The 287,012-nt window shown below is 48.2% G+C and overlaps 3 protein-coding genes and 26 non-coding genes across 32 annotated transcripts; 6 read left to right on the plus strand and 23 right to left on the minus strand.

The window, feature by feature from the left end:
- Positions 1–2,898: 2,898 nt before the first annotated feature.
- On the plus strand, positions 2,899–2,969 carry Trnag-gcc (transfer RNA glycine (anticodon GCC)). The gene has a single exon. It is a non-coding gene; the product is annotated as a tRNA-Gly (tRNA).
- Positions 2,970–32,387: 29,418 nt separating this feature from the next.
- On the plus strand, positions 32,388–58,652 carry LOC144173365 (uncharacterized). Its single transcript, XM_077701830.1, has 6 exons — positions 32,388–32,733; positions 51,570–51,698; positions 52,139–52,211; positions 53,557–53,716; positions 54,732–55,117; positions 57,016–58,652. Exons 1-6 carry the CDS (start codon positions 32,534–32,536, stop codon positions 57,403–57,405), a joined length of 1,338 nt encoding a protein of 445 aa, XP_077557956.1. The 5' UTR covers positions 32,388–32,533; the 3' UTR covers positions 57,406–58,652.
- Trnal-caa (transfer RNA leucine (anticodon CAA)) lies at positions 43,276–43,392 on the plus strand. Its single transcript has 2 exons — positions 43,276–43,313; positions 43,347–43,392. It is a non-coding gene; the product is annotated as a tRNA-Leu (tRNA).
- Positions 58,653–68,844: 10,192 nt separating the features above from the next.
- Positions 68,845–68,915, minus strand: Trnag-gcc (transfer RNA glycine (anticodon GCC)). Its single transcript has one exon. It is a non-coding gene; the product is annotated as a tRNA-Gly (tRNA).
- A 2,525-nt stretch (positions 68,916–71,440) lies between these two features.
- Positions 71,441–71,511, minus strand: Trnag-gcc (transfer RNA glycine (anticodon GCC)). The gene has a single exon. It is a non-coding gene; the product is annotated as a tRNA-Gly (tRNA).
- A 262-nt stretch (positions 71,512–71,773) lies between these two features.
- Trnag-gcc (transfer RNA glycine (anticodon GCC)) lies at positions 71,774–71,844 on the minus strand. The gene has a single exon. It is a non-coding gene; the product is annotated as a tRNA-Gly (tRNA).
- A 262-nt stretch (positions 71,845–72,106) lies between these two features.
- Trnag-gcc (transfer RNA glycine (anticodon GCC)) lies at positions 72,107–72,177 on the minus strand. The gene has a single exon. It is a non-coding gene; the product is annotated as a tRNA-Gly (tRNA).
- Positions 72,178–72,439: 262 nt separating this feature from the next.
- Positions 72,440–72,510, minus strand: Trnag-gcc (transfer RNA glycine (anticodon GCC)). Its single transcript has one exon. It is a non-coding gene; the product is annotated as a tRNA-Gly (tRNA).
- Positions 72,511–72,772: 262 nt separating this feature from the next.
- Trnag-gcc (transfer RNA glycine (anticodon GCC)) lies at positions 72,773–72,843 on the minus strand. The gene has a single exon. It is a non-coding gene; the product is annotated as a tRNA-Gly (tRNA).
- Positions 72,844–73,105: 262 nt separating this feature from the next.
- On the minus strand, positions 73,106–73,176 carry Trnag-gcc (transfer RNA glycine (anticodon GCC)). Its single transcript has one exon. It is a non-coding gene; the product is annotated as a tRNA-Gly (tRNA).
- A 5,464-nt stretch (positions 73,177–78,640) lies between these two features.
- On the minus strand, positions 78,641–78,711 carry Trnag-gcc (transfer RNA glycine (anticodon GCC)). Its single transcript has one exon. It is a non-coding gene; the product is annotated as a tRNA-Gly (tRNA).
- Positions 78,712–78,973: 262 nt separating this feature from the next.
- Trnag-gcc (transfer RNA glycine (anticodon GCC)) lies at positions 78,974–79,044 on the minus strand. Its single transcript has one exon. It is a non-coding gene; the product is annotated as a tRNA-Gly (tRNA).
- A 262-nt stretch (positions 79,045–79,306) lies between these two features.
- Trnag-gcc (transfer RNA glycine (anticodon GCC)) lies at positions 79,307–79,377 on the minus strand. The gene has a single exon. It is a non-coding gene; the product is annotated as a tRNA-Gly (tRNA).
- A 286-nt stretch (positions 79,378–79,663) lies between these two features.
- On the minus strand, positions 79,664–79,734 carry Trnac-gca (transfer RNA cysteine (anticodon GCA)). The gene has a single exon. It is a non-coding gene; the product is annotated as a tRNA-Cys (tRNA).
- A 49,458-nt stretch (positions 79,735–129,192) lies between these two features.
- Trnag-gcc (transfer RNA glycine (anticodon GCC)) lies at positions 129,193–129,263 on the minus strand. The gene has a single exon. It is a non-coding gene; the product is annotated as a tRNA-Gly (tRNA).
- Positions 129,264–129,544: 281 nt separating this feature from the next.
- Trnag-gcc (transfer RNA glycine (anticodon GCC)) lies at positions 129,545–129,620 on the minus strand. The gene has a single exon. It is a non-coding gene; the product is annotated as a tRNA-Gly (tRNA).
- Positions 129,621–129,905: 285 nt separating this feature from the next.
- Trnag-gcc (transfer RNA glycine (anticodon GCC)) lies at positions 129,906–129,976 on the minus strand. The gene has a single exon. It is a non-coding gene; the product is annotated as a tRNA-Gly (tRNA).
- A 281-nt stretch (positions 129,977–130,257) lies between these two features.
- Positions 130,258–130,328, minus strand: Trnag-gcc (transfer RNA glycine (anticodon GCC)). The gene has a single exon. It is a non-coding gene; the product is annotated as a tRNA-Gly (tRNA).
- Positions 130,329–130,614: 286 nt separating this feature from the next.
- On the minus strand, positions 130,615–130,685 carry Trnag-gcc (transfer RNA glycine (anticodon GCC)). The gene has a single exon. It is a non-coding gene; the product is annotated as a tRNA-Gly (tRNA).
- Positions 130,686–130,971: 286 nt separating this feature from the next.
- Trnag-gcc (transfer RNA glycine (anticodon GCC)) lies at positions 130,972–131,042 on the minus strand. Its single transcript has one exon. It is a non-coding gene; the product is annotated as a tRNA-Gly (tRNA).
- Positions 131,043–131,328: 286 nt separating this feature from the next.
- On the minus strand, positions 131,329–131,399 carry Trnag-gcc (transfer RNA glycine (anticodon GCC)). Its single transcript has one exon. It is a non-coding gene; the product is annotated as a tRNA-Gly (tRNA).
- A 286-nt stretch (positions 131,400–131,685) lies between these two features.
- Trnag-gcc (transfer RNA glycine (anticodon GCC)) lies at positions 131,686–131,756 on the minus strand. Its single transcript has one exon. It is a non-coding gene; the product is annotated as a tRNA-Gly (tRNA).
- Positions 131,757–132,042: 286 nt separating this feature from the next.
- Positions 132,043–132,113, minus strand: Trnag-gcc (transfer RNA glycine (anticodon GCC)). The gene has a single exon. It is a non-coding gene; the product is annotated as a tRNA-Gly (tRNA).
- Positions 132,114–132,376: 263 nt separating this feature from the next.
- On the minus strand, positions 132,377–132,447 carry Trnag-gcc (transfer RNA glycine (anticodon GCC)). The gene has a single exon. It is a non-coding gene; the product is annotated as a tRNA-Gly (tRNA).
- A 286-nt stretch (positions 132,448–132,733) lies between these two features.
- Positions 132,734–132,804, minus strand: Trnag-gcc (transfer RNA glycine (anticodon GCC)). Its single transcript has one exon. It is a non-coding gene; the product is annotated as a tRNA-Gly (tRNA).
- Positions 132,805–133,090: 286 nt separating this feature from the next.
- On the minus strand, positions 133,091–133,161 carry Trnag-gcc (transfer RNA glycine (anticodon GCC)). The gene has a single exon. It is a non-coding gene; the product is annotated as a tRNA-Gly (tRNA).
- Positions 133,162–134,770: 1,609 nt separating this feature from the next.
- Positions 134,771–134,841, plus strand: Trnag-gcc (transfer RNA glycine (anticodon GCC)). The gene has a single exon. It is a non-coding gene; the product is annotated as a tRNA-Gly (tRNA).
- Positions 134,842–142,216: 7,375 nt separating this feature from the next.
- Positions 142,217–221,761, plus strand: LOC144174978 (sodium-dependent phosphate transport protein 3-like). Of its 4 annotated transcripts, none has more exons than XM_077703982.1 (12): positions 142,217–142,269; positions 148,752–148,850; positions 151,390–151,637; positions 152,081–152,230; positions 154,251–154,406; positions 161,584–161,767; positions 164,977–165,119; positions 168,002–168,154; positions 173,537–173,666; positions 176,603–176,758; positions 188,343–188,428; positions 194,016–202,324. In XM_077703982.1, the coding sequence occupies exons 2-12, from the start codon at positions 148,808–148,810 to the stop codon at positions 194,280–194,282; spliced, it is 1,716 nt and encodes a 571-aa protein (XP_077560108.1). In that variant the 5' UTR covers positions 142,217–142,269; positions 148,752–148,807; the 3' UTR covers positions 194,283–202,324. The 4 variants fall into 4 exon arrangements, with proteins under 4 accessions (XP_077560108.1, XP_077560109.1, XP_077560107.1 ...); XM_077703983.1 differs by lacking the exons at positions 142,217–142,269; positions 194,016–202,324 and adding exons at positions 147,633–147,873; positions 221,375–221,761; XM_077703981.1 differs by lacking the exon at positions 142,217–142,269 and adding an exon at positions 147,633–147,873.
- Positions 217,028–219,927, plus strand: LOC144173699 (F-box/LRR-repeat protein 14-like). Its single transcript, XM_077702011.1, has 2 exons — positions 217,028–218,318; positions 219,920–219,927. Exons 1-2 carry the CDS (start codon positions 217,028–217,030, stop codon positions 219,925–219,927), a joined length of 1,299 nt encoding a protein of 432 aa, XP_077558137.1.
- Positions 221,762–287,012: the final 65,251 nt, after the last annotated feature.

The raw sequence follows: 287,012 nt of genomic DNA on the forward strand, positions 1-287,012 counted from the left end.
CGCATATGTAGATACAGAGCTGCTTATATTGTGTAGAAATTACCAAGTGGAACATGTTGCGTTTAGTGACCACAGTCTGGTAAATGTTTGACATTGGATCTCAGCCAAGAGCGGGAAGGTTTCAGTGGGATCAGAGGAAGTTAAATACGAAACTTCTGCAGAACGAGGCGTTTGTCGGCAAAGTAAACGACAAGATTAAGAAAATTTTCTAGGGGAAGGCCGAAGATGTCATCTTATCATGGGAGTGCTTTAAAAAAAGGTCAAAATCGCAGCAATTGAAAGGTCTTGCGGAATAAAAGTTAAAGAAAGAAACAAAGAGAAAGAACTGAAATTTCAGGTGGACTATTTGTTGTTTGCAGACAGCCTACAGCCAGGAAACCACACACACAGTATTAAAGAGGTAAAGACACAACTCCAGGTGCTTGAAACAGAAAGATATAAGGGAGTGGTAATACTGGCCCGGGCTGAAAGATTGTGGTTAGGCGAAACGCCCACGAAACGCGCACTCGGAGATTAAAAGCGATACGCAGCGAAGAACAATATAGTGGCGATTTCATACGCAAGTGCCGTCACTCGAGATAAACAAAAGACTGGACGTGCATTTGTGGAGCATTATAGACATGTCCTGGGCCAACGTCAGCCATAGAAAGATGGATTTAAGGAGCAGTTTTTTACCACTCGCGCCGAAGGTGGCCGAAGAAGTTAAAGCAAACTTGGAGGCTCCATCATTGTTCCGGAAATAGAACAGGCCATAGATGAGCTAAGTCGAGGAAAAGCGCCTGGGCCTGATGGCCTCAGCACTGATTTTTACAAAGCGTTCAAATGTGAACTTGCAGAGGCTCTTTGCAACGTTATAATGGCCCGCGCATAAGGAAAAGGCGTTGCCCCCGTCCTTCGATAGAACACATGTAATCCTTATCCCCAAAACAGATGATGAAACAAAATTGTTTTCCGCCGATGCATATAGACCAATTACGCTTGCAAATGTAGTGTATGAAGTATTTATGAAAGTTCTGGCAAAATGCTTACAATGCGTTATTCAGTCTCTTGTTGGCCAATACCAAACCTGCGGCATAAAAGATCGCTCAATCACGACAAACTTTCATGTGTTTCGGAGCCTTTTAGAAACCGTTTATTCGTGTGAAGGACGAGTTGCTATCTTGCAGTTAGATCTGGCTAAGGCCTTTGATCGTGTAACACACGATATCCTTTTTGCAGAACTCGAGCAGGTGAATGTCGGCTCGATTACTATAGAGGGGGTTAAGATGAGTTACACAAACAGCTTCACGAGCCTGATGGTAAATAAAAACGTTAGCCGAAGCTTTGAGGTTGCGTCGGGCGTGAAGCAGGGGTGTTCTTTAAGTGCCCTGCTGTTTGCTATTTACCTGGAACTATTTTGTGTGAAATTGTTAAAAAGTAATCAGATAAGAGGTTTTACGTTGCACGCAAGTGAGGTAAAGGTGATTTGCTGTGTTTCGGTCGTGTGCTGTGACAAAGAGATCGTCAGAGAGCGGTCCGAGTAACGACGGAATGTTGTGAGCAGACGGGAAGCGCTATCAATTGGAGCAAGTGCATAGGCACTTGGCATGGAGGCTGGGAGGGCACGCCAGAGGAATTTGCGAACGTCTACTGAAACAGCTTCTCCCGTCCCCCCCCCCCCCCCCTTTAGATACCTTGGTGTGCCATTACAATGGTACCAGAAACCCACGGAGTTCTGGTCTGAGGAAACTGAGAGAGCCCGGAGTGAAACACCAAAATTGGGGGGTCATGATATGTCAATATTTTCGCGCGCTTCTGCCTGTAATGTATTTTTGGTGGCTAAAATATGGTATGTGCTTCAGGTGTTGTGCATCTCAAGGGTCAACGTGCGAAAAATTCACAGGGTTTTTGCTGTGTTTATTTGGCCTCAGAATGGGAGCGCATGAGTCGTACGAATCTCTTTATTTCCGTTAAGAAAGGAGGTCTCGGACTGGTGCACCTATTTCTTAGTCAGGTTGTCTCTAGGTTTATTTTCCTAAGGGATCAGAGAGACCCTTTTCTACGAACAGTTATGCAGACGAGGTTGGTCAATTATTTGCCAGATTTTCTTGTGTCTTCAAGTGCACTAAAGCCAAGAGCCCCACGGGGCTACTGGCAGGAGGCCCTTATGGCCTTTTAGTTTCTGAAGGCGAAGTTTTCCTACGAACCTTGCTCTGGTACCTAGAAAGAAACTGCAAAACTGTACAAGGATGTGATCGATGTGGCATTACCGGTACCTATTTATCGCTCTTTATACCGTGCAGGGTCGGAGAAAGTCGTGTTAAGGAGAGTTAAACAAATGCCTGTGAAGTCAACAGTCAAAAGCTTCTTTTTTCAATTACATACCGGAACGCTACCCGTCAGTCCTTGGCTGCGGGAGAAAGGAATATTTGTAGCGGGGTCAGTAAATTGTCGACATTGCGGTAAACTGGAGACCATAGAACACATATTCTTGGACTGTTCTGACGCAGTGTTCTACTGGGACATTCTCCAGCGCACACTAAAGAAAGAACTGCCGGTATCATGGAATACGTTTCCTTCATACACGTAAAGATGGAGGCATGCCACTTGACATGTTTATGGCCTTGGCCTGCACAGTCTCTGGAAACCTCGTATGGCCGTGCGACATGCAGACCCGGATGCACGACGGGCAAGGGAATACTGTATTGAAAGCATTGCTTATATAAGAGAGGTAATGAAAATGCAAGACGAGCAACCTGACTGGGCTAACACCTTGGATAAACTAGTTAACCTGAAAGGCTTTTAACACGTGTTACCCATAGCAGCGGGAGGTTTTTTATCATTATGATGTGTTGAAGCATGGGTTATTTTTTGTTGTTTTTTTGTTCACTGTACCAAGCCTGTAATAAAGAAAAAAAAGCGTCGGTGGTTCAGTGGTAGAATACATGCCTGCCACGCAGGTGGGCGGGGTTCGATTCCCGGCCGACGCATTTGTTTTTATGTAGACTTTGTACGTATGTGTAGCAAGAAAGTCAGCGCTGCCCAGGTCCTTCTATAAGCGGGTCTTCTGTGTTCACGTGGAGCCATTGGTAGAAGAAATGCAAGTTTTTGTTTAGTTCCTTTTTTCTAAAGGCAAAGGGGACCGCTCGCGTCGTTAGGCCCGTGTCGCGGTCGCCGGCTATTGTTGAGCAGGCAACACACAGACGCTATTATGCTCCACTGCTTGCCATTGTTTTATTTCCTCGTCCCCCACATCACCCTCGTTAACGCGTCCGCAATTACTCAGCACCTATGGCCCTTGCTGAAAGGCATTCACACCTGCGCCCTGCCTCTCTACCCGTTCGCCCTGCTGCGCACTTTTCGTTCTAATCATGTCACGTACACATTAGAAAAGGCGCTATGTGCGACCGTGTACTTCACGTAGGACTGTATCGGCGGCGTTATTTTGGACCAAAAAACTCCATGGAGACAGAATCTTAGTGAGGGAAGCTCCGTCATCTACGCTGATTCAGGATACAGATATAGCGAATGAGCTGGAAGCTGCGCCTAAGATTGCAGTCCTCGGGATTATAAGAACAAAAACAAAACAACAACGCTGTATTTGAATAAAAGCGCTAACTCCACCACTTCTTCAAAATGGCCTCCGGTAAGTCTAAATACACCGACTGTACGACCATCGTGCCCAATTTCAGTGATATCGGCGAGTCTATTTAACAATATTTTGGTGGGCTATGGGTAATTGGGTTAAGTGAGCGTGACGGTAATTTGTATTTATTTTGTTTACGCTCCTTATCTTCACTCGGTGGCAATTACGGCTTACGTTGAAGAAACTAGCCCATTAAAAATTTTAGACGTTCTAGGGTGGGGATCACGAGACAGTGCGTAAGGATTCCTCACAGGTATACTCACCTTCGCAGTACACAAATAGAATGCTTACCTTAGCGGGAAGCGTGCTGTCATTGCATAAGAATATTTCTCAGAGAGAAGCCGCTGAAGAATATTGCAAGCTGCTGTCCGCCACGACATCTGCAAGGAGGCACCCCCAGTTAAATTATTTCATTCCACCTCCAGCTGCTGTGCCTGCGTTAGACCACCCGTTCTCGATACAAGAATTTAATGCGGCCATTTCCGATGTCAAGAACCGCCCTTCTCATTACGATAAAATTACTTATGAGGCCATTTCGCATTTATCACACCACTCTCGCTTGCGTCTCTTGGAGTACTATAACGCTACGTGGCTGCGTGGAACCGTTCCTCCTGAATGGAAGCTAGCGAAGATTACTTCCGTTCTGAAGCCTGGAAAGCCACCGACACGCTATGACTCCTCGACCGATCGCCTTACTCAGTTGCACAGGAAAATTAATAGAAGAAATGATCTTCAAAAGGGTGAATTGGTATGTCGAAACCAGAAAACTTTACCCATCTGTAATGAACGGCTTTCGACAGAATCGATTGGCCATTGACAACATAATTGCACTCGTATCATCTTTAGAAGAAGAACTAAATTCTGGCCACATCCCAACTGCAGTGTTTTCAGACATCAAGTCAGCATTTGACTCTATTTACCATGATGCCATCCCCGCATCTCATATTGCACTCGGCTTAGGAGGGAGATTATATACATGGATTGCGAACTATCTTAAAGGACGGAAACTTTTCCTGTGCACAGAAGAAGGCCCAACACCATGCTACGATGTAAATAGAGGTGTCCCTCAAGGAGCAGTCTTTTTAATCTTACCGCTTCTGTTTAATCTTACGCTTATTCACCTGAAACGCGTTCTCCCCCGGGGTGTCAAAGTCACACTCTACGCGGGTGATATCTATGTTCGGAGTGCATCGAGATCACGTCGAATCACGCAGCAGAAGCTGCAGAACGCCCTTGCAAGAATAGCGCATACCTATCGCCGAGAGGACTGAATCTTTCTTCCGGTCCGAAAAAAAAGTGTCGCAATGGCGTTCACCCGAAAGAGCATGTACCGATACCCTTTAATCCTCTGTGGCCGGCCTCTGCATTACGCACGAATCCAAAGATACCTTGGCATTGTAATAGACAGAAACCTTTCCTGGTCCCCAGAAGTAAAAAGATCACGTACGCGAATTTCAGCATCATCCCAAATGATTGGATATATTTGTGGCACTCGCTGGGGCAGTTATTGTCGCTCTGGGGGGCTCCTGTTCAAGGCATATGTTGATGGTGTCTTGCGCTACAGCCTGGAACAACTGTCTGAGGAAGTACCTTGGTCATCGTGCAGGTTCGTCATGTTGTGGGAATCTTGAAGAAGCTGCCTGCCTGCCCATGGAAGTGTTACAGCTTCAAGAGACGCTACAAAATTATTTGAGCTACAGGCTAGATGCCACAACCCATTTCCTGGCTCGTAATGCGGATCAAGACGCTTCCAGCTTTGGACGAACAATAAGGCAAATTGATGCTTCCGTGCCAAATCAAGCACCGCAGACCCTGCCACTGGGTTTTCCGACTGGGTTTTCACCTGTTACCATAAAACTTTCTATGCCTGGCATTTATTTTAAAAAGTGCATATCTCAAACTGCCCTACTTCAGGTTACACTTGCCCACATTCATAAATTTTACTCAGCAACGAATCATATTTTTACAGATGGATCGGGAACATCTGAGCGCAGTTATTCAGGACTTTTAATTCCGTCAGCTAACAAATCACTGTCATGCCGGCTTGAGCGAGCGACTTCGTCCACGCTACCTGAACTTTATGGAATCAATGGAACCAGCCGGTACATACTTCGTCAGCCACCGACACAATGGACCATTTTCATAGGTTCGAAAGCCGCCCTACAAAGCCTGCGACGTGCTGGCTGCTTCAGCATCCACAACCACATCCAACGGGAAGTAAAATACCTGCACCATCTCGCTTACGCTGCTGGCCATCGCATAACCCTTCAGTGGCTCCCTGGACACTGTGGTGTCCTAGGTATTCAGAGAGCAGATGAGGCTGCACGCAGTGGCCTAGAAATGAAAAACAAAAGAAAAAATTTCTTTACAAAAAATGATGCCACAACTATGACCAAGGCACGAGCTCTAGCAGAAAGAAACCACCTATGGTCCCTTCCGGAACATACTGAATTGACCCACAGATAAGACTGAGGCTGCCAGAACGACTACTTCGCTGGCGGGAAACACTATTTCATAGACCGCGACTCAATGCGGCGTTCACTAATGCCTACTTACATCGTATAGGCCAAAGTCCAAGCCCATACTGCGACAACTATGGCGCCCCCGAAACCGTTGAGCATGTCCTCCTAGAGTGCTCCGCCTACACTGACGCTAGGAGCCGGTTACAGCAGATGACATGTCTTCACTCTGGACCAATTACGCTGAGCCTGCTACTTGAACCATGATATTCTCCATCATCTCAGCGGAAAGTCGTGGATGCGTTATTTGGCTACATTGACGATATTGGCGTCGCTGAGACTTTTAGCCCCCTTATGCGGACAATCTTTGCTACATCACATGTCCCTCTATATGACCCTATCTTTTTTTTACACTTTCACCTACTACTCCTCTTTTGACTACTCATCTATCTTTTCCCCATTCCCTTCCTGCAGAGTAGCGGGTAGATGTACGCATGTTGGCAAACGCTCTGCATTTCCTTCTTTAATAAAGAGCTGCTCTCTTTCTCTCTCTAGCTTAGCGCGATTTTGGTTTTAAAAATAAGGGGGCTTTCAATAAATGTGTCATGTGACCTACGTATACGGGTGGAGGGAAACGTGTTACGTCTTCTGGACGGACAGACAGGTGGGCGGGCACATTTTTGAGGGCGGTGCAGAAAGGTGAAGACACATTAAAAAGAAAAACTGACGAAACGTGTTCCGGGCTGAAAGCGGCGTGTGCAAGTTGCACGGTGGTTGATTGTGAATTACTGTGCTTATTTACGTTGAGCGGGCTTGCATCGCGTACTGTCACGCATACCTGGCCGTCCGTCTACGCCTCACGAATATTCGCATTGAAAACCTTCCTTGGGAAGCACGTTCGCTTGTAACAGCGGTCGACCGAATCCTTACCAAATAAAGAGAAGAATCCTGCGGGAGGAAAAGGTTGTTTTTTCCGCTCTGCTGTGTTTACGTTGGGTGCACCGCAAGAAACAGTGCCCTGCCCATATTTGTGTACCTTGCATAGATGAGCAGTTGTCACCAGCACGCGCGGAAGCGTGACAGTTACATTGGGAGGAGCCCCGTGTAATTGTACGGAGCAGTGCACACGCATCTTCGCGTGGAAGCCCGAACGTGGCGTACTCTGATGCGTACAAGCTAGATGCAGGGAATGGGTATACGCAAATAAACCGAAAGCGGGAAAATTGAATGGCAAAGCCAAGCGCGTAGGAAGCGAGGAATAGGCAACTGAATACGCAGTAATGTTCAATGCCCAGAGGGAGATGAGGAATAAACTTTTATTAAACAGCTAGGTGCTGGTGTCAGGGGCACCCGGCCGGTGAGGAGTCCTCAGTCCAGGACCCGTTTGAGTCTACCGGCCTTCTTCGCTCTCTCCACCAACGTTTCCTGGTCGGTGAGGTCAGAACTGGTCAGCATCTCCACCCACTGCTGAAAGGAGGGGAGAGAGAGAGCGAGAGAGAGAGAGAGCGAGAGAGCGAGCGAGCGAGAGAGAGAGAGAGAGAGAGAGAGAGAGAGAGAGAGAGAGAGAGAGAGAGAGAGAGAGAGAGAGAGAGAGAGAGAACAACTTTATTTAGCCGCACAAATTGCGGCGACTACGTGCCGGATGGGGTGGTTCTCTCTTCACGGGACCCATATGCTTCCGCGGCTGCCTGGCCCCTGGAGATCAGGACGAGCTGGTCTTCCAAGGCGGGGCTGGTTAGCAAGGTCTCCCATCGCTCGTTAAGGCGTGTGGGAAGGGTGGTGGAGGGTTGGGTAAGGGGTGGGAGGGATTGTCTCGGTGAAATCGCACTCTCCGATGACGTGCCGGAGCGTGCGCAATTGCCCACGGAAGCTACACTCTTTCTCGTATATCTCGGGGTACATTCTGCTTTGGAGATAAAGGTGCGGAAAGGACCCTGCTTGTATTTGCCTATAGATCGTTTGGTGCGCTTTGCTGAGCGATTTATGCGGGTCAGGGTACCGCCATTTGCCTTCCCTGTAGTGGCTGGTGATGTCCTTGTAAGTCGTTATGGACTGCGGCTCGTGCTCGTCTGCCCGGTGTTCAAGTTCTCGGGAAAGCTGGTGGGCGAGTTCGTTGCCTTCCAGCCCTGAGTGAGCCGGTGTCCATATCAGTTCGACTTTCTGCTCGGGTATGCGGCGCATTCCTCCATCTAATATTCTGAGGGCCGTCAGAGACACCTGCCCTTTTCTATAGTTGGCATACGATTTTTGCGAGTCCGTGATTATTTTCCTCGCGTTAGGCAGCGTGAGTGCCAAGGCTATTGCCGCCTCTTCCGCTTCTTCCGGGAACGCCGTTTGGACAGATGCGCACGTCACCAGCGCGTCTTGCGTCATGACCGATATCGCGGCTCGTGTCGAAAACTTGGGTAGAGAGGCGTCGGTGTAGAGGGTGATCCCCGTTCCATCTTGTTCTTCAGCTTGTCTCAGCGTTTCGATTAGGGCCTTGACCCTGGCCTCTCTGCGCCCGTCGTTGCGACCCGGTCTCATGTTTCTGGGCAGGGGTTTGCTCTCGATTTTCTGAGCCTAAAGCTTGGGTAAAGGTCCCATTTTCTAGTGGTCGGTCTCTTGCCAGCCCAGCTTGGCCAGTATCATTCGGCCCGCCGAGGTTTGGCTGAGCCGCACTCTCTGGGTAGACTGGTGAGCTTCAACCAACTTTTCCACCGTGTTGTGTTTGGCCATGCCTAGCAGCTTCTCGGTGGACGAGTGGCGCGGGATACCTAGTGCCACCTTTGTTGCTTTGCGCAGGATCGCGTTCAGTTGATCTCTGTTTCTCTTGAGTAGCTGTAGGTACGGGGCCGCGTACACGATGCGCGACGTCACAAAGGCCTGGACCAGCGTGAGCGCGTCGTCTTCCTTCAGTCCTCTTCGCCTGTTTGTGGCCCTTCGTATCATGTTCGTGACCTGTTACATGGTGGTCTTGATCTTGCTTAGCGCCGCTGCCGCCTTGCCATTGTTCTGGAAGATCCCTCCCAGGATTCGGGCTTGCGTGGTCGGCGTTATGTTCGTCCCGTCTATGGTAATACGCACCACCTTCTCTTGCTCTTCTTTCTTTCTTCGGGGCTTTATGATTAGGAGCTCTGATTTTTGTGCCGAGCAGTTGAGACCGCATGTCTTTGCATAGTCGTGTACGGTGTCGGCCACTCTTTGAAGGGTCTCTTCCATCCAACTCTCTGACCCCGCTCTAGACGTCCACACGGTGATGTCATCCGCGTAGAGAGCGTGGTCAATGCCCTCTATGCCTTGGAGCAGGGCTGGGAGCGGGAGTAGCGCTAGGTTGAAGAGCAGAGGTGATAGGACCGACCCTTGCGGGGTGCCCCTGTCTCCCAGCGCTATCGGCCGCGACGTCTCGTCCCCTATCTTAATCTTTGCCGTTCTATTACTGAGAAAGACCCGGACGTACTTGAACGTTCGCTCTCCGCACCCTGTGTCTCGCAGGTTACGGGGGATGCTGTCGTGGGTTACGCGGTCAAAAGCTCCCTTGAGGTAGAGCACCAGGATCGCCCTCGGGGAGTGGTTCTTCGCTTTTTTGATCACCAGTTCGTGTAGCTGCACTAGGACGTCTTGCGTGCTAAGGTGCCCTCGGAAACCGTACATGGTCGGTGGCATTTGGTGGGTGGTGTCTAGGTGCTTCTGCAGTCTCTAAAATACCATGTGTTCGACCCCCTTCCCCACGCACGATGTGAGAGAGATGGGTCGCAGGTTGTCGACGTGAGGTGGCTTCCCCGGCTTGGGAATGAAGCGCACCTCCACTTGCTTCCATTCTTTCGGTAACGAGCCTTTCTCCCACGCTGCGTTCGCGAGGTCCAGTAGCTCCGTCCGACTCTTGTCGCTCATGTTCCTTAGAACCTTGTAGGTAATGGCGTCGAGGCCCGGTGCGCTGGGTTGGTTGCTCTCGTCTATGGCCGCGATCAACTCCAGTTCGGTAAAGGCCGCGCCCATGTCTTCGTTGCTCGCCCCTTCGTACTCGAGAAAGGGTTTGCCGCTTTTTTCCGTTTTGAGGTATTTCCGCGTGAGTTCTCGGACAAGCATGTCCCCGTCCCCGTCGTAGCTGTTGATCATTCAGGCGAGGTCGCGGGCACCTGCGCTCTTGCCCTTCAGTGGGTCTATTAGGTGCCTCAGGAGTTTCCACGTCTTTTTCGTAGACAAGGTGCCCTGGAGACCGTCGCAGACATTCATCCAGTTCTCCCTGCATAGTTGAATCGCATACTCGGCTGCTTGTCTGTTGAGGTCGTGCATGCCCTTCCGCACCTTCTTGTTGTGTCTCTGCCTCTTCCCCCTTCGAGTGAGCCCGTGCCTGGCCTCCCACATGTGGGTGAGTTTGCTGTCCATGAGGGGAACCTACCTACGTTGTCGTGGCTATCTTCTGCGTGCACGTCTCGACTAGTTCGCGTTGCTTCTCGGCCCACACACGATACGTCTTGACTTCGTCATCGCTTTCTTCAACCTCGTCGTTTTCCGCTTCGGCTTTCTTGCGCAGGCGGTCCCAGTCCGTGATGCTGGCGTGCCCCAGTTTTGCCTTTATGTCGGGTCCCCAGTGGTTCACAGAGATCACGTCGTGGTCCGAGCCGAGGTTCTCCCCGGTGTTGTGCCAGGCAACATCGAGGTCCCCCCGTACAGCGTCAGGTCCAGGGTGGTGTCTCTCGCCGCACCCGTGCACGTCCTGGTCGGTACGCCCGGCTCGTTTACCACTGTCATGTCGTGGTCTTCTAGCGCTTTTGCGAGTTTCTTCCCCCTCTTCGACGAGTACTTGTGACCCCACTGCGTGTGAGCGGCGTTGAAGTCTCCTAATATGAGTATCGGTCTCGTTGTTGCTTCTTTCACGCAGTCTAAGATGGTGCCCTGAAAGCCGACTGCCCGTCTCGAAGGTCGGCAATATGCGTTCAGAACGAACAGATTACCGGCGTTTCCCACTTTTCTGTCGTGAATTTCGATTAACATGTGCTCGCCGCCGCGTTGGAAAGTAACGTGCTACGTAGACGCCACGTTACTGCGCACCAGGGTCCCCGTGCCCTTCTCGCTGGGGTCCGTGTAAGTAATGTACCCCGCGAGCTTGACTCGGCCATTGGTTTCCTGTAGCGCAATGACGTCTGGTTTGTGTTCTAGGTTGTCCACGTATAACTGAAGCTCCCTGATCTTGTGTCTTACGCTCCTGCAGTTCCATTGGAGTAATGCCACGGTCTCTTTCTGCTTGCCCTTAGTATTCTTCTGCATGTTGGTTGGTAGCCTTGTTTTTCGCGGTGGTAACTTCTCGTGGCCTGCCTCTCAGTGCTACTCGAGTCGTTTTCATCTTAATTACCGTGGCGTGTCTGAGTTTCGCGTCGTATGTCGACATTCTGTTGGATAATTTCCTACTTGCTCGATGACTTGAGTTACTTGGTTGGAGATGTGCGCTACCTGGTTGGTGAGCTGCGACAACACGTTCATGACCGTCTGCATCGTGGGAGCGGCGGTAGTATCATCGGGTGTAACGACGGCCGCTTCGTCCATTGGTGCTACTGCTGTTGTCGGCGGTGCCTCCGGCTCTGACGCCATCGGCGGCGACGGCCGGAGGGTGTCTCTTTTGGCTACCTTTCTCTTGACCTCATTGGCGTCCCCGTTGTTACTACTACTGGTGTTGTTACCGCTCTTGGATTTATCTAACGCCTCGACACGTTCCATTAGCGCTCTGATCTGTTGATTCTGTCTCTCTATCATTTTCTTGAGTAAGGAGGGATTGGGGTTTGGTGTGAGTTCCGGCGTGTGGGAGCACTATAGGATGCCTGTGTGTTGGCAGTATTTGCAGTTGGCAGTGTATTGTGTCGGGTACATGGCGTTAAGTATGCGGTAGTGAGGATAAGTGTTTGTTTGGAGTCTTCGTAGCGTGGTGGCGTCTTCTTCGGCTAGCCGGTGGTCCGGCACTGGATCGGGTGGCTGAGGCCTCTGTCAGGCCACGTTCACCGTTAGTCTCAGCCTCCCCTTGGTTTTTGCCAAGAAATAAAAATCAAATCAAAATCAAATCAAATATTTGCGACGAGCCTGTCTGTAGTGCGACAATATTTCTACGTATGTGTGAAGAGGCATAGACTTTGGATATGAATCTCCCTGTTGGTGTGGTTCCCTCTCGGAGACGGCCCGGTGTGAATGTTCTCGGGCTGCGGCGTGAGCCGCTTCGTTTTCTTGGAGGGTGGTGTGTCCGGGCGACCATACGATTTCTATGCTTGGCAATTGGGAGTGTCGTTGCAGTATGTGCAGAGTTGGTTTTGAAATTCTTCCATTTAAGTAGTTGCCGCACGCCGTCTGTGAGTCGGTGATGATGGTGATGTGCTGTTTTCCAGTGGTGGCTGCGAGGGCAATTTCGGCTTCTTCTGCTATCTCTGTTGACTTTGCTTGGATGGTCGCTGCCGATAGCTCTTTTCCTGCTGCGTCGATCACACTGATTGCGTGAGCCGGCTGGTCCTGGTAGGGCGATGCGTCTGTGTATCTGGTGGTCGACACGTGTTGAAACCGTTTGCGGATGCACCCGATTCGAGCCTGCCGTCTTGCTTTGTTGTATTCGGGGTGCGTATTACGGGGGCTGGGTGCTAACCGTATGTTCTGTCGAATAATGGGTGGGATGCGCGTTTTCTGGCCCTGCTGAGAAGGAACGGGGTAGCCAAGTTGAGATAAAGTGAAGCGGCCGGCAGCAGTCAGGCGTAGTCCACGGAATTGGGAAGTTTGATGTGCCTCACAGATTTCTTCCCAGGTGTTAAGTATTCCTAGTTGGAGGAGTTTCTTCGTCGAGGTTTTCGGAGGGAGGCCGAGTGCTGTTTTAAATGCTTGTCTTATCATAAAACTAAGCTTGGCAATTTCGGCGGGTTTCAGACTTAGGGTGTTCCGTGAGCAATTCGACTGATTAGAATATCCTGTATTATGCGGATAGCATCCTTTCCTTTCAGCCCTGAGCGTCTTTTGGAAATCCTGTGTATAAGGTGCATTATTTGGGTAACAGTGCCTTTAAGTGGAAGATGGTTTGCGATCCTGATCCGTCTCTGGGAATCGTCAAGCCCAGAATAGGTAGGTGCGGTACGTTTGGGATGGTTTGTCCATGGATGGTAACAGTAGGGTCCGGTATTGTGTCGGCGTTCTTGTTGTATAGCCGGTTACGGAGTGTTAGTAAGGCTGATTTTTCAGGGGCACACTTGAGGCCTCGGGCGCGTAAGTGGTCCTGCGTTGTATTCATTGCGTCTTGTAGGGCTTCTTGTTCTCCAATGGAGCCGGTCGGTGTCCACAGTGTGAGGTTGTCGACATAAATGACGTGCCGTAAGTTGGAAATGTTTAGGAGCTGGGGAGGCAGGTCTTTCTTGGCCAGATTAAAAAGCAATGGCGAGATTACCGAGCCTTGTGCTGTTCATTTTGGGAATACGGGGAATGTATCAGTTCGTAGGTATCCAATGCCTATAGGGGCGGTGCGGTCGGTGAAGAAGGCTTTGACGTATTCGTATAGTCTTTCCCCGCAATGTATGGAGTTTAAGCCTTGCAGTATGGCTGAATGCGAGACGTGGTCAAATGCTCCTTTAATGTCAATTTCCAATATAAAGTATTTGGTTGATTTGAAAGCCGTTGAATTACATCTTCTTTCAGCCGCAACAGTACGTTCTGTGTGGCCAGATGTGGTCGGACTCCGTATATTGTGTGGGGGAAGTAATCGTTGTCCTCTATGTACGTCGAAAGGCGGTTGTGTACTAAGTGCTCCAGCACTTTACCTACGCATGACATCAGCGAAATGGGCCGGAGATTCTTCGGGACTAATGGTTTGCTTGCCTTGGGAATTGAGTGACGTCGGCATGTTTCCACTGCGGCGGTAAGATGCCTGTTGTCCGCTGGCTATTGATGTAGTCCAAGAGTTGATCTAGTGTTAGAGGGTCGAGGTTACGTAGTCATTTGTTGGGTACTTGATCAGGACCGGGGGTGGTGTTCCGAGTGAGGTTTCTTGTTACCGCTTCTATTTGCTGTATGGTGAAGGGGGCATCCAGATCTTGGTTAGGGTTACCAGTATATGTAGGCTGCACGGATATGTTGTGCGTCGTCGTAGCCTTTAGGGTGGCCATGATTTGTTGTTGTTTTTTCGTTTATTTCATAGCCTCAAGGCTAAGTAGACACTAAGTGGGTCCGACCTATATGCAGGAAACTAGGTTGACCTCCCGGATATAGTCCAGCAAGGAACGGTAGGCAGGGCCATGGAGCCACCGATGGTAATGCGTGTCTTGCCGCAAATTTAGGCCTGCTGCCATCAAACAGTTCCTTCGAATGTCCTCAGTTCCAGGGCATGTCCATATTAGGTGGCGAAGGTCTGCAGGAACCATTTCATCAGAGCAGGTTGGATATTTCACATGCCCTCGGTAATCCCCTTTCCATCCACTCGTGCGGGCAGGAGTAAGAGCCACGCCCAGTCGGATCCTTCGTAGTACAACTTCCTCCATCCCGGTAAGGTAGAGGGGGAGGAGAACCGAACACGGAGGTATCAGAGCACGCTTTCGGCATCGAACATCCTCCTTTGCAGTCATTCTTGTGGCCCATAGGTCACTTGAGAGCTGGGCGGGGGATGATGGGGCCGTGAAGTTGTGTGACAGGAAGTCAGCCCGTTCATTTCCTACTACAATACTGGTGTGACCAGGAACCCATGACACAGTCACCTTGGATGGAATTTTGCTGTGGATCTGGTGGATACGTTGGCAGATGGTGGGTGTCTGCGCAACCTGTTTCAGATAGTGAAACACTTGCCTAGAGTGGGTGCGAAGATTGATGGCTGTTAAGGCTTCATTGGAAGCAGCTGCGCACAGTAGGGCGTCGTATATAGCCTGCAATTCCAGCAGGATTGGGGTGCATGTGGCAGAGGCGTAGGGAATACGGCCTTCGATGCTGGGATGAATGGGGCTGGTCCACGCTGTAACTCCATGCGTTCCTGTGCATGAAGCGTCGGTGTAAAAGGAGGCATTGGTCGTCTGGTCCCGGGTTATTTGGGAGGGGAGATAGCTGTACTTTACCCTCCTTGGTCCGCCTTCTCTGCAGATGGCTTGTCTTGTTGGAGGTTATAATCGTATAACCCCAGGGTGGAAACTCATCCTGACTTTCTGGAGGAGCCAAGGTGCCCGGGTTGAAGTGGTCGTACAGCGCATAGCCGTTCTGCAGACATGCATACTTTGGCAGTCGCACAGCTCGGCGTTGATTTATGAGCTCGTCAATTGTGTTGAGCTGAGCTTGTTCCTGAAGGACTGGTATCGGGGTGATGCGAGAAAGACCGGTGATGGCTCGCATGGCTTCTCCATTAATGGCTTCCAGTTTAGCATGTTGGGATATGGTTAGATGCTGAAACTGGGCTTCATAAACTAATCATGGTTGGATCATAGCACACACCAACTTCCGAGCGACCTCAGTTCTTGCACCACCCGCTTTTGGCGCAATGGGGCGGATTAGGCGAAAGGTATTTGCCGCCGTTTGCCTCACTGCTTTCAGCCAAGTTGTAGCGGTACCAGCCTGGTGAATATGCAGGCCCAGAATACGTAGCTCTGTTGCTTCAGCAAGCTGATGATCGCCTATGCGTATAGATAGAAGGTGACGGCGAGCTTCTTGCGGCCAGCTCCGTTAGCGACTGTCATGCACTTCGTCTTCTCGGCGGATAGAGTAAGACCGACCTTCGCTGCAAATGCTTGGAAAACTTCAAGGGCCTTCTGCAGCGCTGTATACTGTATCTGTACGTTTTTGTGCGTCTACCACACTGTGACATCATCCGCGTAGGTGAGGAAGAGTGTGTGCTGTACAGTGTCGAGCTGCCACGCTAAGTCAACAAATACAACGTAAAAAGTATGGGTGACAGCACAGCTCCCTGGGGGACACCACGCACCGAGTAAAACAGTCCTACTGGCTTCCCTTCTACACGGATAGCGAACGTACGGTTTTTTAAAAAGGCGGCGACATAATCAACCACACGACGTGGCAGGCCCAACTCAAGCATACCACGCATGATAGCGTCGTGGGATAGATTATCATACGCCTTTTAAATATCGGTTGCCAGTATGGTACGAGTGGCGTGGCTGCAGGATGAGACATTCAAGATGTCTTCGGACAACACCGCCAAACCATCTTCCGTGCCAAGACCAAGACGAAAACCGATTTGTGCTGGGTAATATTTGCGATGCTTCTCCAGCCACCAAGAAAGATGTGTCACAAGCATTCGTTCTGCTAGTTTGCAGATGGTGAGTGTCAAGGAGATTGTGCGGGGATTTTCTAATCGGTTAGGAGGCTTTCCAGGCTTAGCCAATGGGATAACTACAGAGTGCTTCCATTCGGCCGGGATTGTTGAGGTTGTCCAGGCTTTATTAATGATATCCAGAATAGTATTAAGGATATCTCCCTCCAGGTTTTGGTAAACCTCGTACGGTATCCACCCTGGCCTGGAAGTACGCTTTTTGGAACATTCATTAGCAGCGAGTAGTTCCGGAAGCATAAACGGAGTCCCCAGGCCGTCCGTGTCTGCTGCAGGAGGAGGGGGATCTTGGGGAAGCGTTTGCGGTACATCGTGTAGAGGAAAGAATTGTCGAGCTGCCTGTTTGGCAAATTCTTCTGGAGTCTCCTGAGCCGCAAGACGGGAGCTTGTCACCGGATCGGGTGGTCGACGACCGTTTTCCATTGCTCGGAATGTGCTCCTAAGTGTGCTACTTGATGTACGGCCATTCATACCATCGCAGCACCGTAGCCACCTTTCACGTGAAAGAACCTTTTGGTATTGTCGGGCTTTGGCTGTAAGGCAGTTAACACTGATCCTGTCCGGGAGGGAGTCCGGATTTCTCCGAGCAGCGATATCTGCTCTTTTCCGTGCCGCCCACAAATTAAGGAGGTGCATGTCAGGGTTCAGTTTGGCCTCTTCTACCCACGTCTCGATCGTAGCTTCCATTAGCTTTTGAGTCAGTTTATTGTGTAATGTGGATCCCGATAACGGCACGTCCGCAGTAAGTGAACGGAAATTGTCCCAGTTGGTAATACAGGCCTTCCGCTTGACTTTGGAGGTACTGTGCGGGCGTAGATCAATAAGTATGGGGAAGTGATCACAGCCCCAGGCGTCTGGCTGCACCTCCCAATAAAGCGTCCGATTTCCCATCCACCACGTTAGATAGGGAGAATGGGTAGTAGTCGTGCGGGTAGGCGTGAAAGCAGCGCTGAGAAGCTGACACGCCGCGTCGAAAAAGGTCTCATAAATTTTTGTGCAACGCCGAGAGGTTATTGCGTATCCCCATTCCATGTGTGGTGAATAAAAGTCACCACCGACAAAGATTGGAACGCCTGGGTGCGCTCTTCGTAAATGAGCAAACCAGCCAAGACGTATACGGGCAGATGGCGCAGGGCGTATGTAGATCGAGATGAGTATAACCGTACCGCGCGGAAGGCGTACGTGAACAGCAACTACTTCCTGGTTGGTGTTACACCAAGCATTAATGTCTATCTGTGTATGTGGGTATTGTGCAGATACATACACGGCAGCATTGCCGGGATGGGCATCCGTGGCATTCTTGGGCCTATCTGGTATAGTAGGGAAATGACACCCCAAAAAACCAGGTAGTGGGTGCAATGAATTATGTTCCTGCAAGAGCAGTGCCCATATCCGTAGCTTACCGTTTTGTACTCGGAATTTCAGTTCTCTGATGTTTGCGAGGCCCCGGCAATTTCACTGTAGGATGCCTGGGTGAGTTGACGTTGAGAGTTTTGCGTTGTCCCGAGTTTGCTGCTCTCCAGGGACTGCTACCGCCATTGTGCGAGGAGCGGCGATACAAAGTCCAGGAGCGTCAAAACAGCCGCGGCTATCGGAGATGAAAGGGCGAGCGAGGAGAATGCGCACAGCCTCAATGAGGGAGGACAGCACCGAACACAGGCCCCCAGTGTTTCGCTCATCTTTTGGTTCACGCTGATGTTGCAGTGAAGCTCGGCAGAGCTCTGCGCGGTGAGCAGAGGCTGAAGACTGCGTAGGTGGACTCGTAGCCAGTGCTATCACAGGCACCCCTGTAGATGCAGGTGGTTCCGCGTGCCTGGGAGTAGGATCATGCTGAGCTACTGGAGAGCACTCTTCCAGTGCTGATGCAGCAAAGGGCGGCCTCTCTGGCCCGCTTTGGAGAACCGGTAAGGCCGGAAAGTCCTCCTCGGCGATCTTGAAGATTTGACCCGCAGTTTGCTTGGTCCAAGTTTTCTTGCGCCCTGTGCCATGCCCTTGTATAAAAGCTGATTTTGCTGATTAGTAGTCAGTGTTGTTAGCAGACTTGAGTTTAAAAATAGCCTTCTCATCTCGCCGGGCTGAGCACTGAGCAGATGTGGATTCGTGCTTTTTGCTGCAGTTCGGGCAGCAAACCTTTTCAGCGGAACAGCCCGTACGATCATGGCTGCCACCGCACCGGGAACATCGCAAGGAACTTTTACACACTTCAGGCACGTGCCCCAATCGCTGGCAATTTTCGCACTGCCTTGATTTCATTAAGTCCTGTTCAGTACCGGGGTATAAGTCTTCGAATTTGGTGGCTGATGGCAGTTTTGGTTTCGTGAGTACCCATGAGAATCCTCAGGAGATTTCATGTTTTGCGTGTACCAAGTGTTCTCTGTAGTTTTTCAAAAAATTGCCTCCAGTTTTGTCGGCTTATGTGGCTTGCGTATTCTTCTGCTTCTTTAATTAATTTTGCAATGCGGAGTTTAAGCTTGCGTTTTTTTTCTATTTTTCCAGCGTTTTATTAGTACTTGATGGGCATCCCAAAGGCGCTGGAGGTGAGTGTCAACAGCGCGGTAATCTTGCGTCGGCGTAAGCTCTGTGGTGTGCTTTTTGAGCAGGCCTAGAAGCTGCTTGGTCCACTCTTTAAGATTTCGGATTGGATTATCCGGTGTTTCTTCTCGGAATTTCTTTCAGTCTGTTATGCGAGATGTACCCAGTCTTTGGTTCCACGTGACCGATTTGGAATCTGGAGTTCTATTATGTAATGGTCGCTGCCAAGAGTTTCTGCGAGACAGCGGCATGAAAAATCTGTTATATTGCGCGTGAGCGTTACGTCTGGTGAGGTGTCTCGGGAGACACTATTGCCAATTCTTGTGGATGTGTGAGGTTGGTTGCAGAGGGTTAGGCAACTTTGCTGGATTGCTTCCTGTAACAGGGTACCTTTACGGGTGTTACGGGCATAGCCCCATGCCGTACGAGGCGCATTAAGGTCCCCTACTATTGCCAGATGGTTTCCTTTGGCCCGTATGGTGGCTTCTTTTATCAAGGAGTTAATTCCCGGTAGATGCCCAGAGGATGAACTGCAGATATTAATAGAGGCTTGGCTGTTTCTTATTGGACGGAAGGAGCTCCACGAATTCGTAATCTATGGTTGTTAAGAGTGTGTGTAGCTGGGCAGTCCGTATGTTTCGCACCAGTAAGGGCCTGTGGGGTTGTGCAAATATTCTGTAGTACATCTTTATCTAGTAAACCACGTATCGATTAGCATTTAGATCGTTCGTAGATGCGTTTACTTTGCGCACGAGAAATCGTCGCGTGAGTTCGTCCGTTCGTTTGCGATTTGGGTCTTCGAAGGTTGGACTATTGATTGATTGAACGCACTTTCCGCGAAGGTTTGACGCATTTTTAGGGAAGGCTTTGACGGACTTCTGCCCAGTTTTGATGCGCGAAAGCTTTCATGCTTCTCTGAACTTTCCTTAGACAGGGATACCAAAGCTTTTTTTTCTAAATTTGTTAGCAGGAAACGAAACAAAAAATAGTTTCATTGTTTTTAAAGCGAAGCTTTCAGCCGTTGACTGATGTCTGTTGCCCGCCCCAAATGCACTGCAGGAAAGCCAAATTTCTCAAACGATGATGATGATAGTATGTGAATGAAGGAAAATTAAAACGCTTCCTGTGGTCGGAATCGAACTTCGGTACGTCGCGTATCTGGGTTGGTTCGTTGGGTGTTGGACTTGGTTTTGGAAAGCTTCGCGTTCTCCCGTCGTCGTCGTTTCCACAGACGGGTAGTTAATTTTTATTACTTTCTGATCACGGCTTACTATCATGGAAACTGAAAGCGTTCTAGCCAATTAATGAGATAGTGTACCTTAAATTGCCTCATACTATTTTCTTCCGCTTGTACCTTACAGCCAGTCTTAGTACCTGAAATGAACTGCTAGTTAAGTTCGGACTTACGCATCACAGCAAGTGCATGCAACTATACACCGAGTTGGTCCGCTCCCTTTTCAACGTCTTTAACCATTGACGCACATGCGAGTGATGAAGAATAAAAAAGTGAGAAAGAAAGGTGCGTACGCAAAAAAAAAAAACAAGTAAATCTCGTCCGAAAATATACTTTCTTCGGGCCCTATGCAGCATATCATTATTGATTGATTGTAGGGCTTAACGCGCCAACACAACGCAGGCGATGAGGCTCGCCGTAATATAGGGCTCCGGATTAATTTTGATTACCTGGGGATCTTAAAGTGCGCCGAAACCTCGTACACACGGGCGCTTTTGCTTTTCGCCTCCATTAGAAAAGAGGACGCCGTGGCCGGGAATCGAACCCGCGCCGTCGCATATCATTATTATTTATCGTTATTTATACTATTGATCTGTTTATAGCCAGTGACGCCGTCAGCATCGCGCGTACTTAAACGCCCCAGCACTGAGCGCATTTCTCTGCTTTGCGATGGTTAAGTTGCGCCTAAATTTATGGGGCAGCCATCTCTCCACCGCTTAGTCTCGTCTGCCAGGGCGCGACGAATGGCCGGCGCAAAAGTGAAACTCGGGTCGAGTGTATAAACAGAGCGCGGCGTCTCAATTTCGGAGCCGACGGCCCAGAACGCGGCGCGGGCTTCATCAACACGTCACGTTTGCACGTCACGGGCGGCATTTGCAATTTAAAGTAACTCTTGATAAATCGCCGGGATGCGAAGAGCTGCGGCTGAAATTTGCTGCGCCCGGATCCTTTTGCCATCGGCGCACCACAGCCCGGAAATGGAACGAGCTTAAAGTTTCGACAGTGTTGACAGTTTTAAATATATTAGCTCGGTCCAAACCGGACGTTGGCAGGGTTTGAAATCTCCGGCGAGCTAGACGCAGAAGGTGTAGTAACAAATAAAAAAGAATAAAACAAACATCTAGCTCATATGTCGAGCAGCGCAATCAGCTTTGGCTGATTTTCTTCGTAAAATTTCGCCTTCATATTTCCCGTGGCTAGTACTGCACACCACCTAGTCGGCTTGCTCGTATACACTATAGCGATGCCACGCAGCGGCGTTTTCTAGATCGATTGTCTGTTTTGCTTACTCCTTTACACCAACGACATCCTCTCCGGGAATACTTTGTCGCCCCATACCTGAAGACAGTTCCTTGTCATTTAAAATCAGTTCACTTCACTACTCTCTCTTCCGACAGTGTCCATTCATTCTTGACTGGATGCTGCCTCCAACGAACGTGCTACAGCAGCAATGTGTGGAGCGGAAACCCGCAGAGTGCATGCGTGGCAAATACATCGCGTTAGTAACGAACGTATACAGCCAAAAAAAGTAGACTTTAAACACCAGAATCCCGGAACGCTCGCCGCCGAGTCTGTACACAAAGCAGCCGCGTCGGCGGATTGCCTCGAAAGCGCGTCATCCCTATTTCATATTTGCCGCGCTTTCGAGGCGCTTTTTCAAAGAAAGTGCTACGAGTTGTGCCGCGCCTCCGCCAGATGGCGCCACGGGTCGCGCGACCGAGAGAAGACGCAGTGAAACATCCCCCTCGCGAGGGGCACGATCAAATGCAGAGCATTTCCGGGGGCGCACGACGTTAAGTAGTTTGCGTTACGTTAATGTTGTTGCACTTGTGGCAACTGCTGACGAGAGAGCGCTCGTCAGAAGTAATTTGAATGAGTCAACGATATAAGGCGCGTTCGTAGTTTCCCATTCTGTGTCGGCTTTTTGGCGCAGTGGGTAGAGCACCATGTACATTGCGTTCCGCCCGCAGGGTCGAGGGATCGAAACCGGGCGCCGGATAGTATTTTTTATATAGTAGGGAGGGGTTCGGTGCGGACACCGGACGTCAACGCGGGTGACATAGTGAGTTACTGAAATGCTCTGCATTTAAAAGCATTGTAGTTTCGAAAGGCAACCTGATTGACGTCTACTTCCTGCAGGGCTATGATGTCCGAAAAACATTGTTAGGAAAATTGTAGCAATGAACTCTTCTTATCTTGGAATGAACGACAATTCCATTGTCAAATAACCGTGTTGCTTCGGGCGGGGGTAGAACCCGTGTTATGTAGAGAGCATTGAAGACTCACCATCGTCCCAGTTAGATTCGGCCGGGTCTTTTAGGCTCTGTGGTAGACGGCTGTGTTTAGGTGGCTTGAGCCGCTTGCGCTTGTTTGCATCTATGACCGTGAGCCGACCGTGACCTGACATTGCATTGGGCTCGGAGTTCAACTATTTGTTGCTCCAGAGTGTTGAACTGCTTTGACTTCTCTTTCAGTAAGGCTTTAAGCTGAGCGTTTTCTTGCCTTAGTGCTTCATTTTGTGCATCGTGATTGGGGAGTGGGGGAGTTGGGGTGTTTCGCGTGGTGGGAGAGGAAGAAAATGTGTTTCAGCAGTGGGTGGAGAAGCGGCAACTTCCGACCAGCTCACCTGTGGTTGTTGGTGGCGGGTTTCCAGGGCAGGAGGATGCAGGTGGTGCTGCACAGGTTGGTATCGATGATATTGGTTGTCCTGAAGTTTCAGTTCCCGTTCACGCACTCGGAGGGGTGGTGGTGGAGGTCTAAGTTTGCGTTTGCAGTCCTTGCTGGCTGTTAGATGCTCTAGTCCTCAAAGCTGACACTTTGGCTTACACGTGTGGTCCGGCACAAGGTTCTTTGCATGACACTGTTTGCATATGTCCACTTGTGGATTGGAGCACACATACTGTCGGTGCCCGAGAGCGCCACACAGGAAGCAGCACTGGTACTTTCGCCTATAAGGTTTGCAGCGTGTGAGTATGCCGTACGCACTTACGTAGAAGGGAAGGTGTGGCCTTCAAATTTGATGACTGCTGTGGTCGAGGCGCCGAGCATTCTTGCATCTAGGATGGTTGGTCCAGTTGTGACGATGGCTTCGCGCAGTTGGTCCGGTGTGGTGCCGGCGTCAGTGTCATGTATAATCCCTCGAGTGGTACCGGGTGGTGGTTTCAGATATGCGGTGACCTCGAAGGTGGTGGTTCCAAGCTGCAGGGTCGTGATACGCCGTAGAGCTTCTACGCAGTCTTCGTCTGGTGTGCTCACAGAGAAAAGATTTTGCTGAGCTTGTGGATGCGTGATGACTTGAGCGTAGAATCGGCGTTCAGGGATCCCGCTAGCTTTTTCGGTGATGCGCATGAGTTGTCTGTCAGGCCATGCCGCGATTCGGAGTCCCGAGCGCGGGCGAAAGACGATCTTATAATCGCTTTCAGGGAGTGTGGGCGCAGGCGGGATACGAAGTAGTGGTATTTGCTTACTTGTAAGTCCCGCTTGTGCTGCAGGTGATGGCGGTTGCTTCTGTGACTAGCGCTCTCGTAGGATTTGTCGCCAAGGGTCATGTTTTGGGAGAGTTCAGCCGCTGAGTTGGTCGAAGTCCATTGTTTCTTCGACCGCGGGGCTCATGGTTGCTGGGTTCGGCTGCGTATACGGAGCGCAGATGGCGCGGAGAGCAGCGCAAGAGGCCGGCGTGGCTGTTCTTTGGCTGCCTAGCAGCCGCCGTGGCGTGGTCCGGTTTTCAGATGTTGGCTGTGGTCCCGTGAGGGGACCGAATTGACTTGAGTGGTGTCCAGGCGCGTCGGATGACGTTGCGGATCCGATGGGAAAATTTTCAGAGAATTTTCAGGTAGTGTCTGGCAGTATTTCGGCGTAAAACAACTTTGATGCGGGAGCCCATGCGAAGCGGGTTTGCGCTGCTTGGCCCCCTAGCGGAGAATTTCAAAGGCCCAGAAGTAACAAAATATCGTGAAGCCAATTTTGTCTATGGAAAAAACTCCACAAAATTGAGCAACCTTCTGAAAAACTTTCTCGGCTCACTCTAGTCAGCTTATGCGGTTTGAAGGCGAAATCCTAGCTATTTTCATAGACTTGCCGGTGCTACTTAATTTCTTCGTACTTCTCAATTCTTGTGTTTGCGTCTCCTTCTTCATGTTTTGACACAAATTACTCCCACATGCAGACTGGACGCCTTAATATTTCTCCACATAGAAAAATAACAGAAAAATATTTCTCCACATACAAATCTGTAATGATTGTTCTTGTTCAACTTCACAGTATAGCCCAAGTATAAAATATCTGGGTTTGTGCATAGACGAGTTTTTTTTAACTGGGATGAACACATAAATCAAGATCTCCCTACATGTTATAAATTACGAGATGGCATTAATACAGAAACACGATATCGTGTTTATCAATAACTTGCGGAAAGCACTTTTCGCTACGGCATAACTACATGCGGAAACTCCCCGATAACTAATCAGGAAAAGATAAATAAACCTCCTTGCAAAACCATCTGTAATATTACATATGCTACAAGCCTGCATGAAAAGAAAACAACGGACATAATGAATGAAATGGGAATATTAAGTTTTGGTCAGTTGTTTCGTTACTCAGTACGTGGTACTATCTAATGGACTTCAAAATGTCTGTAGCTAAAGCCAGAACCTTAGGGCAGACAGAGCGGTTCCACAGACGTAGAATTTTTACGAATTATGGGACAAACAATATGCAATAGTATGTTCCATCTATGTTTAACTCGGTCCTAGCAGAAGTTCTTAATTTAGGAAGTGTTAAGAATGTAAAAAAGTCATTAAAAACGGGTGTCTCAATTTTTAAGTCTAACTAATTGGGAAAAAGTACTTTACGGCCCATTTAAATGCCTCGTGGTTGTCGTGGTTGGCTTGCACTAATTGTGATCTACATCTTCATCATTGCGGCATTGATGCATCATGTAAATAACCCGTATACAGGTTTGCATATTAAAAATTCGCAACCTGAACGTTTGAACGTAACGCGTACTAAAAAAAAAAAAAACACCGGGACACTGGTTTACGCCTCGCGCTAGGGAGCTTCGTGCTTCAAAGACGAAAGACTTTTACAGCAAAGCTGTATGCCTCTATACCGCAGCGGTTTCATCTTAGTTGGCAAAAACGCCAAGGCGCCAAGAATACACTTATACACTGCATGCTTCGCCCCTCCCCAGGTTTCGCGTTAGTGGAGATGGCCCAGGATATTTTTTTTGTTTGGTTCAAAGAAATGAAAGAGAGGGAAGCGCTGCAAATACGATGTTGCAGCATAGAAGTTGTTAACAAGCATCGTCGGGCTTTCACCTTCAATGAGACTTAAATGTCCTGAGGAATGTACTTATCCTAGCTGTCGTTTTCTCGGTGTAGTGTTCGCTTATCTCACTTTCCTGAGAAGAAAAATACCGGCGTCTTCCAGGTAGGTTGCACAATGTCGGTTAGATTGTATGGTGGCATCGTCAGTTATGTAACTCTCCAATGTTATTCACCAGGGCATGCTTCCATGAGTCATTGACAGCAGAAATATATCAATACGTCATTTTAGAGTCGAAAATTCTTGATCCGAACGTACTGCCGTGTAAATCGCAGGTGTCTTTACGTTTAGAGCAAAGCCGTACCACATATTCACGGGGAATCCAGTTTACGAAACCGAGTGTTCTGTATTGCTTGGTCAAAGGCCTTATAGAAAGGCGGAGATTCTAAATGTGGTGCTGTTTCTTTCGAAGCTTTTCAGTGGGAATTTCTTTGACTGCAGACCCAAATTGTTAATAGCTTTTACACTGAAAGTTGTTAAAAGCTCGTCAGATGGTCCAAGTAACGCGTTTGGAGGAAATTCTAAAACATATATGCTGACGTACCTACTGATAAAATGAATCTATTGAGATATTGCTTGAATCATAAACTATTGCCGAAATTATTTTCCTTTAGTTGTAGAGACATGTACACTTAAATACGTGTACATTTAAATGCAATCAAAAATTCATGTACATTTCAATTAAATACAAGAGAAGGATTATTAGCAACCATTTCTTCGGCGTACCTAAATGACCTAGTAAGAATATGGACGTCAACCCGGTAGCTACTTTTGTTGACGCCGCATTCAAGTAGGGAAACATACCCATGATTGAATTTGCGCACACAGGATCGAGAAAAGTAGCGGAAAAACACTCAGCAAAGATATTTTTTTTTTTTCAAATTCTGAATGTTTAACGCCCATAAGCTACACCCGGCCAGTGGAGCTGATTTACGGTGAAGTTGTCGGGATTGATTTGGCCACGTAGGAATCAACCATTTCGTCTCCGCCAAAAAAACGGCTGCCACGGCGGGAATCGAACCCGCAACCTCGGAATCAGAGCACAATGCCTTAGCTACTGAGCCACCACGGCGGTTACTAAGATATTTTCTTATTCTTTGAACACGTTCCTGCGAGTGCGGCATTCAGAACTAAAACGCCCGTTCAAATAATGAACTTCAAACATATTTTAAACGATACGAAGCAGACTGGAATCTTGACACAAAGGTCACTTAGAAACAAAGGGAATGCCTCCGAAGCGGTCTTTTCTTTTTTCTGACCGTGAAGAACGACTTGGGCAACCCCATTCTACCGGAACTGGAACAGTTCCCGCACAATACGGTTCACATCACTGCGACATTCTACGCCTCTAGGGTGCGCTTCTTTCGTCCGCGCAATTACCGCCTGCGCCGCGGAGGTCATGACCTCTGGCGGCGGCTATTGTTGTCTACTAGAGACTAGCAGCTCCCGCCATTATCTCGTTTTTATATTTTTCTTTTGAGTACCTTTAGTTTATGTAGCTCAGTGTCTCCCCTGGCGTGTCCTTCGTTTGAAGAACGGCAGCTACCGAAAGACCACGCTTTGAACGAAGGGCCACGCTTCGCCCTATTCTCTGGTTGGACCGTTCAATCATCTGTTGCTGCAGGAATTTCGGAAGGAAGGCTACGCGGATACGTGGCTAGACGACAGGTTGAGAACAAGTGGGATGAGTTTATCGTTACTCTTGTTGCACGGGACACTAGGGATATCGCGTGTACGGTTGACATGTCACAGGGTTACTCGGTAACAGTTATCTACTCTGCTGAGCGGAAGGGCGTGGATTCGGTCCCGGCCGCGATGGGCGTTCTTCTGATGGACTCGAAAAGCAAAAATGGCAAGTGTACAGTTTTCGGCGAGCGTGAAGATACCCAGGTAATCGAACTTAATTCGGAGCCCTCCACTACAGCACACCTCACAGCCCGGGCGTAATTTCGGCACGTTAAACCGTTAATTGAACTGTTGTCCACTAGCACGGAAGAAAACGTAAAATCTATTGCATTTTCAGAATTATCTCGCCACGCGGCCGGTGCTATGATGCTGAAATCTATAAATGGTATTCACTGAAAAGTTTAACTGTCAATTTCTTCGCTTGGCAACACTGGAAACGGCCACAGACACGGCCGAAGCGCCACGGGCATGGTGCAGCTTGTGCCACTGCACCCGCACGCGGTGCGTCGTCTGCTCCGTTTCAACCCGATTCTCAGCGGTGGTGTTAACATACATGTAAAAAGGTTAATTGGAGTCGAGGCATTACTTTGCGGTCGGTGGGGTAGAGTTTGCAACGTCCAACAGACATCATGTGCTTATCACGGACAAGTACCCCCATCCAACGGAGCCCGACGTAACCAGTGACGGCACACTCACATGGTTGCCTGCATGCGTGCCTCACCAGTGAATACAACCTATAGCGACATAGTCGAATCTGTTCTGTAGTTTCGTGGAAGTGCGTTTTGGTGAAAACAAGGTTTGTGCGTGCCCTGTCCCAGTATGTAGAGCGATGGCAGTTAAGTACAGGTATGTTCACAGATGTCTGTGAGCCTAATCTTGTGTGGTCAAATGTTTAAAAAGCTTGATTAAGAGCACAAAAAATGACGGGTGATCCCAACCTATGGTAAGACGTTTGGTTAATTGCACCGTTGTTCCTGCTGAGGCATCATTTCAGCTGAGTAAACTCTGTCTAAATCAGGTAGATGACACTGCGCGAACTTCCGAATTTATCGTCCCAGTCCTTGTCGCAATAAGCAATGGAAATTGTGCCACAAAAATGGCACCCTGGAGCACACTTCTCTAGGCAAAACACGCGGGTACAATACCTGGAAATAAATATTTGATCTATGGCTTTACGCCGTTCACATATACGGGATAAAGTGATCTGACAATTTTTTAATATCGTTCCTCGGCGTCCCTTTAACGTTACGCTAACCCTATCCCATCCCCTGTGTATTCCAGTAAGCAGTCGTATGGTCGAAATCACTGATTCGAAAAGCCTGCCGCTCAGGCACGGCGGAGAAAGCAAGAATTCCCGTATATTTGGTGCACGTTACTGAATCCCAGGTGATTTAGATTTTACAGCTATTCTTCTAAATGGCTAGGATCCCGGGTTTCTCATCCGGAGGCGACAATTTAGTCAGCGCCCGTTCTCCGCTTCTCATCACCACCGGTGACGCACCTATCGCAAGTTTTATGCCCCTCGCCACAACTGATGCCTCTTTCACACGTTGCGCGATCGGCTGACAACGACGCTAGCACCGTTATCAGCAGTTGCACAAATCCTCCCTGTTCTGTGGTTGCACTTCTAACTCCTTGTGAGACAGAAGCGTTTCATTCGCTCGGAGGAAGAACAGCGGCAACTGAACGACCGTCGGCGCCTACACAAGCCCACATGAGCGCGAAAACATTAATGGAAAGCCGCTGCCGCAGAACATGCAGTGGCCGCTGTTGACACCTCAAGTTCCGCGACATAGAGTAGCTGCAAATTCCCCCCCGAATGAAGAGCAACTTGCCCGCTTGGGACGCCGAAGTGAGCAATAACGATAATATATAAGTTCATTAAAGCAAAACCAAACCACATATGACAAAAACCACCAACTTCGCTGACTTCCGCCTTCACATTGTGGAAGGCTCTGAATTTTAGGGGTCACACCCCTTAGGGGCTTGTCGTCTCCTGTCGTCGCCGTCGTCCTCGTAATCATCGTTCGTCGCATGTAGGCATGGTACTAAAACACCGGGAAACTTGTTTTCGCCTCGCGCTAGAACGTAACTCGTACTAAAAAACTCCGGTGCACTCGTTTACTCCTCGCCCTGGAGCGCTTCGTAACACGTACTAAAAAAACACCGGGACACTCGTTTACGACTCACGCTAGAGAGCTTCGTGCTTCAAAGAAAAGATACTTTTACAGTAAAGCTGTATACGTTTACCCCCAACGGTTTCATCCCCATCGGCAAAAACGCCGAGGCGCCAAGAATACACACTGCATGCTTCTCCCCTCACCAGGTTTTATTCACGTTCGGTAGAGGGGAGATTATGACGCGTTTAATTTCAATTATGAATCTCACGTAGTCATTCACTTACGCGCTCCTTTTGTGTACAACGCTGCTAGATTGTGTTTCATCTTTAATCTTTTCGGAATGCGCAGCCTGTGCGACCTCTACTGCGTCGAGCAGCCTCACAAATGCGTCCCGTTTATGCCACTATTCAAATAGACAACGTTCGAGGCTGTGGCGAAGCACACAATGGAACACTTAAACGGGGGTGAGCAGGCCGGCGCAGAGGGCAACCGTTTACGCAGAAAGAGGGGAAGCCGCTGAAGCGGTACTTACGCACGCACGCGCGAGCCTAGGTCAAGGCAACCAAATACCGTTATTTGGAACACGCGAGAAAAAAAAAAAAAAAAACGATAGGTCCACACCCGTTTGCTTGTCCCACACGCAATTCCACGTGCAAGCGGTACTTGCATATGAGGTTCTTACTTTTGCTTACGTCTTCTCTTTATAGTGAAGATGTATATGTCTCGGCTTCCTCATATTGCGTGCGCGGGAAAATAGGTGTAGAACCGAAATGTTTCGTCTACAGAGGTAGTGTTTTGTGTGGCCTTCTTGACGGGCTTCCAGAGCCACGTCTTGACTGGTGTCTCTCCCGTCGAAGCACGCGTACATCACCGGTCGCTCTTTATGCGTGCACGGATGGGATGAGGGGGCTAAGGGGGGGTGGGGGGGGGGGGGGGGGGGGGGGGGGGGGGGGAGAAATACGGCGCAGCCGGGCTTCACGCGCTCACCGGTGACATGCCCGTTGTGCTGGTCAGACATTTAAACATGGTCGTCTCTCGGGCCAGGACGACCTGGAAGCTGACCTCCGTGGTCGAGCGGTTTGGGTAGGTGTGTTACACAGGCAGTAAGATGCCTACAATGAGTCGGCAAACTTGTATAGACATGACGTTCGCGATGAATGCACCCGATGTCGTCACGGAAAACCCATTGCAGTGTATCATATACCGGCCTGAATTCCCGACTGCTGGCAATTCGTGGTCTTCTACGGGAGGGGAGCGGATAGCGCCATGTTTTTCCGCTAGAATAAAACTCTGGTCCTTCCACGTTTTATTCAGTTAGTTACGTTAGTTAGTTACGTTAGCTTCGTGCGCTCCTATGACTGCGACCAACTTGGCTGGTCACCCATCCACAGAATGGAAGGGAAGTGAATTTTTGTTGCGAAAATGTTCCGTATTTGGCTGCTGTTAAGCAACCGACGTAGGAGTGCATACACGCACACTCTCTCGCACACACACACGCACGCGCGCGCACACACACACACACACATGTATGTTGTGTGTCGAAAACGTGCGTACATGCGGCCAAGCAACCGGACACGTAGCATAGTGGCGCCGATTTTGACCCAGTAAAACAGCCGAAGGCGGACAGATTTCGTCGCGCACCCGTGCAGCGGAGCCGATAAGGTTCGCGTCTCCTCGCCGAGCTGCTGAGGATCCCGGTGTCGTTTCCGCTCCACCGAAGCAGAAACGAGCGGAGCCGAGGGCGTCCGAATCGGCGCGGAAAGTGGTGCCTTTGGGAATCGTGAAAGGCGCTGTTATACAATTCGGGCAAAGCAGCGGAGGAGAGCGGCCTTTACACATGTCGGACACAGGCGGCGTCCCCGGACCCTGTCTATGTTGTGGCGCCGTGCGTGTAGAGAGCAGCGGGACTGCGCAAACGAATAAGCATACTGGGAGACCTAGATAGACTCGCCTGTTTTTCACCTGCTTGTAGTTTCCCGGAACGGAATAATCAAAGGCCAGCCGAGAATGCGGCCCAGGGGCCTCAAAGGAAAGCGGCTTAGTTTCACTAGGTTTTCAGTTTGGTTTTTTTCTATCAGGAGGAGCTCCAGCCCGATACAGCCAGACAGACAGACAGACAGGAAGGAAAAAAGAAAAAAAAGGAAGACATAGTAAATAAATAAATAAATAAATAAATAAATAAATAAATAAATAAATAAATAAATAAATGTAGGCGTTCGCATGGCAATAAACGGCACCCGCTAAAGAATGAGGGGGTAACCACATGGAGTGATTTTGGCGAGCGACGCGACAAGCGCAACTCATTGGTTTATAGTGGACTATAAGTAGCTTGGGCGACAGCGAAAAGCTTCCGCCCCCCCCCCCCCTCGTACATATATCATACACTACCGCTGGGCTGTCTCTGTCGCTACAGTTTGGCCAACCATTTATTGTTATTGATTTAATAGTTAAACTTATTACTCAGATAATATTGTCTAATCCCTCATTTTAGAATATATACCACTAATCTCTGCGCTCGGCGATGCTTAATACCTTTATTATTCAGTGAACCTGATGCCACGCTTTTCAGACTTAATGTCAGCCTCCTGTATACCTGTCGCTAACGAAGCACGGAACACCTCAGCTTTTTTTTTTTTGTCTAATGCTTAGCTTCGGTACATGCTCTTCTTGTAGTCAAGGTGCCTATTAACCAACGTATTTCAAGTTCCAAGTTAATGGGCCACCTGCAATTCTTTTATCGCCGATCTAATCTCGGCGTTACACGGACGGAAGAGCGTCGACATCTCCGCTTGAAAAGTCCCTGGCGCAGAAAGAACAGCAAGTTTCCGCCCTCTGCTCCAGGTGGACGTCGCGCATGCCCCCGTAGAGACAACTAAAAGTAAAACGAAGAAAAGACACGACGAAACTTCGTAAATTCCCGCGTCTTGTCTTCTACGCGACGCGCCTCCCCTGCACGGGGCACCCAGCGGGCACCGCACCACTGGCCGGGACAAAAGCCGGGGTACTGCAGCGACGGCGGGAGAGGGGTATGTGTGTTCACACTATCCGAAGGAAGCTGCGGAGGGCGGGAGGAGTGTTCGACGAGAATCAAGGTCATCCTTCTCCTCGCAACAGCGCGGGAGGACCTTCTTACGGCCGCTTCAGTGTATATAAGGGCAATCCTCGTCCAGGCAGGCGGCTAGATCTTAAGAAGTTCCGCGGTCACACTCCTTCAACGCATCCATAGCTAACTCCGGGATTGCGTGAGCGGAAGCAGTATCGTTCGTGATTCTTGTCGCACTGTCTGCGGGCAGGATGCATCTCCGCCGAGCCACTACGGCCGCCAGTGTCGTGCGTTCGGCGCCGCTGCTACTGCTGCTCTCCGTGACGTGCTATCGTGGAGTGGACGGATCGATGGGGACTTCTGTGACGTCGAAGCCCTCGGCGGCCGCAACGTCGAGCCCGAAGCCTTCGACGCGGAGCGGTGACCACAAGGGGATGGACGGCCAAGCCCTGTGCGTATATGCGTGTTTGTGGGTCTTCCCTCTGCTTGTGGGAGATTTGGGCATAACGTTGTGCCCGATTGCTGCGCGCGGCACTTTCTGCGATCGGCGCAGCGAGCCACAGCGTTGGTTGACGGCCGATGAGACAAAAAAAAAAAAAAGAACTTATGCGCCTTTTACAGCAAATAGCGGGGGTGGGAGGGGGATACAGAGGAAGGCAAGTTAGGTAGATAACGTAAGTAGGCTGGCTGCCTAAGTGCGCCAAAATGGATGTTATGCTATCTCCTCTGCATTGATAATGTTGTCAGGTGTATTAGATGCACAAGTAATCTCGAGGAGATCGTGTTCACCCGATCGAGCAGTTCTGATCACTCGGTGCTGTTAAGGGTGAGGAGCAGCACTTGGAAATGTTGAATGCAGACATAAAATTTAGTCACCAGACACCATCACCCCATTCGTCTGAGAGATTTCAACAGTACTTTCGATATCATTTTGCCGTCAGCTTTAAAAAAAAAAGATTTAGCGGGATCAATTTAAACCTTTTTTTGTATTATAGTTGCCACGAATGTTCGTATACTGACGAACTGAGGATGCTTTACAAAGCTCTGCGCTTTGGATCCGCACGATCACGTCATGTTGTTACAAATGCGCAGAGTTCCAGCTATTTCATGCAAAATCCTCCTGAACATTCGCGAGGTGCAATGTAATTTACGCTCACATAGAATCTGGAAAAAAAAAAAGTCTACAAACAATATATTCACACACCCATGATGCGAGAGGTATTCACGAAGACTCTCCGCCGCTTCTTTTAACAGCGAATCTGTTTAGCAAATCGTTATTTTTCGTGTCCGCAGATAAAAATACCAAGAAATTGTCGAGCGCGCTAACGTACGTGAGCGCGGGCTTCGCGGCGACCGCCCGGAAGTTAACAAAACCATAGAAAATGCTGAGTGCTCGTGTGTGCGTGCCTCGCAACGACCGCCCAGCGTCCCCTGCGCACGTTCGTCAAGCCAAGCATACCCACTTAAGGAGGGATGCCAAGATTGGCCAAAAAATACTCCAGCGTTCGTCGTAATTGTGGCAACACTTGCCCGTAACGAGAAAGACGCGTCATAGCGTACGCACCTCCAATGTGACTTCCAATGATTATCACTTTAAAAAAATGAAAGAAGCTCGCACTTAGAGCCACAATGATGAAGTGAAGGTCGTTGCGGCCGCGAAGAAGCAAATCGGTGAAATCGTAGACTTACACATTCGAACCCAGGATTCCTGCCCAAGCGCCTCCGCGGAGAGCAGCGCCCTCTGTCGGCGTGTGGCGGCGCGACGCTCCGTAACTGAAGGGAGCGAAAAATGAAAAATCAATAGCTCCTCACCCAAACCAGTGAGCTAATTGCTCTCCCGGTTGTATGCAGAACAGCTTTCACTCTCCATTACTGTATATTTTCAATCATGTAACTCGAACGATGCGTGTTACCTGGGCATATAACTTTTTGTCAATGGCGTCTATGGGCAGTCTCTGAAAAATGGACCACTTGGCTCTCCTAAATCGAGCACTGTGTCGCTGCAAGATCAGATATCCAATTGCTCTCCCGGATTTGAGTACTACAGTATGTTAACTTCAAGACGCCATAAAATTCCACGTGTTTGGTTCACAGAAAAATGTTACTGGGCACTTTTTGTCTGGAGTCTGATGCCAGGTTAGAGAGTGGGAACGTGTGGTGCCCTCTCTCGTAGTGGCCGGCATCCTCTACAGCCCCCATAGCCTCCGCGGTCGGCTGCCGGAGGCGGGCCGCCGGCAGCCGCCCCGCTCGGCTCCGGTCTTTTCGGTGCAGGACGTTTCGGTACAGTGCGTTTCGGTACGCTCTTTCCGGCGCACAGACCTTTCGGGACACGGGCGTTTCGGGACACGGACCTTTCGGGACACGGGTGTTTCGGTACAAAGGCGAATTCCGGCATGCGCTGTAGGCTGCGCGCGTTGTTTACGTGGTGGTTGCGAGCACGCAATTCGTACCTAATTATTACAGATGTTCTTGTTCGCAGTTCTGCGTTATTTTAGGCCAGCAGTTGGTTGTGCGGCCTTGCCAAAAAAAAAACTTCCGTTTATTTGTTGAATATTAGCTGGGATATTTGTAGCATTTATAAAACCTAACTGTTCATTATTCTTTTTGTAGCGACTTATTAAGTATTTTATATAACAAATCAGTGACAGTATCACCGTATTTCCTCGGTCGTGTTTTGACGACTTATTATCGCTTTTTTTTTCCAAAAATCAGTGAGAGTAACTATTATATTTTCACACTTTGCGGATCCCCTACGACAAAGGCTGCGGAAATGAGGGCCACTGCGCGGGAAAAGGAACCTGTGCCTTTTTAGACCGCTAAATGATGTAGGGCAATTTCTCGGCATTCCGCATTTGTATGCGTTGGTTTTTTTTTTTTTTTTTTTTATAACGCAAGTGCTTAATAAGGCGTTTTTAGAAATGCATTACGGAAGGTAGCTATTATATTCGTCATACCTGTCACCCTCTCCATCTATGCTCTTTCCCCCTTCCCCACCCCCACACAAAGTAGCAGGTCAGAGACTATACGATCAGGCCGACCTCTCTGTGTTTTCTTTCCATGCAATAAATTACTCTCTCTCTCTCTCTCTCTCTCTTTTTATCGCCGCACGCTTCCGTCCCGGCTTCGTTGTTAGCAAGGGCTGCGGCGGGTTTGCATTGTTTGTTTTATCAGAAGTTGGAAATGCTTTGTAATAATGTTTTCTGCAGCATACGTACAGATAATTAACTTCTCAAGGACTACTCATGTGGAATTTTTCTAAGGAACAATGCAAATATCTGTTATGTATTGGTGTTTTATTTCAAATACGCTTAATGTTTTGTTTCGGCTCAACAATAATCACAAGTATTGACATTGCCAGCGGACTTAATTGTTTAGAACTCTCCTCTGCATTAACTTTGGCCGGGCGGCTGAATCGAAGAACAGAAAGACAGGCTGACAAACAGACCAAGAGAGAGACCAAACTTTCCGTGTTTAATGAGCCCCTCAAGCGTCACGAAAAAAATAAAAAGGAAAGAAACCAAAGTGCCTTTTAATTAAAGCACGTGTGCATTCGCCTTTCCTGATATTCTCTATCACCCCGTCGTCGTTGCATTCGGTGTATTGAAGGACTCTGGTTCTACTCAAAAATAATCAGCGATCGCACTTACAGTGGCGTTGCTAAGGGGATTGACCAGGGAGGGGGGGGGGGTTGTTGCTGGAGAACCAGCCTCCTATATCGGGGGTGCCATTTGTGCTTTTCCACTGTGCAAAGTGGGCGCCGAAAGCTTATAGACAACTGTTGCAGCTCTCGCCACACCAGCCGATTAAAAGTTCCTTCCTATTATAATGGGAGCAGGCGAGGAGACGTCTGCATCCAACAATGTCGGAAGTGTTATTATACCCGGCTTGAAGCCGTGGAGGCCAACGGGGCGAAAAAGGAGCGATTCCTGGAAAGGGGCGCCCTTAGGTATGACGGCGACGCGCGGAAGGGTGCAGGGAGCAAGCCTGTTCCTTGAGATGGGCGACACTGGGGCGAATGAGACTGGTCATTGTGTCCTCGGGGGCTTCTTCGGTGGCTCTTTGTTGTGCAGTAAAGAGATTATGTCAGCTCATGGCGCATGTATAGCTATAGCACTGCCATGCACCCGGCCACAGAATCGACTTCGTCGGGACGGCCATCGTCGAGAACGAAAACTTGGTCGCACAACGTCACAATACCTTAATCGCTACCTTGGGACTCTCACTTTTGTGTACACGCATGGCCTGCGCTAGACAGAGAGGGGCTTTGTGAGATACCTAACGCGTTGAAAAGCTATCGGACGCGGCAGCAGGCAGTCACCCCTGAGAAAGAAAGCTGGTTGTGAAACGTCGGTTTCTCCATTTATTGTACCATTGTTTGCAGTGTAATTATAGCTTTTCATTTGTAGCCTCCCAACCAGACAGGTCGCAGCCAAAAGTTTACCTTCAGTGCATGTTGTGTGGGTCCTACAGAGGAACCAATTGGTAATCGGCCTACCCAATTTCCCATTGATTCCGCTGAATGACGATCATTTGCGACCCCACAAGCACGTGTGCATACGAACTTTTAGAGATATTCGAAGGCACGTCATCCCGCGGCTCACAAAACTTGCACAACATAGGCAGTTTTTTTTTCTTTTTTCGTACCACCGGTGTTGGGAGTCTAAGCTACTTTCTAGTAGTCGACCAAGTGATAGTAAACAAAAACAAAATAAAAGTGATTATGAGCGAGCTCTTTAATAACAGTTTTACTCGCAAATAATTGCAAATCGGCACGAACAAACTGGGTGCGAGAGTACAAGCTTTCGCGTTTCAAAGGCCTTGGAGATTTTTAAAGGTCGATAGTCGTGCTCTTTTGTCTCAAACGGCATTTCAATCGAATGGTTTTGAAAAACGTTGTGTGTCAGCTCCACGGTTCTTACACCGTGGTCAGCTCAAAGGTGGCATTTTAGTCAAATGGGGATCCGGACATTTCAGTGTAGGACATTTCGGCGCAGACATTTCGGTAGACGGACATTTCGGTGCACGGACATTTCGGGGGTCTAGGTATTTTCGGTACAGGGCGTTTCGGTACGGTCTTTTCGGTACACGGACAGTTCGGTGCACGGACATTTCGGGGGTCCTGGTCTTTTCGGTACAGGGCGTTTCGGTACGGTCTTTTCGGTACACGGACGTTTCGGTACAGGACATTTTGGTACAGGGCGGTTCGGTACAGGTCGTTCCGGTACGAAAACGAATTCAAGCGAGCGTTTGAGGCAGCAAAATCCGCGCCCGTTGTTAACATGGGAGTTGCAAGCACGCAAATCGAACGTGTTTATTACAACTGTTGTTGCTCGTAATTTTACGTTATTTTAGGCCAGTAAAAAGATAAAAGAAAGGACACCAAACAGGCGCTGAAAGTTTATTGACGAAGCCACCATGTATATATAATACATCCATGGAATGGAAACAAAAGCCCACATATATGACATACTTTTCATGATGTCATACCTTTCACTTTTTTTTGGAAGCTCGCAGATACTGCAGATGCTCGTTTTTGGCGAGGACTTGTTTAAAGCGGTAGACACATGAACGACCGGCGGATGCGATTCGCATGCGACTGATCGTTACGACTGATTGTTAGGACGGGTTTTGGCGGATCAGTCTGAGCTGTGGAATCATGACGACGACAATTGAGTGCTGTTGCGGCCGTTTTCTCGATTTCCCTGGGAAGGCCGATATGAGTGCTCTTGTATTAAAACACAAAGGTTCAGGGCCTTTTATTCTTACAATTTTCGCATGCAGGAAAGTCTGGCACATCCTGCACCCCAGACGGACAGAAGGGTTTGCGTGTTGAGTCCACACAGAAAAGCTACACTTTTAAAATGTTTTGAGCGGGTTTCCAAGTTATCCGATGTAAAAGGGTTGAGATTTGGGTGAGTGAGTTGGTAATAATGCATCTAAAAAAAAACTGCGCGGAAATTAACGGGGTTCCCTGCTGTCTTCGTGTGTTTTTGTCCCCGTTAATTTGCGCGCAGTTTTTTTTTTTTTTGAGATTATTCGATGTGCCTGGAGTGGTAATATTACTGCGTAAGAATGTATGTCTGCAGCAACAATAAGTGTCGAATTGGTCACGCTGGAACATGTAAGTGTTATAGTAGATTAAATGTAGATTGATAGCTCCCAATTTTGTGAGGAATAATCGAAAAGAAAAATCACGAGACATTCCAGGTGAATGTGGATCACCAGCGAAGCTTGTCTTGGTACGTGACACGCAGGTGGCGCCAAATTTACCGGAAAGGTGTAAACAAATTTAATTTCTGTTGAAAGTTGACGATGGGCATCCTCAAGGAAGACATATACATTTATCCACGCACTTTTATTTTTAATTCTAGCGAACGAGCAGACGGTGCATCATATTAACTAGTCTACTGATGGTGCGGATCGAGTGTTGAGACGCATAAGCTTGAGGTCAAGAACGGCGAGTGACATTGGTGGTGACCGTGTACTGACAATGCCTACACCGGGACATTTTTTTTTTCGAACGCCCCACGGTAAAGAACGCCTCACTCTTCAGATACGTAACTTTTTGTTTGCATACATGCAAAATACAAAAAACACTATATATTCAAATGAGCTTCGCCTAAAAAATGTATTTGTCATGAGGCGGCTCGCTGTCGTTGTTTCGGAAGCCGGTTCCGAAAATAGAGGGTGTGGGTAAAGCGGGGCTTAGGCGTTGCGCTGCTAAGCACAAGGACGCGGGTTCGACTCCCTGCTGCGGCGGCCGCTTTTCTGGTGGAGGCGAAAAGCAAGAAAGACCGTGTGTCCGGAATTTCGGCGCACTTTAAAGATCCCCAGGTGTTCAAAATTAATCCGGAGGAATCCGCTGTGATGCGCCTCATAAAACGTGAAGCGGGGATTTCCTCCTTTTGACCTAACGCTATTGCTCGTGAACCCCGCACTTTTTTATGTGTATCCAACATGAATGTTTACCAATTCACTCCAATTCGCGGATTGTATTCGGCCTTGTAACTGGAGTACACATATTCGGGGTGATTTAAATTCAGAATTTTTCTACAATACGTTTCGGAGTTCATATACAGTGAGCACTCATGTTAGCGCAGTGTCCTTGTTATTCTTATATCGCCTCAAAGGCGTTCTGCTGTGGTAAATGGCGTGTTGGCAACGGGAATTCTTATTTCTAGAAAAATAAGAAAAACGGAAAAGAGAACAGTATATGTGAATACTTTTAAAACGAATAATTCTCGCGATTACCACGGGCTTGGAGGGCGACCGACAACATAAATTAATGAAGCCACCTAAGGTTAGGAGTCTTCATGCGATCGACATCGCTTGCAGGAAATGCAGTAAAATTTAATATTCATCAGACGCGATATCCGTGCAGTGAATTGCAGTTTTTGTTCTGCCATGAGGTGAGATCCTCATTTATGTGTAGGTTTGTTTTATGCGTTTCTTATGTTTAGCGTTCATTTTTATATACCCCGTTCACGCATTACTTGTTACACATGCTAAAACTTGTACTTGTGTCTTTTTTAGCTTACCTTACTCAATGCCTTATCGAGGAAACTGAGAGATAGTTATAAATAAATAAATAAATATATGTAGAATATTACTCATATGGAAGCTAAGCCCTTAGTTGAAACACTAGTTACAAATCTTTATCTCTAGTGGTGTGTCCGTGAGTTCGCATCGTGCGGAAAGGTAATAATGAGCAGTGACAGAGGAATTCAAAACTAATTATTGATACGTCACGATGTCATAAAATGAATCAATTCCAGAACTTCATTGAAGTAGCTAAGGTGACGCACCGGGAACATCGCTCGCAGGTACTGTTTTGAACGCGTTTTGAAATTTCATGCTTTCTGCTCACGTAATTAGATGCGTCCCTGCAATTTGAATTTTCTAAAAAGCCATTCAAGAATACCAAATTTCGGAAGAAAGAAACGGCGGCTGCTGCCGTAGCATTTTTTTACTCGAAAACATCGTTCCGCAGTTGTAGCTGTCCGAAATAAGTAATTATTATCGAATGCTTTTTTTTTTTTTCTGGTGGTATGAAATGTGCGATAAACAGGAAAATAGCGTCGTAGATAGACATAAGCCGTATATCTAGTAGCTGTCGTGAATTACTTCGCAGCGGACAACCTTTCCAATCTCCGCCAAAATCCTAACGCAGAGGGCATCCGCTTTCAGAGTAGAGGGCAGCGCAATGAACGGGACGAAGCGAAGACGAGACAAGCACAAAGCGCTTGTGTGTGTCTCATCTTCGCTTCGTCCCAACTTTTGCACCAACCGGCTCAAGCTTCAACTATTCTGAGGCATCCTCTTGCCATCCCACAATAGTCGCGGGGGAGCTCTATTGAAGTGACTCCCCGCTCACAGACGAACAATTAACTTGAGGAGAAGGAGTTGACTGCGCCGTCGCACTTGACAGTCAAACCGGTCGAACGCCGCGACCGCCCCGAGAAGAATGAGGGAAAATAGCCCGTGTAGGCAAAATTCCATTCTGCTACGGCACGTGGTGGCAGCTTTGAGAACTAGGGGCGCTTGGGCAGGAATCCTGGACTCGGTCGAGAAGCTTGCGTACAGCTTCGCTACCTTCAAGCCTCACGCGTTCCGCTTCTTGTTTTAGGCAAGGTACGCTCGTTAATTAACAACAACAACGACAACAACAGCAGCACAACCAATAACGGAGGAAATCGAAGCACACAGCTTCACCTCGCCGAGTTTTCAAACCGGACAAACACTCACCGGTAAGAATGCTCAGCAATTCGATTTCTTTGAGGAAAAATACAGGTACTTTCGCAGATGATGCAAAAACTTAGTATGTGATATCGCAGATATTTGTGCATCCTTCACTTCAGCACAAATATGTTTGTAAATTCCTAACTTCAGCACAAATACGTGACGATAGTACCGCCGCTATTATCGAAGTGGAGGAGGTTCCTCAGCCACTTCCAACTCATTTTAACCCCGTTCTTATGCGCTTTCTCCTCGAAAACAGTGTCGGATTCAGGTTTGGTTACGTTGAGGCTGCAGATAGCACAATATTTAATCATTCAAATTAATTTAACCGCAAACTTCAGCGCCTGGAGGAGCGCCAGGCTTACAAGACGAGGTCATATGGGGGTTATAATAAATATTTTGTACAATAAACCTTCAGTATGCGAATTGGCGTTATGCTTTCCGGCCTCTGTCACAAAAGAACACACCGATACCTATAATTTAATTAGCTACCTCCTCTCCCACATGTCTTTCGCTATACCGGCACGCAATTCATAATGCCTTGTAAACTTAGTATCATATATAGGATTGCTCTGAGATATCCAAACAGCGCTGCCATTTTCGTGACTTCTCGCTCTGGCTTCTAGGAGCACCGGAAGACAAGCGGTGCCTTTGAGCGTTCAAGTGCTCTGCCCTGCTGTAGTCTTTAAGGTAATAAAAGCAAAAATACGACTTTAGACGGATCCGAAATATGGCAGAGTGCTGAAACATGTCGCATGCAGATCCCGAGGCTGCTCGAACAGTTCATAATTCAGGGCACTGGGTCATAATTCTGCTGCAAGATAATTGCAATAAACAGCCAGCGCCACCCCTCTTGTTACATATTGAGCACTTTGCAAAAGGGTTTGTGAAGTACTTTGCTGGCCTGCAAAGGGGGAGGCTTTTTTTTCAGCCGGAAGCACCTGCTCACTTGTGTATTATCTGCTCCAAGTGCATCATTCGTTTATCTTTATGGAGAATAGCCCAATTGCCAGCTTTGTCCGCCGGCGCCGTTATCGAGAAGCCGCTATGTTGTGTACTGTGTTGTAACATGAGGAAGTCTCAAAGGCAGAATTATGAAGACGTCGAGACACCTTCCCACATATTCACTTACTGTTCAATGCCACGGTAAAAGAAATTGTATTTTAATTGAAATTATCTCAAATATGCATGAAAAGGAAAGTTCTCAATAAGGAGAAAATGCGCAGCGTTCTGCGCGTATGACGCCAGAGTGTTTTGGTAAGAGCAACCCACCCAGTTTCTTTTTTAATTTTCGTGTTACACTAGCTGGCACTCAGACAGCTCGAACAGGATAAACAGGATAATGCGATCACGCTGCGAAATGTCTTGCGAATTTCCCGGTATTTTGCAGCCCAGAAAGATTTCAGTATTTGTTTACAAGAGAGTCGGCACCAAATTAAAGGGCAGAGGGTACCAGGGAAGCAAAATCAAACCTCGAACAAGTGGCGTGCCATCATTACAGTTGTCCCCTTGCAAGTAACAAAACGTTCACTGCCCTTGCTCGATCTAGCTCGCGGTACGACTAAAGCATGCAGTGCACTGGTCAGCCGGATACGAAGAAGAAGCATACCTGGCGTTCTCGGCCCTCACGCTGATGCACACCCGTTTATTAAAACTGCCTGCGCTCGGTGCTCGTCCGTAAGTAATGAAGGAGACCCATCTAAATCGTCCTTAACGAGCACGCAGGTTCGATTCCCGGCCGCGGGGGCCGCTTTTCTGATGGAGGAGGCAAGGAAAAACGCTTGTGTGTTCGAGATTTCAACGCACGTAATGATCCCCAGTCGGTCGAAATTAATCGGCAGCCCTCCACTACGGCGCACCTCATCGCCTGAGAAGCGTCGGCGCGTTAAACCTCATAATCAATCAATGAAATTGTCTTTGGCGCGAGTAAAGTCGTGCATAGCAGTATGCTCTTTGGGGTGGGCTGATTCGTGGTCTGAACTAAGGGAGAGCGGGACGACAGGAACAGATAAAGGAAGAAACGAGAGGGCGTTTTCGCAAATTCTTGTTCGCTTCGCATCTGATTACACCCATGACTACCTCCGAGCAAAGAGATAACGATAAGGCTGGACATTCCTGGAAGCTTTATGCATATCTTTTAGCATTCATTTGCTGTGACGTGCGGCAGTCCTGATTACGAAAGGGAGGAATGCCGTATCGTCAGAACAGGTAATGCATACATTGGCTTGACTGCTATGAGCGGCTCTCTCGTCCTGTCAGGATGGCGGAGTGGTCTAAGGCGCCAGACTCAAGGCACTACCTTACCTCCTGTGGAGGTTTCGAGGCTTCTGGCCCACCAATGTGGGCGTGGGTTCGAATCCCACTTCTGACAGATTTTTTTCCTGTTCTCCCAAACGAGGAGAGGACAGCCTCGATGTGATAAATTGGTGAGCTTTACTCACTGACGAGCCATCTCGACAGTCTCTGGTTCGAATCCCGCTGCCGGCACATTGCCTTTTTTTTTACAGCGAACGTATATTAGGATCAGCACGCAAAATATTGCGCGCTCCATCCATTAGTTAGCAAAATTTAGGTAGCACACGTTCAGTCCACAGCATATGCCACGCTGCTTTCGCGGTGGGCCTGGTTGCCGTGTGATCGCATTTTCCTCAGTTAAAGTCTATCAACTTTACCTGAACGGGAAAATAGAGACGCTCCTGCGTATTCCTCTATAACCAGCGTGGCATGCACTGTCGGTCACGTTACCTTATGGAGTACAGAGCAGACAGAGTTCAGCAAAAAGCTACCGCAAAGGTCGCTTCAAGGTCATTGGTTAAAAAAAAACACGAAAAGCAATACCAACAGTCAAGAACGCAAGTTAGCACATTGAAAGATAGTTCCTCTCCATTTGTCGTGAAAGCAGGAATTTCTGAGGCGCTAAACAACGGGGACCAAAGAAACACGTAGACACGTAGACGTACCTTGGCCCCCGTTGTTTAGCGCCTCAAATTTATTCAGTATGTTCAACCAACTAGCCCTGATCAAGGAATTTCTGAATCGTAGTAAAGGAAGAAGACAGAGAAAATTTGTCCCCCCGGTGGGATTCGAACCCAGAGAAGGTCTCCTTCATCTCACAGTTGCCAGAGGGGTGCTGGCTACCACCCCTGAACGCGGAAAACGCTCACATACAAAAAAAGCAGACTATAAAAATGAACGGGGATTCAGTTGTTTTTAGCTCAACTGGTATAGCATTCGGCGCGTTATCCGAATGTTGTCGGTTCGGATCCCATCCGGCGCGCGAATTTACCTCTTTTTCTTTCTTTACTACTAATTTCGAAACCGTGAAAACGAGATTAACTGCTTTCTTTCTGCCCTCACTGGCGGTCTAAACTGTTGGCCTTTCTTGCTACAGTCAAAACGGATTACAACAAAGTAATAACGGGGCAGTAGTAATTTAGTTCGTTATATCCGATATTCCTTGTAACAGTAGAGGTAAAAATCGGCTCTAAGAAATCGGCAATATGGCTCGCGTGATATTCGTAGATACCAAAAGACATTATTCTAGGCTTCAAACCCGCTATAAACGAGGTAATCCTTACCTGTCGTCTTGTGGCATTTCAAAGTAAGTGTATACCAGAATATGACAACGTGAAATTACAACCGGACAAAGTTCGTTTGAAAAAACAGGCCTACGTTCTTATTTACTTGAAGAAGGATGTGATCTTCGTCCGGTGGTTTTTCACAGCATTGCAGGATGATGTTCCACGCAGTGTCCACGCACGAAAAGGCGTCTTCTCTTTTTTAGTTTCACAAACTATTAAAAAATTGCTGTGTTATCTTCTATTTTTATTTTCCTTTTTTATGCTGCGTTCGGGTTTAGAGCCTCGCGCTAACCTATTATTTGTTTTCTATAGCCGATATCGCGCGCGGCTCTCGCTGTTTCGGCTTCGTTATAGAAGAATTCACACCAAAATGAAGCGCACGACCAACCAAAGTTCGTATTTAGTTCGCTATAGCCGATAATTGGCTTTATATAGGGGTTTGTAATAATGAGGTTCGACCATTAACCTTCATTCACAGTTATCATAAGGTAGATAGTGAGTGCCTCGGTTGCAATAGCCATAGTGCCACGTGTACCATTCGAGGATTCATGGCTACTGCTCCTCACAAGGCGTATTATAGACGCGCTCGAGTGACTACCGCGGAGTGTAAAAAAAAGGTCCCTTTTCACACCGAAGTTGTTTAGGCAGCGCTCTCTAGAACCCATTAACGCAGGAAATTGTTATGTACACCTAAGTAAATAAAAAATGTGAAAGTAAATTTAGTCGCTCCTGCAGCACAATTGGCAAAGCGTCGTACAGTCGTCCACAGGCTTAGCTGGAACTTTACAAAGAAGTATTCTTTTCTTGTAACGCTATATGGCGGGACTATAAGCTTAAGTAGCTCTGCTGTTAAAATACCGATTGCAGGTCAGAGTGCGCCTCAGGAGGTGTGCCCGGCGTAGGCCAGGCTTGCGCGTGAGCTCGCGCAATTTGAGGAGCTCGCAAAAAGGCAAAGAAAAATACCGAGCGCACGTAAGCGCACGTCTCGTGAGGAGCGCCATGCGTCGGCCAGCTGGACCTTCGAGAACACTCTGCCCGGCGTTCGTGGCGTGATATCTCTCGCATGCTGTTCTCCTCTGCAGTTCACGTGCGTACGCGCCTGAAGTGGGGAACACAGACGCCGAGTTCGCGCTACAGACGTCGAGTTTGCGAATCCGGTTGACGTGGGTTGTAGCACGTGCTGACGCGGTCCGTTTTGGGAGAGATGTGAAAGGCTGCGGACGAAACGATACGGGCCTGCCAGTCATGGAGAACTTTCAGCGGCACGTTCGGAAATACATGTGAGGTGCAACAGCCGGGTCTCCGACGAAGGGAGAGGGGCCGCAAGCTCTGCTGTTTCTCCAACCTTGCGCCACTGGTGCAAGCTGTGCCAATTTCTTTAGCCTTAGTAAACACCAGTGGCGGGGAGTGTAACATTTATATTTGCGTCAATGTAGCGGGTGAGCTATGACACGACAATGTTGCTTTCTTTGTGCCGGTAGGTTGCCCAGACGAGCGGCGGTAGTGTAATACGAGCACCGCTACCCTGGCAGAACCATCCACTCTGCATAGAAGCAGGGCATTTCGTGGTTGTCATCAAAGTTTGTTGTTGTGAACGGCTGCATGCACTACTACTTGACAAGCTAAACTATCGAGCCAAGTTCGCCTCACTTTTGAAGCAAAACTGACTCCCCTTTCGAGTTAACTTCGAGGACAATTTCTTGCCACCGGTTGGTGTAAAATCGGGGAGGTGATTAAAAAACAACGTTCCCAGAGGAATATGCAAGACATGAAGCACTTGCGGTAATTGCACCCGCTTTGTAATGAATCTCGACGATGGCACATATTTTCTTGGTTATGCTATTCTCTGTTTTCGGTGCCACGATTCAACATCTGGCCCGAAAAAAAGCTCTTGGCAGCCGGACTGCGCATGGGCACCATAATCGCGGTAATGTTTTTTTTTTTTTTTTCGTGGGAACGTTAAGCCCTGCTGCCCTATTTCTTGCTGTCCGCCATGCGGTAGACCAATTTGAGCAGATGTGTTGACATACGGCCTCAGAAGTTTAGCGGCTTCAGCCAAGGACAAAGGTGTATTGCGTCTATAAAAAGTGCGTCGTTGACTCCCGTTTATCGCGCTTTAGCGCTCCGCGTTTACGCCTCCCGCTCAGGCGTATCACAAGGAAGACAGCGAGGCTCTTAATGCCGCTTCATAACTTGGCCGACACCCACCTTCAGACACGCAACACATGCCCGATATCGTCGTGCACAGAGTCAAAGAATTCATTTCAGGCAGGGAAGTATATGTAGTCTTTATGAGTCACCCCTTCTTATACAGTAGAAACCCGCTCTTACGTTCCGCAGTGCTGCGTTTTCCCGGCCGGCTGCTACGTTGTTTTTGTCAATTCCCGGTACAGATCACACAGAGTCGAATGTTTCCGCACTGTAGCCTTTTCCTGGTTTTTACGTTTTGTTTTTCCGGTCCAGTGAAAAACGTATGAACGGGGTTCCACTGTATATGCAACAAGTATCGTTCCCTCACAGCTATTGGCTTATAGCTGTCGGCCTATAGACCATAGTCCTTCGTAACCTACAATGCCGTCCACGAGTGGCGTACACAGGATTTTATTTCAAGGGCGGCGAGGAGGACAAAAGAAAGGGAGAAGTATAAAATGAAAGGAGAAATAAGTAGTAAGGAAAAGAAGAACAACAAGAAAACAGAAGCCCCTTTCCTAAGAGAAAGGTGGTTAAAACGCGAAGCTGCTTCGACAGTATCGGAATGGCGCAATGGGATAGACGTCGGCTACGTAACAACCCACCGCGGTGGCTCAGTGGCTAAGGCGTTGTGCTGCTGAGCACGAGGTTGCGTGTTCGATTCCCGGCCGCGGCGGCCGCTTTTTGATGGAGGCGAAAAGCAAAAACGCCCCTGTGTACGAGATTTCGGAACATTACAGATCCCCAGGCGGTCAAAATTAATCCGGACCCGCCGCGGTAGCTCAGTGGCTAAGGCGTTGCGCTGCTGAGCACGAGGTCGCGGGTTCGATTCCCGGCCGCGGCGGCCGCTTTTCTGATGGAGGCGAAAAGCAAAAACGCCCGTGTGTACGAGATTTCGGCGCACGATAAAGATCCCCAGGTGGTCAAAATTAATCCGGAGCCCTCCACTACGGCGCGCCTCATCGTCTGCGTTGCGTCGGCGCGTTAAACCCTACAATCAATCAATCAAAATTAATCCGGAGCCCTCCACTATGGCGCGCCTCATCGCCTGCGTTGCGTCGGCGCGTTAAACCCTACAATCATCATCGGCTACGTAACGCGAGGGTCCCAGGTGTGATTGCGACTATGGGAAGCTTTTTTTTTTCTTTAGGCGCTTGATGTGTCTTCATTTATAATCGTCATCGTTTTGTGAAACCCATTGTGTAAAGTTAGCTTTCCTGTAGTGACGCGACATCGAACGCCATCAGTGAGGCGTACAAAGCTTCGCTTTAAAGCACACAAGAAGAGCTCCAGGATGACAAGGGGCGGTCTCTACATGATCTTGTTCTTCTTTTTTCTCGTTTATGTTTCCGTTCCCGGCCTGGCAAAATGGCTGATAGTTGTGGGGAGAGCAGAGATCGAAGCCATGCAAGGTTGTTGCGTAGGTTCCGAGAGAAAAGTAATTATGAGTAGTTATTCCATGACATGGAGAGTTAGAGGCCTCGTCAATCCCGGCTGACTACCAGAGCTTTTATGGTTCGCTCTGTCTCTCCCTCTTTTATACGGACTTAATTTTTTGTGATCCTTCTTACAATGTTCGCTATTTGTAAAGCCCATATTTTTGTTCCTCGATGGTGACGTTCGCTCTGCCGTTACTATGAAGAATCATCCCGAGGATTCATATGGGCTTGGACAACCAGCGCAGAAAACTGCAGAACAGCCTGGCTAGTGACACGCTCCACGACGGGCCCTCGAAAGCGAGATTGCGATAGCTTCTGCAGCAGCAGATCACCAAGATCAACGCGCCAACTGCCAGCGCAAGTTTCGCTTCTCTGATACCTGACATTGTAAGATGTCAAGGTACGGAGACCGCAAGAAGTTTCATGGTGACAGGTGATCTTCGGTACTGGGGATTGTACTCAACGAATTTCGCGAACTTCCACTACACTCGGGAACAAGTTAAGAACGGCAATAGCTCATATACGGTATCACTCCGCCCACGCGACGGACCCGGATGCCAACGGGCGCACGCGTTTTGAAAAGAGATTGCTATAAATGCTTGATATCGTCTGCCTTTTCTCACGTAGTTTGTTTGTCGTCGCTGCAGTCGTTAAATAAGCATATTAAGTTCAAAAAATTACGCCCACCTCCCCTCGCGGGAACCCTGGTGTGATGCGACGCTGAAGGGGGTTCCGTTGGGTGTTTCCGTTGGGTCGATTAGTCGAATTGCGTGAAACGCGTAGTGAACGTGAATTGCGTTTCAATCACATCGTTGGGTTCCACGCTAGGGGATGCGGGCGTAATTTTGAGCATAATGAGAGACGTTGTTGTTGTTGTCGTTTAGACGGAGGCTTTATTAAAGGAACGGTCGCATCAAGCAATCGTCGGTACTGCGAGAGAGCAAGCGCAAGCGCATGCGCGCGGGCGACCGTCGACTGAGAGACCGGCCGGAGCGCGGCACGCACCCGAAGGAGAGGAGACCGCGGAGAGAGAGAGTACTGCACATGCGCACAGCGCGCAGCACCACGCGCAGCGCCGCCCACCGGCAGAGTGAGAGTGCGCTGCGCCACCCGCCCGCAGATGTTGGGCGAGAGTGTTCGCTATCGGAGAGAGGAAGAGGGGGTGAGGCGAGGAGAGACGCAGCTGTGCGGACGCGGACATGAAAAATCAGGAATAATGGTTTTCAATTAAGCTATTACTGACGCAGTATCTATCCAGCAAGCGAATTACCCCGATTGAAGGAATATAAATATTTGGGAGTGTGGATAAACGAAGGGGATAACTACTTAAGAACTCACGAGGAGCAACTCAAGGGTAAGGGAAAGCGAAACGCATCTATAATGAAGCATAGAGCTATGTGGGGTATAACAAATATGAAGTAGTGAGAGGAATGTGGAAAGGAGTAATGGTTCGGGTTCTCACATTTGCGAATGCTGTACTCTGCCTAAAATCAGACGTTCTATCAGGCCTTGAAGTGAACCAGAGAACGGTAGGACGTTTGGCCTTAGGCGCGCATGGAAAAACAACTAACGAAGCAGTACAGGGAGATATGGGCTGGGCGTCGTTTGAAGTTCGAGAAGGACAGAGTAAAATATGTTTTGAGATGAGGTTGAGAGCAATGGATCGACGAAGGTGGGCAGCTAAGGTTTTTAGGTACCTATAATTGAAAAGCGTGGACATGCAGTGGTTAAGGAAGACTAGAACAGTGGAGAATCCAAAGCAGCAAAGGTAACCAAAAAAGAGGCAAGGCACATTGAAACGAATAAATGGAGAGAAAAAATCGAACCTAAAACGTCGTTAGAGATGTACAGCGCTGTGAAATTCAACATCAGAAAGGAAAATTTCTACGCCAATTCCCAGGGCAGTGCTTTGCTCTTTGAGGCTAGAGCAGGTTGCTTACGAACTAAGAGCTTTGTGGGGAAGTATTCACAAAATTATGGGGTGTGCGTGGTTTGCGGAAACAAACAAACTATGCAGCACATAGTGTTAGAATGTGAGGTTATCCATCCAAATCTGCGTGAGGGAAATATTCGGCTTCCAGAAGCCGTAGGATTTAAGGGTAGCACAGAGGAAGTTAACTTCAAGGCTGTCGAGGGGACAAAAATAAGATTAGAATGCTGGTGTACGGAAAGCAGAGATGGGATTATTGCCTAGGACAGTTACCACCTGTAACAGAAAAAGAAAGTATTTTGTGCCTAATAAGTTTTTGGTACCTGCCCTAAGCAGCGCATGTATTAAACCAAGAGTATAAAACATAGGTATATTAGACCTTTTTTGTAAGATGACATGTCATCACCCCGCTACAATGGGGAAACCAATAGCAATCATCATCGTTGCCTTTCTTAAGCTGTACCCGAGTATAGCACCCCTGCGGATAACTTTGTACTCTTTTCCATTTCTCGTTGGGTGTATGTAGCGTTGCTACGCAAATTAGTCATTCTCCTGTAGCTCATGATAGTCCTCGATGGCAGGCGGGGCTAGTCACAATGTCGTGGGCAAGGCCTACGTGTGAGCGCACCTGACAGCACAGGCCTTGTCCCTCGAGAGTATGCCAGTTGTTCCGGGCTCTGTCGCCTCCGTCATGTGAGCTAGCGTGGTCCAGCAAAGGTTGCTGCCTTGGTGACGACGACAAGAAGCTGAAGGCAAACTTAACTGCTTTACTGCATGGCAAGAGATGAGCCGAAGCAATAAAGGAACAATACCCTTCCTTGCGAGGTTACCGTACAGGACTGAAGCAGAGTGACAGCAAGGATTCGCTGCTACAAAACGAAAGGGAAGTTCTGCCGAGAGGGCGGTTTTATACACAATAGTCGTAACGGCTGCGCGCCTTTCCCTGTGCTTTTTGTGCACACGGCACGCAATATGTACAGACACACACAACGCTCTTTCCAGAGTTCGTCAGGGGCCGGAAGTAGCGGTGCACGCTGAGTCTGAGAGAGGGGGCAGAGCAGATCTCGGCTGCGGGTCCGCCTCGCCGGGTCAGGTCTCAACACGCACCGTTTGCAGCCGCCGAAGTTTGGGTCACCGTCAGCGAGACGCCCGCGTGCCGGCCGTTCTGCGGCATGTTGTGGTCTGTCCGAGGCAGCCTTGCACTCGTAACTTGCAGGACGCGCGAACATGGTTGCGGTGCGCAGAATCGTAACACAGTATAATGGTCGGTGCCCAGTGCACAAATTTTATCCTCAGCTTGGATATGGCCATTGCAAGTATAAAAATCCGACTGCCTCAGAGTTAGTTTCACTTTATCTGAGCCGTTACTCTAACCCCCTCCCCTCCCCCCCCCCTTTTTTTTTGTCAGAGAGCGGACTTTGTCTGAACTGCGATACGGCGTGGAGCTTCTGGTCAGCAAAGTGACTCTCATGGAGCCTCGGCTGACCCGCATGGACATGGCCATTGGACGCCTTGAGCGAGCCCTGCACCGGGAAAGGTAAGAATCAATGAATAATTAGTATTCGTAGTTACAGGTGCTATACGGGGTTAAAAATGATGTTGGCAATTGCGCCCGCCGTTCTGGCTCCGTGGCTAAGGCGTCGCACCGCCACTAAGAACGATGTGCGTGGATTCAGCTCCCGTCGGTGAAGGATGTTTTTCTTCTAAAAGTCTAAAAAAAGTCCAAAGCGCCCGTGCGTCGAAGTGTCGCTACGCTTTTAACGTTTCCAGGTGGTCTTAATAACTTCGTCGGCCTACACTGCGCCGTGCTTCATAGCAAAAGGCTATAGCTTCAGCACGTAAAACCCCTGGTGAGATTCTTTTTGTCCGTGTGTTAGTGGTTGTGGCTATTAGCGACTACTCCACTGTATGTAACCGCCACAAAATAACGGTCGGTTTACCGTTTTTGAATATTCTCTATGTCCATTCTCTGTGCAGCGCCGCGGCCGAGAACAACGCTGGACTGAGTAATCGTTTTCCACCCAGACCGGCAGGATACCCTACGGGAAAGGTTGGTTCCAAAGGGAAACAAACGCAGTTGTTCTTGTCTAAAAAAACAAAAAAAAAACTATATAGTTTTTCGCACGGAGGGCGTGACGGACATTGGGGTCAAACAAACGCTTTTAAAATGATTGGTTTAATATATATATATATATATATATATATATATATATATATATATATATATATATATATATTTCGAACAACACATGATGCGCAACGCAGCATAAAGATCTTCCCATAAACCCAAGCCGGCGGGGGGCTGTTGGAGAAGACCCTAAACTAAAACTCGTCGCACGTAAGCATGTTGCGTTTGGATTCCCCTAACTTCTTGGGGCCCCGAGCTCTGGGTTCCCTTTTCGAAAACTGCCTGCTATTATCATACGTCCACACTTGAAAGCAAGACCTGTAGCTTCCAGTCACATCAGACAGTAACATTCGTGAAATATTTCATCATAGCGAACCAGGCGGTATACGGCTTAAATACAAACTGTATTGCATCGATCGTCAGTCTAAGGCTTCTAATAACTGTCACGCTCACCAATAGCTCCTTGGAATTCCTGGACTGCAACGCCGGCTCCTCCTCATTACTCCTCCACATTTACTCTCCAGCACTCATTTCTGAATTCATTGAAGAAACGTTAGTTTTCTTTCGAAAATTTCTCACCCATAATTCAAGCACCAGCTTATTTTTGTTTTCTTGCGTTGCCTCCCTTTTCCGTTCTCAAGGGTTCTGCAGGATGATTTCCCGCGTTTGGGTAGGTGCGTTTTCTGCAGACGTTATGCAGCCGATCTGACTTATTTTTTCCTTAGGCTTGTTATGCGCACCGTAAAATTTGACTAACGACGTTGCTGTGGACCATGTTGAAAGCGAATGCCGTTTTCATGTTTTGTATTTTGAGGTTGTAAGAAACGTTGGATTTACACGCACATGAACAGCACAGGGTGGCCTTGAGCTCCAATCAAGACGTGGTCAATAGAGGTAACCTGCATACAAGAAAACCAGAAATTTGTAAAAAAAAAACAGAAACAAAAAATCATGGAAAACATGACAATGCTATTTAATGGTAATATTCAACGGTATTAACCTCCTCAAACATATTAGTGCCAAATTAACCAAACATGAATTTAAAAGGATTTTTTATGGTCACGAAAATGCGCAAGAATATATTTTTTTCTTTTACATACCTTAAAAATAGAAACCTTTAAAATATTTGCCTTTACAGCATGGTGGCACAGGAAGGGAATCTCCTAGTATTAGCCCGTTAACTAAAGTGGAGTCAGGACGTCACGCTTTTAAGAAGCACCCCCACATCCACTCTCATGCCGCCTTCTGTCTCTCCGCCTCGACTCAGGGCTGCCTCACTGCGGGGAGCAGCGGTGGTGACGCTGGAGCTGCGGAGCTGGCGTCCATCGGCGACCAGCTGCGAGACCTGAAGGACGAGCAGCGCTTCTTCCGCCACATGCTGGGGGACCTGCGGAACTACACCACGCACAGCTCGGACCGCATCATCGGTGAGCACGGGCCGCTTCATTTCTGGGAGGAACGGATCCGAACAAAGCTCTCCGTATTTATAAGCGGAACCTCTAATTACCTGAGGTGCTGATTCGGATTATTCGACATGGCGTCGTGGGAGCAGCAGGGCACCAACAATACAAGAAATTTAAAAGATGGTACTAAGAACTTAACTGATGTTTATTTTCCTGTTCGTACAATATGAGTAAGAAGGGAAAATCTAACAAACGACGCCGATTAGCAAGGTTTTTGAGTTCGTCAGCGAAGGCACGGGTCACTTCCCCCCCATCGCCCCCTACCCCGTTTTTTTTCACTACACCTTTTTCATCCTCTCCTCCTCTCTCTCTAACCTCTTCCCACTCTCACTCCTCATCTTCCCGTCATCGCTGCACTGCCGGTCCCTAATTTAATCGCTTTTGCAAATAGGGTGGTACAGAATAAAGCCTGCTCTATGGAGGTTTTTGAGTGGATTTGAACACACAAATAATAACGCACGGAGAATAGCATTCGTCATCTGGAACTGCTGATGCGAGCCGCACCACAAAGGTGAATGATGGAGAAGTGTGATTTCAGCTGGATCACTGCAGAAAAAGACGCGTAAGTGTATATGCTAGGAAGGCGCCCTCCCCCAACCTCACCGTCTTTTTAACAAAATTGAAAGCTATATCAAGTGCATGGGGATACAGGCACACGAGTACACATACCAAGAAACATCCTTCGGTAATTAAAACTGAAAAAAAGCTAATAAAGCCCCAGAAAGAAGTGGCATAAAAAATTATCACGGTCATAAAATTATGCCTACTGCGTAGGATAGTTACGTGTAACAAATTCATGCCGGCTTTTTTATTAACCATTCTTGACTTTCACATGATTTTTTTTTTGTGAAAGCGCGGATTTTAATTCTGGAAGTTACTATGATACCTCTCATAATACCTCAGTTAAAGTTCTCGGCCCAGTGGCCACGTCAGCAAATCTAACCCAAGTGTTTGTGCGGACTGCACCGTATACGCGCAGCCAAACTGGAGCAGCGCGGGGTGCTTCTGTCACGGCCGGCGGTCAACATCCAGACGAGCCGGCCCGTCATAGTGGGAGGCAAGGCGCCGAGCAGCGGCGGCGTTTCCGGTCTGCTCCGGCCCTCGGTACTCACCTGGGAACACCCGTCCGCTGCTTCCACGGTCTCCGGCTACGGCGGGGGAAGCAGCAGCTCAGGCAGGCCTCTGCACCGCCACACGGTCGAGCTGAAGAACAACCACCGATCGCCCAACGCCGGAGCCGCTGCGCCCTACTTCCACGGCCAAGCCGCGGGCGCTCCCGTCAACCGACGCCACGACAAGGTGCGGGGGATATTCACGGACCTCTTCGGCTCCACCCGGACCAACATCGCCAAGCACCTGCGGCAGGTAGGGTTAAAAGAGACCAAAATTGGAGGAACACGTCGTGGTAATATGAGCGTAGAACTAAAAAAAATGTATAGCCTTTTCACTCAATGTGAAAGCTGTCGGAAGTGCAGGGCAGTGATTCGCCATAATGGGCTGTAGCGCCGCTATCCGCTCACTGCTACCACCCAATGCATTTCAAATTTCCGGCCTCCGCAGTCTTCGCACGCCCCCTGCCTGAAACTGCGCTAGCGGTAGTTCTGTTCTTTTTGTGCTTGCTTTTCCTCCAGCACGTGCCGGCGTTGCACTGCCACATTTTTTCCCTTACTATCGTAAGAACCAACCCGACGAGCGTTCCAGACTAAATGAACACGGGCGCTGCTGGTTCATTACGTATATTTTGCCTCCAATGTACCTACAGTTTTCTTTGCGCTAAACAACGGGGAGATGTATGACAAGCGCCAGCGGTTCACGAGTATCGAGCGCTTATGACTGTATTAACCGATTGGCTTTCGAAGCCTCTGGGTTTTGGCGCGACGACGGAACTCCGTGTGTCCCTACTTGGCTCCATCGAGCGAGCTACGGCAACAAGACGAGCCCCTAAAGTTCTCTGCACTTAAAAAATGCGCCCATGCACGCGAAGCTGTAACGTGCTGTAGGTGTTTGTCATTGCTGCGTTTACGCTGCTCCCCCTTTGCCGCCTACGCCCCTGTCCGCCCTTGTTGCTTGAGCTGTGCTTTAATTAAGCAGTAGCTCGCTGCGCGCGCGCTCTGCTCTGAGAGAGAAATGCCAGCGTCACTGTCTACACAGCCAATGGTGCGCCTGTCATTCTCTTTTCCTCTCCTTTCGGTGCGCCGTCCCACTTACACGTGTCGGTAGATGCGAGAATGTAGTTACGTCATCTATAAACCCAGCCAATACCCTCCCCCGCCTAGTTACTTCCAACTCATCTCCAACCTGTTTTTTTTGTTTGTTTGTTTTTTGCGCATGCGCATGGGGTTACACCGGAGCTACTTCCTACGTACACTGGACCGCCGTGTTGCTTTTCACCTGGCCTTATGAAGCTTCGCTTTACAATACTAAGACGTTTAGAGCTGCACGCGCACCGTAATGCCCACTACGTGCAAGAAAGATAAAGAAGGATGTTGACAGAAAACTGGAAGTCCCGGAAACTTGGAAAAGATATCGCCTACTTGGTTTTGATGGCGACCAACTCGCAGTTTTGTTCTGCAAGGTAAAGGCCCTGTTGTTAACGCGACGAGCTATGGTGATATTTTTCCCGTTACCACCAATTTTCGTTTTTCACGTTCGCATGTCCGATGCTTGAATAAGAAGCCTCCGTCTCGCCTTGTTGTTCAGTAAGGTTTATTCGTCAAAATCTTTACTGATTAATTGACGCCGATAGACCTATGCATCTTTCTTTGAAAGAGAAAGAGAACATTTTAATGAGCGCAGTAGTGGGGTTAAGACCCTCGTCCGGATATCCATGTGTTGCCTTAGGCGTCTTCGCCCGTGTCACCAAAGGGCCTGGTCCTCTAGCCGACAGCTGGTGAAGTGTCTCCCACAGCTCAGGAGAGGAACGGGTAGATTGGTGGGGTAAGGGGGGCGGAGGAGGTTGTGTGCGCATTCTTGAATTGTGTGTTGGTGAGGTGACTATCTAGTTAAGGACGAAATTTACATAAGGCAGTGTACTGTGTAGGGAAAAATAAATGAATTCGGGCTGAGTTTACGAATGTTCCTGTTTGCAATTGCCAGAGTAATATTCCATGAATTTTATTTAGAGTGGGTAAAGGAAGGAAAGGTTTGTTTGGTCATCCGCTAGAATTGCGCGTGGTACAAGTTTGCATCTGAAACAAGGGCACAAATAGTCGCCGCTTTCCGGGTCTCGCAGCGTGAGGTGTGTTTGTAATTTCCACACCCAGGCGACGGAGAACGTGCGGAAAGAAACCGAAGGGCCACTCTCTCGGGTCACCGAGTGCGCGGACTCCCTGGAAGCCCAGTCCCGGAGGATGGGCGACCTGCGGGCTGAGCTGGCCGAGTCCGCAGCGGCGGCTCGTGTTCTCCGGCTTCGGGTCTTCAGCGAGGACGTGTACGAACCGCTGCGGTCCGCAGCGTCCCTGGCGTCGCGGGCGGCGTCAGACCTCGAGATACGGGTGCCTCCTGTGTTACAAAAGGTGTCCGAGACGGCCACGGGACTGCGCGCCGCCCTGGAAGACCTCAAAGGAGCCCTCGAGAACGCAACAACTTCGGCGGCGCCAAACGACGCATACTACGTGGCCCTCAGTGAAGAAGATGATTTCTGGAAGCGCTAACATTGACCGTATGCCATGACACTGCGGCTGCGTCGTTGTACGTGTGTTGCATCTCAATGGGAGAGCCCAGTGGTTGATGGCATGTTTAGTCCTTCAGTATCATGCCGAAGAGGACAATGGTGGCAGACAGCCTTCTTGCTAGGTTAGGCCAAGTTCATTTACTTGATACCTACGGGGTGTTCTCCTCTTGGGGATCCGATAAAATCTGAAACGTCACAATTCAGGCACTCGTAACTGATAGAAATGGATACGAGCTATCGAAGAAAGTACTGGCGATGACGGGCTGCGGTTTAATGAGCTGCAGCTCACATCTGCCGCCAACGTATAAGTCTGCCCCAGCTTAGGAATGTTATGACGGCTGTGCCGTGCGCCACAAGAAGGATATTTTGCCTCCTGCAGCACTTCAGTCTCGGTCAAGGATGCCCCAGCAGGAAAGTCTTCGCTAAGCGGCAGCCGATAAACTTACCGCACAACTCTATCTGGACTGGGTCGTGAAAGGTCCTTAGAGGGCATCGCAGTGGAGTGAAGACCTACAGAGAAGACATTTCTCTACATCATAAGGGACATTGTCGTGATCTCATATTTCACTCAGTGGGAGGATCATATATCGCGAATATGCTAAACCAGAAAAGCACCCCTATCTTTTGCTTTCAGCACATTGTAACTTTTTCAGCCGACAGATTGGCCTGGGAGTAACAATGTATCCACCCCGAGCAAAGTTGTTACAACCCGCTGATTCAGGTTCGGAGGCAGACATCGGCCGAGAGTATGGTGCCACGGTGGCTAAAGCTGACCGGAAGCTCAGTTTAGCCACCGTGGCACCATAATCTCGTTCTACGAACTCAGTTCTACGAAACTAAGTGCTGTATGACACCCAGCTGTTGACCCCAAGCTGGATTCATCCGATGGAGAGGACGGACTTCGACCCATAAGAAAGAGTAGGAATTTTACGTCGGACACAAGGCATTATTTCGCATGAGCGGGACAGCCGATACAGCACTACATGTTACTGAAAGAAATATGGCACTGGAGCACTCTGCCGTGCGTAACAACTCCTGTGGAGCTTTTCAGCTGTCAGCGTTCACCGCGAACGAATCCAATCAAAACTAAGCCTAACAGAAAGCACGTTATTGGTGCTCTGTTCGACTACACTTCAGAAGTAGACATTCATGGCTGCTTTTACTTGCTTTTCTTTTCTACATGATGTCTTTCCACCCATCCGTCCCCGATCCACTCGCCAACTCTTGTCCGAGGCTTCTGGTCGTGACAAGAAATCTTCCGTGCGTTGTTGTTTCTCGGCGAATAAACGTCTTCGCATTCTTTTCTGTGTGACTCTGTTTGACCCTCCCAACTTGAAGGTTGGAATTGATATAAGTCATTCATCACGTTGTCTTTCGTGCATAAAGACATACTGATCACTAACCTAAAGTTCACGCCATGTGGAAAAAAACTGCCACTTGAAAAGACGTACACAGCCGTAACTGCAAGGGAGGGGAAGAGGTAGAGGGGGTAATTTTACAAACGGGAAAGCAGACTGTTAAACATTTTGAAACCAAAAAGTCAGCTGGCCTTGGCTGACGCCACGTCATCTGATCAAAGGTTTTTCAAAAAAAAAAGTCAGAGAGTAGGTAGTTCTTACTTCCCTATTATTTGGAGGTAACAAGCAAGTAGGTAAGATCGGCTGTCGCAAACACCTGCAAGCCTCTTGACTGAGCTTGTACCATGAGTATAAACACTTCAACGAAATTACACTTCTCAAATTTTGTTGAAGTGTCTATAGTAAACACTTTATAGTGTTCATAGTAAACAATTCAACGAAATTACCCTGATCAGTGTAATTTCGTTGTGTTTACTAGGTAAGATCGGCTGTCGCGTACACCTGCAAGCATCTTGAGACCGAGCTTGTGCCATGAGTATAAACATTTCAACGAAATAAACTTATCAAATTTCGTTGAATTGTTTATAGTGAACAATTGAACGAAATTACCCTGATAAGAGTAATTTCGTTGTAATTATACTCATGGTACGAGCTCAGTCACAAGATGCTTGTAGGTGTACGCGACAGCCGATCTTACCTACTTGCTCGATACCTCCAAACAACAGGGAAGTAAGAACTACCTCCTCTCTTACATTTTTGTTTAACCTGGAGCTCTGAAACACATATTCGATTGCACAAAAAACGCAGACATTCCGCCCTGAACCCGTCCCCTTCACCTGAGCAGTGGCAGGTACTGCTGTCCAGCTGTCGACCTTAGGACCAGCTCCTGCTAGTGATTACGGCTATGGCAGCCTATCCAGGACATGGGCTCCCGGACTGAGGAGCCACCCTCATATATATTTGTAAAAAAGTTTCCTCTCTCTCTCTCCCTCTCTCTAATGAAATCGAACAATAACAAAGTTACCCACCAATCTTGAGAAACCTATTTTATCACGTTTACAAGCTCTTATGTCTCTCAAAAAGCGCATTTTGAGCAAAAGTTAGCGCGAACATTTTGTTTACGCTTACGTGTCCTTGCCTCTGTTTACTTCAGAAAAACGAGCGTTTTTCTAAAGTAAACGTGGCTGTGGGCAGAGTTATGTTTACTTGACCTTGCCCACTGCCGCTTTATAAACGCCGCTTGACTGAGGGGCCGTGCCATTCCTAAGTAGTTACTTCAGAAAAACGCTCAGACAAGCTCCACCACCACCTTTCACCGTTCGCGAATAGTGAGGCCACTTATAGTAGCGTTGGTATATAGGGTGACGATATTTGCTTTCAGGCTCGTGGCATTTCTGCGTGTTTTAAAAACTTGTGCTGCTGCGAGAGGTATGTTCGAATTCAGAGGGCTTTAATCTGCAAATATGGGACAACTTCCCTCTACACTTTAAAACAAAAAAGTGAACTGTATGGCCGGGAATGGAACCCGGGCCACCCGCGTGGCAGGCGAGTATCCTACCACTGAACCACCGACGCTTTTTTTTTATTGCCTGCTTTGACATTTGTACAGCACATCACACATCATGTCATGTAATGATCTGTCAACCCTACTTGGCTGACTACTTGGCTTTAAAACTTTCTAAGGCACACTAAATCGTCAAGCACAGGCAACCACTCAGGGGGATCATCCTCAGCACGAAACACTTCCCGTATATACTGTACGCTTTCAATGAAATTTTCCCTGACAGCCCGGGCATTTATATCCGCATTCCTCACCGCCATTCTCGTCCTTCATATACTATGAAGGCTGAGGAGCATGGTCAAATCGTACGGCACACCGCCCTCATTTTTTTCAGGTAAGAACCGAATTCCACGCGGCGTTATGGGTAAGTCTTTCTTTAACGTACGTTGGAGGACGTCCCAGTGGAACACTGGGTCCCAACAGTCGATGAAGACGTGATTAATAGTTTCCGGCTTTTTGCACAGTCTGCAGTCGGTTGTCCACGGCACAAAATACCTCTTTCTGCTAACCAAGTATCTACGGGAAGGGTTTCAGTGTGTAGTTTAAAAAAAAAGGACTTCATTGCAGGCTTCACAGGCATACTTTTCACCCTCCTTAAAACATCAAGCCCTGTGCCCTCACCGTATAACGACCTATACAGTGGCACAGGTAAACAAACATCAACTAACTCTTTGTACAGGCGCTTCCTGGAAACACTACACAGGTAGTGGAAAGCCGACGATGGGCAGTCGGTGTGGATTCCGTTCCTCGTCTGATTTCGAAACGAGTTCCTTTTTTTAGGTCACTGATGGTGTGAGCGCACTCTCTGCCACTGCACTTCACCTTTGACGAATACTCTTCTTGTTCGTCAAGCCCATGTACTGCGCGCATAATAAACATATCTAACTTATAACCCACGCAGAGAGTGCGGGATGGTTTTCGTTCCCTTCCCCCCTGTTTTACTCCGATGTAGCGGGCTTCCGCGATTTTGGTAGGACGAATATTTGAACAAAAAAGTGAACCGCCTCGGCCGGGAAAGAAAAAGGACTTTACACAAGGCCTTACAGGCATCTCTTTAACTGTCTTAAGGACATCTTGGCCCGTATTGCCTTGGTATAACGACCTGTAAAGCGGCACAGGCATCAAGGTATCTACAAGGTCTCTATACAACTTTTTCCGATTTACTGCACTCAGATACTCCAGAGAAAAACGGACTGTTAGGAACCGGAAAGCCACGACAACCTCCCTGAGGTACCCTCTGACGGCCCGACCGCTCTCACCACCTGTCGATACTATAAATTCCGGGAGGTATCTTCGAAGACGCACCTGTACTATTGTGCGCAAAAAAAGGTCCGTCTGGTCTCGAAGAAACATAAAACGTGACACTAGTTGGCGAATGAACAAATGCGACAAGCCCAGGCCCCCACTTTTAACCGAACGAAACAAATTGGTTCGGCTGGTCCTCTCCCAGCTTGATGCCCATATAAACACTGCAAACGCCCTGTGCAGTTTTTGTACATTCACTCGTGTCATACACAGCACTTGAAGCACGTACCAGACTTTAGCGGTCAGAAAAAGGTTACATACTGTAGCCCGCGTGAACACTGATAAGCCTGGACCTTGCCAACGTTCCGTTTTTTCCTTTATCTTCTCTATTTCTTCCCCCCAGTATTGCGCAGTGTCTACGTAGTGTTCTGGGGGCACCCCTAAATACCGCCCAGGGAAGGCTGTCCATTGTGTATTAGCGAAAAGTTGCGGTGTGTAATCCCAGTTGCCGTGCCGAAACCCAGTGCATTTTTCCCAGTTAGTTTCACTTCCAGTTTGACGGCAAAAGGAGTCTGCAATACTGACCACTTCTACAACGCTCTCTTTGTCAGTGCAGAAAACTGCGATATCATCCGCGTAGGCCAGAACCTTAACTTGAGCTTGCTCTAGTCGAAACCCACTTATATTCTCATTTCTTATCAGTCTCAACAAGAAAGGCTCTAGAGAGAGAGAGAAAATGACTTTATTGAATCTTTTCCGGCGGGGAGGAGGCGGATCAGGCCACGCAGGGCTTCACCGCTCCCAGTACAGGGCAAAAAGCAAGGGCCTCAATGGACATTCTTGCCTTACCGAAGAGCGGACGTTTATGCCTTCGGTAAGGTTTTTATTGACTATAATCCGTGTAACACAATTGGAATAAGCCATCTTAACCCCCTGTAGTATTGTGGTGCCTAAATTTACAAATTCCAACACAGAAAACAAGATTTCGTCAGAAACAAGTTCGAAAGCCTTTTCTAAGCCTATTTGCAGCATGGCTACCTGCCTTTCGAAAGCGTCAACACATTCAAGGACACTCCGCGCTACGTGTATATTTGTAGCAATAGTACGCCCCTTGATTCCGCATGTCTGGTGCGGCCCCACTAAGTCCTTGAGAACTGTTTGTATTCTTTTCGCTAAGACTTTGGCAAATATTTTGTTATCCACGTTGGTAAGGCTTATCGGGCGATATGACCCCACCCACAACAGCTTATCTGGGTCGTCGGTTTTTGGTATCAAGACCATGTGTGCTACTTGAAAAGACTTCGGTAGTCGCTTCTTTTCGTATGCTTTCCGGATCACGGCGTACACCATAAGTGCCAATTCTTTCTTAAAGGCTCGATAAAACCCTGCTCCCAGGCCGTCAGGGCCTGGTGACTTTCCCGCCGCTAATTCGTCAATTGCCGCTTCGATTTCCTGCAACGTGATTGGCTCCTCTAATCGTGTTCGTACGTCGTCTTCTAATCGCGGCATGTGCGCCAGGAAACAGTTCGCAAAACCAGGCTGTATTCGTCTCTCTCGCCCAAACAATTTACTGTAGTGTTCGACGAATGCACTTTCTATGCTTTCTTTGTCGCCTGTAGCTTCGTTTCGGAAGTTTATCTGTTTTATTTCGTTTTTTGTTGCGTATCTCTTTTCATCGCCTGAAGCACGCTTGCTGGGTTTCTCCTCAGCCCACATTTTTTCCGCTCGTGCTCTTATCATTGCCGCCCAGTACTTAACGTCGTCCATTATTTCCAGTTTATTTTTCACATCCCTTATTTCGTCTAACCAATTCCCTGGCTGCTCGTTTTCCAGGCTGATTAGTTCGTCAAGCTGTTTACGTAGTTCATTTTCGGCTTTCCGTTCACTGCGCCGGATACTGCTTCCTCTTTCGATTGCAATCATTTTGACGCGACTTTTAAATTCTTCCCTTACGACGCAGTAGCTTTCTGGTACTGCTGACAACGTTTTCGCTATTTCACTTTGTACACTTTTCACGAACTCGCCATCCTCGAGCAACCGTTCATTAAATTTCCATAGCTCCCAATTGAACTTTGCACTTTCTTTTTTCCTCCCTAACGTAAACAACACAAGGCTGTGGTCCGTAAAGGATACGTGTTTTACGTCATAGCTATTGCATGACGGCACCAGTTCAATGGACACGTATGCTCTATCTACACAGAACCCACGTCTTCGATTTGACACTCCTGGGTCAGTCGGCTAAGCAGGTTGGCACTCCTATCCCGCACAGGCACGTTTGTAGAGCGATCGTGTGCAGAACATACACAGTTGAAATCCCCCAGTATCACAATCAATCGATCACACTTGAGATAACCTTCAAGCTGCTCAAAAAAGTTTGCACGCTCGTTCGAATTGTTTGGAGCATAGACACAGATGAACCTCCAACTTAATCCACTGAACAAAACATCAGCAACCACCAAACGACCACTTTCGCATGCCAACACGGCTTCGATTTGCATATCCAAGCTGTTCCTAAACAAAAGGGCGCACCCCCCCGATGTACCAGCCGCGTGACACACACAAACATCGTAACGTCCTGTAAACGGCTGCACCATTCGATCGGCCTGCTCTTGTGTTGCTACTTTAGTCTCCTGTAAAGCCAATACGTCTAGCCCTTCCTCAAGAGGCAGGCGGCTCAACTGGTACTGTCGGCGCCTCGCTGATAGACCGCGTACATTCAATGTCGCGACCCGTAGGGCTTCCGTAATCGTCACTGGCATTACGAGTTACGAGCGAGCCAATTCGAACGGCGCATACCTTGCAGTTGATAGCGGTGCGTACATCCGTGCTCTGGCTTGGCGACACAAGGATTCACTATCACTGTTGTGAAGGGGCTTTCTTTTTTTTTCCACGTCGGTCCGCCATACTCGTGGGGTAGTACACTGCTGCACGTCCACACAACCAGCGTCGGGAGTTGCCCGCGATCAGGAGTCTCAGTTCCGCCTACTTCCCACCATTTTTGCACTGTGAATGCGGTGTTGCAGCGAGTTTCCTGACGGCGTTGACGTTGGGCTTTACGTGAAATGACGAACGCCTCACGTAAGGCTCCTTCGCAGTCGTCTGTTCGCTGACGTTGACATCCCTTGTGCCCGCAGTGTCTTTTCTTTCTTTACGCGGCCGCATTGAAGCTACTTCGTCGTTGCCCTCCTCGTCACTCCTCTTGACCTTGACGTCATCTTTTCCCGGCTCTTCAGCCTGGATATGCATGTCGTCTTCATCTTCAGGGGCATGCGCTGCTTCAGTAGCTGCCGCTTTTAATTGCCCTGGTTCGTCTTGTCCTTGTATTGCCTCGACGTCGCGTTCGATGTTGTGCGCCTCAGTGGGCGTCGCCTCACTCTTCGGCTTGTCGCCATCCACCGTGGCGACGTCTTCCGCCTCCGCGTCATTCATTACGAACTCGGACACATCCTCGTGCCCTTCGGGTCCAGCTACGTTGGCGTAAGTGCGTACGCAGTTGGACTCGTCGTGGCTGAAGCGACGACAAAGTCCACAACGCGGTACGCGACACTCGCGACGTACGTGCCCGGTGGTGTGACAGCGAAGACACTTAGGCGCCCTTCCCGGCACCACGACGAGGGCCTGCTCTCCGGCTATGGGAAGCTGATGGGGAAGGTCCTCCACTGTGTCACCAGCCTTCAGCTGCAACGTCACCGATCGAGTCGTCGATCCCTTGTCGACGACGCCGTGCACGCGCCAGCGCTCTCTCGTCACGTTAGTCACTTTGCCGTACGGGGCCAGGGCGACGCGCACTTCTTCGTCGGTCACGCCCTGCAACACCCAGTGAATTTTGATCCTTACGTCCTGGTTCGTCGGGTCGATAATCAAGCAGCGCCGGCATTTCACTTTCATTTCCGTGATAGCGAGGATTTTCTTCACCGCTTCAGCGTTCTTGAATGTGACACCCCACACGTGATTCATTTGATACGCCCCCAGAGCGATAACGTCCGGGAGCAGTGGCAAATGACCGAGCGCGTCACGAAAATCCTCAACTCTGTAAGGCCTGGCATCAACGTCACCGTGCAAAAAAACTGTATTAACTACTGTACGACCTGTAGGAAGACTTGGCAGCATAACTCGATAACCTTCGTTATCCGAAGCAGAAACCCTGGAACCGCGGCCCTCAAGGGCAGCAAAACTTGCTCCGGCGGAGCTTTCCATCGCGCGTTCGCTCTCGGCGGTGAGCCTTCGACAACGTGTCACACTCCAGCGTGCTTGAGAACTTGCGCAAGACGGGCTTCGGCTGCAGAACGTACAGTTACGTCAAAGACTTTCTGACAAAGAGAACAGCGACCATCCGGATAGGAGAGGAACAGTCGGAGCCAATAGAGCTCGGAGATAGGGGCACCCCTCAGGGATCGGTCTTGTCGCCTCCGCTCTTCAATCTGGCCCTCCTGCCCCTGCCCCAGTTACTAAACAAAATCGAAGGCGTCGACCACGCGTTCTACGTCGACGACATAACGGTGTGGACGAACCGCGCGGGGTCCGATGCCTGGGTGGAGGAAGCCTTGCAGAGAGCGGCAACGACCATCCTCGAGTACGCAAAAACATGCGGCCTGAGCTGCGCCCCGCAGAAGTCGGAGCTGGTGCAACCCGGCAGAACGAAGAAAGAGCCACCGCCGAACGTTGTGGTCACCATCGAAGGAACAGAAATCAAGCCCACACAGCAGATCCGGATCCTAGGACTCCTGCTTAGGGACGACGGAAAGGCGTACGCAGCTGTCAACAAGATCAAGACAACGGCCGAGCAAATCCTAAGCATGATCCGCAGGGTCACCAACAAGAACCGAGGCATAAAAGAAGACGACGCCCTGCGCCTGATCCAGGCGTTCGTCGTGTCGCACAGCACGTACTCCGCCCCGTACCTCCAGCTAACAAAGGCGGACCGAGAAACGCTGAACACGACGATCAGGAAAGTGGTAAAGCTCGACATGGGCTTGCCCGTCCACTCGTCCACGCAGAAGTTGCTGGGCATGGGCAAGCATAACACGGTGGAAGAACTGGTGGAAGCCCACCTTTCCAACCAAAGAATACGGCTCAGCCGAACCGAGCACGGCCGGGCCGTTATGCGCAAGGTGGGATGGAATATCCAACCGCAACCGACGACGGAAACGCTACCCCAGGAATGGAGGGATGCAATAAAGACCAAACCGCTCCCCAGGAACATGCAGCCGGGGAGAAACGACGAGAGACGCTCCGCGAGGGCCAGAACACAAGCCCGGCAGCTGGAAGAGGACCCGGAGATTTTATACGCGGACGCCTCGCTACCCAAACATGGAACCAGAGCGACGGCGGTCGTCACCACCATCGACAGACTGGTCACCAGCGCGTCAATCAGAACGACGAACCCGTCCGAAGCCGAAGAACTGGCCGTGGCCCTCGCCCTCGCACAGCCGGGAGCGAAGACAGTGGTCACGGACTCCAAGATGGCCTACGCAAGCCATCGCAAGGGAAGGGTCTCTCCTGCCGCACTAGCGCTTCTGTCCAGACGCAGGCCACCGGGACGAGCCATAGAGCTCGTGTGGGTGCCGGCTCACTCGCAGGTGGAAGGCAACGAACTCGCCGACCACTACGCCCGAGAACTGACCAACCGGGCCGAGGACGAGCCGGGACTACCGCGCCCCGTCACGAGCTACAGAGACATTACCGAGCTATACAGGGAACGCAGGTGTAGGTACCCCGGACCTCACCGGCACCTCAACAGGAACCAACAGACGATCGTACGCAGACTACAGGTGGGGTCGCTGGCGCATCCCGTCCTCTTACATAAAAGGTACCCTGAGGAACACGATATCAAGTGCCCGTTCTGCAAGAGCAAGGAAGGCACCCTGGCACACGTCATAGCCGAGTGCACTCACCTCAAGAACCCCCCACCACCCCTTCCCCCCAACTTCTCCAACCCCAATCCCCGAGAGCGATGGGAGACCTTGTTGTCCAGCCCCGACCTGACGACCAAACTCGCGCTGGCAGTCAGGGGCCAGGAGCTGCTGGATGCATATGGAACCCGCGAAGAAGGTTCCACCCCATCTGGTGCCTGCGTGCATTAACCACTTAATGGGCTCTATTAAAGTTGATTCTCTCTGTCTCTCGGTGGTGACCGGAAATGGAATGACTGAACCACCGACGCCGACGATGGACAGCCGGAGTGGATTCCGTTCCTCGTCTGGTTTCGAAACTAGTTCCTTTAATTAGGTCACTGATTGTGTGAGCGCACTCTCCGCCACTGGACGTCACATTTGACGAATACTTTTCTTGTTCGTCAAGCACATGTACTGTGCGCATAATAAACATATTGTCGCGAAGCCCCCGTTCCGTTTGCTTTTTTTCAATTTTTTAGCATCCCTCTTCGGCCACCGAGGCCCAGCTTTTCTAAGAAACGATTGCGGAGTGTGTGTTGGCCCGTCGGCCCACCCGGGAGACGCGGCTCTCGAGGGGGACCATCGTCGCATCTTGTGTTACCGCGCCGCAGTAGCGTTCCATTCCCCCCGTGGCGTGTGTGCTGTTCGCCTTCGGGCTCCGTGTCCTCAGTGTTCTTCAGACGACCTTCCTGTTTTTCCCCGTTTACTTTAGTGCGTTTTGTCTGAACTACTTTCTTTACACCCATAATTCTCCAAGCGCGCGTTTTCGAGTTCGGCCTTGTGTCTGTGTTTGATTTTTTCCTTTTCACTTTGGCGGGAACATGTCTGATTGGAGCTAAGAAGCGTCTCCCCGATTGGCTGCAGAAAGCCATGTTCCCTAGCGTCCGCACTCTCCAGAATGCACTTTTTCCCCCAATACATCCCCCACCAGACCGCTTAAGTGAATATAACGCGGCCCCTCTGGCTATTGGAGGGCGGCCTGCACCATGGCTCACGTCAGAAACTCTGCCGCTCGTCGTCGTGCCCACCCGCCGGGAGACCGAGATCCAGTCAGCCATGTCCCGCTAAGTACTCTTGACCTATTGACTGTCTTTCTAATTTATGTAACAAGTGTACTCGTTCTGATTCGTATGTGCTAAATGTCATCAATGTTACCAGTAAATTAAATCAGTTAACCTTAAACTTCTTCAACGCCTTTACTGCTTCACTCCGATCGGCATGCTACCGTAGCGGCAGTATGTGACCAAAATACGCCGTTACAATATCTTACTTTAACCCACGCAGAGAGTGAGGGATGGTTTTCGTTCCCTAGCGGGCTTCCTTGATTTTGGTAGGACGAAAATGTGAACAAAAAAGAGAACTGCGTCGGCCGGGAATCGAACCCGGGCCACCCGCGTGGCAGGCGAGTATTCTACCACTGAACCACCGACGCCGACGATGGGCAGTCGGAGTGGATTCCGTTCCTCGTCTAATTTCGAAACTAGTTCCTTTAATTAGGTCACTGATGGTCTGAGCGCACTCTCCGCCACTGGACGTCACATTTGACAAATACCTTTCTTGCTCGTCAAGCACATGTACTGTGCACATAATAAACATATCTTACTTTAACCCACGCAGAGAGTGAGGGATGGTTTTCGTTCCCTAGCGGGCTTCCTTGATTTTGGTAGGACGAACATGTGAACAAAAAAATCGCGCCAATCCACCCCGTGAATGTGGTTGGAAAGCAAAGCTGTAAACGGCACCCATAACGATTACCCATGCGACGTCACTTAAATTCACTCACATCGCTCTACAAATAGCAAAACCAGAGAGAAGTGAAATGCACTTAACCACACCATTTATTACTTCAAAGAGACATTCTTGTTAAGGTTAAATCAATGCATGAAGCATGAACGGTGTTTGGTTGAGTTGTATTGGTGTAGCACAAGAGTGGAAACTCTTTTTATAAAATTAAAGTAAGCTCCAACCCGGTGTTAGACGATCTGTCTTCTCCGTCTCTGCGCCGCGGACGGAGGCGACGAGATTTGCGGCAGAGAAGGAGGAGGGGGAAGAAATACTTCTGTTCAGATTTCTGAACGGCCCAGAGTGCAGCCCTGGGGAGTGATTTCTTCTTCCGTGGGGCCCATATGCAGTCCGCGCGCCTGTGTTCTGTCCACCCACTGAAGCTGGGTAGGTAAAGAGGGCCTGGAGAGCAGCATCTCCCATTGCTCTGGTTGGGTAGTTGACGGAAAGAGAGGAGGGTGCTCAAGGCTAAAGCCGCACACCCCGATTACGGGGCGGAGTGTTCCTACTTCTGAGCAAAATTTACATTCAGCGTCGTAGCGATTCGGATGCGTTAAGTGAAGACGCGTTGGCTGTGGGAAGGAGCCCGGATTGTATAAGCCGTAGGGTAGTTTGTTGTTCTCTGGAAAGGTCAGGGTAAGGCGAATGTACGGTCTGTCTCAGAATGCGATAATGCTGGGTTATCTCCCTGAACGTGACAAGCGGGTGACTGACCTCGTGCAGCTCCATAGCATGGGAGGTAAAAGCACAGGCTTGTTGGGTGGGCGTATTTGTTGTCCTCCATTGAAGTGTGAGGGGGGTGTCCAGATGAGCTGAATGAAACCGTTTGGGGAGTGGTTTTTTAGCACTCGCAGTGCAGGTCAGGACACTCAACCCTACTGGTAATTCCAGTAGGTTTGCTGGGAATCAATGATTACCCTCCGAACCCCTGGTTGAGCGAGAGCCAAGGTGATAGCTGCCTCTTCTGCTGGCGTCATTTCTTGGGTCCTAAGAGAGGTACACGCAAGGAGGTTGGTTCTGAAGGTAGCCACGATAATGGCGTATCGCTGCCCTCGATGTTTGGAGGCGTCTGTGTAGATAACTGCATGATTCCCATCGAGGGTGGTGTTTAGCGCTTGAGCCCGTGCTTTTCGGTGACCCTCGTCATGTGAGGGGTTCATATTTCTAAGCAAAGGGAGCATCTTTAGTTTTACTTGCCAAGAGTCTGGGAGTACGTCAAGCGGAGTGACATTCTGGGCTGCCCAGCCAATCTGGTGAAGCATGCGGTTACCCATCGCAGTTCTGAGTCGGACCTTATGGTTCGAAAGATGGCCTTATATCAGCTCTTCCACGGTGTTGTGGAGCCCCGTGCTAAGCAGCCTCTGTGTGGACGCACTCATAAGAAGACCAATGGCCTGCTCGACCGCCTTTCTAATCATTATATAAAGCGTCTCTATGTCTTCCTTGTCTAGAAGAAGACAGGGGGTTGACGTAAGTAACTCTCGAGAGGACAAAAGCTTCAATTAATCGAAAGGTACCGGATTCCTTTAGGCCTCGCTTCTTGGTGGCAACTCGCCTGATCATGTGTATGATTTGATTAATGCTGTTTTTGAGGCGCTGCAAGGAGACGTCACTCCTGATGTTAGCCTCGAGATGTAGGCCCAGCTAGGATCTTGATGCTGGGGCTTGGAGTGATGGCCTGGCCATAAAGGATTATTTGAGTGTATTCCTTGGTTTGGCGTGAGGGCGGATGACAAGGAGCTGTGATTGTTTACGTGAACACTGGATGCCACAGGCTTTAGCACATTGGCGTAGTAGAAGTGAGATGTCATGCATTGGTGTGAGCTTCCTTTAATTTTTGTAACTCTTAGCACATGAGTAAGGTGCGCACAGGGCCGCTAGATGGGCGTGACTGGTCGCGTGACGCTTTCACGTGGCATTCAGCGAGAACGCAGGGGGTAAACCCGTAGATGTGCTTGGTTAGTACACCACCTGTCTTCCCAGTCTTCGTGTGGGCTCGTAGCTAAATCGGTAAGACAATGGGCTCTCGCTTTGTTAGTCTATTAGTTCCAGGTTCGATTCCCGGTGTTGCCAGTAAATTCTTTTATTTGTTAGCTGGAGTTTTCTGGTGACACCAACGGTCGCGAAAGAACCCTTGGGGGGTAGAGGTAAAAAGCTTTGCTTTAAAAAGAGAACTGCGTCGGCCGGGAATCGAACCCGGGCCACCCGCTTGGCAGGCGAGTATTCTACCACTGAACCACCGACGCCGACGACGAGCAGCCGGAGTGGATACCGTTCCTCGTCTAATTTCGAAACTAGTTCCTTTAATTAGGTCACTGATGGTGTGAGCGCACTCTCCGCCACTGGACGTCACATTTGACAAATACCTTTCTTGCTCGTCAAGCACATGTACTGTGCACATAATAAACATATCTTACTTTAACCCACGCGGAGAGTGAGGGATCGTTTTCGTTCCCTAGCGGGCTTCCTTGATTTTGGTAGGACGAACATGTGAACAAAAAAGAGAACTGCGTCGGCCGGAAATCGAACCCGGGCCACCCGCGTGGCAGGCGAGTATTCTACCACTGAACCACCGACGCCGACGACGAGCAGCCGGAGTGGATTCCGTTCCTCGTCTAATTTCGAAACTAGTTCCTTTAATTAGGTCACTGATGGTCTGAGCGCACTCTCCGCCACTGGACGTCACATTTGACAAATACCTTTCTTGCTCGTCAAGCACATGTACTGTGCACATAATAAACATATCTTACTTTAACCCACGCAGAGAGTGAGGGATGGTTTTCGTTCCCTAGCGGGCTTCCTTGATTTTGGTAGGACGAACATGTGAACAAAAAAGAGAACTGCGTCGGCCGGGAATCGAACCCTGGCCACCCGCGTGGCAGGCGAGTATTCTACCACTGAACCACCGACGCCGACGACGAGCAGCCGGAGTGGATACCGTTCCTCGTCTAATTTCGAAACTAGTTCCTTTAATTAGGTCACTGATGGTGTGAGCGCACTCTCCGCCACTGGACGTCACATTTGACAAATACCTTTCTTGCTCGTCAAGCACATGTACTGTGCACATAATAAACATATCTTACTTTAACCCACGCAGAGAGTGAGGGATGGTTTTCGTTCCCTAGCGGGCTTCCTTGATTTTGGTAGGACGAACATGTGAACAAAAAAGAGAACTGCGTCGGCCGGGAATCGAACCCGGGCCACCCGCGTGGCAGGCGAGTATTCTACCACTGAACCACCGACGCCGACGACGAGCAGCCGGAGTGGATACCGTTCCTCGTCTAATTTCGAAACTAGTTCCTTTAATTAGGTCACTGATGGTGTGAGCGCACTCTCCGCCACTGGACGTCACATTTGACAAATACCTTTCTTGCTCGTCAAGCACATGTACTGTGCACATAATAAACATATCTTACTTTAACCCACGCAGAGAGTGAGGGATGGTTTTCGTTCCCTAGCGGGCTTCCTTGATTTTGGTAGGACGAACATGTGAACAAAAAAGAGAACTGCGTCGGCCGGAAATCGAACCCGGGCCACCCGCGTGGCAGGCGAGTATTCTACCACTGAACCACCGACGCCGACGACGAGCAGCCGGAGTGGATACCGTTCCTCGTCTAATTTCGAAACTAGTTCCTTTAATTAGGTCACTGATGGTGTGAGCGCACTCTCCGCCACTGGACGTCACATTTGACAAATACCTTTCTTGCTCGTCAAGCACATGTACTGTGCACATAATAAACATATCTTACTTTAACCCACGCAGAGAGTGAGGGATGGTTTTCGTTCCCTAGCGGGCTTCCTTGATTTTGGTAGGACGAACATGTGAACAAAAAAGAGAACTGCGTCGGCCGGAAATCGAACCCGGGCCACCCGCGTGGCAGGCGAGTATTCTACCACTGAACCACCGACGCTTTTTTTTTTTTTATTACCTTTTGCACACATGTAATACAAGTCACGGATAAATTAAAAACCGCCTACCAAACTTTGGCTGACGGAAGGACTTAAAATAAACATCAAAAGTACACAACTCTTCCAAAACAGGAAGCCATTCAAGTTCGGGGTCCTGTAACTTGTACACTTCATACAAAAGCGTGACATTTTGAGAAAAATACTTGCTTACAGTGAGCGCATTCGGGTCCGCATGTCTCACAGCCATTCTGGACCTCCAAATGGCATGTAACCCTAGCGCCATTATCATATCATACGGGACTTCATCTTCGCGCTCAACCGGAAGGAACCGAATGCCATGCGCTGAAATGGGCAGGTCTTTCTTTAACGTTCTCTGTAAGACGTCCCAAAAAAATACGGCGTCCCAGCACTCCGTGAAAACATGTTCCACTGTTTCGGCTTTCGCACACAGCGTACACATGTTTGACCAACCAATAAACAGCCCCTTCTCCTCCATCCATGTTTTAACTGGCAGTGTTCCTGTATGTAACTTGAAAAAGAAAGTTTTCACGCATGCTGGGACTGCCATTTTTTTCACGCGGGATAACACATCCTGCCCAGGACCAGAACTAAACATTTCACGATAACATGGTACGGGGAACAGCATCTCCCTCAAATTATTTGTAAGGGTTTTTCTCGAAACAGTGGCTAAATATTCTACTGAAAATCTCACAGTAAGAAAAAGAAAAGACTCAACCACTTCCTTCATATAGCCTTTCACGGCACCACATCTATCACTTACAGAAGAAACAATATACATAGGCAAGGCATCTACTAATGTAATCTGCATTAAAGTGCGAAGAAATGGATCACGTGTATCACGCAGAAACATAAACCGGTTTACAAGCTGGCGAACAAATACATGACACAGGCCAACACCCCCATGCCTTACTCGGCGAAAAAGGTTACTCCGACTGGAACGCTCCCACACCGATGACCAGATAAAGACTGCGAATACTCTGTGCATTCGCTGCACGTGAACTCGTGAACAATGAAGCACCTGCAGCACATACCACAGCTTTGCCAAAAGAAAAAGGTTGCATACCGTGGCTCGTGCGAAAACAGACAATGCGCGACCGCCCCACTTGGTTGTTTTTTCGCGCAGCTTCGCCGTCTCGGATTCCCAGTACTCGCCGCTATCCTGATAGCGATCCAGCGGAACTCCGAGATAACGCGCTGGTGTACGCGACCAAGACACGTTTTCAAATACAGATGGTGTTGACCCCCACTCCCCGTGAAAAAAACCCGCACACTTGGCCCAATTAACACAGCTGTTAGTAAGACTACAAAACTCCCTTGTTATCGATATGGCTGCGCTTACACTCTCCTCGTCTTCACAAAAAACCGCCACATCATCCGCGTATGTTAGTAACTTCACCTCGCATGTGTGTAACTGAAAACCACGTACTCCACTGTCATTAATTATTCTTAAACAAAAGGGTTCCAAATAAATTGCAAACAGAAGAGGAGATGCTGGACATCCTTGTCGCACAGAAGACAGTACAGGAATACTTCCAGTGACATTCTTGTTGATTATAAGTTGCGTGCAGCACTGAGAGTACGCCATACGCACTCCCTGTATGATCACATCACCAACATTTATATGCTCCAAAATACAAAAAAGAATCTCATGGCACACTCGATCGAACGCTTTTTCGAAATCAATCTGAAGCATAGCGACCCTTTTAAAAAACATATCACAACACTCCAGCACACTGCGCGCAACATGAACATTTGTTACTATACTCCTCCCCTTTATACCACAGGTCTGATGCGGTCCTACTACACTTGTTATAACACTCTGCACTCGTTGCGCTAAGATCTTCATAAGGATTTTATAATCTACATTGGCCAATGTAATCGGCCGGTACCCAGAAACCGACTGAAGTTTAACACGGTCTTCCGATTTGGGTATGAGGACGGTGTGTGTGCGACCAAACGACGGCGGAAGTACCTTGGGCTCGTACGCCTCGCGAAAGACCATAAATAAAAACGGAGTTACTATATCCGAGAACCTTTTATAAAAATCCGCACCAAGCCCGTCAGGTCCTGGCGACTTACCTACTTTTAACTCCGATATTGCCGTCTGAATTTCGCCAAGCGATATCGGTCGTTCTAACTCCTCCCTCACATCGTCTCCCAATCTTGGCATGGCTGGAAGAAAGTCTCGCTTGAACTCGTCAGTTTTTGGAACTGTGGGGCTAAACAAATCTGTGTAATGTTCTTGAAACGCACTTTTTATGTTCTCTTTGTCACTGGTAAGCGCGCCTCGCCAGTATATTTCCTCGATACCATTTCCTCTCGCGTACCGAGCTTCGTCTTTTATCGCTCGCTTTGTTGGCGCTTCGCCGGCCAAAAACACCTCGGCCCTCGCCCTCACGGTCGCTCCCCGATATCTTTCTATATCGATGGCTTCTAGCTTATTTTTAATGGTTCTGATATCTTCTTTATATGCCCCAGGCATTTCGCTTTCGAGTTTTAACATGTGTTGCAGATTATTTCTGAGTTTGTTTTCCACTTCCCTCTCTTGCCGTTTAAGCACTGTCCCCCTCTCCATCGCTACCATTTTGCATTCCTGTTTGAATACCTCCCACCTTTCCCGCCAGCTGCTGATTTCGTCGTTTGTTTGTTTTTCCGCAATTTCCTGTACTCTATCCGTGAATGTGGTGTCTTGTAATAATTTTACATTAAATTTCCAAAGTTCCCAGCTGAACTTCTTACAATCCTCCCTCCTTTCCCCCAACAAAAATGAAACCAGGCAGTGGTCACTAAAAGAGACACTATCGACCACGTAGTTCTTGCACGCCGCAGCGAGCTCGAAAGATACGTATGCACGATCCAGCCGCGCATGGCTCGTGCCCTGAAAGTGCGTGAATTTTAAAGCACTTCTGTTAACCGCACAGTGTGCTACATCGGCTAGTTCGCAGTCTTCAAGAACTTCTGTCAAGACCCTTGCACCCTGATCAATTGTTCGCGACGACACATTTCTGTCTCTTCGTTCTAACACACAATTGAAGTCGCCCAATAAAATTACTCTGTCTTGCTTCTTTAAATAATCAGACAACCCTTCGAAAAAAACCGTCCTGTCCCTTGCAACATTTGGTGCATAGATACACACTGCACGAAAATCTACTCCACAGTAGTTGAAATCACAACACACAAGCCTGCCAGTTTTCGCTCGAAATATGCTGAGCACGAGGTCGCGGGTTCGATTCCCGGCCGCGGCGGCTGCTTTTCTGATGGAGGCGAAAAGCAAAAACGCCCGTGTGTACGAGATTTCGGCGCACGTTAAAGATCCCCAGGTGGTCAAAATTAGTCCGGAGCCCTCCACTACGGCGCGCCTCATCGCCTGCGTTGCGTCGGCGCGTTAAACCCTACAATCAATCAATCAATCAATTCGCTCGAAATAACTGATCGTACACGAATACCAACTGAATTTCTAACCAAAATACAACACCCCCCAGAAGTTCCCACAGAATGACTCACGCAAACGCTGTAACGCCCACTAAAGGGCCTTATCATGCTCTCGGTGCTGCCTTCGCTTTCAATTTTTGTTTCTTGAATGGCCATTACATCTATTTCTTTGTCGTCCATAATCCTTCGCAGCTGATATTGCTTGCGCCTGGCCCCAAGCCCTCTTACGTTTAATGCAGAAATGCGAAGTGGCCTATTTAAAGTAGCCATTACTTCGAATTAAAGCACACCAAGAGCATAAAAAACAAAGACCAGCTCAACGAACCCTAGCCTCCAGTGTAGCGACGGCGGATATCCCAAGTATGTTGCCGTGCTCTTGTCCATAGTAGCTGCTCAACACTCCCCGGAGACGGCTGCTCGTTGCGCTGCACTGCACGGAGAACATCACTGGGCCTTATTGACATTGCAGGGACGCAAAAGGGGCTTCACGTTAAGTGTCCGGTGGCTTCCTGGGCCGCTCCGCGTTGATGTTCGGCTTCACTTTAACCGATGCCCGTCGAGCATGCGTCGGAGCTTTCGCCGGCGGCTCGTCACCGCTCGGCTCGACGGTGCTGGCCTGTTTTTCTTCGACAGCATCCCTTGCACGCTTTGCAGAACCAGAAAGAACACCTGCCATCTCAACCTCTTCTTCTTCCTTGCTTTTATCTCCCTCCGACGCCGAGAGTGGTGCTTCGGCCAAGCCTGAACTGTCCGTGGGGATTTGGTGGCCCTGCACGTCCGGGGATTCGGTGGGAGTGCCACCTTCGGCGGGTGGTTCGGCGCTCGGTGCCACGGCGGCTGCAGGTTCAGGGGGCGTTGCCTCCTTCACCACGTCCTCGTCCTTGCCCTTCGAAGCGCTCTCCGCGTCTTCGGCGTCCATCACGTACTCGGCCTTGTGGTCGTCATCCCCTGGCCCGGCAACGTTCGCGTAAGTGCGGACGCACTCGCTCTCGCTGTGGCCGAAGCGGCGGCAACGCCCGCACCGTGGGACGCGGCACTCCCGCCGAATGTGGCCACTCCGGTGGCAGCGCAAACAAAGCGGTACCCGTCCGGGCACCACGACAAGGGCCTGCTCACCGGCGATGCGTAGCTGATGCGGGATGTCGTCTACGGTGACGTCTGACTTCAGTTGTAGGGTGACCAGGCGTGTCGTCGAGAGCTGCGAAGTGCAGCCCGGCACACGCCAGCGGTCACGGGTCACTTCGGTGACCTTCCCGTAAAGCGACAGGGCGCCTCGCACTTCGTCGTCTGGGACGTTGTGGAGCACCCAGTGCAGCTTTAGGCGTACGTCCTGGCTCCGCGGATCGATGATAAGGCACCTCCGCCCCTTCACTTGAAGTTCGGAGGCGGCAACCAGCTTCGCAGCTCCCTCGGCATCCTTGAACGTCACGGCCCACAGGTGGTTCATCTGATATGCGCCCAAGGCCACAACCTCGGGCAGCAAATTCAGACGCACCAGCGGGTCCCGGAAATCTTCCACCTTGTATGGCCTGGCTTTCACGTCCGCGTGCAGAAAAATGGTGTTCAGAACAGATGGTCCGGATGGCAAATGAGGCAGAATAACTTGATATTCCTGGTTTGCAGAGTTGTCAAAAACAGAAGACCTGGTACCGCGGGCCGATGTGCCCGCCAAAGCCGCCCCTTGAACGGAGCTCGCCATCCTGCGTCCGCACTGCGCAGCGGCCAGAAGCAGAATCCTGAACCACCGACGCCGACGACGAGCAGCCGGAGTGGATACCGTTCCTCGTCTAATTTCGAAACTAGTTCCTTTAATTAGGTCACTGATGGTGTGAGCGCACTCTCCGCCACTGGACGTCACATTTGACAAATACCTTTCTTGCTCGTCAAGAACATGTACTGTGCACATAATAAACATATCTTACTTTAACCCACGCAGAGAGTGAGGGATGGTTTTCGTTCCCTAGCGGGCTTCCTTGATTTTGGTAGGACGAACATGTGAACAAAAAAGAGAACTGCGTCGGCCGGAAATCGAACCCGGGCCACCCGCGTGGCAGGCGAGTATTCTACCACTGAACCACCGACGCCGACGACGAGCAGCCGGAGTGGATACCGTTCCTCGTCTAATTTCGAAACTAGTTCCTTTAATTAGGTCACTGATGGTGTGAGCGCACTCTCCGCCACTGGACGTCACATTTGACAAATACCTTTCTTGCTCGTCAAGCACATGTACTGTGCACATAATAAACATATCTTACTTTAACCCACGCAGAGAGTGAGGGATGGTTTTCGTTCCCTAGCGGGTTTCCTTGATTTTGGTAGGACGAACATGTGAACAAAAAAGAGAACTGCGTCGGCCGGGAATCGAACCCGGGCCACCCGCGTGGCAGGCGAGTATTCTACCACTGAACCACCGACGCCGACGACGAGCAGCCGGAGTGGATACCGCTCCTCGTCTAATTTCGAAACTAGTTCCTTTAATTAGGTCACTGATGGTGTGAGCGCACTCTCCGCCACTGGACGTCACATTTGACAAATACCTTTCTTGCTCGTCAAGCACATGTACTGTGCACATAATAAACATATCTTACTTTAACCCACGCAGAGATTGAGGGATGGTTTTCGTTCCCTAGCGGGCTTCCTTGATTTTGGTAGGACGAATATTTGAACAAAAAAGTGAACTGCGTCGGCCGGGAATCGAACCCGGGCCACCCGCGTGGCAGGCGAGTATTCTACCACTGAACCACCGACGCCGACGATGGGCAGTCGGAGTGGATTCCGTTCCTCGTCTGATTTCGAAACTAGTTCCTTTAATTAGGTCACTGATGGTGCGAGTGCCCTCTCCGCCACTGCCCGTCACCTTTGACTAATGCTTTTCTAATTCGTCAAGCACGCCCGCGATGCGCATAATAAACATATCTAACTTCTAACCCACCCAGAGAGTGCGAGATGGTTTTCGTTCCCTTCCAACCTGTTACACTCCGATGTAGTGGCCTTTCCTGATTTTGGTAGGACGAATATTTGAACAAAAAAGTGCACTGCGTCGGCCGGGAATCGAACCCGGGCCACCCGCGATGCAGGCGAGTATTCTACCACTGAACCACCGACGCTTTTTTTTTCTTTAACGCAGTGTCTAGAGTTACGTCCGACGGAACCCAAAATTGAAAACTAGAGTTACGTCCGACGGAACTTTAAGCCAGTTTCTAGAGTTACGTCTGACGTAACCCAAAATTGAAAACTAAAGTTACGTCCGACAGAACTATAAGCCAGTTTCTAGAGTTACGTCCGACGGAACGCAAAATTGAAAAATAGAGCTACGTCCGACGGAACTTTAAGCTGGTTTCTAGAGTTACGTCTGACGGAACCCCAAATTGAAAACTAAAGTTACGTCCGACGGAACTTTAAGCCCGTTTCTAGAGTTACGTCCGACGGAACTTTAAGCTGGTTTCTAGAGTTACGTCTGACGGAACCCCAAATTGAAAACTAAAGTTACGTCCGACGGAACTTTAAGCCCGTTTCTAGAGTTACGTCCGACGGAACTTTAAGCTGGTTTCTAGAGTTACGTCTGACGGAACCCCAAATTGAAAACTAAAGTTACGTCCAACGGAACTTTAGGCCAATGTTTTGAGTTACGTCCGGCATAACATAAAGCACAAAAAATTTACAGCTCTTGAAGACTCTTGAACCAATTTACATGGTTCAAGAGTAATTAATAGGGTTGGGTGTCAGTTAATATTTCAACTCGATTAATTGGCATCGATTAATTCGATTATGCATGGATTATTTTGTAGTGTGGTTTTTTTAGGAAAAAATGACCAAAAATAATTATGTAGTAGTACATATCAGATCAATATGCTCATACACTTGTTCAGACACATTCCGTATGAGGTAAGTACGTCATCATCACGGCGCATGATGCGGACGCGACGCTTATCAGCTCGTTCGTCACTCACATTTTTTTCTCACGCCGCGCTTTGTCTTCGGCACGAACAGAGGCAAGGGGCATCTGAACAGGCGAAAAGCATCTAATAGCCGGATTTCCTGATTACAATGTTCTCAGTTTCTTTTACTTGTATTTCCTTATATATTATCTGCGGATGAATCGTGACCGCCGCACGCAAATGGCGGCAGTTCTCGGCCACACTCGGCAAGCATGATGCCAACTCTCATTTGGGCGGGCGAGAAAGTTCAATGAAAACTACTCCCCTTGCCTCTGTTCGTGCCGAAGAAAAAGCGCGGCGTGCGCGTGACGTGTACAGCTCTGAGTGCCATGAGCGCGTGGGCGTGGCTTTGCGGCGCTCAGCTCCCGCACGGAGCCCGCTGTGCGCATCTGGAGAGCTGAGGTTCTGAGCGCTGTGGCTCTGCACGCAATTACAATTTCAAAAATCTAATTATCGATATCGGATGGACTCATGATCTTTTACAATTTCCCTATTACAACCAAGCACCTAACTAGAATAAATAGAAAGTTAATTAATAACTTCTAGTTAAGTATGCCATGGCACTTGAAACCGTTTTATAGCTCCCGCCACGGTTCCTGTTCACTTGGCGCAATTAAAACAATTTTAGCTCCGAAAGCCTATTTTTAAAAATTACTTCGTCTTCCCGGAAACACCCAGTATATATATCCGCCGCTGAAAATCGTTCGTCTCCGTCCACGGGGACGACCTGCTGTATCCTAGCGATATACAGTTTCGATGTAAAAAACAAACGCACGGGGAATAAGATGAATACTTGACGTGTTGAACCCTCGATTTGCTACAATAAAGGCAAGAAAAAAATGCTGGTCATACACGACATGTTAAAGCGAAGCTTTTTATGGACACGCGAAAGGAACATCCGGCGCTGCCGTGTACGCAGAAAACTCCGCCGGCGCAAGAGGAGTTAGAAGTAAGGGGAGAAAGATTGGCTGAGTTTGTAGATGACGTAGCTATACTATCGCTTCTACCGACCCTAAGTGGGAACGGCGCATCGGACGGAGCGGAAACGAGTCTTTCTGGAAGCAGAGCGCGAGCGCAGCGCGCTATCTAAGTGAAGCGCAGCTCAAGCGACAACGGCGGGTAGGTTGTAATAAATAAAAAAAATGAATTATTTAATTGAAAAATCCATCAACCCAGTTGGGATTCGAACCCACAGCACTGCATCGTACATCGTACGTCGTGTATCGTACAAGTGACAGATTACACCTATGGAGCGGGGAGGTTCCCGTTTGAACCCATTCCCATTTCACCCTTCCCGCTTGTTCCGTCCCGTTTCAACCCGGCGCAAAACGACCTTCCCGTTTCGCCCTTTCCCACTTGGCCCGTTCCCGTTTGAACCCGTTCCCATTTTAACCTTCCCGTTTGTTCCTTCCCATTTCAACCCGGGGCGAAAGAACCTTCCCGTTTCACATTTTCCCGTTTAGCCCCTTCCCGGAATAACGTACCCAGTTTATGAAACGTTATAAAAACATTTTCATATTGTTTTTCATTTATTTCCGTTTGTTCACAGCCGCTGCGATAGCATGCTCAGTACATCCAGAGTCCTCAATTGACTGCTTTTCAAACGTGGGCTTCACTTTTTGAATCTAGAGACGACGACATTTGGTTACAATTCGTCATACCAATTAACAAATCTTTTAAATTAACAAAGCCTAACAAACAAAGTAACAATTAACAAATTAATAAACAAATCTTGTAAATTAACAAACAAGTCTTTTAAACTAACAAACCAAAAAATGATAAAATAAAAAAGGCCAGAAAAGCGCCGCGGAAGCACAAATAAAAATCGCAAAAACACCCTCACTTTGAATGAAATCGTATTTGGCGGACTAACACATGTAATCGTTATAATAGCGCAAGTGTACATCAATGTCGAAAAGAAACAGATGAAAACTATAAAAGATAAAAAGATGTATAAAAATAAAGTAACCCTATGTATCTGGATACATATGCCACATCTGGCTATAAAAAATCGCACTCATGAGAAGCGGCGAAAAATATAAACTTAGCTTTGCGTTGTATTGATTCTGTTTATTCCCGTCACTCTGGCGTACTCAGTTTGCATAGTAGGGCAAACCTTCAAAAACTTAAGCAGCGCAGGGTCGTCTCTAGCCTAAATTTTCTTTACTAGAGAAACTTAAAATTGTCGCGGGAATACTACCTCTAAGGGCCTTTCAGACGTTCAGCGAGAAGACATCATAGTAAGACTATTAGGCAGCCAACCAGCTGAACGGGAAGGTCGTTTCGGGAACTGGCGCACACGGGACGGGTCAAGCGGGAAGGGCGTTTCGGGAATGGGTTCAAACGGAAAGGGATCAAACGGTAATGGGTTCTTTCGGGCTACACCCATTGATTGTGGCTTGCTTAGGATTTCTGCCTCAGTCTTAAGGCGAGCTGCAACCAGTTTTGTGAAGCCCATATCGCCACTTTGGATGCAGATAAGCCCGGACTGAGCACTTCTGCAGTGCAGCCTCAGAAGTGCTTCACCTCGTATACGTTCATATGCCTTTGTAGATATATGGGGCTGAGAACAACACAGCGACAAGTCGTTTCCTCGGACCATGTCGGCCTTACTTTCTTAAAATTCCTTACTTGTTCAAGCAAGAATAATGCGGAAGACACGTTTTCAGCGGCCTTTTGCCGTATGTATGAAAGGTCCGCACTGAAGGAATCCTCTCTCAGCTGTTGCAGCGGTTTAGTCGCACAATTTGACTCATGAGGTCGCTTTCCTTCCTCTTCCACTTAACTTTTTCTGTAGTCAACAAGGTTGACGCCGATCTGCTGTCAACATAAACACCTCCATCATGCTTGTCTTCAAGGATCACCGCTCCAGGCTGTCCCGAATATCCATCTGGTAGCGTGCCCACGGGGGCGTCGTCAGGCAGGGTTTCTGTTGTGGCAGCACACGGAAGCGGGATAGAGCGAGATGTAACAGCTGACGAAGCGTCAGCGCACCCTACGTCCCCAAAACGAGCCCTTTTATTCGAGTGCTCTTGATGTTCCGGCGAGCTCCAGTCCGGTGCTCTGGCTGCAGAAAATTGCATGCAGATGACAACGAACGCGAAAAAACGATGAGAATCAGAGCTCTTCGCCTTTCCCATTTCCCCTGTTCCCATTTGAACCCGTTCCCATTTGAACCTTCTCGTTTGTTCCCTGCCGCTTCAACCCGGTACAAAACGCCCTTCCCGTTTCGTATTTTCCCATTTAGCCCCTTCCCGGAATAACGCACCCAGTTTCGACTCAGGTGACTCGAACCGAGGCGTGCGATTTTTAAAATTAAAGTTGCGTCCGACTGTATTTTAACCTCATGTTTTGAGTTACGTTCGACGTAACCGAAAGTCAGAAACTTGCGCCCGCCGTAACCTGAAAATTAAATTGAAGTTACGTCAAACGTATTTCACCGTAAAAAAACGTTACGGCTGGCGGAGCCAAAGTATGAAGACGCCCTATGAACCTGCAACCTTTTTGCAATGGTCCGTTTTACGATACGCGGCGCCACTTAAAAAACAACACGTAGGTTGCTGCGTTACGTCCGACCCGGTACAGCACACCTTCCGTCTGCTTCTGCGTTGGTCGAGCGCGGTCTGGAACGTGTTACTCGCATGCGTACGCCGCGGCCGCGGTGATGTTGCCAGTCCGTACGGTTGCATAAACGAATGCACTTATATGCAACGCACACAAAAAAAGAAAGAGCGAGAATTAACAAAATAGAACCTTTCCGCGGTCGCAGTGCCAGTCTGTAGCGCCCGCAGCTCTTCTCAAGAATGAAGTTGGGGTTTTAACAAATGCAATTATTAATTTATTAGGGGTAGTACAGGTATACTGTTTTATTTACAGGAAAAAGATATCGCGAAATATTATTACCAAATCTTAACTAACTACAGAAAAAACTTATTTTATGAAAGCGAGAAAGGGCCAGGCCATGGTGGTACGATCCATTTTAATGTGTACGTCGCTAACGGTCACTTTATATGCAAATGTCTGTAGAAGAATGGCCATTGAAGTCTAAAGCTGAAATTTTTCCTCGGAGGAAACGGTTCGCACATATTTTTCATCCAGGCGTTAAGAACACGTACCCCAAGCCGTTTTCTCTTGCGTGTACTTTTTACGGGTAATACATAAGCGGGCACGCAGTGCGTGGAAAAGCAAAACCACACATTTAGGTAGTTATCCGTCTGTAATAGCGTTTTAGCATATCGTTACCGTGTTTGCGTCACCGTTTACCGTGTTACCGGGAGCGGGAGTTTCCGTTTGCCGCTGAAAACGGCACACCGTTTGCGGTTTGCGTATTTCGGCAGTTTCGGCCGCCGCGGCGCAAGTAGCGACATCTGATGAATTAGTGTCAAAGCAAATCACGCATATTTTTTTTGCTGATATCTATTTGCTTTTGTTTAAAGTAGCTGGAATATTTCACTTTTCGGGTGAAGCGTTCACAATAACTGTAGTTGCTTTGGCAATATAGCCATCACCTGTAGAGCTTAAAAAGAAAACGTGTCGGAAGGACCCTTATACCTAGTAGAGTTAGAGTTTAGCATATCGTTACCGTGTTTGCGTTACCGTTTACTGTGTTACCGGAAGCCGCTGGCGATGGTGAAGCCTGTGCCGGTAAGTTACCGTTCGCGGTAACTCTAGCGCTGCGCAGTGGACTCCCGCAAACACGGTAAACGGTAACGTAAACGCGGTAACGATATGCTAAAACTGCCTATTGACTCTAACTCTACTAGGTTTAAAGGGTCCTTCCGACACGTTTTCTTTACTGTTTACCGTGTTACCGGAAGCCGCTGGTGACGGCCGGTGAAGCCTGTGCCGGTAAGTTACCGTTCGCGGTAACTCTCGCGCTGTGCACCAACACGGTAAACGGTAACGCAAACACGGTATCGATATGCTAAAACTGCCTATTGCAAAATAGAATTTGCCCACGCGCTAAATATTTAGGCAAGAAATAAGTAAAATATGTTGTAGTAACTACTCAGTAACCTAATTACACTACCTTGCCCAGCACAATTTTGGAGGCCTAAAAGCCCACTGAACTTAGATGTCCACCATGGTCTTGCAAGGTCTTAGACATCTTGCACTATGCGAGTTAGCTATAAGACGTCTATTTTTTATGTCTCAAAGATGTCTTAAGAGAGATATCTACAGGACAATTGTGCAAGATCTCCGACGTCTTGAGCTCCGTGAGATGTTGATAAGTCATCTTTACTAAGATGACTAGAAGACGTACGAACCTCACTGTTTACAAGACGTTCCCAAACAGCAGAAATTGCCAAGCCCAAGCACGGCAAATCATCAGTGGCCAATCAATGTGTCCTAGCTTGGCAATACTTCGGCCGCCATTATTGGCTGGCGCTTGGGAAAGTTGACAAGCCAACAAATGGCCAAGCTCTGGAAGGCCAATATTGAACAAATCTTGGCAAAGTATGTTGCCATGATAATGCCTATGGGTGCACCCCGTGAATTCTCATGCACATTTTTGGCTTTGTGGCCAGTCTTTATGACCAATGCCTATTTTATAAGATGCCTCGCTGCCCGATTTCTGCTTTATACATGCCCTTTAACAGGAATTTATTTAACGTTACTCATTTATTTAATGCGCACTCGTTAAATAATTTCCTGTACAATGCATCTATAAAACGAAAATCGGACCGCGAGGCACAATAAACAAAATGCATCAATTTTGCGAAGCAATTACGGGACTTGCAAAACAATTCAGAAACAAATCAAGGGGTCCCTCTGTGTAGTTGTTTTTATTATGCACATCAAATTTACAACGGGAAACCTGGCTTAACAGTGGCAAGAATAGGAACACAAACACGAAAGCAAATAGACACACAATAGTCGAGAAAAAAAAGCGCAGCTCATGAAGCGCGGACTGATTATGCTTCGGAAGAAAGACAGCTACGCCGCAGTGCCAGCCGCAGGATGGCACGAAGGCGGCAGCTGTCTTTCAACAAGCCCACAGTAAGACAGCTACGCCGCAGTGCCAGCCGCAGGATGGCACGAAGGCGGCAGCTGTCTTTCAACAAGCCCACAGTAAGACAGCTACGCCGCAGTGCCAGCCGCAGGATGGCACGAAGGCGGCAGCTGTCTTTCAACAAGCCCACAGTAAGACAGCTACGCCGCAGTGCCAGCCGCAGGATGGCACGAAGGCGGCAGCTGTCTTTCAACAAGCCCACAGTAAGACAGCTACGCCGCAGTGCCAGCCGCAGGATGGCACGAAGGCGGCAGCTGTCTTTCAACAAGCCCACAGTAAGACAGCTACGCCGCAGTGCCAGCCGCAGGATGGCACGAAGGCGGCAGCTGTCTTTCAACAAGCCCACAGTAAGACAGCTACGCCGCAGTGCCAGCCGCAGGATGGCACGAAGGCGGCAGCTGTCTTTCAACAAGCCCACAGTAAGACAGCTACGCCGCAGTGCCAGCCGCAGGATGGCACGAAGGCGGCAGCTGTCTTTCAACAAGCCCACAGTAAGACAGCTACGCCGCAGTGCCAGCCGCAGGATGGCACGAAGGCGGCAGCTGTCTTTCAACAAGCCCACAGTAAGACAGCTACGCCGCAGTGCCAGCCGCAGGATGGCACGAAGGCGGCAGCTGTCTTTCAACAAGCCCACAGTAAGACAGCTACGCCGCAGTGCCAGCCGCAGGATGGCACGAAGGCGGCAGCTGTCTTTCAACAAGCCCACAGTAAGACAGCTACGCCGCAGTGCCAGCCGCAGGATGGCACGAAGGCGGCAGCTGTCTTTCAACAAGCCCACAGTAAGACAGCTACGCCGCAGTGCCAGCCGCAGGATGGCACGAAGGCGGCAGCTGTCTTTCAACAAGCCCACAGTAAGACAGCTACGCCGCAGTGCCAGCCGCAGGATGGCACGAAGGCGGCAGCTGTCTTTCAACAAGCCCACAGTAAGACAGCTACGCCGCAGTGCCAGCCGCAGGATGGCACGAAGGCGGCAGCTGTCTTTCAACAAGCCCACAGTAAGACAGCTACGCCGCAGTGCCAGCCGCAGGATGGCACGAAGGCGGCAGCTGTCTTTCAACAAGCCCACAGTAAGACAGCTACGCCGCAGTGCCAGCCGCAGGATGGCACGAAGGCGGCAGCTGTCTTTCAACAAGCCCACAGTAAGACAGCTACGCCGCAGTGCCAGCCGCAGGATGGCACGAAGGCGGCAGCTGTCTTTCAACAAGCCCACAGTAAGACAGCTACGCCGCAGTGCCAGCCGCAGGATGGCACGAAGGCGGCAGCTGTCTTTCAACAAGCCCACAGTAAGACAGCTACGCCGCAGTGCCAGCCGCAGGATGGCACGAAGGCGGCAGCTGTCTTTCAACAAGCCCACAGTAAGACAGCTACGCCGCAGTGCCAGCCGCAGGATGGCACGAAGGCGGCAGCTGTCTTTCAACAAGCCCACAGTAAGACAGCTACGCCGCAGTGCCAGCCGCAGGATGGCACGAAGGCGGCAGCTGTCTTTCAACAAGCCCACAGTAAGACAGCTACGCCGCAGTGCCAGCCGCAGGATGGCACGAAGGCGGCAGCTGTCTTTCAACAAGCCCACAGTAAGACAGCTACGCCGCAGTGCCAGCCGCAGGATGGCACGAAGGCGGCAGCTGTCTTTCAACAAGCCCACAGTAAGACAGCTACGCCGCAGTGCCAGCCGCAGGATGGCACGAAGGCGGCAGCTGTCTTTCAACAAGCCCACAGTAAGACAGCTACGCCGCAGTGCCAGCCGCAGGATGGCACGAAGGCGGCAGCTGTCTTTCAACAAGCCCACAGTAAGACAGCTACGCCGCAGTGCCAGCCGCAGGATGGCACGAAGGCGGCAGCTGTCTTTCAACAAGCCCACAGTAAGACAGCTACGCCGCAGTGCCAGCCGCAGGATGGCACGAAGGCGGCAGCTGTCTTTCAACAAGCCCACAGTAAGACAGCTACGCCGCAGTGCCAGCCGCAGGATGGCACGAAGGCGGCAGCTGTCTTTCAACAAGCCCACAGTAAGACAGCTACGCCGCAGTGCCAGCCGCAGGATGGCACGAAGGCGGCAGCTGTCTTTCAACAAGCCCACAGTAAGACAGCTACGCCGCAGTGCCAGCCGCAGGATGGCACGAAGGCGGCAGCTGTCTTTCAACAAGCCCACAGTAAGACAGCTACGCCGCAGTGCCAGCCGCAGGATGGCACGAAGGCGGCAGCTGTCTTTCAACAAGCCCACAGTAAGACAGCTACGCCGCAGTGCCAGCCGCAGGATGGCACGAAGGCGGCAGCTGTCTTTCAACAAGCCCACAGTAAGACAGCTACGCCGCAGTGCCAGCCGCAGGATGGCACGAAGGCGGCAGCTGTCTTTCAACAAGCCCACAGTAAGACAGCTACGCCGCAGTGCCAGCCGCAGGATGGCACGAAGGCGGCAGCTGTCTTTCAACAAGCCCACAGTAAGACAGCTACGCCGCAGTGCCAGCCGCAGGATGGCACGAAGGCGGCAGCTGTCTTTCAACAAGCCCACAGTAAGACAGCTACGCCGCAGTGCCAGCCGCAGGATGGCACGAAGGCGGCAGCTGTCTTTCAACAAGCCCACAGTAAGACAGCTACGCCGCAGTGCCAGCCGCAGGATGGCACGAAGGCGGCAGCTGTCTTTCAACAAGCCCACAGTAAGACAGCTACGCCGCAGTGCCAGCCGCAGGATGGCACGAAGGCGGCAGCTGTCTTTCAACAAGCCCACAGTAAGACAGCTACGCCGCAGTGCCAGCCGCAGGATGGCACGAAGGCGGCAGCTGTCTTTCAACAAGCCCACAGTAAGACAGCTACGCCGCAGTGCCAGCCGCAGGATGGCACGAAGGCGGCAGCTGTCTTTCAACAAGCCCACAGTAAGACAGCTACGCCGCAGTGCCAGCCGCAGGATGGCACGAAGGCGGCAGCTGTCTTTCAACAAGCCCACAGTAAGACAGCTACGCCGCAGTGCCAGCCGCAGGATGGCACGAAGGCGGCAGCTGTCTTTCAACAAGCCCACAGTAAGACAGCTACGCCGCAGTGCCAGCCGCAGGATGGCACGAAGGCGGCAGCTGTCTTTCAACAAGCCCACAGTAAGACAGCTACGCCGCAGTGCCAGCCGCAGGATGGCACGAAGGCGGCAGCTGTCTTTCAACAAGCCCACAGTAAGACAGCTACGCCGCAGTGCCAGCCGCAGGATGGCACGAAGGCGGCAGCTGTCTTTCAACAAGCCCACAGTAAGACAGCTACGCCGCAGTGCCAGCCGCAGGATGGCACGAAGGCGGCAGCTGTCTTTCAACAAGCCCACAGTAAGACAGCTACGCCGCAGTGCCAGCCGCAGGATGGCACGAAGGCGGCAGCTGTCTTTCAACAAGCCCACAGTAAGACAGCTACGCCGCAGTGCCAGCCGCAGGATGGCACGAAGGCGGCAGCTGTCTTTCAACAAGCCCACAGTAAGACAGCTACGCCGCAGTGCCAGCCGCAGGATGGCACGAAGGCGGCAGCTGTCTTTCAACAAGCCCACAGTAAGACAGCTACGCCGCAGTGCCAGCCGCAGGATGGCACGAAGGCGGCAGCTGTCTTTCAACAAGCCCACAGTAAGACAGCTACGCCGCAGTGCCAGCCGCAGGATGGCACGAAGGCGGCAGCTGTCTTTCAACAAGCCCACAGTAAGACAGCTACGCCGCAGTGCCAGCCGCAGGATGGCACGAAGGCGGCAGCTGTCTTTCAACAAGCCCACAGTAAGACAGCTACGCCGCAGTGCCAGCCGCAGGATGGCACGAAGGCGGCAGCTGTCTTTCAACAAGCCCACAGTAAGACAGCTACGCCGCAGTGCCAGCCGCAGGATGGCACGAAGGCGGCAGCTGTCTTTCAACAAGCCCACAGTAAGACAGCTACGCCGCAGTGCCAGCCGCAGGATGGCACGAAGGCGGCAGCTGTCTTTCAACAAGCCCACAGTAAGACAGCTACGCCGCAGTGCCAGCCGCAGGATGGCACGAAGGCGGCAGCTGTCTTTCAACAAGCCCACAGTAAGACAGCTACGCCGCAGTGCCAGCCGCAGGATGGCACGAAGGCGGCAGCTGTCTTTCAACAAGCCCACAGTAAGACAGCTACGCCGCAGTGCCAGCCGCAGGATGGCACGAAGGCGGCAGCTGTCTTTCAACAAGCCCACAGTAAGACAGCTACGCCGCAGTGCCAGCCGCAGGATGGCACGAAGGCGGCAGCTGTCTTTCAACAAGCCCACAGTAAGACAGCTACGCCGCAGTGCCAGCCGCAGGATGGCACGAAGGCGGCAGCTGTCTTTCAACAAGCCCACAGTAAGACAGCTACGCCGCAGTGCCAGCCGCAGGATGGCACGAAGGCGGCAGCTGTCTTTCAACAAGCCCACAGTAAGACAGCTACGCCGCAGTGCCAGCCGCAGGATGGCACGAAGGCGGCAGCTGTCTTTCAACAAGCCCACAGTAAGACAGCTACGCCGCAGTGCCAGCCGCAGGATGGCACGAAGGCGGCAGCTGTCTTTCAACAAGCCCACAGTAAGACAGCTACGCCGCAGTGCCAGCCGCAGGATGGCACGAAGGCGGCAGCTGTCTTTCAACAAGCCCACAGTAAGACAGCTACGCCGCAGTGCCAGCCGCAGGATGGCACGAAGGCGGCAGCTGTCTTTCAACAAGCCCACAGTAAGACAGCTACGCCGCAGTGCCAGCCGCAGGATGGCACGAAGGCGGCAGCTGTCTTTCAACAAGCCCACAGTAAGACAGCTACGCCGCAGTGCCAGCCGCAGGATGGCACGAAGGCGGCAGCTGTCTTTCAACAAGCCCACAGTAAGACAGCTACGCCGCAGTGCCAGCCGCAGGATGGCACGAAGGCGGCAGCTGTCTTTCAACAAGCCCACAGTAAGACAGCTACGCCGCAGTGCCAGCCGCAGGATGGCACGAAGGCGGCAGCTGTCTTTCAACAAGCCCACAGTAAGACAGCTACGCCGCAGTGCCAGCCGCAGGATGGCACGAAGGCGGCAGCTGTCTTTCAACAAGCCCACAGTAAGACAGCTACGCCGCAGTGCCAGCCGCAGGATGGCACGAAGGCGGCAGCTGTCTTTCAACAAGCCCACAGTAAGACAGCTACGCCGCAGTGCCAGCCGCAGGATGGCACGAAGGCGGCAGCTGTCTTTCAACAAGCCCACAGTAAGACAGCTACGCCGCAGTGCCAGCCGCAGGATGGCACGAAGGCGGCAGCTGTCTTTCAACAAGCCCACAGTAAGACAGCTACGCCGCAGTGCCAGCCGCAGGATGGCACGAAGGCGGCAGCTGTCTTTCAACAAGCCCACAGTAAGACAGCTACGCCGCAGTGCCAGCCGCAGGATGGCACGAAGGCGGCAGCTGTCTTTCAACAAGCCCACAGTAAGACAGCTACGCCGCAGTGCCAGCCGCAGGATGGCACGAAGGCGGCAGCTGTCTTTCAACAAGCCCACAGTAAGACAGCTACGCCGCAGTGCCAGCCGCAGGATGGCACGAAGGCGGCAGCTGTCTTTCAACAAGCCCACAGTAAGACAGCTACGCCGCAGTGCCAGCCGCAGGATGGCACGAAGGCGGCAGCTGTCTTTCAACAAGCCCACAGTAAGACAGCTACGCCGCAGTGCCAGCCGCAGGATGGCACGAAGGCGGCAGCTGTCTTTCAACAAGCCCACAGTAAGACAGCTACGCCGCAGTGCCAGCCGCAGGATGGCACGAAGGCGGCAGCTGTCTTTCAACAAGCCCACAGTAAGACAGCTACGCCGCAGTGCCAGCCGCAGGATGGCACGAAGGCGGCAGCTGTCTTTCAACAAGCCCACAGTAAGACAGCTACGCCGCAGTGCCAGCCGCAGGATGGCACGAAGGCGGCAGCTGTCTTTCAACAAGCCCACAGTAAGACAGCTACGCCGCAGTGCCAGCCGCAGGATGGCACGAAGGCGGCAGCTGTCTTTCAACAAGCCCACAGTAAGACAGCTACGCCGCAGTGCCAGCCGCAGGATGGCACGAAGGCGGCAGCTGTCTTTCAACAAGCCCACAGTAAGACAGCTACGCCGCAGTGCCAGCCGCAGGATGGCACGAAGGCGGCAGCTGTCTTTCAACAAGCCCACAGTAAGACAGCTACGCCGCAGTGCCAGCCGCAGGATGGCACGAAGGCGGCAGCTGTCTTTCAACAAGCCCACAGTAAGACAGCTACGCCGCAGTGCCAGCCGCAGGATGGCACGAAGGCGGCAGCTGTCTTTCAACAAGCCCACAGTAAGACAGCTACGCCGCAGTGCCAGCCGCAGGATGGCACGAAGGCGGCAGCTGTCTTTCAACAAGCCCACAGTAAGACAGCTACGCCGCAGTGCCAGCCGCAGGATGGCACGAAGGCGGCAGCTGTCTTTCAACAAGCCCACAGTAAGACAGCTACGCCGCAGTGCCAGCCGCAGGATGGCACGAAGGCGGCAGCTGTCTTTCAACAAGCCCACAGTAAGACAGCTACGCCGCAGTGCCAGCCGCAGGATGGCACGAAGGCGGCAGCTGTCTTTCAACAAGCCCACAGTAAGACAGCTACGCCGCAGTGCCAGCCGCAGGATGGCACGAAGGCGGCAGCTGTCTTTCAACAAGCCCACAGTAAGACAGCTACGCCGCAGTGCCAGCCGCAGTTGTAGTTGTAGTTGTAGTTGTAGTTGTAGTTGTAGTTGTAGTTGTAGTTGTAGTTGTAGTTGTAGTTGTAGTTGTAGTTGTAGTTGTAGTTGTAGTTGTAGTTGTAGTTGTAGTTGTAGTTGTAGTTGTAGTTGTAGTTGTAGTTGTAGTTGTAGTTGTAGTTGTAGTTGTAGTTGTAGTTGTAGTTGTAGTTGTAGTTGTAGTTGTAGTTGTAGTTGTAGTTGTAGTTGTAGTTGTAGTTGTAGTTGTAGTTGTAGTTGTAGTTGTAGTTGTAGTTGTAGTTGTAGTTGTAGTTGTAGTTGTAGTTGTAGTTGTAGTTGTAGTTGTAGTTGTAGTTGTAGTTGTAGTTGTAGTTGTAGTTGTAGTTGTAGTTGTAGTTGTAGTTGTAGTTGTAGTTGTAGTTGTAGTTGTAGTTGTAGTTGTAGTTGTAGTTGTAGTTGTAGTTGTAGTTGTAGTTGTAGTTGTAGTTGTAGTTGTAGTTGTAGTTGTAGTTGTAGTTGTAGTTGTAGTTGTAGTTGTAGTTGTAGTTGTAGTTGTAGTTGTAGTTGTAGTTGTAGTTGTAGTTGTAGTTGTAGTTGTAGTTGTAGTTGTAGTTGTAGTTGTAGTTGTAGTTGTAGTTGTAGTTGTAGTTGTAGTTGTAGTTGTAGTTGTAGTTGTAGTTGTAGTTGTAGTTGTAGTTGTAGTTGTAGTTGTAGTTGTAGTTGTAGTTGTAGTTGTAGTTGTAGTTGTAGTTGTAGTTGTAGTTGTAGTTGTAGTTGTAGTTGTAGTTGTAGTTGTAGTTGTAGTTGTAGTTGTAGTTGTAGTTGTAGTTGTAGTTGTAGTTGTAGTTGTAGTTGTAGTTGTAGTTGTAGTTGTAGTTGTAGTTGTAGTTGTAGTTGTAGTTGTAGTTGTAGTTGTAGTTGTAGTTGTAGTTGTAGTTGTAGTTGTAGTTGTAGTTGTAGTTGTAGTTGTAGTTGTAGTTGTAGTTGTAGTTGTAGTTGTAGTTGTAGTTGTAGTTGTAGTTGTAGTTGTAGTTGTAGTTGTAGTTGTAGTTGTAGTTGTAGTTGTAGTTGTAGTTGTAGTTGTAGTTGTAGTTGTAGTTGTAGTTGTAGTTGTAGTTGTAGTTGTAGTTGTAGTTGTAGTTGTAGTTGTAGTTGTAGTTGTAGTTGTAGTTGTAGTTGTAGTTGTAGTTGTAGTTGTAGTTGTAGTTGTAGTTGTAGTTGTAGTTGTAGTTGTAGTTGTAGTTGTAGTTGTAGTTGTAGTTGTAGTTGTAGTTGTAGTTGTAGTTGTAGTTGTAGTTGTAGTTGTAGTTGTAGTTGTAGTTGTAGTTGTAGTTGTAGTTGTAGTTGTAGTTGTAGTTGTAGTTGTAGTTGTAGTTGTAGTTGTAGTTGTAGTTGTAGTTGTAGTTGTAGTTGTAGTTGTAGTTGTAGTTGTAGTTGTAGTTGTAGTTGTAGTTGTAGTTGTAGTTGTAGTTGTAGTTGTAGTTGTAGTTGTAGTTGTAGTTGTAGTTGTAGTTGTAGTTGTAGTTGTAGTTGTAGTTGTAGTTGTAGTTGTAGTTGTAGTTGTAGTTGTAGTGTGTTGTTGTTAGTTGTAGTTGTAGTTGTAGTTGTAGTTGTAGTTGTAGTTGTAGTTGTAGTTGTAGTTGTAGTTGTAGTTGTAGTTGTAGTTGTAGTTGTAGTTGTAGTTGTAGTTGTAGTTGTAGTTGTAGTTGTAGTTGTAGTTGTAGTTGTAGTTGTAGTTGTAGTTGTAGTTGTAGTTGTAGTTGTAGTTGTAGTTGTAGTTGTAGTTGTAGTTGTAGTTGTAGTTGTAGTTGTAGTTGTAGTTGTAGTTGTAGTTGTAGTTGTAGTTGTAGTTGTAGTTGTAGTTGTAGTTGTAGTTGTAGTTGTAGTTGTAGTTGTAGTTGTAGTTGTAGTTGTAGTTGTAGTTGTAGTTGTAGTTGTAGTTGTAGTTGTAGTTGTAGTTGTAGTTGTAGTTGTAGTTGTAGTTGTAGTTGTAGTTGTAGTTGTAGTTGTAGTTGTAGTTGTAGTTGTAGTTGTAGTTGTAGTTGTAGTTGTAGTTGTAGTTGTAGTTGTAGTTGTAGTTGTAGTTGTAGTTGTAGTTGTAGTTGTAGTTGTAGTTGTAGTTGTAGTTGTAGTTGTAGTTGTAGTTGTAGTTGTAGTTGTAGTTGTAGTTGTAGTTGTAGTTGTAGTTGTAGTTGTAGTTGTAGTTGTAGTTGTAGTTGTAGTTGTAGTTGTAGTTGTAGTTGTAGTTGTAGTTGTAGTTGTAGTTGTAGTTGTAGTTGTAGTTGTAGTTGTAGTTGTAGTTGTAGTTGTAGTTGTAGTTGTAGTTGTAGTTGTAGTTGTAGTTGTAGTTGTAGTTGTAGTTGTAGTTGTAGTTGTAGTTGTAGTTGTAGTTGTAGTTGTAGTTGTAGTTGTAGTTGTAGTTGTAGTTGTAGTTGTAGTTGTTCCAGGAATGCCACCGTCCCCCGTCAGTCAACAGCTTCGTTGGCGACGAGGTCCTTCCGCAGCATCCCCAGGGCACGGCTCAGCAGCTCGACGACATGAATGTGAGGAGCACCATTCACCGTTCTTCGCTCTCCCGGTTGCAATCAAGACGTCTGGCGGAGCAGCAGCCGCATGTGGTGGCGCTCACACCTACCCCGCCCAGAGAACGAAGTGAGGACGGGTCCTACCACTTTTCAGACATCACGACGCCCACATCCTTGAACAAAGATAACGTGAGCCTTGGAATGGAGCCCTGCAACAACTCCAAGGTGCCGGTGAAAGACCACATTCCGCTTACCACGATGGGTAACATGAACTACCCCAGGAAGAGAATCTTGTGCCGACCAGAAGGCAAAAAGACGACCGATACCAACCTCTTGGGAAACTCATCCACAAACGTTTATGAAGAATCCATTGAGGATCAGGACATCGTTTCAGCTAAAAATGATGAGGCCGAAGCCAGCGGCGAGTTAGCATCAAACGCCCGAACGAAAGATGAAAAGCACGAGGAACATAAAGATACACCTGCTACAGACAAGGATGCTTTTGCGACAATTACCGATACCGACAACAAAAATCTTGAAGGCAAGCACGTGGACAAAAGACGGACTTACGCATAAATGAAAACGAGAACCAAATGACCATGAGAGGGAGGAATACCTTCAAACAAACGGACAGCATTGACAGCAGAACACGCCGCTTAGAAACGCCGGAGAGGATCTTTCTGGAATATGCAGTGAAGAATTCCTCATCAATGGAAACAAGCTTTGCTCTAGCACTGGCCAGAAAGAAAAAGAACCGAACCACGAGACATAACCAACGGGAAGAGACCTGCAACGAACTCTTTAGCCTTTCGTGGGTCTGTCGAGACAGAGCCAGGGGCCCACGCAAACAGCTCGGTGGTGCACCTCTTTGCAGTGTGGTCGAGTGTAGAGACGTAAAACATCAAGCAAAAAGCTGAGACCTAGGTCACCGGCCAATCCACTACCAAACCGAGGAGGACAGCCACCGAGTGGAAGTGAAGGAAGAAGCGGGGAATCCGTCCTGGGGAGAACAAACATGGCGTCTTGAGAATCGGATGTGGTGTTATATATACATATACATACATACACATATACATATATATACATATAGATATATACATATACACATATACATATACACATACATATACATATATATATAGTAGGATTCTACATTTCACACACTAGTTATTTCCCACCCCGCAGCCATCCGCGCTCAGAAAACATGCCTTGCGAGCGCCGGCTGCGTACGGGTCCGTTGTTTGCGGAGGCAGACAAAGGCAGGAGGCGGAGAGGGCAAAACACCATATGGCAGCATTTATTGCAAAGTGCAAATCAAATATACTGCATACAGACTACTCGTAGGCCATAACGGTAACACTGGGAGCGTGGCATTAAACAACGCTAAAGATCGAGATGGTTTGAATCACCGATGGCATACCGGAGCAGCGGAGCGCTGCGCGTGCGAGCGCGGTTGCACTCTCCCAGCTCGCCCGGACACGTCCCATTGTGGCGCGTTTCCCAGGTCCGGACTGGCCGCCGAAATTTCCGCGCGCCACCGCATCCCCAAGACAAGAGAGCGTCCTCTCGTCATGCGACAACCCACCAGACCTCGCCATTTGGTGGCGCTAGTGCCGAGGAAGAACTGGTTCTCAGGTAAGGCAGAGGGGAAAAGGGTCAACGCCTCCACCCTGGCGACAACGAAGACTCCGGTCGCTGGCGCCCTCTCGTATGGTTCCCGTCACGCGAGCGAGGCGCATTGTGCAACGCCAGCCGCGATGGGAAGCTAGCCAGAAAGGGGTTCGCGTGAAAGTCGCGATCCCCACATCCCTCCCTCCTAAATTTCTTGCGTACGCCGGCGAGAGCTGACTACAGGACTAGAGGCGACGGGAAGTTCGTTCGTCGATTAAATCGTTAGTCACTGCATAGCGTTCCCTACGCCGGCTTCCGCTTGTCCAATGCCACCGCTGGCAGTGTTCCAGCAGGCGCGGTCATCACCCGCTGATGTCTGCAGGCAGGTAGATCCGTGAAGAATCGCACCAGCCAGCCCAAGAAAGCGTTGCTAAGGTGGCGGTGCATCCGTGATGGCCCGTGGCCGCAAAGTAGAGACTGCCGACTCCCTCGGCCAGGCTGCACCACGCCACTTCAGCAGGCTCGCCAGCTGCAGACGACCCGTCGTCCGGCGCAGTAGTCAGCAGCATAAACACGCTCCATCATGTGGTCCAAGCCTGGGTGGCTCAGCTGCACAAAGAAACTCCCCGCACCTTCAGTGTAGGGCAGAAAAATAGCTCTCCGAACGCACCGCCTTTGTGGCACGATGCTAATGACAACTGCCAGGTTGTCAGCATTGTCATCGCTCTGTTAATGTCAACAAAGCCTAATAAATTGTCCAAACCCTAAAATGTATACGGCGGGAAAAAACAGGACCGCGTAGCCCCGTAGGAAAAGGGCGCGTGCGCAGGTTGCTATTTATAAAGCCGGTCGTGCTCCGGCACACCGCGCACTCCGGCGCCGCTAGAGCCATCTTATTGGCCGGCGAGTTCTATGCCGTGCGTGCAATGCTTTTACTTTTTTTTATTAATGCGTGCTCGATTCGAAGACGTTTGTTGTGCACTTTCGGCGTTGAGAGGCCGCGATATGGATTTACGCGAACTATAGTGTGAGAGAGAGAGAGAATGCTCTTTAATGTGAACTGGTGAGGTCAGCCCTGCTAGGGACAAGGCTTGCTACACAAGATGGGGGGTGACTACGTTGATGAGTGGTGCATATCAGACATCAGGGTTACAGTAGGAAGAAGACAAACATGAAGCGTTAAAAAAAATGAACAAGAAAAACAAGAGATTGCTGCCAACAGAGTCCGGACAAAAAAAATACAATTGAAAAGAAAATCGTTAATGGAAACGCTTAAACAAAATGAAAAGTAAACGACGGGAAAAAAAATCGCGCCAATCCACCCCGTGAATGTGGTTGGAAAGCAAAGCTGTAAACGGCACCCATAACGATTACCCATGCGACGTCACTTAAATTCACTCACATCGCTCTACAAATAGCAAAACCAGAGAGAAGTGAAATGCACTTAACCACACCATTTATTACTTCAAAGAGACATTCTTGTTAAGGTTAAATCAATGCATGAAGCATGAACGGTGTTTGGTTGAGTTGTATTGGTGTAGCACAAGAGTGGAAACTCTTTTTATAAAATTAAAGTAAGCTCCAACCCGGTGTTAGACGATCTGTCTTCTCCGTCTCTGCGCCGCGGACGGAGGCGACGAGATTTGCGGCAGAGAAGGAGGAGGGGGAAGAAATACTTCTGTTCAGATTTCTGAACGGCCCAGAGTGCAGCCCTGGGGAGTGATTTCTTCTTCCGTGGGGCCCATATGCAGTCCGCGCGCCTGTGTTCTGTCCACCCACTGAAGCTGGGTAGGTAAAGAGGGCCTGGAGAGCAGCATCTCCCATTGCTCTGGTTGGGTAGTTGACGGAAAGAGAGGAGGGTGCTCAAGGCTAAAGCCGCACACCCCGATTACGGGGCGGAGTGTTCCTACTTCTGAGCAAAATTTACATTCAGCGTCGTAGCGATTCGGATGCGTTAAGTGAAGACGCGTTGGCTGTGGGAAGGAGCCCGGATTGTATAAGCCGTAGGGTAGTTTGTTGTTCTCTGGAAAGGTCAGGGTAAGGCGAATATACGGTCTGTCTCAGAATGCGATAATGCTGGGTTATCTCCCTGAACGTGACAAGCGGGTGACTGACCTCGTGCAGCTCCATAGCATGGGAGGTAAAAGCACAGGCTTGTTGGGTGGGCGTATTTGTTGTCCTCCATTGAAGTGTGAGGGGGGTGTCCAGATGAGCTGAATGAAACCGTTTGGGGAGTGGTTTTTTAGCACTCGCAGTGCAGGTCAGGACACTCAACCCTACTGGTAATTCCAGTAGGTTTGCTGGGAATCAATGATTACCCTCCGAACCCCTGGTTGAGCGAGAGCCAAGGTGATAGCTGCCTCTTCTGCTGGCGTCATTTCTTGGGTCCTAAGAGAGGTACACGCAAGGAGGTTGGTTCTGAAGGTAGCCACGATAATGGCGTATCGCTGCCCTCGATGTTTGGAGGCGTCTGTGTAGATAACTGCATGATTCCCATCGAGGGTGGTGTTTAGCGCTTGAGCCCGTGCTTTTCGGTGACCCTCGTCATGTGAGGGGTTCATATTTCTAAGCAAAGGGAGCATCTTTAGTTTTACTTGCCAAGAGTCTGGGAGTACGTCAAGCGGAGTGACATTCTGGGCTGCCCAGCCAATCTGGTGAAGCATGCGGTTACCCATCGCAGTTCTGAGTCGGACCTTATGGTTAGAAAGATGGCCTTATATCAGCTCTTCCACGGTGTTGTGGAGCCCCGTGCTAAGCAGCCTCTGTGTGGACGCACTCATAAGAAGACCAATGGCCTGCTCGACCGCCTTTCTAATCATTATATAAAGCGTCTCTATGTCTTCCTTGTCTAGAAGAAGACAGGGGGTTGACGTAAGTAACTCTCGAGAGGACAAAAGCTTCAATTAATCGAAAGGTACCGGATTCCTTTAGGCCTCGCTTCTTGGTGGCAACTCGCCTGATCATGTGTATGATTTGATTAATGCTGTTTTTGAGGCGCTGCAAGGAGACGTCACTCCTGATGTTAGCCTCGAGATGTAGGCCCAGCTAGGATCTTGATGCTGGGGCTTGGAGTGATGGCCTGGCCATAAAGGATTATTTGAGTGTATTCCTTGGTTTGGCGTGAGGGCGGATGACAAGGAGCTGTGATTGTTTACGTGAACACTGGATGCCACAGGCTTTAGCACATTGGCGTAGTAGAAGTGAGATGTCATGCATTGGTGTGAGCTTCCTTTAATTTTTGTAACTCTTAGCACATGAGTAAGGTGCGCACAGGGCCGCTAGATGGGCGTGACTGGTCGCGTGACGCTTTCACGTGGCATTCAGCGAGAACGCAGGGGGTAAACCCGTAGATGTGCTTGGTTAGTACACCACCTGTCTTCCCAGTCTTCGTGTGGGCTCGTAGCTAAATCGGTAAGACAATGGGCTCTCGCTTTGTTAGTCTATTAGTTCCAGGTTCGATTCCCGGTGTTGCCAGTAAATTCTTTTATTTGTTAGCTGGAGTTTTCTGGTGACACCAACGGTCGCGAAAGAACCCTTGGGGGGTAGAGGTAAAAAGCTTTGCTTTAAAAAGTAACAACACCAACCCAAGAAAAATAAATAGATGAACGCCACAGTGCGAAAGAGAAGATATCGTGACACACTTGCTCTGTCTCTGATCTAGAGAGATTTGTCCAGTTCAGTCTCTCGTAGGAACTGAAGCAGTACTGAAGCAGTCTGGAAAAACTAACCTGACCTGGGCAATGGTCGTGCTTGCGCGAAAAACGCGCAGCGCCCCGCGTCGTATGTTGCACCTGGGCGTCAATATTTGTGTAAAGCACAAAGCTACATAACAAGCTGCCAGCCGGCGCCCGCGCGACTGCACAAAGGCAATCGTAGGTAAAAACTGTCGGCAGCTTATTTTAAGCAATGCACGTACATACCGCGGTTTGCTTGTGCATGTTTACGCCATTTGTTTAGATACTCTTATTTATCATCGCTAGGTAGCTACTCCAGGATACTGATTATTAAAACCAAACATGCCGCGGATTTCGTTAGGGGCGAACGGATCTGATAGTACGGTGAAGCTAGAATGTCTGGTTCATATCGTAGCATCGCCCCCGCTCCCCCGCCGACCTAACGCTTGTCATATTCGACCCGCAGCCATAGGACACCGCGGGACGCTGCCGCTTCCCACCATTTATTTAGCCTACGCAGGAATTTAGATCAATGGTCATAATATAGTTTTACACCTACAATTTCATTACCCAACAGCGCTTGCGCAAGATTATTCAGCTTACATTTGAAGTGACCCCAGTTTGCGAACTGTAGTGAAGCAATATTCAGTCAACTGGGGCGGGTGGATCGCCATATCCCCCCTTAACAACAAGTACCCATCTTCCAGCCTCTCCCTCACACAAACCCCTAACAACTCCACAATTCCGTAAATATTTTAAAATGACTGCAAACCAAGCAGCCTCATCAAGAAATGAGCATGAAGCATGACTAAGCCCTAGGAATACCCATGCACGCTCCAAACGAAAAATATGACGCGTTGGGTGCGCGCAACACTTTCGAGGAACAAATCAAGGTGCAAGCCGTGCAACACACTGCGCACCTGGATCACCTCACCAAGATAACCGCGAGCAGACACCTATTAGACAGCCTCCGCATTTTACATGAGAAGACCGCCTTCGACAAGATCTCCACCCCTGCGGAGAGAGCTGCGAGTCCAGGAACTCGAGGAAATCTGCACGTTGTTTGTATTGACACAGCCACGTGGAGCTATGGTTTCAGCCGCCACCGACTGCTCGAGCAAAGTTCTTGACCCCTGCTCCACCCAAACCAAACACCCGAAGGAGGACGAAGAACTGGCCTTTGCCCTAGCCCGTTCTGGTTCTGCACGTTCTGGTCCATATTTTCATGTTCGCGTTCCATTTGATGCCGACAGTACATCCCAGCATGTAGTGCAACTAGAAATGATCACTTCTTTCGCACTGTGAAGCTGAATGTGTAAACCATGCGATAAGGGAAGCAGATCTTGCATTTCAGTAGTTGTTTAATTAGCATTATTTTTAATTGGTTAGCAGTAGTAGTTCAAACCTAGAAGTTAGAATTGGTGTAAACTTGTATGTGATTGCAAAACAAAAAACTGCTTCCCATGTTTCATTCTCCACAACTTCTGGTATCTATTCATGTCTTGCTGGAAATCTTGAATAGTTTTTTTTCTACTGTTCTCATAAACAACCAATGAATTCTTTTAAATGAACACAGAAACTAGTTGCCTCACATCAAAACTAATTAGATATTTGAAATCAGCTAAAAAAACTGAACAAGCCTATGAAGTTTTCAGAATTGGTTGGAAAGCAAAAAAAAAAAGATGTTTCTGGAACCAGTGTTTCCTTAAATGGAAAGCCTACAAAACGGCCCTTCGACTGCCCACCTTTACACCCTCACAAAAACTCTTGGGCACCCACAACACAAACTCACTCAAGTTCACCTTCAACTTGCCACCTAGCATAATCAGAAGTTCCAAGCTGGAAAATTGACCCAGAATGCAATACTGCACCGGCTAAGGAAATGATTACACACTTGGTGAAGGGGCATGTTGGCTATTGAAATGAACTTTACATGAAGTTTTATTCACCACGCATAAAATTAAAGGTAGAAACTAGTAGACACACTATGCAGAAACTAGCAGACACCCGAGACAAACTATGTCACTGCGATCGCTAATCAGCTATAGTGTCAGCTCTCAGATTTTTTTTAAATTAAAATTCGGGATTGGATGGGAATAATACACACGACTAAAATGCGATCCCAGTACGCATCCCCGTCGCCAGTGTGTTTTATGGTTCCAGGTGAAGGTGGGCCTTGTGAATGCGTTGTGGCTTTCTACTTAGAAAGCCGACTCGGTAGCCGACCTGCAAACCTAGCAGCTACTGTAACTGCTGAAACGTTTATGTACGTATTGAAAACCTTTCAACACAAGTATTTGTACAATGTTAAATTGTATATGTATTTCTAAACATTTTCAAAATTCGCAGATCTAAAAATTTCGATTTAAAAGTTCTAGGGCGTTATCAGCAAGACCATTTCTCGTCAAGGTGCTTTAAGTGATGCCCTTTCATTTGGGATAGAGAATATATACTCGACAATAATCGGTTGTCTGTCCCTTTAAGGCGCCTCACTTTAATGCACCATGAGTTGCACTTGTAAGAAGGCACGTGCTAAATGTAATTGGGAAACGTATTGTGGCGCGGAAACTATCAAGGCCGCGCCATAATTGAGGACGCATGCACCTATTGCTTCTGTAATTCAGGTATGAATGAGCACAGCAAAAGTTACATAAACTACGCAGCGATTCGTGCTGGCACGCATACGAACAAATCAGGAGCAAGGATAATCAAACGGCCCATATTCAAAGCTTTCATAGCTTGAGACTTGTCATATGGAACTACTCTATTCAGAATTTGCTTGTAATCGGTCGGCCTGAATTTGTAGTTGGGATAACATACTCTGCACGCGAAACAATACTATCACAGCCATGATATACTATTATAGTTACAAAAACATCACTGTAGAAAGGACCAATTAATAAATGTAGGTACCACCTCCAGGGACGCCAGGAGCCGTTGTGCATTACTGGCTCTATAGAGTGGAATTATGGGCATGGAGTGGAATACAACACATACTGCAGGCATTTTTTACAGCAAAGCTGTATACCTCTACCCCCCCCCCCCCCCAACGGTTTCATCGACGTGAGCAAAAACGATCCCTGTGGGCAAAAAATGCCCGCCAATCCGCCCTATGAAGGTGGTTTGAAAACGAAGCTGTAAACGACACCCACAGTGATTACCCATGCAACGTCACTTGAATTCACACACGTGACTCTACAAAAGATGAAACCAGAGACAAGTGAAATGCACTTAACCATACCCTTTCTTGCATGTTCTTTGTTAAGGTTAAATGAATGCAGGATTTATGAACGGTGGTTGGTTGAGTTGTATCGGTGTAGCACATGAGTGGACACTTTTTTTGCAAAATGAAGGAAACTCAAACCCGGTGTTAGACGATCTCACTTCTGTTTCCGTCGCTTCCGACAGAGGCGACGGGATCGGTGGCAGAGACGAAAGAGAAGTGCGATGCCATGCGTTGTTGTGAGATTCCTTTTATATTTATATAACCGCATCCTAGCGCATGCACAAGGAGCGCACACGGCCGCCACACGTGCCGTGAGCGGAGCGCACAGCGGCGCGAAAAGTAGCGTGACGCTATCACATGGCATTCAGCGAGAACGCAGGGGGTAAACCCGCAGATGTGCTCGGTGAGTGCACCGTCTGTCTCCCGCGTGGGCTCTCTCCGTGTGATACCTAGCCCTTCGGTGAGCAACATTAGGTTGGGTTTTGTTACCGACGTCGCCATCATGACTGCAGATAACAAAAGTTCTGCTCTTAGATGTACTGCTTATATCTAGAAAAGTAAAAAATCCTCGAATACCAAGCAAATTGCGTTAGTGCTCACATGAAGTCAAACAAGCCGATATCAGTGGGCATGGAAGTGCAGCAACGATGCGCATATACAGCGACCCTTTCGCTTTTGTTGTGCAGATTTTGACCTTCCTTGCCTCGTCGAAAATTCTTCCGCTCCCGGCTAAGACACTGCAGCCAACTGCGCAACTCGGCGGCCAAGGCTTCCAGGCGTTGCATTCTGCAGTAAACACTCCGGACTGCCAAGCGCAGCAACCGTTTTTGTGGAACGACTCCCCGGCCCTCTGCGCACCGCCGTCATCCAAAGTAACCGACGCATCACCGCAGGTCTACTTAAACAGCTGGGACCCGAGGATCGCCTTCAGTGGGCATGGAAGTGCAGCAACAATGCGAGTCTACAGCAACCCTTTCGCTTTTCTTGTGCGGGTGGGTTCTGCTCCTTCCCTTTATAGCAAAAGATCAAACAATGTTTGCTTGCTGCTGCTTCCATGCCCTTGTGTAATGATTGCTGTGACAAGCGAATGTGTTCATGTTGTAAAACTGCTGATCATGTCTGGCGATATTGAATCAAACCCCGGCCCCCCAAAGGATGTTCCTGACAAACACTACAACGAGCTGCTTTCCCTTATTAAGTCATTGCATAACAAGATATATGTAAAGCACGATGAACTGATGGAGTCTATTAATGAAGTGAAAGAGGCGCAATCATCCCTTGAGCAACAGATTACGGATCTCGATAATAGGCTTTCGGAAGTTGAAAAACATGTCAGCTGCCCCGAAGGGCTGCCCACGCAAAATTATCAACCACAAGTAATGGCGCTGAACCAACGGCTAGATGACTTTGAAGATCGTTCACGAAGGGAGAATTTAATATTTCATTGCCTTGCAGACAGCTCTTCCGAGACGTGGGCACAACCACAAGAAAAGGTTTGTGCAGTTCTGAATTCCGTATTGAACTTAAACTTGACTACTAGCGACGACCGAATATCTCGCGCCCACAGGTTAGGCAAGTTCATTCCTGGTAAATGTCGGCCAATTATTGTAAAGTTCTCCTCATCCAAATGAAGAAACAGCATCTTGAATTCCAAAAAAAAGCTGAAAGAGTCTGACGTGGTCGTGAACGAAGATTTTTGCAGGGCAACGAGGAGCATGAGAAAAAAGTTGTACGAGTACGGAAAGGATAGCGGCCAGCAGTTTACCATTCGCTATAACAAGCTTTACCTGAACAAAAAGTGCTATGTCTACTCTCCTGCTACCGATAGCATATGCGAACTGGAAACGAACAAGCCAAGGCAGATCGATGATACGTCCGGGGGTTCAGATACCGTGTCATCCTAACATCTGACCCGCGCCCAAAAAATAACGACAAGAACCTGTCAGTCTTATTTTCAAATGTGCGCAGCGTCACTAACAAGCGCGATGCCTTGTTTTCCCTTTTTGATGACTGCGCTGCAGACATAGTAGTCCTAACGGAAACTTGGTTGTCAAATGAAACGGCAAACTCGGAATTGTTTTGTTGCGATAAAAATTACTTTGTATACCGAGCTGATCATTGTAATCAACCTGGTGGCGGTGTATTGAACGCTGCAGCCGATTGTCTCACTTCCAGTATGGTGATAACAAATTCAGTCTTAGAAATTATTTGTGTTTCGATACACTTAAATAAAGAAATTATTTGTGTTTCGATACACTTCAATAATCAAAACGCCCTGTTTTGCACCTGTTATCGTCCGCCCAATGCTACATCTGACTTTTGTGACAAAATACATGACGTTCTTAACAACCTGGTCTTGAAATTTTCACATGCGCCGTTGTTCTTGCTCGGGGACTTTAACTTCCCCAAAATAAACTGGTCAGTGCCCTGCTCTGCTTACAGTAATCTATCAGGAGATAGTACTACATTTTTTAACATGTGTCTCGACTTTAATTTGACTCAGCTAGTTGACAAACCAACCAGAGTGGGTCCGACGTCCGCTAACATACTAGATCTGGTCCTGAGAAATGTTCCAGATCTTGTGCGACTCCTAATTTTCCTTCCTGGTTTAAGCACTCATTGTTTCATTCATTTTACCTTAGAAGCTGAGGTTTCGCGCCGGCTAACACACAGCAAAGCAATAAGAAATTACGCCAAAGGAGACTACGCTTCAATTAATACAGAACTCGAATGTTTTATCGATGCCTACATGGTAGGCTTTTTTGATCGCACGGTTGAACACAGTTGGCACTTGTTTAAAGAAAAAGTTACATTTTAAAGCAAAGCTTTTTACCTCTACCCCCCAAGGGTTCTTTCGCGACCGTTGGTGTCACCAGAAAACTCCAGTGAACAAATAAAATAATTCACTGGCACCGCCGAGAATCGAACCTGGAACTAATAGACTAACAAGGCGAGAGCCCGTTGTCTTACCGATTGAGCTACGAGCCCATGCGAAGACGGGGAAGACAGGTGGTGTACTCACCAAGCATATCTACGGGTTCCCCCTGCGTTCTCGGCGAATGCCACGTGAAAGCGTCACGCGACCACTCACGCCCGTCTAGCGGCCCTGTGCGCACCTTGCCCATGTGCTTAGCGTTACAAAAATTAAAGGAAGCTCACACCAATGCATGGCATCTCACTTCCTTACGCCAATGTGCTAAAGCATGTGGCCTCCAGTGTTCACGTAAAAATCACAGCTCCTTGTCGTCCACCCTCACGCCAAACCAAGGAATACATTCAAATACTCCTTGATGGCCAGGCCGTCACTCCAAGCCCCAGCATCAAGATCCTGGGCCTACATCTCAAGGCTAACACCAAGAGTGACGTCTCCTTCGCCTCAAAAACAGCAATAATCAAATCATACTCATGATCTGGCGAGTTGCCTCCAAGAAGCGAGGCCTAAAGGAATCCGGTACCTTTCGATTAATTGAAGCTTTTGTCCTCTTGAGAGTCACTTACGACAACCCCCTGTCTTCTTCTCGACAATGAAGACATAGAGATGCTGTATATCATGATTAGAAAGGCGGTCGAGCAGACCATTGGTCTTCTCGTGAGTGCGTCCACACAGAGGCTGCTTAGCACGGGGCTCCACAACACGGTGGAAGAGCTGATAGAAGGCCATCTTTCTAACCAGAAGGTCCTACTCAGAACTGCGGTGGGTAACCGCATGCTTTACCAGATTGGCTGGGCAGCCCAGAATGTCACTCCGCTTGACGTACTCCCATACTCTTGGTGAATAAAACTAAAGATGCTCCCTTTGCTTAGAAATATGAACCCCTCACATGACGAGGGTCACCGAAAAGAATGCGCTCAAGCGCTAAACACCACCCTCGGTGGGGATCATGCCGTTATCTACAAAGACTCCTCCAAACATCGAGTGCAGCAATACGCCATCATCGTGGCTACCTCCAGAACCAACCTCCTTGCGTGTACCTCGCTTACGACCCTAGAAAAGACGGCAGCAGAAGAGGCAGCCATCATCTTGGCTCTCACTCAACCAGGGGTTTGGAGGGTAGTCACCGATTCCCAGCAAGCCTACTGGAATTACCGGTCGGGTTGGGTGTCCTGACCTGCACTGCGCGTACTAAAAAACCACTCCCCAAACGGTTCCATTCAGCTCATCTGGACACCCCCTCACGCTTCAATTGAGGGCAACAAATACGCCCACCCAACAAGTCTGCGCTTTTACCTCCCGTGCTATGGAGCTGCACGAGGACAGTCACCCGCTTGTCACGTTCAGGGAGATAACCCAGCATTATCGTCTTCTGAGACAGACCCTACCTTCGCCTTACCAGGACCTTTTCAGAGAACAACAAAACAACAAAATACCCTACGACTCATACAATCCGGGCTCCTTCCCACAGCCTACGCGCCTTCACTTAATGTATCCGAATTGCTACGACGCTGAATGTAAATTTTGCTCAGAAGAAGGAACACTCCGCCCCGAAATTGGGGTGTGCGACTTTATCCCTGAGCACCCTCCTCTCTTTCCATCAACTACCCAACAAGAGCAATTGGAGAGGCTGCTGTCCAGGCCCTCTCTACCTACCCAGCTTCAGCGGGTGGACAGAACACAGGCGGCGCGGATTGCATATGGGCCCCACAGAAGAAGGAAGCACTACCCAGGGCTCACTCTGGGCCGTTCAGAAATCTGAGCAGAAGTATTTCTTCCTCCTGCTCCTCCATCTCTGCCGCAAATCTCGTCGCCTCCGTCCCCGGCGCACAGACGGAGTAGTCAGGTCATCTAACACTGGGTTGGAGCTTACTTTAATTTTATAAAAAAAGTTTCCACTCTTGTGCTACACCGATACAACTCAAATAAACACCGTTCATGCACCATGCATTGATTTAACCTGACCAAGAATATCTCTTTGAAGTAATAAATGGTGTGGTTAAGTGCATTTCACTTCTCTCTGGTTTTACTATTTGTAGAGCGATGTGAGTGAATTTAAGTGACGTCGCATGGGTAATCGTTATGGGTGCCGTTTACAGCTTTGCTTTCCAACCACATTCACGGGGTGGATTGGCGCAATTTTTTGACTAACAAATATATTCTTTTAGTTGTTATTTCTGACAAGCAACGCTCACCTTGGTTCACATCTGATCTAAAACGACTGCAAAGCCTAAAGAAACGCTCATTTCGTGTAGCCAAACGCAAAAATGAGACATCCCGCTGGTTTGCTTACAAAAATATTTCCGACGCTTATAGTGCAGCCATAAAAAAAGCAAAGGACGTCTTTTTTACAAACACTCTCCCCTCGCTTCTCCAAAGTAACCCAAAAATGTTTTGGAAGACAATTAGACCTAATAAAAAAGAACTTATATCTCTTAGATATGCTGACAACCAGGTCATGCGCAGTGACGAATGTTGTCGCGTTCTTAATCAAGTATTCGCCAAGTCGTTTTCGAATTGTCCTGCGGATGTTGTGCCGCAATTATGCGATTACAACTTTTTTCCAATGGATCCTATTGTAGTAGATCCTGTTGGAATTATGAAGCTGATTCATGACCTTAAACCTTCCAGTTGTGGCGTAGACGAAATTAATCCCAAGCTCTTAAAAAACACCGAAGTTTATTCGTCACTAATCCTGCCACACATCTTTTTTCAATTCCTTCAGTGATGTGCTGTGCCAATTGATTGGAAGGTGGGGAAGGTCGTCCCTGTTTTCAAATCCGGTATCCAAAGCTCTCCTTTAAATTACCGGCCAATAGGCAGTTTTAGCATATCGTTACCGTGTTTACGTTACCGTTTACCGTGTTTGCGGGAGAAGACTGCGCAGCGCGAGAGTTGCCGCGAACGGCAACTTACCGGCACAGGCTTCACCGTCGTCAGCGCTTCCGGCAACACGGTAAACGGTAACGCAACCACGGTAACGATATGCTAAAACTGCCTAATATCGTTAACGTCTATTTCCTGTAAACTTTTAGAGCACGTCATTTATTCTAACCTTCTATCATTCCTGGAATCCAACTCCTTTTTCAGCCCATTTCAACATGGCTTTCGGAAAAATTACTCATGCGAAACTCAGCTTCTAACATTCACACACGACGTTGCATCAGCTCTGGATCGCGGTTCATCTGTAGACTGCATCTTTGTAGATCTTCAAAAAGCGTTTGGCAAAGTGTCTCATCAATTATTACTTCTTAAGCTCAGTACCCTAAACATTGACCCTAATGTGGTTAAGTGGATAGAATGCTTTTTGACCAATCGCACCTAATTCGTGACTGCTAACGAATGCAATTCTCTCCCTACTGATGTTAAATCCGGTGTACCACAGGGTTCGGAGTTAGGTCCTCTGCTATTTTTAATATTTATTAACGACCTTCCTTATGGTATAAATTCCTCCATAAAATTATTCGCTGATGATTGCGTAATTTCGCGAAATTTGTGACCGAACGGACAACTTTAATTTACACGCCGACCTCGACACTGTCTCTAAATGGTGCAGCAAATGGCACATGATACTTAACACAAACAAATGCAAAAGCATGACCATTACGCGCAAACGTTATCCCCAGCAGCCCTTTAATTACAAAATTACCGGAGCCACTCTCGAATACGTTACATCCTACAAGTATCTTGGTGTTCATATCAGCAATGACTTAATATGGCACACAGACATTAATTTTGTCTGCAGCAGCGCAAACCGTTCCTTAGGATATATTCGCCGTAATTTCTCTCATGATCCATCCCCCCTCAGGTTAACACTTTATCGGACACTAATTCGCCTTAAACTAGAGTATGCCTCGGAAATCTGGGACCCTGCACAACAAAACCTAATTTCTCTTCTGGAATCTGTACAAAACCGCTCAGCTCGATTTATACTTTCCGACTACTCCCGTACCTCCAGTGTTTCACTAATGAAAAATAACCTGGTTCTACCAAGCTTGCACCATCGCAGAAAAATTTCACGACTCTCTCTGTTTCACAAAATCTATTTCCATAACCCATCTATAAGACGCGACCTTTTCTCACGGCCCACGTACATATCATCCCGCATCGACCATCCGTTCAAGGCAACAACGTTCCATCTGGCCGCACCAACGCATTCTCAGATTCATTTCTCCCCAAAATGTCTGAGGAATGGAACCACCTTCCCCACCACATTGTGTCCATTGAAGATCCGGCATCATTCAAGAATGCACTTTCTGTACATGTAATGCAGTAACCTGGTTTCCGGAAATATGCTTGTGTTTACATACTGCCTGTACTTCTACACTGTTACCTGTTTTCATGCACTGTACCCACCCCCTCTGTAACGCCGTAAAGGCCCTGAGGGTACTCTAATAATAATAATAATAAAACCGTGCTCTCACCAAATCCGACGCCAAGACCAACGCCGACGTATACGCTCCCTTCCGTCGCCACCGCTGCCACCAGCTGCCTGGACGACCGCCGGCTTGCCCAAGAAGGGAGGCGACGCACGTAGTTCCAGCAACACAATGACCGTCGTTCCTTCAGCGACGCCTATTTTGTGCGCTACCTAGCCAATCAGAGGGTGGCAAAATAAAAAAAAACGAACTAAGCGATTACAACAGCCCGAAGACGGGACACGAGAAAGGAGGAGACAAACATGTGCACTGACTATCAACCACATCTTTTTTATTGCATTAGGGCGCAACCTTTGTACGAAAGAGTCAAATCTACGCAACAATAAATAACAAATAGAAGAAGGCGACGGTGCTGTACGAATTCTTAAAGCACACAATGATGGTAGGAAACCCGTATCAATTCGAAAGATATGCGATCCCTTTTCCGTTCACGCGAAACACTGGGCACACGAATACACTCGTCGCAGCATTGTGCGATACAGAAAGCCTCGTGGGTCACGCGTGCCCTTTCTTCTTTTTTTTTTCCAATGCACAGCAAGCTGACTGCTAGCATGACCCTTTGAGAAAGTTCTCGTAGTCACGCAGGCGATCGTCAATGCAACGTCCTGACAAGACAGCGGGATTTTGTAAACAATTCTGTGCCTGCATTCCACAACCGAGCATATTTCTTTTCGCAAGACTTTTCTGCGTTATGCACTGCGTTCCAAAAAAGTGCGGGCCTATTCACCCTGTGGAGGGCGTTTCACAAGCGACGCTTTATACACCACCTACCACGGGTGCCTACGGCCCGGTTGCGTTATTCACACGTTACACGGTACCTGTAACACGTTATATATTATTTCACTTCAGCACAATGTTCAGAACGGACTGATGACCGGTGTGATACGCACTCAGACTTTGCGTTTTCAGCGCAGTTATATTATTCGTGAAAGTTAACTCAAAGCACATTCCACGTATGGTAGTCGGTTGTTTGGTATCGGTATTGCACACGAGTGCAAACTTTTGGAGGTCTACCTGGACAAACCACTGGTGCACACGGCCGCCACACGTGCCGTGGACGGAGCGCACAGAGGCGCGAGAGGTCGCGTGACGCTATCACGTGGCATTCAGCGAGAACGCAGGGGGTAAACCCACAGCTGTGCTCGGTGAATACACCGTCTGTCTCCCCTGTATCTGCGTGTGCTCGTAGCTCAATTGGTAAGACAACGGGCTCTCGCTCCGTTTCTCTATTCGGTATATGCACGAACAGGAAGCTGTCGGTTTTCAGAAGGTACCTTATGCAGGAAACACTAGAGTAGGTGGTGATAGAAAATTCCTCATACGTCTCCTTCGTGAGGAACTCACTTGGATCGCCGCAACTTCTTTTAACATCTTCCAAATACATAGGCATGGTAACCTCCAGCCACTCAAGCCTGTCATAGTCAGCATCGCCGTAGTGCCGGACATCGGGGAACTTTTGGCGCAGGTGCCGGGTTGTATTGCTTATGTCCAGAAGTATGAACTCCTGATAGAAGTTCCTCATGAATGTGATGGTGTGGCCTGCAGTTGCGAACAATGGGCTGCATGTGTGCCTGGCTTGTTCTTTTAGGTGTTATAAGGCAGCGGTCACAGCCGGAGGCAGAACTTGAATGGTCCTTCTCACGTTCATCTTTTCGATATTATTCGTATGGACGGGCTTTCGGTGTAGATAACGGACCGGTTTCACCGTCAGGTTCTCTTGCAGGTCATACACATACTTTAGGTAAGATACCTAAATTTTCCCCTTAGGTCCTACGTCATGAGCGTGCGTTCTTCATTCTTCAGCACATCGCAGGAGTCGAAACTTAGGAGTACAGGTTTGTTACAGTCGCACGGGGGTTCTACTTCAAACGCCAGAGTGCCCTGGTCCGGCATCTTCATTTTGACTCGGTGGTGGTCGGTGACAAGTTGCACTATGCGGCAACCACAGGTTTTTTTCCTTTTTTCATCACAAAGAGTACTAGATCGGGAAGCTGACTACCCGTTGGACGTTTAGTGAAGAAGTAGCCTACTGGGATTGCGTACGACGAAGACAATCCACTTAAAACGAAGCAGAGGAGGGATTGGGCTAAAACAACATCGTTGCTGCTAATCCAACATCCGCTTGCCTAACAAAGCATGCAGTCCCGCTGCTTGTTAAACTGAAGCTTTTCCCTAAAGGCCAACTGCACTCAAATTTTCGACGGCGTAAAAATAAGGCCATCCAACAGGGCCAATAAAAAGAGTGCGACATGCAAATATACTGCGTTTCACGCGTGAATGCGCGCGACGCAAACAGCTCGTGAAGATTGGTGTTTTGGGAACCTAAACTGAAAAACGCGGCCATTACCGGCGGCCGGGCGTCACATAGGTGATGGAACGGAAGCATGCGCATCAGAATCAGAGGCCGCTCACAGCAGCCTCCAAATAACGCCGCGTGTCCCATTGTTATTTCCACAGAAGAAGTCCCACTAACGTCTGCCCAAGCTAATGAAGTTAGGCGCAATTCCAACACCACGTTGCTATCGATCAGGATGAAGAAGACCGTCCAACAGTTATTTTTGCATCAGAAAAAGTTGCAGTGACATGTTGGACGCGATAGCGTTACTTTGACGCCGAATGAGCGTTTTAGAAGGGAGTTGCTGCGTTTACAATTTCTGCTTTCCAGTTACCGAAGGTTAGCCAAGATGGTTTTAAATTGCCCTGACACACAAATAACAGACGCCATCTACGCTTGTGTGGCTGAACATGTGGGAGTGAAGGTTGCGGCTGCTTGATCTTGGTCAGTTTCAGCGACAAGGCGACACTATCTGTCGTACAAAGCGCTTATTTCCTCATGCCGTGGCTCGTCTAAGCATTTTGGTTTTGGTTTTTACTCTACGCTACCTCGAGCAGTATTCGCGGGGTGACCAGTTTTGCCCTTGCGCGCTAGAGGTCAAACCACACCCCCTTCCGTACGCGCCCGGCAGCGTATTCCCAAACCATATCCCGTAAGGGACCAGGCCGACCCCCCCCCCCCCCCCCCCTAAATAGCGCCCCAGCATCGTGATGTCACCGACGTCACTTCCACTGAAGCTGTAGCCAAAATGGCGGCGCCCATTTGAAAGCAGTCCTGCTGTGGCGTCTCAGGCTCTCAGGCATTGCGCTTGCTTTGGATCCCAGGATGCGTGCTTTGACAAACTACGCGCACCGCTACGTATTGCTCAAGTCGTCGCTACGCCTTTGCGAAAGTTCGCTGCACGTTTGCTTTTGTCGTGAGAGGAGCGCAGCGCTGGCGCAGTTAGAATCTCGGTGATTTGCACGTAGGAGGTATTTGCACGCAATCTTTTGGCTGATACCTTCAGTGCTAGGTGCATCTACTCCAAATCATTACGTCCCCAAAGCACTGGAATCGCGAAACAGTAGCCTATAATCGATATCGGCGCTCTGCATGTAGGTAGGGGGTAAGTGATTGCTATCACATGTACTCGCTCGCACGCGTACGGAGTGAATTGGCGTAAAGCTTGCCGACTTACCGCACAATTATTCTTCCAAATCTCAGCCTGCGCGTCGCTTAGGCCTGGGCGGTGCTCTATAAAATAATTTTGCCCTATTTTGAGCATGTTAGATGCGTTTTGCAATAGTGGCCAATAGGCAAGCTCTGAAATTGTTCGACACGTATGCATATTGCGTAAGAATTCTGGCCTGGTGCAGAGGTAGTGCAGAGTGCTTCCCCTTCTCTACACACACGCCCACACAAACATTTTGCAAAGTATATTTCACCTTACGCGCTGCGCTGCAACGGCGTACCCGTACGAAAGCAGTCGATGTTCGTTTTAATCGAGACAAGCTGCTTTCTCAAGCTGGTCCACTTTCAGGCGGGAAAACTCTTTATTCCTTAAAACAAACTGAACGTCTATATGTACCCTTGTTTCATCTTCAAATAGGCAGCGTTGGTATAATGTTGACACATTTTATAGCAAAGTTTTTTTAAAGCAAAGCTTTTTACCTCTACCCCCCAAGGGTTCTTTCGCGACCGTTGGTGTCACCAGAAAACTCCAGCTAACAAATAAAAGAATTTACTGGCAACACCGGGAATCGAACCTGGAACTAATAGACTAACAAAGCGAGAGCCCATTGTCTTACCGATTTAGCTACGAGCCCACACGAAGACTGGGAAGACAGGTGGTGTACTAACCAAGCACATCTACGGGTTTACCCCCTGCGTTCTCGCTGAATGCCACGTGAAAGCGTCACGCGACCAGTCACGCCCATCTAGCGGCCCTGTGCGCACCTTACTCATGTGCTAAGAGTTACAAAAATTAAAGGAAGCTCACACCAATGCATGACATCTCACTTCTACTACGCCAATGTGCTAAAGCCTGTGGCATCCAGTGTTCACGTAAACAATCACAGCTCCTTGTCATCCGCCCTCACGCCAAACCAAGGAATACACTCAAATAATCCTTTATGGCCAGGCCATCACTCCAAGCCCCAGCATCAAGATCCTAGCTGGGCCTACATCTCGAGGCTAACATCAGGAGTGACGTCTCCTTGCAGCGCCTCAAAAACAGCATTAATCAAATCATACACATGATCAGGCGAGTTGCCACCAAGAAGCGAGGCCTAAAGGAATCCGGTACCTTTCGATTAATTGAAGCTTTTGTCCTCTCGAGAGTTACTTACGTCAACCCCCTGTCTTCTTCTAGACAAGGAAGACATAGAGACGCTTTATATAATGATTAGAAAGGCGGTCGAGCAGGCCATTGGTCTTCTTATGAGTGCGTCCACACAGAGGCTGCTTAGCACGGGGCTCCACAACACCGTGGAAGAGCTGATATAAGGCCATCTTTCTAACCATAAGGTCCGACTCAGAACTGCGATGGGTAACCGCATGCTTCACCAGATTGGCTGGGCAGCCCAGAATGTCACTCCGCTTGACGTACTCCCAGACTCTTGGCAAGTAAAACTAAAGATGCTCCCTTTGCTTAGAAATATGAACCCCTCACATGACGAGGGTCACCGAAAAGCACGGGCTCAAGCGCTAAACACCACCCTCGATGGGAATCATGCAGTTATCTACACAGACGCCTCCAAACATCGAGGGCAGCGATACGCCATTATCGTGGCTACCTTCAGAACCAACCTCCTTGCGTGTACCTCTCTTAGGACCCAAGAAATGACGCCAGCAGAAGAGGCAGCTATCACCTTGGCTCTCGCTCAACCAGGGGTTCGGAGGGTAATCATTGATTCCCAGCAAACCTACTGGAATTACCAGTAGGGTTGAGTGTCCTGACCTGCACTGCGAGTGCTAAAAAACCACTCCCCAAACGGTTTCATTCAGCTCATCTGGACACCCCCCTCACACTTCAATGGAGGACAACAAATACGCCCACCCAACAAGCCTGTGCTTTTACCTCCCATGCTATGGAGCTGCACGAGGTCAGTCACCCGCTTGTCACGTTCAGGGAGATAACCCAGCATTATCGCATTCTGAGACAGACCGTACATTCGCCTTACCCTGACCTTTCCAGAGAACAACAAACTACCCTACGGCTTATACAATCCGGGCTCCTTCCCACAGCCAACGCGTCTTCACTTAACGCATCCGAATCGCTACGACGCTGAATGTAAATTTTGCTCAGAAGTAGGAACACTCCGCCCCGTAATCGGGGTGTGCGGCTTTAGCCTTGAGCACCCTCCTCTCTTTCCGTCAACTACCCAACCAGAGCAATGGGAGATGCTGCTCTCCAGGCCCTCTTTACCTACCCAGCTTCAGTGGGTGGACAGAACACAGGCGCGCGGACTGCATATGGGCCCCACGGAAGAAGAAATCACTCCCCAGGGCTGCACTCTGGGCCGTTCAGAAATCTGAACAGAAGTATTTCTTCCCCCTCCTCCTTCTCTGCCGCAAATCTCGTCGCCTCCGTCCGCGGCGCAGAGACGGAGAAGACAGATCGTCTAACACCGGGTTGGAGCTTACTTTAATTTTATAAAAAGAGTTTCCACTCTTGTGCTACACCAATACAACTCAACCAAACACCGTTCATGCTTCATGCATTGATTTAACCTTAACAAGAATGTCTCTTTGAAGTAATAAATGGTGTGGTTAAGTGCATTTCACTTCTCTCTGGTTTTGCTATTTGTAGAGCGATGTGAGTGAATTTAAGTGACGTCGCATGGGTAATCGTTATGGGTGCCGTTTACAGCTTTGCTTTCCAACCACATTCACGGGGTGGATTGGCGCGATTTTTTTTTTTACTCCCACATCTTTTGGCCACCTTTTATTCTATTTTGACTTGTCATGTGTATTTTGAATAACCAAATTGGTAGTCTTGCAAAAGTTGCTCAGTGTGCTTATTGCTGCATTTAAGGTGTGTCTAGACGCTTTAGCTCAGTCAGATTTGTCAGGCCACACGAAATGCAGTAAAATGTGGTTATGCTGTCCCATCTATACAATATCAAAGTTGTTTTAGATGAAATAAGTTATATATGTGCACTCTTATTCTGATAACCACATTTCTATATACCCCTGGGCGTAAAACAGGAAGAGAGCTATAAGAGTCGTCTTGATGACATCTTAATAAGATGATAGCAAGATGGCTACAATGCCGCTGGCGTAAACTGCTGTGAGAGGTTTTCCTTTATGTCTCCACAATTACTAGAAAACATCTTCACAAGACATTATGTCTCTATTTGGCATGCTTAGAAGTCTTCTCGTAGATTGCTATTCAAAATTTTTGAGAATGTCGTCAAAACGGAGAATAAACGTTTTGTTGCTTTCATTCCAGATAGCTATGAGGTGTTTAGTATTCGTCCTGTAAACGTCTTGTTGGAATTTTTAGCAGTCTCTGAGATATCATCAAGAATATCTTGCAAGACTTGTAGCTCAGGCATAGCGTCGCGTTAGCCGAGCTACAGGATGGCTATCTCCAGTCTTGGCAATGTCTATAAAAATATTCAGGTGTTGCGTAGACATCTTGGAGGTCTTGCCCAGATGTCGTATAGAAGTGTGGTAGCTGTCCTAATGTGCAGATCAAGATGTCTTGGACAGCTACACAAGATAAGTTTGAGAATTCTACAAGACGTGCTTGCGTTCACTGGGAAGTGAACTGCGAGCTCAGAAACTTATCTGAGCTATTCGAAGCGGGCGTTTTGGGAGCGGGTTGAAACGGGAAGGGTGTTTTGCGAACGGGTTGAAACAGAAAGCGGCCAAACGGGAAGGGCGTTTTGGGAATGGGTTCAAGCGGGGCGGGTTCAAACGGGAATTTATTTATTTATTTATTTCCAATACTGTTAGCCCTTGCGGGCTGTTACAGAGGTGGGAGGAAAATAATTTTCCACAAACATGTAACACCAGTTCCGCGATAGACAAGCAATGCATTCAGAGAACACACAATGACAGCTTACGCTCAAATGGTTCACTCGTGGGTGTGTCAATAAATACATCTGCATCAAGGTTGTTCCACTCAACTATAGTTTTTACAAGAAAAGAAAATTTGAACACATCAACGCGTGGCACATACAGCATCACAGCATGAGAGTGACCTGTTCGTGGCGACACTCGCCCTGGGGGGTACAAGTATAGCCTGGAATCCAAGTTGAATTTATTATTATACAATTGGTACAAGAATTTCAGCCTAGCTATTTTTCTGCGCACTGAGAGTTCGGGCAAACCGGCACGAGATAATAGTGCAGATACAGACTGCGTTCTTCGGTACGCACCGAAGATAAACCTTGCAGCTAGCCTTTGAATCCGTTCCAATTTGTTTATCAAACCCACATTGTGCGGATCCCACACTATACTAGCGTACTCCAGTGTCGGCCGTATAATTGATTGGTACGCCTTGAGCTTGACCTCAGGTGTAGCATCTTTTAACTTTCGCCTTAACAGACCGAGTTTGCGTTGAGCAGATCCGCAGATGTTATCAATATGCTCGTTCCAGTTCAAATTGTTCGTTATTGTGACCCCGAGATACTTAAGCTTACTGGCATGCTGAAGTGGAATATTATTTATTGTGTAAGTAAAAGGCAACGGGGTTTTCTTGCTAGATACAGTCATGTAAGCCGATTTATCAAAATTAATTTTCATGTCCCATGTAACACACCAGTCGTAAATTTTTTGAAGGCTTTTGTTCTGCTCGCATTCATCGACGCGCAGCGAGGCTCCACAAATTCTGAACTCCGAGCCGGCCGGTGTCCCTCGGAAGGGGAAACGTGTGTTTTGTGTTTGTTCTTGTGCTTGTGTGTGCGCGCTTCTCCTTCCCTCTCCGAGCCGGGGACGGCCGGAAAAGGAATTCGGCCCGCTTCTCCCGCTGTCCTGAGACCCCGGCGAGGTGTTGAGTTGCGTTTCGCAGAACCGTGCCGCGCCTGGGTCCAGAGACGCCACGACCAGCAGTCTGCCGCTGCCAGCCCTCGAGACGGCACCACTTTTTTTACGGAGCTGAGCAGAAGAAGGAACCTTTATTTTTTTCCACTTGTAACCTTTTCTTGTTTTTCATTTATTCTTAATTAAAGTTTTGCCTTTTAATCCTTCTAATGTTTACCCGTTATCTTTATGGATAGCGGACGCATCGACCCCGTCGAATCGCGTTCCGCGAGGCCAGAATAGTAAAAAAAAGTGAAGTCTCCCGCTTCGGCCGCAACCGTCAGGTCCGTCAACGCAAAGGATTACGTCACCACGGGAAGCCTTCCGTCGACGGCTCGCCCATGACAGCACCTTCTGCAAGGACAGCCCGACGTTCAGCGGCCACCAGGAAGCAAGGGCAACCAACGGCAAGGTAGGCTCACCTTGATACCTACTAGTCAGCTTCGCATCCTACGCAAGTGACTTTTCCATTGAACGGAGGGTACTCTGCGAAAGAGGCGGCAAGCCTTAATGGATCCACACGAGCTGACCAGTCAGACTGAAAAAACGAGCTCCGCCACAGAAGACGAGCCACGGGAAGCTAGCTCTAGACCGCGACGAGCCACTACGCTCTCTCTCAAGGCTCAAGAAAATTACGAGACGAGCCGCGACCGGCATTGTCGTACAGTCGACGCGTCATGGAGAAGTGTGGAAAGAGCCATAAGTCCATTTCCACTGGCTAATGTAGCTGACAGCGGGGCAACTACAACAAGGCTTCGGGACACATTCCTTCAATATCAAGAGGCCAGTGACACGTACGCCGCGTTCCTGTTAACTACTGGCACTGCTGAAAGCCTTAGCGAACTGCAGCTTCACGGGGCTGTCGACGCAGACCGAGTGGCTACCGCCCGCAAAAGGTTACGCGAGAGCGAAGACGAACGAGACGGCGAGAGGGAGAACGGTCGAAAAGAGAAGACAATGTCCCGGGTGGCATCCGCTCGCTCGGTTACTTCTTCGAGATCGCGGCGAACGAACTCGCCTACGATAATCATGGTTGCTGCGCAGGCACGCGCACAGGCACAGGCCGCCGTAGCGAGAGCCTCTTTCGTTCGGAAGGAGGCAGCTATGAAACTTGAAAGGGCGAAGCTGGACGCTGAACTTGAACTCCTTCAGCACGAGAAGGAGGCTGCGGCTGCTGAGGCACAGGCGGTGGTTTTGGAGGCAGCGGCGGAGCAGGATGGCCGGGGAGTGTGCCCGCTCACTCCCTCCCCTAGACGTTGCGCAGCGCACGGAGAGTTACGTCGCAGAACAAGCAAGTCTGCATGCCATGGATCTCGTACCCGCGCCCCCCGTGCCTGGCGACGGTCGCCGTAGTAGCAGCCACTCAGAACCCCAGTACTTGTCGGCTTCGCAGGCCCATCAGCGGCCACCGCCGCCAAATCTGGCCCCGCCGAACGCAGGCGTGGAGTTAGCTGGCGTCATGCGGTACCTGTGTCGTAGGGATCTGGTTTCCACCGGCCTCGCCATATTTGACGACAAACCTGACAGCTATCGGGCTTGGAAATCGTCATTTAAAGGGGTGATCCGGGGCCTCGATCTATCTTCTCAAGAAGAGCTTGACCTCCTGATCAAGTGGCTGGGTCCGAACTCATCAGCGCAGGCCAAGAGGCTCAGATCAGTGCACGTCGACAACTTCACAGCGGGCTTGAACGTCGTTTGGAAACGTTTGGACGACAACTACGGGCGCCCTGAGGTGGTTGAAGACGCGTTGCTAAGTAGGCTGGAGGAGTTCCCAAAGCTCTCTCACCGAGACAACGTGAGGCTGCAAGAACTCTCGGACTTGCTCCACGAGCTAGAGGTGGCAAAGAGAGATCCATATCTTGCGGGACTCAAATACCTTGATTCCGCCCGTGGAGTTAACTCGATCGTCTCAAAGCTGCCCCCTGGGCTTCAGGAAAAGTGGATGTCCGTGGGCTGCAAATACAAAATGGAAAACAACACCGCATTTCCACCCTTTTCTTTCTTCGCAAGCTTCATCATGGACGAGGCAAGCATGAGAAACGACCCTAGCTTCATGCCCAACCGCAATGATGCTTCTGCTGCATCCAACCCACGAAGAGTGAACCAAGACTCCAAGCCGCCTCACGGGACTCCTTTTATCTCTACCGTGAAGACAGATGTTGATTCAGCTTCCTCAACGGACCAACAAAAACCGGGCACCCGCACTGAGCGGCATGCTGAACATAATCTGGACGCGTGGTGTCCCCTGCATAGGAGACCACACCCCCTCGCGGAGTGCCGCGCCTTCCGCATGAAAGGCTTGGCTGAACGAACGGAATTCCTCAGACAACGGGGAATCTGTCTCCATTGTTGTAAGTCGACAGACCACTCAGCGAAGCAGTGCCGGGCAGTTGTGAAGTGCCTTCTATGTGGAGCTGACGACCATGATACAGCCTTTCATCCACCAGCAAGCCAATTCTCAGATGCAGCCTTCGAAAACGAAAACTCTCAGACCACCCCGAAACAAGTCTGCTACACACGCACTCAAGTGAACAACGATGACGACGAAAAGTCTTCCGACAAAATATGTCTTGTTGAAGCGAGAAAAGAACTCCCAACCACTTTCTCCAGACCCATCACCTAAGTTGTGCACTTGTTTTCGCCCGGCAAGTAGCGGTGGTGTCGAACAGGCTTGACACCAGACGGGGAGTGTTCTGCTCGCATTCATCGACGCGCAGCGAGGCTCCACAAATTCTGAACTCCGAGCCGGCCGGTGTCCCTCGGAAGGGGAAACGTGTGTTTTGTTTTTGTTCTTGTGCTTGTGTGTGCGCGCTTCTCCTTCCCTCCCCGAGCCGGGGACGGCTGGAAAAGGAATTCGGCCCGTTTCTCCCGCTGTCCTGAGACCCCGGCGAGGTGTTAAGTGATGTTTCGCAGAACCGTGCCGCGCCTTGGTCGACAGACGCCACGAACACCAGTCTGCCGCTGCCAGCCCTCGAGACGGCACCACTTTTTTTACGGAGCTGAGCAGAAGAAAGAACCTTTATTTTTTTCCACTTGTAACCTTTTCTTGTTTTTCATTTATTCTTAATTAAAGTTGTGCCTTTTAATCCTTCTAATGTTTACCCGTTATCTTTATGGATAGCGGACGCATCAACCCCGTCGAATCGCGTACCGCGAGGCCAGAATAGCTTTCGTTTAACAGCGCTTGATCTTGAACATTCTTGACGCGACAATAAATGAGGCAATCATCCGCAAATAGACGTAGTTCAATCTTAGAATCAATGTCATTAGCAATGTCATTAACATATAAAAGAAACAAAATTGGTCCTAAAACCGACCCTTGCGGAACACCCGACAAAACCGGCAAAAAAGATGACCGTTCACCAGCTATTTGGACATACTGTTTTCTATTGGAAAGGTACGCGTGAATCCATTTCACGATTTGCTTGTTAACTCCAAGTTTATATAATTTCTCAATAAGTTTAGTGTGACACACCCGGTCAAAAGCCTTTGAAAAATCAATGGCTATTACGTCGATTTGCTCCTTGTTGTTAATTGCAAGGCCGAACGCATGGGACACTTCAAAAAGCTGCGTTACTGTCGACAAGCGTCGGCGAAAACCATGCTGTTTTCCGTAGAATAAGTTGTTAGTTTCAATGTATTCAACTAGATGTTTCGATATTATATGTTCTAACATTTTACACGCTGCGCATGTAATGGAAATTGGTCTATAATTTTCCGGCAATAACTTATTGCCCGCCTTGAAAACAGGTACAATGCGAGCAAGGAGCCAGTCTTCGGGTACACCTCCAGTTCGCAATGACACTGCAAAAATTCTCAACAAGAAATGGGATATCCATTCGCAATAGCGCCTCAGGAACTGATTGGGTATTTCATCGGGACCACAAGATTTTTTGGTATCCAGTTTCAGCAACAAGGCTACAATGCCATCTCGGGAAATGTCGATATCGTTAGTATCTCCACACACTGACAAAGCATCAGTTGTATCTGAGGGGCGCCTATTACTGCTAGGTGTAAATACCGAATTAAACATACTGTTAAAAGCATGAGCGATCAAATCTGGCTTACTACAGACGTTTCCGTTTACCTTGATTTCATTAATGTCGCGCTTAGAATCCGATAAGTATGTCCAGAATTTTTGAGGCGAGTTTTGCATATAATCCACAAGCGTTGTCGAAAAAAAGGTCGCCTTTGCACTTTTTAGTTTCTTTCTGAGTTGCGTGCCGAGAGTAGCTATTTCTTCACTTCTCCTTGGCATCCTTTTACGCGCACGATTCAGTCGTCGCTTCAAATGAATGATGTCCCTAGTTACCCATGGGCTGCGTCTTCCCATGCGTTTGGCCTTCTTAGGCACATATTTTTCTAAGCAGGCGCGTACAACTGACACAAAGTATTTCCAAAGACTATTTATATCATCTTCGACAGGGATATTATCAAGAGCGCATTCTAAGTAGTCCGTAACTGACGTGTCGTCAGCACGATTAAAATTATACACATGTACAGAGGGATTTCTTTCTAGTTGTATATTACCCATAGTTAAAGTTGCTACGACTGTTTTATGATCTGATATGCCATCATGTATGTCGATATTACAATTGAAGGTCCCGTCTGTCAAGAAAAGCAAATCCAGGGTAAATGTATTTTGTCCTTGTGTCCTGGTTGGTTCTTTGACCACCTGAACAAGGTTATGCTTAAGCATGATCTCTAACATTGTATCAGCGCTAGGCTTTTCAACTAATCCCGTAATTCTCGCATTCCAATCGACACCAGGTAAATTAAAGTCCCCTGCTAAAATAATTCTACTTCTGGCATTCCTTATAGTATTTAAGTGCTGGTCAAGAGTACACAAAAACTCAACTGGGCTTCCGGGGGTTCTATAGATAACGCCCACCATCAAAATGGTGGTATCAAGAAACAGTTTGCACCAAACACTTTCATGCCCGTTTATGGATGACACAGTTTCATATCTGAGTGGCTTCTTCACTAATAGTGCTACGCCACCACCTCGTGTTGCTCTATCTTTGCGGATCACACTGTAATTGCCTGGGAATACTTCCTCGTCCTTAACGTCACTGTGCAACCACGTTTCTGTTATGGCAATTAGCTCCGCGTCGTGGAGCAAAGACAAGTATTCAAGTTGTTCTACCTTATTCACAATGCTTCGGGCATTTATGTTCAGTAATCTTATCTGTGGCTGCCTTGCGCGTCAGTCAACTTTTTCGGAAGCAAGTGGCCGCTCGTTGCGCAGTCTCACGCGCACGTTCTGCTCGAAATCCCATGTATAAGCAATGCTATTGATAAAAAGCTTATCGTGAACAAGGTTGACCTTTGCACCGGCGCCTTTCTCAGTCTGCGCCGATTTCCAAAGTAGCCTTCTTTTTTCAACTGTTTCCGGGGAGTAGTCATCAGAAACACTGATTTTCGTTCCTTTGAGTTTTTTGCAGTTCTTGAAGATTGCCACCTTTTCATTGAAATCGTACAATTTTAGTATAACAGGCCTATCACGCGACTGTTTCTTTTGACCAAGCCTATGTATTCTTTCAACTGACGAGACCATGACGCCAAGTTTCTCAGAAAAGATATTTTTTACAACCTTCTGCTCGATGTCCTCACGCGTTTCGTTTTCACTGGACACCAAATACAATAACATTATTGCGCCGTGCCCGGTCTTCCAAATCAATTAGTCGCTGCTGTTGATGCTGAACTGTTCGTTTAACGTCTTCAACTGTTCTTTCTAAAATTTCCACCCGAGCACATTGATTCATAATTTTAGTGAGGCTTTCTTCCAAATTGGCAAGCCTGTTGTCCATTTGATTTTGCTTTTCCAAAATTTGTTCCAGCAATTCTTCCACAGTTGGACCAGGGTTCATTTCTACGTCCCCAGAAAGCAAGACCTTCAGGTCCAACCACAACATGCTCAAAATCTCAAGACACTTCACAGGGAGCGGCAGCACCAACAGACAAAGGCAATTTGACCGCAATCGTGATACGGGAGAGTAATAACCAACCTGCAAAACAAGCCATGAGTGGTCATGCGACATTGCCGCTGTCGTGCTGCCGCTCCCACTGAAGGTAGTTGGTTGAGGTGCCAGCTTTATATGCCCGCTGCCCGCTGCCGATGTCACTCCTGCTTGATGGTCCGATTGGCTCATCCAAGTGACGTCCACCGCTGCTGTACTGGGCACCGCATTGCTGACGATAAGCGGCAGAATCTGCAAAACAAGCCATGCGTGGTCATGCGACATTGCCGCTGTCGTGCTGCCGCTCCCACAATGGGTTGTTTCGGGCTACACCCATGGAGCGTCATGGTATTTGGTGCCGTTAGCTGTAATTTTTTAATGCTTTACGTTCGCCGGACGTAACTCAAAACATTGGCCTAAAGTTCCGTTGGACGTAACTCTATAAACTGGCTTAAAGTTACGTCGGACGTAGCTCTAGTTTTCAATTTTGGGTTCCGTCGGACGTTACTCTAGAAACTGGCTTATAGTTCCGTCGGACGTAACTTTAGTTTTCAATTTTGGGTTACGTTGGACGTAACTCTAGAAACTGGCTTACAGTTCCGTCGGACGTAACTTTAGTTTTCAATTTTGGGTTACGTTGGACGTAACTCTAGAAACTGGCTTAAAGTTACGTCGGACGTAACCCTAGTTTTCAATTCTGGGTTCCGTCGGACGTAACTCTAGAAACTGGCTTAAAGTTCCGTCGGACGTAACTCTAGTTTTCAATTTTGGGTTCCGTCGGACGTAACTCTAGACACTGCGTTCTTTAATGCCGGTCTTCGACACAACACAGAAACAAACAAACTTATTCACATGAGCAACTCGAGCGACAAGCCACCAACCTATATGAAGGCTGATGTCTCTCTAAAATTCCCTAAGCATAGTCAAGGGTTCTATCCTTGACAGCCACTCAGGAGTGTATGCCTTGCGCTTCTGCACTTCTACGTACTGGGATATAGACTCACGAAAACATTGCCGCGTAGGTCGGGCGTCCACATCACCGTGGAGCCAGGCCATGCGCGAGCGCCATATGCTATGCAAGGCCTTCAACATAACGAGGTCCAAGGGCGCCCCCTCCTCGTTTTCGACCGCTAGATAGCGTATGCCATGGGTGCTCAGCGGGAAATCTTTATGAAGGGTCCTCTGGAGGACATCCCACAAAAATACCGCAGCCCAACAATGCAGAAAAACGTGCTCTATCGTTTCTGGTTGTTTACAAATTGAACACTGAGTTCCCCATGGCACAGATATCCCTCTATCCTGCATCCATGTTCCAACAGACAAGGTGCCTGTGTGTAATTTGAAGAAAAAGGTTTTCACACCAGAGTGAACCTCCATTCTTTTGACGCGCTTTAGCACATTTTGGCCTGGCCCAGCACGGTAATTATACCTATACATAGGGACGGGGAAAACAACATCGCAAATGTCCTTATACAGTTTTTTGCGTGTCACAGAGGACAGGTACTCTCCAGAAAAACGTGCGAATAGAAAACGGGCCGTCATAGCTATTTCCTTCAAATACCCATACACGCCACCTGGCATGCACCATGTTGATACTACATATTCCGGCATAGCACGCGCCAGCCGTACTTGCATGACACTCTGCAAGAACGGGTCACGAACATCTCGCCAAAACAAAAACCGGTTTACCAGCTGTCGCACATAAAGGTGCGCCAGCCTCAAGCCATCATCTCGGACTCTCCGAAACAGGTTTGTTCTGCTGCACATCTCCCATGTTGAGCCCCAAACGAACACCGCAAATACCCGGTGAAGCCTTTGGACGTTGATTCGCGAACAATGCAGTACCTGCATGATATACCAAATCTTCGCTACAAAGAATAAGTTACATGCCGTGGCCCTTGCAAAAATTGACAACCTTGCCCCCTTCCATTTCTCGGCCTTCTCCCTCAACGCCACTGTCTGGCTACGCCAGTATGGTTCACTATCCCTGTAATATTCCAGTTCAACGCCCAAGTACTTCACTGGAGTGGTGACCCAACTAATATTAGCGAAGGTTGGCGGTGTTGATGACCATTCCCCATGCCAAAATCCTAGGCACTTTGCCTAGTTCACAAAACTACCCGTCACCATGCCAAACTTTTTGACAGTGTCAACTACCAACTGAACGCTTTCTTCGTTCATACAAAAAACGGCCACGTCGTCTGCGTAAGCCAAAAGTTTAACTTCCGACTCATGCAGTCGGAAGCCTTCGATGGCACTATTTCTGATTATACTCATACACAGGGCTTCGATGTATATGCAAAACAATAGGGGGCTGAGGGGGCAGCCCTGGCGCACCGAACGCTGCACTTCAATTGGGGCTCCCAACTTTTTGTTCACGATCAGCCGCGTAGTGCAATTGCGGTACGCCAGGGCGACGCCCTCTTTAGTTACAAACCCAACGTTCACATGGTCCAAAATACAAAACAATATCTCGTGTGACACACAATCAAACGCTTTTTCCAAGTCAATCTGCAGGACTGCCACTCCCGTGTGCAGGGCGTCGCAGCACTCAAGGACACACCTTGCTTTATGGATATTTGTAAAAATATTGCGACCCTTAATTCCGCACGTCTGATGTGGCCCTACTATTTGTTGGACAACACTTTGAAGCCTTTGTGCCAGATCTTTCATAAAGATTTTGTAGTCGACGTTTGTTAATGATATTGGCCGGTACGACTTGACAAATTTAAGTTTCTCCGCTTCATCTGTCTTAGGAATGAGGACTGTGTGGAACGTGGAATATGATGGGGGCAGTGTTTTAAGATCATACGCTGCATTAAACATCTTCGTTAGCACAGGTACCATTTCATATTTAAACATATTATAAAAAGCAGCGCTTAACCCATCCGGCCCCGGCGACTTTCCCGGGTTCAGGCTTTCAATAGCACATTTCACTTCGTCTTCCGAAATAGGTCGTTCAAGCCAGTCCTTTCAGAAGAACCACCGACGCCGACGATGGGCAGTCGGAGTGGATTCCGTTCCTCGTCTGATTTCGAAACTAGTTCCTTTAATTAGGTCACTGATGGTGCGAGTGCCCTCTCCGCCACTGCCCGTCACCTTTGACGAATGCTTTTCTAATTCATCAAGCACGCCTACGATGCGCATAATAAACATATCTAACTTTTAACCCACCCAGAGAGTGCGAGATGGTTTTCGTTCTCTTCCCACCCGTTACACTCCGATGTAGTGGCCTTTCCTGATTTTGGTAGGACGAACATGTGATCAAAAATGTGAACTGCGTCGGCCAGGAATCGAACCCGGGCCACCCGCGTGGCAGGCGAGTATTCTACCACTGAACCACCGACGCCGACGATGGGCAGTCGGAGTGGATTCCGTTCCTCGTCTGATTTCGAAACTAGTTCCTTTAATTAGGTCACTAATGGTGCGAGTGCCCTCTCCGCCACTGCCCGTCACCTTTGACTAATGCTTTTCTAATTCGTCAAGCACGCCCACGATGCGCATAATAAACATATCTAACTTCTAACCCACCCAGAGAGTGCGAGATGGTTTTCTTTCCCTTCCCACCTATTACACTCCGATGTAGTGGCCTTTCCTGATTTTGGTAGGACGAATATTTGAACAAAAAAGTGAACTGCGTGGCCGGGAATCGAACCCGGGCCACCCGCGTGGCAGGCGAGTATTCTACCACTGAACCACCGACGCCGACGATGGGCAGTCGGAGTGGATTCCGTTCCTCGTCTGATTTCGAAACTAGTTCCTTTAATTAGGTCACTAATGGTGCGAGTGCCCTCTCCGCCACTGCCCGTCACCTTTGACTAATGCTTTTCTAATTCGTCAAGCACGCCCACGATGCGCATAATAAACATATCTAACTTCTAACCCACCCAGAGAGTGCGAGATGGTTTTCTTTCCCTTCCCACCTGTTACACTCCGATGTAGTGGCCTTTCCTGATTTTGGTAGGACGAATATTTGAACAAAAAAGTGAACTGCGTCGGCCGGGAATCGAACCCGGGCCACCCGCGTGGCAGGCGAGTATTCTACCACTGAACCACCGACGCCGACGATGGGCAGTCGGAGTGGATTCCGTTCCTCGTCTGATTTCGAAACTAGTTCCTTTAATTAGGTCACTAATGGTGCGAGTGCCCTCTCCGCCACTGCCCGTCACCTTTGACGAATGCTTTTCTAATTCATCAAGCACGCCTACGAATAATAAACATATCTAACTTTTAACCCACCCAGAGAGTGCGAGATGGTTTTCGTTCTCTTCCCACCCGTTACACTCCGATGTAGTGGCCTTCCCTGATTTTGGTAGGACGAACATGTGATCAAAAATGTGAACTGCGTCGGCCGGGAATCGAACCCGGGCCACCCGCCTGGCAGGCGAGTATTCTACCACTGAACCACCGACGCCGACGATGGGCAGTCGGAGTGGATTCCGTTCCTCGTCTGATTTCGAAACTAGTTCCTTTAATTAGGTCACTGATGGTGCGAGTGCCCTCTCCGCCACTGCCCGTCACCTTTGACGAATGCTTTTCTAATTCGTCAAGCACGCCCACGATGCGCATAATAAACATATCTAACTTCTAACCCACCCAGAGAGTGCGAGATGGTTTTCTTTCCCTTCCCACCTGTTACACTCCGATGTAGTGGCCTTTCCTGATTTTGGTAGGACGAATATTTGAACAAAAAAGTGCACTGCGTCGGCCGGGAATCGAACCCGGGCCACCCGCGTGGCAGGCTAGTATTCTACCACTGAACCACCGACGCCGACGATGGGCAGTCGGAGTGGATTCCGTTCCTCGTCTGATTTCGAAACTAGTTCCTTTAATTAGGTCACTAATGGTGCGAGTGCCCTCTCCGCCACTGCCCGTCACCTTTGACTAATGCTTTTCTAATTCGTCAAGCACGCCCACGATGCGCATAATAAACATATCTAACTTCTAACCCACCCAGAGAGTGCGAGATGGTTTTCTTTCCCTTCCCACCTGTTACACTCCGATGTAGTGGCCTTTCCTGATTTTGGTAGGACGAATATTTGAACAAAAAAGTGCACTGCGTCGGCCGGGAATCGAACCCGGGCCACCCGCGTGGCAGGCGAGTATTCTACCACTGAACCACCGACGCCGACGATTGGCAGTCGGAGTGGATTGCGTTCCTCGTCTGATTTCGAAACTAGTTCCTTTAATTAGGTCACTAATGGTGCGAGTGCCCTCTCCGCCACTGCCCGTCACCTTTGACGAATGCTTTTCTAATTCATCAAGCACGCCTACGATGCGCATAATAAACATATCTAACTTTTAACCCACCCAGAGAGTGCGAGATGGTTTTCGTTCTCTTCCCACCCGTTACACTCCGATGTAGTGGCCTTCCCTGATTTTGGTAGGACGAACATGTGATCAAAAATGTGAACTGCGTCGGCCGGGAATCGAACCCGGGCCACCCGCGTGGCAGGCGAGTATTCTACCACTGAACCACCGACGCCGACGATGGACAGTCGGAGTGGATTCCGTTCCTCGTCTGATTTCGAAACTAGTTCCTTTAATTAGGTCACTGATGGTGCGAGTGCCCTCTCCGCCACTGCCCGTCACCTTTGACGAATGCTTTTCTAATTCATCAAGCACGCCCACGATGCGCATAATAAACATATCTAACTTCTAACCCACCCAGAGAGTGCGAGATGGTTTTCTTTCCCTTCCCACCTGTTACACTCCGATGTAGTGGCCTTTCCTGATTTTGGTAGGACGAATATTTGAACAAAAAAGTGCACTACGTCGGCCGGGAATCGAACCCGGGCCACCCGCGTGGCAGGCTAGTATTCTACCACTGAACCACCGACGCCGACGATTGGCAGTCGGAGTGGATTGCGTTCCTCGTCTGATTTCGAAACTAGTTCCTTTAATTAGGTCACTAATGGTGCGAGTGCCCTCTCCGCCACTGCCCGTCACCTTTGACGAATGCTTTTCTAATTCATCAAGCACGCCTACGATGCGCATAATAAACATATCTAACTTTTAACCCACCCAGAGAGTGCGAGATGGTTTTCGTTCTCTTCCCACCCGTTACACTCCGATGTAGTGGCCTTCCCTGATTTTGGTAGGACGAACATGTGATCAAAAATGTGAACTGCGTCGGCCGGGAATCGAACCCGGGCCACCCGCGTGGCAGGCGAGTATTCTACCACTGAACCACCGACGCCGACGATGGACAGTCGGAGTGGATTCCGTTCCTCGTCTGATTTCGAAACTAGCTGCGAGTGCCCTCTCCGCCACTGCCCGTCACCTTTGACTAATGCTTTTCTAATTCGTCAAGCACGCCCACGATGCGCATAATAAACATATCTAACTTTTAACCCACCCAGAGAGTGCGAGATGGTTTTCTTTCCCTTCCCACCTGTTACACTCCGATGTAGTGGCCTTTCCTGATTTTGGTAGGACGAATATTTGAACAAAAAAGTGCACTGCGTCGGCCGGGAATCGAACCCGGGCCACCCGCGTGGCAGGCGAGTATTCTACCACTGAACCACCGACGCCGACGATTGGCAGTCGGAGTGGATTGCGTTCCTCGTCTGATTTCGAAACTAGTTCCTTTAATTAGGTCACTAATGGTGCGAGTGCCCTCTCCGCCACTGCCCGTCACCTTTGACGAATGCTTTTCTAATTCATCAAGCACGCCTACGATGCGCATAATAAACATATCTAACTTTTAACCCACCCAGAGAGTGCGAGATGGTTTTCTTTCCCTTCCCACCCGTTACACTCCGATGTAGTGGCCTTCCCTGATTTTGGTAGGACGAACATGTGATCAAAAATGTGAACTGCGTCGGCCGGGAATCGAACCCGGGCCACCCGCGTGGCAGGCGAGTATTCTACCACTGAACCACCGACGCCGACGATGGGCAGTCGGAGTGGATTCCGTTCCTCGTCTGATTTCGAAACTAGTTCCTTTAATTAGGTCACTAATGGTGCGAGTGCCCTCTCCGCCACTGCCCGTCACCTTTGACGAATGCTTTTCTAATTCATCAAGCACGCCTACGATGCGCATAATAAACATATCTAACTTCTAACCCAGCCAGAGAGTGCGAGATGGTTCTCGATCCCTTCCCCCCTGTTCTACTCCGATGTAGCGGGCTTCCCCGATTTTGGTAGGACGAACGTGTGATCAAAAATGTGAACTGCGTCGGCCGGGAATCGAACCCGGGCCACCCGCGTGGCAGGCGAGTATTCTACCACTGAACCACCGACGCCGACGATGAAAGGCTAAATCTTGTCACAAACAAGCCGTGTTTCGCTATGTCCGAAGATATGTAGGTCACTGGACTTCGTCCAGGAGCAATGGGAGCGTTCTTTCCGCTGCACCGAACTAATAACCTCGTTGCGCTTCTAAGAAGGAACAGTTGCACGGTGTGCGTTTATAATGACGTGGATTGTACTCTCAGCAAAACACTTGTGGCGAAGGTACCTTAACGTCACGCGGAAAAAAAATATCAGGACGGAGCTGGGTTGTTGTTTTTCTTTCTTTTTTTTTTTTACAGCGGGCTATTGTTGCCTAACAACCCGGTTCTTTCTCTCTTTTTTGCGCCCGTAGGACTAAAGTAGTACAAAACTATTTATTGGACCGAGAGACCGATGGTCTAAACAGAAGAAGGGAGCGGGGAGAATTAAAGCACTGGTACATTAAGCATGCTCGTCCTCCCAGCTACAGGGCCGCTGTTTTCTGAACGTGCCGAGGCTGACCGTACGTTTCCTCCTCTCGCGCTGTGCACGCACATCCTCCCCCTTCGGCCACATGTTCGCCTTCGACGCTTATTTTTTTATATGAGATGACGTATATTTATAAAAAGAATGCCTTCCCAGCAATGCATTTGTGTTTGGCAGTGAAGCCGGCTTTAAATTTAAGGAGATAGGCGTAAACTTAGTCTTTTAAAGCAGATTTTCCCTGATGGTGTGTTGCAGCCAACCGAATTGTGAATGCGGCGTCAAATGAAAGCGATCGATGCAGCTCTTATCGAGCAGCGTAGCGTTATAGCCGAAATTGAAACATGGTTACAGATTCAGTGAAACCTGTTTAATGTTAATTTTACAGAAACACCTCTGAAGTCGCCAGAATTTCTCGCCGCATCACTCAAACTATCTACGGCCAATGCACTGTGGTCCAGTTCCAGTTCACGGACACCGCTCTACCGATAAGCCAACACGGCGTACGCAGTGTGCATGAGGCCGTACATTTCCCCCCGCCCCTCCCTCGGTAAATTATCTTGTGTTTAGGTTGGCGGGGAGTAGACGAAGACACCTACCCTGCAAAAAAATTAGATAAAATCACAGAGGATTATTTTTAGGCCGCAAGTCACGCGGCATGCAATAACGACGATCCATTATTCGGCAATGCGCCTGCAGCAAACAAAAAATATCAAGAAAGCGGATTATGTTCAGAGTGTTTCTGCATTCCCAGAACATTTAATAAGCGGTTCAGCTCTGCGCTGACGCCAATAAAGCGCTATTCTTATTTAAAAATCTTCGTCATTAACAGAACCCGATTTTGTGGAACATAGTGTTGTTCACCCAACGTGTAGGCAGTAGAGATATTTGTGGTGACTTCGTTTCATCGTCCTCTTCACGTCCTCCTCTCCTCTACTCCGCTCCCCCACGCCTCCACTTCTACCCTTCTCACATTACACTCTCCCCTCCCCTGTCCCTCCCTCTCAGTCCTCCTCCTCTCCCTCCGCCATTCTCTCCCTCTGTATCCGCATGGAAGGACAAGAATTGCGTGACCTACATAGAGACAACGGTCGCGAAACCGGCTGCGGATAGATTTCTATTTATTCGAGCAGAGGAGATCTCAAGTATGAAAAGTCGGCGTCGGTGGTTCAGTGGTAGAATACTCGCCTGCCACGCGGGTGGCCCGGGTTCGATTCCCGGCCGACGCATGAGTATTTTTTTCTTGCATTTTTATGGTTGAAGTCTTTTAGGGGTTTGGGCTGTTGGCGTCTCCTGTCATCGTCGTAATCGTCGTCTCATGTAGTCATGGTACTAATACTTCGGCAAACCCGTTTACGCCTCGCGCTAGAACGTAACGCGTACTAAAAGAATAGTTGCAGACAGGGCCGTACCCAGAGGGGGGTTTTGGGGGTTCGAACCCCTCCCGAAATCTTTTCCAGGCAGCACGTAAACAATACTTACTGTTGCTTTCAGCAAAACTACCCCCTTCCCAAAATTCATAACCCCCCCCCCCCCCCCCCCCGAAAAAAATTTCTGGGTACGGCCCTGGTTGCAGAGACATCTACGTTTGTATCCGAAGGTGTAAGGCGCGATAGCGATACTTCGACTCCCACTGAGCCTTTCCGTACGCCGCTGCTGCATTCCCTATCTATGCTTTACGAGCACGAAAGGTTATCAAAAAGAGAAATACTAGCAACCAGGTTTTTTAATCGCCGTGTGCCAGGAGAGGCGTAGGCTCTCTCCGCTTCTGTGGCTGAAAATGTGAGCGTGAAAGGTTGCGAATGCGAGATGTTGGTCAGTTTGAGCGAGGAGGAGTCAATGTCAGTGTATCAAAATATTTACTCTGTGATGTCTAGGCCGGGCTGAACGATTAGTTTTTTCAGAGAGAGAGACAGAGAGAGAGATGTTTCTACATGAAGAAATAGTTGTGGTTTAGAAAAACGGGGTAAAGAAATGGCAGAGAGATCAAAGGTGGAACCTGAGCCTACGGCAGCAGATGCAGCAGCTCCTTCCCTTGCCCTCTCAATCAGCTCGCACTGATCTTGAGGTAACGAGCTGGTAAAATCTGCCTCCCATGCCTCAAAGAAGTGGATGATGTTATATTTGAGTTGTTCTCCCCTGCCCATACCGTTGGACCAGGCTAAGTCGCACGCAAGAGGGTGGATGCTTCCCCAATTTTAGCAGAGTTGTTTGAAGAGGGAAGTGTGGTAGTCGTGGTCACAAGGAGCACGCTATGCGAGTTCGTCTTGCGTAGTGCGTCCGTTCGCTTTCTGACCATTGGATACGGCTGTAAAGGTGACGTTGTTAACTTTCTGCATTATCTATGGGAATATCTTACCTAAGTGCTTTGTATTTTGCCTCCAGAAAACTGTGTAATGTTCTTTGTGGGTCTGCAATGATGTTACACTTCTATTTGGTGATTCCGCTATTCAGATCGCCAAGAGGATGCCTCCAACTTCCACTTCTTTGTTCCTGTATGTTGGAGGATCACGCTGCCACAAAGATTGTCACAGCAGTCAACTACGAAAATTGGGGCCTCGTGCTTTCGTACATCCCGAAGTCGGTGTATACTGGGGTCTCATGATATTGAAACTTTCCCCGAAGGAACTTGAGCCTGCCATACCGCCTCTTCCTGTGTAGGATTGTATCCATATTTTTGGTAGACGAGAGTTTTTGTCCGGGGACGCTGGATCGGTGCGATGTCTATCATGGCGTGAAGTGGTTTTCTTTCAAAGGGAGGAGGGGCTACCTGTCTTTTCTTTTCTGTTTGGGAGTGCCTCTTTGTGGCGCCTGTTTCTTTACAAAGAGGGTATCTTGGCCCTTCCCGAATTTTTTTTTTTTTTTTTTTTTACATTCGCTTTCTTGGTGCTAGGCGAATGGCTTCTCCGATTTCTTGAAGGCCTCTCCCATTGACCTTCATTCGCTGTTGTCATGCGCTTCCAGAGTCCATTCTTTGCTCCGAATGTTTTTATTTCATCCCTCCATCGAGTAAATGGCCGTCCCCTTCTTCTATACCCGTCTATGCATGTTCACTCGTTACCCAGTGGTCCACCCTTTGTTAGTTCGTCTCACGGTCAAAATTGCGAGGTTGAGAACTGCCTTATATGCTGTCCTAGTGATGGTGTTTCTTCCACTCTCTTTGGTGCGGGTAAACTTGTGGTACGGCACACTCTGCAATAGTCTGGTCATGATCAGTGGAAGGGAAAAGGTTTGGGCGTGTTGGTTCATCGTCAGACAGAAAACAAGCGCTAAATAAAAGCACAGCGCCTGTCCCGTCCACTCCTCGTCCTGTGTTTTTATTTAGCGCTTGTTTTCCGTCTGTCCATGATCAGTGGTTGGATGAGTGAAAACGCGTGAAAACGCGTGTCCTTTCTTTCGTGTCCGACGTTCCCGTCCTCCTTTTTAAACTTCTGTTGCCGTATCTTGCTGTCTCAGCCGTAGCTTCCGGGTTGCCGCTGCGACGTATTTCCGTGGACGCCTGATGAGCACTGCTGACAGCGGGCGGCTAGGAGCCACGGGGAAATCGAAAAATGAGCCTGATTACGCTATCGCGTTAAAACACCGGGACAGTCGTTTACGCCTCGCGCTGGAGCGCTTCGTAACGCGTACTAAACATTGGGACACTCGGTTACGCCTCGCGCTGGAGAGCTTCGTGCTTCAAAGACAAGAGACTTTTACAGCAAAGCTGTATAACTTTACCGCCAATGCTTTCATCTCCGCTGGCAAAAACGGCAAGGCTCAAAGAATACCTTTATTCACTACTTGCTTCGCTCCTCCCCAGGTTTCACGTTAGTGGAGATGGCCCGGGATTTTTCTTTTCAAATCACCGCCGTTTTCAGAACCCAGTTGCCTGGATAATAATGCCTGGATAATAATAAGTAACTTCGGGTTCATTTAAAGGGAATCTTATTCGTGTTTGGAAGTCCTGCTAAAACAGAGCGGCACTGTGTGGTTTGCTCGTCGCAGCAGATATGCCTTCAAGTTTTTGCTTTGCTTCTGCTGTGATTTTCTTTAAAGTGGGTATCAAGTTCGTTTGTTGCTGCAGCTGAAAGGAAGTCACCCAACAGCCGCGATATAACTTACCGCGCTCGAATGAAGTCATTCCAGCGCTCAAAAAAAAAAAAAACTCCAAAAAGGGGGAAATTGAGGAAAATTCTTTTGAGCAAGTTTTTAAGTTATCGGATGGGGTCGGGATACAGCAGTAATTTTTGGCTTAGGTATTTTGTGGACACTTTTATAAGTACTGGAAGCGCTTGTTGACCACGTTCTGAAAGAAGTTGAAAATTGGGTCGCAGGGTCTCGTTTAACGCACCTTTTCATGATAAGCAGCCAATCATTATTACCCGCAATTGTCGAAGACCAGAAGTTTTATTACAGCAATATCACCAGGTGCGTGTTTCCGGGGTTTCCCAGGGGTATTAGCTTAAGTTCGACGAGGTAAAGATCTATCTCTTTAAATATATCGAAAGAGTTAGGCAGGCAGTATATAGGTTTATTTGTATCGAGAGAACGCGTGCCCAAAGTATACAAATGCACTGTGCTATACGATAAACACCCTTTGATGGGTTATGTGATAAAGTAAATATAGAGCTAGGTGTCACTACCAACTACCCTCACGTTTCACTCCACCGCTCGCGTGAGCTATCTCTGAGGCTGATTGTCGGAATTCGAGAAAGGAATCTAAAGGAATGACCTACGAGGTAAAGAACCTTATTTTCAGCCGGGAAGAAACGCTGTCATAGCTCTTTATCTAGCGTTTATCTAATGATCTTGGAAAAAGTCGTAGTGCGATTCACGGTTCGCCGCTGAGAACCTGATATAACTCTTTCGTGGCGCCGAGTTTTGTTTACTTGCCTCAATCAGTTCACAGTGAAGTTTCAAACGTATCGACATTCCCGCTAGTTGTAATATATTGGAGCCTACGAGCAAAGGACGGTTCCAGAAAACGACTGTAACTCGTGTTTTAACCAAACTATCCTGAAACAAATAACTTGACGTCGTATACTGTTCAGATGACTATGTAATCGTGAGAACTTTTGTCTCTACTAGTACCATGGATCAGTCACATCTTAAAGGGACTCTGAAACACTCCCGACAATCCCTTTCACTCTTTCCGTCGCGTGCGGAAGTGCTGCGAAAGCTACAGTTATCGCCAGCACGGAGCGGCACTGCGTGATTTGCTCGTCGCACGTACCAGATCCGCCTTCCGTTTCTGCTTCGCTTTTGTGGCTTTGCTATGGAATGCGTTCACTGCTGCAACTGAAGGAAAGCCGGCCAATAGCCGCTACACCACTGTAATGACGTAATTCCAGCGGTCGAAGAACGCCAAGACCAGGAAAGAGAGAAAAATCTTTTGAGCAAGTTTCTGAGTTTTCTGATGGGCATACCGCAGAAATTTTAAACTGGGGTGTTTTGCGAGACCATAATCTAAATAATGGACGCGTTGGTTGGCTACGTTCTGCGAAAATTTTAATTTCTAAAAAAAGTTGAAAAACTGTTGCAGGGTCCCTTTAACCTAAAACCGCCGCTCATAGTCCATTTTAGCAACATCAAAAAACCACTGTGGAATGGCAGCCCCATTTTTGTAGGCTAGGGCGAAACTGTAGTTCTTCCAAGTTTCAATACGGTAATTAACTGAGAATTATGCTAATTAGAAAATTAGTAACAATCGCATTCGTATTTTGTTTTTTGCGCTCGCACAGTCTCACACGTAAATACGCTTATAAATAAGCATTGCTAAACCTCCTGTCCGTGTGAATTTTCATTCGTTTTTCAAATATCATATTGATCGGTATTTTAGTAACTTCCCCTTCGAGTCAAATGAGCGGAGATCTCTGTCAGACAATTCTTTTTAACTTTGATCAGACTGTACAGACTAATTGATGGTTTCAATATGCGAGCTTGTGCCATTCCGTGGCAGCTTGCCTAATCATAGCATGCAGCAGCGTAAACCCCCTTTTTTCTCCACGGAATTTTTCAGATCACACAAACTTCAAAAAGGGCGCATTTTACTCACATTTCTGCCGTATTTCACTGGTTTTTTTGTTTCCAGCTAGCTGGTAAAACTATATTTAAGGCAGCCTTTTCTTTTGCGTTTCCTTGTATTGTATCTTTTATTTTACAAATGTATAACTTGTTTACCGCATACATCCTCTACAGCGTCTGAATATTTTACATTGCATGCAATTGTAAACCTGCTTAGCCCTAGTGTTTCTTCTTTCTTGATACTCTTGCTTCTTGTTTTTATCATGCAAATGCAACCCCTGTAAAGGGGGCTGTATTTTGTCCCAAATAACTATTTTAGCTCGACCGTGATGCAGAGCTCGATCGTACCAGCGCGTCAGCATTGATGGCTTTGGCGAGCGCGATTTATACCGGTAGTATTTGTTTAAACAGTTAAAGTCGCTCTGCGAAAACATAGCAAAATATTCGCGCTCTATTAAGGCTGCTTCTCAGCTTCACGCTCAGGCAACTGAGTTAATCAGCAACAGCTCAACTTTAGATGCGTAACGCAGGCTTTATTCCCTATACCTACTGGACTTCAGCCGTTACACCAGATAAGTGAAGACTCGCAGCAACGTAAAATTTCGACAATGTTCGCAGAAAGAGCTGCAGCATGCATGAACGGGGCAGTCAACTTCGCACAACGTGGACCCGACTATTTCCGGCCCACCGTGAATTCTCTTATAGTGCGAACTGTTGTGTATCCGTGTTCGATATTCAATTTTGGTAGCGTGGCTGGTGTTCCGGAAACGCTCATCAGGAGACCGATGAGTGCTGATGAAGGAGAAAATTTATACAGTTATTTATATTGAACATCTTCGAATAACAGCGTAAAAACACCGATATTCAACCAATTGCAACTCGCCCAAACGTCGATCCTCTGCAGTTATTTACATGATGGATATATGCGGCGTCTCGAATGGAATCGCAGAACGATCAACACGCCTTTTTGTGCACAGCAAGAGTTCCTCGAGTTCCCCTAGGGAATTCAACTCCAGAAGTCTGGTCCAATGTGCACGAACCCACAGTTCAACACATCCGCCCCGCCCACCCCCGAAGCTGTCCCGGATCATCGCCTCCTGTTGGAGGCGATGCCCGGATGCTTTCCCACGTGATTGCGAGGGCGACAAGGCATTAGCACCGCTCAGGCGAGGAGACTTTTTGTCCCAGCCCGGGGCAACACCTCGGTGCCTGAGTCACGTAGTTCGTGCCGATTATCGATTCCACGGTCCGCGCTGGCGAAGTGGGAAGTCGCCTCCCGTCGTCTTTCACTCGAAGAGTTGCGGGGTAGACGATCTCTAACCAATGACGCGTCTTGTTTCTTGAATAAGCCGTCGTACGCGGCGCGGGTCAAACCGGTCGCTGGCGGCGAAAACACGCTAATTGGCGTCGACGTCACTTGTCAGCTTACGTATGCATCGGGTCACTAACCCAATTATGACAGCGTGAAGTTCCGCGTTACTGAAACATTCAGTAAGCAAGCTCCAAAGCCTGCCATTCAACGAAGTTCTACAAGTTTGCGCAGGGTCGAAACCCATTCGAAACGATAGAACGCAGACGCCATTGCCCCGAACTCTCTCCCTGGGGAGGTTTCTTCACGCGGAATGCGCTTCCTAAGAACGACGCCATTTAACACTTCAAAGAGTAGCATAATGAAAAGGGTACTCACTGAAGTCGAGATGTACTGTCCTAAGGTTAGACGTACGACCTGTCCTAACCTTCCACATACTGTTTCTGCTTTCTTTTCTCGCGTTTTGCGATATGGCTTACTTTGCTATCGCAAAGTAAGCCATAGCCTGGTTATTATTCCTGCCTTTCTTTTGCCTATTTCTTTGCCCGTGCCTTTTCTGTGGACCAGACCGCAGGTTAATGCTCAGGTTTGTTCGGCGCACCGTACCCGATATATTTGAGCCTTATCCATCTAAAGAGACCTAAAAGATACCAATTCACATTTATTTACTTAAATAATGCGACTTAAAGGGACATTGAAGTGATTTTTGATTTTTAAAGGTTGAGGGATTACCAGCCCAAATTGCAATCTCTACGTTCGACCACTCTCGCTGCGTTTGCGCGACTTTATTCAGTAGAAAATTCAATTCGAAAACGCCGCCCTCATCTCTGAATCCTCCTCGCCGATTTCTACGACATTTCGTATGCCGTCAAAACAAGATGGCTTCGCTACTGCACGGCTCGTCGACCCTCCGGCAGAATAGGCCGGCCCAGCTGACTGAACTAGCACAGCGTTTAGTCGGCCGGCCGGTCGTCGCAAATCGTTCGCTCAGTTGAAACTAAGCCACGGCACGTTTGTGCCAGGAAGAATGTGCCTTCAGTTTGTTAGTGTGTAGTCTGCATCAAGCTCTAAGTCCAAGTCCCTCCGCACGAGCGCTTATTATGCGGCGCTTAGCCGATGGTGTGGGATTCGCATAGCAGCGTCGGTGAAAACAACACGACACCGCCGGCTGGAGTAACCGAACACGTGCCGCGACCGGAGCGGCGGGCAGCGAACTTTGAACGGCACAGGCGGGCTTCGCACGAGCATTCCGCCGCGCAGAGGGCGACTCGCTGTACGTCGCTCGGAGTGGAAGCAAATAACCCATGTTTCTCCACAATTGTTACGATTCCAAGCCGTGCTGGTAAGCTCATCTGACTTATTTTACAGCCGACAACATGGCAGAAGCGCGGTATGCCGATTACTAAGATGTCAGAATGCCCGTCCAACGACGTACGTCGGATGTCAAGCATGTTGTTTCACACAACCGAAGCCCAAACTGACCTGAAATATAATCTTGGACATTGTCCAATCACGTAGCACATTTTACTGACGTCACTGCTGTTAGTTGGTGCGGCCGCCGCAAACCGCCTATGGTAGTTTTTCTTCTTTCACGCTTTATAAAATAAATACGCCTCATCGCCCGCATGAACGATCAAAAATGTGTTTATTTGAGCCAGTCTGCGCCGTGCAAGCAAAAACAGGAGCTTGACAAATTCACTTATGAGTCCCTTTAAAGCAAAATATTCGCTGTGGAAAACAAAAGGAATAACTGTTGGGACTCGAACCCGGGTGGTTAGAACCAAAGCCCAAAACTCAACCCGTCCACCACGGGAGCCGACAAGTCGGGTCCCAAACAAGCCCTACATAATCACCACAAACATCGACGTCCTCGACGGGCTTTTCAACGGAGCGGCGGAAAGCTTGACTTGTCGAGTCTTTATATGATGTGTGGGCGAATGTTTCACGGTTTTACCGATAATCATTTTAGCTTCGCCCCTCTCATCATCATTCACTTCGTGGAGATGGCGGGATTTTTTTCTATCCTTTTATGGTACCGTCACTGTACTCACAGATTCGTACGAGGCCCTCACAGCTTTGCGATCATATGATTCGACCCACCCTGTCGTCCACGAAATTCTATTTCAAATTCAACTCCTCAAACGGAGCAACACCAACATCCGCGTCGACTGGGTACCTGGCCACGAACCATTTTCTTCAGGCAACCAGGCGGCTCATATGGCCGCTCAGGAGAGTTCCCCCTCTTATCCTCCACTGGTGCCTGGGGTAAGGCCGTCGCGGTCCCCCTCTCCCTCCCCAGCGATGCGTGTTCACCAGCACAAGAAGGACCGACGCACACGTCTAAAAGCCCTAACTCCAGCTAGCTACCTCAGCCGCCTACCTACTATTCCCCGCTCAGGCGAAATTTTCATTAACAAATATATTGCAAATTCAGCGTACACACCTGAAACACTTCGCAAGTGGTATACCCCTCACCTGCCCCCTCGATGCCCTTACTGCCGTACCACCACTCCATCAGACCTCACACACCTAGTTTGGTGGTGCCCAGCTTTCGCCACGCACCGTACATTTCAATCTCCCCAACCCCATCCCGATCCACAACAAACTGATGCACAACTATTATATGAAATAGCGGTTTATTCAATTAAAAGCGGTCTGGCACGGGTTGTTTGAGCGGGTCCTCCCCCGAACGAACTGGTGTATGTGCACAAACCCCATTGCGATCACCATGAACTGGCCCATGAATTGCAGGTTCCAAGAACTGGCCCAGTTATTGACTCTACTGAGAACGACCAGCATTAATTTGTTTATTTTCTCTTACCCTCCCTCCCCATTCCTTTCCCCCATCGTGACCAGTGGTCATCCTTTTCTATTCAAGGTTGTCTCTCTCTCTCTCTGCACTAATCAGCCATTCGAGACTCACGTGGCTGCGCCACTGTTCCTGTATCATAATAAAAAAGGAACTGTGGAAGCTGCAAAGTCTGGCGAATGAATGCAGAAAACGGTATGCCGGCCTGATGGACACGGGATTAAAATAACAAAATGGAATAAGTGAATAGGCTTAATTTAGCTATTGGGGCGTGCATCGGCTGTCTCGTCTTTTCGGACATAAAAAAAAAGTGTTGCTTTCTTTGCGTGATTTTCTCGCTGCTTCGAGTGCAGTTCGGTTATTAATAAAATAATTGGTTTGCTGCCTATTTATTTATTTATTTATTTATTTATTTATTTATTTATTTCCGCACATGTGTCCGGCCATCGAAGGGCCACACACATGTGCGAAGAGCGACGCGTTTCCACGCGCGTTTTTCTCTTTTCCGAAACCCGTGCTGCAGCCTTCCTACGAGTTTCTGATCGTAGCCGGACCGGTTTCGAGGTAAAACGCGTGCGAAAACGTTTCACTTTCCGCTTATGTGGTGCAAACGCTCCGCGCGCACAACGACGACAAGCACCTGCTTGCAGCTCGGCAGACGTGCGCGCATAAATAGGCAAAACGGCTGCAAGAGCAACAAATTTCCGCCACTCGCCACAACGTCGCCCTTATATGGGAACAGTGCGTATACATACTGATACAAAAAAAAAAAAGGCGCCAAGTCTCTTATTTCACGAGACGGACGGCGATGGCGCTGTAGTCGTCTTCCCGCGGGGAAGGAGCCATTGAACTGGGGTTAGAGTTTAGCACAGCAAAGTCAGGAGTTCTGGTTTTTAATGACGACGCCCGTAATGAATCGGTATTCGTTCAACAAGCAGCAATACCGTGGGTAACGGAATACAAATATCTGGGCATATAGATAAACGAAGGTCAGGCGTATCTAAAAACTCATGAGAAGCATTTAAGAATGAAAGGCAAAAGAAACGCCTCTATCATGAAGCATGTAGAGCACTGTACAGATGTGACGTAGTGAGAAGAATCTGGAAGGGAGTAATGGTGCAGCACTCACTTTTTAAACGCAGTAGTGTGTGTTAAATCAAAGATTCAATCAGGGCTAGAAGTAAATCAGAGGGCGCTAGGTCGATTGTCATTAGGAGCACACAGTAAAACAAAAAATGAGGCAGTGCAGGGAGACATGGGATGGGCATCCTTCGATTTGAGAGAAGCACAGAGCAAAATATGTTTTGAAGAACGCCTTAGAAATATGGATGACCAGAGATTGGCGGCCAAAGTGTTGCGGTATCTTTACATGAAAAGCGTGGACACACAGTGGAGGAAAAGAACCCGAAGCCTCACGACAAAGTATATGAAACCTGGAAGTGCAGGGGAAACGACCAAGGCAGTAAAAAATGAAGTGAAAGAATCGGAGACAACGACGTGGAAAAAAAAAAGGATGGGCACGAAGAAGTCCTTTGATATCTAAAGGATCAGGAAGCAGGAGATCATGAGGAAAAAATTATTCGGTAATACAAGGACTCTGATAATACTAAAGGGAGTGCATTGCTTTTTGAAGCCCAGGCTTGCGGACAAAAACGCTTATCCGCGAGCCGGTACAGGAAAAACTATGCGCAGGCTGCGGCCGGGAGCCATAAACCATGCGACATATTGTAACGGAGTGCAAAAGTATCCGTCCAGACCTTAGTGAGGGAGCCATTCAGCTTCCGGAGGCCCTTGACTTAAAGGTTAGCGGAAAAGTGAATTGAACAGCAGTCGAGGTTAGTAAAAGAAGGTTAAGTTGGTGGGAAAAGACTAGAAAACAATCTGGGAAGGGATGCTAACAAAGAAGTCAGACTAGCACAAAAATTTCGTAAAAGTATTTTCTTTTTCTTTTTATATTATTTATCTATATTTATTTTGTTTGTATTTTTTGGCGAGGCGATTATACAGTGGCGTTGCGACTAAGGCAGCTAGCTGTGCGACGCCACCCCGTTACAAAGGGTAATTCCGCTAAGCAGCATCATCATCATCTATTGCAGTTCCCCCATATTGTGACCATACTGTACTTTTGCCACTTTAACCTTTTCTTTCCTCCATGGCCACTTTCAAACGCAGAATATATAGGCTGGCGCTTCGGAATCTAATGTCATGGCTTTTTTTTTCGAAGGTATCTTGGCGAACCATGGGTTTCTCGGTCGCGCTTTCTCTGAAGCTCATGGGTGTTGCATAGCAGCTATTTTGTATAGTGTATAGCGTTATGGAAATCTGATATGTTAGCATTTAAAATAGCTGTGGTGGGGTATAGACAACGCGCGTCGCCGGAAACTCAGTAGTTTTCGTTTGCTGTGATAAGTGGCGCCCTATAAGTCCAAGAACCAGGGCAACGGATGTGCGCGCCCTACAGACGTACTCCGCGTACGTGCATCCAGTCACCGAATACGCACGCGTGCACACACGCTGGTGCTTCTTCTGCTGCTGCGAGATGGTGTCTGCTGTTTGTTTCCTCCAGTGTAGTTGGACACATGTTCGTGTGTATGTAGAGCAGGAAAATAGGCCCGTGTTCAGTCGCTTTTAATGAGCTCGAGTAGTCTGCAGGGCGCGAACACGCACACACCAAGATAACACGGTAGCTGGGGGCAGCTGGTTTATTATTAAATTCCGAACTTGGCCTGCAGATGAAAATATAACCATAAACGAGGCAGTTTAACCATAAACGAGCTGTGAATTCCCATCTACCGTTTTCTCTGTCCTCCTCTGAGTCCCCCCACTTCCCTCATCCCCATTGGCGGATCCAGAGGGGGGGTCCGGATGTCCTGACCCCTCCCTTAATTTTTGAATTTAAACCTCCAAGAAGACGACCACTCAGGTCGCTGAAAAGGGTGAATTGATGACTTGTTGTGTTCCTTGTTTTTTTGCTTTCCCAAAATTTCAGTGAATAAATAAGGCTCCTCCTCCTCCTGCTCATCATCATCATCATCATCACTGATAGGAGCTGACCCCCCTCTCAGAAAAAGCCTGGATCCGCCCCTGTTCATCACACACACACACACACACACACACACACACACACACACACACACACACACACACACACACACACACACACACACACACACAAACAAACACACACAAACACACACACACACACACACACGCGCACACACGCACACACACGCACACACACACACACACACACACACGCACGCCAAGAGAAAATGATAGCTGGCACAAACTGGTGAGGGAAAAAAATCCACGAATAGCGCAATGTAAAACTCTGACAAAGTTTTCATGGAAAGGTGGCGGCTCGAATTCACTTTCGTTCTAGGAATTAAGCCTTTTTGTCGTAATTTTTTAGCAATATTGTTTGACGCACTGCAGAGTTAGTAAAAGCGCACTTCAGAGTGCCTTATCCTCGAGCCTCCGCTTGCGATGTTATGGCTACCTGAGCCGGCCTATGTATCGTGCTCGGCGCCTGCGCGAGCTGGATAGGGTGGCGTAGTTTCGTTAAACGAACATTTGAGTCCCAGCTACTGATCGGAGTGGCTGCCTCGTTCGTTGCTCACGCAAAGTGAGGCGGTACGTACACCTGTTACAAATATTCACTTCCGAAAATTGTGCGGCTGATGTTCAGATCGTTGTAAAACGTTTCATGGTTGTCGTATTTGTACCATTTGCGCATAGCATGCTAGAATTGTACTAGAATTTTCTAGTATAATATAGTTTACGGTTGCGTAAAGCTCTTCATCTTAGTGCGAGCCCAGCGACAACCGTGCACGGAGAAGCAGTTTCGGTTTCGGTTTCGCTACTCGGTGGCGATGGCGATAGAGCGGCAGCACTAGCGCACTCCGCCCGGTCGCTCCAGTGCCGTGGTGCCGTCCCGCAAGCAGTGCGGTCACATGCCTGCGGACTTCGGCAGCAGTTCGTCTGCATATTTAGCGCTTCCCCTATGGCGTGTCGCATTTCTCACTGCTCACCACTGCGACGGCCCAACAGCGCGCGCGATTCCTTCCCCGACGAGCAGTTCGCCGCACACGTGCACTGAATTCGGACCGCCGCCGACCGAGGACAGCTGGCAAGGGGGTGAGTGAGTGTGCGGGGGTCGCATAACAACAATCGCACGTGAGCTTTTTATTTCGTTTCCCGCCGTCCAAGAAGGAGGCTTTTCGTTGAGATAACCCTCAGTCGGGGCGGCCTGGCTGATTGTGATTTGCGGTGTTTCGTCTCTCGAAGTCTTTTCTTCGGCCGCTGCATCGGTGCGGGAGGCGTGGGCATTGCTCCTAGGGTTCTGTTTTGTTTTTGTTTTTGCCGGCGAACGTGCGATGGCAGTTGTTCGAGCCTTCCAGGCGCTTGGAGCGGATGGAGGCACGATTGCCGATATTGCCACAACCGGCAATCGAATAAACGCACGGCCCTGTCTCCTTCGATGTTGCGCGGCGGGCTGACTCAGCGCTTACCCTGTCGCTCAACAGCGTTGCGACAAACGTATCTTGCCGCTTTTCTTTTTTGACCTTGCGAAGTACTTAAAAAAAAAAAAAAACACGAGAAGTCGGTTCTTGAATAGATAGCCAGCGCGGGTGTGTTTCCGTAAAGCAACCGCCGGAGCGCGCCGTAGCTCGTCGGGTTTCATGCAACACTTGAAGTTGAAACTCGTGTGCTGGAGCCGTGCAGCGGCTGTCGCGCGCTCGTGCTGCCAGATTAGCCGCAACACATGTAGTACAGCTGATGTGCGCGGTTACGTCATTCCGGACCCTGAACCTGCATCGCGCACCCAGCTCCGTGCGCCTTCTTTCTTTTTGTTTATTTTTTTATATCTGCGAATGGCTCAAGATAGCTCGGAGCGTCGTCTAGCTACCGCGCAAGGAAAAAGCGAGGCGGCGACAAGAGGGAAAAAAATAAGTCGTTCTGTCGCATCCTGGGACGAGTTTCTTCTGAACAGGTTGATCGAACCTGCTTTGCAGTTGTCTCACGGGCTTGCTGCCGCATGCTGGCCTGAGTGCTGGTGCGCGCGGGATTTATGACAGACCGAAAGGGACCGTCGAACAACATGCTGCCAAAATGTGAGTTATTTCAACATGCAAGCTTCTGTACTGCTGTGCTTCTTAGGTCCGTACAGGAGCATTCTTTTAAAGTGCGTTACGTCCAATATCTCTTGGGTTTATCGTTGTCGATAATATAATTCCTCTACACTGGTCATAACCAGCTAGGATGCATCCTTGGTTTAACTATGCCTGTTGTATGGCGTTGCAGTCAAAAACAAAGAAAAATTGCTATATAGTCTGGGCTAAAAGTTAATTTGTGTGATCTGACTAATTACACCAAATGCGCAAAGTATAAAAGGAAGGAGCTGAATTCGCAGTCATTTTGAATGAATATGGCTTATGTACACAACCTGAATTTTAAAATGTGCAAGTTAAGTCTCATTTGATGTGTATTTGTGAGCAAATGTTGGCTGCTAGTGATGCTAGCCCAAAAACAAGCTGTATTATGCTAGAATCATAGTTTGTTCCAGAATACATGCTGCTATAAAAATGGCCCGCTGGAGTCCTATATAGTAACAACTATAGGCTCACTTGTGTTGTTGAATTTTAATTGCAGCTGGTTTGAGTAGTAAATGTTCCCAGTTGCTGACGGACTTCCTCTAGGCATTCAGAACCACCTGCAACTTGTTTCAGCCTGTTTTTTTTTTATTGCTACCAGCAGCAGATGTCTTATCTTCCATTTGAGATTGTACAGCTAGCCTCGATTGTCCTGCAAAAAAAAAAAGAAGAGGTGTACAAGGGAACGCGATGGGGTTGTAAACATTGATAACCTTGTGAGATTAAACTCTGGGATGTGTACACTGCTTTCCGAGTTCTTTTTTTCTTTCCGGGTTGATTTGCATGAGTATATTCTTTTCCGACCATCTTGGCTAGGTGACAGACTCGGAAGTTCATGGAATTAATTGGGAGGACAGATTTATATGCAGTGCATGAACGAGGAAAGTTTTGGTTGAGCATTGCATAGGTGGAAATAAAGGTGTAAAAATTGGCCGTGTATCTGCTCCTTTTTCGTTGCAAATGGCGACGAAAGGCGGTAGTATTTCGTCGACATTTGTGAAGTAAATGCCTCCCTTCGCTTTCCCGCTCACCTCTTATGCTGTTCCTCTCCTGTCGCACTCTTCCAAAGATAAACATGTTGGACGTTTGCTCAAGTCAATTAAATTTAAATTTACCGCGTTCTACTGCTCCAGGCCGGGTGCCTTTGCGCCAGTGCTGCCATACGGCGGAGACGTGTGTGAAATCGAGGCAGCCTACGTAAACGTTTTTAGAACCACATTTCCTTACTTCACGTGCATTCCAAGTGGAACGCGGAACCTATCTAGTGGAACCTTTCGTAACTGTTGCTGTTTGATTTCTTAAAATGCCGCCAGAAGTTATAGTGGCACGGGCGACTGCAGGCAACGGAGTAATTTTTTTTTCTTCAGTGGACATAGTATTTCATTTGCTTTTGCAAAAAACAAGCATTCATAAAGGAACACTGCAAATATCTCTTGTGTATTGATTTTCTGCCTCGTATTTGCCTAATGTTTTGTTCTTGTTTAGCAATGTTGACAAGTATGAACATTGCCACCAGACTTAGACGTTTAGATTTGGTTGTGGGCATATAAGACTATTGCGCAGCATCTGTTTCGCTCTGGCCGGCTGACTGAATCGTGTGGCAGACGGACATACAAACAGACAGACCAAAATTTTCCCATTCAAGTAGCCCAAGAAAGACTGTTGTGTTTGAAAACTGACATAGTGTCAGACTACCCTGCAGCCCGTGTGTACGAGATTTCGGCGCACGTTAAAGATCCCCAGGTGGTCGAAATTAATCCGGAGCCCTCCACTACGGCGCGCCTCATCGCCTGCGTTGCGTCGGCGCGTTAAACCCTACAATCAGATCAGACTACCCTGCAAACTACCGTAATGTCCTTGCGATAATTCAGGAGGTGGTTTTGAAGGGTATGTAGAGCATTGTCTCTAGATTTACAAATGAGCAGAGGCTGGAGACTTGCTGGAACATTTAAATTGATGATTACGAGAGCTGAGCAATACAGTATAGCCTGAAACAAGAATTTGACATATCCACTCTTGTGTTTTGACAAGAATTTGACATATGCAAGCAGATTAAACAATCTGCAAACAAACATTGTGCGCTCTGTAGGACGCCACGTAAGTCAAAGGCTGCCTGCGAGTTGCTTGTTGTGGGCAGCCATTACCAATCTTTACCTTTCATCTTCCCTGATGCTAAACCCAGTACAGTGGCTCAGAAGTTGTGCTACGAAGCGCAAATGTACGGGTTTAACTGCCATTTGAAGCGGTTTCTTTTTGTTGTAGCACTTCAATCCCATGTGGAAGAGATTTCATCATGTGCCAAAGAATCTGCTGCTGATAAGCTTCATGCATCATGGTTGTGAAAGGGACCGTTCATTTGTTCTGCCTTTGTATGTGTGTGTGGGCAGAGTTTTCTCTACAGGCTGTGTGCCTATTTGAAGGAGTTTCAAAACGTGTAGCGGTCTTTCGCATCGCCTTTGCATATCTGTCGTCATGTGTGCAACCCGAGTTTCCTCAATAGGTTACGTGCCTGGACGCTACCTCCTTCTGGCCCTGCTGTTTCTTGGCAACACGATCCTGTCAACACACAAATTCGACCTGGGCATCGCGATTCTTGCCATGACCGGCAAGTCGACTGCCGTGGGCAACACCACTGATTTCATGTCGGTCGATGACTGGATGAAAGTGGAGAGTAACGACTCGGTCACCGCTGCGTTTCTCAACATGTCGGAGGCTGTCTCAACGAGCGGTGGTCCTCGTGAACCTCAGGCAAGAGAAGTAGTGCCTGCCGCTCACTCGTATATGTAGGTGTAGTGTGAAACACATTACCCACGCATTCTAGATTGTATTCTTTTGAGTAAATTCAGGGTCGGTTGTGCTTCTGAATGAGTTGGTAGGAACTTAGGATATGTTGATGGGAGGCATGTGAGTTCGTGTGCATACAAATGCCATTGTCGTGCCTCCTGAATTCACTCGTAATGTCGTTGCACCTTATATTGGCTCAACTGCTGTTGGCGAGGTCGCGGGGATGCCTGTACAAACGTACCTGTTTTGGCTCACAGCCGGGCAGATGTCATATTTCGTAGTGAGGGAAAGCAATTGTCGAGTTTTGTATTGATGCCTTTAAGCACACTGTGTGTATCCTTATTGAAGGCGCAGAAGTGGCTCAAGAAATGAAACTTTTGCTGCGACCACATAAACTTTCCTTGCAGGATGTTGCCCCCTTGACGACAACAACAGCGTCCACGGTGCCCGTACACGATGCGAGTGATGAGAACACTGCGGCACCAGTGTTTTCGTGGTCAGACTCGGTGCAGGGAGTCATACTGGGCGGCTACTTCTACGGAGTGATCATGCCTCAAGTGAGTCCTTTCGCAACATTTGGGAAGGGGGGTGGTGGAGCAGCTATTTCACTGGTTGATTGGAGCTTTGGAAGAAAATGTGATACAGCGCCAGGGTCACCGCTGAGGGAAGCTCATTCATCCTCTGTCAAGAAACCATCCACAAATATGGCAGCTTTATGGTGAATTATCGATTTTTGCAGTAACTCGCGTGATTTGTTTTTAAAGGGAGTTGAATTGATGAGCTGGGCTGTAGTGTCATGCAATTTTAGGAATGCTGCTAGCATACTTCTTTGGCAAAAAGAAGGAAAAAAATTTATTTCTGGGGGCTCCGACCACGAGCCATCATGTATGGAGATCATGCTGGCAGTTGTTTCAGTAGGGGTTGGTACTTTTTGTGGACAGATAACTTAAGGAGAATGGAGAGATGAGCTAGTTGGTGAAGATCCATGAGCGCAACTTAAGTCCAAACTGACACAGGGACAAGAAAGGGAAACGAGACCTGCGCTTACCATCAACTGAAAGTTATAAAGTGACCTACTAAAACTTTCAGTTGATGGTAAGCGCTGGTCTCGTTTCTCTTTCTCGTCACTGTTTCAGTTTGTGCTTAAGTCCAATTCACAGATAACTTAAGTGTCTTATTTGCTCAATTCTAAGCATCCCCCTATTTTGAAGAGCTGTTAGTGCAACTAAGTGCAACCAGGAGCAGTCAGAAGCATTATACTGCATGCTTTCAGGTGCCCTGGGAGAATGGAATAATGCATTGAGTGGGAAGTTCGGGTTATGTTGAGGGTGCTGTGAAGTGAAGGCGTCAGATTTGTCAATTAACGGGGCCTGTTGAGTAAAATGATTAAACGCCTATTCACCCACTATTTGAGGAGGTTGTACTACATGCGTAAAAAGTTTGCGTGCTATCTTTAGGGAACCAAATGTGAGAGAGAGTTGATGTTGGCAGTGAACTGGGAGTGCATTATTGTGTTGTGAGTGGGCAGTTGAGTTTAAGGTGTGTGGGTTTATTATGGGCCTTGGGGAAAATAATAATGCAAGTTCTGAAAGGCATTATGCGCATGCTTTCTGCTGTCGTAAAGAAACTTAAGGCTGCAGAGCTTTTTTGTTCAACATCAATAAGGGAGATGTCAGGGAAGAGTTTCAAAGTTTGGGTTGACAAAACATTAGGGGGAGTCACCAAATGCATCTCTTGCCCTATTCGGAAATGTTATACGATAGGGGTACAATGTTTGCCCCCTGTCCCAAAGGAACTAAGTGTGGTGCACATTTCAAATTTGGAGGGAAAATGGGGCATATTATCCCTTATGTGTGGTAAAAGTATGAAAGGGGGGACTTACACTTGGAAAAGTTGTATCTGTTACCTGAAAACTGGAAGGTGCAAGTTGAAGCACCAGCTTCGCTGCGGATTCTGAATGTGCCAGTTCTTGTCAGCTTCGCTGGAAGTTGTCTTTTTACACACGTGTTTTACAGTTGTTATTTAACAATTCTTTATACATTGTTAATAATAAATTTCAAGTGCTTGATGTCGGCTGATTTGTTATTATCTGAGTCAGTGCAGCCCATAGGAGATAGGAAGCTTACGAGAGGCCCCTGTGGCCACTGCCTCATTTGGAGAAGTGGGGAGGAAGTCACCTGGTTTTTTTCACACTTATCGGAGGTCAGTGACAATCGCGTCTGCCAATGGTCGACAGGTGGAGACGAAGCAGATGACAGGGGAGCGAGCGAAGGCTGCGTGCAAAATACAAGCAAGAAAGGGCGACCTCTGAAAATGTCAGAGTGGCTTCAGTGGAGGTGACATCAGGGCCTCTCCGAATATTTTCTTTCCTCTAGGGTGCGGTCTAGCAGTGTGAGGTTCTTTATTTATGAAGATTTTAACGTTTTTCCACGCAGCCGAATGCACAGGGACTGTGCAAATATATTTTTCCTCTCTCTGTGACACAACTTGTGGGGTGAGGATTACGTGCAGGGGCAGGTTACATGTGGAAAAATGCGGTACGTCCTTGCATGGCCTGTCCTCCCCACACACTTGCAGGTCTTGGGTGGCCGGCTGGCCGAGCGGTTCAGTGCCAAGTGGACCCTGCTGGCAGGGCTGTTGGCTTCGTCCAGCCTTACTTCGGCCACACCCTGGGTGGCCAGGCTGGGCGTGGTGCCTCTTGTCGTCCACCGCATTGTGCTGGGCTTCATACATGTGAGTGGGACCTCACCATTTGGAAGTGCTGACTTTTAGCGTCCCGCCATTTCGGTTTTATGTGACTAGTAACATTTTACCTGACAAATGCTTTTTCTAAAAAGTTGAGTTCCCAAGAAAGTGACCTTTTACTTTTAACTTCACTGTGTCATCGTTTTAGAAAGGGGATCTAATTTTGCCATCACTGTGACCTCCTTTTAGAAAGTGACCTTTACTGTGACCTCCTTTACAAAAGTGACGTCCTTCAACCTTCAACAAGACCTCCTTTTAGAAAAGTGACTTTCACTGTGATGTACTCTAGAAAAGCGACCTTTTACGATCACTGTCACCTCCTGTTAGAAAAGTGACACCCGTGACCTACTCTAAAAAAGTTACCTCTTTCTACCTTCACCATGACGTCCTTGTAAAAAAAGTGACCATTGTGACCTTTTTTTAGAAAAGTGACCTTCCCTGTGACCTACTCTAGAAAAATGACCTCTTTATACCTTCACCATCACTGCCTTTTAAGAAAGTGACAATTGTGACCGCCGTTAGAAAATTAATTTTTTTAACCTTCATTGTGACCTCCTTTTAAAAAGTTACCTTTACCATGGCCTCTGTTATAAAAGAGACCTCCTTTTACTTTTACCTTCGCAGTGGAATTACCTTCATTATGCCAGAATTGCACACCCAAGTAGTACGTCATGCCATCAGTTTGCCAAATCGGTAGTGTTTGCTTCTAGAACATCGGAGCTTTAAAGGGGCCCTGAAAGGCATTTTGAGCACACTAAATGAACTAGCGCAATCGCTAGATTGGGTCGCCAACGTCACCTGTGCCAAGTATTACTCTTTTACGCGCAGCGGAAAGCTCACACTTTTGTTGCAAAGTTTGTCGCTTTTTTCTCACCCTTTCCTTCGTGTTTTTGGACGCCGCCATCTTCACATGTCTACATCATCGATTCCCAGATGTTCGTCATGACCTAGACATCCTGCTATTGGGCGGCTTTTTCACGCACTTCCGGCAAAGAGATGAGTCGTCTGCTCAGCGTCGGCTCGCCGGCTGATCTGCCAGCGGAGTGCCGGAGTGCTTTGACAGTTTACGACAAACGAAACAAGTGTAAACAAAAGCTTAACCGTTTGTATTGAATGCAACACGGCCATAACACGACGTGGAGTTTATCTTACGTGAGTACGTACCATAAAGAAAGTCCCGTGGCACTTCTTTGGTGCAATCGCAGAGAACGCCCTGAGCCGAATGCCCGGGTTTGACGCGTACATTTTATTCAACTTCAAAACAATCCAGAGATGCGTTTCGAACGAACGCAACGTCACAACATGCGTTGCAAGTCTGAACCGCGATTGACAGACGATGAGTTGCCTCCTCCTGCCCGTCGTAAATACGGCACTCACCTCACACCCGGTTTGCGGGGACGAGCAGCAAGTCACAACTCTGGCGCGCAAGCGAGAAGGCTTTTAGCCAGGCACACTGCACATACCCCATGCGAGGTTGAGTGGTACGTCGTTCGAGAAAGATAATCCAGACCATGGGAAGCACTATCCACCCGCAGAAGTACAATGTCGCATTTCATCGCGAAACGAACGCGTCCACAACACACAGGAGGCGATGCACACACACACACACAGCTTCGGTCGCTGCATTGGCTTCGCTGCAAGCTTCGTTCGGACAATCAGCGATGCTACGACGATACAGAGCTGCGTGAGGACGTCGTGCTAACCACTTCACGTATTTAAAAACACAGGGGCAAATAACTAGGTTCATCGGAAGCAAAAAATCTTTCCTCCATTATAGTGCCTGAAATATACTGGCTAGTGTGCCGATGGCGGGCTCCAGGCGGGGGTCGGGAGCGATGTACGCGGCCGTCTGCCGCTTGGGGCGCTGCCGTGCGGGAGTGCGCGCGTTCATCCGGCCCGAGCAGATCGCGCGGTTACCTCCGAGCTGCGTAGCAGACGGCAGCGGCAGAACTTTCCATTCCCGCTTGCGACAAAAGCGAGCGAAAGCGACGGGAATTCTGTCGCGCAACCAAAACTTGTCCCGACCATTCGACAAAAACGATCGTCGCGCGACAAAGCGACGGAATTCCTGCCGCTCTCACTCGCTTTCGTCGCAAGTGCGAACGGGCCTTTATCCGCAATCTCCGCCCCACATAAAACAAGCTCTTGCTTGACGCCTGAGCATACGGTTGATATCTGACTACGTTACACTGTGCTTGCCAGTGTATTTAAACGATGTCACTAGGTTTGAAACGTACGCGCTCGGCGTGCAGCTTTGTAAACGCAAGCGGTTTCACATACGCACGCTATTTTGCTGCTAATAGAGTTTTAGTACAGCGTTTGTGGCCTTTGCATACGCTAAACACTAAATTTTTGCGTCCCGCTACGTGACACCGCGATGGGAGTTTTAGTAGAGCGTCTCATCAGTTTTGCGTAGCGACACACTAATGCATACGGCGCCATCTGTCAAATGTTTTCCGAAATGTCTCGCCGGCTGATCTGCTAGCGGAGTGCCGCAGTGTTTGGACATTTTACGACTATCCAAACAAGTGCAAACAAACGCTTTCCCGTCAGTGTTGAATGCAACACATGGGTGCAGCTTGTCAGAACACGGGTTCTCGCTGATCGAGTGCAGCGTTGGTTTGCTCTTCGCCTTCACGTTCATCGCCGCTGATAAAGCGATCCGATCCGGCGCGTTTTGTGCACGGGTTCTGTGTCGGTTGAAAATGTCTTTTTTCACATGCCGCCGGTAGTAGGAATTACAACCACCACAAAATAACACCCGGCACCAGCGGGGCCACATCTGAGACCGCGCTTTTTGGATAAACAGTGCGCGGTGCACCAAAGGGAACAAGCGCAGGATTCTCCCCACGTGGCTGCGAGTTCGCCACCGATACCAACTGCAGCCCTGCAGCTACGTACACCGCGAAAGGGCAAGGCCAGGCCGCACACATGCGGCCAGGTCATTTGTTCGCTTTTCCAGCCTGTGTCCATGGTGTCTACAGAGATGAAAAAGCCGAAAGAGCTGGCCCGTAGCAGACGGCAGTCTGTGGGAGCGCAATAGCGGAAGTACGTCACCGCAGAGGAGCGGAGCATCATGGGAGGGGAGGCCAACAGCGAAGAAACAGTTGAAAGGAGGAGGAAATACGGCGCGACGATAATTCGCGGTTTTTGATTTACGATTTCTCAGCTAATACTCATCGCTTTAACAAAATATTTGCAGGAGGAGATTGCTAATACATTGCTTTATTTGGTTACATGTACATCCATGCATCGGCGGAAGGCATTTCAGGACCCCTTTAAGTTTTGTTGCCAGTTTAATTCTTAGGGGATACATGGGTCTTAAAACGATTTTTTTTTTTAATTTTTAATTCTATAAACTGTGTAAAACTTGTCAATCTTGCTGCTTTTTTTCCACTGATATGAAATGTGCCATTATTTTTCGAGTCAGTCAACTACTTCCCCAGATAATTAGAGATAATTAACTATTTTTGGAGGAACAATAGACAAAACAGTGTTGGTCATCAAACAGTAATCTTCGTGTTTTGCAATACTATGAACACTGGTGAATGCATTGTGGAGAGCAGTTTTTCGATTCATCGCTTGGAGCTAATTTTACAGCTTGTTAACTTGCTCGTTAACCCCAAAATTTGTACGAAAATTGTCCGTCGTCTCTTTTATTGCGAAATCTTACTTGTAGCGAGCTTGTTTGGTCTATTTCTATTTCTCAAGGTGACGCAATGTTGCTCCATGGAAGGGCACACTCGCGCGGCCCAGAAAGAATAGTAGCTTGGAGACAAATGCCACGTTGGGTGGTATGTCCAAATCTTTTCTTAGTGATTGGCTTGTCCAGAAAAAACGAAAAGGTTAAATTACAGCAAATATGTTAGAGAAGTAGTGATGCGAAATTTCGAAGCTGCGATAACTGTGCAGCTATTTACAGGTGAAGATATCTCCCTGATAACCTGAAGGGTAGCTGTTTTATCTGCGGTATTTTATGGGGATCGTAATCTTTGCACAAACGAGAAAGCCAGGAACCAAGGCCCGTTTCTACACAAGCACACGTGGTTTCTTTATCGCTGTGTTGAGATAACAGTTCCACTTTGATGAAACTCATTTTTTTCACCGGAAACAAAGCTTCGCACGAATGGCGGCAATTTCGTCTGCTTAGCGCACCAGCTTTGCGTTTGTTTGCCTGATGTTTTTTGCGGTCTGTTATTGCAGAGCTAGTGTTCCCTTTTGTTTGAACAGTAATGCGGTGATGTTGTGTCAGGCTGCTCTTCGAGTTGCCGACGGAAGCAACTGGGAGTGTCATTCCAAGAAGTGCCAGCCGATATCTCCTTGCGTGAGAAGTGGCTGCATGATTATTATTACGAGACGCCTTTTCCAGAACCGCAATCAAGGAGCACTCTGCTCTATGTGTCCTGCACTTTCTTATCACTGACTTGAAGAAGGACTTCAAGAGGCGGTTACGCAAGCCTGGTGTAGGGCCTAGTGTGTTCGGTGAAACGGTGCAGAACCTTACACGAGACGTCGTAAATGACAGCGGCCAGCGTGTCCGCGAGCACGACAATGCCAGCTGTACCCGGCGAGCCAGTTTAGTGCCATCCACATTTCTGAAAACACAACAACGGGAAATGTGTCTGCAAGCATGCCACTGTGTTCGGTGTACTAGTGACATCCCTTCCACAACCTGAAAGCACTCAGTTGCAAGGCACAACGCAAAAGCGTAGACGTACTCCCTCAAGCGCTTCGTTGTCACGCAGACAACTGAACGCACAAATGAAGGGGCAGCCAATTCTCGCATAGACGGCGACAGCAACATTGAAGAAATTCAGTTAGATGACAATCTCATCCAAGTGGAATTGAATCTAACAGCTCCCGGTACATTCAATGCGACACGAACGGAAATGGTGTATGCTAAAGGCCGATTCACACGGTGGACAAAATCACTGATTCGGACTGCGGAATGCATACCATGTGATACTACGTCAGCGATTCATTACCTTCGCGAATGGACCGCGGACGACACGGGCTGACAATTCGAGGCTTCATTTCCATTCGTGATTCTTAGGGTGGTAGTGAATACAGCAAATTACTGCGCTTTGGCATGCTCAAGGCTGGATAGTCTGGCAACCATGCCTCTCTGCTCTGAGGAGCGGGTGTATCGAGGTCGCTGCTACATCTTTGTTTGTTGACATTTTTATGCTCTTGGGTCCTTCTCCTGCGGGACGTATGCTTGTTTCGGCACGGTAGCACTGCGGTATAGGGCTTTCGCGCCAGGGGCATTTGACTTGTCGTCCACAAACACAAAACACTGATCACAGTGTTCGCCAACTGCCTGCCCGGTGGCGATACCAAAATGAGAGGTGAGGCAGGCACGCAACAACTTCTGGAGCTACATCAGAAAGCCAAGAAAGATAGAGCACGTGAAATGACAGCAAAGAATGCAGGAGTTCAAGAAACACAGAACCAGAAAACGTGGGCGCTACATCTTTCTGCATATATCCATTTTCACGCAGCACATATACGTGATTTTACGCGGCTCATTCTTGTGGCTAACGCTATGGCAATCGCTGCGCTTCGTTGCTTTCTGTCGGTGTACATCTTTGCCGGTACTCTCAACCATTCAAACCTGTTGCGCTTTTAGCCGCCTGCAGACTGTCCACGTGTCGAGAATCACGTCGTCTGCTCGTTTTATCCTTCGTGAGAATGCTTCCTTGAGCCGGACAGTCTATTGATGTCACGCGACGTCACCAGTCGTCCGGCTGCGGAAATGTCCATCGTGTGAATCCCCCTTAAACATTCGCTCAAGACACAGACACAATTAAAGTTCTAGCCCATCGGCGTACTTTGTCCACCGCAAGCGATGACACGTGAGAGAGCGGGCACTGAAAGCAATACATGAGGTTGAGTAGGACAGTAGGCTTAAAATAAGCCGCGCGCATTCGTGCATTTATAGCAGTAATGTTCGACGCCGAGAAGGTAAACGAAACGTCTACGATAGCATAAAGACTCGTAGGGGCTCTGGCCAAGATAGGCTAATCAAGCTGTCTTCAGTTTGCCTTGAGATGACCAGCGCGGGGCCTGCATTGGCGCCGCTGCACCTTCGGGTGCCTCAGACTTTTCACCGGCCGCCGGCGGACAATGCGGAGGCCAGCTGCTCCTGGCTACGCCATTGGCCAACGGTTCTAGATCTAGTAATGTTGCCATTGGCTGCGCCGCTGGCGTCACGTGACCAAGCGGTACAAAGGTTAGTGCTCTCACAACAACACGCGGCAGGGAGCTCTTTATGTGAAAAAAGGCGACGTTCCAGGCATTACTTTTAGGAGGCGTTGGCTAAAAGGGAGGGCCGCAGCTTTGGTGGTGGTTTTAAATCGTTCTGAGCACCCAGGTCTTGCCGTCACGGGGTCACTTTTATGGCACAATTTTTGATCATATATTATTGCCTCTTTTCTTGTGTGCCTAACTTTTATTTTGCCAGGTGTTCTGTTGTTAGCTGGAGCTGCGTGCACTGTTTCATAGCTACTGCCAGAACCACGTTGCCGTGCGGGCGCACCTGACCAAAACAGTGATGTCGCTGAAGTGCCTGAATGTAACAGTCGCCTTGGCAACTCTAATGCTAGCGTCGTTGAAAGCAAAAATGTCATGACTACAAGAGGCTCCACATAGCTGTTCGTGCTGCAATCGGACATACCCTACATTGTGCCATTGTGCGATTACTGGGCCGTCGAACACAGACAGCGGCAAACAAAATGCAACACCAAAGTTTTGTGTCAGTACTCCTCCAGTGCAAAAATATACCAACATAGCAAAAATTATTCATACTTCATATCGTTAGTAATGAACAAAAAAAGTAGCACATGGAACTTAGTCAATATTTGTTTTTGAGGCTTGTGCTTGAAGTGAACAATGCTTTTCTCCATTTTTCTAACTTTAAGGCCCCTTTTGAAATGCGTAAAATGCATGCATGCCCTCCACTTTACAAGCGCTTGTGGCACCTTGCAGAATATTGAGAAGCAATTCCTAGTATTTTAAACGCAGGCGATGGAAACCTCTTTGTTGCTTTTGCTTTGCATGAATATTGCCGCCCATGTCTTCCAATGGACCAGTCTATTACGTGCAGTTGGTAGAATGGTTGTCAGGTTATAGATCGCTGTTTGCAATCTCTCCGCGTCCATCACAGGGCCTGAGCATGCCGTCATCGGTAGCCCTGGTGGCCCGGTGGGCTCCGAGGGGGGAGCGTTCCACCTTTGTGGCCATCGTGTTCTGTGGGCGCTACATGGGCATCGTGGTGGCCACCCTGCTGTTCGGCCACCTGTCGACAGTGTCGGTGGTGGGTGGCTGGCCCTTCGCCTTCTACATGTCCGGTGAGAGGCTGCTCCACAAAATGTCACATCGGTGGCTTAATGTGCTGACCCTACACCTTGGTAGCTAGGAGCTGCAGTGTTGTGGATGGCTATGGGTCAGCTTAGGCCAGTTAATCTCAAACAGGAGCCAGCAAAGCAATCGGGAGGGTGGCACAAGCTCCTCACTGTAGATGTAAATCGCCATCACCTTGTGAAATTTTCTTTCTGAGCAACCCATAAGGCCACAGCCAGCTTTGTCCTCATTTGAGTCCTCATTTGCATTTTGCTTGTTTAGATTTTTTCAGTTGTTTCCAGTGGCCGGCACTGCATTTGATCTTCACTTTTCGTCGACTGTTTCTGGGTTCTGCAAGCTTGCTCAATCTGCCTCCGCCGTTGTCGCATTGTTTTTAAATTCTTTGCACATCATCTCTCCTTGTTGACCATGAGGGCTTGCACACGAGCTGCTGTGCATGTGACTGCGTGGTTAAATGAAGAAGTTTTGTTTTCTACCGTACCATCATATTCACACTGCTACACATGATAGTTTATTGTTGCAGCAGCGGCTGTTGAAGAAGCTTGCTTTCCTGGTGCTCGCTTTGCTGGCAGACAGACAAATTTAACAAACGACAACAACAACAACAACAACAACAACAACAAAAAGAACAGATCCATCTCTGGTATTTGCTTTGCACAGCCACAGCAGCCTTTGAAACAAGGATGGGAAAAGGGGGTCATATGCATCATATTTACAGATAAGAAGCGAGCAATGTTGTCTAAGGAAAAAAGTCTTGTGGCTGGCATTATAGCTTAGATAAAAAAAAAAAAAAAAAAAAGTTGGGCAGCAGGATATTCAATGCATAGAGTACACAAGTCAGCAGTATTGGTAACAAATAGGATATAAAGGAATGTGAAGTAGATGGACATGAAGAGATGGAAAAGAGGAGCACTTGTGATAAAAAAAAATGCATTGAGTTTTTGTGGGTGGTAGGGGGGGAGCATGCCCGAAGTCAGTGTGGAAAGTTTCTTTACTCTGCAGTGGAAGATGATAGGCTTGCTTTTGTGCACCTTGCCACGTACACCAGGATGACAGTTAGATGAAGGACATTTATTTAGGGTGAATTGGTGCCCAACAAGACTAAAGACACCAGCATGGTGGCGTTTGCATTATGAAGCCCTGCTTTTAAAGGGACACTGAAGTGATATGTAAACATTGCGGGATTACTTGCGCAAATTGTAGTCCGGAGTCCCCAGGCCATGTTACAACCACTGTGGGCACGTTTACGCGATTTTATTTGGTAGAAAAATTTATTCGAAAATGCTGTCCTCCTCTCTTTACGCTCGCCCATTTTCTGTGGCGTTTTCGTGTGACGTCGCGAGGAGCCGAGCTCGCAATTGGCTGCGCTACTGCACGGCTCCCCGGCCTTCAGACAGAGTCAGTCGGCCCAGCGTTTCGTCCGCCGGCCGCCGACGGGTTGTCACAATTCGTTCGCTCAGCTGAAACGAAGCCAGGACACGTTTGTGAATGGAAAAATGGGCCTTTCTTTACTTGGTTAGTTTGTACACTGTATCTAGCTCCAAGTCGAGGTCGCTTCACACAAGCGCTGCACAAGCACACATGCGACGCTTCGCTGACTGGTACGCGAGTAGGAAAATATAAGGCCTCTTGAAGGCGGGAGAAGAGTCAGCGAAGTCAATATAGGTACTAAGGAAATAAAATCAACAGATATTTTTACCGTACAGCATAAAAATAGGGTGCGGGAAGCACTTTTTTGCGCTGGGCGAACAAGCACAGCGGTCAGCAGCACAACTACGCATCTGCGAACGCTTTTCCGTCTACGAAATGCAATTGCTAGATTTGAGCTATTGTGGAAACTCGGGGGACGCTTACTGCACGAGCGCAATACAGCGAATAGTCACCTAAGCTGCTTGAAATGCCAAAAATAAATAAAAGTGTAAACTTGTTGTACAATATATACCTTATATTACCAAGTTCGGGGGAGCCCGTCCCGTGGCCGAGTGGTCTGGGGCGCTAGGAATGTTGGAGCAAATGTTTTGCAACTCACGAGTTCGAGTCCCCACGGGTACGGGCTTTTTTTTTTTTTTTTTTTTTTTTAAGTTAACTTTTCCGTTTTCTGCCGATGTTTTCTACATTGAGTTCACCTTTTCTTGGGCCGCAACGTTCATGGCTCCACAAACTAGTTCACAGAACGCGCGCAGGCTGGCACTGGCGCGCTAGCGAGTTCTCGTTGGCGTGCTGTTGCCATAAGCACCGACTGCTTGCGGGCAGTGGGCACAGGCCAGAATGAACAGACCCTTGGCTTGGTGCGAACACGCTTTTTACGGTACAGGCATGAGTGAGGCAAGCTCCAAATATGGGGGAAAAGCGCATGACATTTGGGCGTCTGCGGGTACGCGGAGGGCGTCCATGCACTGCGTAGGCCTCGGCTAGTGAATGTTACGATTCCAAGCTGTCCTGGGAGGCTTATCTTTATGCATTTTTACAGCTGACAACATGGCAGAAGCACGGTACGATGATTACTGAGTTATTGAGAATGCCCATCCAACAACGCCACCGGTTGTGTTTTACAGAACCGAAACCGAAACCGAAACTTGTTTGGTTGCTTACCTTGGGCATCGTCCAATCACGGTGCCCGCTCCTCCCAACGTCACAGCTTTAGTTGGTGCGGCCGCCGCAAACCGCGCATGGTAGTTTTTCTTCTTTCGCGCTTTGTAAAATAATTACCGATTTGTCAACCGGATAAACAATGAAAAGTGTGCTAATTTGAGCCAGTCTACGCAGTGAAAGCAAAAACGGGAGCTTGACAAATTCACTTCAGTATCCCTTTAACTACCCCCCATGTGATGTTCCCCTCATACTTTCTCTTGAGTTGTCCCATGGAGCCTTAGAGCACTTGCATGGCCCTTTTTGCAAGGCTAGGCGGGCATGTGCCGACACGACTGACATTTCAGTTGGGAGTGCACGTGTCAATATTTTGGCGAAAAACAGTGCCTAGGTGAGGAAAAAGAAAGGAAATCACAAACACAGGCACTCGTGTTCATGATCTCCTTTCTTTGTCCTTGCCTAGGCACGGTTTTTTGTCAAAATATGCAAAAGAACTGACTAGCCCAAGTTCAGACCTTGGCCAGGTGCTGCTCATCCTGAAATAATAGGGGTTCCCATGCCTGTGCACTTTTCCCCCCACATGGATGCCATCCACCCTGTCCGACAGGGTTGCTGGGCTTCGTATGGCTGGTGCTGTGGTACTTCCTGGCGTTCGATGACCCCGCCCGTGACCCCAAGGTGACCCCGTCAGAGCTACGCAAGATCCGAGCATCCAGCAGTGGGAATTCATCTCACAAGGCAGATGCAGTGGTAAGGGAGGCTGTCCCTCTGGTTTCAGAGCTTTAAAGAAAAAAGGGGCTCAGTGCTGTGGTAGGTCTTTCACACTGGCCAGTTTTTTGGGAGCGAGCTGCCCTAGGGGCTGGGGCTGTTTGCTTCTCCTGTCGTCATAATCGTTGGCTCATGTAGTCACAGTACTAAAACACTGGGAAACTTGTGTGTGCCTCACACTAGAACATAACGCGTGGTAAAAAAACACTGAGACACTTGTTTACACCTCCCGCTAGAATGCTTCGTAATGCCTACTAAAAAGACACTGGGACACTCGTTCATGCCTTGCGCTATAACGCTTCGTGCTCCAAAGACACCAGACTTTTACAACGAAGCTGTGTACCGCTACCCACAAACGGTTTCATCTCTGTTGGCAAAAAAGCCAAGGTGCCAAGAATACACTTGTTTGCTGCATGCTTCACCCCTCCCCAAGTTTCACGTTAGTGGAGATAGCCAGTGATTTTTTTGTTGTGAAGTTAATAGGTTGGGGCAGACACTTGAAGGTGGATATGTTTGACATAATTTTGTGGGCTCAAACACTACACAAGAGGACAAAGCAGCTTGTGGGGTAGCCAGTGTTTCGTAATTTTCTTAAAGCTTTGTGCTTCTATATTTCCTAATGCACAAACACTGACAATTCGGGACAAGAATACAGAAGCTCTAAGCAAGCTCTCCTCAATTAACCCTTTGAGGGTCACAGCCGTACATGTACGGCATCGGCAAACACTTTCAAAATGGTCAATGACGTACATGTACGGCACCACTTGTATCTTTAAAAAGCGCGCCTTTTTCGCCAACTTCTCTTGCTTGGCATGTGCTGCCACACTTTGGAAATACGTCAAATTTTTTTCTTGCGCCGATGGCTCTTCTTATTTTTTTATGATTTGCTTCAGCGGCGCGCTGGCTATCGCTTGCGCATCCGCTAACGAGGGGGCACGCTGAGTATCGCCCACCGGGTACCCGGGCGCCTCTCGCTTTTTGCGCCTGCCACAGACCAAAGTCGCCTGATGAGGCTCTTTTATCGTTTTTTTTTTGTGTGTATTTTACGAGTGGTGTGTCGTCTATCGCTCCCACATCCGGCCGCACGCGCCGGCACGCGGGGACGGGGCTGGTTTCGTTATCGTCCTCCGGGCGCTTCTCGCTTTTTGCGCCCGCGAAACTGATGTCTGTCTGATTTTGATTCACTCAAAAGGTGGCGGCTTGTTACTCACTTGTTTTTATTTAGAATTTTTCTTGTGTAACGCCATAATAATCCACATGTATGTAACAACACAAATGATTTTTTTGTCACTTAACGGTCACCCAAAAAAATTTTTGATTATTTTTTCTCGATATAGATTCGTCTGTAGAATTTAAATCAGCAATAAAAAAAATCGACCCTGGGGGGACGCATTTGGCAAAAAAATTCGACCCTCAAAGGGTTAAAAATATTAAAAGCCACCTCCGTGTGGCATCTCGGGAAGGAGCCAGCAGTGTAAATAAGATGCTTTGCAAATGGCATTGGCTTACCTTGCAGACAGCAGAGGGGGAAGGACTGCGATTGCGCAATGATCCTGATCGAAGTAGCAGTGTCGCTGCTATCCCCACCTGTGCTCTGCACAAAACTCTGGTTGCTAACTTGCATGTTTGCGAGATGCTGACAGCACGCCATTGTTCCATGTGTGTGATAAAAGTGGGTTGCTATGAAGCAAGGCCAGCTATACCCACTTGCAGAGCCATGTCCGTGCTGTCGCCTGTCTGTGGGTGACGTGGCCAGCCGGGTCTGTCAGTGACCCCATGAAGTTGCACAGATAAACACACCACCTCGGTGTTTGGTGGCAGCCCCCCATGCTATCGGCGGTAGCCGAACATCACACATAAGAGCTCTTGGTGCTTTGCCATATCTCAACCTCGAGAATGTGTGGAATTTTTTTTGTCTTGTCTAAATGTTACATCGATAATTATGAGTCATGGAAAGAAAGATGGCTCATGGCACACCTTTCAGGAGGATGGTGTGAGTGTTAAGGGCTGTCTGTGCTGGCACATTTTTTGTACTATATGCAAAATTCGTTATGATATCAAAAACTCCTGGCTTAGCCAAGCCAGCATTGCTTCAGTGTAGTGGCTGTAAAGTGCCCGTAAAAAGGAAACATTGTGGACAGAGAAAACAAAAACAAAAGATTGACACTCATCCCTGCTTACACAGCTAGGCTGTCACAACAGTACTTATGAAAGTGATGTTACAAAATAAGTGTTTGAGGTGTTAAACACGCCAAAGATACATACACTTGGGCAGGCTATGAGGTGTGTCGTAGTGGAGGGCTCTGGATTATTTGGCCATGTGGGAATCTCTATTGTGCACTGAAATCTTGACACACGGGCGTTTTCGCTTTTTGCCTCCATCAGAAAAGCAGCCACCACAGCCAGAATCAAACCCACGTCTTTGGGCTCAGCAGCCCAATGCGTTAGCCACTGAGTCAATGAGGCGGGTTATTATATAAAATTGATGACAAATGCTTTTTGAATTGAAACTTGACAGTAATTTACTTACGAGCACATTGACCGGGGCACTGTCAAAATGAGTTCTGGAAACAAAACATGATTGCTTGTGATGTGTAATTAGCATGATTCGGAATCAATTAGCATAATAAAGCTTGGAAGGACTACAGTTGTGTTCAAGTCAACAAACGTGAAAATTTACATTGCACGTCAGTTTGGTGATGCGGCTGGAATGGCTTGAAAGCAGTAGCTTCTCATTTCTATGGAAACTGTGGCTGATAGTTGATGACTGTGGCTGATGACTGTACCTGCTGTGATTGATCTGAGGCACCCGTCTGTCTGTCCCCCTTCCATTCCACTGTTGCCCCCCCTTTTGGTTCCCGTAGAAGCGGCAGCCCCTGCCCTGGTTAGCGGTGCTGAGGTCGGCTCCCGTGTGGGCCCTGGTGGCGGCCCGCTTCACCAACATGTGGGTCTCCATGCTGCTCTTCACCAAGCTGCCTGCATACGTCGAGGCCGTGCTAGCACTGCCACTGAACCAAGTACGTGTGTTTGTGCATTAAAACGCAAGTTTAACTCATTAAAGGGGCTGCTTTGTCCAAACAACAACAGTGCCAACTTGTTCGCAAGCTTCGGACAAATAACAGAGATATTGTCACAAGGCGGAAGCCAGAAAATGCGATATATTACAACTAGAAATACAGCTAGCAAGAGAATGTTGTGTACAGTAGCAAAAGCGTTCTTCATCTTCCTCTAAAATGCATCCGCATAGAACATAGCCATATCTGACGTCTTGTCTGTCATCTTCAGTTCCTTTTAAAGGAGTACTGACACCAATTTTCGGCGTTACTATTATTGCACAGTTCGCTTCCTTTACTCAGCAAAATACCCTGGGTGAAATACCCTGCGACGCGAAGAACGTACTTTAATTGAATCTCATTTATCGTGCCGATCGAACAGCATGCGGCGCGGCACTCAGAAAATCGACATCAGCGTGACATCATCCCGAGGTAGCCAAAAGAAGTGACACGGACAGCGCTCGTCAAAAACTCGTGACGTCACTTCACGCGCGCGGCCCCGCGAGCGGCGAGCGGGAGCCAGCGCATTCACGAACAGGTGCACGTAGCCAGAGTTACAGGCATAACTGCTGCCCAGAAAGGCACTGTTGGCAAAAATAAAGTTCTACACATGAGAAAGGAAGCGATAATATGGCTCGGAATCGCAATAGAAGTCGCCATCAGGACTTTCCTTGAAAGCGGTCGTCGAATTTCCGCCGCAATGGTAGGCCTCGTACCTTCAGGCAGCTCAGCCGTTCAGCTCCGGCAGCAGCGCGGTCGAAACAACGCCCCCACCGGCCTCCCCAGTGTTTTGACATCCTCACAAAGCGGTGAGGTCATGCCGGAATTCTGTCGTATGCGCCTTTCGGGATGAAAGCACGGGAATTTGAAACAAACGATTTTCAGGACGTTCAATGTAAATAATTATCGCGCGCTGAAGTATTCAAAGTGCTGTTTCGGGTTTGCCAGACCATTAAGCATTGATAAAAGTAATAAAAGTGGAACACAAAATTTTCGTGTCAGTACTCTTTTAAATTGTCCTGCGAGATGACCCCCCCGGATGGCAAAACGCTGATTTGGCGATCGTTAAAACAGTGGAGAATCATTCATATAGTAGGGCTTAAGTTGGGCCACATGAACACTGTGTGTGTGAGATTGGGCAGGGGAGGACAAGTAGGAGGAGGAGGTGACATTGGTGACTTGGCGCAAGACATGGTAAGGTCCAATGTAACGGTACAGGAGCTCAGTAGAAAGACCAACATGGCATTCGGGTGAGCATAGCAGCGCCAATGAGCCAGATGGGAACTAAGTGTTGGAATGACGGTGATTGTACAGAGACGTCTGGTGGACTTGGGACGATGTGAGGCGTGCTTGAGGGGTCTGACAAGCCAGGTCAGCATGGGCGGTGGTGTCACTGGTGTACTGGGTCGTTGAAGCTGTAGGAGGTGGCACGAGCGTGCCTAAGGGCAAAGCAGGTTCTCTACTGTATCGCATGTAGAACGGTGAGTAGCCAGTCGTGTAATGATGAGAGGAATTAGAGGGAATGCAAATGGGACGCACGGCAATCGTGGTGATTGGTGGAAACGTACATCGAAAAAGCATATTGATTGGTCTGTGGGTCTGGCCTTTCGGTAAGACCGTTCGTTTGCGGATGGTAGGCAGCAGTCAATTCATGCTTCGTTGAGCAGGAGTGAAGGATGTCAACTAGGGGTGTAAGAATGCCGAATAGTAACTTTCGAATGAAATGTCGAATTGAATTCAGAACAAAAGTTGAATATCGAATCGTGTATCAATTTTTATATTTGCAGGTCTCGATTTTTCATGGGTTTTTGTGCAAAAGCAGAAGCTACTTCGCATGTTCGAAAGACATGACGTTCTTTTTCATTCCTTAGAACACACTTTTCAGCTCGCATCGGCGGTACTCCAGGAATCCAGAGTGGGCACGATACGTATTTGGGGAAAAAAAAAAAAAAGAGAACGACTTGCACTGGATTTGCTGTACTGCAATCATAGGCGACACCTCGTAACTCAGAAGCGAGCACTTTGCAGGCATGAACAATAGGATGCGAAAAGATGGCATAACCACACAGTAAGGCACTTCAGAAGCACATAAATAGCGTGAAGCGTGAATAATACGTAGCGAAAGGAAAGCTCGCACTACAGTCGCTGTGCACAAGCCTGCATTATCCACTGTGGTCAAAAAAAACAAGTAACAAGTAACAAAATAAAAAAAACCTTACACCAAGTACACTAAAAACAACCAGAACCGTTATTGATTTTAAATTAACGGAAGCGCTGTCAAAACGGCGGCGGTCTTCACTGGAAACTGCCGTAACATGTAAACATCCGGTCACGGAATTCAATATGGCGGCCAGAGTTGACGGCGACGGCTCAAAAAAAAAAGATCTTATCGACGCAATTGCAGATTACTCCGTGCAGCGGGATAAAATTTACGGCCTCTGCAAGGTGCGCTCATCGGAAGCGCGGTTTGGATGAAACTTGCCAAGTAGACGTGCATTAGTATGCGCCGACGTGTCTCGCTTTTGCAAAGCCATGGAACATCCGGGAACTCCACTCAAATGTTCGAAAAATCAAATAGTAGATATTTGATTTACGAATCGAATTATTCACGGAAGTACTATTCGATTCGTATCTTAATATTCGAGTATTTGCGCACCCTAATGTCAACAACTTTAGACAAAAAATTGCAGCTTCGGTCAGTCAAGAGCTATCGAGGTGCCCCATTGTCAATGTCGCAACATTAAAAAAAAAAAAAAAATGAAGCAGTGGCTACCCGGCCACTTTCGGGCAATTGCTTTCTACAACATCGCAGAATATTGTTTGTGCAATTGGCGTCCACCTACAACTCCAAGAAACATGGCTGGGCAGTTTCAGTAGTGGGGCCTCTACTAATGGAAGTTACGAGTGCACGCGTAAACATGGAAACACCAGTGTGCACTGCGCACACTATGCCGCTTATAGCTGCATAGCCACCCGGCATGTTGGCCTTGCACTGGCTAACTGGCATAAGCGAGGTTGTCTTCTGGGGCTCTATTTGTCAAGCATACCCAAGGTTTCACAAAACGAGGGCTGTCAACCGTAACAAACATTATCCAGGCACAAATCTGGGGCGGTATTCTCGTAACTGTCCCTTTTGAAAACGTCCCTTTTGCGTCCCTTTCATCGTGACGTATTACCGGTTAAGAAGTGGACGTTGGCAGCATGGAGCAAGGTTGGCAATAGGTTTGCCGCGCTTGCGTTACGTCACTTCTGGTTGTTTGCTTTTAGCCAATCAGGGCTCGCCAAAAGGGACACTTTTAAAAGGGACGCAAAAGGGACAAAACTCGAGAATACCGCCCCTGGTCAAAAACAACGCGACGGGGAACAACGGTCGGGAGCGGAATGGTGGTGCCACCTAGCAAGACTGACAACAAACAAGGTGTTCCGCCATTCGCTGGAGCCCTAGTCCTCATACTTACGTTAGCTTCAGTATATTTTGTATGCATGGCCCCTTAACTCTTTCACTTCGGCGCCATAGGTAATCGGAAGCCGGCTTTTGATCATTTCAAATCTCCCACAAAATCTAAAACCCACGCTCCACAGACAACTATCGCCATCTGGTGTGTTCATTGGCAACTTCTCTTTCAGTTTTGGTGTCATTTGTTTATGTGTCGTGTGTGGTGGCGGTGTAGCAAGAGAAATTTGAACCGAAGGTACAGGGGATTAGGAGGAAAATGGCGTCGGGCTCACACCGCGCCCCGCACAGTTGGACTGCTGTAGCAAGCACTTCGGCAGCTCCTGCTGTCGATTTTTCTGATTCCAGCAGCAGTGATGGGTCAAGCAATGATGAGGGATATTCAGATTTCAGTTTGGACGACGAAGCTCCGGTTCAGGTGCCTCGCAGTTCAACAAGCGCTGGCAGGTAATTTCGTTGTGACTCCACGCTGTATTTACAAACAAAACGTGCTTCTTATCTGACGACTGCGGTTTTACTTTTGTGTTTAGGGTCTCGACAACGTACGGCCAGGATATTTTGCCAAATGCACCGCGCCGTATCGCACTATCACTTTCAAGATACCCTGGCGCTCGTGTCAGATTAGCGCTGCAGGGCGATGCGCGACGCTTCTCGAGAGCGCTGGATTTTTTTTCTTGTTTTCTACCCCCGAACTGATTAGGATTTTGTGCGAGAACACGAAAGAGTATGCTTGGATGCACATTTTACAGAGACTCACTCACCCTTCAGTGCCTTCGCGTCGTGGCACAGCCGTCAGTTCCGCTAGGTTGACGGGCCCTCAAAAATCCAAAACTTGGTGTACACTTCTGATTTATATATTGAATCATAGCCTAGGAACGCAGGAACAATTTGTATATCTTAAAATTCTTGAAATAATTTTTAGTCTTGGTAAAATTGCCGATTTGTGTTTTTCGTATACTTTTCTTGGGGGATTTTTTCTGATTACCTGACAAATAAACTGTAAGTAATCGTACCTTTAACAAAACTGCTGCTTTGTGTTTCGAAGAGCAATCTATGAGCTACAATTTCATGCATAGCAAGGCTAAGTGTGTCCAGTAGCTCAAGAGAAAAAAAAAAACGTTTTGTGGAAGCACTCAAAATCAGCCATTTTTCTGCCGTAATGAAAGAGTTAAAAGAAAGAGTGCTGCAAATTTAATTGAATTGCAAACATTGTTTTTGAGGCATTTGAAATTATAATACTAATCTACACACCTCTACTTTACAGTTGTTCTGGTCAGGTATTGTTCCATGCATTTTGAACACAAAGAAAAGAGATGTAAAGAGAGAGATAGAATCGCCTGCGACAGATGTTTCATGAAATATTTATTCCCGCAGTGCTGCTGCATTTTGTGAGTCTTCAGAGGAAATTTCAGTAAACTGTGGCACCTCTCAAGGTACTTCAAAAGGGGGAAACCTAGAGCCTTGCAGCATGTCTTGCAGTACCATTCAATCTTGCTTCTTCCTGCTGCTTTGCGATTGCTTCAGACAGGACAGAGCGGTCCAGCCATTACAATTGTTTTCTGGAAGATGCAGTACATTTTGCCGTCTGACTTCCTTCGGCATCTCAGAACGTTCAGATGCACTTCCTTTCGCTTGGAGAGTGAAAGCTCGTGTACCAGAGCGAGACTCTGGGGTCTCACTTGGTCAAGTTTCATATCTGGGTTGTGTCATTATTGCTTCAACTTTTTCAAATGGAAAAGGGATGCCTGAATGACTAACGGAGCCATTAGGCTGCCGCATTGTTTTCACAAGCTGAATTGAGTGTCCAGATGGCAAAGGGCCGTGTTCGGACGTGCGTTTGCTTCTGCGGCTTTGACCTCGCATCTTGCACTGCCTCCCTCTCCTCCGTCCAGAATGCCAACTTCAGCTCGCTGGTGTTTGCCTTCACCATCGTGTCCATGCTGGGCTCTGGCGTGCTGGCAGACTGCCTGCTCCGCTGCGGCCTGGGAACCACCCTCGTTCGCAAGGTCTTTCAGCTCATCGGTGAGGCACGGTTGGTGCACGTAGAAATCCTGCCCCAAGAACTTAAACACACACGTCGCGGTGGCTCAGTGGCTAAGGCGTTGTGCTGCTGAGCACGAGGTCGCGGGTTTGATTTCCAGCCGCGGCGGCCGCTTTTGTGATGGGGGCGAAAAGCAAAAATGCTCGTGTGTACGAGATTTCGACGCACGTCAAAGATCCCCAGGTGGTCAAAATTAATCCAGAGCTCTCCACTACGGCGCTCCTCATCACCTGCGTTGCGTCGGCGCGTTAAACCCTACAATCAATCAATCAAGAATTTAAACACAACCTTTCACAGCTGTATAGGGCTAGGCCCCTTTACACAAAGTATTTTAGAGGGAAAGCTCTCTGTGGCACTGTGTTTAAGCTTCTCTATGCAGGCAGAAAACTCGTATCAGCCAGAAAATAGCACGTGCCAGATGACGGCACTCCGGGTGTTGTTTCGCTCACACCCATATTAGTGCTTCACCAATGCTAGCGTGCTATGCTGCACTTATCTTTGTTAGTGTTTGTGGGGAGCAAAGCAGGGCCTTAACGTTTGCTCAGTGGTTGGCACAATCTCTAGAGGTGGCAGGAATACCTTTGCATCGCATGTGGCTGAAAATACAGTGAAACCTTAATGCAACAAAGTCAGGGGAATCTCAAAATTTACTTCATTGGTGCGCAGTTTACGTTAATTGTGAACCACGTGCATCGTTTCCTGCGTGTGAAAGCACAGCATGCGTATAGTGGACTCGGCCAGTGGCAACAATGCAGCGCTGGCGGCAACTGCAATGCTACACACGTAGCTCCACAGCTAGTTACCTCTTGCTAACAGAGAACTCTTGGCACAAAGTTGCACATGGTGAAAAGGAGTTGATAAGGGTATTGCAAACTATGCTACAAATTTTCATCTGCGCTACTAATGAAAGCAGTCATCAAATCTCTGGGGGGGAGGGATTGAATGCTCTTTAAACTATCATCTTGGTCGTTATGCTCCTTCCTAATGGCTCAAATTTGCACATTTGGCTGCTTCCAACATGCGGGTGTCATCTTATACTTCAGTTTACTGCTGCAACAGAGTACCAAAACAGCAACCACCGTCAGAATTAATTAATTTACATGGGAATAAAAAGAATGCCCGTCATATGGGGGGAAAGAAAAGCGTAGTTATGCTAGAGTAGCAGCATTGACGTGCATGAATCACATGCCAGAATACACCACGCAGCGTGGGCAAAGCTTGAGAGTGGCGGCACTGATGTCCTCTAGTGGTTGTTTTGTCAGACTTTCCAGACTTGTCAGACACTTGTCAGACTTGACAACTTCTTCCCAGAGGACACCCTTCGCAGCTTGAAGGCATAAATAAAACTTGTGGGCACTGTGCATGCTACATCAGTTGTCTGAAGCATTGGGCTGCCTGTTTTCACTCTCACACGCTACTGCCAGTTTGTTTGAGCACTCATGCTGCCAAAAATGTACATCAAAAGCCTCAAGTTCGTGGCAAATTGTCCACGAAGCTTTATTACTTCAAAATTTTGACTAATGGGGCTTTGTTACATAGCGGTTAAAAAATACGTGGCATGCATACACTTGAAGTTAGAAAAATGTATTTCCTCACATTGGGATTTTTTTTATACATTGCAGTTAGTTACATTGAGGTTTGTCTCTTCATGGCCAGTTTTTGAGCGAGATCAGCCACCAAGCAGCCTGGCGATTGTAGTGCCACACGAAAAACTAGAGATGTGGTGTATAAAGATGTCCTGAGCAAACTACGATGACTTCAGTGCACCAGATCTACTTCCTGAAGGCATTCTTGTTGTTACTTTATCATTTTTTAAGGTAAGTTCTGCTACCAGAGCAGTGTAGAATGCGTCCAATCTGTTTTCATTTAAAAATGTGGTTGCAAGTATATAAGAGAGAGAGAGAGCTCTTTATTAAAGAAGGAAATGCAGAGAGGTTTGCTAACATGCGTACGTCGACGTGCTACTCTGCAGAAAGGGGAATGGGGAAAAGATAGATGAGTAGTATAAAGAGGAGTAGGAGAGGAAAGGAGAAAAAAAAAAGATATAGGGTCATATAGAGGGACATGTGGCGTAGCATAGACTGTCCGCTTAAAGGAGCACTGACACTAATTTTCGGCGTTAATATTATTGCACAGTTCGCTTCCTCTACTCAACAGAATACCCTGGCTGAAATATGAGCGGCCTGTGACGCGAAGAACATAGTTCGATTGGATTTCATTTATCGCGCCGACGGAGCAGTGCGTGGAGTGGCACTCAGCAAATGGACATCAGTGTGAGATCACCCCATGAAGCCAAAAGAAGTGACGCGACAGCGCTCGTCAAAAACTCGTGACGTCACTTCACGCGTGCGGCCCCAGAAGCGGTGAGCGGGCGCAACACCCTCTCAAGCGGGCGCCGGTGACGTCCGCACAAAACAATGAGGTCAGGCCGGGGATTCTGTCATATGATGTTCGGGATGAAAGCGCGGGAATTTGAAACAAACGATTTTCAGGCTGTTCAATGTAATTAACTATCGCGTGCTGAAGTATTTGAAGTGCTGTTTTAGGTTCACCAGACCATTAAGCATCGATAAAAGCAATAAAAGTGTAACATAAAATTTTCGCGTCAGTCTCAGCGACGGCAATATCGTCAAGATAGCCAAATGACGCATCCAGGACTTTCCGTTGAGATGACGGAGAATGCCATGGTCCAAGTAGCAGGCTCAGCGTAATTGGTCCAGGGTGAAGACCTGTCATCCTCTGCTCTAACCGGCTCCTTGCATCAGTGTAGGCGGAGCACTCTAGCAGGACATGCTCGCCGGTTTCGGGGGCATAACGGGGCTAGCGTTTATATATGTATGCATGCGTGCGTGAGTAGAATATGAGATTGTATTCTCTAACCTCTTATCTCGTCTTCCCTGAATGCCTTTTTGTGCAGCCAACTTTGGTCCTGCGCTGTGTCTCCTATGCCTCACTGCGGCGGGCTCCAACCACTGGCTGGTGCTCGTGTTGCTGGTGATTGGCAAGGTCACACTGGGTGCCTTCACAGCCGGTAACGCTGCTGCAGTCGTCGACGTGGCCCCAATGTACTCGGGTACGTGGAAATCGCAGTGTTAATTTGTTGCATCACCCGAGGTGCTTATTTCCGCTGTCTAGCGTTGCTAAAAGAAACTGTTGTAGTTTTTCTTCTCTCTTACTAGCTTGCAGATAACTTGCCTAGCAGCATAATCTATACGAAAACAAGTTACCGCTCTTCTGCACGTATCGTTACGGGGTGGCGAAGCCACGCGTGCAGGAGCCTAAAAACAGAAGATGCTTCCTCGTTGGGTTCCGTTTCCAGACTGCTTTTATTGGCAGAATCGAGAGAGAAGGAAAAGAAGTGTACATATAGAAAAGAATGGGGAGGGTGGCTGCAGGCATCCACCGCCACGCAAGAGTTCTCCTCGGAGCGGGCGGCGTGGGAGAGTCGTCTTCATTTCACAGCGTTCACTCACTGCGCGCACAACACACACACACACACACACACGCACAAACCCAGACATAACTCTCGTGCGCCGGCGTCCTCGGGGAAACAGACGTCCCTCGGAGGGGTCTCCCCGAATTCCGGTGGCCGCCCCGAAGAGCGTCTGCGGCGATCGCACGAGGTGTCGAGTGACGGGGCCCAGGCGCTTTACGTGACCCGCTGGAGGCAGGCAAGCCTGTGTGATCTTCGTCTGCGTGTGGCGCCGACGCCTCCTCGGTCTCGTCCCCCGCGTTGTCTGCAGCTCCTTACAATAATACAACAATCTCCCCCGGATGAGCGTTTTCTTGCGCTCATGGTTTTTCTTTTTTTTTTTTTTTAGGTTCCAAGGGATACAGCAACTGTATGGGCCGTCTGACCTCTGCTCCCCCGGGTAGCCTGAGCTTGCAAGATCGCACGAGGCCATCTCTTCCCTTGAAGGTTTCCGTGATTCGACCGGTTTTCCATAGATGCCTTTTTAGGTGATCTTCCTTTAAGAGCACCAAGTCACCAGCTTGTAGGCCACTTGACACAGTAGGCTTGCTCAGGTGTGCCGATCTCAGCTCCAACAGGTACTCTTTGCGCCACCTTCGCCAGAAGTTGTCCGCGATGGTGCTGCGGTATCTCCAGTGCCGAACAAGTTGCTGGCCACCTGGAGATGTTGCGGCCGGAAGACGATGCGGTGGCAGAGCAGTGAGTTTTCGCCCCACGAGGAAGTGACCCGGTGACAGCGGTTCAGGCTCATCAGCTTCGGAATAAACGAACGTCAATGGACGCGAGTTGATGACTGCCTCCACCTCGTTGAGAATTGTTGTCAACTCTTCGAAGTTTAGGCTGCTCCGACCCAGCACCTTGCGCAGCGACACCTTTACCGATCTCACCAGGCGCTCCCAAAATCCACCCCACCAAGCGGCCCTTTCAACTATGTATTTCCACCTAATTCTGTGGTCAGCGAAGTAAGATAGAGTTTCTTCCGACTGCAGTGAGTCGAACATCAACTTGAGGTCTCTTGATGATCTTTTAAATGTGAGCGCATTGTCAGAGTAGACCGTAGTGCACATTCCTCGACGTGCCACGAAGCGCTTAAAGGCCAATAGAAAGGCGGTAGCCGAAAGATCACTGACAAGCTCGAGGTGCACTGCACGCGTTACGGCACATGTGAAGAGGGCGATGTAACATTTCTTCGTCCCACCGCTCTCCCGACACATCAGCGGGCCAGCGAAGTCCACTCCAGCGACGTCAAACGGGTTCCCCTGTGTTACTTTATCGGCAGGAAGCGGTGCCACTTGCTCGGACGCCGGGGGACAACTTTGTTTCCGACACTTCAGGCACTGATTTACAACTTTCTTCACGACCTGCCGCCCCCTGAGGATCCAGTATGACTCTCTCAATTGAGCGAGGGTGTCCCGCACGCCGGAGTGCAACAGCCGTAGGTGTTCTCTCTGTATGAGCAGGGAAGTGAACGGGTGGTCGCCGGGGAGCACTATTGGATGCTTCGTACTTTCGCTGTTCTGGCTGAAGTGTAATCTCCCCCCTACCCTCATGAGCCCGTCTTCATCGATGTACGGGTTAAATAGGTACACAGGAGATTTCTTCGAAAGCGGCCTTTGAGTGAGGAGGTTCGAGATGTCGTCGCCAAAGGCTTCTTTTTGGATGGTCGCCAACCAGTACTTTTCAGAGGTGATTATTTCTTCAGCTGTGAGTGACCCCTTCCTTTTTTCATCTTTCATCCGGCAGTTGTCCACAAAACGGAGGACCCAAGCAGTCACTTTAAGTATCCTGTTGAACGAACTATGATCCTTGAGATTCAGGATCGGGTCTTGCGATGGAGACATCACTGGCATTGCAGCCACTCTCATTTCCTCTTTGTAGGAATCCGCTTGTTGTGACGCCTGATTACCCAGCATCGGCCAGCCTGACTCATCATTCAGTAGCCACTGGGGCCCTCTCCACCATAGTGCGCTCTGCACCAATGCCGAGGGCAGTATGCCGCGTGTTAAGAGATCCGCAGGGTTGTCCGCTCCAGGGCAATGCCCCCAATCTTCAGGGTTGGTCAGTGTTTGCAACTCTGTAACTCGGTTAGCCACGAATGGTTTCCATCGGCTGGCGGAACCCTTGATCCAGTACATGGCCACTGTAGAGTCCGTCCAGAGTCGTACCCGAGCGTGCTCCATTCGCAGCGTCTTTACGAGGCACTGGCACAGCCGCGCGCCTATTAGGGCTCCCATTAACTCGAGTCGGGGCAAAGAGAGTCGTTTCAGAGGTGCCACTCGGGTTCTAGCCATTATCAAGCTGACGCCTACCTCTCCCGACGCTGATGTAGTTACGATGTATGCAACGGCGCCGTAGGCCTTGGGGCTTGCATCACAGAAAACGTGCAGCACTTTCTTTGTTTGATCGTCCCCGAAATCCGCGGCGATCATGCGTGGCACTGTAATCTGTTGAATGAGCGGAAGCTCGCTGCACCACTGATCCCACTCGGTTTGCAAACTACTTGGCAAAAGTTCATCCCATTTTACTCCCAGCTCCCACAGTCTTTGAAACATCATCTTAACATTCACTGTGGTGGGGGACAGGAATCCAAATGGATAGAAAATTCTCGCTGACACTTGGAGCACAAATCTCTTATTGTCCACTCTGGCGGAGAGAAAATCGATGAGGGCGGTCAACCTGTATTCGAACACGTCGCTTTGGGGGTTCCAGCCCACTCCCAACACCTTTGCGGCCGCAGCATGTCCGAAGTCATTGTATTGCTGCTGAACAGCACCCTGTTCCAATGAGTTTAGCAGCTCGGCATCGTTGGACATCCACTTGTGCAGTTTCATTCCTGCTTGTCCCATAATAGTAATTGCCTCCTGGCACAGCTTCGTCGCTTGTTCTCGGCTGTCCACTCCAGTCACGAGGTCATCAACGTAAAGGTGACTGCGTAGGATATCCGCCGTTCCGTCGTACTGCTCAGGCAGGTTTCTTAGGTGATGGTGCAACGTCGCTGCCAAAAGAAATGGGCTTGAAGTTACGCCAAAGGGCACTCTTGTCATTTGGTAAGTCACGACTGGAGGAAGTTCTTCCCCGATCTTTGGCGTTCTTTCGTACCACAGGAAACGCACCGCGCTCCTATCCGTCTTGGCCAAAGATATCTGCAAGAAAGCCTTCTCGATGTCCGCAACAATAGCGATGTTATGGGTGCGGAATCTGGTCAGTACGTCAATGAGCTCAGGATTCAAATTTGGCCCACTCTCCAAAACGTCGTTCAGAGAGGGGCGATTGTTGGTGCTTGACGAGGCATCGAAAACAACCCTTAGCTTAGTTGTTTGGCTGTCATGACGTACAACAGCTTGGTGTGGCATATAGTACAGCGGACTTGTACTGTCTTTGTTTTCTTTCACCTCCTCCGCGAAGCCCTTCTTAATGTAGTCACGGATGGAAGTATCGTATTCTTGCATTAGGTGCTCGCTCTTGCTTAGGCGTGTTGTTAGAGACTTTAGACGCCTGGCAGCACATTCTTGGTTGTCGCTCAATTCCGTTGCTGTTGGCTTCCACGGGAACGATACCTTGTAGCGACCGTCTTCAAACCGGACCGTTTCTTTATGATGCTGAAGAACGGCATCTTCGGGACAAACTCGTTCGGTTTCGTTGATACCAAGGTGCTCCAGCTCCCAGAAAGAGCGGAGTTGTGAAGCTATATCTTTGTCTGTTTCTTCACTCACGCTCGCTCTCATCACACTTGTCGCAGTGGAACAAATTGCCGTAGATCGGGTCGTGCCAACCTCGCCTTGCAGAGTCCACCCAAAAGCAGTGTCCACTGCCATGAGCTTAGGAGCCAGTCGCCTGACCGATCCTGTGACCACTGCCCAGTAGAAATCAGCCCCAATCAAGAGACCGATCCCCTCGTCACTGTGATCACCGTGTGAAACGTCTGCGACTTTCATTCCTTCCTCTAGCATTCGCAAAACGTCTGCGTCTGACGGAGCAGGCATGAGATCTGCACATATGCAGGGCACCTCGAGAGCTTCAACCCGCACCTCTGTTCTGTCATGCTGGCTTCGGAGCCAGAGCTCGACTCGACGTGACTTGGTATGCCTCGCAGCTTCCGCGCCTCCGAACGTAAAAATGTTCAGCTCCTCTTCGGCTAGGACCTTCAACTGCAGATTCTTGGACAGGTCGCTTCGTATGAATGTACGTTGGCTACCTCCATCAAGGAGAAGTCTCACCAGTGTACGCTTTTGTTGGCCCTCAGCCCAAGCCTTTGCTGTCTGAAGAAACACCTGTGACCCGTGATTACGAGCATCCAGTGACGACTGCAACACTGTCTTTGGCTCTGTCACTGTTGTTACGGTTGCATTCTCTTTGGCCGTGTTGTCAGCGCCCGACATGTTGGGATCACACAACGTGGTGAGATGTTTCCCCCCGCAACTTGCGCACTTCAACCATCTGGCTGTTCGGCATTCTTTAGACCTATGTCCTTTTCTTGTGCAGCGAAAGCAACGTTTGTCGCGCTTTAGAAGTTCCCGCTTTTCCGAAACCGACATCCGAGAATCACAGCTCCCAGCGTCGTGGTTGGAAGAGTGGCAGAACACGCATCCTATGCTGTCTCTGTCCGTTACGGCGTTCAGCAAAGCAGCAGAAGGCGCATGCGATCCTTTGAAGCCACTCTTGTGTCGGTTGGGAGCAGCGGTAGGCTCGCGGTGTCTGGAGTCAGCTGCTTGTATCTTTTCGCGCGTTTCTACCTCTTTTCTTAGGAAAAGCAAGAATGTTTCTACCTCGCTGCCCTCTTTTGTTTCATCGTGCCTTCTATAATATTCGAGGCAGAGATCAGCTGGCACAGCCTTCTTGAGTACGGTCAGCAATAGCACGCCGTATTTGCTAGCACTCACTCCCAATGCGGCTAAACTTCTGACTTCCGTCTGCACTTCGTCGACGAGCCCACGCAGTTTGTCGAGGTTTCGTACATCCTGAACCGGCTTCACATGAAGCAAGCGCGACATGTGCTCCTCGATTATCATTTCCTTTCGGCCGAATCTTTCTTGAAGGATGGTAAGGGCTACGTCATAATTTGCCTCTGATAGGTCAAGCCCTGCGATGGCCGCCGCTGCCTTCGCTGTCATGTAGCTGTTCAGATATTTAAACTTGTCAATTTTTGACAAAGTGGGGTTGCTGTGGATAGTAGAGTTGAATTGGCTCCAAAATCCTTGCCACTTTCTCAGTTCTCCTCCAAATTTAGAAATTTCCAACTTTGGAAGCCTCACGACTTGTACGGGGGGAACCGGAGTCATGCTCGTTTCTGCCTGCTGCCTGGGATCTGTCTGCCGCGTTGCTGCAGTAGCTGCTGCCTTTTCATTGCCGGACTTCAGATCTTTTATCCAGCTTCTGACTTCGCTTTTGGCTACGATGATTTTCTTAGCGTAGGATTCAGCTCTTGCTACATCGTCTTCTAGCTCTTCCACTTCAATGACTGTATGGATTTCCTCATCCAGTTCTTTCAGTGATCTTTCTTTAAGAGAGAGAAGGTCCAAATTGGATTCCAGCTCACCGATTGATGCGGAGTCCCTCTTGTCGGTGATGTCGTTGATCAGCTTTGTAGTCGACGATCGCACCACGCTCCGCTTGCGTTTGAGGCGGCTGACGTCCATCTTTTTTGAAGTCCCTCCTCCCGGGTTTCGGCACCAGAAAATATTGTTGTAGTTTTTCTTCTCTCTTACTAGCTTGCAGATAACTTGCCTAGCAGCATAATCTATACGAAAACAAGTTACCGCTCTTCTGCACGTATCGTTACGGGGTGGCGAAGCCACGCGTGCAGGAGCCTAAAAACAGAAGATGCTTCCTCGTTGGGTTCCGTTTCCAGACTGCTTTTATTGGCAGAATCGAGAGAGAAGGAAAAGAAGTGTACATATAGAAAAGAATGGGGAGGGTGGCTGCAGGCATCCACCGCCACGCAAGAGTTCTCCTCGGAGCGGGCGGCGTGGGAGAGTCGTCTTCATTTCACAGCGTTCACTCACTGCGCGCACAACACACACACACACACACACACACACACAAACCCAGACATAACTCTCGTGCGCCGGCGTCCTCGGGGAAACAGGCGTCCCTCGGAGGGGTCTCCCCGAATTCCGGTGGCCGCCCCGAAGAGCGTCTGCGGCGATCGCACGAGGTGCCGAGTGACGGGGCCCAGGCGCTTTACGTGACCCTCTGGAGGCAGGCAAGCCTGTGTGATCTTCGTCTGCGTGTGGCGCCGACGCCTCCTCGGTCTCGTCCCCCGCGTTGTCTGCAGCTCCTTACAATAATACAACAGAAACGTCTATACAGTGTAGACCGCTTATATTGTACAGTCTAGTCCACTTATAACAATATCGAAGTGCAAAGGAAATTTCATCGTTATAACTGATAATTGGTATAAACGGGTTGCAAAAAAAAAAAAAAGTGAAACCGCGCAAAACATTTTATTCGCATCCAAGCAAATTACTACCATACTTGCCCAATTCTAACGCGCCCCCGATTTTCCAGGCAAAAAAACGAAAAAACTTGCACCTCCAATTGTAACGTGCACGGAACTTTGTGACCAACAAAAATGTATGCGAGAGAAAGGGGCGATTTATTTCCTGTCTGTGTAGGGTTGGCATGCTAAACCCCAGAATCAATCAATCAATCAATTTGTCAAAGGAACTCACTGAAATATGGGCTTGGAACAACGGAATGTCTCACTTCTGAACATTTAGTCGCAACGCCTTTATTATTCCAAACTTTACTCCAGCGACTTTATTCCAAAAAGTGAGGGATGAGAGTCCAAAGCGGGAAACGAAGAAACAAAAGGTTTAGTTCACATTTGACTAGAAAAGAACTTGGTTATCAAAGATTGGCGGCCCCCATTCAGGGTGGATGCAGTAACTTTGTGTGCATTTTGATCCGCTGCAACACTTGAATGGAGTAGTAGTCCTCTTGTTGCTGCTGGAAGTAGTCCTTCACTTCTTTGATGGGGTCAGCCACTTGCTGTGAAGTCAGCTGGACTTTTTGGGGTTCCCTTTCCTGCTCACTGTCATTATTTGATGACAGCCCAGAAGGGCCTTCAGTCGTCACGCTTACCTCCTCATCTGCTGGTTGCACGTTGTTGACAACACAGGCGCCAAATGTGACGAAATCGGAGAAGCTCTGGGCTCTGAATGCCTCGTTAATGCGAGGCCACACTGATGGTTCATCATCAGAGCGAGATGGTTCATCATCTAGGCCAGATGACTCCTCGGAGGCAGTCTCGCTATTCCCCGGAAAACCAGCCTTCCTAAAGCAGTTCTTGATTACATCAGCTTTCAGCTGTTGCCAAAGGCTGGCCAACATTTGTGACTGGAAATCTGACGTCTATTGTCAATTCCTGACTGCTCAGCATGTCGAAAAGCAGGTGTTTGACAATGCGTGTGCGATATGCACTCTTCGCGGAGTGCACGATGCCTTGGTCTGTCGGCTAACGCACCGATGCGGCATTCAGGGGGAAAGTAAGCCAGCTCAATTGCTTTGAGCTGGGATGTCTTCGTGTGGCGTGAACAGTTGTCCAAAAACAAAGCAGCTCTTTTCTCTTCTGCTTCAACATTTGCCTGTCGAACTGCCGCAGCCAGGCGTTGAAGAGGTCCTTTGCCATTTATGCTTTCGGGTTGGTTGGCAGTCCCGTCCACTGGCATATTCTTTACGTGCTGCAAAGCACAGGGCGGTTTGGACTTTCCGTCCCGCTCATGTTGCAACAAAACAACACAGTCGAACACTCCTTGGAGCGCTTACCACCGTGGCATCGTCTACTGGAAATCGCTTACGTTTTGTTCGCTTCGCCTTGTGAAACAGACCACTTTCGTCGGCATTAAATATGTCCTTGTCCTCGTACCTGGCAAGAAACGTTGGCAGCTCGTTTGCTTTCCATTTGGTGATAGCGTCAACACTTGTGCTGTTGCATTCACCGCAGACTTGCATGAATGTCACGCCATGCCTCGCCTTACTTAAAACGATCCAACCATCCATCGCTGAAAGTGACATCGTTGTGTCAGAGGATCACGGCGAGTTGTTCTGCTTGCTTCCCCAACAGTAGTCCATTAAATGTCGCGAGCTCGGGCGTTACTCAGCCACATAAAAAGCGCAAACTCAACGTGTTGCTTGAGGAGCCTGAAGCGCTTACATTTACTTTCCCCCGACAGTTGCTTTCTGAAGATACCTTTTGTTGCTCACGATCGAACTCATGGTCTCCTTGGAAAGTCCGATCACTTTTGCTATGTCGCCCTGCTTTTTTTCATCGGGCTCAACTCTGTTCGCAATCTTCATCTTGTCGCTCAGTGGAATTTTCATCTTTTTTTTTTTAGTTCATTATCACTCATTGGTAGCCTGACGTACCTGACTAGCTTGTGAACACGACGACAAAATGGTGTTGAAAGGCTCTTGATTACATGCACCTAAACTGGCTTGGCTAGTGGCTGGGCTTGGCCAGAGGCTACTAATGTCAACAACCGCAATTTAAAGGAGCCATGAAGAGAAAATACAACTTCGTTTAATTTGAAAGAACTAGGACTCAGTATCTCACTCAGCTCCATTAGAGCGACAAAAGATGTTTTTTTAACGAAAAAAAAGCAAGAATTATTTAAAAACGTTCAAATTTTGCGCCGCAGTGACGTGTTATGAGCAAGAATGACGTCATACGGGCCAACAATAAAATATAATTTTCAGTGCGTTAACTGCACGTTACCATTCAAGTGATGCGGTCAAATGGAACTAGAGGCCCCATTACAGACGTCCAGCCATCTGTCGTCGCGACAGGTCAGTTAGGCGGCCGCCAATCGCACAAACAAGGTTCCGTGACGTCATAGAAAAGTTGCAGGAAATTGGCTAGGGGGTCGCGACTGCTTCACACGTCTTCTTTAATATCTCCGTTATTTGTTCGAAGATTGCGATGATATTGGTACCATTGTTATCGGGACTAAGCAGTCTTTTTAATAAACTCAACTTGTATTTTGTCTTCATGGCTCCTTTAAGCGTGTGGTCAAGTCTGCTGTTAGCTTGTGTTGAAACGACAAAAGTACATTTTATACACCCAATTTTTCCAAAAATTGCAGCCAATAAGTCTGCTGCAGCGCGGTCCATTAAAAACAAACTTTGTTGCATTGATAATATATATAGACCAAACTTCAGTTGGGATATGCTCTGTTATATGTCTCTGGAAGTCTGTTGTACATGGGCCTGTTGTAACGAGCGCAGACTATGTTCACATTTGATATCAGATAAAATTTTGTCATTCACACACCTCCACAAAATCGAAGAAACTGTGGCAGAGCTCTCTGATGAAAAATTTCCCCGCATTTCCTCGAGGGGAAGAATGTGAAAGTGCGAATGCATGAGTTGAATTTGCGCGGTTCGGTAATAATTGCGAAAGAGAGATCACACACACACACACAACTACAAAGAAAGAAAGATGCATTTATTCACAGACACCTATTTGTGTTGTCGTTGTACTTGATTGTTAGAGCGGATCTCAGCTTTGAAATTTCGTGTCAGTACTCCTTTAAGCGGGTGCATTAGCCCTTCTCACGCCCGATTCCTGGCCAATCCCCCACGTGGGTATGTGCCATGCACAGACACCTATTTGTGTTGTCGTTGTACTTGATTGCTAGAGCGGATCTCAGCTTTGAAATTTCGTGTCAGTACTCCTTTAAGCGGGTGCATTAGCCCTTCTCACGCCCGATTCCTGGCCAATCCCCCACGTGGGTATGTGCCATGTCAGCGGCCAGGCAGCGCGTGCCCATCTCCCCCCGTTGCCAAGGAAGACGAGGAGATTCCTGGCCAACCCCCCACGTGGGTATGTGCCATGTCAGCGGCCAGGCAGCGCGCGCCCATCTCCCCCCGTTGCCAAGGAAGACGAGGAGCGCGCGCACCCGCAGCTGTTGCTATGTGGACGGACGGCGGTTACCAGAATTCAGGGTCGCTTATAAAGTGCATTCGCACTTAAAAACAAAATGTCAAACTTGAAGCGCTTCTGCATTTTTTAGTAGCCTGCTGCCCGGGGTCTTTTTATTATGTGCTCAATCAATGGAGTTTCAGTTTCAGTTTATTTCAGTTTATTTATTTCTTTTCATCACCTAGATGACGGTAGGCCCGGAAAAAAGTTACTTGGGTGTCACTAGAGGAGACCTGAGCCCCCCCTTTTACATGGCAGACAGCGAGATCTTGAACACGAACCTTGGTACAGCGCATACAGTATTAACCCCTTAAGGGCTTATGACGACCGGAGCTCGTCATGAGCAGTTGTAAGTATTTTGCTTATGATGAGCTGTGGCCGTCATGGGTATTTCGCAAGGCTACAAGAGGCTTTTGACGAGCCCAGCTGGTCAAACGATGCTTTCCTATTTTTCAATTCAATTTCAATTCAATTCAATTTTTATTCAGGGATGTATACATATTTACATATAGGTTGTAATACAGACGGAGGTCTGTATTACAACATAAATGGCTGCACGGGTTCCGCCATTGGTGCATGTATTCAATGAGAGTTTCCACACTAGATGGCGGAATGGGAGGCTTGTTTCTCGCATGTTTTACAAACATGGCCTTATCCGTGCAGCGTTCTGGTGCGAGAAATCTGTCTTCTTCAGATGAAAGCGAAAGTGATGAGGATGTCGGTGGTGTGTTTGATTCTTCAAGTAAAAAAGACGGTGATGACATTTTTATGAACAGCGACTCCGAAGGGGAAGACAGCCGCGATGATACAATGGCCAGCTTCCGTGAATGGTACCGGACTGACCCTGAGAAGGCTGTCTTCGCAGTGCCGCGCTCTGAATGCTACCACACGGATGATAGCCTACCTAGCTTCAGGTGAACTATCGAGGAATAGTGCAATATCTGCACGGCAATTGAAACCCAAACCTCTACTTTTTAGCAGGAATTTATTTGCGAATACACCTGATATGCCCCAGTTATAGCGTGTTGTATGGAGTGAAGAATGACCAATAAAACTTTATTATGTGCCGTAAAATATTTTTGATAAAATTTTTCTGTTTTGAACATGTTACTGAAGCATATCACATCATTAAAAAAATTGGCCATTTTAGAACATAATTATTTCGTTTAATGAGCCCTTAAAGGGTTAAAGACACACACGCACACACACTTGTAACAGTAACAGTAACTTGTAACAGTTTCCTGTCTGTGTCCTGTGGTGCAGCCACCCTCAACGGCATGATCACAACATTTGGGCAGACCACGGGAATGCTGGCTCCGTTGGTTGCTGGGTTGCTGGCATCTTCTGCGGTGAGTTCACAAATTGACTGGCAGGCCTTCTCTTTTTTTTTGGCGTGTTTTGCGGGCGTGCAGCAGGAAGGTGATTGCGTCGGTCTCGAATCCTGCAAGGGCGGCCTTGGTGATATTTTGAAAGCTCTTGCCTGCTTGATCGTATTTTCGATTAACTGCCAACAACTGTGCATGTCAGTTGCATCAGTTAATGACGATCATTCTCTCTCATGACATTTTCTGTGCCAGGTGTGTCTGAGAAGGAATTGTGGGCTTAGTGCGCATGCGTAAAAGTGTGTTCGAGTTTCGTGTGAAATGGAGTGTGGGTTTTCACATTGCAAACACCTTCGCAACGCAACTCACAGCCCAGAAGGGAATAAAGACTATGTCCTCGTGTATAATAACAGTTGCACTGATTATTGCAGTGGCTTCTGCATTTGTGTAGGACGTCGATGCTTCGAAAATGGCGAACCGTGTATAGTGTCCTTACACAAAAATGCAGATTTGGTGGAAGTAACACCTGTAATTGCTATTCTAATACATAAGTGGAGATAATTGGTCAGAGAAAATTTAGAAAAAACAATATGTGGCTGTCAAAAACTCTCACTCTAGACAAGTGGCATAAGAATGCTACTCATTAGTAGACAATTCTGTGAATTTCACCAGATTTTTTTGTTTTTTGGATGCGTAACACATCGCTCCTTTTGCCTGGCGCGATAAAACTGAACTTAGATGTGATGAAAAGCGCTGAAGAGAGGGGGTGCGAGGAAGAACAGTGTGACAGGACGGGTGCTAGTCCTGGGTATTCTTTCTTGCATTCCCTTTCTCTAGCGCTTTTTACCGTGTCAATTACAGTAGAATCTCGATGATACGAATCTCGCGGGACCGCGAAAAATATTCGTATCATCCGAAATTCGTATGAACCAACACAGACCAAAAAATTGAGCGCTGACAAAAGTTTTCGTTTATTTCTTTTCTTACTTTCGCGTGAACAAAATCCATGATTTTTTCTGCTTTTTTTAAACCCCCACGTCACAAAGCAGTCCTTTCTGGAGCGCGTAACGCTTCGCCTAGCTTCGCGCTTGTCTCCTCACTCCCGGTGTCCAAGCTCGCTACACGCCGCATCAGTCAAGCGTGAACCGCATGGTGCGTTTTTGCACGCGATTCGCACGCCTCGGCTTTGCGCGCGCTGTATTTTCAAGGCCGCATTGACGATTTCGCGCCCGCGGTATCTCCTACCTCGGTCAGAAAAAAGCGCTGACGACTTGCGAAACGCTCGGGACAGCCCACTGGCTCCGCCCGAGATGTTTAGGCTTAGCACTTCGGCAGATATTTTATGGGCGCTTTCACTAGCGGCGCGGATGGTGTTTTATAGTACCGTTTTCGCCAACGTTATCAGCTCCTTTACTGCACAAGACACTTCGTGTCTGCCTTGAGCGGCATTTTAAAGAGCGGCTAGAAGCAGCCGCTCAAGCGGCCGTGCCACTTCGCGGCCGAAGCCGCCGCCATGTTGCCGCCGCCGGCCGCGGCACGCGCAGCGTGCGAGAGGTTTCGCGGCGCGCATGGGGCGTGCGGGGCGCGTTTTCGCGAGCAGAAAACAACAGCCCGGCCGTTTCTGGAGAAAGAAGAGTGACAAATGGGGAGAGAGAGCCGTCACTTGCTTGTTCGGCAGTCGAGCGCCTCGCCGGCTCGTTCGTATCATCCGCCGGGCCGCGCAGGTCCGTTCGTAACAGCCGAAATTTTTCCCATTGCAAACAATGCAATTTTGCCGGGACTTTTCAGAAATTCGTATCATCCCGAAATTCGTATCACCCAGAATCGTATCATCGAGATTCTACTGTATATCAGCAGCAAGCCCGAACGCCCGCTGAAATGAACTGAAGATTTTTTTTTTTTTTTTTTCAGGAAAATTTTTCCACAAATATTGCAAGTAAATTCTTCCTTTTGCCGTTTATGCCTGTTTCCTTCTCTCTCCAAGCTGGAAAAAAAGAGGCCCAACATACTGAGTTTCATGAAAAGTCGCTCCTCGATTCAGTTCGAGCCTTTTCTTTCATGCATCCAACTTTTTGGAGTCGCCTTAAATTGGGGCCTGGTTCTTGCAGCATGGAGAATGAAGAAAATGGGCTTTAGCCACAAACTGTCAACGCTCGTGGAGGAAGTGGTGAATGTTTGTGGCAGTCGATTTAGGGCGTTCAAAGTGCGATACACCCGATGTCCAACTAGTTTATACCCGTTGTCAAGGATATATTTTTTATGGGTTTTTAGTGGGGCGTTTCTTGTTTTCAACGGGGCATAATTTTAAGTATCCGAGTTCGTTGCAACAACTGCCCCATTTGCGTTAATACTTCGAAAATATACCGTATTTATTCGAAAATAGGTCGAGCACGAATATAGGTCGACCCCCTAAAAATTGAAGTCGGCGAAAAAAAAATAATATATTCGATTATAGGTCGACCCATACTTTTAAGAAAAAACTTGAGGAAACTTTTTAAAACTCCCATTTATTTACAACGCGGTCACTTCACTGGTTGGAGCCACACACTGCGTCGTCGTCGGAACTTGCGCCGCATGCGCCGCAGTTCATTACCCACCCCCACCCCCGACTGGCTTTGAAGGCTGAACGGCCAATCCTGCCTCGCAGCGCTAACTGTTGAGCTTTGGTCTGAATATCGCACGCTCCTCTTCCACGTGCAGCCGGAGTTTTTTCTCGAGAGCATCGTGCCTCCCAATTGTAGGGCCACGAAACGCACGACGCAGTCCCCTACAAGCAAAAAGTTCGTCCCGCTGTTTCCGCCATCCCCTGATCAGCTTTTCATTAACGTCTAACTCTCGCTGAGCGGCGCAGTTGTTCAAGTTCTCAGCAAACAGGATCACCCGCCGCTTAAAGTCCGACGTGACATCGCGAAATGCGCACGAGAAAAACGTTATGTGCGGAAATCACAACGAAGCAAACACAAAGAAAGCGCATGAAACGGAGAACGGGAGATAGTAGAGACAGCGAGCGAAGCAGGCAACGCCGTTCCGTTCACGAGGTGGCTACGCTAGGTGGCAAAAGTCACCTTTACCCCCACCTCGTGCTAGCCGCTACCGCGGCTCCGAAGACACCAAGCCAAGCCAATCTGGCTCTCTAGCCAGTACGTCAGCTCGCTCGTGTCCGGTTCGGCCGCAGGTAATGCGCGATAGCCGGCAGTGACTGTGGGTGGTTTTCTTACGCTGATTGTTTTGTTATTTTTTCCTTTATTTTCTTGCCTGTCTTTGTTCTAGATGCTCCGCGCTGCCGCCTCAAATTGAGGAGCGCCGGGCGCGACGGAGAAACGGATCGCTCGGTGCGCTCGCCATTTTTGATCACGACTATAGGTCGAGGTTCTTCGGTCACGATTATAGGTCGACCCTCAATTTTTAAGCACATTTTCGGAAAAAAAAGGTCGACCTATATTCGAATAAATACGGTACTTCAAATTTATGAATAGTGCTATTTGATTTGAAGCCGAGTTGAACGTCGGGTTGCTTGCTTCACTGTTTGAAAGTTTTGAATATTTGCACACCTTTAATAAATTCAGTTCTCTGCCACAAATTTTATGCTAAAAAAATATGAAAAAGAAACTCTCTGTTGCTCTGAAGTGCCTGTTAAAGGAGCCATGAAGAGAAAATGCAAGTTGGTTTCATTCGAAAGATTTCGTGTTTTATAGTGCCCCCAGCGCTTGTCCGGATACAAACGGTGCTTTATTCACTGAGAAATTAAACAATTCAGGTTAAAATTTTGATTTTCCCGCTCAATCGTGTGTTTTCGTGGCCCCAAGTGACATCACGGGAACCGACCGCTCTGCAGCCTAGAGTACCTTCATTCACGCATCCGCCGTGCAGGGTAGAGACACGTAACGATGGCGCCGTCATGTTCGGTTGCTCGCTCGCCGCCGAAGCAAGTCATTGTGTCAAAACCGCGCTAAAATTATCGCCGCAACGCGGTTTACTGAAGAAGTTTGAATCATATTGTCTGTTTCGCGTTGCTAGGTCTCGTGGGAAACGAAAAGAATAACGCGTTGAGCCCGTTGGCCCAATTGCGGCGGCACGGGACCGTTCAAAGGTTGTCTCCACCCTGTACAGCGGTGTTGGTTTGTTCCCGCGTTTCTTTACGTTCCGTAACCTAGATGGCGCCACCATACCGTGGCAAGCGTTTGGTTTGTTTTTGCCCGCATTTAAACCTGGCTTGTTTTTGTTCTGGGAGAAAATATTCGTTCCCTGAAACAGTGCTCGCTCGACAAATGGGGTCACGTAAGACACCGTTGCTTGCGTCAATCGGCCAGTGTCGTCTGAGACAACCCCAAGCCCCGTAGTGCTGTGCAGCTAAACCAAAGCATGCTGTGCGCAGTACGAACAGCAGAACGTATCAGTACTTCTATGTTTACATGTGCTTTCGTAACTTCCACTGTTTGTCCCATCATTCTTATTGCTTTGTAAAGAATGTGCCCTAAATTTAAGCGCAAATCGCTCGTTCGTCTAGTTTGTAAGCTCTACCTAATTTGCGTCTGCTTCTGCCAGCCTCCGCCAATCGCAGAGCTTAGCCCATGTGACATCACAGGTTCTGTTGCGGGAAATGAGCTGGTGGGTCGCATGACCATTCCCGTTTTTCCTAATTATGTAGCTTATTTGAGCGAAGTTTACGTTAAAAGTGGTGTCAGTATGATTCTAACGAGACAATCTTTTGAATGAACCAAACTTGTGTTTTCTCTTCATGGCTCCTTTAAGGAATCATAGTAATGAATTTTATAGTTCGAGCACATTTTGCAAATTCCTCATGTCTGAAATGAAAGACCAATATAACCCATCTGACGACTACTTTGGAGACTAACATACGCACAGCTGAATGAAACTTTACATTTTTCTAGTGGGGGATGTGACACTACCCTCAAAATTTTCCTGAGATATTTCATGAAACGGAATAATTTGAGTTTAAAGGTAGTCTCCCCCCCTGAATACCCTGCAGGAGGTTGTGTTGGATGGTATTACAGAAAATTGTCCAAGTTTCAAGTGCACCTGCCAAGTTAAAAACAAGAATGCCCTGGACGTGGCAGTTCTTGCAAAGGCGGTTAGTGTCACAAATTTAATGGATGGGGCATGATGAGGGTTGGGGGAAGTACCACACTTTTCAAATTTTTCGATAACCTGTGAATATTTAGAGTTTACAACTATCTGTAAATTCAAATTTTAAAAATTTGAACCCCACATTGCACAGTCATTGTTTGATTTGAATTCAAAATTTAGATGTCTCCGCATCCCAACTGGCAACAGCTTTTGGCAGTCTATTAGATTTGTTTTAAGCCTTTTTTTTAAACCTGTAAAGTTCTAACTGATGTTTGACTTGCCAGTGTCGTTTAATTAAGCACCATTAATTTTGCTTCAGCACGAAATTAAGTACTCCATAAATTATTCTGGAACGCGAACCTGCGAAACTACACAGCTGTTCGACTCGGGGAGATCAAGTCAATTACGACATATAAATTAACATGAAAATTTATTAGCGGTGTTTATTAGCATAAGTGGCTCAAACGATGAGATTAGTTTCAAAAGGTTGCAGCGATAAAAAAAAGGGTTGTTCTCTCTCTTTCAGGAAGGTGACTTAGTACTACAGTGGAATCGCATCTTCTACCTGTCGGCGGCGATCAGCTTTCTCGGTGGCCTTGTGTTTGCCACATTCGGCTCTGCCGAACGGCAGCCTTGGGCGGATCCCAGTCGTTTCGGCAAGCAGCCTTCCCTGGACCAAAAGAGTGCCGGCGTTCCTTCTGTAGAGGAAGGCACAGTCATGTCCAGCACTGCTCTGCTTGCAACACCAGCGTCACCAGATTCGGAGCAGGCACTGGCAGGCGACAAGTCATGACACCGGTCGCAGGTCACTGCTCGTCCCTTTGTGCGATGTCAGATGTGCCAAATTGGGTGCTAGAGGCACGAGAAGGCTAACCCTGTGGAAATGCGAGCTTAAGCCCTGGCTCCTTTCCGACAGACTTTGTTACAAAGCTACCTGGAAATGGGGGGAGAGAGGTCATGGCTGGCCTGGAGGCCATTCATGCATTTTCCATCCGAACAACGCGTTCAGTCTATGTATGGTTGTCCATTGCATGTGGCCTATGTCCTGGGTTTGCGTTCAAACTAGGACTCTGCCCTACAAATATTGGGTGGACCTGCTGTGGCATCCAACTTGAAACGGCTATGGAACTGTGTTGCAAAGGTGGCAACACTAGACTGTCTTGCATCCACGTTTGTTGCTGTTTGTGGCTTTAGAACAATCCCTGGTGTTTGTGATGCCTTCCGGAGTACTGTTGGCTGCTGCGGTTTAAAGTGGCTGCTGTTGAAAATTGGTGCGGCCGTTTAAGCTTCGCTAAAGCATTTTGTGGTGATGGAGCCACATGCGTGCAGTTTGGGGGGACAGGTTTATAGGTTGGGGGAGGTGTTATCCGCCTGTCATTATCTGGTTTTGGCATTGCTGCTAGTATTGTGCTGATGGTCAAAAAGAGAAGGCTTTCCTGAGCGCTTTGGGAGCACTTTGGTTTAATTAATTTTAAACAGTGCTTGATTTGGCTGTGTTTTTGGTACAAAGTGCCACAACGCCAGGCAGTCTTTTCTCAATCTTTGGTCACTGTGTGGGAGAAAAGAAAAAGAGGAGCTCTTTGCTGTTTGTCGTATGTGCTGTGTTTAGGTTGTGGTCATTTTTTTTTTTTCGCAAATTCATGCTTAGCATGGATGCATTTCATCATAAGGGAGGATTTTGTCAACGCAAATACTAGATCAACACAAGTGCAGAGACGATGCATCATCGCAGTCATGTGCAAAAAGTGGCTGATGAATTTTTTCACATGCTTCATTTTTGCAACATGCTTTCTAACTTGCTTCTTAGTGCTTCCTCAGAAGGTATGTGCGAAACTTGAGGAGGCTACGGAGATCTCCTGTTTGCAGCTGTGTGTGTTTTTTTTTTGTTTTTTTTTTTACTGATCAAGAACATGGTTCAAAGGGCAGCGTTGAAGAACAACTGTTTTTTGTTGCGGGGTTTTCGTTATGGTGACTCAGTGCCAAACTGTTTCATTGTCTTCGTGCACTGTCTTGTGGTTGACATGTTGTGTTTGAAATTTCATGTTCTATGTTTACTCGTGATGTCTGTCTACAGGTGTTTGCTATTCTAGTGGCAGCATTTCTGCATTGATGGCCGGTAAGCACATCAGTGAATTACAAAAAAATGTGTGTACATTTATGGGTGCACATTAAAAGAACCGCTCCAAGTGGTCTAAATAGCTACTCTAAAGTGGTCTGCATAGCTCCCCACTATGGTGCACCCCAGAGCCCAAATGCAGCATTGAGGTATAAAGCCCCAGTTTCTAAGCGCCACAGCACAATCATGGCAAATCAAAATGTTGATCTTGTGCTATTGTGTTCATTGCTAAGTGCGCAGTGACCAATGCTAAGAAATTACAATTAAAACACCATTTCATTAATAGTTCCTTGCATGCACATAAAATGGTAGCTCTAATTGTTATTGTTATATGACTTTAACAGGACCCGATTGCAGTAGGCAATCTTATAACGTACCAGAGCCGTTTTATTAGAGTGTATCAGAAGTATTTTGAGTTAATTCCTCCGATGAGGGATAACATTACAGTCGAACATGAATACATACCGAGTGCGCAAAGTATTTGAGAACGCTATTCCTTATCGCCATAGACACCATCAGCCTCATCATACATATTTAGGTGTACGGCTTCTTGTTCGTCGACCCTTATTATTCATACTGCGCACTTTGTTCAAAGATGGAAGTGCGCAAGTTGAAGCAGGAAGTGAAACGCCATGCAGTCCTTGCCACCCTGGTTGCGCACCAGAGCGACTTGGAAATGGCCACCTTTCTGATAGTAGCCAAGTTTTGTTTACAAGGTGCGGACAGAGCTGATGTGTTGTGGCGGTGACGTGGCATCTGTAGTGAAAAGGAAAAAAGCACAGTCAGCGGACAGACATCGTCAGAACTCTTTAATTTCTCCGGCAGCGGTGTTATCCGTTGTTCGCAATCAGGGTGACGTTGTGCCGCCACACTTTTTTGCAGGGCTCCGCGTTAATGCTGCCGGTTACGTGGATGTGCTTGCCAGCGTTGTGAAGCCATGGATAGAGAGTGTTTTGAAAGGAAGACCATATGTCTGTCAGCAAGAGTTAGCACCTGCCCACACCGCCTGCGTCACCCAATTGTGGCTGGCTGACAACTTCTGCGACCCCGTCACTCCCAAGTTGTGGCCTCCTAGTTCTCCATATTTAAATGCGCTCGACTACTACGTCTGGGCGTCATTAAGAGAGAAGCCAACAAAGGGCCGCGTAACACAAAAGACTCGCTGAAGACCGCCATTTCTCACCCAATGGCCAACATCTCTAAGGAGCCCCTGATCCGTGAATTAAGCCGTTTGCGAAGCCGAATCGAATCGCTTATTGCTGCCGATGGCGGTTCTATTGAGTAGTTATGGAGCTAAAGCATCAGAGAAGTACTTTGCAAAGTTTGGTGAACATATGTCTGATTTTGCTGGAAATATTCTGTTGTGCCTGACACCAATGTTCTGTTCCTATATCGAAGAATGTAAAGATACCCCTGGAAATCCCATGCAAAAGTAAATCGCTATTGTACACGTGTATTGAACTCCCGATCAAGGGCACATTCGAGATGTTGAGCGCCGCGCCGCAAGTGGCCCTGCAAGTGTGTTTTTTTCTTATGGGATGGAGGCGATGATGATGATGACTTCTCGCGGATGCTGCCACGCTTGGTGTGAAGGAGGCAGCGTCGGCAGCATTGCGTCAACAGTGTCGCTTCGATGGCCTTCAAAACTGCACTTGCAGGCTAGCATGGGGAGGCAGCCTGATGGTAGCGAGAACGCGGGGAGTGAATGTCTGCGAAAGACAATAGTGGAACGGAAACCGACCAGAGTCGCTTTGTTTCTGTGCTTTAGCTGTTTGGTGGCTTGCGCAGGGGGATCGATGCAACGTGGTGCATGGTTGTTTTATTCGCAACACGCGTTTTGGAGCAACGAAGGCGGGCATTCGACGGGTACATGCTGGTGAAAAGATAACAGTTGCCGAAATATTCGATATTCCTCGCAGTATTTTTGAGCGGAATACTGCGCATCAAACCTGATGTAGAGGCGAAGGCAGCACGGCCCATCCCGGGCGATCTGGAGCGTGTCATGTGCAAAGTGGCTTCGCTGTGCGGGTCCAGACGGGAGGTGTTCAGATACTGGGGATTTCCGATTTACAATCTCGGACTTGCCATGGATAGTCCGCAGGTAGTCCGAGGATTCCCCGAAGCCATAGGGATGCATGGGAAAGTCTAACGCCGGACTTCTATTAGGGGAGTCTGCTGTGAGTCCCAAAATAAATCGAAGGGCCCCACTGAAGACGACGGCAGTGAGTGCCCCGAAAGTGAATTTAGGGAGCTGTCGGCATTTCCATGCACCATTCCGAATGACACGATGGCACGTGAATTCGCGAGTGCTGGCAGTGATGTGCAGGCTTTGGCAGACATCACTGACGCCGAAGAAGCGGATTCTACTAGTGCTGTGATGACGTTCCCAACTGCTTACTGCAGCTGAGCTTGCATCGGTGTTTTTCACCGCAGTTGTGGCACAGTTCACAGCGCTGGGTTTCCTTAATTGTACCACGTTCGTATTCTTGAAGGCAATTTGGTGAACCTTGTGACACAGAAGAACAAGCAAGCGAAACTCGCAGACCTTTATCATGCTAAATAAAGTGTGGTGGCTGTCGTGCTGTAGTTTGAACTTTCCGTGCTTTGAGGAACAAATCTGTAAGCGACCGCTTGTCATGATCCCGGAAAGCTCTCGGTGACGTGTGGAGTGATCGGATAATCTTCAGAGAAGTGTATTTTATATTTTGAATAATTAATATATGGAACTAATCTTGCAGTTCAATATATTTGTGTTCGACTGTATCAGGCACTTCATTAAACTACCTGTCAAAACAATTCTGTGATCTGAGCCTTCCGTACTGGGGTATGTTTCCTTATTTGTGCTAACAAAAGGGCATAGTGTGTTCAGATCACAGCAAGGTACTAGCATTAGGTTTGTTTAAAGTTTAAGGGTTGTGGGTTGCCTATTCCAATTTTACAACTGCATCATGCCTCCAAGGCAGCTATGAATTTAGTGTCCTATTTGTGCCATAGTGTGCCATGCCTTGCTTACAACGTTTTGATTGCCTCTCATAGACATGCCCTGGAAATTTGTAGAAACAATGCTATTTAACGCATGAAAAACGTATGGGTGAATTGAAGTTGCTGCATAATTTTAACCATCAGTGTAGCCCAAAGTTATGTACGGAGTGCTGTCATGCTTGTAGCAATTTGTGCAAATGGCAATCGTTTTGATGGTCTGCTTTGCTGAGCACGAGGTCGCGGGTTCGATTCCCGGCCGCGGCGGCCGTTTTTCTGATGGAGGCGAAAAGCAAAAACGCCCGTGTGTACGAGATTTCGGCGCACGATAAAGATCCCCAGGTGGTCAAAATTAATCCGGAGCCCTCCACTACGGCGCGCCTCATCGCCTGCGTTGCGTCGGCGCGTTAAACCCCACAATCAATCAATCAATCAATTGATGGTCTGCTTGAAAGGTTGCAATTTAAAGCTGTTGGTAACTCCTATTTTTCAATGTTTGAACTTTTTGTAGCGTAAGCTACACTGGCCGAGGTTGAGCGGTTTCACGTGTGCCGTGAAAGGCCATCCTGCGCAAGCGCGAGAAGCATTGCATCGGTTTGGATCGGATCGACTTGGATTGGATTGGCTTGGATTGCATTTGGGTGGGATTAGATTAAATTGGATTGTGTTGGATTGAAATCCAATCCAATTGGAGTATGGGTGCTGAATTTTAGCTCACGCTACGTATATCCTTGCACAGCCGAGCTAAGCCACTGCTATATATATATATATTTTTTTTGCTTAGCTATTTGACATTGTGCAGTGAGTAATCATGACCTGTTTTCCGATGCTATGCATTTAAAAAGCACTGTTGGATTGTGCCGCTTTTGTGTAGACCACTGTTACAAGTTAAAGGTTTATTCAAGAATGCGTGCCTTTCTCTCCCGATGAATTTCTAGTCATTGCTTTTATTCACACATTTGTGATGATTTGTGTGGAATGTTCCAGCGTTGTGCAATTTTTTTATCACCCGCCAGTTGCGGCAGGATCTTTGAACACCTGTGGAATATTTTTTTGCAGCATGTTTCCTATGTGAGTGATGAAAAGAGCATTTATAATGAGCTTGTTGGTGTTTTGGTTGTAGCATTACATATGCCCAGTTGAAGGCTGAAGAACATAATTTAGAAACTAAGTTGTTTGACAATCGCACCGTGTGGAACTGTTCTGCCGGTCTGTAGGGGAAATGTGCATTTCGTCCGCATTGCTTGTGTTTAAAAGAAACTTGTATAGCCAAATCAAGGGTTTGATAATTGTGCCACTATGTTCTCCAGTGGTTAATACTTTGTGGGAATGTTGGGATTCATTTCTGATGAGGAGCAGATTCTTGGGCTTTGCTTTGTATGCACGTTTTACCTTGTCTTTAAAGGTTGTTGTGATTCCCCGAGTTCAGTTAGGGTCACATCATGTCACCCACTATGTCGCTATGTTGCCACTATGTTGTCCACTATGTCACCCACTATGCCACCCAAGTCTTTGTGAATAGGTCATATGGGCTTAGGTAGTCAGTTAGATTGCAAGATTAGAGGCATCTCAGGACTATCTGCGAGGGGCAGAAAATGTTTGAAGTGTTCGCTGTTCGTTAAAGCAATAAATGCTGGCTACCATTCATGGTACATGATTTGTCGTTAGGTTCGTCTTCAAGAAAGCACATTCAAGCTTTCCTTTTTCAGTTCCTGCAACTTTCAAGAACTGTTGGCAACAAAACTAGAAGTTTTATGGCTATATGTCTTGGTCTGCTTTTTGGTGAAATGTTGTGCATTTTTTTGTTGTTGTAATGCCCTCATATTGGCAGCTTTTCACAGAAAGGTTTGGGCGCATCAGTAGCTGCGTGCTAGCTGTGACTTTCTGCAGCCCGGAGCATACTTAAGTGTATGTGTGGCTGATGTCGTGATGCCATTTTTTTGCATAATACTTATTGTAGCATGCTGCCTTCGCACAAACACATTTGTAAAACATTGCCAAACATGATGTAGCTGGTCACCAAATGTACAAACATGCACACATGCATGTTTGTATGCCCGTACATACATGCATGTTGACGTATGCTCATGCGTATAAACATACCGTATTTTCGTGCATATAACGCGCCCGTGCACTGAATCCACACCCCCACTTTGAGCCCTGCCGGAAAAGAAAAAAAAATCCTCGCATATTGCCCGCACATTTGATACAGGAAAGGCTGCACCAAAGCTACTGCTCAAGCAACGCATCACATACTATGTAGACAGAAAAAGCGTATATTTAGCAAGTAGAATACACTGACTGCAAGGTGAAAGTCACTATTCACTAATAAAATTCAGTTGTTAGAGTGCGCTCGTCCTTGTTTTTTCTTCCTTGTCCTTGTAGGTTTTGCGCAATCGCTGCCGTGGAAGGCTTATTCAGTGTTGCGGCGTAGGAGCAGCTTCATAGCACAACGTGCATTGCCGTGAAGCTGCACTAAAGGGAAACCCTGCGTATTATCTGCACCCCTACTTTGCCACCGAAATTTTCTCATTTTTGCTGTGGGTTATATGCGCGAAAATACAGTACGTACATCTCTATACAGTTTTTAACCTTGCAGATACATGGAGCCCTCAATTGTACAAGTGCCACTTGTATCTGTACAGTTATGAACTGTACGCTTACGCGGTAGTGTTGAGCAGGATGAACCATATCTGTACACGCAAGCTGAATTGTGTAGATACTCCATATACCTTCACGGTTATCTACCGTATGCATGAGTGCGGTAATGATACCGTTGAGCATCTGTACGCCTTTAAGGTTGACCTTGCTCAGTCATACAATCTGCTCCACCTCTGTATACAACAAACTACCATGTAAACACAGGAATTATTGTGAACATTGTGAAGGAAAGCAGCTCGCAACTGTAAGCTATAACTCATCTTGGTGGTCAACCTCGTCTGTGGACAAACTACTTGTTAGCAGGGTTTACTATAGATTCATTTTTGTGGAAATAAAGAAAATGCCCAGTGCAAAAAAAAAAAAAAAAAAAACTGAAGACTTGCCAAGGCTCGCTGCATTTACTATACGGTAGGTTGTTGATATGAATACACTGAGCTGCTGTGTGATATATGCTACGATAACAGTCATTGTGGCTTTGAAGTGCCTTTGCGTGGTATCGTATTCCGCTCTATCTTTTCTACTTCCTTTAGGAGCTCTCAATTGTTACTGCTGAGGGCATCTGCAAAATCTCTACGGTGTTTGTGTAGTAGACATTGTCATGTTTTTACTTTGTATGTGGACATTGAATCTTTTGTCATCTACACTGCTACCGGTGGCAATGCATTGTCTTGCATAATCGTCATGTGATGTCGTCGAGTGATTCATGTCATCAGGCAATCTCAAGTTCGTGTACACTGCTTCGCTGTACGTCATTTCTAATAAATAAAAAGATTTTATTCATTATTGAACCGCATTTGGACAAAGTAACAAGCTGTTTACTTTCATGATTTTTACACAACAGCTGTGTGTTGTACTTACAGGGGCACTGACACAAAAATTTTGCATCTGCGATAAGTAGCTAATGACCTACTTATCACCTGTGGAAACCTGATTTGCTTCAGCGCACGACGGCTGTTTAATTGGAGATGTTTTTAATGCGGCCAGTTGCAGTTTTGGTTGCAGTGGGTGCCGCGAACGGTTGGATGTCGTGTGCCATGCGCGTTTTTGCGTCCGGTGTAATAAAAAGCAATAAAAATAGAGTGCCTGGAATCGCTGTAGGACTTAGGCCGCAGCCAGCTGCATGATGAGCCAACGAAATCTCGGCGCTTCCGCCGCCAGTGATCGGATCGTTTGTAGCTCGAGAGCAAAGCACCGACCTCCGATCAAAGCGGCGAGCCGGCGTGACACGCCGGCTGTGTGGAAGTGGCCAACACAAACTTGTGACCTGTTTGGATATTGTTTATTTACTCCACATCCAAGTAGATGTTGATCTCATGAGGACCTCCATTGGCTGCTCAGCTGAGTTGCGCACACTTTAAAATTGATTTTAAACATGTTCTAGGCTGTATTTGCTGCTGTTATTTTAGAGATAATGTATGTGCATTCACACCAATCTATCGCCCAAGTTATCTCGCCTTCAAAATTTTGTGTCAGTTCTCCTTTAAGGCGGGGGTTTCACATATCTGTAACTCTCCGTGGGGACATTGAGCATTCATTATCATTGTTATTTTTGTTGATACAGGGGAAATTAAAAGGAAAAGGCGCAAAGTGCACAGTCATTTTTGTTGTCTTTGTTGGCACAAGACAGTCGGTGTTTTTATATGACGGTCGAGAGAAACTGAAAATTATGCACTAGTATTGCAGCATCAACTTTATCTCGCACGTCATACGCATGGTCACTGGCATTCTTGTGTGCAAATAAGACGTTGAGATGGTCAGCACCGTCTTACGTATCGGCAAAGATCAACTCCTTATATAGGGCGTATCATGTATAGTTGAAATCCCGGATGTTCATTTTTTGCAAGATAGTAAAGAGGGTAATGTTGACTCATGTTGGACTATTTTTAAATTTTGGGTAATGATGAACAACATAAGATTAGGATCTTTTTAAGTAGCTGGCCAAATAAAAAGTGGTCAGTGAAAACCAGATTAAAAACGCCATAAAAAAAAAAAAAACACCAGTGCAGTTCTCATAAATGCTTCATCAGTGTAAAGGATTGTCTTGTGCTTTAAAGAAAACGTGCCAAATCCAAACACACCTTTCTGTAAGTTTAGTAATTATTTTGATGCTGTGCTGGAAAAGTCAGCCTTTATTTTAGTATCTATAGTTCCAGCTACACACTGCATGTTCATTTCCAACACAAAAATTCACCCGCATTTCCCCGAGGGGGAGCATGGGGAAGTGCGAATGCACGGTTGATGCAATGAGGGGGGCTATGTTGAACTGTGTTGGCATTCGCCTCTTAGTTACATTATCACCCCCTTGTGATCAACTCTGGCATTCACACGCCAAGTTATTCTGTTCTCTGGGAATGCTTGGGGAATTTCGACGAGAGTACAAGTGAATGAAAGTGTATGTTCGAGAGCTGTGCCTGCGGAACCGGAGACCGATCTCGACGGAGGCGCGCGCTAGACTGAACTGCGCCGCACCTCGCGCGGTGAAATGCGAGAGCGCGCGACATCAGGCGAGCGCACTACGTCATCGCGCCGTTGCTACACACGCTCTCCCTCCGCTCCGCGCCGTTGCTAGGGGCGAGGAGGACGCGATAACACCTGTTGCTGAGCTGCGGTGGACGGACGGTGGACGAGTGATTCAGGGTAGCTTAAGAAGTGCATTTGGACTTAAAACTTGGCACCGTCGTTTGTGAATGGTGCACGGAATTCTTTGCTTTCAGGGGAAGTACCTGATCATAAAGGAAAATGAAAGCCTGAAATGAAGAAATCATACTAAAAGCACCACAAAATGAAAAAAAAAAAAAAAAACGCCAAAGCAAGGAATTTATGTAAATCAAATATACAATGATTTTGAGACAACGTCGTACTCCACACAAACTTCCGATTGAACTCCTATTTTTTGTTCAATTCTCCCCGCTGCAATTGCGAAATGGTTGACCTTTGTGATGAGAACATACATCGAAGTTGCTTGTGGTTGGTTCATAGCTGTATCCAGGCACAAAAATGTTATTGGTGGACATTGTTTGTTGGCCGGGCAGATTTACTTTTGCCTTCCTTATCCCCCTCTGCCCCCCCCCCCCCTGCTGAAAATTGCAGGGGGAGGGGAAAAAGGCTGGGGCAGCTGCAATATGGTTCAACTGTAAGATTGCTGCTAGTGAGGTCACGATAATGCAAGAACTGACTGACTGACTGACTGAGCAAGTTTTATTGAGAAAAAAATTCACAGCATATCCACGGGGTGAATGATGATGAGTGGGCGAAGCTCCTGAGGGGAAATCATCGGTAAAACCGTGACTCTTCAGTGAAAGTTCGCCCACTACATCTGTGTCCGAACGTAACGTCTAGAAAGTCTCGCTTAAACCGCGCGTCGGCACCTTGGGGCTGAGCTCGCCTGATGCGTTTTGCAGACGCCTCACGAGCTCTCACTGCATCGGGGTCTGCCTGCCGATACGCGCGCTTTCTCGCCGCTTCCCGTTCTCTGACGTTTTGGAGATCCCACTGGGAGATCCTCTTCGCGCCGCAGCCGTGCCGCTTCGCGTACGGCAGGGTCCTCGCGCCGTTGCCGTGACGCTTGGGCCTCTCGTTCTCGAACGCTGGGATCTTGGCGGCGTCGTCGCGCAGCCAGACGACACGCTTCGGCCTCCCGCTCTCGTACGGCAGGATCTTGGCGGCGGCGTCGCGCAGCTTCACGGAGCGCTTCTGCCTCGCGGGCTCGCACATCTGCAGCCTTATCCATCGGGCGACTCCGAGTGCGCGCCACGCGCGCCAACAGCGAACGGATTTTATTACAACGCTCCCCGCCATCTAGTAAACAATCCAAGTACTAAACTAGAGGTAGCCACTCCATCTAGTAAACAATCCAAGCGCATCTTTTCATCATATACAAGTACCGCCATCTAGTAAACAATCCAAGAACTAAACTAGAGGTAGCCACGCCATCTAGTAAACAATCCAAGAACTAAACTAGAGGTGGCTACATACATACGTCGAGGTTGGACAGACCCACGCCTTAAGGAGCTTCGCCCCTAAAAGAAAGGTGGTGAAGGGTATAGTGCAATGGTCCTCAACAGTGTGCCGGTACCTCAAGATGAACTATGTTGATCCATGCCATAATGTGAAACAGTGCGCACTTGCAGGTAAAGTCTTGCACATACTTATTTAATGCCCGCGGTTTGCATCTGCCGTTTATGCTGATACGTGTCATATTGTCACAGGAAAAAAAAAAAAAAGCTGGGGCCCAACCTCCAGTGAAGAAAAAAAGGAAACTGTGTGGGGTGCGCAGCATGCACGGCACATCACTCACATCTTCCTTGCTTCATCTCATTTTCCCTGCTGACACGTAACAAAATTGTCAAACAACTTGATCAGCTAGAAGTGCGTCTGGCTTTCTCGCATAGCTGCCGTGTAGTGCAAAAAGCCCACGTTAGAGCATGGGCTACGCGGATAAATTATAAGGAAACTACTAGCAAGTCATGCCGAGAAGCCACCTTTTAAAGACTATGGTCTTTCTTGGGCTACTTAAACGCTGAAATTCGGTCGGTCTGTTCTTATGCGTAGCATTCTTTGCCGAGTAACCCCACAGCCAGGACCGTGCCTTTCCACAAATATGCAGATGTCGCGAAAGTTCCACCTGTAATCGTTATCATAGCGTAAGAGATAACTGTTGCACGAAATTCTGAAAACTAAAGAATAAGAACAATAAAAAAATCCGGAAAATGGCAAAGTGAAGCAATTATGTAACGCCCTGCATTTCCAGATTTCGCAAAAGTTCCACTGTAATCGTTATAATAGCATAATTTGAAATAATTGGTCGAACGAAATTCTGAAAAACGAGAAGAATAACGAAAATATAGAATAATAATGGGAAATGGCGAGCCGTGTAACGCCCTGCATTTCCTAAATATTGCAGATTTCGCGAAAGTTCCAAATGCAATCGTTATAATTCCGTAAATTGAAATAATTGGTGGGATAATTGGTGCATTTTCGCAATAATGCAGATTTCGCGAAAATTCCCTCTGTAATCATTATAATAGCATCAATGGAGATAATTGGTCGAAGGAAATTTCGAAAAAATAAAAATATAAAATAATTACGGGAAATGGTGAAAACCGTGTAAAACGCTGCATTTCTACATTGATGAAGAATTCTCGAAAGTTACACTTCTAATCATTATAATAGCGTAAATGGAGATAATTGGTTGGGCAGGATTTAGAAAAAACCAAAAAATATCTGCCGCATCGCTATAGCGAACTGAGCGGCGTCAATAGCGGACTGAGCAAGGCATCGTCGCAACAGTAGTGACTGCGCGGGGATGGACAGTCGCAACCTAATGCTGTCAAGATTCACAGCGTGCTGCAGCGCAAGGTCAAAGAGTGACGATATATATATACAGTCAAACCCGGCTATAACGAACCCGGATAGAGCGAATAATGCTATATATCGAACAAAAAAAATTCAGTTACGGAAATACATGGGAAACATATTCCTTATAACGAAGTTCACATCCGATATATCGATCTCCGCGCGCCTAGAATGGCCGCCAAATTGCATGGTCTCGGAGCGGCGATTGAGATGTGGATTGGCCGCGACCAGGGAGCAAGAGCCGCGACTGGGACATTGCGCCTTGCACAGAGCGACGTGACGGCCGACACTTTCCGTAACTATTTCCTGCGCGTGGGACATACGACGGAACCCGCCCAGTAAGCGAGTCCGGACCAAGACAGCAGCATCGGTGAACTGCGGGAAGAGTTCGCAACGTTGCCGATGATGTCGCGAGTGAAAGCCGTCCGATGCTTATAGTGAAGCGCTTTCGGCAGTCGATGTGCTCCGCCAATGCTTCCTCGATTTTGGAGAATGCAGACTCGTACTGCTCCAAACAATGTTTCGTGTAGAGAATGCTATGCTAGTTGTAGCAGCCAAAACGAAATTGAAAACAAAAATCACCGCTTTTTTTGCGAAGTAGGCAGTTAAGGCGGCAAGAAGCTTTATTTATATGGCAATGCATTATTTTGGGTATGGCTAATGGCTACTTTAGTGTGTATGTTTCTGCATGCGGGAATGGTGGAGTTGAGGAGGGGGCTACCACGCAATGCGAACTCGTAACAATAAGCTCGTTATAGGCGGGTTCGGCTATATCGAACTATGGATATATCGAACAAATCGCGGGGCATATTGCAGTTCGCTATTTATTTATTTATTTATTTATTTATTGTACCCTCAGGGCATACAGCATTATAGAGGGGAGTGGGTTTAGGAGACAAGTAAAATACAAGTGAAACATGAAAAACAAATCACATTCACTACATGCATATAACTCTCAAAAACAGCGTGTAAACGACAATGCATACAAAATGTACACAATATCTAGAAAGAATCAAACAAGGAAGCACCGCGACAAAAAATACCGTAATGACAATTTAATGCACAAAGGAAGTGCCGGTGAAAAAAATTAAAAAATGGCATAAAATTAATGCGAGACACAAGTGAACGGTAAACGAACAACAGCAAACAACTAGGGAAAAAATGCGTTGAGCAAATCAACGCATAAAATTTTCGAGTGCCTCCCGAAAGCGTTCATGGTTAGTAATGGTGACTAGTGACACAGGCAGGTTGTTCCAATCATGACATGTTTGAGGTAAAAAAGAATACGAGTATGTTACGGTGTTTTGGCGCGGAATATGAACCTTGTAATGATGGTCGAGGCGTTCAGAAAGGAAAAAGGGAGGTTAGCCAACGTGATTTAAGTACCGGGTTATGGTGATATGCTTTATGCAGCACACAAAGGCGAGCCAGTTTCCGGCGAGTGGCAAGAGTAGCAAGGTCCAGGCTGGATTTCATGTTAGTTACACTGGAAGTGCGGTGATAGTTAGAAAGTATAAACCTTGCGGAGCGATTTTGCACAGCTTCAATTTTGTTAGATAGTGTTACATAGCCAGGGTCCCAAACTGAGGAAGCATATTCAAGCCTAGGGCGTACGTAGGGTATATATAGCTGCTTTTTTAAGGAAGACGGTGACAGCGAGAAATTTCTTTTCAAGTAGCCTAGCATGCGGTTTGCATTAGATGTTACATATTCAATGTGGCGCGCCCAGGATAGTTATTGGTTATGTGCACACCGAGATATTTGTAGGATTCAACTGTCTCTAGCAAGGTATCTTTAAGAAAATAATCAGGGCTAGGTAGTTTATTACGCGAAATTCTCATCGATTTACATTTAGAAACGTTAAGATCCATGTGCCAGAGGTTGCACCAGGAAATAATGTTGTTAAGGTCGGATTGTAGACACGCAATATCAGTATCGTTAGTACTTTTACGGTAAAGCACACAGTCATCAGCAAAAAGGCAAACTGGGGAAGAAATTTTAGAAGGCAGGTCGTTAATGTATATTAGAAACAGTAAAGGCCCCAGCACAGAACCCTGAGGTACTCCTGAATGTACCGCCACCTCGGGAGAGTCAGTTTCATTAACGGATACAAACTGCGTGCGGTTAGGAAGAAAGATTTGAATAAACTGTAGCACTTGTGGATCGATTTTCAAATGGCTCAATTTATGTAATAGCAGCTGGTGATTTACTTTATCGAATGCTTTTGCAAAATCTAAGAATATACAGTCAGTCACAAAACCTGAATCAAGATTTACATGCAGATCGTTAGTAAACGTGACTAGTTGTGTTTCACAGGAAAATAATTTCCGGAAACCGTGCTGCGAGTAATGAAAGAACTTATTTGATTCTAAATGCTTAACAAGGTTGGAAAAAATTATGTGCTCAAGAATTTTGCAAGGAACCGAAGTAAGTGAGATTGGTCGGTAATTAGAGGGGTTATGTGCGTCACCTGATTTGTGAAGGGGTACCAACCGGCCTGTTTTCCAATCTTTAGGCAAGTAACCGTCATCGAAACATTTAGTGTAAAGGCAATATAATATAATCGACATATACTCTTTAGTATTCTTCAGAAATTTGGAATTAATACCGTCAGGGCCACATGAAGAAGACAGTTTCAGGTTGCTGATAACGCCAGCAATTCCAGTAGGATCGAAAACAATAGGGTCCATTGGAAAAAAATTTACACACTGCAGATCTGAAAAATTATCTACAATCGGGTTACAAAAAGTCCTAGCGAAGCTATTATTTAACAGCGAGGCGCACAAATGGCTAGAAACTGGTACACCATGATTATCAACCAGGCTTATTGTGTTGTCGTTTTTAGGCTTCATTATGCTCCAGAAACGCTGATTTGTCTTTAATACAAATCCAGAAACGGGATTTGTCTTTAATAATAAAGGTAGAGTTGACTGAAAAAAGGTACGTTTTGCAGTTTGAAGAGACTTGGTGTAAGATGCGGCTGCTAATTTGTAGGCTGACCAGCGCTGCGTACAGTACGATAGAGCCTGGCTTTTTTGTTACACAATCGTTTCAAATAACGGGTAAACCAGGGAGCATTAGTATTACTATAAACGCGCCGTAATGGTATATGTTTGTTGATTAATTGATAGACCTGTTGTTTGAAGGAATTCCATATGTGATCAACGGTTTGTTCTCTATAACGTGGCAGTAAACTATCAAGAAAAACACAAAGCCCCGTATTAATAGCTTCGAAGTTGGCTCTATTGTAGTCCCTAATGCTTTTTAAGCGCTTCTGTCTTCTTGTAGCAGGAAGGGAAAGAGCGAACTGCAGTACGTCATGGTCGCTCAAGCCGGGGATGTGCGTTATTGACGAAACAATATCTGGGGCAGATGTCAGGACTAGATCAAGCAAAGACGATGTTTTCGGTGTTACACGGGTTGGCTGATAGACAAGCTGGGATAAGTTAAAAAGGGAGCAAACGTCGAGGAAAGATGACGCTTCAGCAGATGCCGGTTCGACTAAAGGAGTGAAATGCAGCCATTGAATATTGGGATAATTGAAGTCACCAACCAAAAAAAATTCTACTCCTGGATATCGTGCCACAATTTGATTTAAATTATCATGAAGACCTTCACAAAAACCGGTGGCAGAGGATGGAGACCGATAAGCGGCGCCAAGAATAATCTTCTTATAACTGAACGTTAAGCAGCACCAGATAATTTCAAGGTCAGTAGTTACAGAGACAGCAAAAGATTTTAACTGGTCGGTGATTGCAATTAGTACACCACCACCTGTCCTGTCGCCGCGATCACGTCGATATACCACAAAGTTTTTGTCACACTGAAATAACTCATCCACCGATATTTTGTTCGTGAGCCAAGTCTCCGTCAGTACGACTATATCGGCTTCAGAATCGTTGATTAATGCGTTAAGTCTATCCTTCTTTTGATACAGGCTACGGATGTTAGTATACAGAACAGAAACATCGCACGTACGGCCACTACCCCTCGCATTATCCTAGCTACCGCTGGGCTGACCATACACACGTCCCGAACGGGTCGACCTCGGTGATGTAGAGTCAGACGTACCATCCGGAGAGGCAACCGCAGGAAGAGAGGAAACAACCGCACTAACTTCAAGGACAGAATCTGCATCTGCAGAGTACCTGTAGTGTTTCCCGTCGGCAATAAGCTTGTTGTGGCGTAGTTTGTACGAAGTTTTCAAACCTTTTCCGAAGTCAAGCAGTTTTTTACGTGCAATGCGCGTAGAAAGAGAGAAATCTTCTCTTATGTTAAAATCCGTGTCGGTTAGCAAAGATCTTTTTGCCTGAATCATTTCTTTAGTTTTGAAAGAAGAAAATTTAACCACAATGGGACGGTTTTTGTCCACAGAATACTGGCCTATGCGATGCGCACGCGCAATGTCGGTTGCAGGGATTTGCAGCTGCAGTATCTCAGAAGCAAACGAGATAATCTTGCCTTCAGATTCTTGCCAGCTTTCCCTAGGACTGTCTTTAAATCCGAAAAACAGCAAGTTATCTCGCCTCGACCGATCTTCTGCCTCATCAAGCTTTGCGCGTAACGTGGTTATTTCTTCACACCCCGCCGCGGTGGCTCAGTGGCTAAGGCGTTGCGCTGCTGAGCACGAGGTCGCGGGTTCGATTCCCGGCCGCGGCGGTCGCTTTTTTGATGGAGACGAAAAGCAAAAACGCCCGTGTGTACGAGATTTCGGCGCACGTTAAAGATCCCCAGGTGGTCAAAATTAATCCGGAGCCCTCCACAACGGCGCGCCTCATCGCCTGCGTTGCGTCGGCGCGTTAAACCCCCACAATCAATCAATCAATTATTTCTTCACGCAGACGGCCCCTTGGAACATCAGCACCAACCTGATCTAGCTGACAGAGCTCAACTAGAGCTCAAATAAAGGGTTTGTCTTTATATATCTTCAGAGCGTTGCTATGACCGGGTTGTAGACCCGGCACACCCAAGCGCGGACCTCGGCGCTCGTTAGCGTGTTCATCGGTATCGGATGAACATTGAATATAGCGTTGCCGTTGAATAGAGCGGTTCATCAACCCTGCGTCACCACGAGCCATCGCCGCACGGACGACTCTTATGAATGGAGGAGCATGAGCCAAGCACCCAGGCGCACCTCGTACTTGGAAAAAGGTCTTCCCGTCCCAGCGGCGCCATCGCATCCTCTCCCTCGTGGTCACGTGGGCAAGCAACCAGAACCACCAGAACGGCTTCGCGCGATGGCGGGGCGTAGTGCGTGAGATTGTGGGTCTGTGATTGGACCAGACAATTGGGAGTTGAATTCCCTAGGAGAACTCTAGGGACTTTGGCTTGACTAACGTTTCGGTTAGGGCTAGTTGGTTCATAATGAAACTGTGAAACAGCGCTTAAAACGAGGACAGCGAGAGAAGAAGACAGAGACACGGGCGCTCGTGTCTGTGCCTTCTTCTTTCGCTGTCCTCGTTTTAAGCGCTGTTTCACACTTTAACTTTGGCATGAACAAAAAGGCGGTGTTGCGAGCCGCCGGCAGTTGCTGTACTGGCGGTGCGATTCGTTCGGGCACTGCATCCAAACTTGCACTCGTCATGCAAATACGTGTATATTTTTTTTTTCTCCTTCATCGGCAAGAATCGGTTTCTTGATCAACGTCTCCGGTCACCAGTCACGCTACCAAAATGGACTTCCCGAATACGGATTCGCAACAACTGGTGAATGCGGCCACAGAGTGCGCGGTCTCCCTACATCACCTGTCCCGGTATCCATGGCAGGCGAGTTTTAGTGCCGTTCTGAGCGAGTATGTTGACCATAGCTTGAACCTGGTGGACAATAGGATGGTCAGAGAAAGCCTTGTTGAAATCATCAATAGCAGTTTTGGAATCGGTGAGGATTCGAATGCAGGCAGGTAGCGGAGCAGAGACGTTGTAGGAAAGATGGTCCAGTGAATGGAGAATGCCACGCAGTTCGGCTTCAGTGGGAGACAGATAAAGTATATTTTTTGTATCGGAACCGTCAAATTCGGGTCGTGCTTGCCCACCTTTCGCCTGCAACTAGACCTCGCTCGCCGCGCGCACTGATGCCTCCTAGCATCAAGCACCCCACCTGGCTACCTCAACGGCGTCCCTTCTCAACCACGCCCAGTCGAAATTTTCATTAATAATTAAGACTTGCGAACGGTTCTTTCACTTCTCACATCACCCCGAAATGGATTCATCCTGGGAAGTCACCACCCCCACGTTGTCCGCACTGTTCAGCGACCTCTATTGCGGAGCGAAACCATTCAATTTGGCATGTGCTGCATTCTCAGACCATCGATATATTCTCGAAAGTGCACTCCCCAATAGTTCTCCACCAGATAATCCCCCATACCATCACCCCCAATTCCTCGCCGCGCTTGGCACTTTTTCCCTTGAGAACAGTCTGGCTCGAGTAGTGTGAGCCGGGGCCTACAACCCACTCGGCCCCTCAGACTGGACAATTAAATCCTCAATTGGAAGCTGCTATACACGACCCTTGAAGATTCAAGAAGTTAACGTTATTCTTCCCTTCCTGCTATTCCCATTTCCCCCTCTGGCCTACCGGCCTTCCCTTCCCAAATGAAGGAAATTACAGCTACAATTCTCTACCATGGCCCCAACAGTGTCATCAGTTGTCAGGTCAGAGAAAACCGGGACCTGGTCTTCCACCGAGACGTAATATTCGGCCGTCACAACCGATGCTGCGTCGTAACACGCATTGTACGTGTTTATGGGTTCCTGCAACTCCCTGGCCGAAATGAATGACTCATGGTCCCCGGCACACCTATCAGCTGAGCGTTGCCCTGTGTATACGGATAGGCGTATTCGTTGACAAACAACAATTCAGCGATTGATAACGCATAAAATTCTTCGGTAAACAGGCAAATTCGCTGTGGTGGTATCCGCTGTAGTGGCTTCCACAATACATAGAAAACACAAGTATCTGGCCAGGCCATATGACATGCTTCGGTATACAGGCTATTAATTGCGTGTATAACGAAGCATGCAAGCTATATACAGGCTATTACAGGCTGTATAACGCTTGATATCTAAGTTCAGTAAAGCTTGATGTCGGGCTAGTTGGTGTAACATGATTTTGAAGGTACGTTGAGCTTGCTGTGAACACAGACGTGCACGGTAAAAAAAAAAAAAACGTAGACTTTCACGTAGGCGCCGTTCTCTCGTAAAAGTCTACGTTTTTTTTCCCGTGCAAGCCTGTGTTCACAGCAAGCGCAACGTACCTTTGAAATCTAAGGTTTGACGAAATCTCGTCTGGTCGCGTAAAAGATTCTGGTAATCGCCGACCAAAGGTTTATTTAAAAAAAAGGCTAAACAGACGTTTTGGCTTCCATACGGATGCATATTCATTTTATAGCAGTAAGAATGGTGGGGTAAACAGTGAATGTTACGAAAGTACATTTAAACATAGAAGCAATAGTTCATACTGTTGTTGGTACTACGTGCACTATGCTTGTTATAGCTGCACAGCAGTCCGGTGCTTTGTGGTTGTCTCGCATGACACTAGCCTATTGGCGTGAGCGACATTTTCTTACGCAACCCCGATCATAGCCAATGTTTCACAAAACGATTACTTCCAGCGGTAACAAAAACAAGCCAGGCGCAAATAAGGTAAGAAACAAAGCGAGGGCCGACAGCGATCGTGCGCAGTAGTATGCTGGCGCCATCTAGGAGGACTGATGGTAAACAAGACATTCCGTAGTCGTCTGCAGACTAAACGGCGTGCTGACGCGTTTGCTTGAGTACCGGTCCTTGTTACGTCATCGCAGACGTCACAAAACGCGATTTGGCGGGAGAATAAAAATTTCAACAAATTGATTAATTTTTTGGTGAATAAAGCATGGTTTGCTGCTGGAAAAGCGCCGGGGCAATATAAAACACCTATTTTTCAATAAAACAAATTTGTATTCTTTGTGCATGGCCCGTGGCTCAAGAAAGACTAACGTACCTCTTCAAAAGGAGGCTAGCGTCCCGGTGTCGTAACCACGGCACCAACAGGGGTGAGACAGTTCTGATGAAAATTTGTTTTCTTGCGCCAGGCATGCTCAAAAAGCTTGAAAATTGCAAAAATTGCGCCAAAATGCTCCAAAAAAGACTGAGAGCCAAAGATTTTAACGCTCCCGTCAGCTTCAGTGGGAAAAAATGCTTAGTGACAGCATAATTTTCCAGCACCCACAAGGTGATGCTGTTTGTAAAGGTTTAATTGATTGATCATTCAATAAAAAACCTGCATCAAATTGTCCCCGAGATAGTTTTTCCGAGAGTCACAATATCGGGTTGCACATGTTTAATTCTGTGCGTTTTCGAATTTTCCCATCCAAACCATTGCAACCTGTAGAAAAAAATACTTATGGGTACTGAGGCGTCAAAATACTTGTGAAAGTTGATGAAAAAATGGCAATTTTCGGAGCGCCGTATCTCCGGAACGACATTACTGGGCGCCGCCGTCTTGGTGTGGTGAAGATGTGAAAACGTGGCCGCCGAGCGAAGAAGTTGCTTTTGGTTCAGGCAGAGTGCTCATCGGCGATCTACTTTGGTTTTAGTTATGGTGATGGCTGGGTTTACATTTAGTCGTTTGATCTGTACTACCTGTAGCGGGAAGTTGCGGGACTCGAAAGATGGGAGTTCATCAAAAACAACATGGCGCCCGCGAATTCTCCGTGTTTCGGCCTTGAGTGTGAGGCCGGGGCGTGCTTGAAGTGAAATTTTGGACTCATTGCGGTGTTACAAAACGCTGAGTTATTGCTACCTTTCACAGCGAGCTTGCGAGGGGCAGGAATGGGACGATCGACGCTGCAGAAGTAGCGGCACAGGCTACATCGCCGCAAGATGTTCAAGCAGTGTCCGATAGCGGGACGGGCTATTATTTCACGCTAGTAATAATAGTTCATTAATCTGAAGTGAACTTCAATGCCAAGAGGGAGGTGGCTAAACATACCAACGTTACTCAAATTACCATCGTAGGAACGTGCACCTTGGGGATTGAAGTGGGAGGGCCGGTGGGGTGCGCAACTTTTGCCGTGGCTCTACACTTGTGCGTATAAAGCCGAGTCTGGGATTACAAAAATAACTATTTCGGCATTCACATGATAATAAAAATGCCTTACAATTGCTTAGTTTTTCAATGCTGGTGGAGGCGAAAAGCAAAAACGCCCGTGTGTACGAAATTTCGGCGCACCTTAAAGATCTCCAAGTGTTAATCCGGAGACCTCCACTACGCCGCGCGCCTCATCGCCAGCGTTGCGTCGGCGCGTTAAACCCTAGAATCAATCAATCAATCAATCAATCAATCAATCAATCAATCAATCAATCAATCAATCAATCAATCAATCAATCAATCAATCAATCAATCAATCAATCAATCAATCAGTCAGTCAGTTTTTCAATTCAATATTTTCAGCGGATCTCCGCGCTAGCTATGCATAGAACCTAAGAATTTAAAAACGATCTGTAAAAAGGTAGTGCCGTTCGTACCTTGAGATACTCTGGTAGAAAAAAACTTTATTGAAAGGCTGCTTCAGTGCTATGTACAGCCGGTAAAAGGCTTGTCTATAACACAGCGTTCGTACTCTCAGCCCTATCCTGCCCCGCCGGAGCGGGATATGAATAAAACTACTGCGGAATTCTGAAGTCTTAGCCCTTCGCTTTTGCCTCCGACATGTTTGGAACGAGTATGTTTCGGCAGTTTTCGGATGTAGCTGGTTGAAGTTGAAATCGCTGTTATAGACAAGCGTTTTACCGACTGTACGTTCAAAACCGATTAAAAGCGCACTTTTCCCCCGCGAGTTGGCAAAAATTTGATTTGTTAGGCTCCTAGGGTGACATAATAAATGTCGTTATTCTGCTCCAAATCAAGGTTCTTCTGCTCCAAAATCGAGATTTCGCTGCTCCAAAAACTGCTCCCAAATCGGATTCAGCGGTTTCACCCCTGCACCAAGTATACGCCACACTCAACGCACTGGTAAGCATTGGAAAACAGGTTTTGTGCGTCTCGGTCTTTGCTGGCGTGGCCAAGCTGACGTAATGTTTTTATTAATGCTACTTTACGCTATGGGGGTCCAGCAACTGCACTGAAAATAAGACGAGTAGTAGTTTACACGGCGTTCTTGTGTATTCTCCTCGGCACGTTTCTCCGGGCATGTTTTATTACTCGACACTCTTTCCCGGCCCTTTTCTTCGTTGCCTGGCTCATTCAGTGCCCCTCGCGGGCATCACTAGGTTTTTGCGGGGAAGAAGAAGAAGTAGTTCTGGTCGGCGGGAACATGCACCGAATGCCGTTCAGAATTGATTTGAAAAATTTTCCATCTCAGCTAAGGGCATCCACGCTGGAAGGGCGACAGTAAGTTCCTTCCTAAAGCGCCGACATAGAGCTGCCGAACAGTCTCATCCGGAATAGGCATGGCGCTAACCGGATTTCGGAACACCAGCGAGCAGCCTGTAGCCTTGGATGGCCCCAATCGGGAAGTACTCCGGGCTATCATCGATTACCTCCCGCAGTCCGATCGAGCCCGCTTGGCCCTAGTGTGCCACGCCTGGAGTTCCGTCGTCGACGAACCGTGGCAATGGGCCGGGGAAGAAGCTCGGCTGCGCTTCTCCGACATTCGCGGTCCTGTGATGGACTGCATCCATCGGCGCCAGATTCGCAAGGTCAAATTGCGCGCCACGAAGTACTATGTCACCGAACTGCCACAGCTAGTTAGGGCGTTTCCTTGGATGACGTCATTAGACCTGTCCGGCTGCAGGAATCTCCTGGACAGTGATGTCGCTAGGGCATTTTACGGCCTTCAGCTCGTCTCCCTTACGACCCTCAACTTCAACTTGTGCTTCATGGTGTCCGACGAGTCTGTGAAAAAGTTCACCATGGCTGCCCGCAATCTGGAGCGCCTGCACCTCCGCGGCTGCCAGTATGTTGGTGACCAGGGGATCGACGACATCGTGGAGAGGCTGCCGAGGTTGCAGTTGCTGGAGACGAAGAAGAGCCAGATATCTGACGACGGCCTCAAGACGCTGGCAGGGCTAGGCCAACATAAGCCCTTGGAGACGCTCAAGTCCTTAGCGTTACAGTGCAGTGGTCGTTTAACCAGCGTCGGGTTGCAACATCTAAAGAATGGAGCACTGCAATTGGTCAGTCTGGACCTCAGGAAGTGCCATAAAGTGGACGACGTGGGTGTGAAGCACGTCGCGCAATTACGGTCCTTAGAGTGTTTAATTCTCCATGGTTGCAAAGGCCTGACCAGCAGCTGCATTGAGCACCTGGCCTCTGGACAAGCTTCCTTGACCTACCTCGATATCAGCTACTGCTCAGGGATTGACGACAACGCCTTCCTAAGTGTGGACCGGGGTCCAGGGCTCCTGGATTTGAAAACCCTCAAAATGACCGCCTGCCCAGTAACTGACAAAGCCCTCTCCGCAATCGCGATGACCCTCAAGAATGTCTCTGAGCTCGATGTGTCACAATGCAAGCGGATAACGGCGGATGGGATAGCAGTGGTGTCGGCTTTCATGCCGCGACTTAAGAGTCTTACCATGAGATTCTGCAAGAAGCTGTCGAGTGCCACTCTCAAGTACCTGGTGAAAATTCCAGGCCTGGAAGTTGTGAACATAGAAGGGTGCTCGAAGATCACGGGGAAGGGCGCTGCGTTCATGGCTCGTGGAGACAACAAGACCAGCTTTGTTGACCTGGACATAAGTGGGACCCGTATAGGAAACACTGGACTGCGCTACATATCTCCGGTAGGCTTCTTTACTATACATGCGCACACTGGCTCTGGTTTCTCAGGCCATGCTGACCTTATAAGCGCTGTTTCGCAGCACCTCTAAGTATTCTGTAGAAGGTCTTTTATCGTAGCCTTTAGGTTAGGGGATGAAAAGTCAAGAAAAGAAAAAAAAGAGAAGTTTAACTAACTTTTGAATTATGAACAGGGTGTTAGCCGTAAGCATACCACTAAATGGTTGGCTACGATACACTTACCGAGCTTGTTTGGATCTAGCGACTTGAGCTTATGGCACATCTTGCCTTCGACTTTTTCTTGGAATCGTCTCTCTTGCGCTTGCTTTTTGCTTGTAAAAATGCCTATTGACAATGTGGTTGTGACTACTTCATGGACGTGTAGCTCTGTGCCTTCTGACGCTTCCCGTTGGCTTACCAATTTTAAATGCAGGTGCAGGGGAACAATCATTGGCGGAAGTAGGATGCGCTGACAAAGGCATAGCGCTTGTTAATGTACACGCATGAGAGTTATAGCTTGAAGAATATTTTTGCGTTGGTATCAAAGCGCTAGTTCGATTGAGCGTTCACGGAAACATGTGCGTTGGTAGGCGCTGCAGGTGGCTCTGCCGATGCCGTGGTAGTGGAGGGAGCGGTAGCTTTTCCTTAAAATTATAAATTCTTCGGTGAAGTGCGGATCTGTTCCTTCAGCAGTTAGCACTGTTGATTAGTGGAACTGCTCTTATCAACTGTTCGCGAGAACAACCTTGTCTCGCTCTCGGTACCATTATAATGTGGCAGTTAAATGTGTGGGTTTTAGTAAACAGCGACACTTTTGGTTAGTCTTCGTGGTTAAATTACTGGCTTAGTGCCCGTGTGGGTGAAAAGGTCATCAATGGCCTGAATATTGGTTGCCGAAATGTTTATATAAAATCCTTTGGAGAGTATGCCGATCGGGATGAACTGCAGGAGGCTCACTGTGTCGTAGATTCCTGGCCCCTTGTAGAGCGACAAAAGCCTAAAATTTGACACTTGGTGGATTAAAGCTCGCGTGAATGGACTTTATTTCGAAATCCCCAAACGATGACCCATGTTGAGGCATGAGCGGTAAATTCCTAGATAACTGGTATCGAAGGAAAGTACGCAGTAGCCAATAGATGCATTCATCATTCCAAAACAACGCGTCTGGGAGCAATGGAAACTGTCGTATTAAGTGAAAGCACTCGTTCTTCCTTAGCTAACGCCAAACTGAGGAATATGTCAGCTATAGGACAGGCAGGAATTTTGAGCGTTCTCGAATCTAGGAGCCCTAGACCCCGGTTCACGCTTAGGAGAGCGTGAACCGAGAGCGTAACATAACTCATAACAGGGAAATTAATCAGTGACAAGGTGTCGGTGGCTAATATAATGGTATGCTTCGCGATATTTGGGAAGCATATATGCATACTAAATTGCGTAAGTGGCACCCGTCGCGTGAACTAGTTGATTTTTCGTGTCCAAAACAAAGTGAACAACATGTATGACACGACTAAAATGCTTTGCTGAGCCCCAGCCCCAGTTGTGTGTATGATTCCGGGGAACAGCTGCGTAGGCGTGAATAGGAAGGGTATTTAAAAAATTCGCTCGATATAACAAAAGAAGGAATATGTAACTTGTTAAGCTGAGCGACATTTTGCAAACTCGCGGAATATTCATGGCAGCAAGGCGTGAGGCAGTACTCTTTAGTATAGTTGCAGTACAACTAAACTTGCGACTGTCTTTCTCAGCAATACGCAGCATTGCTATTCATATAGCTGCAAGTTCTCTGTCGATTGCAGCTATATTTTTAAGAAGGCAATTGTCTCCAACTTTAGTTTTTCCTAACAGCACTCGGTGCCTTGCTTCCGACGCTTCGTTTGTGAAAAATTCGTCCACAGAGGCGGCGGTTTCGTTAGTTTAGACAAAAGGAAAATAGATGACCATTACGAAGCCCCCTAATGCACAATTGGACCTCTGCTGCTTGGCTGTATCGGCTTGCAGAATATGCTGAGGCAAAGAATTTCAGGCAGACACTTATGTATGGGCGGCGACGGTAAGCTTCTGCGTCAGCGGAACACACTGCATGGTGCGACGGCGCATAGCTGCAGCATCAGCTGCGCGCACCTCTGTAGTTCGGCGTGAGGGGCTCTATGCGTGTGCTCAGAGTTGCTCGGACAGCTCCGCTTTCCTCCTGGCTCTATCTTAGGTGTCCTCCTTCTTCTCTTTGTTAAACAAGGGACGACGGCAATTGACGCAGCAACGACTGATAGGAGCGGGCGCTTTAGAGCTGGGCTCTCAAAGCAAAATGAAGGCAACATGTATTTATAATCAGCAAACCTTCGCAGTCAGTAAAGTTAGCATGGATGAACTCCTACTGTCGTTGGTGTGCGTGCGTGCGTGCTTGCTTGCACGTGTGCGTGCGTGCGTGCTTGCTTGCACGTGTGCGTGCGTGCGTGCGTGCGTGTGTGTGTGTGTGTGTGTGTGTGTGTGTGTGTGTGTGTGTGTGTGTGTGTGTGTGTGTGTGTGTGTGTGTGTGTGTGTGAACGCTTCTTTTGAAGAGGCGGGCGCGCTTGCTTGAGCACTGAACAAGGAACTGCATACGCATTTCTATATTAGGAAGTCGTTCAGCTCCTGGACCGTATCGGTATTTAACATTATGTCAAGATTAAAAATTGGTCATTTCAAGATAACAGCGTCTTCCACAGTGAGAGCTTTTCTTTGCCATGTCTGGAAAGGTCATTCATCGCGTCGCAATGACCTTGAGTAGCCGGAAGGCAAGCTGGGCTAGCGTGATGTCACGCCATGTAACTTTCCACGGAGAGGCGTCACAGCTGCGTTCACTCGGAGCCTCGCCTCTGAGGACTAGGCGAAGATTTCACGACTGCTTCGTCGGCTATTTGTCCCTCAATATTGCCATGAACGGCGCGCTGGCTGGACCATCTGTGTCTGTGCTTGAGGTTTTTCTCGTGACGAGTTGGTTTAGAAGTGTCAAAACTGACCCATTTTTTGCCCGCTTGCAGGGAATGCCGAAGCTACGACGCCTCAGCATGCGCGGATGCGAGGTCAAGGACGAGGGCCTTTCCCGGATGGTGCGCTACGCGAAGTCGCTGCGCATATTGCGTGTAGGACGCTGCGGCAACATCACCGATGACACCTTACGCTCCATAGCTCGCCACCTTCCCAGCCTGAGTCATCTTGACGTCAAGCAGTGCCCCAAGATCACCCCGGAAGGAAAGAAAGACCTGGCTGATAAGTTGCCTCATTTGAGGTTCATTTGAAGTTACAATGAGTTGCCGGAGTAAGAGAACCCAAATTCTGTTGACGGTGGCGTTTTTTGTGTTACAAATTACAGAAACTCATAAAGCACGAATGCTTACTTAAATTATCCTCCGTATGTCCCAAGATTTCAAAATAAATTTATTTTTAACACGAAAGTGTTTTACTGCGAGATACACAAACATTTGAGGGACGTCATATCCGTCACGGAAGGGACGCCAGTACAACGAAGCAAGCGGCCTGAAAAGAGTGCACCCCTGCACACAGGGTCTTCTTGCGGGGAAGCAACCGTTAGAGCAAAAGAGTACGTTATACTTAGGGTTGTTCATTTTCGGGTTTTATATTTTACCGCGGAAGTGTTTTATGTCGGGATACACCAAGATATCCGTCACGGAAATGACGCCAGTACACCTTTGCCGAAGCGACCCGCCAGCAGGACGTCGCCCGCCAAACACACCCACAAGACCACCGCCGTCCCGAAATCATGCTCAGCTGCAGAATTTGCTGCAAATTTCACTTTCGTGTTTTGCCGATTCCTATGACAGAGGAATCAACCATATTTTTTTTTTAAATTTCCGTGTAGGCAACACTCGGCGTCCGCTGTGCACACGGAAAACATTGATCAGTGCATGGCTCTTCAAAAAAGAATTAATCGTCGTTGGAAAAGAATGTTAGACGAAACTTTGAATCATTATTTGATACGTAAGAGTGCCACGAAGAGCCTTAATATATGTGTACAGAGCCCTTTCATCCTATGAAGAGGGGGAAGTCCAGCAAAGCTGGCTCTCTGGTAGGATTTGCTATGTTGGATTTAGCTGTATTGGGGATTTTATATGTTTACTTATAACAACAGTAGCGCAATCTCTACATCACGGAGTAAGGACACACCATTGGTGGGTAGAAACAATCATGTTTAAATATAGCGTGGCTACGCCGATCACGGCGAAAACTGTAGTGCGCCGTAGAGATGGCCGCCGAAGAGAGAGAGAGACAGAAAGACTTTATTGAATTGTCCTGCGGGGGGAGGTGGGCGGGAGCCACTCAGGGCCTGCCCCCTCCTTGACGTTTCCTAAGTCGTCCCCGAGACAACGCCTTGCGGGCGTCTACGAGGTCGACGCGCGGAAGGTCGTCGGGTGTGATCCCTCAGACCTCCCGTTGGCGCCTCCCTACGCTTCTGCCCTGCAAGAGCAGCCTCAAGCCGCTGGACTGCCCGGAGTTGAACATAGTGGTCGGACGAGGCCATAGCACTTGTGATATCGTCCGGCAAACGCGTTGAGGCGGTTGCCTCTACTGGATTTCGTTCACAGTCCCACAGTAGGTGGGCCAAGGTCGCGTTCGTTTTCGTGCACACACTGCACAGCACACTTTCGTACACTTCTGGACACACATATTGCGCCAGCACCGGAGTCTGTAATTGTCTATACAGCACTGCTTCAGCCCTGGTGAGCTTGGGGTGTGGGGGCGGCCGAAGCTGTCTGCCGAGGCGGTACCACTGTAGTATTTCGGCGTAAGTCACGAGGGGTTCCTGGTCTGCGTCCTGCTGCCTTTCCGCCTGAGAGATGCGGGGGGGGGGGGGGGGGGGAGGGGGGGGGGGGGGCGCCGCGCTGTTGGTAAGTGCGCGCGCGGCGGCGTCCGCTGTCTCGTTGCGGTTAGGGTGGCCGCTGCCGTCGGTGCTAGCGTTCATGTGCGCCGGAAATTAACGGATGTGGGTAGCCGGCACCGATTCACTGTTCACTGCACAACACTGCACTACGCGCACTGCACTTGTACACACTTAGTCCTTGGCGAAGTTCGCGATGGCCGAGCGCGAGTCGCTCAGTATTGTTGTACATTGCGGGTTCGTTAGCGCGAGTGCGATCGCCACTTCTTCCGCCTGCTGAGCAGACGGTACGCGAACACTACACGCACTGTACACTTCTCCGGTGGTGGCTCTCACCGCCACTGTTGCGTAGGTGTCTGGCCTGTCGGGGTATTTGCCTGCATCCACGTAGATGGCGCCCGTGTCGTTTGCGTGCGTCTCGGTGAGGGCTCGGGCCCTGGCCGCTCGGCGTCCTGGGCTGTAGTCGGGATGGACGTTGCGGGGCAATGGGAGTATCTTGAGGCGTTGTAGCGTTTCCAGAGGGAGACCCCTTGCCTTGTGTGTTTCCGTCTTCTTTGGTCCGAGGCCCAGCCGCTCGAGGATTCTTCTGCCTGTACGTATGTTCGAAAGGCGTTCAAGCTGGGCCATTCTTTGGGCCTCGCTAATCTCCTCCAGGGTGTTGTGGAGACCCAGCTCCAGTAGCCGGTCGGTGCTGGTGCTGTTCAGTATCGCAGAGCGGCCTTGTACGTCTTTCGTATTGCTGCGTTGATTCTGTCGCTCTCGTGCTTCTTCCACTGGTGGAATGCCCCTACGTAGGCCACGTGACTCATGGCGAAGGATTGTATCAGTCGCAAGAGGCTGGCCTCCTTCATCCCGTGATGCCTTGTTGTTATTCGTTTGATAAGGCGGGTGGCAATTCCCAATTTCGTGGTGATGCGGTCGACCGTGGTTCCGTTGCTCCGGCTAGCTTCGAGGGTCATGCCGAGGACGCGAAGGGTTTGCATTTTGGGGATGACAGTTCCGTCTCTCGTGCGTATCGTGATTTTCGTAGACTCTTCCTCCGCCTTCTTGCGGTATCTGCCTGGTGGTGGGATGATGAGAAGTTCAGATTTCTGCGGGGAGCATCTCAGGCCGGTGTTCGCCAGGCGGTTTTCGATGACATATACTGCAGTCTGTAGTGTTGTTTCAATGTGGCCATCGCTGCCCCCGGGAACCCACAGGGTAATGTCGTCTGCGTAGATGGTGTATCGGACCTTCGGGATCTCCGAGAGCCGCTCGGCCACACCGATCATCACAAGGTTGAAAAGCAGCGGCGATATCACCGAACCTTGGGGGGTTCCCACGCTGCCCAGTTCTTTCACCGGCAGCTGTTGATCCCCTGCTTGGATTTCCACTGTTCTCTGCGACAGGAAGTCTCGTATATAGTTGTACGTTCTCTCCCCCATGCCCAGTCGCGAGACCTGCGCCAGTATGGCGGAGTGACGCACCTTGTCGAAGGCGCTCTGCAGGTCAAGGCCCAGCACCGCTTTGTTGTCGTGGGTGAGGATTTATGTGTCGAGTATATCTTCTTGTAACAAGATCATGGCGTCCTGGGTGCTGAGCCGTTCCCGGAACCCCAACATGGTGTCGGGGTAGAGGCCTTCGCCTTCGAGGTAACGCTGCCATCTGTTGTTGAGTACGTGTTCGAGGACTTTGCCTACACACGACGTGAGGGATATCGGGCACAGGTTCTCGATGCTGGGCGGTTTACCGGGCTTAGGGATGAGGATTGTTTTGGCTGTCTTCCATTGTCGTGGTATTGCCCCTGCGCGCCAAAGAGCGCGCCGTATTGCGCAATGTCAGAAGGGGGAGACTCAGCGCGTGGCGAGGGGTATGCACGACTCGCGAAAGAGGCAGCGGTGGTGGAGAGAATAAATAGGGGCTGTTCCCATACTCAATACGTAGATGGCCATGGTACACTGCGCAACGCGCAATGTGCGGAACCCAGCGTACCAAGGACAAGCATACACCAATCCCCTCAAAGTCGTGTTCACCTCTAAACACACGTGCATTGATGTTAAAGCATTTTACAGGGACATTATAATCCGTCATGCCAAAATTGAGGTCATAGCAAATTTCTGATTTTGTGAATTTGTTTTCGTGCGATCAAAAACTTTGACCTACGCTCGATGTGTCGCCAGAGACGATTTGCTAGATATTAGCCACAGACAGCCTCGCTGCGATGATGATGATTATGAACAAGTTTATTTGGTACAAATCTAAGAAAGGGAGGGCAGGGAATGGGAGATCCCTTTCTCCCTTGACCACAGGTGGCGTTCAAGGCTGGTTGGAAGAGACGATTTTGGTCAGCATCGGAACTGAGCTATAACATATCTCCCACTGCCCAAGTGGGGTGGTCTTAACAAGTGATGGAAACATCAGGGTTTAGAAGAACATTTCCATATAATGTAAGGAATGCATGGTTCGGCCACCATTTCCACATGTCCTCATAGGCGTCAGGCTGTACGATTCGTAGAAGTACCGGCCTGCAGTTGTCTGCAGGCGGTAGACTTGGACTTATTCAGGGTAGAATGAGAAGGCGGGGAGCGTAGGCTACTTAGGCGGTAATGATGCGTCTCGATAATAGCGAAGGACATCGCTTGTCGTTCTGGGGAGGGAGGCAAAACCGGCGTCGCGGTTGAGCCTTCGGTCTCCCACGTGCTCTAGCTCATTTCCAGGTCGGGGCCAGTGCGCTGCTGTACTGACTAGACGGATGCTTCTGTAGTCTCGAGGAAGGGTCTGAAGAATGCGGGCAGTGATAACGGATGCACCAGCCATGGCAAACTTGTAGAAAGCAGACGTGCACTCGCTGATGATGACTGTGGCAGGCGTGGCCGGATCGGCCAGGGCAATGGCTGCCTCTTTACGGTCCACGGTAAATGACAGCAGAGAGTTCAGGCAGCCATACTGCCACAGAAGTCAGAAACATTGAAGGAGTGAAAACTAAGTTAAAAGGAGTCTGTCTATGAACCTCCCGAGCAATAAATGGACCATGGAAAGAACATGCAGCTTCGCTTCATCGGAAGGAATGTAATGAAACACGCAGATTTTAACACGAACTTCTATGAAATAAACTTCATAATGAGAAAAGCGAAGGAAGCGGCTAGGACTTACCGCCTACTTCTTGCCAGTAGACCCACGGCTGCGAAGTAAGTAGCGCTACTAATTGGTGCCGGCAGAAACAACCACAGATTGAGCTTTTCTTGAAAGTTGAAGCTGTAGTATCTTACCTTACCGTACGTAGGTTAGACGTACGAGCAAACTTTATTTATCTTAGGCGTTCACAGCAGTCATTATAAAGACATGTACATACGCGCAAACACTTTTTTTGACTTTACTGATCTTGATTGATAAGTAATAAGATGTTCATTTATTACTTTTGGTAACTACCCTACTCAATATCCAAATCCAAGCCATAAGACGTGTAAACTTGAGGTCCAAACCATGTGTTCCGGCGGCGTGAGACTTCGGTGGTGACCGCAGGCTAATCGCACACACACCGGGAAGGTCGCTTTCCAGCTGCGCGTTCTGCAGAAGACCTCACAATTCAAAGGCACCGAGAGCTTCGGGAGTTTTCGTTCTTGCACGAAAAGTACATGGCACCAAAGCTGTATAAGCTTTCCTTGAAGTAACGTTATATTGCGATGACAAAGTAATTTTTTAACCTCTATTGACAGGGAAAATCTGGGGGTCTCAATGCAGTAGACACCTCTAGCGGTTTCAAAAAGTCATGCATCTCTCTGTCTAACAACGGCGATGATTGTACTCGAAGCTTTTTCGCGAGGGACTTGTTGGTTGTTGTCGGAGTTTGGACTTTGACTCGCGGACTATTTGGGCTTTGATTCGTTGAGCTTTGACTTTGACTCGCAGACACTTTGGACTTTTGATTGCAGCAGCTTTGACATTGACCCTTCGCCGTTTGATTACACTCGAAGAAAGCTTCGCGATCAACTATAGTCATCGTTAAACGGAGGGGTGCATGCTTTTTTTTGTTTACTCTGGACGTCTTCGCACCCCTCTTTAAATCTAAACTGCTTCGACCATGCCGGAAATGCGCAATCTGATCCCGGAATGGTGCAGTCGGATATTAGCACGGTGGGTTTGGGTGGGAAAATCAGGGGAAAATGAAAGGTTTGTGATATCAATTGCAAGGAAACGCCCTAGTCTGCCTTTGCTAATTTGGGAATGTGTCCATAATGGAGAAAATCATACACGGAATTTGGTCTTTAGTGGGCGGAAAGGGTGTCAAGGTGAATCTGTCTTTCGTTCTGAAATCGAGGGGATGTTCAAAGAATAGGTTCAGCAGAGTCCGGAATTTCACAGGTGATGCATGTCACTTCTTCAGGAAACAACGAAAATATTTTGTCACTTAGCAGGGAAAATGTTCGTAAGCGTCATCATTGGTTTTCTAGGCGGGCCTGGGAGCGAGAGATGGACGACGATATTGGTGTGTGATTAATAGGGGAGGCAAGAAAGTCTTTCCGGTACCGTTTGACGGCGTTCTGGTGTTCTTCATGATCATAACCACACTCCAAAGCCGTCCAGCTGACTTGGGGCATGGTGGTGAGCGATTGACGTGTCGTCAGATGGCCTGCTTTAGATCCGAGAATTCGGTAATAAACAGCTGCAATGAGAAAAAGTGAGGGAAACAACGCTACGGGCTGAGAGGACGCTCCGCCATCTAGGGGTGGCTAGAAGTTTGGCACGGTCGAAATGACTGGGAATTGCGTTCGCCGCTTTCTTAAGAGGCCCTGAAGGCTTAGACAAGCCTACGCCACCCAATAATTGCCAGGTTTATCGCCCAAAGCCGGGACAAAGCGGGTGTGTGCGCCGTTATTTGACATAGTTATTACACAAAGAAACGTCCAGCTAAGCGTTACTTTGATGCGCGATTATACACGTCCACGTTTCTTAATGGCGGTGTAGAGTGAGCGTTATTACTGCGCATACTCGGCTGTCTTTTAGGGGCGAAGCACCTCAAGGCCGAGGCTTGTCCGGCGTCCGCGTCCGTGCTCACGGCACAGCACCGTGTAAATCGAAACATCTGTGAACAAAAGGTTCACAGAAGGTTAGAGAAAGAGAGATAGAGAGGGAGAGAGTGCTCCTGGAGAGCCATGCTGCGCATGCGCGAGGAGCATTGGATTGGATTGAATTGGGATTGGATTGGATTTAAATGGATTGGATTGAATTGGATTGGATTGGATTGGATTGAATTAAATTGAATTGTATTGTATTGGATTGGTTTGGAAATCGTTTTAGCAGCAGTAAGCACTCTCACGGCACGGGTGATTTACGGTAAGAACGATCCCCAGTGCTTTGCCCACTCGTCATGTTTCAGTATGTGGAGATGCGTGAATTTTTCAACCCCCCTCCCAAATTATGCCACAAAGTTATTTTCACGTCCAAGTATGGTGAGGTACGCGGGTAATTTGAAATCTCCCACTTTAAACACAAATGCTTCCAGGATGGCAGCAAAGTTTCTCGCCAACAACATTGCAGGGGGTATGAGCTGTCCAGTCCTCTGGACAAAAAAGGTTCGAAAGCGGGAAGATATTCCCGCGGAAATGGGAAAAGAAGACGGTGTAGACGCAGCGGAAATGCTGTAGAGGGGGATGGAGTGCAGTGTCGAACGTGACACAGCCGCTCCCGCTGCAAATCACGGGGGCACCGCCTGGCGGCAAGACGCGGGAGTTTCGTACACTCTTTTGGACTGCCCTATGTCACATCCGGCTTTGTTTAGCAAATCTGTGTAACCCAATTATAGCACAACAGCTCTGCTGGGTAATCTCTCTACACCTTACACCCATCGTTCACGTACACCTGACACTCTCAAGCTGCACTTTTAATTTCAGCAAATTCCAGTATTCTTCCGTCCACTTTCTTTTCTAGGTATCGGCTCCAGCTTAATTGTACCTCCTACCCTCCGCGGTGGCTCAGTGGCTAAGACGTTGTGCTGCTGAGCACGAGGTCGCGGGATGAATTCGCGACTGCGGCGGCCGCTTTTCTGATGGAGGCGGAAAGGGAAAACGCCCGTGTGGTCGAGATTCCGGCACACGTTAAAGATCCCGAGGTGGTAAAAATAAATCCGGAGCCCTCCATTACGGCGCGCCTCATCGCCTGCGTTGCGTCGGTGTGTTAAACCCTACAATCAACTGTACCTCCTCTTTGTGAAAACCAATTTTATTGCGTAGCATTCTATGTCTAGTACCCCTCAGCCAGGGCCGTGTAACGTCCTCATTTCTACAAAATTGCGTAATTAATGGAATAAGCCCATTTATCGTTGAACGGGACGGGATAAGTTGTCGAAGGGAGTTTTGAAAAACTATGGAATACAAAACAGAACACAATAATTTTACAGAAATTACCTCACGAATTCAAAAATACGTATTTTATACATTTACTCCGAAAAACTATGACTAAAACAAAAAGCCATGAAAAGAACATTAAAAACAGAAATAAAAAAAAAACATTAGCTATGATGGGCGAACTGCAGTTCGCCTATCATAGCTAATGTTACTTATGGGTAACACCCTGCACTTCCACAAAAATGCATTATTTGGGTTAGTAACACATTTCATCGTTATAATAGCGTAAACGGAGGTTTACGCCGTTATGACGATTAAATGTGATATTTAATCGTATGAAATTTTGGGGAAAAATACGAAAACTAGAAAAAATAAAATTGCTCAGAAACGAAGTCACAAAATCAAAAGTATGGATTTAAACACCTCGTTCGAAAAAAAAGAAGACTAAAATACGAAGGACGGGAAAAGAACATTAGAGCACGAATAAAAATAGCAAAAATGTGCCAACCGCGTAGCTCCCTGCATTTCCACAAATGTTTAAAATTGGCGAAAGTAACACATCTATTCGTTATAACAGCGTAAACGGAGACAATTGGCCAAACGTGATTTTGAAAACCGAACAAGTACAAAAATGGAACAAAAACAGCTTTTACAAAAATGGACTCACAAAATTAAAAATATGCATCTTATGCATACGGAAGTAGACAAATAGAATTAAAGGTTCGACGCAAATCTATACAGGCATTGCCCCTTGTACGCGGACAACTAGCAGTGACCATTACATATCAAAGAGAAATGAAACATACTGAAAGAAATTAAACACTGCGACCAAAATGGGGTCATCAAAATTACTTTGAAATGTAGTAATCCGGCACCCTTTAAGCTCGTCAGTGTTAACAAGCACTAGAACTGGTGGTAGGCGATTCCACTCCGATGAAGCTTTAGGAATAAACGAATTTCAACAGGTCGCAGTATTAAGCTCGGCAGTGTTAACAAGCACTAGAACTGGTGGTAGGCGATTCCACTCCGATGAAGCTTTAGGAATAAACGAATTTCAACAGGTCGCAGTTTTAAGCTCGGCAGTGTTAACAAGCACTAGAACTGGTGGTAGGCGATTCCACTCCGATAAAGCTTTAGGAATAAACGAATTTCAACAGGTCGCAGTTTTAAGCTCGTCAGTGTTAACAAGCACTAGAACACTAGAACTGGTGGTAGGCGATTCCATTCCGAGGAAGCTCTAGGAATAAAGGAATTTCAACAGGTCGCAGTTCGGCATTTGGGACTACCAACTTTGCAGAAATTATCCATGCGCAATGTAACCCTGACTGTGTGTGTGGGGGTGGGGGGGGGGAGAGGGGGAGATAAAGGTATTTTTGAAAGGGGGGCTCAAATCATAGCTTCAAAAGAAAAGGTACACGCTCGATGTCTTCTAGCGCAGTGACAGTAGTGCGAGTGTCAAGGTCGTTTTTATTAGTTTCACACTTTATGAACGGCACCAATCGTGAAGGATGGAACGTGCTTCTCGGTTGGGAACCGCTACAATTGCATTTATTTGTGACTTACTGCAGGGTGCCAGGGAAGAAATCGCTTAATACAAAAAAGCATTTAATTAACGTTCAACATAATACAAGAAACGGGCAGTTTTCGTCAAAATTTTGTAGGCGTGGCAACCATGGCCAGAGCAGGCGAGCAGGCGAGCAGGGAGCAGGTGCGCTGCAGTTGCCGCTGTTGGCTGGTTGCGCGGCTAAAGACAGGGAGGGAAACTTTCGCTGTTGCTTTTGTAGTGCGGCCGGCCGCCGGCGTGGCAAGGCCGGTACGAAGTTCTTGCACTGAAGCGAAGTGCCTGCGCTGAGAAATCGGCTGCACGCTACACTTATCGCGCGAGCCCCACGAAAGCAAAACTTTCCGTCGCTCTATGTAGCCGTTCAACCAGCCAATAGCAGCAACCGCAGCGCCCCTGGTCCTCACGCGCCTGCTACGGCCACGGTTGCCATTGCCTACAAAATGTAGACGAAGACTACGTATTCCAGCTAAGATTTGCTTTTAGTATAACGGTTAAACGACACTGGTAACAATTTAGAGTTGTGGTGGTGGTGGTGGTTGTTGTGTGGGATCAGGCGGGGTCAGGCCACATTACTTTACATTTAATAATGTTGACTGTCATAAGCCTAGTCGAGCACCAGATATCCATGGCGTTAAGATCATGCTAAGGGAAGAAAAAATCATTTGTTTTTTTTTATTTTGTGGCAAATGAGACAGTAGTGTGCAAATAGCTTTACTGAAAAAGTCAAATAGACGTGCAGTACATTAATGTAACGAAAGCGCTGTGTTGGGCGAGTTGGTTACTAACTAGGGAATTCATCGCGCTAGCGAACATTAACACAGGGACGAAGCTAAAGAACAGACGAAATGTGCACGAAAAAAAGCAGGTTACCAAAGACGAGAACCTTGTATATAGGACGCCTAAAGTCACACTAAGAGTTGGAAAGTTAAATTTATTAACATGAACGAATTGAGAGCGAGCTCTTAAAAATAAACATTCAATACACTTAAATTTTCGATAATTTGCTCTTTAAGTTGATCTTTAGAAGCAAATTATCGAGAATTTAAGCAAAACGCACCCCAGTTCCATACTTGCATTAGATGCACAAGGAGCATTTGATAATGTCACGCATGCAGCAATACTCAAAGGACTCCAAGCAACCAATTGCGGGAAGGCCACATACAACTTCGTCCGGGCCTTTCTCAAGAACCGCACCGCAACGCTCCGTATTGGCCCCCTCCAGTCTGACCCTTTCCCGACTCCGGCGAAAGGAACACCACAGGGTTCTGTAATCTCCCCAATATTTTTTAACATAGCCCTTCTTCAACTCCCAGCCCAGCTTTCTGCCATCCTCAACCTTCAGCACGCTTTCTAAGCGGAAGACCTCACGTTCTGGACTAACACAGGATCCCCCGGAGATCAACAAGACATTCTCCAGCAAGCCGTTGATTGCACACTCAGGTACCTGCAACAGCGTGGTCTGGCATGTGCACCACATAAATCCGCACTCCTCGTTCTTAGAGCCCGCACCCGAGGCCGACCTCCAAACCCCACTCCGGACCTGTCAGTCACGATCGATTATATGCCCATTCCCCAAGTGCCCTCACTCCGTATACTTGGTGTGACGTTCCACGCAGATGGCTCTGGGGCAGCGATTCTCCCACAACTTCATGTCACAGTCGCCCAGCTCACACAACTCATCAGAAGCATCTGCACCCAGCGCCATGGCCTAAAAGAACCAGACACCTGCCGTCTCGTTCAAGCCCTACTGATCAGCCGCATTGCATATAGTACTTCCTACGTCAACATCAAACCAAAGGAACATGCCAAATTAGACGCCCTTATCAGGAAATCGTACAAAATTGCCCTCGGCCTCCCTGCCTTCACGCCTACTGCCCGCCTTTTGCAGTTAGGTATCCACAATTCCCTTTCTGAACTCCTCGAAGCACAGCGGGACCACCAACTCACTCGCCTTGCCCTCACCCCTACGGTACAGCACTCGCCTTGCCCTCACCCCTACCCTTGCCCTCACCCCACGGTACAGCATAAACTATGCTACCCCACTTCTCTGCCTTTAGACACCCCCCAACGTATCCCTCCGTCACTCCGCACTCATATCTGCGTGTCTCCCATCCCCAAACACATGCACCCTTCCTTCAATCAAGGCAGAAGACAGGCCCGCGTCACCCGCCTCAAAGCCGAATACCACAACAAACCGGACACCCGATACACGGACGTCGCTCCGTATACATCCCACCCTGCTCACGCACTGGTTGTCGTCGACTCCAAATCGGTCAATATTACCTCCCCACCCAAGCACCACGACGGTTGAAGAGACAGCCATCACTCTAGCAGCGATCACGGCTTCCTCTAACTAGTGACAATCCTCACAGATTCGCAACAGGCTTGCCGCAACTACTGTACAGGCCGCATCTCTCCCTCAGCGCTGAAGATACTATCATGAATCAAGGATCCACCCCACATCCAGATTGTGCGGACACCAGGCCATTCTTCCCTCGAGTGAAACGAGGCGGCACACGCCGCTGTCCGCGCTCTTACATTCCGGGTGTTTTCGTCGACGGAAGAGGACCTTTCCGATCCCTACATCTATCCCCCGGTCCCTCCCCGATACACTGAAATCTTATATAATTATCGCCAACTGCGCTTTCAATACCCTCCTCCTCCCCCATCCCTCAGCACACAGGCGGCTCGCATTTGGCGTCGACTGTAGACCAACACCTTCTACAACACCTCGATACTCCACTACATCTCTCCCTCCACTTACCCCTACAACTGCCCCTCTTGCTCCGTAACTAACACTACCTACCACCTGGTCTGGGACTGCCCCTACGCGCCAAACCCTCTCCCTTCCTCATCCCCTGAGCAGTGGGAGCGCGAGCTGGCCAGCTCACGGTGCGAGGATCAAGAACGCCTCATCGCTCGCGCCCAAGCTGCTGCGCTAGCTTGCGGCTATCTGGACTAAGAAAGCCATGGAGGAACTTTTTCTTCCTCCATGAAGGAAGCCACCAACGTTTATGCTCAATAAACGTTTTCCAATCCAATCCAATCCAATCCACTTAAAAAAATTAAGGTCAATATTAAGTATACTGAGCTTATCAAGAAGCAGGCTGTGGGGAACTTTGTTGAAAGCATTACAAAAATATAAAAATATGCAATTAACTTCAGACCCCATATCAAGCACTGAATGAAGGTAGTTTGCGAAGGCTACTAACTGCGTTTGACACGATAATAGCTTCCTGAGACCATGATACTCAGGTGTGAAAATTAGAATGATTTGAGCGAACTAGCTAGGTGAGAAGGTATATAGATTGTAGGGTTTAACGCGCCGACACAACACAGGCGATGAGGCGCGCCGTAGTGGAGGGCTTCGGATTAATTTTGACTACCTGTGGATCTTTAACATGCGGCGAAATCTCGTACACACGGGAGTTGTTGCTTTTGGCCTCCATTAGAAAAGCGGCCGCCGTGGCCGGGATTCGAACCCGCGACCTCCTGCTCCGCAGCGCAACGCCTTAGCCACTGAGCCACAGCGGCGGGTGCTAGGTGAGAAGCGATAAATATTTTATAAGAAATACCAGTGAAGGTAATGGGGTGGTAGTTAAAAGCGGAGCGCTTGTCACCAGATTTATGGAAGGGAGTCATTCTACCTATTTTCATTCATCTGGCATATTTACTAGTCGAAGTGATTGGTTAAGTATTTGTGACGATATAGTAGCGGAATAAGCTGCGGTGTTTTTTGTAGTTTCGTATTGATGCTGTCCCGAAAACAACTGGTGGAGAATTTTAGCCTCTTAATTATGTGTAGAATGCAATCAAAGCAAGAATGAACAGGGCCCATGGAGAAATTGATGTAAGTCTTGCATGCTAGGAGTGTATGCTGGGAGTGACGGGGTAGTACAACTGGGAAATAGTTTTGTGAACGTTTTATTCAGATGACAACGCAGTCAGCGCTCTTGGCAGGATTTCACCGCAAATCAAGAAAAAGAACTGTTGAAAAATCTGTATGATTAACCGTACTCCAGAATTGTTTACGGTTTCTGGAAAGAAGTTCTGACAGTGCAACGTTGATGAACATGTTTAGATTGCCTTAAAGGTTTCGGATAAGTGCGTACGACTGCCTTAAATGCTACAAAGTTCTGGGGCTTTTCAGAGATTGCTTTGCTCCGGTGAAGACACGTCTTGTTTGTTGTACGTACGCACGCACGCACACGCACGCGCGCACACGCACGCACGCACACTCAAGCACACACACACCAGCGTTTTCAGATGGTGAAATTCGGCACCAGATTTTGGAAATCTGATTAAATTTGGGGGCTTCTGGTGGTGATGTCTCGGAATGCCTACACCAGATGATGTATGGTGAAAACTAATGAAACATTTCGCGGCATGGCTTGTCACCTAAACTATTCAAATTTACGTCGTTTTGTTAAGCTTTGATTTGAATCTCATAGGTGCCGCTACTTCCTTGCCCACATCCGCATTCGGTCGCACTAGTAAGCAACCATCGGGAGGGCGGTTTCCAGCGCGCATTCCAGAGAGGGAGACCCTCTCTCTCTAGCATGCCATGCGCGCATAGGGGAATCGAAGAACCGTGAGAGAAAAAAACTGCATAACGTGATCTATAAGCGGGCGTAATGCATGACGTCAATTTTTTTTTTTTTTTGCATAAGGAGTGCGCGAGGGAGAAACAAAACCACGGGACTGCGGAGGATACGTTGTGTGCGGCGTGAGGTTTGGTGTTTTGTTCCTCTCCGCTGTTTCGCCGTACTGGGCATTGTATTTGTGCGCGGCGGTCGATGGTAACGCTTCATGCGCGAGGCTGGTGTGCGCGCTGGGAAGCTGACGCTCTATCACATGTCGTTGTAGTGAACCTTTCCATTACGAATCTGCCTAGTTCAGGCTTTCATCATCAGTCGGATCACGTACTCTCTCCCCTACCTTAAGCTTACCACCTACGACATAGACAAAATTGACTGCCTCGTCCGGAAGGCATACAAGGCAGCATTGAAAATCCATCTCCACTCGTCCACTGCCAGACTCGCCATCATTTTCACTTTCGTAGACCTGAGGACGGCACGGATTCTCATCAGCCAGACGAAATACCCACTGGCCGCCAAAGGCGATCACCACCCTTTCACCGTAGCCAGCATAATTACCCGGAGCACCTCTGTGCCTAATATAAAAAAAAATGTGCTAAAAAAAAACTAGACAGCGCATCTCTTTGACGTGCCTCCGTATTTATGGCCCACTTCAAAAGGCTTCTGTTGACTATTTCTTTTTATCCCAACCTTCGCGATATATTGTCGACAGCGTATGTATTCAGCCGTCTATCGGCACTTAGGGCTAATATTTGCCGCCGGACCAAGAAAAAAACGCATTGCTGCCGCCTCTTGTATGGTGCGCGGGGCCGATAGGCGTAATCCTCTCATTTTCAGTGGGTAACCCGCCCGGGTTACCGTCGCAGATCAGTAAATTCCTGTTTTACATCATATCCATCAGATGCGCCATCACGGCATGATTCTCTGACTTGACTTCCTCTCTGAAACTTCTCTTAGCGACTCTTCCACGGGCGAAGTTCAAGCTGCATTTCAATTTTCTCCCCACGTCATTGACGAAGTGCAGTGCCACCTCCCCCCAGGGAAATTCTTTTGTTTGCCGCCTAAAGCTGTTACGCACGCTATTTTTGTACTCCTGCTGTTCCACATGGTGCTACGTTCCTCCTCTGTCGCCGACGATCTGTTGTTTCGCGAGTAGCCTCTCTTCATTCTGTCACCACTATTACCACCAATACTACCATGTTTCGGCTTTGAAATTTCCGCTTATCGCCACATGTTGTCCATCGTCATTTCTAAAATTTATTCAAGTCATTGAGCGATGGCTGAAGACTGAAACCTGCATTGTTTTTGGTTAACATTTAAGTAATATTCATTTTCTCTTCTCTCATTGCTGTTTCCTTCATGCATGCATGACTTACCTTATAGAGTAGTAGTGAATACGCTTAATGCGGTCCCCGATACTCCCTTCTGTCTCTTTATGTAACGGAATCCAGGGAGTCTCCTTGAAAATGAGTCCTGTGACTCCTCGGTTTACGCGGATGTCTAGGCAACTATTTTCACAGATTTAAAGTCGCAGTGAGTGAATGTAACGAAGTTACCCATATTCCATCTCTGGCTCTGTTTGAAAAACATCCCGGTGACGTCATTTGGAGGAGTCACAGAAGAGTCAACTTTGCTCTCTTTATTCGCAGGCATGCATTCGTAGTGTCTGTGTCCTCTAAAGTCACGCATAAACTGTTTCGACCTTTTGTCTGACGGCGACAAAGAATTTAATTAAAGCGAGCCTTTAGTCCCCACTGATGCTGTTGTACGCCAATACGCCCTGCCGGAAAGCCAACTTTCTCTGACGATGATGAGTGACTGTGTGTAGAGTGCAAGAAAAAAAAACAAAAAACTCTTCCCGTGGCCGGAATCAAACCTGGGACCCTCGACTTATGAAGCCGGCCTCTATTCAATGCTCCATTTTGACATGGTCGAAGCGAGCGCCAAGCAGCAGGTACCGATTCGCGCCGTATGCACCCCAAACCCAAACGTTAGGACTACAGAGTGCACATCTGAGAGTGGCTGTCTGTATCCTAAAGAAGTGTTGCGTGCCTTCTGAGTAGCAAATACACGCCGTGTAGGATTGGCCAACCGAGGAATCCATCACGAGAAAGCTTCGCGTTCAACCATCGTCGCCGTTAGACGGAGGGGTGCATGATTTTTTGGAAGAAGTGTCTGTTAACTGTCCCGACTAGAGCCAGGAGGGTTTCAATTTTGCCAGCAGGGAATGACTCAGCCAAGGGAATGTCTACAGATTACCTTTTTAAAGGGCTCGTCGTCGCTTGCCCGACGCCGGCGTAGCCGCCTGTCAGGCACGCGGGCACACCGCGCGACCGCGAACCTCGCCGGCGGCGATCTCTTCCCTTTCACATTAATTTTATAGCCTCCTCTTCACGCCGTCGCTGTCAGCGTACAGCTGTAGCTTTTCGTGTGCGGTCGCGCATGTACTTCACAGTAGATGCGCCTCTATTTCAAAGCAACGCAGCAGGCCGCTGCTCAGTCGCGTTAGTTATACTGGAACTTATTTCGAAGTCTTAAAAAACTCAGAAAAAAAGCTCGGTGAGAGTCGTAACAGGAACACATGGGGTCAAAATAGCGATGACAGTCCGTCTGTTCAACAGCGCTGATTCCGACTACGCAAGGTGAACAGGTGGGTAAAATGCACAGATCTGTATCACATGAATGAACGTACCGTTGGCAGTGGAGCACTAGGCGGTAAAACGCAATTGCTATGGCGTTCACTCAGAATATTAATACAAATTAGTGCATACGTTAGCAGTAATTTAGTTTCCAGCAGTAAAGACAGAACGACGAGGACTTGCATGAAGTACCATGATGGTAACGCACCGCTGAGACACTTTGCAAAATAGAAACCTGGTGGCCGCGTCCGCCGCATTGCATTCGATGAAGATATTCGTAGGGTTCGCGCCAAGATGCTGGAATGGTTGCGTTGTGGTTATACCGCGGAAGGGAAGTGATTCGATGTATGCATAATAATTTTTCCTGTGAAAAAAATTTCGTACCAATAGCTGGAGCAATGGATGTTGCTGCACAAAATCGGGCGAGAAAAAAAAATATCCCGGATGATATATAGGAAACATTTTCTTAATGAAAAATAAATGACAGAAACACTACCGGGATAGGAACCTGGAACAGATGACCAGCCCGCACGAAACTGCAGACCCGGCGAATCACACAAGCGAACCGCCCACCGTAGAAATTACAGGTTCAGAAACCGTAGGCCTACCACTTCACAAGGGAAAAGGTTTGGGCGTGTTGGTTCATAGCCACACAGAAATAAGCGCAGTAATAAACAGGGAATGAGGAGTGTCCAGGACAAGCGCTAACTTTCAACAATTGGTTTATTGCAGAAACAGCGCATTGTTTTCCTTTCCTTCCTCCTCTCTTCATGCTAGCCAGACGTGTTTAAATGCGCTGGTTCTGCAATAAACCAATTGTTGAAAGTTAGCGCTTGTCCTGTCCATTCCTCGTCCTCTGTTTTTTACTGCGCTTGTTTTCTGTGTGGCTGCCACTTCACGTCGTGGATTAATGTTTACTCTCTGCATTGCCGCAATTCCGAACTGCTATGTTGAGCATTTTTTGAATAACGCTGCCTGCTACAGTAAGCCTCCCTCTACCCCCCCAAAGTAGCTGATTACCAGCAACGGCGTCAGTTAGGCACTAAAAGTTCTCGCAAATGTATGATCGCCCAGCACACCAGGAGTTTATCCTGTGTAGGAAAGTCCTCGTACATTGGTTTCATGGTTTAAGGTAACACATCGGCTGATCTGAATTTCTTGTACCTGTATATTAAATTAGGTGACCATTTTTTTGAACTTCATTGACCTTACATATTCTACAAGCGCACCAGTCACACATGCATATGAAGGTTGAAGCTTCGGTAAAGCGAAGTTAGTGAGAAATACCAACAAAAATATAGACCTAAATTGATCTAAAGTAGAGTTACTTTCGCGTCATGGATGTTACTTTGCTCAACGCACTACACAAACTAAAAAAATAGAGCTTTATTCATGATGGCTCAAATCCTGTCTGGGTTCAATTTTCGCTTAGCGATCGATTTCCGACAGCCCGTCGGTGGACTGGCCGGTCGAATGGTTTCGCCGGCGAATTGGCCCGGCGAGCCTGTCACAATACGTCGGATTTCGGTCGGCTGGCCGCATATTTTTGCGCCGTTGGCGCAGTAAGACGGAGTGGTGTGCAATACAGGAGTCGGTAAATGGGGCGGTGAGCGGTCGGCATCGCCCGCTTGTGGTCGTCGACACCGCGTCGGCCTAGTGCAACTGCACCTTTACTACAAGCACCCTGATTCTGTACAGTTTGCTCTACGTTCACCGAAATTCGCGTGGTCTTCTCTCAGCCACGGAAGTCCATCGAAACTCGTTTTCTGATATACTCACTCTTGAAAAGTGTTGCCCCAGGTGACCAATGGGATATTATCTGGAGGGTGTAAATCTCTGTCTATAAGTAACACCCTTATACCCCAGCGAAACAAAACGAAACAAAGGAAAGCATCCGAAAGTGTTTTGTCCTGTATAACACCCTTACACCCTAGTAAAAACACAAGAACACACCCTTTAAAGGGTGTTTTATCGTTAATTACACACTTTCCAAAAATGCTTTTTTTTTTGTTTGTTGATAGGATGTAAGGGTGTTAGTTATAGACAAAAGGGGTGTAAATTATTGTACAATGTACGTGATCTCCCAGTTTCAGCTTTCCTCGGTCGGGCCTCCCAACATCATCACTCGCGTCGCCGGCTGAAGGCTGACACATGGAACCTTTTCTTACAAAACACCCGAACTGTGGTATGACCGACGGAAATTATGTCATGGAGCAGAATTCTCCGCGAAGCAGTAGATTCGATAATGGTCGTAGATAGCAAATAAATACGATTGTCAAGCAACAAAATATTACAACAAAAACAGAGGATTTGCAAGCCGCAATAAATTAAGCTCAGTTGCTTGTCAGCGCTCGTCTGTGCCCTTCACTCTTAGTCCTCGTTTTTCGCGCTGTTTCGTATGTTCAGAATGAACCAAGTGGCCCCACTCGAGACGTTAATAAAGTAGCTATGAAGCAGCAGCTCCGTCCGGTGCATGGAGCACAGCTTGGAGGAAGAGGACGAAGGGAATCGGCCTGTAGGAAGGGGATCTCGCTTAGCTGCGGTATTTCCTGTGCAGTGTTTCGTACCTTTTTGCAAACTGCGTAAAAATGGCTGTTACAACCCGGTCTCCATCGCTTCAATACGAACACCGACCTGCTTCATCAAACGTGACGTAGCAGATTAAAATACTCCAGAATATTTTAGTTTTGCTTACGATGGTATGATTAGTATCTACGCTCATTACTACAACACTTGTAGCGGCTCACTTATCGACCGTGTATAATCACATATTTTGAAATCAGCAGACCATCTTCTACCGTATATTTGACAATCGCGTGATGACACCAGTGATTGCCTTGTATGCACGAAGTTCAGTCCCTCCCAAAGTTTCACTTCATCGCTCAAATGCAAATCGAATAAACAATCATTTTAAATGCTGTTGATAATCTGAACTGGCCCGACTAATTATTGCCTATCTTCGATCTTTTCTTCAATAATGTCCGAACTGAGATTTTGCCTTTAGTCGCACCTTTAAACATAATTGCACACACACACACACACAAAAAAAAACGATTGCATTTCTTGATCACCTTTCAGTCAGCGAGAAATCGTTCACAGCCAGGAGAAATGACTTGTTTATAACAGACGCCATGACAAGGATAAAGTACTTGCTCGGTACAACTGTCCGGTCCCTTTACTTCCCAGAAAAAGGTTACAACGAGTTACGTCGCAGTTACAGGACGCTTCTTGGCGGATTCGGCTCGGTAGGCGCGAAGGCGCCGTGAACATGGGTGCAACCACTGCCTCCTGTATCACCTGGTGATGAACCCGCCGCAGTGGCTCAGTGGCTAAGGCGTTGCGCTGCTGAGCACGAGGTCGCGGGTTGGATTCCCGGCCGCGGCGACCGCTTTTATGATGGAGGCGAAAAGCAAAAACGCCCGTGTGTACGACATTTCGGCGCATGTTAAAGATCCCCATGTGGTCAAAATTAATCCGGAGCCCTCCACTACGGCGCGCCACATCGTCTGCGTTGCGTCGGCGCGTTAAGCCAATCAATCAATCAATCAATCAATCAATCAATCAATCAATCAATCAATCAATCAATCAATCAATCAATCAATCAATCAATCAATCAATCAATCAATCAATCAATCAACTTGGTGATTGCCCGCGACTTACTCTTTCTTCTGTCAACGAACGAACGAGAGGTGCCCTAACCCCCAGAGATAGTTATCGCGTGGATCTTCTCCATCTTTTTGAGTGGCAAACACTTTAGGGGCCCGGCTTTTCGTCGTAGCTAACGCGTAACGCAGCGTTACACACTCAAACAGCGGCTCTGAAAAGATCACCGTTTACCCTTGTCGGAATCGAACCTGGGTCCCTCGCGTTACGAAGCCAATGTCAATAGAGAGTTTTAGTTTGGAGTTTTCACGCTCCGCTCAGCAGCTAAGCGGAGTGGGAGTGCGAATGCGCTCTCCGCTTAGCTGCTAAGCGGGCTAGCGAAGCGAGGAACGCGGTCCGCTAAAGCGCAGCGTGAGCGGACCGTCGCTGTTCTCTCCGCTAGCGCGGCGGGGAGATGCGGGTGCCCTCTCGCGCGCGTGCGACGACTTTCTTTTTAAATGCGGAGCATTTCTTAGTCGCACGATGTCCCGCTTCGGCGTCGGCGCCGTCCACACGCTCACTGCGCATGCGCGTCGAGGCGCAGGTGCGCGTCTCTCCCCCGTACCCTCCTCGCTCTCAACGACAGGTGCGGCGGTGCGGGAGGAGCGCGTGTACCCCGTGCGCTCCGTCGCTCTCAACAACAGCTGCAGCGGTGCGGTGGGAGCGCGTCTGTGCACGCATGCGTCGTAGCTACCCGTGCGCTGCGTCGCGCTCAACAGTAACGGCGGCAGGGCGTGTACACGTGATAACGGCGTGGTGGGTGCGTGGAAAGTTCGCGCGCTTGTGTACGGAAGTGTGCGCATGCGCGTCTCTCCCCGTACTCCTCTCCCTCGAACGCGGGCGGCGTGTATATAAGCGGCGGAGCGCGCGTTCGGAAATAAGTCAAGGGCGTCTTTTCTTGGCTTTCGCTTGACTTGACACTTTGCTTGACTCGAGTAGATGCGATGGAAGCAACGTCTTCACCAGTTACGCAATCGCACGACCGCTCCTCAAAGACCCCTTGACAGTGCACTTTAGCGACCACAAAGCAGTCATACTCTCCGTCCAATACAACGACGGCACCAAGCAATAAAGACAGACTTTAACTTTACACTCCTTGCCTTCGCTTCTCCTTCATTCAATAAATAAGAATAGGAGAATAGGAGAGTTAGACGATAGGAGAGTTAGACGAAGTCGAGAAGCTCGAGTGATTTGTGCGCACTCGGAGCTAGCGTCTAGCTGAAGTTTGAAGTTTTCCCTTTTCTACTCATGTACCCAGTTTTCCTACTGTAAAAAGCTGTATATAAACTCTTCGTTTCATTTATCAACCTCAACGCCTCGAGTTGGTCAATTCGACCGCCACCTCCAAGAACTTCAACACCATCGCCCTGCCAGCCTCCTGCCAAATCAACCGGAGCCCGGGCGATTGGGTTCCTGATCGACACCGGTCTTCGGGTAAACTATCTTTACTGGCGCAGTCGGCAGGATTTGCCAGAAGAAATCGCCAGGCCACAACCAGGAGCAGCAAGCAGACGCAAGCCCGCCTTCATCGGCGGCGGCCGAATTCCGCGCGGAGTGGAGCGGCAGAGCCAACCAGCGCACGGGGCCAACGTCGCGGCAGCCGACCACCGGAGGTGCGGGTGAGTGGGATTTCTTGCGCTTCGTTGTGGCGGTGTAGGCTGAGTCTGGGGTTGCATGGTAGTCACACGGAGCAGGCTGGCGAACATGGCGGAAGGAGACGGAAATGGTCAGACACATGAGGCGCCACCTCAAGGGGGAACGGCGGCAAGAGGGGTGGTCCAAGCGGAGTCTGAGGCAATAACTCTTAGACAAATGGAGTTGGAGTTTCAAGAGCGAAAGGAGGAAAGGGCGCGAGAATCGAGGGAGCGCATGCAAAAACTGAAGCTCGAATCTGAAGAGCGGTTGCGAAGGTACGAGTTGGTGCTGGAGCGAAGAGGGAAGACGCCCTTGCGCTCGGGCACCCGCGAGCAGAAACAATGGCGCACAGATCCAGCCAGTTGTATGACGACAGCGAAGTGTAATGGTTCCGGCGAATGTTTGGAAGTTGAACATTGCGATGACAAAGTAAGCAGCCGTGACTCCCTACACGAGGCTAGCATTTCCGCCGGTGTCGAACGCGTGGAGACGGACATTGGGATGAGGAGTGACGAGGAAAGCGCGTCCGATGATACCGTATACGGTGTAATGAAGTGATGCTCGAACATGACGAGCAGCCTCGCAGACAGAGTTTGGGGATGGAGCAGCAGCGCATAAGGCAGAACCCGTCGAGCAGGCCCAGTTATGCACTTACAGCAAAGTTAGATGGGGACAGCCCGTTTTTCAATTTGAAGCCGCGCGAGAACGAGATAAGCGGCCGTGGCTGCACACGCTAAGCGAGCGGCTCAGCCGGGAACGGCTGCATGGAAAGGGAAGCGAGCACGCGGAGCATCCCAGCGAGAGTCAAGGGGTAGCCCCGTTGTCGCGGGTGTAGGGCCACCAGCTGCTTTTGCACCGGACACTGCGCTAATGCATGCTGAACTTGCTGGCACGGGCAGTACCCAAATTCTAATCGGTGGAGCGGAGGAGACTGGAGTCGCGCAGGAAAGTCTTGGGGTCCGCCGCGCTCCCAATTACGCTCGAAAGCTGCGCGAGAAAGCGAACTCTGTGTCGGGCGTTCAGGAGCTCGCCCAGAAGAGAAAGGAGATAGAAGACGAGAAAGCATGTGACGAGACGGAGCGAAAAAGAGACGGAGTTGACGATCAGGCTGAGGAAAAGCAGGAGTTAAAGGCGGACAAGGGAGCTGAGAAGGTAGACTGGGTTGAACATGCAGAAAATGGAAGAGGAAGTGAAAGTGAGAGAGAACGCGAGAAGACGGAGGATGAGGAGCTCAGAACGTTTGAAGAGGGTAGGAACGATACGGAGATGTCACGTGGGTCTGGTAGTCTTGATGGTGAGAGTGTGACCGAGGAGGCCGATGGACAACACGAAAACGCATGCGTGGAGACTGCGAAACCAAGAATGAGAGCTCCCGAGGAGGTTGCGAAGGAGAGGGAAAAACCATGTGAGGAGGCAGCTACAGTTGAAACAGAGGAACGAGACGCAATCGGCGATCTCGCGAAACCGGTGTCCGAGATAGAGCTTCGTAGCTCTAGTGTTGGTTGCGGCCATTACCGAGATTTAGTCGGGAGCCGCGCTGGATGGGTTGACGCACTAAGTTCTGCGACCTGGCAGTGTGTCACAGGCCCTAGTTCTGAGTTGTGCCAGGATAAGTGCGTGCTGGGACAGCCGAAAAACTGTCTTTGTTAGTCCGCTGCTCAGAATGCACCTAGCGTGCACGAGCGCGGTTTTTGGTAGTGACAGGTGGTTGTGAGGTTGTTGTTGTGGGGCAGTCTGGGCGTAAGGGAAAGAATGATCCCGAGAAGGTCGTCGCGTTCGCGGGCATCAGCCCTGCGCTCACGCTGCCAGCACGCAGTATTGCCTTACGTTGGGGTATTGGAGAGGCATGGCCACTTGGCCTATGGGACAGGAAGCGAAGTCGCATTTTGCGATACCACTCCGTCTTCCCCGAAGTTGTGTTCGCCTCGTGGGGCTAAATTGTCGAGACTTGCGTTGACATTGCAACGTTCCACGGTCGGGGCCAGTTGCAGAGGGTTTCGAAATACGCGAATGCACTACCCTGTTTTCAGAATGTTACTTGGGCAGGGCACTATTGAATCGCCTCCCAGCCTTAACACCGCCACGACGGACGTGAACGTTCCCGTTCACCCGTCATTTTTCGTTGGTGGTGGTGGTGCGTGCGTGCGTGCGTGCGTGCGTGCGTGCGTGCGTGCGTGCGTGCGTGCGTGCGTGCGTGCGTGCGTGCGTGCGTGCGTGCGTGCGTGCGTGCGTGCGTGCGTGCGTGCGCGCGCGCGCGAGCGCGCGCGCGCGCCGTGGTTGTGCGCGACGAGATGCCTTGGGTGCTCGATCCGTGCACCGAATTGATCGATCCGCGCACTGAACTGAACTTTCTGTGCACCGCGAGTGAGCGAAAGCACCGCCGAACATTCTTGAAGGAACGTTATCAGGCTATGCCGTCAAGGAGGACATTTGCGTGCGTGCGCATAGTGACAATGCAAAGTTTATTAACGTTTTATTTTCGTTTACTGCGAAATTGCCCGTGTTGTTTGCCAGTCCGTATTCCTTTTGTTCTTGTTGTCGAGTGCCGGGATGTTTGTGCGCGTTTGCAGTTATAGCGCGCATCAGTGTTATAGGTTGAGTTGTCTCGTTGTTCGTGCCGTTTACGCGCTCCGGAGACACGACTCAATTTCTTTTTACTTGCACTTAGTGTTTTCAGCATTTTTTTGTGTTTTCGGTTTGCTAGAGTATTCCGTCCCGTTTGAACGGCTGAGAGAGGGTTCGGATCAGCTGCAGAAATGGAAGGGCGCTCATTTGTGATTATACCTAGCTCCTTCCACGTGTTTTTTTTGTTTGTTTGTTCCGCTGTTATTGCTGAAGGAGAGATGAAAGGAGTGGCCCTTTTAAATTCTTTTCGGATTTGACTGAACCAAGAGGTCCAGTAACCCTCTTAAAGGGGGGAGTTGTAAGGTCCACTTATGAGATCAGCGGCCAGGCGCCCGGGCTGCGCGTGAGAACCCGCCACTCTGTCTGGGGGCCCAGCACGGTGGACTCTACGCCGCAGTCGTCGCCAATTCGTCACCGCGCGCACGGGAGACGGACTGTCTGGCCGACCGAATACCACGGGGGATAATCCCCCATTGAGAAAGCAGACGGCGCCGCCGGATTTCGGGAACCGTCGGCGTGACGCGCGGAGATGGTGGGATTACCGGCGTCGAAGCGCGCGCCGCGCGAGACACCATTGTTAACGCGCCCCGGCCGGCACAGTGTACTGTCGCCGCCTTTCGCTCTCACCCCGCGGGGTCACGCGCACCTGCTCGTCCACGGGCGTGCCGTTGACCCAAAGATGGCGGCGCCTCACTGAATATTCCGTAGCGTGCTGAGTGACAGCTGTCTACGTGAATTTGGGGACTCCCTTACGCGTGTACGAACGCTACAGGGGCGTTCCCGAAAGAGCGTGTACGAACGCTACAGGGGCGTTCCCGAGAGAGTGTGATCTCGAGGTGTTATAAGGCCGAACTTGGCCGTTAGAAATCGTTCTTGTCTGAGCGCCGAGCTGGGCAGTTCCCGGTGGGACAAGGAGTCTCGACCGTTGAAGCTAGGTTGGGATTTGTGAGCCCCCTAGGATAAAGGTTAGGATCGCGTCGGAAGTTTAGGCTGCAGCGCCGTACCGGGCAACTAGACGGATCCTGCGGCGAGACAGGTTCTCGGCCGTCGTTTCTCGAGCGGTTTGTGTACGCTCCGAGAATAGGAGATTTAGACGAAGTCAAAGAGCTCGAGTGATTTGTGCGCTCTCGGAGCGAGCGTCTAGCTGAAGTTTGAAGTTTTACCTTTTCTATTCATGTACCCAGTTTTCCTACTGTAAATAGCTGTACATAAACTCTTCGTTTCATTTAATCAACCTCAACGCCGCGAGTTCGTCAATTTGACCGCCATCTCAAGAACTTCAACACCATCGCCCTGCCAGCCTCCTGCCAAATCAACCGGAGCCCGGGCGATTGGGTTCCTGATCGATACCGGGCTTCGGGGAAACGAACAACAACCATCTTTACTCCTGGATTGAAGGGTTGGGCTTGAATTTGAAGCTGCCGTTGTATAGCTTCAAGTCACAGTTGGCGCTGCGTTTGTTGCTGGAACTCTTGCATTTGCTTTTTCATTTGGGACAAGACGTTAATGGTTTGTTGGGCCAGGAGATCAAACGCAGACTGCAGAGGAGATTGCTCGTTCTCGTCCGTCTCCTTCTGCTTGTCCCTGGCTTGCTGGGTAAGGTGTGCGAGACGAGCCTTTCGTTTCGGCAATTCATCCGCCTCGTCAGAAAGAGGGGCAGGGGCTGGTGATGATAGGGTTGGTGGGCCTTGCTTGATGGCTATCTGATTCTTGAGCTCGTTGTTTTCCTTGAGAAGTTGCTCCCCTCTGGCTGAGGGAGTTGGAGTAGAGCTTGTGTTAGGTGAGACAGAGGCGATGTTGGCCCAGGTGATTTGCGGTCTGTGTGTGGATCAGTTTCGGCTCATGCTACGACTACGATCGCTGGGTGCAGATTTTTGCCGTCCTCTGCTTTCACTCCTTTCATACCCAGCTTTCTCGCTCAAAATTCCGACCTCTCAGGAACCTAGGGAAACCACTTCAGGAAAGTGATATTTGGCACAAAGCAAGAAGTCAACTTGGAGATGAAAACACTGTAAGAACATTCCAGGATTGTTAATATTGTATGTGCAGTTCGCTGTCAAATCTTACTCCCCGTGCATTTCTATGGGATAGTTTCCATGGCTCAGGAACCTAGCCGCAAAGCGTGCAAGATTTGAAACTGTGCGCACAGCACGTTTTCACCCCCAATATTAGCAGCGCAAAATAACTTTCAATTGCGCTAAATTACTGCAATGTAATCGCCGTTGAAAGGACTGCCATGATCGGGAAAGCTGCACATGTTCGGCTTGGGCTCCTTCCACGAAAGGCTGAGAATTGGGATTTGGCAAGTCTGGCCGGAACCGATGTCTTTGCTGACATTCCTCGCTCCCTGGAACATGCGCTTCCCTGCACACTCCGCATCTCGGTTCACAAGATCGGTTTGCGGAGTGCATTTGGCCACAGCGAGCACACATGGGCGTGTCGAGGACGGTGCATACATCCACCCTATGCTTGATGCTTCGGCTTCGGCTGCAGCAAAGGGCAGATTTCATAAAGGGGTAGCAGCGGAGCTCCCCTCCTGCGAGAATGACCTATTCATCGTTCGGCCCATTCCCCGTAACATGCACCCGACGCACAATCGAGCACGCAGGGAGCAGCGTGCGCGGGCCCTTACGAAGCGATACCCAGTGCATCCGGCAACTGTTTATGTTGACGCGGCTAGCTGCACGCACCACGACGCCTACGCGGTCGCAATCATCAACGGTCGCAACAGTCCCCCTCTTACCACCCTCACCCTTCGCACTTCTTCCCCCGCGACTGCGGAAGAGGCGGCTATTGCTCTTGCATTAACACTACGGCCAGAGTCCTTCAATGCCTTTCTGGCCATGAAACTTCGCCATCACGCTATGGGAGAGCTTCGTTCGCTGCCGCGCCGCGGCGCTGGTGTTGATCGGAGGGCAGCCGGGGGCGTGGTCAGATCACGTTTTGGCAGGGAACGGACCACGGAGTAAGATAAAACAGACGCTCGCTGCCTTATCAGCAGTGCGCTTTCGCTTTACGTGTCGTGGGCCGCTCAAATGGGCTTATCTTTTCGTGAGTGGCGAAAAAACTTGCTGCGAACGGGCATGCTGCTACTGCGTTCCTGCCTGCTGGTCTGGCTGCAGAGCAGCAGTGGCCGCCCGATGCCCTCCGATCTGCGGTGGCGCCACTCGCGGTAGCCTTTGTCCCCGTAGGAAACTTGGCCGGGAGTTTCATGACCAGAGAAGCATTGAAGGACTCTGCTACGGCCTTCCCCTGCGATCATAATCTCCGATTCGAAGACGGCCATTCGAAATTTCGCCCGGGGCCGAATTTCTGCCCTGGAACTCATAATCCTTCTTCAAAATCCCCCTGACTCCTCCACCGAGCTGGTATGGACCCCAGCCCACACGGGTGTGGGAGGGAACGAGGCGGCACACAGAGCCGCTCGAGAGCTCACCTTTCGAGCGGGTCATAGCCTTGAACCCTTCCATGGAGCCCTGTCAGCTCGAAATCGGCTCCTTTCCTTTCAAGAGATTACGTCTCATTACCGCCTCTCCCGCCGTATACTGCCCCCTGCACACCCGACGCTCTCTCACACCGAAGAATGCCTACGGCGCTTAGTGCAAACGTACACCCTTCCTTGTCTCTCCCGCCTGCACCGCATGTACCCCGCTCTGTACTACTCACCCCACTGCCCCGCTTGTGGGGTGGTCCAAACCATGGATCGCCTCCTCTGGCAATGCCCCCACAACCCATTCCCCCCATATCGAGACGGTAAGCACTGGTTGAGGGCGTTGGGCAGCTTGGATTCGGCGGTGCAAAAAGCCATCTTCGCCCGGGCTGCCAATTCCAAAGTCACCGGGAACCGTCCTTTCTCGGTCACCACCCCTCCCCCGAATTAGCCCTTGCGGCAATAAAAGTTTTGTCTCTCTCTCTCTCTCTCTCTCTCTCTCTCTCTCTCTCTCTCTCTCTCTCTCTCTCTCTCTCTCTGTCTCTCTCCTGCGAGAAAAATATACCGGACTAAAAGTTGGCAGTAGAAGTCAGAGGTAAGATCGCTAGACAGGATACTGGTAAGCTTCCCAGGAGACGAAAGATATACGCGCAGCGCATTGAAAACGCAAGAGAAATTCTATATGCCCCAGAATCGGAGCCGCGTGGGCTGCCCCTGCACTGAGAAGAATTGAGTGTGAAAAATCTTTCCAGGAACATGTATATGCAAGCGGTGGTAAACTTCAAATTTCACTGCGTATTGGCGTGATAAAGTACTCTATAGATGTTTGCAGCAGAGCAACAAATATACTGTTGATTCATACACTGGTTATGTGCTGTGCAGAATAGAACAAAAAGAATATATTTGATAATAATTGCCCGCAGATGGTAACTATAGTTATCTTGTAAATTTTCCCCTCCTTCTTCATTTAAAACTCTGCGACTTCATGTGTGTATTGTTACGGAGAAAAAAATCCGGAAATAATTTTGAACAGATTCTGTTCCCAGCCCTTTATGCAGTAATGTTCGAGCTGGGAAAAATGTGCTGGTAGACGTGCAGAAAATTTTTAAAAAAGTGTAAATTGGCCTGCGATCGTTGACAACTTCCATCAAGATTTTGATGCAAGCAAAATACGAGATACTGAGTTTATTGACGCCATGCACCGAGTGCAGATTCTGACAATGTAATTACGTGGATTTTTATCTTGAATGAGAACAGCTGCTGGGAAGCTGAGGCCGCCCATTCACGCCGGCATTTTTTTTTAAATCTATATATCACGCAGCTTGCACCACTGCCGTCCGTGACCCGTGTAGCCGTATGGCTCGGTATCCACGCGGGGGGAGATGCGTGACGTCGTTTGTGGGTTGCGCGTCACACCAGATGCGTAGGGGAGATCGAACTTTCAGGTGTTCAGAGCGGCGGGGTGTGCGCGTTAGTTCGTGAAATAAAATGGGCTGTGAAAGTAGCACGCGTGCCGAGTCGAGCAGACGCATGTTAGGCTGCGGGCCCCTCACACTGGAGAACAGCCAAAGCAATGTCAGGCAGCGGATGTTGCGGCTCCAGCGGGATTAAAACGACGGACGAGGTGGGGGCCGAAAAAAGACGTGTATGTGACGTTGCCAAACGCCACTTGACGATCCAGCGCACGGTGCATTCACGTGTTCGGAGAAACTAGCAGCTGACAGCCCGGAAGGAGTGAGGTGGCTTTTTCTCTCGATATCGCAAAACAGCTCCGGCCACCGGGTAGGCGACTAGAGCCGCCATATCGTTTTTATACCCACGTCTTTTATTTCTCCGCAATCAGTTTCGACCCATCCGTACCCGGCTAAAATCCGGGCAGGTTCCCGCCAGAAAAGACGCCTGCATCTTCGACCGCGAGCATGCACCGGACGAGTGTGTTAGCGGCCTCCATAGGTAAGGAAAACACGTTTTATGTGTCGTATGAAGCGTCGATGGTGGGTTGAAGGGTCTGAGTTGGCGTTTATGAAAGACGGTGGTAAGACAAAAAATAATTCAATTGCGTTTTCTTCATTATAGCCTTTTTTGCCAAGGCTTTGACAAGACTATAGTCACCAAATGGGTATCGGAGCTGCAGCGCAGTATCCCATGGCACGCCAGTATTCATGCGGCGAGAATCTTTCGAAACTAAGGGAGTTTGTACAAAAGTTGGTGTGGAAACAACGAGTCTGCTGTGCGACTATTTTACCAATTACCGTGCTTAACAAGTGTAAAAAACAGTCATTGTTGCAAGTGACTTTCTTGCGATCTATTTTGGAATGAGCACCATATGTTAGATGTAACCAACTAAAAAGCGGAGGGTGCTGCCATAAATCACGTTTTTGTCACTTGCAGGCCGCTGGCGACGGTAAAGTAGTCACACACCAGAGTCGTGGTTCCTGCGATACGACCGGTGTCTTTTTCATAGCCCAGTGCACGGAACCTCCGCTTTAGTGTTCACAAGGCAAAACATTTTGTTTGGAACCTTTTTCCTTTTTTCATTTGCAAAGAGCCGGATTACGCCGTTGCATGAGGCAAGAACTCAACTTCAGGGAATTATTGCCGCGAGTAAAAACTGTCTACTAGGTTGCTCCATCCGCAAACCTCGATTGACTGATTATGAAGTCTAACTCGCCGACGCTACACAGGCGATGAGGGGCGCCGTAGTTGAGGGTTTCGGATTCATTTTTACCACCTCAAGATCTTTAACAAGCCGCAAACCTCACCTCGAAGTGTGGGAGTTGTACTGAGGCTATCCACCTTTTCATCACCGACCTCTCTCAACCAGACTGTCCCTATCGACCAAGACACTTTAGACACAACAAACTTACCATCATCACTGATATTTCAATTCAAAGCCGTCTGGCACGAACAAAATAGCTGGGGTTTACATCTCACCAGATCACCCCGTCAACATCGCCCTTTTCTGACCAGTAGAGCACTTTTCCAAGCGGCTGCAACAACATCCGTTGCGTCGCCACCCCCTCCTGCCCATGGCCTAGAGTCTTCCTAGACAATAAAAGTTGCGACAACATTTCCAGCGAATGCAACATCCGCTGAAGAGCTACGTGTGCACGGCATTTTCTTTTGAACTCTAGTTTTTCGTTCGGGAAGAGCGAGTATACGCGGGGACATATGGGAAGGACGCAAATTGAGGCAATTATTGCGGCGGCTACAAGTGTACATTAGGTAGCTCCAGCTGCAAACCTCGTCCAACGCATGCAAGTTGTACTGAGGGAGGCAACCTGGCTATGGCCAGGGCAGACAGCCTCCATTCAGGCACTTACTATGCAAGGTATTTTGATTAGAATCTTTTTTATTTGCCTTTTTCGTGAAAAGCGCCATCATGCGGTGACCTGACCGAAGACGCTAATGAGAGAATTGTTGCTGCATGTGGGAACAGTGCACTAGGTTGTTCGAACTTCCAGACAAGTCTCAACTCAGTTGAGTTGTACTCTGAGAAGGTGCCTTTTCATTGCCTGTGCAAGAAGCCTCAATCCGCTTTCGTGTTCAATATGTCAGGTATTTTGTGTTCAACCTGATTTTACTTCTTTTTTTCTTGCTAAAAAACGGGATGACGAGTTGAAGTTCATTGAATGTTAAACGTGCATAAAAGATGCACAGATAAGCGGAATACATGAGGAGATCCCAGAGGAAGAACTGTGGGGGGTATCTCCTAACACATCATGGATAAGATAATGGGTAATATGCAGCAGAAATGATTGTTGTCATGGGCGTCGGCAGGGAGTGCGAAAGGGGCACTTGCCTCTCCTACCCAGCCACACCACCTCAATTGCCCATTCATCCTGCCCTATCCCTCTCTCCCCGCAATGAAAAGGGTTTGCCCTACTCAAGACAAAATCCTGCCGACGCTCACGGTTGTTCTGGATGACAAAAAAGAGAGGCGCAAATTCAGAGCATTTTTGCCGCCAAGTAAAATTGTGTTCTAGGTAGTGCCAGATGAAACATCGCCACAAGATATGAGAGTTGTACCGAAGGAAGTTTTCGCATCTTTCAATGGCTACGAAGTCTCTAGTCTATGGTAAGGGGAACGGAAACTCCACGTGACGCTGTTTAGAGTGGTCGCTTAAGAGCGCAAAGATGCTGCCGCGGCCACTTGCAAGCTGGGCTCGACTGACCGGAGGAGGCGGTGTTGACGGCCATATCTGGTGCAGCTGTGTTTTTACGCTATACCACCCGCGCTAGACAGATTTGAATTGAAAAATCAGACATGATGCGTGCGTTTGTGTCTAAATTATGTGAAACTACAGGATTAGTGTGCTGGAGAGATGATGGTAAAAAATGTTGGTACCGAAAGAATTTCGGGCAGTTCAAGAAAAGATGGCTGAGATTTGTCGTATGTTGGGAGAAGCAGTAAGGATAATTTTGGGACAAAAGTTGAGCGTTTTACTGACGGAATGTTTGAGAAGAACAGGAGGCATCGGGTAAAAACTTGATGAGGACTTCCGCGTATCTTGCGAAGAGAGGAATGTACCTTAAAAAGCCACGGGGGACGAATAAGTGTTGCATCGCGTGAGGTTGTATTGCGGCAGAAGGAGGAGGATGTACGACGGGGAATCAACAAAAAGTTTGCGAACGTACACTCGTGCAGCAATATAGTATGTCTGGTTTCCCGGTGAAAGATTAGACCAACTTCGCTGACGTAGCGTCGCGAACGCTGATGGTAACAGCAAAGCTGCCTGGTGCTGCTTAATAGTAAGACTCTCAATAGAATTTCTCAAATTCAGCATACCGATTCCCGTTCGTATTTTTGCAGTGTTCCATTGCTCGCGCTATCTACTGGAATTTTTTGCTACTTTTGAACTTGGGACACAGTCACGAAGTGGAGTTACGAGAACTTTTTGTTTGTTCACGCCATATTTTTTATTCCCTATCGCAAAAATCAATCATACATGTATTTTTAAACAAAAGAACAATGCAAGTATGACTTATGTCTTGATGTATTGCCTCAAATATGCTTAAAGGGGCACTGACACAAAATTTTGAAGGCGAGATAACTTCGGAGATAAATTGGTGAGAACACATATACATCATCTGCAAAATATCAGTGGCGAATACAGCCTAGAACATATTTAAAATCCATTTTAAAGTGTGCGAAACGCAACCGAGCAGCCAGCAGAGGACCACGCGCAATCCACATCCCGAGAATATTGTGTAAATAAACTACATCCAAACACGTCACGAGTTTGTGTTTGCCGCTTCCGCACTGCCGGCGTTTTTCGCCGGCTCGCCCGGCTCGCCGCTCCAATCGGAGGGCCGGAGGGCGGAGCTTCTGCTCTCGAGAACGAACGACCCGATCGTTGGCGGCGGAGGCGCCGTGATTTCGTCAGCTCATGGGGCAGCTGGCCGCTACCAAAGTTCTACAGCGACTCCAGGCACTCCGTTTCTATTACTGTTTATTACCATTGGATGCGAAAACGCGCCGGAGGCACGAAAAGCCCACTGAGCTAGCCGCACGGTCGCTGTGCAGGCGGCGGCCACGGCCGCGAAGTGGCCCAGGCCGGCGCAGGTAGCTCGAGTGATAGCTTGTTACCGCTGCACGAAATTGTCCCCAAGTCCCGACCATAGTGGCTTAAATGAGAAAGGAGTTAATGATGCGATGGCGGGTTGCATTAAAAATTGTCATCTGCACCGCTTACGAGAGCGGCAATCGAATATCCGCCGCAGTGCTAAGCCGAACACATCTGTAGGCGGACCTGTAGGCAGACCGGCCGGCTGCTCCCAGCGCGCGTCTTGCCACCCACCGTCTCGAGCGTCGCGCGTCGTTCTTTAGCCGCGGTAGCATATGCACTCGCAGCTCCTGCGTCACATCCACGGTCGCCTTTTAATTAAGCGCCTCACGAGATCAGTACGTGGGGGCATTCGCAGAAACTGCCGTCGATGCGGATTCGACAGTGCTACGGCGGCTCGGCTCTGTCATACCCCTCCGACGGTCACGTGGTCAGCTTTGTTCACAAAAGATCCACAAAATCCATCGTTTCGCGGCACTCGCTGAAACCGAAACTGCGACTGGCCGCATTGAAAATGCCTCTAATTAAACAACCGTCGCACGCTGAAGCAAACGAGGTTTCTACAGGTTATAAGTAGGTCACTAGCTACTTATCGCAACAAAAAAAACAAGATGCAAAATTTTTGTGTCAGTGCCCATTTAAGGTTCTCTTTGTGCCCAACAGTTTTGACAAGCATAAAGATTACCACCAGATTTATTAGTTTAGAAAAGCTTTGCTTATACAACTGTCTCGTTAGAGCATTGTTTTAACTTGCTGCATGTGCACTTCGCGCTTCCTCTCCTCCTCGCTAGGATATGCTCTCTCCACCACGTTTCCTCCCATGAAAGCCTCGACAAAGAACAGCTTCGCTTTTAAAAAGCTCATGTCCGGGGTGGCTACTCGATGCGTGTGTTAATGCCGTTATCGATGAAGATTCAATGAACAGCAGTGTTGGATGGAAAGGGTTGCCTCATATTGTATGAACTTCAATGATTGTAAGATTTAACGCGCCGACACAACGCAGGCGATGAGGCGCGCCGTAGTGAGGGCTCCGGATTCGTTTTGACCACCTGGGGATCTTTAACGTGGCCGAAATCGCGCACACACGGGCGTTTTTGCTTTTCACCTCCATCAGAAAAGCGGCCGCCGCGGCCGGAAATCGAACCCGGGTCTTCGAGCTCAGCAGCACAACGCGTATGGGCTTCAAAAGAGTCAATGAGAACGCTTATGTGATGTGGGATGGTGACGGTGGCATTGAAAATGAGGAAATCAATAGGATGAATGATGGCGTAGATCTCGGTTTCAAGTGGGGCTACATGAGGCTTATGAAGAGTGTTGGAATGACAGATGAGAGAGGTTAGGGGAGGACCACGCGGTGTTGGTTGTGATTGAATTCATTCTTACATCGGCGAAATCGCCTATTTTCCGGAGAGGCATTAAATATCTTAAAATAATGTGCACTGGGCTAGTTTGCACTGGTTAATTCTGCTGCTGTGCGAAACAACAGACTCATGCCAAGACACAACACGAACACAGTGCAGACACAGTGCCATACACGATTAATTATAAGACAAAGTTTGCGGAAACATTGTCACTAAGTGATGGACAAAAGAGGGATCTTCTAGAAATTAGAAATACCATTCGTTGCAGCGAACTTGTGCTCCGCAATATGCGGAAAGAAAATACAAACGTCGGAGAAACAGTAAACAAAAAGTTACCTGAAAACAAGAGCGTCGCCGAATTGAATTTCGCGGCGTTTGCTCTGTTTCTGGAAACACCCAATCAGATCGAGAACATCGTTATCAAAAAGAAGTCTAGGGTAATAACCGCAAAGCTGAACGTTTTTTCTATCAAACAAGACACTGTGGCATAAGAAAGGAGGAGAAAACACGCGCATCCCTTCAAACACAATATCAGATAGCCGGTACGTCTCTGCGCTGGCAACACGACAACTCAGAAGGCACGGTTCACGGGAATATTGCCGCGAACTAGGTATTGGGTTGTTTGTTTATGTTCTGTTTTTACTGCCCGGCCGCGCCCGGCTTTGTTATCTGTGTCCCAAGGGAAGCGCGTGTTCCATTATTTATTTTTATGCCGGACTCGTTATCTCATTCTGACAATGAGAGTGGTTCGCCCTAAAGTCACTAGCATCGATAATCTTTTTCGGTCTAAAATGTTGTAGATATAAATCGACGGTTCGAGAAACAGTCGCGCCGAAAGATAAAAGCCTGCAGGGCAGACGCCGCGGTATTCCGATGGCCGACGCTGGCTTGCGTAAGTAACTTTGTTGACTGCTGCTTCGCCACCTGCGTATTCTGAGTTGTTAGGGGAGCACAAGTTCGCTCCAATAAACTTGCTTTCCTTGAAGACAACTGCGTCGTCTTTGGTTCGTGACAATATTTTCACAATTATTAAATGTCACTAAATTGAAAACGTCGCAGGTGAATATTGCACGTTGCATTTCCTTCCGAACTGTTCGTGGAAGCGCCTTGTAGAGGACAGTTGTGATGCCGTGCTGCCTGTGACCTTTGTCGCCGTGTCCAGAAGAATTTGCAGCAAGTGCTTCCGTTCTTCAACCAAAACGGTGGCAGGCGATGGCTATCTAATACAAATTACCCTGGCGACAAAACACACGAGCGAATATTAATGCATTCCCACACGCGCTGGTCTTCATTTGCGAAGAAAAAATTCCGTAGAAATTTAGAGAATTATCTGCTAATGCGTAGCATTCTTAAGCCGCTTGTCTTGGGTGTGCGTTTATTCCAGCCAAAAGGTTTTGGTTTTTCAAAATTATTCCGGCCAGAATATCTCCATTTACGCTATAATAAAGATTACAAGTGGAACTTTCGCGAAGTCTGCGTTATTGTGGAAATGCAGGGCGTTACATGGTTCGCCATTTTCCGTAATTTTTTTATATGTATCTCATTTAATTAGTGCTTCACAATTTCTTTCGACCAATTCTCTCATTCACGCTAACATAACGATTATGGGTGGGGCTTCCGCAAAATCTGCATTGTTGTGGAAATGCAGGTCGAGAGGATGATTTGCATTTGCTGTATTATTTTATATTTGTGCTATTTATTATTTTCTCAAAATTTCGCTCACCAATTATCTTTACTTACGCTATTATAACGACTACAGGTGGAACTTTCTCGAAATCTGCATTATTGTGGAAATGCAGGCCGTTACACGGTTCGTAATTTTTTCTAATTATTTTTTATATTTCTTATTGTTTAGTTTTTGAAACTTTCGTCGGACCAATTACCTCCATTTACGTTATTATAACGATTACATTTGGAACTTTCCCGAAATCTTCATTATTGGACAAATGCAGGTCGTAACACGGTTTGCCATTCCTATACTATCTCCTTCTTATTCTTATTTTATATTTTATGATTTTTTTAGTTTTTCAGAATTTCCTTCGACCAATTGTCTCCCAACAGTTTTATTAGCAGATCAATTCACACGCACACACACACACACACACACACACACACACACACACACACACACACACGCACACACACACACGCACACACACACACACACACACACGCACACACACACACACACACACGCACGCACGCACACACACACACGCACGCACGCACGCACGCACATATATATATATACATGAACACTGGCCCACGTCATATAACAATTCCATCACGTCACACTCGACTAAAAAAAATCACGCTCTTTCTTTGATAACGCGCCAGACGCAGTACTAACACACTCATGGGGCCCTATTCTCGACTGCACAAATTGCCGGCAATTCGCCCATGTTTTTTTGCGTAAGCTCGCCGTAAGCAATCGGTGACGTGCTGCACCTATAGCTATGATGACATGCAGTGTAATTTGACGGTTCACTCATAAAGATCGCAACCAAGGTATCAAATATTGTGCAAGAAAGATATAAAAACACTTGGCATGTACTATAAAAAATAAGACAGTAGCTGAGGCTGACAAGAAAAACACATTTCTGGAGGTCAAAACTGGCGTCAACACCACAAGGCGATCGAGTAACGTTGATCCAAAAGCGAGCGAAAGGCGGATGTCGAGCTAAAGAACATCACACAATTTTTTTACCGTATCTATTTATTAAGTGCGAATGCACTTTATAAGCGACCCCAAACCATCCACCGCCGGCGGCGGCGGCGGGGTCCGCAGTGCTCCTCTATATTTAAAAAAGAAACAGAATCCGGCGCCAGGTTTCGATCCGAGGACTTTGCGGCCGCAGCGCGACGCTCTACCGACCAAGCCACGGACGCGACGGTGATATTAGTGTTAGTGACGCGCCTTATATCTTTAACGCATTCAAACTACGTCGTCAGCGGCGTGCGTTGGCGACTCAGCGGCGTTATAGCGGCTTGATAACTGCGTGGTGTACACGTGATACTACAAACCCGATGGAAGAGATGGAAGAGAAGGCGGCGAGGCGGTGGGCTGCGGGGGCCGAGCGCAAGCGCCGCAAGCGGGCCGACAACCGTGCATTCGCACTTTCACATTCTCCCCCTCAGGGAAATGCGGGGGAATTTTTTCTTTCAATTGCTTTTATTAACATAGCTGGGCTCTCTGCTTCAATGCAAGCTTTGTTGCGTTATCACCTTCCCTGCCGCCACCGCCGCCACGCCATCGTCTGCTGCTATGTTACAAGTGTATGGCGTGATCACAGAAAAAGACGGCCGCGACCATCGCTTCTATGACCCATAAGAGCAGCGAAGCGCTACGTCTGATAACCGCGGAGCGCACCGATGTCGCCGATTCACTCATTCGTCAAGCTCGACTGCAGTCAGCCATAGAGTTTCATACTAATATTAGTATGAAACTCTATGCAGTCAGCGCTGTAATGAACTAAATAGTCACTTTTCATTGTTATTTTTCTCTTGAGTTCGATCATGTGACCGCCAGCTTACTAGGACAAGTATGGACATATGCCATGCATTGGGTTCTCTTTGTGATGGAGAGGCTTGTACTGCTCTCTTATGTTGCGGTAACGCCAAACAAATAATTTTTATTTCATTGCCAAGCATAAAAGCAAAATACTGCATGTTATTTGTATGTTCCATGATCGCTGACTTGGAAGCAGTTAAAACTATAATTACTTTCGGTAAGAAACAAGCTTTAAACAGGGCGCGTGCGAAACTGCGCCTGCTGCAAATTGCCGCACCTTTCGCGGCGCCGTAAGCCGGGGCAATATTTTGCCCTATTTTGCTTGTACTTTGCGACAAAAACCGCCTCCATTTTCAAGCTGTTACGTAGAATTACGTCACTTTTACGCAGGCTGAAGTTGCTAATGCATGACGTAATCGTTCCCACCAAATGTTTAAATTACGTCACGCCTTCTCAGCCAATCACAGAGGGGGTGTGTATTACAAGCAGTATTGTTGTTGAATAGCAAAGACAGGCTTACGTTGTCATGTCCGCTGCATTTAGTCTGGTTTTTCATTGCCGGCCAAGAATTATGCGCCTTTAGTAACGAGAAATAAGGCAAACTTTAGAACTGGTGTCCGTAAACGACATGAAACGTCAACATGACGACAGCACACACAACCGCTTTGTCAACCGGAAGCACGTGACCAAAATTGAAAGCCAATCAGAAAAGACTTCCGGAAAATTGCCTGAATTGCCGGCAATTTGTGCAGTCGAGAATAGGGCCCCATGGTCCGCTTTTGCAATCATGTGAGCTTCCAGTATCTCTAGCGTTAGCTGACTCGGGAGCTTGGCAACAACTGCGCACTTATTGAACAGTGGCTTGCAACCATGGTGCTTGCAGTGTAACGCAAGCCATCCCGCGTGGTTGGTGTTTACATTATTGTTGTGCTCACGGAGGCGATCGAACCTGCGCTGGGTAGGAGGCGCTCCGAACAACGTACACTAAGCGCCGCCTAGGGGAGCGGCGCAGAAACATTCAGTAGTACGAAAGCAGACGATCCGCCCGTGTCCGTGCGTGTATCGGCCTGCGCGCGGGTTGCGCATGTGCTGTTTTAACATATGTTGTGTCGTCTTTGCTAGGGGAGAATGCCACCGGTCGTTTCGCGGTATGGATCTGCGAATTGTTACCATTACCCTCAGACTTTCTACGAGAACGTTTGACGGATGATATGCGGAAGCAACAGCAAGCTACGTGTACGACGTGGAGCTCCGCTGGGCTTGCGCAGCTCCGAGTTCGTGTTGCCTACCTCTGCAAGTAGACAGAAAGGAGCTCCTTCAAACGCAAAAAAAGCTCCCCCCCCCAAACAGCAACAACAACAACAACAACAACAACAACAACAACTAAATATGGTATCAAGCGCAATAAACAACCTTAGGATGTTTTTGAGGGCGCAGCCTTCGCACCTGGCCGGGTGAAATGAGCGGCTAAATGCGTTAATAGGCAGTTTTAGAATAGGCCAACCCGGCCCCAAACGCAACAGACTTCGTCGCGGCGAGTTTTATAGCGGCTTCCCCAACAACCCGCTACCAGCCTGCGTTGCTCGGGTCTGCTCGGGTGTTGGGAACTTTAGGCTTAGCACCGTGGCGGATATTTTATCGCCGCTATCTGTACAATTGCGAATGAGAAACCCTAACACAACTTTTCACCACACTATCATCCCCTTTCCCACATGTAGAGCTTTATTTTCGCAAAAACTGCCATTTGGGGTGATCGGTGACTAAGGCAGCTGCCGTGGCTTGTTTTGATTCTTCCGCGCAGGTAGCGCCATTGTTCGGCCACTCACCGCACTTTGTAGTCACGACGGGTCAATCCGGAAAAAAAAGAGGAGGGGGTTTCGCACAGCAGTGGGTACACTAAAAAGGGCGAGCAGATTACTAACACAACGACTTCGTTTAGCGCACTAAGGGCTGACCTCTCGAATCGCTCCACCGACGATCAAGCATCACAGTGGTAGTCCAATGAGGAAAACAATGGAATGTATGCCGGACGGTGCATGTTTTTGACGGGTAACCACATGCAGCTACGGTGACGAGCGACGTGAAAAACGTATACCTCAACGTCTACAACAAACAGATAGCGTGGGCGAAAGTGACAAGCGAAAAAAATTACCCGCACCTCCCCGAGGGGGATCGTGAGGTTGCAGAGCATCTTTGTTGCTATACCGGCGTTAATTGCGTTGTTAATTACGGTATTACGTTGTTGGTTGTTGTTACGATTCGTTGGCGTCCATTTCAGCGCATCGCTACGTACATCAAACCGAAGAACGAAGAAGAACTGAGCGACCGGCGCACGCATGGGCTTGTAAAGCAACTCCCGTGGAGAGGAGGATGAGAGAGGGCGCGCGCATGCGCGCTTATCACAGCTGGCGTGGCCGGAGCTTCGGAGGGGAGGAGGAGCGCACGCCAGCGCACAGATGGCGTGGAGAGGGGAAGGGGAGAGGAGGGTGTGAGCGCGCGTTATCGAGCAGCTGTCGGAGGAGCAGCGCGGACGGACGCCGCACGGCCGTCGACGCAAGACAGGCCCCCGCTATAAGATGCTCTGCATCTAAAAAGTTAATACACTGCCGCCAACGCTCTCCGTAGTCATCGCTCGTCACTGCCGCTCGCTTGTGGGCCGCTACTGACCAGCAAAAAAGGAGCGACAGCGACGGCCCGTCGCCTGCCGCTGTCGTCGACCCCGGGGGCCTGTGTATAATTTTTTTAGCCTGTCGCTGTCGCGCACACTATCTGCTAGCTGTACCCGATGAGTTAGGGTTTTTATTGGTTGATTGATTGTAGAATTTAACGCGCCGACGCAACGCAGGCGATGAGGCGCGCCGTAGTGGAGGGCTCCTGATTAATTTTGACCACCTGGGGATCTTTAACGTGCGCCGAAATCTCGTACACACGGGCGTTTTTGCTTTTCGCCTCCATCAGAAAAGCGGCCGCCGCGGCCGGGAATTGAACCCGCGACCTCGTGCTCAGCAGCGCAACGCCTTAGCCACTGAGCCACCGCGGCGGGTCAATTAGGGTTTTTACATAACTCGCCGCCGCATGTGGTCAGCCCTTTACCCCTCGCGTTGTCCTCCAAAAGTGTTCAATGTGGGCTGCCATGGTGGTGTGGATTTAATAAATATTCGTAAGCTCTTTGTTCTCCGCGCTTAGCCGCGCAAAAGTTCGCAACGTCAAGATTCGCTGCACCGAGAAGTCCGATTGCTTGCCTCGCCCGTCGGACCACCTGAATCCAGCGCTATCGCCGCTCTACCTCAAGCGGTTTCGACGGAGAGGAGTAGAACGTAATATTCGCATCGAATCCTTCCTGACTGTGGCAGTGGTAGATACAGGAATACCTTCTTTACATGGCTTTCTGCGGGGAACGTCGCGACGACCGCCGCCGCCGCTAGCGTTCGCAGCCACTTTAGTTTTGAGCGTCTGCTGCAGGTACTACCAAAAATAAAATGGTGCTCCCACTAGGGCGGCGCTACCCGTAAGTCAAAGCTCCAGCGCAGGATCCCTATGGCCTATGTACCTGACCCAACCGCGACGCTTGGTATTAAAGGAGCCATGAAGAGAAAACACAAGTTTGGTTCATTCAAAAGATTGTATCGTTAGAATCATACTGACACCACTTTTAAACTAAACTTCGCTCAAATAAGCTACATAATTAGGAAAAATGGGAATGGTCATGCGACCCACCAGCTCATTTCCCGCAACAGAACCTATGATGTCACATGAGCTAAGCTCTGCGATTGGCGGAGGCTGGCAGAAGCAGACGCAAATTAGGTAGAGCTTACAAACTAGACGAACGAGCGATTTGCGCTTAAATTTAGGGCACATTCTTTACAAAGCAATAAGAATGATGGGACAAACAGTGGAAGTTACGAAAGCACATGTAAACATAGAAGTACTGATGCGTTCTGCTGTTCGTACTGCGCACAGCATGCTTGGTTTAGCTGCACAGCACTACGGGGCTTGGGGTTGTCTCAGACGACACTGGCCGATTGACGCAAGCAACGGTGTCTTACGTGACCCCATTTGTCGAGCGAGCACTGTTTCAGGGAACGAATATTTTCACCCAGAAAAAAAACAAGCCAGCTTTAAATGCGGGCAAAAACAAACCAAATGTTTGCCACGGTATGGTGGCGCCATCTGGGTTACGGAACGTAAAGAAACGCGGGAACAAACCAACACCGATGTACAGGGTGGAGACAACCTTTGAACGGTCCCGTGCCTCCGCAATTGGGCCAACGGGCTCAACGCGTTATTCTTTTCGTTTCCCACGAGACCTAGCAACGCGAAATAGACAATATGATTCAAACTTCTTCAGTAAACCGCGTTGCGGTGATAATTTTAGCGCGGTTTTGACACAATGACTTGCTTCGGCGGCGAGCGAGCAACCGAAAATGGCGGCGCCAGCATATACGTGTCTCTACCCTTTTTGCGGATGCGTGAATGAAGGTATTCTAGGCTGCAGAGCGGTAGGTTCCTGTGACGTCATTTGGGGCCACGAAAACGCACGATTGAGCGGGAAAATCAAAATTTTAACCTAAATTGTTTAATTTCTCAGTGAATAAAGCACCGTTTGTATCCGGACAAGCGCTGGGGGCACTATAAAACACGAAATCTTTCGAATAAAACCAACTTGCATTTTCTCTTCATGGCTCCTTTAAGAAAGTTAAGGAAAACTAACGTGCTTATCCCTCGATTAAAATTAGCGACTTAATAATTTTTATCACATTCTTCATTAACCCTACCCTTGAGCTTCCCATGAGAATTCGCAGAAACTCCCCAATTACAGCAGCTTTATTACCCTTATGCGATCAACAATGCGATTTGTCCTTGGGAAGGAGGCCGCATTCCCCCCACCACTTAGAAATGTTGAACCCTTTGTTACCTATGGACCCTACCTATTTCCTGTTCAGATGCTAGCTCTTGTGCACTGATCTTTTGTGAACTGTGTCTATTCTGTCCATCCGCCGGGGGCACACCCAAAACACAAGCCCCATTGACCCGAAGAGGGCGCGTTGAGTTGAAATAAACAGGTTTTTTGGACTCGACGCGGTGAGTCGAAAAGCCGTCGGCTGCGAGTCCGTTCGACTCGCAGGCAGGGGGTGGGTTGACGCGCTCGCCGGGCTGAGTCGGCGGGCCGTGGGGCTGAATACCATATTGGCACGATTATAACGCGCCACTGATTGTACCGCGCGGGTAGGTTCGTGCAGGAAAAATCGCAAAAATGATTGGACGATGGTCTACCGCGCAGATGTAAAATACATGACACTGCTTACCTAGAAGAAGGAGATTTTATTTTGCGCGTGCAACTGTGGAAGCCAAAAATAAATTGTGCTTCGTAAACCTGCTTACCCAGCTCCTTCAGGGAATAAAACTATAGTGGGGAACATTGAAGCTGTTTGCGATTTCAAGTGTATTGACCTTCATAATTCTACGTGTGACGGGGTAATTGCAATAGCAGAAAAATGTGTAACAGCTGACCAAGGTATGTCATTCAGGAATGAGTGCGCCGAAATTCCCTCACGGGATATTGACGGATTTTTTTATTGGATTGAGTTGGAGTTTGGGAGGACCTCGTGCCTATGGCAATGTTGCTGGCCGATTTAAAACCTGTTTCGGTTTTGAGCCCGATTGTAACGCGCACACGAATTTTAAGGCTAGCTTTTAGCAAAAGAAGGTGCGCGCTAGAATCGTAAAAATACGGTAGCTCCTTCTCCGGCAATCCCCCGGCCCCCTCGCCTCGACTCTTTGAATGGAGCTCATATATACGCGTGAGGGGTCGAGGTAGCTGAACCCGCCAGTCGACTGGACCCTCCCTCGTCGGGTCCATGTATCCGGGCCTACTTTCTTCCTTCATGTCTGTATGGATCCCTCCGAACCAGTCTCCCCAACCACTGAATACCTTATTGTATACTTTTCCCTTTCTTTTGAAACCGCGATTGTCTAGTCTTCCGCTCTTGCAGCCCGTGCCAGGTACGTTGCCCCGTCCTGGAGCAACCTTGACCGCGGCCTTGTAAATACGACCCCTTCCTCTCTCTCTCCCTCTCTCCTTTCTCTCTTTTGTTGTTGTTGTTGTTGTTGTAACACAGGCTTAGCCCGACTGCATGCATCTTCTCCGTTTTCGAAACATCTTCCGATCCTTCTCACAGTTTTCTGCAAATCTAAATAAGAAATGTGCTTCAAATGTCTGTGACAGCAAAATCATGTAACTGTACTCTGATGAAGGCAAGTCCCGTTGCCGCTACGGAAGTAAACATTCTTTGTTATTGTTCTTGCTGTGCATCCGACTCTTTACTTATACTATATATATATATATATATATATATATGCTTACGTTACCGTTTACCATGTTTGCGGGAGTCGACTGCGCAGCGCGAGGGTTACCGCGAACGGTAACTTACGGGCACAGGCTTCACCTTCGCCAGTGGCTTCCGGTAACACGGTAAAAGGTAACGCAAACACGGTAACGATATGCTAAGACTGCCTAATGGTCCAGAAGAAATATCAAAAAGTTGAGTTCGACGCGCGTCTCAAACAACAAAAACAAAAAAAGGCTTACTAAGGTTTCGACTGGAGGACCAGTTTTCAACGAAGTGACCGATCATCAGAGTACTTCGATGAAGACTGGTACTCCAGTCTAAACAAACGGATGGAAACACAAGCAGGAAAGGTGAGACATCCGGTGGTCTCAACCTGTGCCGAGCGGTCAGGATCAGGTGGTGACAGTTGGCCGAGGGCGCATACCGACGCAGGGGTTGGACGGCCACTCAAAGGAATCGGATGGCGCATGCATTTAGATCATTATTTATTACAATATTTGTATGCAGTAGACTCGCGATAATCTAAACTCTCGGATAATACAAACAAGTTTTAAAATTTTGATTGGCCCGCTGTGTTTCCACTGCATTGGAAAGCGACTTAATTAAAGCTGCTGCATTGCGGAAATTAAGTTAATTTGTACTTTTGTGCTTGTCCTTACTTGAAAATATGTGATGCGTCTACCGCTGCTAGCTGAAATTTCTTTCTTATTTTGCTAAGAGTAAACAGTAAGGCCGATTTACCTGAATACACGCGTAAAAGCAAAAGCGCCAGCGCCAACAGTAGTGCGTGGATTGAGGAAGGAAGAAAACAAGGAATGGATATCGCCATTTTTACAGTATTTGAACGCATTCTTGGTGGTGTATGTTCACAAACATCTTCACTAACGGGAAACCTGGGGAGCGGTGAAGCATGCAGTGTATAAATGTATTCTTGGTGCCTTGGCGGTTTTGCCAACGGAGATTAAACAGTTTGGGCGTAGAGGTACACAGTTTTGCTGTAAAAGTCTCATGTCTTTGAAGCAAGAAGCACTCTAGCGCGGGGCGTAAACAGTGTGCCGGTGTTTTTTAAAAGTACGCATTACGAAGCGTTCCACCGCGAGGCGTAAACGAGTATCCCGGTGTTTTTTAGTCCGCGTTACGTTCTAGCGTGAGGCGTAAACTAGTATCCCGGTGTTTTAGTACCGTGACTGCATGAGATCACGGTTACGACGACGGCGGCATGAGACGCCGGCAACCCGAGCCCCTAAGGGGCTTCGCTCCTAAAACATCCAGGGCTGTCTCCACTAACGTGAAACCTAAAAGCTAGGGAGGGGCGAAGCACGCAGTGTATAAGTGTATTCAAAGATTGCAAGTCTCTCTCTTTTCACACGGCGCGCGCTGATAGGGTGTCAGAGAAGCGCCGGTGAGAGGAGCAGTTGCGCGCTTGCTGAGACGGTGGCGCTGCCTTGCGTTGAACTGAATTTAAGCAATTAAATGCAAGACAGACGGGCCATAAGTCGTCTTCGTGTCAAACGCTGCAGCATGCATTCTAGCGTGAGGCGTTGGGAAACGAGTGTCCCGGTGTGTTCTTTTAGCGCGAGGCGTTGGAAAACCAGTGTCCCGGTGTTTTATTACCGTGACTACATGAGACAAGAGGAGACGCCGTCACCCCAAGCCCCGAAGGTGCTCCGTCCCTAAAAAGAACACTTCTGGCGGGGTGCATATTGTCGAGGAGGTGTTGCCAGCACAGTGCAGCAGTGACAGTAAGGAAGAGCCACAGCCAACAGAGGAAGAACGCGGGCCTTTCAGCACATTGCTGGGATTGGGAAGTCCTTCACCAGCGCAGAAAACTCTCGCAAAAACTGGTTGCCTTTGCTGGCATGAAAACGTAGTTTTGGACTCTGATGTAAAGACACAGAAGTAATGTATTCTTGATTTTGCTTCGGATTGTTAGTATCACTTCAGTATTGTGAGCGAATTTTGTACTATTCCATATAAGTGAATGTTTACACCACAACACAAGTTGGTGTGTTGCTCCAAGTGTTATATTTATGAGATCGTCCAATAAGTCAACAATAACACGGGTCTCTTTGTGTTTGAATTATCGCGAATTTACTGTACACACGCACACACACACACACACACACACACACACACACACACACACACACACACACACACACACATATATATATATATATATATATATATATATATATATATATATTTATAAACATATATATACAGTAATCTCTCGTTAACTCGACCTCGGATACCTAGAAATGATGACAGGGAGGAAGCAAGGCAAAACCCGCTGCAGGCAGCTGATAAGGTATCCGTTCGAACGCTTATCTCCCCATTGCGCGCCGAACGCACTCGTGAACGGCAAATTTACGCGGAGTATGCGCTTACGAGGCCGATGTCACCATTGCCGGAATATTGCCTGACGCCTATATCGTTGAGATTCCTTTGCACGACGCAGCTGATAATGATGAGAACGACGAGCCTCGAGATGTGCCTACGACAGAAACAATATGCTGCGCCTACTTCGCAACAAGGTGGAATGAAGCGGTGGCGATCTCTTATTAAAGCGATGCGTTGAGCAGCTCAAGAATGCCTTTCTGGAACGAAGTGCAAACGCGAAACATGCGCGAATTAGACAGTTCTATCTTCCGCAAATATAACAAATTGTTTTTCGTGCGAATATTTAGCCGTTGTTACGAAATTCTCCGCTTTGCGTGAAGCATTTGTTATCAGAGTGCCCCTTATAGCGATGACCTGGCAAAACATTTTCGGCACTTTGCTGCCCTCGAAACTCCGCATATATATATATATATATATATATATATATATATATATATATATATATATATATATATATATATATATATATATATATATATATATATATATATATATATATATATATATATACAAGAGAAGAAAACTTCGAACAAGGTAAAAGCACGATTGTGGCCTACGTTTCAGCAAAGAGAACTTGCTTTCCTCAGGGCCTGAGGAGAGCAAGTTCACTTTGCTGAAACGTAGGCCACAATCGTGCTTTTACCTTGTTCGAAGTTTTCTTCTCTTGTGTTCTCTACCATCTTCAAAGTTCTACTACTCCCTGGATTTTATATATCTATCTATATATATATATATATATATATATATATATAACGAATCAGAATGGGAAATGCGGCACTCGTTGAATTACGACAGAAATAAATGCGGTAGGTCATTTAAATTGATGAAGAATTTTGAAAGACAGAAAGAAAGTGGAGAAAAAATGCCCGCCGGGTGGGATCCGAACCCACTTTCTTTCCCATTATGATTCGCTACATCATAGCGAGGAGCTCTGTTCTGGTAGCCTTGGTGGCATAGATAGCTTAAGAGGGTTTAAGGATGGTCGACCACTCTCGACATGTCGTACCCACTCGAGTCATGGCCCTGGGGTTAAAAAAAAAGGTCCCCTTACCCCGAGTAGTCCGAATGGCGCTGGCTACCACCGCCAAGTGCAGGAAACAAAAACTCCTTAACATAAATACCCCAGAAAGTGGTGGGGAAAATAGCCGCGCCAGCAGCGTAGTGGTCAACGCACCAGACGCGTATTCTGGAGGTCGCCGTTTCAGATACCACCCGGCGGGCATTTTAAGTGCGAATGCACTTTATAAGCGACCCCAAACCATCCACCGCCGGCGGCGGCGGCGGCGGCGTCCGCAGTGCTCCTCTATATTTAAGAAAGAAACAGCATCCGGCGCCAGGTTTCGATCCGAGGACTTTGCGGCCGCAGCGCGACGCTCTACCCACCAAGCCACGGACGCGACGGTGATATCAGTGTTAGTGACGCGCCTTATATCTTTAACGCATTCAAACTACGTCGTCAGCGGCGTGCGTTGGCGACTCAGCGGCGTTATAGCGGCTTGATAACTGCGTGGTGTACACGTGATACTACAAACCCGATGGAAGAGATGGAAGAGAAGGCGGCGAGGCGGTGGGCTGCGGGGGCCGAGCGCAAGCGCCGCAAGCGGGCCGACAACCGTGCATTCGCACTTTCACATTCTCCCCCTCGGGGAAATGGGGGGGAATGTTTTTTCTCCACTTTCTTTATTATATATATATATATATATATATATATATATATATATATATATATATATATATATATATATATATATATATATATATATATATATATATATATATATATATATAGAAATATAGGTCGGCAGTCTACAATGCCAAAGGAGGCTTAGGGGTGTGGTTAGGCTCTTTTCTTTTTCACTACGATTAATTAGGTAAACATTTTTTTTAAATATACAGAAGAAAGAAAAACACGCGCCCAGAGTGGAGACCGAACCCACGCCTTTCGATTACATGTCGAATGCCTTACCAATTCGGCTATCTGGGCGACTGTGTTCTTCTTCACTTTCTGGGCTATTTATATTTACTAGAAGTGTATCTGACGCTTGAGGGTGGTAGCCAGCGCCACTCTGACTACACGGGGAGAAGGGGACCTTCTTTTCAACCCCCGGGGCGTGACTCGAACGTCTACAGCCTGTCATGAGCGGGTTACTGGCGGGAAGCCCTCTTATGCTACCTAGGCATCAAGGCTGCCAGAACCGAGACCCTCGATAGGCTTTCGCAGAAATATAAATAGCCCAGAAAGTGAAGAAGAACACAGTCGCCCAGATAGCCGAATTGGTAAGGCATTCGACATGTAATCGAAAGGCGTGGGTTCGGTCCCCACTCTGGGCGCGTGTTTTTCTTTCTTTCTTCTGTATATTTAAAAAAATGTTTACCTAATTAACCGTAGTGAAAAAGAAAAGAGCCTAACCACACCCCTATGCCTCCTTTGGCATTGTAGACTGCCGACCTATATTTCTGTATTTCCTCAACGAGCCCTTCATTTCCTTACTATATATATATATATATATATATATATATGGTGAAAAGGGGCGCAATAAAAAAAAACATGTTTACTTCGCAAACATAACTTTACATCGACGTTTCGGACGGGGACCGTCGTTTATCAAGAGTGGGGTTGGCAAGGGTTGGCAGTCAAGCAAAATCATGTAACTGTACTCTGATGAAGGCAAGTCCCGTTGCCGCTACGTGAGTAAACCTTCTTTGTTATTGTTCTTGCTGTGTATCCGACTCTTTACTTATACTATTTCTGCGCGCTTTGTGAGTTTTATCTCTCTCTCTCTCTCTCTCTCTCTCTCTCTCTCTATATATATATATATATATATATATATATATATATATATATATATATATATATATATATATATATATATATATATATATATAGATATATATAATATATTTATTTATTTATTTATTTATTTATTTTAATGCTCGATATTATGCGCCAAACATGTCAGTGGACACGGCGCGTATGTCCCTTAGCGGACGTGAGTGTCGCCTTGCCGGGTTTTTGCACTTGTGTACTTTTGATCGTATGCAATTTCTATATGCTCTGCGTGCATAGACTAATGCCGTTAATCGGCGCAGCGAAGTTCACTTCCTCTCGGGGTATACGTGCCATCCGGCCGGGGTTGCAACGTGTTTATCTGTATATGGAGGTGTCATGTGAACAGGAAAGGCGCCGTGTTCCCGAATAAGCTCACCCTAAAAACCCTCCCCCATCCGGTTAACATAACTTGGGAGAGGGTATATGAAGGTATGCGGGGAGATCAATTCGCCTGAGTTCTCCCCGCATTTCTGCGCAATATTGTGACAGGGGCGTCGCAAGGTTCCCGCATCCTTTCACCTACTTCACCAGCGAGCCCGTAACTGCTACAAAACGCTACCGACACGCCATTGAAAGTACCGGAGTGCCTGCGCACCGGACCCCTGCAGGGGAACAAAGACTGTTTCGTCACCGTAACAGCAACAACGCCCACCTGACCGGCCCCGAGTCACAGCATCTCGAGTCACAGCATCCCCGAGTCAAAGCATCTCGAGGGGTAAGCGCATCGGCTGCAGCATAGATGGATTGTTATTAAACTGGGCACTTTCTGTGCTGTCTCTTTACACTCCTACTATGGGTGGGCTCATCTAATTGGTAATGAAACGCCATTTCCGGATCGGTAGCGTCGCATCCACAATGCACATGGAAAACTAGAAACACCACTCGGGCAGCTTTATGTGCACAAAAAGTGAAATTTACCGAAGTCTCTGTGATTTCCACAGGCGAAATCGTTGGTTTAAGCAGGACGCAAAACCCCGCCAGTATAGACAACGTGTCATTAGCAAGTTGTGGAGCGCTGGTGCTCAGGCGCCAAGTCAGAAAACGTTGCAGTCCACCAGCGTTAGCTTAAAGGAGCCATGAAGACAAAATACAAGTTGGGTTTATTAGAAAGACTGCTTTGTCCCGATAACAATTATACCAATATCATCGCAAACTTCGAAAAAATAACGGAGATATTGAAGAAAACGTGTGAAGCAGTCGCGACCCCCTAGCCAATTTCCCGCAACTTTTGTATGACGTCACGGAACCTTGTTTGTGTGATTGGCGGCCGCCTAACCGACCTGTTGCGACGACACATAACTGGACGTCTGTAATGGGGCCTCTAGTTCCATTTGTCCGCATCACTTGAATGCTAACGAGCAGTTAACGCACTGAAAATTTTGTTCTTGCTCATCATTATTCTCATCATTCTTGCTCATAACACGTCACTGTGGCGCAAAATTTGAAAGTTTTTAAATACTTCTTGCTTTTTTTCGTTAAAGAAACATCTTTTGTGGCTGTAATGGATCTGAGTGAGATACTGAATCCTAGTTCTGTCAAATTAAACGAAGTTGTATTTTCTCTTCATGGCTCCTTTAAAGCCTCGTGGCGGTAAGGCTGATGTACGGACTTCGCCCATGTTATGTTTTATGACTGCCGTAATGTGGCTGTTCCTCACAGCAGCTATGACGGATGCATAATATTGAGTAGTCTGCCTCGGTGTCCTCGGATGAGACGCATCTTCCAAGCTGTTCCCGGAGAAATTCGTAAAGGGGCCATGATGAAAAAAAACACGTTTCGTTGATTGTAAAGACTGCTTTTTTCCGACAACAATGATGCCGCTTTTATCACTAACTTCAATCGACTAAAGGAGATAAATAAGAAGACATATGAAGCAGTCGCGACTCTCCAGCAACGTTCCGGCGATTTATTTGTGACGTCACGGAATTTTGTTCGCGCCATTAGCAGCTAAATTACCGCCAAGAAAGGTGACCATGCGATATTAGTGGGCCTCTAATTTCGTTTGGTCGTTTTACTTGAATTCAAACGTGAAGTTAACGCGCTGATAAAAATGTTTTAGCATTGGCCCATATTACCTCACGCCTGGCCATATTACGTCCCTGTAGAGCTAAATGTGGAGGTTCTTCAATATTTCCTGCGTGTTCTCGGTTATCACGCACTTGGCGGACACTTGACCCACAAGGGCACGCGTGTTTGGAAACGAGGGGAAAATTTCCCCCCAAATACCTGGTGGACCTGCTTTTACTTTGGTACCATGACCGCTAAAAAAGACCCCAAAAAACGGGGAAGGGAAAAAAGTTGGGCGCCACCATGTAACGGTGGCTGCTGTGGCCGGGGCTCACTGCTCTAGGGCTCGCTCTTACTCGCACTCACACTCGCCAGTCCAAAACGATGGCGAGGTTCACTCACCACTCGCTCATGAGTGGTGAGGGGGGGGGGGGGTGAGTATAATCGCGAGTGAGCCTGCCTACATCTGGCGGTGAGATCTGCGGTTACCTTCTAGATATCTTTTTTAGCCACTGCCCCCGTGCCCAAGTGGTGGGAGCCTGGTGAAAAGGAATTTCCTTTAGCGTGCTGCTGCCGGTCTTGCTCACCTGTACGCAACAAATGTCACCTCGTACGATATGTTCACTGAAAGTACGGTGCAAAAACGTTGCACGGGATCTTTCAGCATATTTCTTTGAAAAAGGGTTTCTATTGGCCGGGTTTGCCGCGGATTTTTCGGCCGATGTCGACAATAGCCAGAATCAGTATCCATGCTCGTAGGACACTGCCTTCACGAAAGCTTAAGGCCAACCAAGACTGCGGGAGCAATTTCTGATGACGCTTGCTTTTTGTGTTTTTTTTACATATACTCGTGCTATAAAACGCGTCGTAGGCCATTGGGAATTGACCACGCGCGCCGAGTGTTTCTCCCTGTTTTGCTGCTTTCTGATGCACTATATGACACAGTGCGCCAGCGTTGCCAGATTGAAAATACCCATCGACACCACCTCCTGGCCCAAATTTCACCAGATTTCACCAGCACTAAATACAGCCACTATTACATTGTTTTGGATCCTTCACATCTTCTGTGCATGCAATTCTCAAAAACACAGCCTTTTGATATGGCGTTTTGGTTGCTTATGACAGTCCATCCAGCCTACCCGGGGGGTGATTTGATTATCTCATAATTAAAAATCGAAGAGTGTTACTCAGTTACCTATATTATTAAATTGGCAAAGTAGTTTCAAAAGAAGTGAAATATTACTTCGTATTCATAAACATCGCAGTACCTGTCTAAGGAACCCTTATTCCATGTTCTATGGGAACGCTCGCAGAGCAGGTTACTGCGCATCCAATTCAGTTGTCGCCATACTTTTTCACCTATATTGAAACAGAAGACCTGGTACAACGTAAATTTCTCTTTAGTTAGTATGTGAGGATTTAAGATTGCACTATTTTTTTATAATAAACATGCCATACAAAACTTATGTAGCTGTAACCATTTAGAGAGGGAACCTCAGGACGCTTTTGGATACACGCCCTCCGTTAAAAAATTGGAGGTTGTGGTTCATTGTGGTGTATTTGAAATACAAAATGCACCATTTGAGCTTTCGTTACTTTCAAGCAGTATAGTGAAAACCCAATATACTTATCAAGCACATTAGAACACGCATGCTCAGACAGTCCAGCGGCCTTTGGTGTTTATATGCTGAAAAAGCTTTCATTCAAGAAATAAAACAGTCTAGTTCAAAGAAACAACACGCTTTTTTTACCTGCAGTTTTCACCAGATATTGTCTGGTGTAGCCGTATTGGTACATCAACACCAGTAGCCCCAGAATGTCACCAGATTTTCACAATCTGGTGCCGTATTTCACCATCTGGCAACGCTGCAGTGCGCACCGAGTGCTTCTTTGTGTTTTTTTTTTCTGATCCGTGCCACGGAACAAAACGAGCTGAATATATTTTTCTGTTTTATTCTTTCTGGTGTACGTGCGCTTTAAGCGCCTCGAATGCTATGAGACACGTTACGAAATCTATAGTAACTGGAGATGCTTTTTGAAGGCGATTTACGGATGGGCGCGCGTTCGGTGGACCCCAGCCGGGTGCGTGCTTTCGCCAACCTAGCCCAGTAAGAATTTCGCATTTATGTCTGGTATTTATTACACCCTATAGCCCACACAAGGTGTGCACATCCCGCAGGTTGCATCGGGAAAGACTGAGCGCAACGGACCTAGGAAAAGCCGGAATAATTACGACGACAGGCTGAGGAGAAATGGGGATGAAATGAAGCGCAAGCCGGTTCAGTGGCGTCGCAAGGAACTAAAAAAAAAGCCAAAGAAGCAATAATAAATTCGGCACGCGGAATCGCCGACAGCGGGCAGGTCGCTATCTATGAAGCCGGTCTTGGGCTGAAAAACCGCTTTTTCCTTGCCGTTGCAAGATGGAAAGCGGGGGTTGACACGTGTGGCAACCCGTGCTCACGCGCCTTCCACGTGCGCCCGTCGCAAAAAACAACAACAACAACAACAACAAAAAAACAGCAATACCAGCGTGGCTTATCTTTCGCAGGGTAATGGCCGCTTAAAAGACCGCGAAAGACGGAAACACTTAAACGTGCCGAGCTGCTCCCGCGCTTCCAGCCCCTCAGTTGAAGATAGTTGAATGGCCGCTCTCCGCTTAGCCTCTTGATACATTCTGCGTCGTTGTTTCACCTTTCCACGAGCGCCCATCGTGGGCATAACTCCTGTAGACCCGCCCGCAGAATGACGTGTACGTGAGTGCCCAAACTGGGCGTTGCTACAAAAATGCTATGCAGGCGGCATTAAATAGACCTCAGGCAGCCAGAGTAAGCTGAGCGAGGCAGTATCGTGTAGCATGACCGTCGCTTATCTTCGTATCGAACAATAACCTACTGCAACATATATGTGCAGCGTGGGTGAAGTGCCTGTCACGGTTACTCGTGTGTTGCAGTGATGGGACGAGAGACCGCCATGGAAAAAATCGGGCAGCAGTCGCACCAGGGCCCATCATCGGCTATGGTTGACGAAGCGAATGGCGGCTCCCAGATCGCGCAGTTCTACCAGGATAAAGTGGTTTTTCTCACCGGAGGCACCGGATTCATCGGGAAGGTACGTGGCAGCTCTTTGCACACTACCGGCATCATTTATAGCCATAATTTTTTTAAAAAAGTACTTACCGACGCTAAACCATGGTGACCGAAGTTTGTTTATTTAGCGCGTGTTCACGTTACATGTATTCTCCGATTTCGTCCTAGACTAGCCTCCGGAATTGTGAACTGTAACCCACCGTGAATATGTTTCACCGGTATTGCACTGTTTTGAAGGCGACTGCATTCATTAGGTTGCTGCTCTTTTGGTTCTTCCGCCGGGTCTTCTTAATTAGGTTGCACACAGTCATCATCATCATCACCAGCCTATCTACGCCCACTGCAGGGCAAAGGCCTCTCCCATTATTCTCCAATTACCTCGATCCTGTGCCAACTGTGACCAATTTATTCCCGCAAACTTCTTGATCTCATCTGCCCATCCAACTTTCTGCCGCCCCCTGCAACGCTTGCCTTCTCCAGGGATCCACTCTGTTACCCTTAATGACCAGCGGTTATCTTGCCTTCGCATTACATGCCCTGCCCACGTCCATTTCTTCTTCTTAATCTCTACTAATATGTCCTTAACACGTGCTTGTTCCCTGACCCACTCCGCTCTCTTCTTGTCCCTTAATGTTACACCTATCATTTTCCGCTCCATTGCCCGCTGAGTTGTTCTCAATTTAAGTTGAACCCTCTTAGTGAGCCTCCAAGTTTCTGCCCCGTAGGTGAGTACCGGTAAGATGCAGCTGTCATACACTTTCTTCTTCAGCGACAATGGTAGTCTGCTATTCATTATCTGAGAATGTCTGCCATATGCACCCCACCCCATTCTGATCCTTCTAATTATCTCTGCCTCATGGTTGGGATCTGGGGTCACAACTTGGCCTAAGTAGACATATTCGCTTACCACCTCCACTGCCTCGCCACCTATCTCAAACCGCGGTACTGTCCCGAGGTTATTGATCATTACTTTAGTTTTCTGCATATTAATTTTCAGGCCCACGGTTCTACTCTGTTCGCCCATTGCGGAAAGCATGCTTTGCAATTCGTCCCCCAAGTTGCTTAGCAAGGCAACGTCATCAGCAATCTGAGGTTACTGAGGTATTCTCCATTAACCCTTACTCCCACCTGTTCCCAATCCAATGTTCTGAATACTTCTTCTAAACATGCTGTGAATAACATTGGAGAGATTGTGTCTCCTTGTCTGACACCCTTCCTTATAGGTATTTTACTGCTCTCCCTATGCACACAGTAGTAGTGTGCAAACAGCTTCCCTTTGTCCCGGCGTTTCTCGTACAACCCTCGTGTGTTCTGTCCTCAAATCCGTTCTGTCCGTCACCAAAACGTTAGCGCTTCGCGGGTGTAGCAACAACTTATTCCGCGCCACACAAATATAAATGGCCCTCGCATTCAGGCGTGGGGTCTGTGTCAGGACTCCGTGAAGTTTTGAAAAGTAACGTCCTTCTTGTGCACGGCCCGCAGCATACGCAGAGGGCTGTGACCGGCCTTGAAGTCAATGCGAGCTGCAGCTTTCTCACCATTTAGGTCTCATATAACAAAACGCAGAAGAATGCACTCAAAAGCCGGCTCGCGGCCCAGAATTTTTCCCGTGAGAGCCTCGGACAGTTTCTTTCCTTGACAATACCTACACGCCTTAACACACCTCGAGTCTAGACAAGCCGTGTCGTCGTGTACATCTTTTAAGCTTGTAGCAGTAGCTTTTGCGTCATGACAAGAACAGAAGTTTATCCGCACTAGCTGCTGGGAATGCGTTAGTACACAGCACACGTAGCGGGACCGCTATACATTAACGGAGCCCAAGATCGCACGCATCCAGCGGTGATTACTACAGGGTGACCTGCATGCGCTGGAACAGGCATCCTGTGTATGCACACAGTTCTCTTCTTGGGTACCAACACTGAGCTAAGGTGTACTTGTCGAGTGACATTGATCAGCCACCCAAAGAGAAGGAAAGAGCTATCGCATCCCGTCGGTTTCCTCCCTATCATGAGGAGCGTATTTTGCCACGCTTCGCTCCACAGCGCCCCCCCCCCCCCAACCATGTGTGATGTAACTTCGCGTGATGCAGAAAGTAAATTAAAAATGGCTACAGGCAGAGCCCTGAGCCTAAAGCAACCTAAAATGTATCAAATCACCATTATTAGAAGCATGCGTAGAATTTATCTTACAAAACATTTTTGCTACAAAAAAATAAAGCGGGCACACGCGGGTGTTCGGAGTCAGGCCGTCAGCGCCGGCACCGAGAATTATGGCTCAATGACACAATTAGGCCTTTTTTGTTATTTCGAGTCTTCGACAGTAAGAGGACACCAGGTACACTGGAAAAGAAAAAAAAATAGCAGTGGTTTAGCTCGGCTATGCCAGGATATACGTAACGTGAGCTAAAGTTCAGCTCGTTATTCTTAGCTTTCCTGGTTGTCTAGGATAAGCTTGATTATCATGCTTACTGCTGCTTCAATGACACACACACGGTATAGCATTATGTGACACGTATATTTATCAAGCGGCTCCGTCGCCGCGTCTCCAATCGCCCCAGAGCTAAGCTGGTTCCACAGGCGCACTCCGGTGGTGCTGCGACGCACGAGCCATCGGTTGAACACCCGGCCACCCCTCGCATTATCATCCAGCGGACCGGGCCGCCACGTGCGGAACGGAGGTCGACGAAGACGCTGGGCGCGTGGGGTGTGTGAGAGACGCCGGGCAGTGAGCAACGTTCCGTGCGCCGTGTGACGTCACTACTCGTCGCGCATGCGCAGCACGGCTCTTCAGGAGCCACGCGAAACTGCTCAACCTCGGCCAGTGCAGCTAACGCTACAATATCTGCAGAAATTCAGAGAATTGTATTGAAATGCGTTGCCTTCCTATGCCGGTTGTCTACAGTGTGAGTTTTTTACAGCCACATTCGGCTATGCGTAGCCAAGGACGTTGAGTTAATTTATTGTCTAAGTTTTTGTGGTTCCTTTTTTTCAATGATCTAAATTTATACCATTATAGCGCTGAAGTGCCTTTACATCCACAATTATGTACTTTTCCGCAGATGCAACGCGTAGTGTAGGGTTGGCCTATTTTCGCTATTTTTTATTCGTAGCTTCAATGCTCTTGCCCGCATGTTTAAAGTTTAGTCTGTTTTTTGAAGGGCATGTATCAGATGCATATTTTTTATTTGTCAGACCATTTTTTAAAGGTTTATTTTTTATAGTTACCGATAATTGTCCTTTACAATATTATAACGATTAAATGTGTTACCATGACAAGTTATGTATTTTTTCGGAAATACAGGGCGTTACATCTTTGCTCATTTTCCCTATTTTCGAATGCACGGCGTTACATGGTCCTGGCTGGCGGGAGTAGCCGGCAAACAATGTTACGTATTAAAATCAACAGTAATGCCGCCAGCTATCATGGGCCAACGTTGCATTTCAAAATTCCATAAGCTCAGTCAGGGGTTCAATCTCTGACAGCCACCCAGGTGCGCTTCTTCGCTCCGTGAATTTCGACGCACTGGGAGACACATTCCCGAAAACGCACTTCTGTTGGTCACTGGTCTAAATCACAACGAAGCCAGGCCATGCGCGAGATCCAAATACTGTGCAGACTCAACAACATAACACTGTCAAATGGTACCCCGTCATCTCTGTCCAGGCATAAAAAATGTATGCCGTGTGGGCTGAATGTAAAAGTTTTGCGAATCGTCCTTTGGAGGACATCCCACAGGGACACTGCTGCCCAACAACGCAGACAAAACATGCTTCAATATTTCGGGTTGTTTACAAGCGGAGCAGTCTTTTGCCCAATGCGCAGCCCCCTTTCTTTCACCCAAGTTGGGACTAAAAACGTACCAGTGTGGCGTTTGAACAAGGCTGACTTTGCGCCGGGTGACACTTCCATTCGCATCACTCGTTCCAACACATATAGTCCTGGACCAGCGCTGTATAAAGCTTTATACAGTGGAATGGGGAAGACTACATCGCATACGTCTTTTCACCAAAAAACGGGCTAGTGAAAATCAGAATGACAAACACTTTCTCTAAAACGTCCACAAATCCCGTCTGGAATGCAATTTGAAGCAACCACAAGTTCTTGCAAACACTTCATTAGCCAAACTTGCATTAAAGGGCCCAGGAAAGGGTCTTCTACATTGCGAAAAAACAAAAATTGATTTACAGGCTGCCGTCTAAGAGGCGTGTCAGCCCTAAGCCACCATCATGTATTCGCCGAAACAAATTTGTTCTACCGCTCCTCTCCCAAGTGGACCCCAGACAAAAAGCAGCAAATACGTGATGTAGCTTGTGGACATTCAAACGGGAGCAATGCAGTACTTGCATCATGAACCAAAGTTTTTTCAGGGGAAAATCTCACAAATGATGGCTCTCGCCAACAACTAGTTATTTTTATTTTTTCTGCCCGCTCTCTGAGAGCTTGCACCTGCCCGCGCCAGTCAGGCTCACTTTCGCGATAATTATACAGCGAAGTTCGCAAGTTGCTTAACGGGTTGGTGACCCAGGTTGCATTAGCAAGAATCTCTGGCGTTGGTGACCATTCACCGTGCCGAAATCCCAGGCACTTCCACAATTCGCAACACTGCCTGTAACCTCACGTAATTGCTTCACTGTTTGCTCAGCCTGTTTTTACGAACGCTATCTTTGTTCGCACAAACAAGGGTGATACCATCAGCATAGGCGAGCAGTTTGACTTCATTCTAATCCAGTTTAAATCCGCTAATTTTATAATTGTTAATGATACTCAGGCACGGAGCCTCTATGTACACACTAGATAATAGAGGGCTGGGGAGACAACCCTGGTGTACAGAATGTTTCACGTCGATGCCTGCTCCCAAGTTCTCATTCTCTATCAACCACGTAGTGCAGTTCTTGTATGCGAGAGCCCACAGAGGCCGAACGGCCTTTTTAGCCGTTGCACAAAAACATAGCGCGCAAAATAGCATCATACATGTCATGTCGCGGTGCTGTGCAGCGAAGCGTTTGGGAACACACATCAAGGGAAAGCTCGGTCGGTCGATCATCGTTATTCCTGTCATACGTGGGAGCGGGAAATTGGACACGAACCTATGTATAGACCATCATCACTGTCGTGTTTGTCCTTGTGCGCGGCGCGATGTTGCGACAAGCCAACTTGTGTGTTAGAACGTTTGACAGTCAATTAAAACTCCCCAAGGGCTCCGAACAAATGGAAAAATGTTCTGCGATCGTGTGCCGACGTTTAGAGTGAAGCATAGCTCGACATGTTATGACAACACAACTGAACTGCGTCAAAGAAACCAATAAATAACTCGCTACACCTTCAACGAAAATGTCCTGAATACACATGCGAGGCTTCCTAAAAGAAACCTCTTACTGAAATCGCCATAACGTACATCAGCAATCGCGGTTGAACTAATTAAAAAAAAGTTGAGAACAAGTTGCTTTTAAGTAATTATGCTGCATGCGTGAAAAGTGTGCAGCAGAAATCAATTCCAAACGTGATTTAAACCGTTGGTAGTTTCTACTTTTACCTTCAAGCCATACCACATTGTTTGTGTCATGTTACTATAATTTGCGATCCTACCCGCCGCGGTGGCTCAGTGGCTAAGGCGTTGCGCTGCTAAGCACGAGGTCGCGGGTTCGATTCCCGGCCGCGGCGGCTGCTTTTCTGATGGAGGCGAAAAGCGAAAACGCCCGTGTGTACGAGATTTCGGCGCACGTTAAAGATCCCCAGGTGGTCAAAATTAATCCGGAGCCCTCCACTACGGCGCGCCTCATCGCCTGCGTTGCGTCGGCGCGTTAAACCCCACAATCAATCATTAATTTGCGATCCTCTCATGGAGGCCACTACGTCTCGAATTATGAACACACAGAGCAATGACGATAGCGCTCTTTTTAACATCTTTAAACTCGTTGCAGCACGAACGTTTCGTTTGCGTCAATTTGCCGGCACTGAACGACGTATTATTTGTGCCGAGTCGCTAATTTATTCGAAGTACCACAAAGTGAAACTTCGTCGCACACCAAGCTGCTTTCCACCTAGAGAAATAAATGACCATTTACCGGCAGACAGGCATACGCTCTCATTATGCCGCTCACTGGTCGGTCGCAGGCAAGCCGAGAAAAAGCGAAAATTCAATAAAATACGCAGGTTTTTGTATTGTTGCGATAGGAATGGAATTCATAGAATGTGGTCTTCCTGTGTATTTATTGACGGAATACTGCGGGTTCATTGAATGACCCAAACAGGAAGGGCATAATTACAAGTAGTACGATATGAACAAAAAGTCCAACAAAATAGAAAGCACAAAAATTTGGGCATTAACATCACTCAAACAACCAACTAAACGAGAACACACCATCATTTATGAACCAATTAGTTTAGTTTGTTAATATAATTATTACCAAATATGGTAGGAACACAGCAATCATTTATAAACAAACTAGTTTTTGTACTGAATATGCCACCAAATAAACGCTGGTAATGATCCTACCGTATTGTCGGTCGTGGAACAACTCTTACGAATGCTCTTTCTCCAAGTTCAGTATAGCACAAGGAAAAACGTCCACGACTGACCAAGAGTAAGAACCTTTCTGTTGGGACCAGTGTGTTTCTTATGAAGTGGCACGGCGTTGTTTGCTTCGCATTTTTAGATGAAAGAACACTTGCAATTTTACGTGCGTAAGATAGAACAGGGCGTTGAGGAGTATCGTAGCAGAGGGCAATGCATGAATTAGACCATACCGAAACAATTATATTTCTTTTGGGATCTTTAACGTGCTCCGAAATCTAGGAAGATGGACGCCTTCTTTCTTTTTTTGACTCCATAAAAATGTTATGAAGGACAGGATAAGGTACCACGGTAATTATGGTGAGCAGTACAACGCCTTAGCCACTGAGACACTGAAACGGATTTCAGTGTTTCAGTGTTTGTGCTGCTATTTTGTGTGATTTAAACATTTATTTTATTATTACTATTTATTGAGTACCGACAGCGCCTTGCGGCATTACAGTGGGGGGATGCAAAAAAAGACAATCACAACAAGTGCTTACTAACAAGCCAGGAAAGAAGTAAAAAACCGCATATATACATTCCAAAAAGCCTAAGACATGCCACATGAAAATACTGGAATAGTACGATAATTAAAAAAAGGCACTCACAAGTACTATACACAAACTGGAATGGAAGGCGCAAATAACGACAGAGCTACAAAAAGAGCATATATACATTTCCAAAAGCCCTGAGACACACCCCGTAAAAAGACAGCATTGGTACGATAATTGAAAAAGGGTGCATGCTGCCAGGCTGCAAAAATACAATTCTTATATTACAAGAAACAAGTACAGAATATTGAGCGCATCTGTCATGTGATTTGAGCAAACAACAAAACTCGCGCTACAGCAAGCACATCACATTGCTAGTTTAGGCCTTCGAGTGACGTAACCGTAGACATAAATGTGTTACTACAATGATGTACGAATACCGAAAAAGGTAATTTGCCTCACTGACGAATTTTAGGTTTTAGTGAAGATAAGCCAAGGAAAGCACTAGATTTGCACTCGATCTCACCAACTTTATAATATCTGTGCATGAAAATATACGTTTCGCGTGGAATACCATTCCGTGAAAAGTAAACTTTATGAAATAATTTTAAGCGAAATACAGTTCTACCATGTTCAAGTGATTCCCAACTCCGTAAGTTAAAGCGGGTGTTTCTACTAACATTTGCCTCTTTTGCTAATTTTCTTAACACATAAATGGATCCGATGCTTTGAGGTTTTCCCAATTTATCTTTATCATTGCTTGGTACTGCGTACGATGTTTTCGAAATAAATTTAATCTTACAAGCTTCTTTTCTCATTTGCCCAGTTAAAATCCACAAATTAGGGACATATGCCTAGCTAATCAGAGCCTTACACATTTCAGGTCCTGGTGGAAAAACTGTTGCGCTCTTGTCCTGGTGTGAAGCGGGTCTACCTTCTCGTACGAGAGAAGAAAGGAGAGGCACCCGACGCTAGGATTGAAGCAATGCTCCGGTGTAAGGTAAAGTGTGCAGAGATTAGACTGACGTGCCATAGATTTTTCGTTTTGGTGAAGAATTTTGCCCGATCAGCTTAAGCTTATCTAAATACACTAAAGCATACGTCATGCTTTGTTTTCTAAAAACCCATTGTTAGATTTAATCCTTGTCTTTGCGTAAATAATCTTTCTTTCCGAATGCTTGTTTTAATTTTCTGTCCCTACATCGACACAGAGTTGCTCTGTCGTGACGAGGTTTGTTACTTGAAATATTTATTGAACCCCGTTCTTAAAAAGAATGTCGCGCTTGGAAATAGCTTTCGTTTTGGTTCTGCAAACCTTCTTTCAGGTACTTAAAGTCACAGCCACGGGTGCTGGAAGATATACATGCGTGTTTTGATGACATGCACTGGTTCTACCTCTTTGTTTGCCTTTCATCAAAGCATAATTTTTCATACTTATAGGGCTCTTCCAAAAAAGCCACCACACGCTCGTTAAAAACTTTTCCCGAGATTTTCGGTGAAGTCTTCCTTCTTGCTGCAACTTTAGCCGGCCGGATTTGCTTTCAACGATGAAGCGTGCACGTGCAAACTTGGCAGTCCCGTTAACAGGGAGATGAAGAACATTGTCAGTAGTTCTGAGCTCTGCAGTATCGGAATCAGCCAACCCGGAATGACATTATCCTATACATGTGGAGTTCTGTATCACCCCGGGCGTTGTCCCTTCGGTGAATAGTTCTGGGCGTAGAGACTTCCCTTGGTGTCGTTGTAATTATCAAGTCTGAAAAGAACAAGGTGAGGAAAAAATCGACGAGGCAGGTTTCTTTTCGATAAAAGACGATTACGCTGCAATGTCACAGCCGATTTCTAATCATTGGCCTTGCCCGTAATATCCAAGTTTATCGATTATGAGCTTTAATTTGGCAACGCTGCACAGACGATGAGACGCGTCGTAGTGGAGGGCTCCGGTTAATTTTGACCACCAGGAGATAGCTAGCGTGCGCCGAAATCTCGAACACACGGGCGTTATCGCTTTTCGCCTCCATCAACATCCAAGTTTATGGCGTGCATTTAATAAACAAGTGACGAAACTTATAAAAATGTTTACATCAAGTATCCATTCTTGTAGTGTTAAAATCCCTAAGAAGACCTGGGACATTTCGCAGATTTTAAAAGTTAGTTAAAGGCCAGTGGCTAGTACACTTGCTCTTAAAAACAAAGACAAAAAAATCAATGACAGATTAAACGGCCTCACACATGAATATCAAGCTTCCATAAGAAGCAAGGAGGAGCGCTGCTTAACTGACGAATGGAAAGAGAGAAAACAAACCTTAACATGTTGTGACGCTACCTAAAACATAGCTAGTCGGACACTGTAGGCAATAATGAAATCAATTTTAATAGTAGTGTTCTTCAAACGTATAGAGAAGGCGGATTTCGTAAATGCATATTCTCGCTCTATTATCCTCAAAGAGGGACGATGGTTATGTGCCACGTTAGAGTTGTGTACCTTCGCGTGGCAGCCTCCAAACCTTTCTAAAGTCTCCATGAAACAGAAGCAACCGGACATGACGGCATTTTCCCGTGTCTTTGCAGACATTATGCGAATCCTATTTTTGCGTACCTTTACCTGATATTTTTGTAGTCTTTATGTACTGCTGTCTTTCCAGATGTCTGAAAGGGTGCACACGTTCAGACCCACAAATTGGGTTTCAAAAAGGGAGCTGCTTTTTACCCACTAATTTCATTCACGTCTACTTTATGAAAAGTAATTGAGTACGCCTTATTTAAGGATATAATATGACACATGACAGATAACAAAATACTAGTAGACAGTCAGCATATATTTCGCAAAGAACTGCCATGTACCGGGCAGTTTATTGAATTTTATCATTTAATAGTGACGAAGGCGGGCAGAATGACTATCTTGATTGATTTTTTGGAAGCTTTCGATTTGAGATAGCGTGCACTTCTTTTATGTATAGCGAAGAAAATTATTTGGAATAAAAATTTCTATGAAAAATACTTTGTTTTCAGTGTCGCCAGTGTGTTGTTTTAACACAAAATCTTATTATATATACGTTACATCAGGTGTACCACAGTGCCCTATTTTAGGCCCATTATTGTTTTCAATTTATACCAATGACGCTTTTGTTTCCGTATTGCATCACTGATTCGACTTGTGCGGA

Source organism: Haemaphysalis longicornis, unplaced genomic scaffold (genome assembly GCF_048455015.1).
Source record: "Haemaphysalis longicornis isolate Haplotype H1 unplaced genomic scaffold, Haemaphysalis longicornis Haplotype H1 scaffold_3, whole genome shotgun sequence".
NCBI lineage: Eukaryota > Metazoa > Arthropoda > Arachnida > Ixodida > Ixodidae > Haemaphysalis > Haemaphysalis longicornis.

Bases quoted from the DNA above. Each gene is read 5' to 3' on its own strand.
- LOC144173365 (XM_077701830.1), top strand. From the start codon at position 32,534: ATGCATCTCCGCCGAGCCACTACGGCCGCCAGTGTCGTGCGTTCGGCG. The intron at 52,212-53,556 runs GTTGGTTCCAAA...GCCTCGACTCAG, and splicing joins CAGGATACCCTACGGGAAAG to GGCTGCCTCACTGCGGGGAG. The intron at 53,717-54,731 runs GTGAGCACGGGC...GTATACGCGCAG, and splicing joins CAGCTCGGACCGCATCATCG to CCAAACTGGAGCAGCGCGGG.
- LOC144174978 (XM_077703982.1), top strand. From the start codon at position 148,808: ATGACAGACCGAAAGGGACCGTCGAACAACATGCTGCCAAAAT. The intron at 165,120-168,001 runs GTAAGGGAGGCT...TGGTTCCCGTAG, and splicing joins CTCACAAGGCAGATGCAGTG to AAGCGGCAGCCCCTGCCCTG. The intron at 176,759-188,342 runs GTACGTGGAAAT...CCTGTGGTGCAG, and splicing joins CGTGGCCCCAATGTACTCGG to CCACCCTCAACGGCATGATC.
- LOC144173699 (XM_077702011.1), top strand. From the start codon at position 217,028: ATGGCGCTAACCGGATTTCGGAACACCAGCGAGCAGCCTGTAGCCTTG.